We start from the raw sequence: 279,994 nt of genomic DNA, 5'->3' as shown, positions 1-279,994 counted from the left end.
GGAAAAGCGCAGCATAATAGCCTGGGGTTGGAGCTGGATATTCTGAGCCAGTAATTTATTGCAGTCCAACTCCCATTGGGTTTTAGCAAAGGCTTTGAAATAATGGCTGCTTGTGTTCCATAAAAATGATGCTAAAAGCATTTAAGATAAATACAGAGATAACCAACTTTGGGTATCTCATAATAACTTGTTTCCCAGGGTGACATCTGGCTAAATCATTGTCAAATTGACCTGTTGAAAGCAATGGATTTAAGTTACTTGACTAATAGGCTCTTTAATAGGTCCTTCTGCAAACAGAAAAGCACAATTTAGATTTTTTTATATAAATATTTTAAAAAAACTGCTAGAATACAAACCAAAATTAAAAGATACGATGGCAAACTGTTCAGGGAAAGAAAGAAATGTTTGCTTCGATATATCAACAAGCAACTACTGTATCTCAAATCTCTGTCTGCAAATCTGCCCACTCTTCTCTATTGATTGGAAAATATTAGGATTACTCCATCCAGTAACTCAGTACCAGTATAAAGGGAACAAAGGGAGGGTGTTAACTTATTATTTGCACCTTCCATGTTTAAGCCAGAACCCCTGCAGGTCTCTCACCCACCCCCACCCCCCCCACATGAAGCTAATTCTTAGCTAATAATAATTTAGCAATAATGTACATGTGTGCCTTTCAACCCTGTGGGAACTACAGCTAGCACCCAACCACCTGATTTCAGTAAAAACTGGCAAGCAGCACTGGTGTGGCCCCTGTCCATTGAGACATCACAGGGCAGGACCAGTTAGTGTGGATTGAACTAGTCAGCTCAGCTTTGCACAGCCTGCTACTCTCCAGATGTTGTCAGACTGGAACTCCCATCATCCCCCACCAGGCACTTTCACTGCATGCTCACGACAGCAAGTTCCCTCCTGATGCCGAACAAATGAATAATGCTTCTTTAATTTCAAAGATGTATGAAAGGTTCTGCTGAAAGAAGAAATGGTCATTCACAGTCTCTCCTCTAAAATGTTTTCTGTGCATTTTTTAGGGAATGGGCACCATGTTCCTAAGGTCTTCTAGTAAATTTATTTTGGCACAACATCTCCACGGTGGCTGGAAGCGGATTTGTGTCACCTGACTGTTCTCATTGGAGTTGGGAAGAATTTGGTTCTCCCTTTGGCAAAAGGGAGGGTCATTTATCCCACGGTAGCTTAAAGCAGGCATGATGTAGCATCCATTTTCTTTATTTCAACCATTCTAAGTTTATTTTAACCATATTGAGGCTAATAGCCCTAAAGCTTGCTTCATTCTGAGAAATTAAGAGACATCCCTGCTTTAGGTAACAATCCTGTGCATTTGGTGGACTGGGCACAATCCACTCATGACTGAAGCCCTTTTCGGGTCCGTTGATTTCAGTGGGAATCTTAAATGTGTGCATAAATCTCTCCCATTGAAAACAATGCAGTGCCAAAGTGCTTAATTCTGAGTGGGTTGTGCCCTTTTCCCTAGGATTAACCCTACAAATATCAATAGGTTCAAATAAATGTTCATAGAATTAGGCTGGATATTGATGGAGGTCAGTATAATCACCAGCAAAGGAAAGTTGGTGGGTTCGGAAAAGGAAATATTAAAGATTGCGTCCTCCTTCAAAAGGTAAAAGTATGGAGATTTGGTAGTGCTGTTAAAAACAAACAAACACATACACTGAATAAATGGTAAAAGGTGGGTGATCTCAAAAGGAATTGACAGTTTTAAACATGTTTTTATCAGCCACTTTTTTCTAACTTCTGTACATGATAATGCGGCTGTGTGGCTCACTTTGCAAAGGACAGTCTTTTGCTGCTGTTATTAACCATTTTTTAAACTTGACTTTTCCGAAATCAAAAACAAATACAACAATATACATTAAATCATAATAGTAGATGTAAGGGAGTAGAATAGCTGGAGGTCCAGCCCAGTGCCCAGACAGTCAAGCAAATAGAACTGTACTATATCAGAGAATTTCCCATTTTTCTTGTGGTTATGGTCACCTTCTCATTTGCTGCCAGTTATGTCCTCTGTCTACTGTATGATTGGGAGGGGTAGACATCTGATTCCAGTATTGAAGTATTAGTGGTTTAGCCACCACGAGTACCCTTAGAAGCCAGCTAAATTGTCCCTCTGTCACGTTCCAAAGGATTGGTACGTAATTCAACAGAACATTAGCATCCATAAATCTCATGGTGGTGTCCAAAACCATATTCATGGAGCTGATGACTTCTGACCTAAAGGACATTCCTCTCCTTGAAGGGCCTTCCCCATTCCAAGTTCAGTTTAAAGATAAGAAAGAAAAGCTAGAGAAACCTTGAAGCTGCCCATCAACAGTTTAACTCCCTGCCAGACTGATCGGCCACATCTGGCCTGTCTTCCCCACTATGATGAATGACATGGATTTTGTTCCTGTTTAAAGACAGTGGGCTGTATCCAATTAAATTGTATTCAGGTCATGCCCACTAAAATTAATTAAATTACTTAGGTGTAGAATTAATCTATTTGGCTTCTTGTTGGTTGTCATCATTGACCTGTTGCTTGCATTAGATCCTGTGATGGGCCTTGGGGTTTGAATGAATGAAATTGTCTAAGAAGAAGAGTAAAAAAATGCAAGTGTGGTGTTGTTGTTGTTGTTTTTAAAAAAAGTAGTGTGATTTGTTTTTGAAACGAGACATCGGCAAGCTGTTTTCCAAGGTGGATCAGGAGCCTGGCAGCCCCCAGCCTGGAGTCACGGTATCGTTGCTGCAGCTGGTGTTGTGAATCAGGCCGACAAAAAGCGCATCTTACTATCCGGCTATTTCACTACACCAGGGTTGCATCATACCACTTGCCTTCCCTACGCATCCAGCATCGGAGAGGCTGCAGATTCACTCCAGTGTGGTTTCCGTTGACTCTCTTCCGTTCCTCTTCTCTTTTGCCGCAGACTCTCTTCCCAACGCAGCTGGGATGTGAGTTTTGAAAATAAAGCTGCTTCAACAGCAAATGTGTGCGTATTTATATGTGTGTGTTGCTTCCATGATATTGTGAGTGTGAAAACCATGGACTACTCTATATCCAGCCTTTGGAGAGCCGCTGGGCAAGGGTGGTCGTAGTCCTCTCTATGAAGGGCTGCCTGATAAACATCTGGTTTAGATATCGCTAAGGAGAGAGAGCAGGACCATCAGCTGCAAACTCTGCTGGCACTAGCATCACCTGGTCAAAGCCCTCAACACTAGGGGGAGATGGGCTGTATCTCTGTTTAGAGTAATTATTGCCCATTGCGTGTCTATGCTCTTTAAATTAGTAAAGAGACCTTTTAGGCACATCTTTCTCCATTTTGAGGAGGTGGTGGCAGTGGTTATGATGATGTGCAAGTAATTCCTGACTCCCTGGCTTTGCTGTTCCACTGTTTCCCCGCTGTGCTGTGAGCACCTTTCAGCTGGGAGACGCATGCCACACCAGAAAGTAGAGAGAGTTCTTCAGGGAATAGACCACAGCTCAGAGGCAGAGCCCAGACACTGTACACAGGAGGCTCCAGGTTCAATCTCTAGCATCTCTGCTTAAAAAAAAGGACAATTCAACAAGTAATGGGGAAGACTTCTCTTGGCCTGAAACCTTTGCAGTGGGAGGAGTTAGTACTAGCCATCCTGGCTATGCACCACCTCCATAGCTATGTTCTACCTCCAGTGTCAGAAGCAGTGTGCTGGGAATCACAAGTGGGGAGAGAGCTTGGAAGCTTGGAAGCTTGCAGGCTTCCAAGTGGCATCTGGCTGACCACTGTGAAAACAGAATGCTGGACTAGATGGGGCTTTGGCCTAATCCAGCAGCCAGGCTCTTCTCACATTGTGAGTGTGGTTTTCCCCAAAGCCCTAAATGAGAACAGCCTGGCATTACTTTGTATTTCTCCCCCTGCCTCTTCAATTGGTATCTAAAAGCCGAGTCCCAAAGCTGAATTGGCCCACCCTCTGAAGCCAGCTGTAATTTGCAAAGGCCATTTCTGTTAAGTTGTGGGTAGACATAGCAGACGACACAGCGATTCTTCCAAAGCAGCTCTTTATTTGTAAGCTGGAACAGAACTGACTGAGGAGCTCAGTCAGCCTGCTTATATAGAGCTCCAGAACAATGTAACTGTTGCCATTTTCTAAAACTATCCAATCACTGAACGTCACTTTCAATCCTTCATTTGCATACAAACTATCCAATCACTGAACGTCACTTTTGATCCTTCATTTGCATAACTATCTACAGTATCCCCCTGCTGGCCCAGGGTGAGAACTTCAGTACATAACAATTTCCATCTGTGAGAACAGCCTTGGCTTCTCAGTGGTTATCTAAGTGCCCTTGGAGACATGAAAAATTCAGCCATGGAGCCATGCAGTTGTAGCAGTTCTCATGATGGTGGTGACTGGAGTGGGGAGAGGCTGTGTTTGTGGGCTGGTTCTTTGGTGTCATGGGAAGTACTGTAGTTCAGTGGCAGAGCCCCTGCTTTGTATGCAGACTGTCCAAGGTTCAATACTCAATGGCCTCTTCAGGTAGGGCTGGAACGGTAGTCTGACTGGTATAAGGCAAGGGTGAAACAGCAATGCAATCAGTAACCCCAAGTAGGAACTTGCTAACACAACAATCAGGACTCCTTAGTAAAAACTTGCAGAACACAGTAGCTAAAATATATCCTGTTTTTTTTAAAAATAAAATAAACATAAAGCCTACTGCATTCGACAAACACCCCAGAGGAACAACAGAAAACATTTTCCCATTAACCTGACGAAATGAATCACAGTGCTGAATTTCAATTGGCTTTTCCAGAGCCAGAACTGAGCTTTATGGCTGGGCTTTGACTGGCTGTCTCTCGAGATCCTTATCTGTCACTGCTTTTAAATTGCCATGTGGCTTTGGAACTCAGGCCTCCCAGTGCAATGGGCAACAGCAATCTCGCTTTGCATATTTTCCTGGCAAATTTTCTTAACTAGGAATGCTCATGATAGGCTATCCAGTATGCTCTGGAAATGAGACATTTTCAACATTGCTGTTTATACTTCTAAAAGTGGTTGAGAATTGGTGGAGAAGGAAGAAGAGGAGGATGATATTATTATTATTATTATTATTATTATTATTATTATTATTATTATTATTTGCATTAATATCTCACCTTTCCTCCAAGAAGCTGAAGGCAAACGGTGTCTGCTCCTTCCCCATATCATCCTTACAAGAGGCCTATGAGGCTGGTTAGGCTGAGAGAAACTGGCCTGTGCTCACCCCATGCCTGAGAGCAGGATTTGAGTCTGGGCCTCCCCATTCCTGGTCTGATACTAATGGCAGCGCCACACTGGCCTTCGAATGGAATGAGGGAGGGAATGAATCTAGAGCCAAAACAATTTTGCTCCCATAAATTCTTAGGATTCTCCACCATAAATTTTGATGCAAAATATTTCCCAGCTGTACTCTAAATACTGAACATTTTGCTGAATGTTTGACATCTTGATTTGAAATTGCTGGGTACTTGATTTTAAACTAGGCAAGTTGGCCTGTGCTTAGGCCTTTAAGATCTGAAAGCTGACCTGCAATGGGAAATGGCACTTTCCGGGGGGAAATAATTCAGAGGTGATTTTGGGTAAGAATGTTGGGGTTTTTTGGCAAAGGAGGATTTATCCCTCTTCCCGCAAAGTGTGGTCCCATTCAGGATTGGTTCCCTCAGTGACTTAAACATGGGAGGAAAAACAAGCGAAGCACGTTTCACATTGCATCCAGTTTGGCTTTTAAACTATAGCACAGAAAATGTACTTGTTATATTTCCTTTCATATCTGCTGTTTATTTTATTTCTCTTTTTAAAATCCATTGTTAGATGTAAAAGGGGGCATTTGAAAATTGTAATTTGTTTTATTTATTATATTTTCCTACCCTTTCTTGAAGGAGCTGAGCACAATGTGTATGCATTTAATCCCTTGTATCTTCACAACAGCCCTGCGAGGTAAATTAGGCCGAGAAACGGTAGCCAGTACAAGGTCACCCAGCGTACTTCATGGCTGAGTATGGATCTGAACCCAGGTCTCTCCACTCTAGGCCCAATCCACCAGGCAACAATGAAACTGACTTTTCTAGCTCACTTGTTCTTTATTAGAGTTAATCATATCACAATATTAAAATGTTGGTGAAACTTTTCATGTTAATTGTGTTTTTATTAAACATTTCAATAGCGAACAAATAAAGATCATTTGGTTGTTCATTGTTTCTTTCCTTCCATTAATCTTTTCTTATATTAATGTTGCAAGATCTAAGGATTTCTGCATCTCCTTTGGTAAGAATCATTGCATGGCTGTTCTGATCTCATCTGCCTTATGACACTTCCTTTCCATCTGCAGTCCAATCATTTGCAATGAAATGGGTCCGTGACTCTTCTGTCTGTGGCATAAAGTGAATTTAAGAGCTTTGCCACAACAACCCCTTTTAAAAATGGACGTTTGTGATTAGGAAAGTGATGGGGAAATGCCCACCCTCCAAAAGGGAGATAAAGGTCAATTGACAGGAAGACATATAACCTTCATGGAAAGACATCAGGATAAGTGTCCATTGCTGTATAACTTCCCTGCAAACAAATCAGGGCAAATGCTTTATAAGCCTCCATGGCAAGCTTTGTGCAAGCAAATCAGGATGAACACTCAGCCAGGAGGTCAACTGGAAGAGACCCTCTTCTCCTTCCTCCAAGGACATGCCTTGCCTGACCCAATTATAAAGGAAACACAATGTACCCAAACAGAATGAATCAGAAAAGTATCTCCATTCCAGTGTCCCACCAATACTGTATTTTTAGCTGATATGTCCTCAGGACTTAATTCAAAATCTGTTATCATAGACTTGATCTAGAACACGAGTTGGCGAGCAAGTCTTTAGCAATCCCTCCAGGCTACTCTTTTCAACAACCAGCTCAGGATGGTTTGAGCCAATTACTTCCCTCTGTTAAGAGTTAACTGAGCAGGAGGTCGGCCAGTTTTTTCTGGTTTCGTGGGGTATAAAGTTTCCATGCCCCCCTAGATGTTGCAGTAGATGCTCAAAATCTGCGCCATCCCTTGCCTGTGAGTTGAAGGAGAGGCAAAACGAAGAGCAGAGGGTCATGAAATGGCTGAATCGCAGGTGATGGAGCGGACTGCCGACCCGGCAAACTCCAACGGCAGGTTCACCATCAGCACCCTGATCAGCACCGAGGACAGAGGCAGGCCTCACTATGGCCAGGGGGACACGGTTGCCTACGACGCTGCCCAAGCCAACCACCTCACCCACAACAACACTTTCTACATGCGGACCTTTGGCTACAACACCATCGAAGTTGTCCCCACTTACGAAAACTATGCCAACACAAAAGTCTCCGGTGAAGCCAAGAAGACCAGACCTACCTTGTCCGATCTACACTCATTCCTCAAGGTAAATTGAAGCCAGTTTGGTTCACAGAATGTCTGTTGCACAGAGTCATGAACATAGGAAGCTGCCTTATAATCATTAGTGTATCTATCTTAGTATATCCAGCTCAGTCAGGGGTCTCTCCTGCCACCAGGGATTCCTCTTGGGACCTTTTGCATGCAAAGCAGGTGCTCTAACTACTGTTCTTTACAGGTCTGTCCCTGCCTGATCACAATCTCCATTAGGTCTTGAGCCAGGGGGACAAAGCACTGAATCTTGCCCCACATTCTTTCCCAGCTGGAAGAAAACCTCATTGGTCTTTGGGCACTTTTCCTGATCTGCATTACTTGGATCACAGAATCCTTGAATTGTAGAGTTGGGAAGTATCCCAAGGTTCATCTAGTCCAAGCTCTGCCATGTAGGAATATGCAGGTGGCCCATATGGGGATGGAACCCACAATGTTGTTATCAGCTCCTCACTCTAACCAATTGAGCTAACCTCAACAGTGGGTGAGGATGGGTAGCTCAGAATGTTTTTTCTCTGGGGGACTCTTTCTTGAGGTCTTTAGCAACTCTGATTTCTTTTTTCTGCCTTTCCCCACAAGCTCTTATGGAAATAAGCAATACTGGCCAAGAGCCATGGATAATATTTTTTAATAATAATAATAATAATAATAATAATAATAATAATAATAATAATAATATCATAGAGCTATTTTGCTCATTGCATTTTAAAAAATGCATATAGAGAAGTGGCATGAAAATAGCCCCATCTTTGTGCCCTTTTGACATCTGCATGCTTGGATCGAGTTTTCCACCTGACAGTCTGATCACACACTCATTTGAGAAGGTGGGAAAGGGGGGTTCTCGGGGCACAGATCCAACTTCTATTTTCTTTTTCTTCAAACAAAGTTTTTGAAAAATATAAAAGCAACAGCATAAACAAAAAATAATCAGTTACAAAACAGAGGAGCAGGAGGCTGCATTTCCCAAATAAACAGAGAACAGATAATTAGAAAAAAATAAAAGCAGAAAAACGCATCAAGAAAGCCAGATTTCGCAATTTGGTGGGGGAAGAGAGTTTTGTATACCTGAATTTGACACATAAGCAATCAGATCCTGCCAAACAGTGTAGAAATATTCTGCATCTTCCTTATCCTTAGAAATGCATAATGTGTGTGTTATTTTCTCTGCTGCAGCCAGAATATCCATATTCCTGTGCCGCAACAAGAGGTTTAAGTCCTAAAGGTCTTTGGCTCTGGGTCAAAGTATTCATGTAAGACCTTCCATAGATTGGGAAATTGCTTTTTGATCATCCCATAAATTCAAAAGAGCAGGATTGTGGAGAATCCTTGACATCTGTTTTCAATATCAGATTAAATATGTGCACATGAGAAAGAAGATGATGCCTCTGAGCATGTGCAGAGAACTTTCCTCCCCCAGTGCCAATATGTATTTTTCATGGCTAGAGGTGCAGTGGATGTCCCAGAGCCCTTAAAAGACTAGCTGGTTTATTTTATTTTTTTTATAATATTTTTATTTTTCCATATAGACACAATACAACAAACATAAACATACAAAAACAAAAACAAAACAAAAAACATGTATCATTTCATATCCTGATTTCATATCCTATCTTCCCCGACTTCCTCATGCCTCCCCTTTCTGTATTCCAAATTCTTATCGATTGTTCAGCAAATCTTCCCTTATTTTAATTTAAATTTAGACTATACTTCCTTATTCTCCTTGTCTTAACCATTGCTAATAGCAACCATTTACTTTCCAGTCCAACATCATTCTAACTTTCATTAACTTTGTAATATTTCTTTAAATAGTCCTTAAATTTTTTCCATTCTTCTTGCGCTGCTTCTCTTCCCTGGTTTCGGATTCTGCTCGTCAAAAGACTAGCTGGTTTAATGTGGCATCATATTTTCTATGCCAGCCTTCTCCAGCCTGGCACCCTTAATATGTTTTGGACCACAGATGCTCTGGCAGGAGCTGAGAGGAGCCATAGCTAAGAAGAGTTGGGGCCACCAGGCAGGGCCGAGACTTGTGGGAGGTTTTAACATGCTTTCAGGCAGGTGCAAGAAACTGAAACAGGGTGAGTGTCAGCATTAAGCCTGGTGTTCTGAGCAGGACCAGGTGGCTGGTCTAGTAAAATAACAACAATAATAATTTCCCACAATGGCCAGGAGAAGTTCCACATCAGGGGCATTGTGGGAAATAAAAATGGTGGCTACATTCAGCTGCCAAGGTCTGCTTGGAACCCTGCTGTACACCATCACCACAGCCTACCAGGGTTCACTAATGTAGGACAGAGCTGGAGAACTTCATGCTGAGGGGACAAATGTGGCCCTCCAGGCCTCTCTACCTGGCCCTTGGAACACTTCCCAGGCCATGTCCCTCACTGGCCCTGTATCACATCCTAAGCTGGACTCTAATAATGCCTTCTCACTTGTCTGGATGGTGGATAGATAAAGGTTTGTAGAACCAACCTGTGGCACAAAGAGAAAAGTTTCATTTGTTGTTCTGCCCACTTTGAACCTGCCCACCAATGGCCCTCAGAAGGTTACCCAGGAAGGAACATGGCCCTCAGGCTGAAAGGTTTCCCCGGCCCTAATGTAGGAGAGGGAACCCAGAGAAGGTCATTTTCCCAGGTCCCCCTCAACCCTGGAGTGGGCCTCATTCTGCACCAGCAGGGCAAAGCCAGTTCATGCAGCAGCCATTTGGGTTCTGGACACAACCAGGTCATGGCCAGACTGTCCACTATGTCCCAATAGAGCCATACTCCTCAGCCACCCAGTTCTGATGACCTCTGCATTGTCCTTGCTGGCTGAGACAGGATGTTCTGTACCTCAGGTGTCTCCTTATCCCATAACTTTTCTCACTTTCCTCCTGCCCCCAATTTTGCAGTCTGATTGCCATCAGTTGTTGTTGTTTTGTTCCAGCAAGAAAGTAGCCATCTCCACCCGCCAGCGTACGAGCTCCACAGGGACATCATATTCCCCGAAGAAGGAACTGAGGAGGAGGCTGGTGAGGGGGATGCGAAGCCTCAGGAGGAACCTGTCCGTTTTGGGTGGGTTAAGGGGGTGATGGTGAGTACCGTTGCTTAGTTCCCCACTCCTGGCTCAAAGGATGTCCTGGCCAGGGCCTTTTCTGTAGTGGCTCCATCCCTTTGGAATTCTCTTCCCAGGGAGATATGTATGGCCCCCTCTTTACTGGTTTTTAAGGGAACCCCATTTTATTTCAGCCAGCTTCTGAGTGATCATGCCCCTGAGTTGTCTGGATGGAGGAGAGAAAGAAACATATGAGTGTGGAGAAGCTAGGCTACTGTACAAAGGTAGAAAGTGCATTTGTTGCTCTGCCTGCTTTTGCCTCTGGCCCGCCCACCAATGACAGGTGGCCCCTGGAAGGCTGCGCAGGTAGGAGTATGGCCCTCAGTTTGAAAAAAGTCTTGCTACTCCTTGCTATAAATCATGGTATCAACCTATCTCTCAAGAGTTCTCTTGGGTGAATTGCAAAGGGGGTTTATGGAATCACAGAACTGTAGAGTTGGAAGGGACCCCAAGGGTCACCTAGAGCAACCGCCTACGATGGAGGAGTCACAGCTGAATTGCCAGGCCACAAACTGCGATGGAGAGACAAGGCAAGGTGCAGGGAACTGTCTTCCTTCCAGACACCCCTTGTGACATCTTCCTTCACCAGACAGATCTCGTCGCTTATGCCAGGGGTCCCAGTGCTCCTTTTCTGACTAGTGCACTTCAGGCACTAGGTATCTTTTAAAAGAAGGAAATATTTAAACACGTGCACTCACCCACACATGCACACCCTTCAGTCTAAAATGGTACAGTCCAGGGAAGACTTGACCATATTGTTCTTCCAATGCTATAAGCAGACCCAGAGGTGTCAGGGCACTGGCTCACAGATTTTAAATGACTAGATAGAAGATCCTAGGTCTCTGGTCCTCCTCACTGGCCCTGAGGTGCCTACATGCTTCAGTTATTCTTCCCAGTTACCAATTGCTGCTCCCATAACTTTCCAGATCCGTTGCATGCTAAATATCTGGGGTGTGATTCTGTACCTGCGGCTGCCTTGGATCACTGCACAAGCCGGAATAGGTAAGTCCTGTTGAATCTAACTGCATGGTTGAGGCAAACATATCATGGTATATACATGACGGCTTATCCACACTTCCAGCCTCAGCAGTTGGAGAGGTGGCAGCCCAATAGAGGACATTTTCTTTGAGAGCTCCCAAGTTGTGGAACCCCTCTGTGGGAATCCAACCATGGTCTTAATGTCTAAGCAGTATAATCCAAACCAACTGCTTTTCTTCACAGCACTGACTTGGGTGATCATCCTGCTTTCTGTGACAGTGACCACCGTCACAGGACTGTCAATCTCAGCCATCTCCACCAATGGCAAAGTTAAATCAGGTAGTGTTTTTTGCACATCACCTGTAGAAATATTGACAAAGTTGCACGGGTTAGGTTAGCAAGTGTGTGTGTACACATTGAACCTCTACTTCACATAGACAAGTCTCATCATTTTTTTAAACAAACAGACAAACAATGTCCCACCAGCTTCATCTATCAGAACCAGATGAGACTTCCTTGAGGGGGGCGGGTGGACCCATTGCTGGCATGGCTGAGGCTCAAGACGGGTGGGAGGCATTTGCAGAGGTGGACAAAATGACTTTGCCACCTAGGAAGGTTCTCCACTCAAGAGACTGACAGATCCAGGGGATCCACAATTTTTTGATGTTTCTCACCTGCCAGCTTCAAATCCTACCAAACTGCTCCCAGGAGGAGGGATCTGAGCAGGGGCCCAGAACTAGATGACCATTTGGGTCCCTTCCAACTCTACAATTCTATGATTCTACGCCTGCCCAATTGCTGGGTACCAGTGTGGTGCAGCAGTTAGGATGCTGGACCTAGGCCATGAGAGACTAGGGTTCAAATTCCCATTTGGCCCATGAAGGTCACTGGGTAACCTTGAGCCATTCAGCCTCACCTACCTCACAGGGTTGTTGTGGGGATTATATGAGGAAGAGGAGAACCAGCTTGCATGCCACCTTGATATTCTTGGAGGGAAAAGTGGGATATCAATGCAATAAGATCAAATATATAATTTGCAGTAGGTGAGCTATACAAGCCTTTGTGGTGATTCTTGTGTTCCCATATCTCAGGTGGGACTTACTTCCTTATTTCACGAAGCCTTGGGCCTGAGCTGGGAGGCTCCATTGGCCTCATCTTTGCCTTTGCCAACGCGGTGGCTGTGGCCATGCACACGGTGGGCTTTGCAGAGACTGTGCGGGACCTGATGCAGGTAAGCCGGGGCAACTGCTGCCACCAGGCTTTGAGGGAATCTCTGCAATCTTTGAACCATCATCAAGGACAGCAAGAGGAAGCCTGGTGCAGTGGTTAGAGAGCTGGAGCAGGACCTGGGACACCAGAGTTTGAATCCTCACTCAGCCATGAAGCCCACTGGGTGACTTACCACACAGGGTTGTGGTGAAGATTAAAAATGAGGAGGGGGATAACCATGTTGGAAAGGCACAGTTTAAATGCAATAATGAAATAAATAAGGATAGCTCCACATAGAGCACAATGCCATAGTCTAAGGCTCTAAGCAATAGGTTACTGGCCCATAGATCTCTGTGAGCAGGCTGTCCCAGGAACATCCAGAGCTGAAAACAGGCACTGTGCACCACTGATAGAGTCTAGGAGTTTCCCCAGACCATGAAAGGTTGGCAACAGAATTTATAGGTTGAATCAGAACAGCCCAGGAGATTCTACCTATTTTTAAATTAAAATGGTACTCAAATAATAACTTCTTTAACTGTGTCCAGACATTGCAGCTAAAAAGGATTGATTTCCAGGCCAAGGATTCAAATCCCACTCTGAGCCAATTATTGGGGGCAAAATGACACAGCTGTGTGAAGTCTTGAGCACTCTTGCATTTGGGGGTAGATTAGCCAGCACTGATCTTTTAACCAAAGATCTTCCTATTCCAAATGCAAGCTTTTCTCTGTAGATGGGAAGCTGTCATATCACGACTCCTTTCATCTCCGACCATTGCCTATGCTGACCGGGGCTGATGGGAGTTGGGGTCCAGCAGTTTGTGTTTTTTAAAAAACACATTTTAAAAATAATAATAACTGGTTGAATGAAAAGGTCTACACTTCACTTGGCACAGAAAATACCATAAAGAAGGTGCCAAGCTAGCCTCTCTCAGGCGGACATTCCGCAACCAGGTCACCACCACTAAGAAGGCATAAGCATATAATTGAGCCATGTTCCTTCTGCTCTGGCATTGCCTCTTCCAGATTTCTGGAACTTTTAGGTGACATTTAGTTATTAAATCATTTAGAAATCGTTTAAAGTAAATATCAAGAAAACAGGATCACGAAAACAGAGGTGCAATATACAGTAGTATCTCAGGTTACAGATGCTTCAGGTTACAGACTCCGCTAACCCGGAAGCAGTACCTCGGGTTAAGAACTTTGCTTCAGGATGAGAACAGAAATCGCACAGCACCGGTGCAGCGGCAGCGGGAGGCCCCATTAGCTAAAGTGGTACCTCAGGTTAAGAACAGTTTCAGGTTAAGAACAGACTTCCGGAACGAATTAAGTTCTTTACCTGAGGTACCACTGTACAAGTGAAACAGTAGCATAAATTCATATAATGGCAGGAATCCAGTAATAACAGTTTCTGATCTTATGGGTCAAGGAAAGCCTGGGCAAAAAGGTATGTCTTTGCAAGACATCTGAAGCAAGTGATGGATGATGCTTCATGTATGGCAGAGGGAAGGGCATCCCGAAATGGAGATGCCAGAGATTGAATCTAGAGCCTTCTGCCTACAAAGTACCTTTTCTGCTGCTGAACTACGGCCCCTTTCCAACCCTGTGGACTTCTCTGCATCACCCCCTTTCCCAGATTGTGCCTTGAGTCCCCAGTGCACTCATTCTGATGCACCCTGTGAGCACTGACTGTTGGTGTTTTTTTCTGCCCAAGGAGCACAACTCTATCATGGTCGATCCCACAAATGACATTCGCATCATTGGGGTCATCACAGTGACTATATTGCTTGGCATTTCTTTGGCTGGGATGGAGTGGGAAGCCAAGGTAAGAGCTTCGTTATGTACGTGTTTGTTTTTTTTAGAAGGCCTGGGGCAGGGGCAGGTGCGGCTAACGGGGAGAGAGCCCTATTCTGGTCATGAGGAGCAACCCATGGGGCAAGGCGGGTCAGTGATCCCAGCACTACGGAGAGCTCCAAGGGGCTGGGAGTAGACTGAGGTTTCTGCCTCCAGCCTGCCTCTATTAGGCTCCTCCCCTTTTGGAGAACCAGGGTCTCTTAAAAGACCAAACACACGGCCTGAAGATGGTCTCCAACATGAGGTGCTCCTTGTGTTGAAAGGTACCTAGTACAGGGACACTCAGTTCCCAGTAGGGTTGTCATTGTCACAATGGATTTGCTTGGTCTTTGCAGGCACAGGTTCTTTTCTTCTTTGTCATCATGATCTCCTTTGTAAACTACCTTGTGGGAACCATCATTCCAGCCAGTGAGGAGAAACAAGCCAAAGGATTCTTCGGTTACAGGGGTAAGATGCTGGCATGAGTGGCTGAGGGAAGAGAGGACTGTTCATGAACTGAAGTACTCCAGAAGAATTAAGTTGGTGTAAGAAAGCAGTGGCGGTTGGAAATGATGCCGAAGGGCCATAACCCAGCATGAGGGCATCTGTTTTACATGTGGAAAGTCCTGAGTTCCATCCCCAGTGGCATCTCCAGGTGGTCCTGGGAAAGACTGCCTGCCTGAAATCCTGGAGAGAACCTGCCAGCCAGTCCGTGTAGACAACATTGACCTAGATGGACCAATGGTCCAACTCAGTGTAAGACAGCTCCCTATTCTGGTGTTTAAACAGCATGTAAAGTAGCTCTAAATAAATAAATGGGCTGAAGTTGTGTTTGTGACTAGCAAGTCAACAAGCTAAACTAGATTTGTTTTAAATAATAACAACAGGAACATTTGAGTTTGGTTCTCTTGCTCAAGGAGTGCATTCAATCCTCAAAACATAAGACGAGCCCAGCTGGGTCAGATTAAAGTTCTGGTAGCTGTGGTAGAATAATAATAATAAATAAGTTGAGATGGTGTTGGAGGTTTACATCTCTCCACCCAGTCCAGTGCCCTGAGGGAGATGGAAATTGCCCTCTCCCAACTCATTGGATTGATCATCAGGTGTAAAGTTTGCATACACAAACACACACGTGACGAAACCTTCTCTTTTCCAGCGGACATCTTTGCGCAGAACTTTGTGCCAAACTGGCGCGGGCCTGATGGCAGTTTCTTTGGTTTGTTTTCCATCTTTTTCCCATCAGCCACTGGCATCTTGGCAGGAGCCAACATTTCAGGTGATTTGAAGGTAGGCGGTTCTGGCTGCTGAAGCCCAGGGGGCCAGGAGGTGGGGTGCTGGAGTCAGCAGCCTCCTTTTGGAAACATGGCCCAGGGCAATAGTTGGTGCGAGAAATTCTGGGTATTGGGACAGAGGGTTTGGTGGGTCCCATTCCAGCCTCTTTCTACATATAGCCTGTTGGGGATGCAGAGGGACAAGTCTTTCATTACATAAATATATTTCTCTCTCTCTCTCTCTTTCAGTGAGGGGTGACTTATTACAGCTAAGCATGAAAAGTTGCATATAAGTTGAATCTTCTTTCCTTCCCCCCATGTTTCATTTGGTAGAAGCCAAAGCCCATGCAGTTCTATGCGAAGCTATGTGTGTGTTTGTGTGTGTTCCTATATACATAGAAATGTAAGGTGTCATAAAGCTTCAGTTTACCAAACACAAACTCCAGCATGACAACAGAACATCAGGCAAGCAAGTGTGAGTAAGGAGGGGGAGTTGCTTCAGGGAGCAGTTTGGCAAACCTGTCTCTGGGGCGCCTTCCCACCTCCATTAAACCTCACTGCAGCCACAGGCAAGCAGGAGGAACAAGTGAGGAGGCAGGCAGAGTGGGGACTCATCCACACTTAGCTTTTGCCTCGCACTTTCCAGGCACAGGTCCGCACTTTAAAGCTCCATGTCCTAGCGCCCCCTTTTTTTCACCCTGAAGCACAACAAACAGTGATTTTCTGCAGACTGCCGTTTGCTCCTGTTCAGTGTTAAAAGAGCAGGTTTTCACCGGGAAAGCTCCAAAGCAAAAGAAGAAGAAAACGAGTGCTTGGAAAATGGAGCTTTGAAGCATGGGCCCTGCCTGGAAAGCACAGAGGAAAGGTAAGGTGTGGGTAAGCCTTAAGTGAGTGAGCCAGTGGCCCAGGCAGGCAGGTGAGTGAGTGATGGAGAGGCACAGGTGAGCAAAAGGGAGAAGCTGAAGGAGGTTTGGGTGAGGTGTAAATGGGTTGGCAACAAGGTGGGGCAAGCGAGGTTGGTGAGCCCCTAGTAGTATCACAATTACTGGTTAATGCAGTGATGCCTATGGAAGGCATTTTCCTAAATCTCATTTATCCCCTTGGGTAGGATCCTGCCGTGGCAATTCCTAAAGGGACCCTCATGGCTATTTTCTGGACGACCGTGTCATATCTGATTATATCTGCGACTATTGGTAGGTAATGGTCAGGCATTAATCATAATCAGCAAGGTAAATGTAGTACGTTTCTGAGCACAATACAAAGTGTTGGTGCTGACCTTTGAAGCCCTAAATGGCCTCAGCCCAGTATACCTGAAGGAGTGTCTCCACCCCCATCGTTCTGCCCCGACACTGAGGTCCAGTGCTGAGGGCCTTCTGGTGGTTCCCTCATTGTGAGAAGTGAAGTTACAGGGAATCAGGCAGTGGGCCTTCTCGGTAGTGGAACCCGCCCTGTGGAATGCCCTCCCATCAGATGTCAAAGAGATAAACAACCACCAGACTTTTAGAAGACATCTGAAGGCAGCCCTGTTTAGGGAAGCTTTTAATGTTTGACAGACTATTGTATTTTAATATTTTGTTGGAAGCCGCCCAGAGTGTCTGGAGAAACCCAGCCAGATGGGTGGGGTATAAATAATAAATTATTATTATTATTATTAATCAAGAGAAGCTGCCCCTGGATGTTTTTGGACTGAGTATGGGCTCAGGAGCATTATGACTTCTTAATTCAAGGTGTATTTCCTGAGCTACTGCTGTCCACTTGATTCTGGTTGGTGGGCTTTACCTATTTATTCTGTAGGATTCATAAAGCATTTAATTGTCAAGACCAGTGAGCAGTTTACAAGGGGTACTGGTAGTCAGAGTAAACCTACTAAAGTTAAAGTTGTTTTTAATGTTTGGTGTTTTATCGTGTTATTAATATTCTGTTGGGAGCCTCCGAGAGTGGCTGGGGAAACCCAACCAGATGGGTGGGGTATAAATAATAAATTATTATTATTATTATTATTATTATTAAACAGAATTAACTAATTTCAATGGGTCTGCTCTGGATAGAACTTAGCTGGATACGTGAAAATTACTGTTAAAATCAGATATTTAAAACATTTCAAAATATAATCAGCAGCTTTAAAAATATACATAATAAAATAAAATTGTATATTAAAATGCATGTCAAATTTACATATCTGAGTAGGCTTGGTTAAAGAAAAAGAAAAATTTCAGCCATTGTCAAAAAGAGAGCAGCGAAGGCACATGCCCAGTACCAAAGGGCAGAGAATTCCAAAGTGTAGGCACAGCTGGCCCGAAGGATTGAATCCTTGCAAATTTGGAATGAATATTATATGGTTTATTTAACAGGATTTATACATTGCTTAATTTGCCAAGGTCTCTAACTGGTTTGGGGCTCTGGTGAGAAAAACAAAGTAGATCCAAGCAGCCTGAAATTTGCTGTTCTCTGCTTAGAGTGGCCCATGGGTCTTTGAAATTAAGAACCCACATTGTGGAGGAAAGCTGTAAGAAATGATGCTAAATTATCATGGTCCTTTTCTTAGGGGCGTGTGTGGTCCGGGATGCCTCTGGAAACGTGAACGACACCATCTCTGTTGGCTCTGTGGGCTGTGAAGGGATCGCTTGCAACTTGGGCTGGAACTTCACGGAGTGTGCTCAGAGCCACACCTGTAACTTTGGGCTTATCAATTTTTACCAGGTATTATCAGCCGTACTGCCGTAGGGAAGGCTGTTTTTTATTTGACACCTGGGCCTTGGGGATACTTGGAAGGGGGACAAAGACACTGCCTTCTTCCATTTAAATCTATTGCAGCCCAGGATCCAACCCTACCAGATGGGTTGCAATCTCTGATCAACCATGGGCATGATGGCTGGGTCCATCACTTAGCTATGATTCCTGCATTGCAGGAATAGTTTGGGTCCCTTCCAACTCTACAGTTTTATGCTTCCATGACTACTGATGGCTTCTCTGCTGTGAATAGATCTCCAGACTGGGTTGGGGACAAAGCCAGCTGCCTTCAAAAATGGGGAGGCACAATGCAGGGAGGCTGGTTTAGTGCCTAGACCCAGCAGGAATTACTGAATAATCCATCATTCTGCCTTATATTAGCCCATGAAGCTCAGTATTCGATAATCTAGTGGCCATGAGCAGCTGAGCTCCCTAACTTCAGATATGGGAAGAGGCTTGTGGAAGCTGCCCTCTCTGATTAGCTCTTCCTCATTCCACCAGTGCCCATCCCTTTCCCCACTTCCCCTGGGTCCAGGCTGAACTCCTGAGAGGTTGTGGAAAGTGGGGGATGCTTCTCCTCCTTGCTCTGATCAGGGCCCGCATGTAGGGAGAAGAACCCTAGAATCACAGAACTGCAGAGATGGAAGAGACCCCAAGGGCATCTAGTCCAACCCTCTGCAATCCAGGAACCACATTCAGAGAATCCTTGACAGATGGCCATCTGAACTGTGTTTAATAACTTCCAATGGCAAGGCAGCAACAGCAAAGAGGCTCAAGAGCAGGACCCCTGATTGGGTGGGGGCCATGACAAGTGTCAAGTGGTACACACACACACACACACACACACACACACCCATGCTGGCCTGTGAGAAGAAGCCAAGGTGTCCTCTCCTGGTTTTGACAGAGCCCATGGGGGACCACACAGGTTGGTACTTGCAGCACCAAGGCCAGTTCCAAGCGAGAGCCCTTGCTCTGATCACATTGGCGAATGAACCAGTGGTGGGTTTTGTGTTTCTGGGGGCCGGATCTGAAGGTTTGAAAGAGGCTAGTCTTTGGACTGGAGTATCCTCCTTTTGTGTGCATCACATGCACTGATATGGTGAGCTGGGAACATGGGTCACTGGTGTGGAGGGGATTGGTTCCTCGGGGGGGGGGGGTGTAGGCTTAGAGGAGACAGACTTCAGGGGCTTCAGGGGCTGCTCTGGGGTGTCTTGGGCTCCAGAGCCCATGACCTAGGTTTGGGCTGTGCCTCAGGGCTGGCCGTGACCTTGGGGTCTGGGCTGCTGTACAGATAGATTGGACTGGTCTCTCTGAGTTTTTGAAGTCCAGTCTGCTGCTCTGCATCATGCACAGTGCATATGTGATCCGCTGTGTTTCCTTGCAGAGTATGAGCATGGTGTCTGGCTTTGCACCACTAATCACAGCTGGGATCTTTGGGGCCACCCTCTCCTCTGCTCTGGCCTGCCTTGTGTCAGCCCCCAAAGTCTTCCAGGTGAGAGACAGGGACAAGTGGGACTGCTCAGCTAACCAGGAAATTTGGATTCCCCTCCCAACCAAAAGCCAGACCACAGTGCTAGGATCTGACTGCTTTGGGGCTGAGCTTGAACCTGCAGGAATGTGCTCTGAATCTGAATGCAAATGACCAGAACTGTCCACAAAGTGTGAAAAACCACCAGCCTTATTTCCCCCATCAGTAAAAGAAGATGACTCCACATCTTCCTTGATATGCTCTGAAGTTGACTGTGATATTAGATTGTGATATGTCAAGCTGTGATACATCAAGCATTTCATTGGGTAAAACTGCTCTAAAAATGATGATGAGCTTGAGCATGTTAATGCAATACAGAGCTCAGTCCTTTTATAAATGACAGGCAATGGGCCATGATCCATTTGAACAGTTAAACCCCATATAGAGGTTGATATTCTGCCTGTTGTAAATGTATTTTATCTTCTACAAAGATAGATTTTATGTGGACTATTGACACTTGTATCAAATAAAATTTATTTAGAGAAGAAAATTAATTAGAAAGAAAACAGCAGCAGGCCCCCCAAAATGGATTCATACCAAACCAGAAGCTACTCAAACAAAATGAAAGCTAAATTTCATGAAAAGTCTGAGAGAACAGCAATTATTTCACCTGATAACTAAAAGACATTGATGAGTGTGTCAGGTACATGTGTTTAGGAATGGAATTCCATAATTCCAGTGCCACCACTGAGAAGCCCCCTTATCCAGTCATCGCCCCACTAACCTCAGGATGTTAAGGACACGGAGAACTGCCTCCAATTTAAACCTTGACATTTCTGGGCATGTTCCTGATGGCTCAAAACCTTGTCATGAATAGCCATTTTGCATCTCCCCAACAGTGCCTTTGTAAGGACCAGCTCTACCCCGCCATTGGCTTTTTTGGGAAGGGTTATGGAAAAAACAACGAACCTATCAGGGGTTACATGCTGACGTACATCATTGCAATTTGCTTCATTCTTATTGGTAAGTAATTCAGGGGGTCATGAAGTGGGGGAGGGGCAGAGTCTGATTTGACTCAGGGTGGAGCAAACAATGGCAATAGGATGGTCTTTAATTCTGTGTTGAAAGTCCCCAATGTTATGATTTAATAAATAACAACTACCCTACAAACATCTGATTCTGCGCTCTGAATAATTTGCACAAATGAACGGAACCTCCCTCCTTCTCTCTCCTATCCCTGCAGCTGAACTGAATGCCATTGCCCCCATCATCTCCAATTTCTTCTTGTGCTCCTATGCACTCATTAACTTCAGCTGCTTCCATGCGTCCATTACCAACTCCCCAGGTAAGGGGTGCTATTTATTCATTTATTCATTGACTCTATATCCATCATGTTCTCCAAGGAGTTCAAGGTGACACACATGGTTCTCCCTGCTCCTCATCACAACCCTGTGAGGTAGGTCAGTCTGAGAGGCAATGACTGGCCCAAGATCACCCAATGAGCTTCATGGCTGAGTGGGGATTTGAACCCAGCTCTCCTAGGTCCTAGTCGGACACTCTCACCACCACACCACTACTGGCTCATGGTGCTTAGCATCAAAAGTAGCACACTAGGTCAGGTCCTAGGCCACTTCCAGAGCCTCACTGTCCTGAAGCTGGGAGGCTGTTCCTAGCAGATCTAAACAGGTTTGTGGGCCATGCACCTGGAAGCAGGATCTGAGCCCTTCAGTTGGTGTATGGCCTCATTGTCAGCCACTTATCATTCAGGATAGTGTAGTGGTGAACAAGCAGGGCTGCAAAACCTGGAAGTTGGGAAGCCTGATTTGGCTCATCCCTATAGCCCAGCTGCTTTTCCATATTGGGGTGTTTCTCCCCCTCCCCATTTAAATTTTATTACATGTTTACATTAAGCTAACATAATTTATCCAGCAGTGTCCTAAATAGTAGATACAGTGGTACTTCGGGTTACAGATGCTTCAGGTTACAGACTCCGCTAACCCAGAAATAGTACTTTGGGTTAAGAACTTTGATTTAGGATGAGAACAGAAATCGCACGGCAGCAGCGGGAGGCCCCAGTAGCTAAAGTGGTACCTCAGGTTGAGAACAGTTTCAGGTTAAGAACAGACCTCCAGAACGAATTAAGTTCTTAACCTGAGGTATTGTGCATCAAATATATGTGGCTGAGTGGACAGATTGAGAGATTGATCTGCATCAGCTACCTGCTATTGAAATTTGTGTATGAAGTACAATAAGAAAAAATCAGGTTGCATTCATATCCTGCCATTGTGAGAACAGGATGCTGGACTAAATGGGCTCTCTTGAGCCTGATCCAGCAGGATCTTCTTATGTTCTTAACACAACTGAGCAAATAAAATGGCCAAACTAAATTAAAAATTACGCAATTTAAAACTCAGAGAACATCTCTGGGCCTTTATTTTAATGACAGTCACTAGAAACTTTCCATTCTTTGCTATCACCAGCTGATCCAAGATCCTCATGGAGAAAAACGATATAATAATCAGTTGGTTGCCCTGGATGAGATAATAGTAATGTGAATGTGTGAGTAATCTAGGCTCATGAAAGGTATTTAGGTTCTTTGCCCTATTTTATAAAATTACTCCAACAGCAAAGAAATAGTTCCCATGTTTCCCCTAATATAAGATCCATTGATCTTTGGGGATGGCAGATCAGTATTATCTGCAAGGCAGTTGCACAAGAAGATAGTGTGTGCACAGTGATTTGATTGCCAATTATTCTGGTTCTCTTTCATTGCCACATCCACCCAGGTTGGAGGCCCTCCTTCAATTATTACAGCAAGTGGGTGGCTCTCTTTGGAGCCATTGTGTCCGTGGTCATCATGTTCCTGCTGACCTGGTGGGCTGCCCTCATTGCCATTGGAATTGTGGTCTTCCTGCTCGGATATGTTCTGTATAAGAAGCCAGGTATGTAACTGGGGAACCTCAGGCCTGGCAGGGATGGGCAAACGTCTCTTCATCTGGCCCTCAGAACTCTTCCTGCAACACGCCCCCTCCCAGCCAAAGCCCCTTTCTCTCTTTTAATGTCCTGCCCACTTTTGCCTCTGACCCCACCCATCACTGGCATGTGACCCCCCTAATGTGGCTCAGAAGGGAATGTGTGCAATCCAGGAGGTTGGACTAGATGGTGCTTAGGGTTCCTTCTGACTCTGCTGTGATTCTGTGAACACCAGATACCATTAAGCAAAAATAAATGCTCTGATCCTGCTTGGCTGTTTCTCTCTAGGGGTGAACTGGGGCTCATCTGTGCAAGCCGGTTCCTACAACATGGCCCTGAACTATTCTGTGGGACTCAACGAGGTGGATGACCACATTAAGAATTATAGGTGAGGAAGTGTACAGTGCTTTCTTCTTGGTGCTTATTGAAGACCCTCCTTTTCCAAGAAGCCTTTTAGGTCAATATTTTTTTATCTTCGTCTGTGGGCATGCAGTAAAGCTGAATGTCAGGCAATTCAGGACTGCTTCTTCATGCAGTGCAGAGTTAAACCAGCAGGCTCTTCTGATACACTTATGTTCTGTATTGGACTTGAAATTATTTTTAATGTGCTTTTTTAGTAATGTTTTTATTGTTACATTATTTTGGGATTTTTTATGGGAAGCAATTCAAAATAAATGATGTCAGCAGTCAGGGAATGCAGTTGAGTAAACAGGGAGCTCTTCAGCTGCCTGAGAAAGCGCCCCACTGTTGGTTCTTGTCTGAACTCCACAGGGAGCTCATTCCACACAGTGGGAAGAGCAACAGAGGAGGCCTCAGCTGGCACAGTCAAACCAATCACATTGACTTTGGAGGACTAGATGGGAATAGGCCTTCCGAGAGATAATCTGGTCCCAAGTGCAGCCTATGACTTCTCATTGTTTCTCCCTCAGACCTCAATGCCTGGTGCTGACTGGCCCTCCCAATTTCCGCCCAGCCCTGGTGGACTTTGTGGGCACCTTCACCAAAAACTTGAGCCTGATGATTTGTGGGAATGTGTTGATCGTGAGTATTTATCACCATAGGAGAATCAACTTTGCAGGTTGTGGACATCTATCTGCCTGCCTGCCTGTCTACTGTATACTTCTGAAGGCCCCAGGCTAGGAATGGTTTCATCTAGGAGCTCTTTTGGAGACAGTTGATTCTCTATGAATCAACCACCTACAGTGAACCCATGAGGTGTGAAGGCTAGCATACAGAACCCATGGTCTCAAAGGAGGGACCTTGGTGACAAGATTGGGCCACTTCAGACCTCCAGGTCAGTTTGTAAGCTAGTTGAGCTGATCTCAACTGTGCTACAGCACTGTAGGTGGTACTGCAGATTCTGGCTCAGCAGGGATCAGGAGGCCCCAAAAGCCAATAGAATCCCAGCATGAGCCTGTCAAAATGATGGCTCTGGCTTCCTCAGTTTGATTTACTTACTGCTGGACCACACAATCTACCTGTGGAACCTGCTGCTTACTTATGCACAACCAGCCCCACCAGGCAGATGCCTAGAACACCCAAATGGCCCCCAATGGGAAGCTGGCAGTAACCCCCACCCCTCAACTCCCATCTCCAGATGTTTAGGAGAGACTGGAGCACTTGCCTTTTTTACACATTGTCTTCGCAGCAGAAAACAACTGTGTTCACGCTGGAGTGGCCGCAGCAAATCTGGTTTCCCCATGAAAAGCATGATGAAAGCTGCATTTGATTCTGTTTGTTCCCCCTGGAAGGATAGTCAGCTAATTAAGCAGGACTGAATGATAGGCTCGGAAGATATGGAAGGCAATCACTTCCAGCTGCAGCTTAATTGCCAAGGCAAAGATCAGAAGCTGCTTTTTGAAAGCAGGGCACACTAATCACAGGATGGCATTCTGCTTCCAGATTACCTCTTATTCTCTGCCTGAGGTGCAGCAATTGCAGATGTGGTGGCTGATCAATGGGGAAATGATTGGCCCCTTTGCATTATTAAGCTGGCCAAGTGCCAAATTTAAAAACAACAACACAGAGGTACCCCTTAGGTCAAACTTCCTGGGCTCTGAAAACCTTTCTTCAAACTGCAGACATGAGGAAGTGGCATGTGGTTTCTCACTAGTATAAGGAGCCTCTGTGCATGCTCAGAGGGATGGCTTATACCTTTTGTGACTGAAATAGGATCCTAGGTGCAGGTGGCACCCATGAGACAAGCCCAGGGATGGGATCTGATCATAGGCTCTCTGTCCAGCTTGGACTTTAACTCCCATCAGCCCCATTCAGCACGACCAACAGTTAGATATGGTGGGAGTTGTAGTCCTAAACATCTGGAGGGCACTACATTAGTGAAGTGCAATTTGGATAACTTGATGGTCACACGAGTCAGGAAGGATGTGCCTGTCTTAAGCCACCCATCCTTGGGTCTCCCACTGTTTTCTTCTGCTTTCTCACAGGGGCCAGGCAAACAGATGATGTCTGAGTTCCGTCTTGCTTCCAGAGGCCACGTCAAGTGGCTGACCAAGCGCAAAATCAAGTCTTTCTATACTGATGTCTTAGCTGAGGACCTGAGAACTGGAGTTCAGATTCTTATGCAGGTAAAAATCAAACAAAAAGGAAAAAATCTTGAAATGCTGAAGGCAGCCCATGTCTACAACAACTGCTACACTGAAGAATCCTTAAAACGATTATTGTGAAAGTTCAGTATTCATTGGACAAATAAACTGTTGTTCCTTACTGTCTGTTTTCAGCAGCCGTACTTTGTGGCAGAATGCGGCATGCTGGTGGCATTACTGAGAGCATTGTCCTGCTGCTTTCTCCTGAGGAAAACTGCTCTTTAGCACTCAATCAGAACAAATGGCAATTTGAGTTTTCTTTGGCTTGACGTTTCCTTTGATTTAGCACTAAAGAGCAGGTTATCCCTGGGAAAAGAGTGGGGGAGGGGGGAACCATTCAGCCCTGTGGTTTCTAGAAAAAGGACAAGTGTGGATGAGCCCTGAGTTAAGTTTAGAGAAAAGGCGAGTAGGAGGTGACAAGATCGAAATTTATAAAATTACGCATGGCATGGAGAACTTGGCTAGAAAATCCCCACCCCTTGCCCAGTTGTTTCCACCCAAGTTCTTAGTTCAGCACCTTGAGGAATGAGGAGGGAGTGTCAGTGTGGACTATAATGATACCCCTTTGTTCTCTGCTTTGATAAAGGCTTCCGGTCTTGGGAGAATGAAGCCCAATGTCCTTGTGATTGGTTACAAGAAGAATTGGCAGGCTGCCCACCCACAGACGGTGGAAGAATACATTGGGATTCTGCAGTAAGTTGGGTCATGGCATGGGATCCATTTAAATGAATCAGTGGCTGCAGCTGTCTGTGGCCACCATTAGCACGAAGGATGGGCAGATGTGTCTGTTTATGACTTGGGCAAATTTTTCATATGTTCATTTATAAATCGGCTCCCGTCTTGACCAATACTGAGGCTAAGGAAGAGGAGGAGGCTGACAGGCAGGGCCATCCTGTGAGCTGGTTGTAAGTAAGAAGGCAGGTGGGGGGCTGGCTGCAGGGCAGATGTGGGTTGGTGGGCAGTGCCCCATTTGCCTTTATGGAGACCAGCCTCTGCTGATTCCAACCAGGACTTCTGAGATCTGTCTTACATTGACTCTGGCAGCCCTTTGGTTTTGTCTTCCAGTGATGCTTTTGACTTCAAGTATGGCGTGTGCATGATGCGGATGAAGGAGGGGCTCAACATCTCCAGGCTTGTGCAGTCTCACAGTGAGTTCCTCCACCACATCCTGTCTGGGCCAGAGGCTTCCCGTAGTTGAGTTGATTTACCTAAAAGGATGCAATTAGGAACAGAGGAGGCAGCCTCTGGCTCTGTGTGACCCGCACATTGCCTGGCATCAGCTCTCCAGGGTTTGAGACAGGTGCTTCTCCCAGCCATACCAGGAAATGCCAAGAACCTGGGACCTTCTGCATGCAAAACAGATGCTGTAACCACTGAACTGTGGGACACAGAAAAGAACACAGGAAGCTGCCTTTGGCATTTGGACCATTGGTCAATCTAGCTCAGTGTTGTCTACAATGACTGGCAATAGCGCTGTAAGATTTCAGAGAGTGGACGATTCCTAGACCTATTAGAGACACTGCTGGGAATTGAACCTGAGACTTTTGCATGCAAAGCAGATGCAAAGCAATGACCTGTTCCTTCATCCTAACTCATGAGGAAGGTAGGCCCTTCCCAGATGATATGCTGCACTCAACATATTAAGTTAAACAGTGGTTCATCACAAGCCATTGTTCAGTGTTAGGCACCAGGCCAAGAGGTGAGGCAAACAAACACAAAAATCAAATAATTCTGATCTTGCTTCTTTTGGTCCTTCTCACTAGTGTAAGGAGGAAATGAATCACAATCCTTGTTACTATCCAACTGCTGAGGGGGTGTTCTTTTGCTCCAAGCCAACCTCCAGAGCAGCTTTTCCAAACTTGATGCCCTCGTGATGTTTTGGACTACAACTCCCATCAGCCCCAGCCATGGCTGTGTTAGCTAAGGCTGGAGGGAGATGTAGTCCTGGGCAGCTGGAGGACACCAGGCTGAGGGAGAGTGCTCCGTTGTGTTCATTGCATATTCTCTTTCCTCTAGTTAACCCCGTGTTTGACCCAGCAGAAGATCCACAGAAGAACATTGAAGAGCCTCCTGTGATAAGTACATGTCAGTTCCCAGCAGGTTCATTTCTTTGACCTCTAGTGCTCGTCTTTCTGTTAAGACTGTCTTACCTGTGGGGAAAGTGATTGACTTGGGCCACAGCTGGAAGGCCTTTGAAATCAGAGTGTGCCGACTCAGAGGTTTGATTTCTTCTCCTATAGCACAGGAAGAGAAACCTGCCATCTTGGGCCCTGTCTTGACCATTCTCTTGTCGTGTCCTGCTTGTGACCTTTCCTCATCGATCTGGTTTGGCCACTGTGAGAACAGGATGCTGGACTGGATAGGCCTTAAAAGGATCTAGGACAGTAGCCAGACTAGCCAAGATGGTGCCTTCCAGATGTTGTTGAACTACAGCTCTCATCATTCCTGCCCATTGGCCCTTTTGACTGGGGCTGATGGGAGTTGGAGTTCAACATCTGGAGGATTACAAAGTGAATATTTAATTCTGTTGGTTATGCTTACTCCTAGGATTTATGATTTCTGCCCTAGCTTTGCAAATGAGATGCAAATAAAAACAATCCCACATTCATCCCCCCCCTTGCCCAATTTGGTTACTCTCTGAGTCAGGACCACATCAGCCCCATGTAAACATCAGCTCCAAGTTGCCATCATGTTCTACTGTCTCCTACAAGGCCTATGCCAAAATTATTGAAACACATTTTACCATGTGATAAGAGCTGCCTGTGAGACTAGGGATGGCATTCTCTGAAAACTTCCATGCTCTGTTTCTCAGCACATATTTCCCCCCCAGTTCCCATCTGGCTCCTAGATTTCAAGAAGAAATGAATTGTTTATTTACCAGTCACACTAAAAATACAAACTATTCTCAGATTATATATGCACCATCATAGTATAGTATGTAGAATTATATTACATATGCTATATATATATATATTTATATATATACACATATATTCCAGGTTTCCTAAACTAACCAGCACATAAGCCGATGCATACAGCAATACATATAACTATATAAAAATACATACATATTAATACTTGTAAAAAAATACATGGCAGCATGGGACTTGGCTCTTTTATACATAGTTAGTCCCACTCAGAGGAGACCCACCAAAACTGATGGCCTAACTTAGGTACATCAGTTCTGACGAGTCTATTCTAAGTAGAATGTAGCTGGATACAACTCAATATATAATTTACATATTTTTGCATATAATTAGATGGTATTTTTTTTTTAAGTTTCCTAATGAACAGAATGGGAAGTGAAGCATCTCAAGAGGGATTTCATAAGCTTGCAAATTCACTTGGTGAGTGGCGTTTGAAATCCTGGGCACTCTCTTACTCATGCAGTGGGGATCCTTTTTATTATTATTCCTAGTGGACCCTGATGCCTTGGTAGCAGAACAGCAAGCAAGCACTGCCTTCCAGATAGAGCAGGGCAAGAAAACCATTGACATCTACTGGCTCTTCGATGATGGAGGTAATTTCAGCATCCTTCTACCACATAGGTAAGGATTTGTGGTACCAAAGGAGCGTTGCACCTTCTGGTCCAAACCTCTGCTTGGACCCATCACTGCCATTTTTGCTTTGGGGCTTCTGGGTCAGTGGCGTCCCTTTTTCATAAGGGAACAGTTAGGGCCACAGGCGCCAGCTTATGAGGATAATGGAAGGGGAAACATCACACGCACAATGTCCCAATATTGCACACGTGAGCATTGTGCCTCCCTCAATAAACTGGGTAGAAGCTTCCCAAGCTTTGGGAAGGAGGCAACACGCTTTAATACTTTAATACTCTAATTTACCAGGAACATTTAGGGGACTAGCCTACTCCCCCTAAGGCCTGAACCAATGGATTCAAAGTACGAATAACAAAAAAGGAGATTCCAACTAAACATTAAGATGAATTTTCTGATGGTCATAGCAGTTCAACAGTGGAATGGACAACCTCAGAAGATGGTGGACTCTCTTTCATTGGAGGTTTTAAAACAGGTTGGATGGCCATCTGTCAAGGATTCTTTAGCTGTGATTGTCGCATTGCAGAGGGGCGGACCAGATGACTCCTGAGGTCCCTCCTCACTCTACAGTTCTACGATTCTTTGGTCCCAGGGGCTGATCTGAGGCACACGATGCAGCAACCTTGCTAAAGCTAAGCTGGCTTGGGTTTGGCCACTCCTTGGATGAAAGGCCACCTGAGAACCTTGCCTATAGCCACCACAGGCTCCGTTTTGGAAGTACAGTGTGATATAAATCAGTATTTGCCAACCTGGGGCCCTGGAGATGATGGGAGTTGTAGTCCAAAACATCTCTAGGGCACCAAGTTGAAAAAGACTGAAATAAACGAAGGATTCCCAGACTCCATTTTCTCCAGGGTTATAGCTATTTGATGAAGAGCCATTCTGTGTTCTTACTTGGCAGGCCTGACGCTCCTCATCCCTTACCTCCTTGGGCGCAAGAAGAGGTGGGGGAAGTGCAAGATCCGGGTGTTTGTCGGAGGGCAGATCAACAGGATGGATGAAGAACGCAAGGCGTAAGTCTAGGACTGCTTGTGCCCTTGGTTGGATTTGTATCCCTTGTGCTCTGGGAGAGGGCTGTGGTAGTGCTCAGGCCCTTCTTGCGAGCTTCCCATTGGGGCATCTAAAAGGCTATGGTTACAAAAGTAATTAGGCTATCTATAGAATTAAAACAATGCCAAAAAAAATGTATCTATTAAAATGCAGATTGTGGGAGAAATGATAGGAGGGTGTCAGGTTGAGGAAGGCTGCTCCAAGATGCATAGCAAAATTCCTAACATGAAGAGAGGTTATCACATTTTAGTTATCCTCAGAATGTAAAGAATCAATGTGTGCACTGGGCATAGGAAAGCATAAAAACGAAACCGCTGCCCCCTGCAAAAGGTACTACTGGTCTCTTTCTCCTCTTGCAGGATCATCTCCTTGTTAAGCAAGTTCCGACTTGGGTTTCACGAGGTCCATATTCTTCCCGACATCAACCAGAAACCCCGACCTGAACAGTAAATCAAGACTAACTGTAGCTTCATGCTCATCCAGTTTAATAATCTGCAGTTGTCTTTTTTATTGTTATTTTGTTTATTTAAACTTTGATGGGTGGTGTTTTTTTTTTTTTTACTTATTCCTTAAATTTTAAGGTTTGTTATATAAATAATAATAATACAGGATGACTGTGTTAAATGCATAACACGACCTCCTGTTTTTTGCAGTGGTTGTGCATATACCGTATTTTTCCCTCTATAACACGCAGATTTTTTCTCCTAAAAAGGAAGGGGAAATGTCTGTGCGTGTTATTGAGCGAATGTGTGGTCCCTGGAGCCAAATGGCAAAAAAAATCAGGCAAAAATCAAATCGCGCGTCTCGGAGAAGGGAAACCTGAAAAGAGGAAGTGGCTGCTTTCCTGCATTCTGCCTCAGGGTCTTACTGCCCACCCTTCTCTGTTTCCTTGCTGTGTTTGCTCAAACGGAACAAAGAGCAGGGAAAGCCCCTCCCCTCCAGGCAAGCAGAGTGTCGTCTCTGTGCTCCGGTGCTGCTGAAAACATGCAGGAGGGAGAGAGAGAGAGAGAGAGCGAGCGAGCTGGCTGGCTTGGGTGGGTAGGTGAGGGAAAACTTTTGCCTTCCTTTCCTCCCTCCCGTTATACCCCTCTCCTGCATTCTTAGCCAGCTGCTTCTCTGCACACCCCTCTCGTGCTCCTTGTCCATTCTGTATTTTTCCTTCCTTCCCCACTTAAAATGTGGTTAAAAAGCATGGATCCACATGGATCCTCAGGATCTTTGCATTGAGTCACCCCAAATTCACCATCAGATCACATAGCATGTCCATGGCTACAGCCTGCCCCCCCCCAAATCACGCACCCACTGTTGCCTGGGGCTGCAATGGTGCAAAAACGTGGTTACAAAACATGGATCCTCAGGATCTTTGCATTGGGTCACCCCAAATTCACTATCAGAGCAAATAGCATGTCCATGGCTACAGCCTGCCCCCCCCAAAATCACACACCCACTGTTGCCTGGGGCTGCAATGGTGCAAAAACGTGGTTACAAAGCATGGATCCACAGGGATTCTCAGGATTTTTGCATTGGGTCACCCCAAATTCACCATCAGATCACATGTCTGTGGCCACAGCATGAAGCACAAAAATGATACATCCACTGTTTCATTCAGAATGTTTTTTCCCTTGTTTTCCTCCTCTAAAAACGATGTGCGTGTTATGGTCAGGTGCGTGTTATCGAGCGAAAAATACGGTACATTAAAGATTGTGTAAGAATTTGTATCAGAAGCACCTAACATTTTACATTAGAAAAATTAGCTATAAATATGACTTTTTGAACTATGTGGAAATGTGGTGAAATTAAGGCTTTGATGGAGGATAGGGCTGTCAGTGGTTACTAGGCACAATGACTAGGTTTCTCCCTCCAAACTGTTGGAGGCAGTTTGCCTCTGAATCCCAGTTGCTGGAAACTAGAGGGGAGGGGAGGGAGCTCTCGTGCTCAGGTCCTGCTTGTAGGCTTCCCTCAGGCATCAGGTTAGCCACCGTTAGAACAGGATGCTGGCCTAGATGTGCCACTGGCTTGATCCACCAGGGGTCTTCTAATGTTCTCAAGGCTAGAAAAACAAGAAACTGCAACTGAGATTTGTCCCCAGCTTGGTATTACAGACCTGTATGGGTCCCCACAGCTGACAGTTTCATGTTGGATGCTGGAATGTTCTGGGGAAGAGAGGTCCTAGATGGTCTCTTTGGTTCAGGCAGAAACAATACCACCTGGTCACTTACAAGATCTCCATGGTTTTGTTGACAGTGTGAAGAGATTTGACGACTTAATCGCCCCATTCAGACTGAACGATGGCTTCAAAGACGAGGCAATGGTGAACGAGATGAGGCACGGCTGCCCATGGAAGATTTCCGATGAGGAAGTCATGAAAAATAAAGCTAAGGTCTGAGGGCCTCACTAGCCATGTGGAGAGTGGGCTTTGCCACCACAAAAAGTGAAAAATAATTGCTGTCTCCTCTCAATGGGTCCCAAGGCCTTTAATGCAGGGGTGGCTGACCTGTGGCCTTCGAGATGGCACTGGACTTCTACATTGTTGTAGCATGCCCTTCTTCCCTCTCCCATTCACGAAGCATCACCTGTCAATTGCTTCAGGCAACTCAGAAAGGGATCTCTTTTTGCCCTGACTTTCCTTGACCCACAACATTGGACTATCTTATTACTGAATTCCTCCTGTTGTTGTTTTTTAATAACACTCTTTTGTTGGTTTTCAAATTGTATCTCTGTTTTTATATTTTCATTGTTTCTTTGTTGCATTTTTGAATACAGTGGGCCTGTATGAATTACATGGGGCGGGGGGCGGTCCACGAGCAAAGGCAAAACTGTGTAGAGCCAGCATACCCCTGGATTCTCCCTCCCAGCTGCGCAACCATCCCTACCTATCTGGAGTGGGTATTGCCCTCTATCTCCTTTTCCAGGCTCTGGTAAGGTCATGTGACTTCCCAGTACCCAGTAAGCAAGGCAGAGGGCCCAAAAGCTCTACAGTGGGAAATAACTTTTTAAGCCCCCCTGTCTTGCTTATTGGGTTCTGGGAAGGTTGTGCAAGATCTTGGGTGGCTCCTTCTGACTCCTCACTCCCAGTTTCCAGTTACTTATTTTCCCCACACAAAGCTGCAATGATGTAAGTAAATTACATGTAAATTGTGGGACCACTGTACCGCCGAGAGATTTTTTAGTGGTTTACAATGCTTTTAAATAAAAAGAAACAATAATAAGCCCCAGTTGGCATGGCCAACAGTCAGGGGAAGTATAAGTTCAGCAACATCAGGGCTGTGGGCACAGGACGCCTTTAAAGCACATTTGTAGCACATTCATTCCCTCAACAAACTCTGGGCACTGTAGTTTACGCCTCACAGTTACAATTCCCAGCAACACTTAACAAACCACAATGCTCAGAGCGGTTTTACAGCCAGACCCTCTTCCCAAGGAACACTGGGAAATGTAGCTCTGTGAGAGGTAACAGGAGTGTCCGAACAACTCTCAGCATGCTTAACAAACCGCAGCTTCCAGGAACCTTTGAGGGAAACCATGACTGTTTCTATCAGCGCTATCAAAGCTTTAAATGCATGGTGTAAATGTGGCCTTAATCTCTGCGTTTACTGTCTATTCTCTCTTCCGCCCCTCAGTCACTTCGACAAGTAAGGATGAATGAAATCTTGCTGGATTACTCGCGAGATGCAGCCCTCATCTTCATGTAAGTAAGACAAGCCACCAACCAACTGACCAACCTGAGTTTTTGCAAGTGCTTTGTGAAATGTTGACCATACAAAGAAGTATGGCTGGAAATGCATTGATATGAGCTAGGCCTGCACAACCCAGCAAGCTGAAGCAACCATGCATGGTGGCCTCCAAGGGCCTTGGCTGTTGTGGAGGTGGGGGGAGGGTTAACAAAATCAATCCTTAATAATAAAGAAAACTGTAACAAAACATAATGAGAGACACTAAATACAACAACAGGAGGCAACATGCAATGAAGGGAGGGGCTGGTTTTAGAGCAAAACACACAAGCCCCGCCCACCAGATAACAAGCACTATACTATTCAAATTAGGCCCCAGTGTTTTTCTTACATTGACAACTCTCCTGGGACTGCAGTCCCGGCAGGCAGGATTTGCAGGTGCCCCCTCTCAGGTCTCAGGAGGGTTGCCATGCGTAGCTAGGGTGGGCTGCATTCAGCAAAGCACAGCAGATGTTGTGCAGGCCAGATTTAGATTGAGCAGCTGCGTCCCCAGCCTGGTAAACCTCTAGATGTTCTGGGCTATAGCTTCCGTCAGCTCTTGCCACCCAGCTACTACAGGTCTCTGGCCGTGCCATAAAAATAAGAAACCAGCTGTATTTACAACGAACAAACCCAAGCTGTTCTCTGCTTTCTCCACCTTTTTTTCCTAGAACGCTGCCAATAGGCCGAAAGGGAAGATGTCCTAGCAGCCTCTATATGGCTTGGCTGGAAACCCTCTCGCAGGACCTGAGACCCCCCGTCATCCTGACCAGGGGCAACCAGGAGAATGTCTTGACCTTTTATTGCCAGTGATTCTTGGGCAGCTGAATCAAGATGAAGTTGTTCCAGGCCAGATCCTGCTCTTAGGACTTGGGCCTTCTGGAGGGTTTGTTTCTGGTGGTGGAAGGTCCACAATAAAAGACTTGTGGTGTGAATGATGAATATTCCTGAGCTGTGGTGTGAATGATGGATATTCCGCCCTGCCACAAGTTGTTAAGAGGAATAATCTGACCAATGGTCTCTGGTAGATTTTGATGCATTGCTGAGGGGATGTGGTTCGCCATGTGTCCTGCTGTACAGAGGAGAGTCCTTGAGTTGAAAGCATTCTCTACTTCAGGTGTGGTGGTATTTCCTGCCCCCCATATGTTGCTGAACTACAACTACCATCACCCCCTGGCCATGTTTGCTGGGGCTGATGATGGGAGTTGTAGTTCAGCAACATCTATAGGGCCAAAACTTCCCAGTTTAATGGTTGCTCAGTCTAAGTTAAATAGGGTTGCCATATTTCAAAAAGTAAAAATTCCTGACATCTGCAAAGTTGGGTGTTTTTTTGGGGGGGGGGGGGAATAGTGATTTTAATCTTCTGGAGCTGTTCCTGCTGTTTTCCCATCACATTGACATACATCCAGGTTTTCCATGACATTTCCCCTGATGCCACTTTTACACCTGAAAACCAGGACGTGTCAGGAATTTTCCTGATGTATGGCAAGCCTAAAGTTAAAGACTAATAAAATTATGGGTGGGGGCGGGGCTCGCAGTAGTCCATCATTAATTAGAACCCGGATGGCAGATTGAGCAAGTATAGAGGTTGACACCTTCCCCACTATGGTGAAATGGATTGTATTTCTATTCAAACTGTAGCAATTCTTTCCAAATTTGCATCTATACCTATAAAATATCACATGCACGGTTCACACAAATCTGCGTCCTCTTTTTTGCCAATGCACTAGTGACCACCCTATGAGCAGGAGGGAAGAGCCTGCCCTCAAAATGTTGCATAATTGGTTGTCCCCCCCCCCCATTCCCTCAAAAAGCTTCAGAGTCGTCAAGGCAACCAACCTGCATCAAGTAGGTCCATCTCCTGACTATCCCACTGGGCACTCGTCATGGAGAGAGGCTCTAGGCAAAAGGCCGTCTGGTGGGAGTCCCCTGTTCCAACCCCTGGTTGGCTTAAACCTGATTGGGTGGGAGGACCTTGCTTCAGCGCATGGGACACATTCTCTTCTGGGCTACCTTCCACAGGGCAGCTATGGGTGGGGCAAGAAGCAATGAATGTAAAATTTTGCCTTTTGTATGGTGAGCTATTTTCTACACCCACACACTCCTCAATCCCCCTTAAAAGGAGCAAGAGGCACAACCAGAGAGGCCTGGAGGGACATATCCAGTGCCTAGGCTTAAGGTTCCCCACCACCAGCTTTCCTGGTGCCTACAGTGGGTGGCAGTGGTAGCAGCAGTGGTAATGAGCAATGCCAGGGGGCTGGGTCTTGTTGCCACTTTACTTCCACACAATAACCCTCCACACTGTATCATCCTAGAGCATTGTGGGAAATTCAAATGGTAGTTACATCCAGCTAATCCAAAATGCGGCAGCCAGACTGGTGACTGGGAGTAGCTGCCAAGGCCATATTACACCAGTCCTGAAAGACCTACATTGATTCCCAGTACGTTTCTGAGCACAATTCAAAGTGTTGATGCTAACATTTAAAGCCCTAAACGGCCTCGGCCCAGTATACCTGAAGGAGCGTCTCCACCCCCATCGTTTTGCCCGGACACTGAGGTCCAGCGCCAAGGGTCTTCTGGCGATTCCCTCCCTGCAAAAAGTGAGGTTACAGGGAACCAGGCAGAGAGCCTTCTTGGTAGTGGTGCCAGCCCTGTGGAATGCCCTCCCATCAGATGTCAAGGAAATTAAGAACTATCTAACTTTTAGAAGACATCTGAAGGCAGCCCTGTTTAGGGAAGTTTTTAATGTTTTAAGTTTTATTCTGTTTTTAGTCCTCTGTTGGGAGTCGCCCAGAGTGGCTGGGGAAACCCAGTCAAATGGGCGGGGTATACCATAAATAATAAAATTATTAAATTATTACCGGTGTTATTATTAGCTATCTGGTGCTGCAGTTTAGACTCTGGGATGCATTTGGAGACCTTCCTGCTCATTCTGCTGAGTGGGGTGGGGCCAGGGACTGTTGTCCCAAAGCTCTGCCCTGATGGGGCAAAGTCTCCAGGAACTGTTTTTTTTTTAATGGTGTGTGTGTATTAAATAGAGTAGGCATCTCAAGGGCACAGAGTTCTGGGATGGGGCTCAGGATGATAAGATCCTGGACACCAGTTTGGAAGGTGACTTGGAAGTCTTTGTGATGAAGAAGAGCAAAAGATTATTCACAACCTAGAACCCACCAGTCCATCTCATATCTGCTGAGAGCTCCACAGAGCCCCTGTGACTCTTCTGGGTATGAGAAGGGCAGGCCTTCCTGCAAGCAGAGATTCCCCTTGGCCTAGAGCCAACGCCTACAATCCCACAAGGAGATCAGTGTGACATTTTGGCAATGAACTCATGTACAGCCCCAGGGCGACATGTGGGGCCTGCCAGAGAAAACACAAGGACCAAACAGCAGTGGGGGAAACAATTGCCATGGTTCAAGGAAATAAAACAGCTGTCTCTTTTTTTTTAAATCACATCCTGGCTTAGACCCAACCAAGCAGTAGCTCTTCTCCCTATTTTCCAGTGGCAGATCACTGGGGGGAAATGATCGTCGTCCCAATGTACTCTTGCATCATTTCACATGTGTTGACAGTGGCAACTCTCTCTGCCTTATTCTGCCCACCTGTGCCTGTCTGTCTTCCCTGTTGACTTGCAAAATCCCAACCAGTTAATCACATCCATACCATACAGCTGAACCACATGGTTCTCCTGCCAAAAAAAATCCTGAGAGCTATAGGTTCTTAAAGGTGCTAGGAATTGTAGTTCTGTGAGCTATAGCTCCCACAATTTTTTTTTCTGGGGTGGGGGAGGGGGAGCTATGTAGTTTAAATGTGTGGTGTGGATGTGACCTGAGATTTACAACAAAATGTTGTTGTGTAGAGCCAGCCTGTCATGCCCTTTTCCAGGACACTCCATTCCCTCTCCCTTTATCATTATCAGTTGTTGTTATATTTGTTTGCTTTTTACAAAACATCTCCAAGCAACTTACAAAATATTAAAACACATCACTGCCTCCTGTGGGAGCAAATTCCATATTTTAGATTATGCACCATGGAAAGAAGACTTTCTTTGGTCTGTCCCGAATCCTCTAACATTCAGCTTCCTTGGATGTCCACCAGTTCTAATGTTATGAGAGGAGATTTTATTCTCTACCCACATTCTCCATGCCATGCATAATTTCATAAACTTCTATCATGCCACCTCTTACATTTATGTAAACTGAAAAGCTCCAAATATTGTAAGCTTTTCACATAGTGGAATTGCTTCTTTCCCTTGAATATGCTGGCTACCCTGTGAGTTTCATTAGGGCAATCAAACATTTCAAATGTTTTTTGCTCAGAAAACAAATGTTTTAATGCTTGGTCACAATCATCAGTTTGTTGGACAAGATTCAGACTTTTATTTTTCAGTTACTATGATTTCCTTTAGGGTGTATTCACAAACATTGAACACTGTACATCTTCACCCTTTGTCAGCTTAGTGTGTGTGTGTGTGTTCATGTACTATTTATGTGTGTTCCTATATCTTTGTAAATAGTTTCAGGATTGCATCAGCCATTTTAACCTGTGGTGGAGGGTAGGGGAGCATATCCATTATTGAACAGTGTGAAACAAACAGCTGCTCACAAAGTTCTGTGCAGGTTTCCAGGACACTTGCTTTGGAGATTGCTGGCAATGGGCTGCACTCAGCATGTAGATAAGCAGGTGTCAGCTTTCCTCCCAACTGCACCCATTTAACAGGTACACATCTGAATGTCCACTGGGTGTTCTCAGACAAAGTGGAACAGTATACAGTGGATGGTCACTGTCCAAGCATTGTCCCTACAAGTGCAGTCAATGCCGGCAAGTGAAAGCAGCAGTTTTGAGGCGATAGGGAGCTGCCTTCTGCTGCATCTGTCTTAAATCTATCCAGCTCAGCATTCTCCACACTGAAAGGTTCCAGACATGGTTTCCAGGGATTCCGAACGACACCTATCTGGAGATGCTGGGGACTGAACCTGGGACCTTCTGCATGGAAAACATGAGCTACGGCCAGCATGATGGCTCCCCATTACACCATTGGACTTTCCATTTCATACCACTTAATTAATCTATGCCCATGCCTCTTGCTCACACCATTTTGAACCAGGAAATCATTCTTCCCTCTTCTCAAAACCTACTTGCTCATATGCTCCAATGCATAAGAATATAAGAAGACCCCACTGGATCAAGCCAATGGACCACCCAGTCCAACATCCTGCTCTCACAGTGGCTGAACAGATTTCTGTGGGAAACCAGCAAACAGGATTTGCGCACAAGAGCCCTCTCCCCCAGGCATGTAGCATTGGGGGGGGGGTGCTGCTGCCAGGACAATCATCCCAGGAGGCCACTCATGCCATCCTCCCTGAGCCAGCCCTGTGCCACTTTGAGAGGCTGGGGAGGGCAGTGTAAGAAGGAGGCAACAGCCTTGCGCCCTTGGATCCCAACTCCTTGAGCTAGATGGACCAATAGTATAAGGCAGCTTACTATGTTCTTGGGAAGGGCTGTAGCACAGCATCAGAGCACCTGCTTTGCATGCAGAAGGTCTCAGGTTCGATCCCCAGCATCTGCAGGTATGGTTGGAAATGCACCCTGTCTGAAACCCTGGAGACCATTACTAGCCAGTGTAGTCACTACTGACCTTGATGGACCAATGAAGAAAAGCAACGTCTGCTACGCTTATTTAAAAATCAGCCCCCCTTCTTTTTAGAATCATGAGGACTAGAAACTTATTTTTAGGTACAAGTCCATAGCTCAGAGGTAGAGCATGAATAAGATCGTTAGTTCAACCCCCAATGGCAGCATCTCCAGGCAGGCCTGGGAGAGACACCCTGACTGAAACCTTGGAGAGCCGCTGCCCGTCAGTGTAGACAGTACTAGATGGACGTAAGGCTCTGACTCAGTAGAAAGCAGCTTCTTACGATCCCACGGCAAAACAAGGCACCACGTGACATGTAAATATAGAAAACTGCAGGTCCCGGCCGAGTTTGTTTCCTTCCCCCTTTTGGCCACGCCTCCCCCTTTGGCCACGCCCAGATAGGCCTCGCTCTCTTTCCTACCCCTCCATCTGCCTCCGGACAGACAGGCGGCTTCTGATAGGCCCACGTTTCGAGCCGGCGGCCAATCCGTGGAGGCCACAGCGGCGCCACGAGCAGGGCGAGGCTATATAAGGAGGGGGCCGCGGATGAGGAAGTGAAGCGTAGCTGTTGGAGTGGTGGAAGCGAGAATTAGAAGCGGAGACTCGATGGCGGAAGCCCCGGTAGGGCCCGGCCGGATTCCGGGAGGCGAGGCCGAAGGGGAGGAGGTCTCGCTCGTGGTCAAGAGCCCCGCGCAGCGGCACCCTGACCTCCGCCTGACCGCCCAGCGCTCGTGGAGCGTCCGTCGCCTCAAGGCTGAGCTCCGCCGCTGCCACCCGGATGCCCCGGTGAGCCTGCGAAGACTCGCTCCCGTCCTCCTCATACGGCACTTCCCCACCTCTTCCTTCCTTACGGGCTACACTGCTCCTGAGCGGGGAGGCTCTGTTTGAGAAAACTCTCTCCTATGGAGCCTCCAAATTCAGACGCAGCCTAATTCGGAAGCTGCCAGGGTGGGACAGGCTGGGGTTTTTCTGCCTTTGTGCTCGGCTATTGCTGGCGACTTGGGGGTTGAAATTGGGAGATGTGAACTTTTAAAGGGGCGAGAGTAATGTCTGAGGGATGTTGATAGTGACTGGGGGGGGGGCAGAGGCTGAAGGCATGGACGGACGTAAATAATACTATTAAGCCAGCCTTCCAGATTTTGGGGCTACAACTCCTAACGCCCCCCGGGAGCGCTGGCTGTGGCTGTTGGGAGCTGTAGTCCAACAATATCTAGAGGGCTGCATGTTTGTTTATTTGCATTTATGCCCCAGCATCTTGTCCAAAAATCTCAAGGTATGATTCGCCCTCTCCTCATTTAATCCACATAACAACCCTGTGAGGTAGGTCGAGTGAGTGACTAGCTCCCAAGGTCACACACAGTAAGAGCTTCATGGCCAAGTGGCGATTTGAACCCTGATCTCCCAGGCCCCACTCTGTTCACTACACTGTATTAAGCAGAGCAGGAGATTGATTTTTAATCTCTTCCCACAACCCTCCTTTTAGAAAATTTAGGACTCTGAAACCAAACATGGCCTTGAATGACAGGCTTCCTGGATCACATCTGTGGCCCTTCTAGCCCAGCTTTCTGCCGCATACAGTGACCAACAAGTTGTTTCATGGAGGGCATGAAGGCAGAAGTTTTTTTCCTACAGTTGCTCTCCTGAGACTGGTATTCAGTGGTATACTGCCTCTGCACCTGGAGGTTCTATGTTGCTGTGGAGTGGCTGGTGATAAACCTGGTTGTTGTCTAAGATCTTCCCTCTGTCATGGAATATTAGTTGCTGGGGAGACTTATGGAGTTGCGCTTTTATTCCACTTAAAGATTTCCCATAGGCATCTGGCTGGTTACTGTCAGAAGAGAGTGGACTTGAAGGGCCTTCAATCTGATGTAGCAGCACTCTTAACACTATGAAAAGATTAAGCTTGCTCTTGTATTACTCATTTTTATTTATTTCATGAAATTTATACAACACTTGATTGCGGGAGAACGCTTCAAAGTGGTTTGCATGGTACCTGCCACCATATTCACCATAGTTCCTTTCTTTCAACTCTTCCCCCAGTCACTGATTTTTGAAGCCTTTATCTCTCTTACGCGCAAAGGCCTTTTTCTGTTTTCTGTTTGCTTTTTTATGTATCCATTATGTACCTTGGCTTTTCTCCAGTGATCTGAGTACATGGTGATATCTGCTCTTTCTACCTGCAGGTAGGTTAGGTTGTGTGGTGGAGAATGGCTCAAGGTGCCTCTATGACCTTCATGGCCAAGGAGAGGTTTGTCTCCGTGGTCCAGTGTTCGTTCGCTGCATTGGCTGTTCTTCCCCCAGTTCTACCTCTCACCTTATTTCTTTTTCCTCATCCACTTTCCCCCTCCTTTCATAGTTGTTCTTTCTGCTTAGGCTGGTATCTCCGGTTTCTGCAGCCTTCTTCCTGTTCATATTCTCTCCAGGCATCTTGGCCTGTACTTACTCTCTAAACAGGCCTTTATATAGCAGCAGTTGGAATGTTAACATTTCTCACCAAGGACTAGGAAGCTGCCAGTAGTGTTTTAACAGACTTTGGAGCATAGAATGCCTGCAAGTGCAATGTCGTGATTTTGATTAAAGTCATCATTGTGATCATCTTGGCCTTTGTCCCCCCCTTGCTGTTTATCCGCTTAGTACTGGGGTGATGTATTGCTTTTGCCAAATGTGATTTTTTTTCATCACCCATGCCCAGAGCAAAAGGCTCCCTCCACATCAGCAAGCAGTGTTACATAACCAAACAGTCTGGGCACCTCTTGGCAGCTGGTCATTCTGTTCTGGGAGCTTAAGCTTCTTTGAACAGGGTTTTTTTCACTCTTCTGCCAAACAGATGATGCAATAGGGCTTAGGTCTTACTCACTTGTCGCTCTTGATTTATTACATTTGGATGTCAAATGCTGAAATTGCCGAATTCATGGCCAAGGCAAATGACTTCATCATTTTGTGGCTTACAATAAATGATCAGAGATCCTCTGTCTGAAGAAGCTTAAAGCAGCAAAAATCCCCTTATGAACATATGGGGTTATTTTTGTTCCATTCTATTTTTCAAATTAAGAAGCAGCAGTACTTTGTCACTTTCTTTGCAATGCAAATGACCCAGCTGGTAGACCAGTTTGCTATTTTGGCAAGGATGATTTGAAAAACCAAAAAAGGGTTATTAGTGCTGCTTTTCTCTAGTACAACTAGTAGCAAATGCTGTGTTTGAATTCAAAACAGATTGGGACAGCCACGTAAACGTTATGAAACTAACTCTTCCCTTTTGGACTGATACTGACACTACTTCACAATGTTTTAGTTTGTTAGCAACAAGAAAAGATGGATCCCGCTAGTAAGCCTAGTTTATTTTAATCTTCATTCAGTTTACAAGAATGACATGACCAGTGTTCGATCCTCCCATTGTGCTAGGCGCATTTTGCGACAAGAATTTCATTAGCACGAGCAGTTTTTGAGCTCTGGGCGCAGTACTGCACCTAAGATTTCAGATTAAAACTACAGAATGGAAGGAAAGGAGAACCTTTTTCTGTCTCCCCACTTCCAGCCACTATTAAAAAAGTATGCCTAGACTTTCCGTTGTTGTGCCCATAACCTAGGTTTAAGGTGCCATTTAGCTCCTAGCTTTCATATCTCAGTTTCTAACACTGAACATGACTGATACATTTTGGCACAGCAGTTAAAATATGGTATGTTAAAATAAAAATTAAAATACGCCAATTCCCAGATTAGGTACCGGGACATGCTAGCGTACCTCAAAATAAAATTAAAGGCTCCTGTGCATTGAGTACCCACCCCCAGAAGACGCCACCCACTCTATCTTATAGATAAGTAAAATTTACCTTGTTATTTTCTAACAATGAAAAGGGATTTGTCTTCACATCCATTCCCTCTGCTAGCATGGCTGCAGGGGTGGGGGTTCCTACTGTGGAATTCATACTTGACCCTCCAGCAAGTAAATTTGTCTCTCATAACACTTAAGTCAGGCCAGTTTGAAATTTCCAGTAATGCTGCGGTGTCAGATGACTTCTTCACAAGAACTGCAATTTCAAAGAAGTGTGGCACAGTTAATTTCACTTAAGAGCAAAATAGGGGGTTACCGGTAATTCTGAGATTGAAATAGTCCTACAGAAACCCTATTTGCAATTAGAGAAAAGAGTTATAATAAGGTTCCTAACTGGAGATAGTGATTGATACTGGCTTCTGTCAACTTGGCCAAGGTTTCTCATAGTTAACTGGAGGTAGAACTTTGGTCAAAGTGGACATTTTTGTCTGATTTTGCAAGTGGCTGACCATTGCACTTGTCAAAAACACAAAATAAGGATTCAAAGTTTTGTTGATGAAATTTCTACAACTGCCTGATATAAACAGAAACTGATATTATTATCTGGGCTCTGGAACCAGTTCTTAGCAGCAGCAACAACACTAAGCTAGGTCTAAAAAATGAATTAAAGGGCACCTTGTCTATCAACATCAGTATCTTGGCTTATATTAGAGGGTTGTACTTTGTGCCCCATAATGTAAGTGCAGTCTTATTTTTCACTCTCACTCAGTCACCAGGTTGATGAAGCAGGTGTGGAGTTCTTAGATGTGGGTACGTCTGAAACTACATCTTCCTTTTTTTTTGGTAATATGTGTCCCAAAAAGGTCTTCTCTGACCTGACAGCATGCATCTGTTCTGCCTCCTAGAAGTCCAGCAAGCAAATCCAAAGTAGTTTCCAAGCATAACTATAATTGAGGATCTCAGAAATTCTGAAATGCATAACTTGTTCATGCAGTAGCTTTGTATTACAAATAAGTTTGCTACAAGAAGGATGGGATGTAAATACTCCAAATCAGACAGTTGTGTGTTTTTGTTTTTGCATTGTTTGCAAAGGTACTTTGTTAAGATGGAAGTTGCATAAATCAATAAATATTGCACATGTTAAGTTCTGCATGGCTGTTCTGCACAATTCAACAGAATGGGTCCTGACCATTGTGTTCTCTTCCTCTTAAAGCCTGAAGACGTTCAGAGACTGATTTATTCTGGGAAGTTGTTACAGGACCATCTTTACCTGCGAGATGTGCTTGCCAAGGTACTTGGATGCTGCATGCTGCTAGTATTGCTTTTGTTAACTCTAGTGGATCAGCAAGTAAATGCAATAAACTGAACTCTTGTTTGAAACTTATTTTGGTTTATATTTCAGCAGGATATGGTGCATGCTCTCCACCTGGTGTGCAACTCAAAACTGCAAGAAACAGATGTGAAGGTATTTATAAACTGATAAGTTGTTCCACAATTTAGGTATAGTTCCCCTTGGAGCTGTTACTACAGCCTTGTAAGAGCATGAATATTGCATTGCTCTGTAAACCATAGCAGGTCCACCACTTGCATCTGTTAGAGTCCTGGGAAGCTCACTATTAGGCCACAAGAGAGGTAACCACTCCCAGAGGTTTGGTGCCTTTGGTGCAGCTTTGTTTTTAGCTGTCATGCTATTGACACGTCCATCCTCAAAGACTTTGGAGCTTCAGTTTGAAAACCATCTAAATTAGTAGCCGTCTCTGAAAGTTTTGGCCTTCAGAATTAAGCTGTAATGGTTTTCTCCCTTATCTGGCGGAATGGAGAGAACCAGTGGGATATGGGTTAGCTCTGGATATAAACTTTATAGGAAGGACAGAGAAGGGTGATGATTTCAACTTGCTGGTTTCACTTTTATCCGTGTGATGGTTATATTTATCATAATGTTGAAGTAAAGCTGTTGCTGGGGTGTAAACATAAGCTCTGCGTATGTGTGGTATATGGCACCCCTCAGTTGATTCTACTTGAATAGTTGTTACCATACTTGCTATGCACATTTGTGTCTGCACACCTGAAACCTTCTTCTTTCTGTTTGGGGAATAGGCCCTCTGGGAACGTGACTGACGAGGGGATTTCATTTGGATGCCAGGGGGACTTCTCCCCAGCTGTATTCTGCTATTCTGTTGTCAGTCTGGTAGAACTGTTCCAGAAACCAGCACACTTACCAAACGAAACAGGAGCAACTTATGCGTAGCACTTAGTAACTTTAGGTAGCAGAGTGCCCTCATAAGGTGCTTTGGTGGGAGCAATAGAGATTCAAGCAGAACTTTTCCAGAAAAAGAGTTGTTATTGAAAAATTGTGAGGTAAATTACTAAAGTCTTGTCACAGAAGGTGGTGTGGGGAGGGAGAAATGAGGTGAAGGCAAGCCAAGAGCGGTTGTGTGGTGGTGTTTGGGGGAGGAAGGAACAGGGTTGAAACCATGGGGGGAACAAGTTATACCTCCCCTTCCTCGCAATTTGTCTGAAAATCCTCTCAAAAGGGAGGGAGAAGCTCCCATGCAGACACATTCTTAAGTTTCAGCTGATCAATGTTTTCCTCAGGTTGTTGAAGCCAAGCATCAGCCAGCAGCCTTTAGCCAAGACCCGCCTTTGCTTCCTTCAGTTCATTCTTTGAGTCAGACGGACATCCTCGGCAACCAGCCCCTTGCAGCAGAGAATGCTGGCAATAGGTAAGTGTGGTGTGAGTGACTCGGTTCTGCCTGTTGGGTACCTGCCTGTTGCCTGCTTGTTCAGACAACTTGCTCTTGAATCTGTGTACCCTTGAGATGGCATCTATTTATCCTCTTGGCAGCAGCTGGTGCCCCTGGCCTGCTACTGGAATGGGTGCCTAGCAGTGCACCTTAACTCCACGTGTGAGGTACCACTTTGGGGGAAGCAAAGAACAACGGTGCAAATGAGAGAAATGCCTGTCTCTCCTTCAAGCCTTTGGCTTTGACCTTCTCCAGCACCCAGCACAAATAAGTAAATGCCTCCCTTCTCCTTGCAAGCCTGCTTGGCGTGTGAGAGGCCTTGGGGAGGAGAGAGAGAGAGTTGGTGGTGAGCATAACTAGCAGCTGGCTAGCAAGCCAAACCAAAGACTCCTGAGCCCCTAGTATAGGGATAGTCAACTTGGGGCCCTCCAGAAGTTGGACTACAGCTCATGCATCCCTGATCATTGGTCATTCTTCTTGAGGGTGATGCGAGTTGTGGTTCAGCAACATGAGGCCCAGTACGTCAGCATGTTTTCCACCAGCAATGGAACTTTGACTGCAGCACAGTTTACTTCTTCCTTCTGATTCGTTGGTGATGCATTTAAAATGTTACAATCTAAAAGGCCTGACACACAAGGATTGGGGAAGAAGGGAGGGCGAGGAAGGACACCCAGGGACGAGTTCCTTGTTGTAAGGACTATGTAACCAACAGCTGGAATGAAAAGAGCTTAGAGAGAGGAGCCACAAATAGTTAGTGTTTTACCAGAGCAGAGATGCAGAAACCCTGCCAGTCCATTCTCTTTTCCAGTTCAATAGCCTGAGGATTAAATGCTGATAAAACATCCTTGGCCTGGAGGGTACAGCATTACAAAATCCTTGCCATATAATTTTCAGTGAGGGCAAGGGAGAAAAAATAGTATGCCTGTCCTGATTAAGCATATTTTCTTCTCCTCTACATCAGATCTGCACCGGCGCAGCACTGCTTTCAAGGCTATTCATCCTATACAACATACCGCATGCTGCAGTTCTGGTTCCATCAGTTTTATGCAAGACAATACTACATGCAATAGTAAGTTGCTGTCTTTGTTGTGATCTATTTCTACAAGGAGCTAAATCCCAAGCATTTTGACAAATTTGCATACTGGTGTGATGTGGCTGAAAAGCTAGGGCTCTCGCCTGTATGTATTCAGTGTTAGCTTATATCAAACCCCTGGCGCAAATAAGCTACGGTGGTCTTGGTGATTCACTGAATCAAATACACCCTTGAAGTGCACCTGTTGTTGGCTTGCTATTTTGAGGCTGCCAATTTGTTTCATGCACATCGTAGTTGAGCAAGCTCTCACCAGCTTTCTAACTGAGCTCATGACTTTTATCTTGCATCTAGCATGGCTGCCAGTGCTGTTTCCGGTGACGTATCCTCTACACGAAGTACACAGGAGATCCCAGTTGCAGCCCCGGTTGCGGCCCCAGCTCCTCTTTCTGGTCCTTTTCCTGCTGAAAACCAGGCCGGAAATCAAAACGTTCCCCCTCAGGTAAACCCAGGGGTGAACCAGAACCTTCGCATGAATGCCCAGGGAGGGGCTTTGATGGAAGAAGAAGAAGAAGGCGGCAATCGGGATTGGCTGGACTGGCTCTACTCAGCAACCCTCTTTTACGTCTTCATCAACATTGTGTATTTCTACTCCAGTATGAGCAGGCTTCTCATGGTGATGGTGGGCACCCTGCTGATGTACCTGTAAGTTTCTGCGGCCTCATCTTATCTCTCTCACTTTTTACCACTAATCTTGGTGCACATTATTTTAAAATAAGTGTCTGCTGGGGGAGACTAGTGGCCAAGTGTGGATATTGTCAAACTGTGATCAAGGCTTCAGGGTTGCACAGTCGCTCAGCCAGGCCATGAGAAGATGGTGAGAACGTACCACCTAAGAACACAGGAAGCTGCCTTATATATGAGCCAGACCCTGTCGGTCTAGCTCAGTATTGTCTTACCTTGGCTGGCAGTCATTTGCCAGTATTTCAGGCAGGGCTGAAAGCCTGCCCTACCAGGAGATGCCATTGGGGACCTACATGCAAAGCAACAGCCTCCAACCTATGGCTGGTTGACAAAATATCATTAACATCCAAAGTGGAGGGCAGGGCAGCTTAGTTTTAACCACAACTTGTTAACGTGTTGGGATCATAAACCACAATTTAATTTGCTCAACTAAGCTTATTTCTTAGTAGGCTTTGGTACAGAAAACCGTGGTTTACAACAAGAAGTGAAAATTTCCTATTATGGCTGGCAGGGAGCATATGTGAGCGGGCCTCTGTATATAAAGCTAAACTGTGGTTTCCTGTTTTATCTGAGCTGGCCCACAAACTCTGCTGGACATATTTCTGCAGCTCCCTTTAAGTAGTTGTAAGGAGGCTAGTACTTCAAACATTTACATCTACTAAAATACCACTTGTGAGGGCTTAAGAGGAAACATGCACCACAGGTAAAAATAACTTGTTTTGCAACCTGTCGCTCATTTTCATTGTTGCACATACAAGAACTGCACGCTACACACTGACGTCTGAACTTGTCCTAGTAAACTATCCTCTCCTTTGTATGCATTTCCCACCTGGGGGGACTGTAGCACAGACAGCTCTTTACTATACTGAATGCAATTTTTAAACATTAGCAACAGTAAAAGCTCCTCAGCTTTTGTAGTTTGTTAGTAAACTTGGGTAGACAGCCATTCAGTTTATGTCGGCAGCCCTTTAAATGGACAAAATAACTGTCTTTGGTCTTCTTTATTTAGCAAAATTTATAAACTGCTTGATTGTTTTTTAAAAAAGGAAAACCTCTTAAGCAGTTTACAAAAATATAAAAAAGTAATAAAATTACTGATAAAACAATTAAAACCTATTAAACATTTTCAAAAGATGATTGCAATCAGATGCTAAAAAGAAATGAAACGTGTAACTTCCACATGTCTGGATAGGTCTGATATCAATAGGCAGGGAGTTCCAAAGTGTACTTGTACGGAATTGGTATCTTAGTGTGGCCACAAGCATTATCATAATAATATAATAATTTATTATTTATACCCCACCCATCTGGCTGGGTTTCCTCAGCCACTCTGGGCTGCTCCCATCCAAACGTTAAAAACACCTGTGCCAGTTATGCAGATGGAAGCAGTTGAGTGGACATATATGGGGTAGGGTGATTCAGCAAATAACATTTCCCACCTTGAAAGTCACATTACGAATGTCATGCAGTGCACAGAACTCTGAGCTGTCTTTTATGAAATAACTGGAAAGGCTTGTACAGCAGGAGCTAAGTCAATTGCTCTCCTCCTGTCCTTGAATATTGAATGGAGGCTCTCTCCCATGCCAGATGGGTTATCCTGACAGAGGGTTTTTTCAGACTTCCCTTTGGCATTCTGTCTTATACCTCACTGGTTTTGTCTTCTCAGGCACCAGGTTGGATGGTTTCCTTTCAGGCGGAGGCCAGCTCAGCCTGCTGAGAACAATATTCCTCTCCAAGCAGCTGTTAACCAAGACCAAAACAATAATTTACAGGTAAGTTCCTAACAGGATATAATTTCATTCATAAGCACAATTTTGAATGGTCTGATGGACTTTCCAGCCCAAACCTAAGCAGCTCAGAATGAATGCCACTCATTCAGAGGGGCTTGCTTCCTGGATAATTAAGCTTGTTTAGGGTTTCAGCATTGCCTCAGTACTGTTTCTAAAACACCTCCGTATATTCTGTCCACATATCTTAAGTGGCTTGCCGCTTATGTACTGTAAATTGTTCTGTGTGACAAAATAATTTAGGATGCAAAGTGTGCATTTGGTATTGGCTTCCACTTAGCACAGCCGATGTGCTAAAATTATGTTGTAGAACTTGAGATAAATCAAGATGTTGAATCATTTGTCGGGCATTTTCCTGATTTGGTGGTGCTGGTTCTACTGTACCACATAATGTGCCCTATGCTTTGTATGTGAGACCCAGCGCTGGGCAGCACCAAATATTTTGGTCCTTCTGGGGTGGGGCATTCCTTTTTTCAGGCAGATAAACCATCTCCAGCTCCTGGCTCTTCCTGTTGACTAAAGGCTTTGGAGACCTGATGATGGAAAATGTCCATCTCCCAGCCCCTAGATGTCACTGCTAACGTTAAATGGGTTGTAATGTTTTGAATTAATGCAGCAACTGTGTGCTATCTCTGAAATGGTTTTTGGAGTCCAGCTGATCCTGCATGTTGTTATTACATGCTTGGAGAACAGGTTGCTCCCATCTTCTAATGAGGCCCTGCATGAAGTGCTCTCCCTTCACAGAGTCTGCCTAGCCAAATATATCTAGTTCATGTGACTTATGACAAAGTAAACCTACAACTGGTAATATTTGCCAGTGTAGAATCTAAAGCTACCCAGGAAGAAAGCCGTAGCACTGCAGGAGAAGGTCAGTTGATGATCCTGTCAGGGAATTATTACATCTTTTCTCTTTCCTTGGTTTAGCAGGAGGAAAATGCGGGGGGTCAGGGTGAAATGGAGGCACCTGACACCACACCAGAGAGTCAACCAGCACCGTCTTCGTTCATGAGCACTGCCTGGCTTTTCTTCAAGACTTTCTTTGCATCCCTCCTGCCTGAGGGACCCCCAGCTGTGGCCAACTAGCTGGCTGCTTAGCCACACAAATAGCCAGTAAACTGCAGCTGTCTGTTTGCTGTGAGACCTTTGGCTGAGCGAGGACTGGACTGGACACCAGTTTGAATGCTGGAAGTGGCCTGGTACCAATGGACGAAAAGGAATTACTCTGCTTTCAGAAGCGAAAGACAGAGATTGCAGCAGCCATAAGACCAAAGTACAGAGTGCCAGTGAATTGTATGGGAAACTTTGAGTGAAGGCCTACAGCAGTGTGCAATTCTGTACTGAATGCAAGTAAGGCTGTTGATGGACCAAGAGCGAGAGAAGCACATTGCTTCTGCTGGTGTAACTTGATTCCTGTTGGAATGTATCTCATGCTTTAATTACACTGAGTGTAGTATCTTGCGCAGCCAGTGAATTGCTAGATATGTATTATAAGAGTTTTACAGGGAAGATTTATGCCAAAAATAATTAAAAGCTGTGCTTGCGCTCAATAAATGTAGGGAGCTGTTTGCATAAATAGCTTCCTACTGAAGATTCAGTTGAGCTTTTTATACTAAACAGTATAGCAAGAGCAACCAACCCACATGTACAGGTTCATGTCAAGAACTATCACCCAGTTTTATCAGTTGGAGTGATCATGTAGATCCAAGCATTCTTTCCCTTGATAAAATCTTCCAGGCTGCTTTCTGTTAGGACTTCTGATAAGCATTTGATCAAAAATATTGTCAGCTGTTTTTGCCACCACCTTACAAACTCAAGATATCTGCAAACTAGAGTCTTTTGCAAGCAAGGTTTAGAAAGACGATGGCCCATCTGTCTGTTCCTGAATTTCAGCAGTGGAATATTTCTCTGCATTCTGTTTTTTTGTGCATTGTATTAAATGGGTTTTTTTAAAAAAAGTCTTCCAGAAGAAGTTCTCTAAAACATGCATTATGTTACTAGCTTAATTTCTAGTGGTTTGTATTTTAAAAGAAGCACGCAACTATGCAAGTATGAAGAAGACCTGGGAAGGGAAATAGGTATTGAAAATGTCATATTCACATTTTAAAGCTTGTGCATTTAAGGGGTAAATTGTTGAAGAGCAGTATATTTTGTGCCTTTGGGATCTGGAGATGTTTTTCCTTTGCTCCTTATACTTTAGGAGGCATTCCTGATACCTCCATTTCTGTTAATCTTTGGCTTGCATCTCCTAGAACTTAATGAATTTGCATTGAGAATCTTTTCAGCTCAGGGATAATTTTTCTTAGATTATCTTAACGCACAGGGCCATTGTCCTGCGTATACATTGTGAATATCAAATGATGCTGAATTTATATTTTCACTATTGCAGATTGTAAGCCTTCAGTTCATATCAACTTCATCTGTACAGCTGACCACTTTCTCTTGTATAATATCTGTTGAACAAAGTTTAACACGCAATGACTTAATTTTATTAAACTTCGATATTGCTGTCTAGCCGTTCATTCGTCGGTCACTGCACAGGTAAAACTGTACAAGAAACACTCTCCAGTCAGGCATTAAGGACAAATGGTATAACTGAGTGGCTGAGAATCTGAACTCCTTTCCTTGTACTTCTCATTACCTAGCTCAATTATCTGGCAGTCTCTTCCAACTTTACTCCAGGTCTGTGATGCTGAAGGCTATCATCAGTACTTCATCATAAGATGAATAAGACAAGAAGAGCCCTACTGGATCACACTCTAGCATTACTTTCTGGGCAGTGCTGCCGGCAAGGCTGTTGAGAACTGTGCTGCTAAGACGACAAAAGCTCCCGTCCTTCACTTGTAAGGATAGAGAAAACACCAGTCTCTGGGAAACAATTGAGGAAATAAAGTGCATGTCGTACATACAAACAAACCATCAATCAGTAGTGGCAAACTGCTGGAGATATTTTGTGGGATGCAGCCATGAAATTCGCTACTTGCCCTGGGAAGGTAGCAGATGCAGGCAAGTAGCTATGTGGCAAAATCTTCCACTGTTCCTCCTTTGCCCCCTCCCCAAGTTGGTACGGTCTGTGCAGCTGTAGGTGCATATGCAGCTGAAGGCCCCTGGAGGGTGGAATCTGCAGGGGGTGGGTTTTCGGCTGCTTTCTGGGCTGCTCACAGTAAACAGATGGTGACCCTTTGCAACAAAAGTGTTTTGCATCAAAATGGTGAAATAAACATATACAAATAATTACAATGGAGCATTTCCTTTTCAAAACAGAGCCTGAGTCTGCAATTGAAGAAAACTCTAAATGAAAAGGCAGCTGCTGATTTTTGGGGTGTCCTGAATTTTGTTGGTGTATTTCTTGTGGGAATTTTCTGCTCAGGTATAAATATAACTTGGCCAGTCTTGGCAACCCTAGCAGCTGGACTTGGTTGGTTGAGGTGATGCCATTTGCTCATTACCCTCCAAGCTGCAAGGAGCTTGGGCAGGGTAGCTGTGTCTGAGTCAAAAGCACAGGCATTTATTCTGAAGACTTCTCAAACTCGTGATTGACTGACCACAAGGTGGCAGATTGAGTAAAGACCTGAAAGCAGCCTTGCTGAGCTGCTGCTCTCCTTGCCTTCAAGTAATTTAGGGTTGTGATAAGTTTCACCCTCATTTTACCTCCCCTTTTTGGGCAAGGTCTTTGAGCGGGTGCTCATGGCCAGATTCAGGCTCTTCGATAAAACTTGATTTCCTGGATCCCTTTCCATCTGGGTTTAGGCACTGAAACTGCTTTGGTTGCACTGTTATGATGAGCTCTGTTGGGAGAAAGAAAGTGGAAGCATGTCCTTATTCTTGAACTTCACTGCAGCTTCCAATACCATTGACCATGCTCTTCTGGAGTGGCTGTCCAAGTTGGGGATGGGTGGCACAGCACTGCAGGAGGTTCCAGTCCTACTTGGATGATTGTTTTCAGGGGTGGGTGCATTGCTCAGCCGTGTGAAGCCTGCAGTGTGCAGAGTTTAATCCCCCTCCCCCACGTTCAACATCTACATGAAACTGCTGAGTGGGGTAATAATGAGCTTTAAGGGCAGGGCAGGGACTGGCACTTCCTAGGTCTCCCTGTCCCAATGCCAGAAATCTAATCACTGTACCATGCTTGGCCTTCCAGGGACCCAAAAAATGTATGTAATGGTACCCTGCTCCCCCCAAAAAACCTATTTTAAAGTAAAGCCATGGGGAAATAAAATGTGAGAGGGAACACATAGCAACTGAAAAGCCATGGTGTTGGTGGGAGCAAGCAGGTAGAGAAAGGGTTAAGTGCCCCCATGCATCCCAGTCACCTAAATCCAGCCCATGGACTGTCTGAGAATCAGTGTTTTTACATGAGTAGAATGTGTGCTTTTATTTAAAATGCATCTCTGGGTTATTTGTGGGGCATAAGAATTCGTTCATTTTTATTTTTATTTTCAAAATATACTCCGGCCCCCCGCAAGGTCTGAGGGACAGTGGACTGGCCCCCTGCTGAAAAAGTTTGCTGACCCCTGGTCTTAAGCATAGAATATGTTAGACCCTTGATCTTCCTGCTGCCAGCATCCTCTGAAGGAATTGGTTCCGGTGTTTGAAACTTACCTCCTTGTTGAGACCTTTCCAACCAGCCTTGCCAAGGGAGCTTTGTGGATGAAGGAAGCTCCCTTATGCGGCCTCAGACACTGGGCCACTTAGCTCAGTATTGTCCACACTGACAGTGGCTCTCCAGGGGTTCAGGCAGGCTTCTTAGCCAGTCTTAGCAGGAGACACCAGGGCTTGAACTCAAGACCCTCTGCATGCAAAGTTGGATACTCTACCGGTGAGCTGTGGTCCTACCCCGTGAGCAGTTAGGATATTACATAGTGTGGATAATAGGGAATTACTCTTGTCCCAAAGCCCTCCATGTGGAGCTGATTAGGGGACCTGGGCAAAAGTGTTGGCTTATAAGAAAAAAATGCCAAAAATAGGGCAGTTCCTCTACTGGGGCCAACCAGAAAGTCATCAAGCAGTGAGCACGTTTTCGAGTTCTTCCGAGCTCTTCATCAGGTTGCACAGTGAACCTCCCTGGGAGGGCTTGACAGGGGCATTTTGCAGGCTGAATTTACTTTCAGAAAAGGGTTCATGGATGGTGGTTGGGGTGGCTGAAAGGCAGATGGAGACCACATGAAGAGAGAGGGCACTTTCCTTCTTCGGATAAAAGGACTTTATTTTATGTGCCATCCTTTGGGCCTGCTGGCATGGCTCTCCAAATATTGGACAGATAACAATGCGGCTTCCACATTCCCACTCAAGGGGACTTGCTTCTCTTGCTTCCAGCGGGCTGGCCTTCTGCACCCCTACTCAGGAGGCTTTTTCACTTCCTTTTAGGTCCAGTGGCTTCCTGCATCGCCACCCAAGGGTGCTTGCTTCCCTTGCTTCTATGAGCACTGGCCTTCTGGATCCCAGCCCAGGATGTGTAATTTCTTGCTACTACATTGATTACTAGAAGGACTAATAATGGAAACAATTTACTTTCCATAAAGATTTGATGAACAGAGGTGAGGGGTGGTGGAAGGGCAGATGGACACCTCTTATACCACAATTGAAAAAGGTAAGAAGTCTATTTTCCTACTCCCAGGCACTCTGGTCTCCTGTAGCACCTCTGCCATGGGTCTCTTCCCTTCCTTACATTCCCACCAGTCTTCTGGATCCCAGCCCAAGATGTTTCATTTTTTGCTGCTACTTTGATTTTGATTTTTCTTCTATGTAATAGACAGTCTCTCTCTCTCTCTCTCTCTCTCTCTTTCTCTCTCTCTGTGTGTGTGTGTGTGTGTGAAGTCTACCTCACAGGATTGTGGGGAGCATAAAAGTGTGGGAAACAACACTCCACAAGCAAACTACCCTGAGCTCATGGTAGAAGGGGGAAGTCTAAATAGGAGTGAGAGGCAGAAATAAATACCGTATTTTTTGCTCTATAAGACTCACTTTTTCCCTCCTAAAAAGTAAGGGGAAATGTGTGTGCGTCTTATGGAGCGAATGCAGGCTGCGCAGCTATCACAGAAGCCAGAACAGCAAGAGGGATCGCTGCTTTCACTGCGTAGCAATCCCTCTTGCTGTTCTGGCTTCTGAGATTCAGGGTAGTTGTATGGCATCGCTGGGCTCACTGAAGTAGGAACCCAAGGAAGCTGGCATTGGGATATGCTGTATAAAGCGATGCCATAATGAGGGTATGTACCTCAAATCCCTTCAACAGTGCAGTGGATTGTGTCATGCATGAGGAAGGCTTTCTCAGCACCCTTTGAGATGTGGTCGGGGATCCTGGCCTGCACCTTTTGGGGTCATTTGGTGTGGCAAAGTGTCTCAGGGCTGGCCCTGATTTGTGTGTTCCCTCTTGTACCACTGCAAAATACAATAGAGCTTATTCTGCAGTACCTGGAAATAAATAAAAAATCTATCTCAGGAAACAGATGCTCAGCAACAATGACTTATTGGCCCAACTTCCAGTGATTTAGATTAATGGACAGGGAGAAGCTTTTATTGTCATTGAGGGGAACTGCATGGCTGGCCTTTGAGCAGAAAAAACAAACCCAGGGATTGATAACTCCCAGTTGGGGACCTACAAGGAGGTCTGTGTGACCCGTGTCTATTCATCCCGACATAGTGGAACAAGTTGTACCTGTTACAACTTGTACCAAAGGGCACAAGCCATCTAAAGTCAATACTCATTAATATTTGTCAGCATTCCCAGTATAAACATTCTTGCAAGGAGTTTTCCCTGAGATGATGCACCTTTGTATGGCATTTTCAATAATATAGGCACCTTTATCTAAACTTTCCCCTACTATATGTATTTTTTGAATGCATGTTTTGGTTATACAGCTGCATTGCAAAATTTGGAGAAAAGCAGATTCTGAATGATAGCTGTGCTTTGGTTTGTGTAAGGTTTTTTGGAAGTGCAAATTAGGTGAACTTGCATCAGAAAGCAAACCAAAGCATCACCCTTATCCCTATATGAAATCCCAACGGTTTTGAAAGGAGATATTTAAGCCAATGGGATATTTCCCCCTCTCCTAAGGATCATTGTTGCAGGGGCAGAGGCATAGTGGTCTGGGGTCACAGGGAGTTGAAAACCTGCTACTGTTTTTGCACCAAGGTCCTAGTGCCACCCAGTCAGCATGAAGGCACTGAGATGCTTTCTTACCCTTCATGCAGATTAAAGCCAATCAAACAGTCAGCTGCTGATGTTGGGCTCCTAGGGTCACTCTGGAGAAGATGTGTGGGGAAACCACGGAGGAGGATTTGCTCTATGCTCCAAAGCTAAGCTTTTGGTAATGCTAGAAACACAAGAGGCTTTCATTTCAAGAGAACGGTGTGCAACAAGGAAAGCACAACTTAAGTCACTCTGAAAGGAGATATTGGCGCACTCCAGATCATTTACCCATGTATGTACACAGCAAACTAGTATGTGTTGCCTGAAAGGGAACACATGGGGAACTGCACTGATTGTTGCAATGCATCCCCAGTTATTAGTATGTTTAATTATAAGATCATACAGTAATATTAGTAGGTTTCATAAACTTAGATGGGGGTGCGGTTGTGATGATCATGAAGGGACCTTGCACTTAAGAATTTGCCACTGTACTAATGCGCACAGCTGCAGAAGGCAGGCTGAAGCATCTCCTTGTGGGCCTGATGAAAATCAGTCACCCTCCCGATGCACCTAGTATATTAATTTATATTAAAAAAAACCCGTGGTGTGGTTCCTCACCCCACACAATTGTTGGGTAGCTTGTCGCCCACTGAAATCAGTGGACCTCCAAATGTTTGGCTATGTGGGTGTACAATATGAGAAATCTTACCCTCCAGCCCTTTCTTCTGTAACTATGCATATACATATACATAGTGTGTGTGTGTGTGTGTGTGTGTGTGTGTGTGTGTATGAAATAAATGTAATCCGTAACAGAATTTGCTGCATTGAATAAAATAAACTGCCCTGGGATTATAAGAACCATGTGTAAACCCTGTTCTTCAAACCTCCAAATTCAGTGAAAGATCAGGTCCCTACTTTAGTGATGTGAATGTCCGGCAGTAACCCTTGAAAAGGGTATCAGAGGCCATTCACTCTTTCAACTCAGGATGTCTGCTTCCAGAAGCAGAACAAAAAGGATAATGCTGGAAAGCATTATTGCTATTTTTAAAGCTGCAAACTTTATAGCCAGTGGCTGGATTCCAGCTAAAGTTACTCAAGGTGAAGATACATCAATGGGAGAAGTCACTTGCTGTGACCATCTTACAACCATCTTCTACAGAACCTGTAGCAAAATCCTATGCATGTTTACTTAGAAGTCTATCATAACCAAAGAAATGAGCATAGGAAAACAGCCTTTGGCTTCCTCTATATGGTCTGTTTACTGAGCACTCATCCTGATTTCATTGCCCAAAGCTTATGTGGTGTTTAGATTAAACCTCCTCTTTATGGAGCATTCATTTAGATTTGTTTGCAAAGAGTTTGTCCAGCAATGAGTGCTCATCCCAGATTTATGCCAATTTGCATTGGGATGGGATTATGAGACTTCTCAGTAATCATTCACTCATTACACACTTTTTGGTGACGTTCCTGTAACTTTTCTAACTGCAAAAAGTCAATATTGAGTCCGAGGTGCCTTTAGTTGTGTCTCTGATGGCTCATCCACACTTCCATTTGGTCCATGTTTCATTGCCCTTGTCCCATGCTTTCTCGGCATAGGTCAGAGAGGTTTCTCTTCTGTCCTGTCGCTTTCCCCAGGCAAACTTACTGTTTACCGCTGAATTGGAATAAATGTCAATCTGCAAAAACTCGATGGACTTTGTTCTGATTCAGTGGTAAATTTCAGGTTTCCCGAGGGGAAGCGACGGGACAAATGAAAAAGCTAGAAAGCACAGAACAACCAGAACAAGTGTGGATGAGCCCTAACTTTTCTTTGACTTGGACCCAAGGGTTAGCTTGTTAGCATGGATTAGTGCATCAGTCCCCAAACTCTGTCCCAGGAAAGACCTGCATATCTACAGTGAGATATCATTCAGTTAAATACAGTGGTACCTCGGGTTATGAACTTAATTCATTCCGGAGGTCCGTTCTTAACCCAAAACTGTTCTTAACATGAGGTACGCTTTCGCTAATGGGGTCTCCTGCTGCCACCGTGCTGCTGGCGCGCGACCTCCGCTCGCATCCTGGGGCAAAGTTCGCAACCAGGAGCATCTACTTCCGGGTTAGTGGAGCTTGTAACCCGAAGCATTGGTAAGGACGGTATGTAACCTGAGGTTTCACTGTACTGTACTTCAATTTCATTCAGATACTTTCAGGGCCAGGTTATATTACCATTTCAGTCCAGGCTCTGGGCATCTTTTCCTCCACCCTTTGCTAAGCCTGAGGGAGCCAGTTTCTCCAGTAAAAGGTTGCCAGGAGTCATTCACCTCTTTTGGCTCAGGATATCTTAGCAGAACACAGCAACAATTGGAGCTGGATCTGCATGGAGAGCTCGTACACCCTGGACTCCACGGACAATGGAAAGGCTTTGCAGGAAGATAGTGGCAGATTTATAAACACCAAGCAGGGACAATCTGAAACTTTCAGTCAATTTAGCAGTCAAGAAGCCATTGATGGCAGGAAGAGAGATAAGGCTATTCTTGTGCAGGCCTTTTTCTGCTGGAACTGAAAGTGCTTTTTTCAAATCACGTTGCTGAAATTCCTGGAAGTTCCCAATTGGATTTTTTCCAAGAAAGAAATGCTAGACAATCCACATGGTGTGTCATTTATTTAGTGTGCTGCTTTCCATCAGAAGTGACCCCAAAACAGTTTGCATACAACAATAAAACACCACCAACAAAATACATAAAATGCAATTAAAAATAGTAAGAAAACAATAATCTGTATAAGGGTGTAAAGAAGGGTGAAACTGAACTAGGTTTTGCCTCCAACACTTGAGAAACAGGTGAGCCTTCACCCTTTGAGGGAAGCCTGTTAGTATTATAAACATTAGTGTTGTAGTCAAGGGAATCCCACAACTGGGGTGCTGCCACAGAGAAGGTCCTGTTCCACCAAAAAAAGTCCAAGTAGATAAATAGGTACCACTCCGGCGGGAAGGTAAATGGCGTTTCTGTGCGCTGCTTTGGTTTTGGTGTTCAGCTGCACCAGAAGCAGCTTAGTCATGCTGGCCGCATGACCTGGAAAAACTGTCTGAGTGGGAAAGTCAATTCACCTGACGTTGAATTGGGATGTGAATTTTTGGAGAGCTGTGTTCATGATGAAAGCATAGTTGCAGCTCACGAAATATGATTGCTTGGTATCTGCTGATTTTGTCATTGTCTGTTATTTTGATTCATTTATTCTATACATTGAACTTTTGTGTATTTTACTTTTGTTTTAATATGTTGTCCATGACTTTGTGGGCCTTTGGACCAGAAAGCAGTAAATAAATAAACCATAGCATAACATGCACAAACGGATGTTACACGAACCACAATTTAAGAAGGAAATTGACAACCTTTGTGCCTGTTTTAGGGGCTTCCCATTGAGAGATCTGGTTGGCCACTGAAAGAACAGAGTGTTTGGCTTCCCCAACATGATACCCTCCAGATGTTTGGGACTATAACTCCCATCAGCAGCAGCAGCCAGCATGTTGGGTGGAGGGGAGTTGACATCCAAAACATCTGGAGCCTGCTGTAGAGACTTGGAGAAGATCCATATCGCGCCATTTAAGTACAATACTTAAGTACAAAGAATCCTGGGAGCTGTAGTTCCCTCCTACAGAGCTATCATTCCTAGCACCCTTAACAAACTACCTTGCCAGGATTCTTTGGGGGAAGTCACATGCTCTCAGTGTGTGTTGGATGTGCACAGATTTTAGTTAATTCATATTCAGCTCCAGATGTCTCTGGACCAGTGGCGTAGCGTGGGGGGTGCAGGGGGGGCCGGCCGCACCGGGCGCAACATCTGGGGTTTGGGCAAATCCACGGGTTAGGGGGCGCAAATCCACGGGTTAGGGGGCGCAAATTACTTGCCTTGCCCCGGGTACTGACAACCCACGCTACGCCACTGCTCTGGACAGGCAAAGTCATGGTTCTGCAGGGGTTAAGTGGGCTGCAAGAACGTGAGGAAAACAAAGAGGCTGGTCTTAAGCAAGGAAGTGGGTCATGTCCTGCCTGAGGAGGAGTAGAGAGCCATGGGGAGTACAAGGGAGGCAGCTACCTTTCTGGTGGGGACAGTGGAAGGCGGTTGCTCCCGGGATTTGCAGCTCGAGGGCATTCTGCCTTTGGCAAGTATCAGAAAAGGATGGCAAGGATCCTGATTATGTTAGTGAGTCTGCTCAGCAGCTCATTGGCTTGCAGTGCTGAGCCATCATCTTACAGCGACACGAGTGTTGTCTTCCGAATGACGAAGCCAGCTGTACTAGTGCGTAAGTCGTCACAGCTCTCTCACTCTCTCCCCGTGTGTGTTTATAATATCAGTTACCTTTGCTCTTGCTGTCCCCAATCTGGTGCCATCCAGATGTTTTGACCGATGACTCTCGCTGGCCCCAGCCATCTCTGGAGGCACCGTGTTGGCATGCTGGCGCTGAATTGTGGGGTGAATTCAGTTCTGCCGATAGCACCGTTGTCCCTCACAGCTGTGATCACATTCTCTCTTGGCAGTCAATGAGAAAACTGCTCATGTCGTACAGACAGCCTTCCAGCATGCAGACTACCCAGACATCAAGGGGGAGAAGTCTGTCCGGTTTCTTGGGAAGATTGCCTATGGATTGAAAAAGTAAGTGTGGCTCTACTTAAGCTCCCTTATTTATATCTCTCCCATCGCAAACCTGTTTAGCTCTGTTTTGCTGTGTTTCTCATTTTCCTAGTCTCAAGTTCGGTTCTCCACATAGCTGCATATGTATGCCATTAAACAAAAACGTCCTTATGATTATTTGCCAACATTTTAGTGTGATTCTTTTAAAACAAACATTTTATACACACTTTTGCCTAGCATATATATTTTACAAATATTTTTTCCAAATATAATTTATTTATAGAAATGATTTAAATAATAGAATCATAGAATTGTAGAGTTGGAAGGGACCCCGGGGTCATCTAGTCCAACCCCCTGCAATGCAGGGATCTTAACTAGATCATACAATATAGATGGCTATCCAGCCTGTGCTTAGAAACATCCAAGGAAGGAGAGTCCACCACCTCTCATGGGAGTCTGTTCCACTGTCGAACAGCTCTTACTGTCAAAAAGTTCTTCCTGATGTTTAGTCAGTATCACTTTTCTTGTGACTTGAATCCATTGGTTTGTGTCCTGCCTTCCAGAACAGGCAAAAACAAGCTTGTTCCATCTTCCATGTGACAGCTCTTAAGATATTTGAAGATGGCTATCATATCTCCTCTGAGTCTCCTCTTTCTCAGGCTAAACATGCCCAGCTCCCTCAACCATTCCTCATGAGGCTAAGTTTCCAGACCCATGATCATCTTGGTCACCTCCTCTGCACATGTTCCAGCTTCTAATATCCTTCTTAAATTGTGGTGCCCAGATGGGAACGCAGTACTCCAGGTGTGGTGTGACCAAGACAGGATACCACTATTTTTGGGGTGGGGACAGAGCTATTTATAACAATTACAGTGGTCCCTCAGGTTAAGTACTTAATTCGTTCTGGAGGTCTGTTCTTAACCTGAAACTGTTCTTAACCTGAAGCACCACTTTAGCTAATGGGGCCTCCCGCTGCTGCTGTGCCGCCAGAGCACGATTTCTGTTTTCATCCTGAAGCAAAGTTCTTAACCCAAGGTAATATTTCTCGGTTAGTGGAGTCTGTAACCTGAAGCATATGTAACCTGAAGCGTATGTAACCCGAGGTACCACTGTATATGTAAAATAATACCATGAACACCATTTAAAATGTTAAAATCAGAATTCAGCTCTTATGAATTTTATCATGCACTTTTATATTAAAATGCATTTTTTGTACGTTATTTTCACTAACATGTGCTAATTGTGTGTGTTTGTGTTTGCATTTTTGCTCTCACTGTTTGGAGAACTGTATTGCAAAATTCGTAAAACTGCAAATTCTGAAGGATGGGTCTGGTTTTGGTTTGCATCTTGTTTCAGAAAGTGCACATTTGGTAGATTTGCCTTTAAATATGAACTAGGTCAAATTTCTCTTTACCTCGCCTTAAAGTAGGGCTCTTAAAAAGTCTATTTACCAGATAACAGTGCTGTATATTCCAACTGGCAGCAGCCCTCCAGTTCCTCAAGCAGAGGCCTATCCCATCTGCTCCTTGTTGGTCTTCAGCTACTAGGTTTGAGCCCATGGTTTGAATCACAACAGCAGCAGCACCTCATACAAATGGATAGTAAAAAAAGAGAAAGAAGTGGGTCCCCAGTCTCCTTCATGCACAGATACTTGGTAGCATTTTACTAGCTGCTGAAGGATGGGAATTGCTGCCAAATGGAAAACTGTTCAGGTCTGCCTTTACAAAATTGGCTTGCTATGATTTGGGAGGTAGCTTTAACCAAATGTTTAACACAGCATGGCATAGTGGTAAGAGATCAAGCTACAACAAAACAAATCAAAAACCCTTTGGTACTGCCTGGTTTCTGTTCATTTCCTATGCCAATAAATCTGCATTCCCAATTAAACCACCTGCAAGACAACTACTCATATGGAGAGATTTTGTCTCTTAATCTATTTTGGTACAGCATACTGAAAATATGTCTATTATGTGGTTGAAGGGTGGTACTCTACATTTTGTTTGCCTTTAATATATATTTACTGAAATTCAATGCAACACATATTTTTTTAAAAAAAAGGGAGAGAGAAAAGAAATGTGCCAAGTGTGAGCTGGTTGCTTTGCGGGAAGAGAAGGTGCAATAGCTTCAGCACCACCTATCCACATTTTGACTTATTTGATTATTAATTTCTGGATTGATCAGAGCAGCCTGTCCTGGAAGAGTGACATTGGGGGGGGGGGTTGCCTCTAGGGAAGAGAAAGCTCACCAAATGCAGGAGGCAAACACTTGGAGGAATGTGACACTCATAAGGAGAAGCACTTCTTTGCTGGCTGGGGCTGATTGGAGCTGCAGTCGAAAACATCTGGAAGCTCAGGGAAAGCTGATGCCAAAGGCTATAATAAGATGTGCAGGACTCTAGACCACGACTGTGCCACTTCTGTATATGATTTGTTGTGCGTGACCCACAGCTAAAGCTACCATGCAGGATTACACTAGCAATGGGAGGGCTTGGATGTGGTCTGTGAGTGCATTCCAAGGGGACCTGGGGGTGTCTATGTGCCTCTTCCAGCAAAAGAGCCCATCCTGCTTCAATTGTACTAAGCCAGCCATTCTTTGCTTCCCTTCTGCAGCATCCATATTGGAGAACTGACCATAGAAAACACCACAGTTGACCTCAAGGAGGACGACGCCATCAACATCGGAATTCAGAATGTTTCTGCTTCCTTCCAAGGAACCCTCAGCTATGGCTACGTGGGTGGCTGGCTGTGAGTATTTCCAGAGAAGTCCGCATCTGCCAGTTTGGTCCTTTGGGAAGGGGAGGTGATGCAGGTGTGAAAATGGAAACATCAGCTTTGCATTTACCACACAAGCCCCGACTGCATCACATCCAAACAGCACATGTGTGCAGCAGCGCATGTGCTCTGCTCCAAAAACGCCATCCTGCCTGGTTAATTCTACCTGTGTTCCACATGTTCGCAAAATATCACACTGACATTCTATCTGAGAGCACCTCTGCAACAGATGTTGTTGTTTGGTGATTATCATTCTGTGAATTGGCCATATTTATACTGTTATTTGTAGCACAATTCTACTTTTAATGTCATATTTTTATAAATTGCTTCCTGGTCACTGACCGTATTAAAGATATTAAAGATTTAAAGGTGATTATCATTGTTAAAAATATTGTCACAGGGTGAAGCTCATCCATTCTATTGACTTCGAAATTGAGTCATCCATTGATCTGCAGATAAACGTTAAATTGTGTAAGTAGTTGCAGAATATCCTGGGCTATTGAGACTGGTTAGAACAAGGGCTTAATATACGCAAGAGGCAGCAGGTGGGTGTCTCCTTGAGATGAGATTCAGAGGGAGGGGTTAAGGAAAGCCAGTTTCTCCTGTGATGTAAAGTCTGGTTTATTATCTCTGGTTTATTACCCCCTTCCTGGAAAACTGGGGGAAACTATCGGAAGGGAGTACGCAACTGACTCCTGGTTCCTAATAACTTGAGGCATTTGCTTCTCTATTGGACAGTGTCGGATGACGGGCGTGTGATAGTGGACACCTCGGACTGTTACCTGACTTTCCACAAGCTGACCCTGCATCTACAAGGAGACAAAGAGTATGCTTAATTATTTGAAATCCACACCAGGTTTTAGTAGTGCCTGACTTTCACTTGAAGGACTCCCATATTCATCAGGCTAGAAACATAAGAAACTGTCTTATACTGAGCCAGAACATTGGTCCATGAAGCTCAGTGCTGTCCACATTGACCAGCAGCTCTCAAGGGTTCCAAGCAGAGTTCTCTCCCAGCCCTACCCTAGGGACTGAATCTGGGACATTCTGGTGTGCTCTATCAGCAAGCTACAGTCTTTCGTTGTGTAGTCTTATGTAGCTGCTTTGCCACTATCAATCTCCCATTTTGTTGACCATGAAATCAGAAGCCTAAAAGCCAAACTTCCCATAAGGTTAAGCACACCATTGGCAGTTAGTTTCAATTAATAACCTGTGCAGAGGCGTGGGGATGTTGTGGACAGTAGGAGAGGATATATTGATTAAATATTATCCTTTCTCACTCACGCTAGTGAGTCAGTAGCAGAGTACATTCCTCTGTATATTGCAGGAAGCTAGTTGGTAGATGCATTTGAATCTCTTTACTTAAGCAGTCCAGTCTGGCTTGTCCAGATTGGGTTTATTCCTGGTAAATCCCCTTTGTTCCCACTTAAAAAGAATAAAGACACAACACTCCTTTCTTAAAAGTAATGATAAGAAGTTTACTTACATTCAGTTCACAGTAGGTTCCCTGAAAGCAGACTTTAGCTTGAAGTTACAGAAGAGAGTTTGAGTTCATCCCATATGGGAATGAACCCGTGCGCTGCTGGCTGAGAGCCAGCACAGAGCAAAATAGCATCAGTATCAGAAGAGAGCAGCAAAAGAGGAAGGTGGCTGCGTGACTGGCCCTTTTACAGGGTCACGACCATCTACCTGGTCACACGCGGGGGGGGGGGGATGCTCCAGACAGGTGTGACAGGAAGTCCTCCTGGCTGGAGTAACATCCCCCTGTGTGTCCACTCTGGGCAAACAGGAAATGTTGTATTTGACTGCTACAGTGATGCCACATCCCACAAGAAGGGCATTTTCTTCATGGTCCTGTTGCATGGGAAGGGGAGGTTTCACACTTACAGGCTGGTCCTGACTGAAATTCTGCCTCAGAATTGAGGGTTCCACATTTGCTGCTTGAAAACAAAAACAGAGAGACATTCTAATTTTTTTGTGTTTAGCTGTACCTCAAGTCTGGCCTTGAGCATCTTTTAAGATAAACCTTATTAAGAAGGACAGCCCAATACATTTTTCTGCCCAGAGCAAAGTACAAGATGGCAGCCCCTCCCAATCCCACACCCAGAAGTCCACTAGACTGACAGCTGAATCTGACCTCAACACTACTGATGGGTCCGCATTCACCACCACACCTGAGGCAGCAGGCTAGTTAAGTGGGGCAGGCCAGGTTGTGACTGATGGGCAGCGGAATGGTTGGGAGGTGGCTTATGAGGAACAGTCAAGAGTCTGCCACCCCAGCCCCACAGCTTCTGTTATCTGAGGCAGGCGCCTCACTTTGCCTAATGGTAGAGCAGGCAGTGCTCTGCAAGGCTTACTTGCTTGCCCTGACTTCCAATCTCCAGGGTGAATTAGACTTTGGAAGCTTTAAGATGAAAGGTGCTCTTGATAGTTAGCATTTTGATCATCTTTGCATTTGGATTTTATGTTTAGATTTTCTTTTTATGTTGTAGCTCACTTATAGCCCATTAGATAGTGTAGGATAAAAAAATCCAAATCCAAATGTGTTGTAATAATGAACTTCTTGAGCTCACATCCAGTCTTTCTCCATGCAGCCCAGGATGGCTAAAACAGCTTTTTACAAACTTCATCTCGTTTACCTTGAAGCTCGTTCTCAAAAACCAGGTAAGAGACATGGAAAGGTAATTGACACAGGGCTGATGTCTGTTAAATGTCATGCATGCTGGGCATTTGATTAATCAGGCTGCACTATGGCAAATGAAGATATGGAAAGACCTAATTTACATGATCTTAATGAAACAATCTTTTATCTGGCTTTCCTTTTAAAAAGTGACTCAGGATTTAGCTTTCAAGTCCTTGGGAAACAACAAAAGAGGTGCTGTTTCCTTGCAGACTGCAGTCTCTGCCTCAATCTCCTTTTAAACTAGGGACGTATTCCCAGATGATTTTTACAAAAATATGCATTTTACCCTAGCATTGCATTTTTTGTACACATTGATTGGAGAACTGCATTGCAAAGTCTTGAGAAGTGTGAATTTTGGAGGCTGTTTGTGTTTCATTTTGCATGTTTTTTTGGAAAGCGTGAATTCATAAATTAGTGTTTAGATGTGAACTGAATTTAATTCCTCCTCTGTCTCAATTCACACAATGCTATTCAATGGTGCTGCTTCACACATCCATCTGTGAGTCATCTAGGAACAGTGGCGTAGCGTGGGTTGTCAGAACCCGGGGCAAGGCAAGTAATTTGCACCCCTAACCCGTGGATTTGCGCCCCCTAACCTGTGGATTTGCGCACCCTAACCCTAACCCCCAGATGTTGCGCCCGGTGCGGCCGGCCCCCCCTGCACCCCCCACGCTACGCCACTGTCTAGGAAACTGCCTTATACTGAGCTAGACCATCTAGTTTAGTATCTAGCTTAGTACTGCTTACACTGACTGGCAGCAGCTCTCCAGGATTTCAGGTAGGGGTCTCTCCCAGCCCTAGCAAGAGATGCCAGAGACTGTACCTGGGATCATCTGCTTGCTGCTCCAATAATGAGCTACAGCCTTTCCCCAAACATGAACATCTCTTTTCCTCTTTTACAGGTGTGTAAAGAAATTAACTATATTTCTCAGCTACTGGCAGATTATGTGCTTGAGACGTCAGGTAAATCTCTGTTCACTTTTGTTGCTGTTCCATTTCTAAAAATTATTATTAAAAGCTCTTACTCCTCCATTTATATAACAGTCTCACATGGTATGTATAGTCTGCTGCTATAGTCTTCAGGGCTACACTTCAGTCCACACACTTTGCATCTGCACCCAACTGGATTTCAAATGTCCTTAGCTAGAAACTAGAAAAAAGTAAAGTAGCAGGGTTGGCTGGGACAGATCCTGCTGCCTGCTGAATCTCCCTGGAGTCCTAATTTTAAGGCCCACTGGCCATGTGAGGAATGGAGTATTATATTCTGAAAGACTTGTGGGAGTATCCTGCAGGGGATAAGATGCATTTGGGTCATGCTTTGCTTGAACACGAGGAAATGCCCTCACCAAAAACAACCCCATGGCTCCAAAACATGGCCAAAAGCATGACGTTTAGGTCAAAATGACCAGGGGATGGAGCAACTTCCCTAGGAAGGAATGTTGCAGCATTTGGGACTTTTTAATTTAGAGAAGAGGCAACATGATAGAAGTTTATGAAATTATGTATGACATGGGAAAAGTGGCTAGGGAAAAGTTTTTCTCCCTATCTCATAACACTGGAATTTGGGGGCATCAAATGAAGCTGATTCAGGACAGATAAAAGGAAGACTTCTTCATGCAGCTCAGCATAGTTAAACTGTGGAATTTGCTCCTTCAGGAGGCAGTGATGGCAACCAACTTGGATGACTTTAAAAGAGGATTAGACAAATTCATGGAGGAAGAGGCTATCAATGGCTTCTAGTTAAGATGGCTGTGCTCTGCCTCCACAGCTTTCAAATTTCAGTTGCTGGAAACCACAGGAGGAGTAGAGAGAGCCCTTGTGCTTGGGACCTGCTTGCGGGTTTCCAACAGGCATCTGGTTGGCCACTGTGAGAACAGGACGCTGGACTAGAAGGGCCATGGCTCTAACTTAGTAGGCTCCTCAACATGTTCTAAAAGCACACTCTTTAATTTTCTGGTAGCCAACTTCCTTAAAGATGGGGATATCGGAGTAGATATTTCTGTGACCGCATCTCTGGCAATCAAAGCAAATTACATAGAATCGTACCACAAGGTAAGACAATTCCCACAAAATAAACTTCCGTGTGTGAAGGAAAGGGCAATTGTTGATGACGCAAACCCTGCCTCTTTATAGTTGCTGAAGGTGAGAGCCAGGTCACCTCCACACAATGGCTCCCCTCAAGAACCCCAAGAACAGGAGTTAAGAGTGCTGGGAAGTGTAGTTCTGAGGGATAAAATGACAGTTCCCATAAAAGTAGGTGAAGCAATGTACAGTGGTACCTCAGGTTACAAACGCTTCAGGTTACATACACTTCAGGTTACAGACTCCGCTAACCCAGAAATAGTACCTCGGATTAAGAACTTTGCTTTAGGATGAGAACAGAAATCGTGCAGAAGTGGCGCAGCAGCAGCAGCAGGAGGCCCCATTAGCTAAAGTGGTGCTTCAGGTTAAGAACAGTTTCAGGTTAAGAACAGACCTCTGGAACGAATTAAGTACTTAACCCGAGGTACCACTGTATATCAGAGGTTTCTACACATACACCTCTCTGCCCTCCATCGAGGCAAGCAAAAGGGAGGATTGCAGCGGAAAGGCACATCCTGGCGAGGCAGAAGTCCTGGAGGAGAGCCAGTGAGGGTGTGGCTTAGCAGAGACCTCCCCACCAGGCCAGACAGAGAAGCCTAGAGGGTCACATTTGTCCTCTAGGACTGTGATACCCACCAGTGGTCTAATATGCCTATAGCCTTCTTCTCAGTCACAAAAATGCAGGAGTTCCATGCAATTCCTGTGGAAGGTGGATGATTCCATCCTACGATTCTGAACTCATCATTCTCCCAGTGCCCTTCTGTGCACAATGTCCCATTCAGCAGAAGTCTTGGTGTTTCTACCAACCAGGGCTGGCCCATTCATGGGACCAGGTGAGTCAATTGCCTTGGGTGGCAGGGTCCATAGGGGCAGCAGATCCTGATCTAGATATTTCTTTCCCTCTTGTTCCTGGTGTTGATACTCAACTCAACTCACCCCTTCTTCCCTGGCCAGGGGGAAGACCATTTTGTGGTTTGCCTCAGGTGCCAAAATATATTGGGCTGGTCCTGTCACCAACCAATATGACAACAACAGCAAAGTTTCTTTAAAACAAACATACTTATTATGACACAAGCTTTTCCGGACTATTGTCTGCTACTTCATCACTTGCATGAGGCATCATCCCTGGGGCCTCTAACTACATGGGATGTTAATGAGGTGATTAGCGATCATGCTATGTGATTTTTCTAAATTAAATACCAGGTGAAGAGGGAACAGTTGTTGCCAAGATTGCCCACAGGCTGTGATGAAAGGGAGGGTTTGTACTTTGTGTATGCTTAATTTCAGTTTGCGTTTACTTCTGCTGTTTTTCTTTATATTTTTGTTCTTGTGTGGTATTGAAGTGTCTTGTTTAAAAATTTTTAAACACAAGCAAATGTGTTGGATGCATTTTCCTACAAGGAGATTGTCGGTCCCTCTAGACATTGAGGTGTTTATGTGTGACTCCCACATTTCAATAACCCTTTCGCACTTACAAATGTTTTTTGGGGGAATACCAATTCAGTGCCTGTCCCATCACTTTCTGCTGAAATCACAAAACTTTTCGTACTGCAAATGTTGTGGGTTGTGTGTGTGTGTCCCGTTTTTGTTGCTCTATAGCACTGGAGTCACCCCTCCAGATGTCAACGATGCTGTTACACTGGGGAAGTATCGCAGAAGACCGAATACAGCAAAATGATGTGTGGAGGGTCCAGAATGAATCCACTGCTAATGCACTACTGTTGTGTCAGTGAAATGTTGCAGAGAACCTCCAGTCTGGAGGAGCCCTGCTTCTCTGCAAGAAGCAGCCCCCTATCCTCAGAGGTACACAAGGAACATCTGCAGTTGGTTTTCAGTTCATAAAGCCCACTCACATTTTCTTCTCTTGAAAGGGCCTCGTCGTGTACCAGAACCATTCAGGCATCTTCCATGACTCTGCCTTCACACCGTCTCTGCTGACTGATTCCAAAATGGTCTATTTCTGGTTTTCAGACCAAGTCCTCAATTCTGTGGCCTTGGCAGCTTTTCTAGATAAGCGCCTGGAGTTAACACTCACAGGGGAAAAATTAAAGGTAATTTTTGCAGGTGGCCATTTGACTTGGCTTCACTTGTGGGGTTTGGATGGCAAGGCGTGGTCATCTCCTGCTAGCAAGAAGCACCAGTTTCACCCAGTTGGTTGGGCCAGGGAGCTTCTTATAGGGGGGCGGGGGTTGGGATTCAGGGCACAGCACCTCACCCACTGTGGCCTATCAGGGTCTCTCTTGCTAGTGTGGATGACCACCCTGTAGTTCCCCTCTTGGTCAGGTGGTGGTGCTTGGGGTCAGTTGCAGCCTCTAATCACCCAAGTTGCTGATTTAGTCCCTTTTGCCGGCTCAAATCAAGATACTTAAAAGTGCTCAAAAGGGGCTCCCTTTTAAGGAGGGCAAAGGAAACAAAAGTTTTTCCCACCCAACCTTCTATATATTCCACGTGTGTAAGACAACATACAATTTCTTCTTGTGCTTGGGACACATAAGCTGTGAATTTCCCTTTTTTAGGGATGTGCATTGGATACATTCATTGTTTTTGTTATATGATGGAAGATTGACCTCTTCACTTGAGTTTTCCATATGCGTGTGTGTGTACACCCACCCAATTCGTGATTGCATATTGATTTTAATCTTGTATATTTATACATTGCTGTAACCTACCCTGGTGGTGGTGGTGGTGATGATGATTCCATGCATAGAAGTAGAACTTAGTACATCAGAACTGCTGTGATTCCCACATTGCAGGGCTTGAACTAGATTGCCCTTTCCACCCTTCCCAACCCTACAGTTCTGTGATGCTAGGAAATACAAGTACATTTTACTTCTTCATCTTTTGCGTCTTTTTTTAAAGGAAATGTTTGAAATTGAAGAGCTGAAAACTCAACAGGAGATTGTGCAAAAGGTAACTTTTGGCCAAATCCCAACCTATCATTTGACGAGTAGGTAGCACATGGTATTGCCTGGATATTGCCTGAACTATTTTCAAGTCTGATTCTTCTTCTTCTTCTTAAAATCAAGCTCTGTTGCTTGGCATCAGCAGCCACACTATGTCTGTCTTTATGCCCCCCAGATTTTTCGGGGTGCCTCCTACAATGACTCCCTGGCTAAGGTGTGGAGCCTTGACCCTCCTCAGATTATCCTCCAGCCCGAAGGAATCATTGTGAAGTCATCTGTGGCTGTGGAACTCAGTGTTCCTCTGCAAGGCGAAGGTCCCCCCTCTGTAGCTTTGTATTTCGAAAAGGTAAGTGAATTTGCAGTTTGCATTTTGGAGACAGGAGCCAAAGGCCCACTGGTCACAAATCAGCCACCATTTGCAAGCGCATGTGATGTGGAACAAAGCGGGCGTCATGGAATATAGGAAACTGTCTTATCCAGAGCCAAAGCCTTGGTCTATCCAGCTCAGTATTGTCCACACTGGTTAGCTGGGGCTCTTTGGGGTTTCTGGAAAAATCTCCTTCAGTCTTACTTGGAGGTGCTGTAAATTGAACCTGGGACTTTCTGGGTGCAAAGCAGATGCTCCTGCATGGAGCTATGGCCTTACAATTCTGTTAGGATGCAGGTGGGCTCAGAGAATCAAGAAGAGAGCACTGCTGGATCAGTCAGCTCAGGAGCTCTGCCATAAAGAGAACATCTCACCTGGGAGAGGGACAGTGGGAAAGGTGTCCCTGTGAATTCTCATTGATTTCTCAGCTGCTTTCAACTTTTATTACTCCAGCATGTAATTAAAAACCCTAAATTCTTCAATAAATCAGCTGTTGGATTGTCTGACGTGTTCTAACTTAATAGGTCAGTTTTTAAATATCCCCTGTAAATCTGTAATCATTCATTCATCAAGAGACGTGATTTATTTCCTGTCCCACACACAGTTCTTATTAATAAACATAAGAGCAGCTATTTAAAAATTTACCGTCATTTCTCTGTCCTCTTATAAAATTCTTTAATGTAACCAAAGTAACTAATAAAGTCATGATTTCTAATGCATTCTATGTTTCTTTAAATGCACTCACAAACCTCTCCGTTCCGCCTTTCCCTCCCTGCAGGAAGTCACCGTCACAGTCCAAGCTTCGTATATGCAAAAAAACCTATACCTACATCACTCCGAGGCCATGTATGTATCGCGCTTCCATTGTGCAGAGAGAGGACTGGGGCTTCCAGGTGGTCACTGTTTTGAGGTGGGATTCAATCACATACTGGCAACCTCAGGTGCCACAATTAAAGTTGGTTTTGGCACCCTCAAAAGCAGACCTCTTGTGATGAGAGAAGTGCCAGGGAAATGCCCTGGGAAGCCTGGAATAACAATTGCTTGGCATAAGGATGCATAACCTCCTCACAATAAAGAAAGCTGAATAAACAAGCCACCTGGAAGCATCTAAGGGAGATCCACACCATGCATTTAAAGTATACCCAATGCACATTTAAAACATGCGACGCCCCCCCCCAATCCTGCGAACTGTGGTTTGTTAAGGGTACTGGGAGCTGTGGGTCCAGGGCTACTGTAGTTCTCTGGATTCTTTGGGAAAGTCATGTGCTTTAAATGAATGGGTGTGGCTTTGCCACTAGAGTTCCTGGGTATGCAAAAGGGGCTGGGAAAGGTGCCTGCTCACACTTGCTTAAACACTTGGCTTCTTATTTCCCTACAGGATAGAGATCAAAAAGCTTAAACGTGCCGCGGATATAGCTGTGGTGAGTATCCAGCATTCATGCTTCTGTGCTTAAAGTGTTGAGCTGAAACTAATCTCCCTCCTCTCTCAAATATTCTCTGGATGTACCAGTGAATCTATCAACCAAAGATGTTGCAGTAGCATCAGTACTAAGATAAATACCGAAAGAGCACTGTCCAACCTGGCAGGGTTGTTGTGAGAATCGCTGAAAGAATATATGGGAAGGGTTTTAGCATTTCAAAGCAAAGCACATGCCAAGTGTCACAATTCTTCTGCCTTCTGCTGCTGGGAAAATTGGACAGGGGTTCACTCAAGATAAGCCCAGCTTGGCACCATAAAACAGTCTTCTGCTTTAACAACCAAATTTGTCCAGGGATCGAAGCATTGGGAGGTTTTTGCATCCCCCATAGCACAAAGTCCTTTGCAGAAGCACAAATCATATTTTGTTTCAGTTACTGTATTATGTTTTGTTTGTATAATTAACAGAAAACTTCATTAAGGATATGCTTATACCTATATTTTTTAAAGCATAGGGTTGCACTGTCCACTATCTACAATCAATTGTTGGTCCGCCCTTCCCCAATCTATACCCCAAATATTTTGGGGTACAGCTTCTATCAGCCCCAGGCAGCATGTTGTAAAATGCCACATACATCAACGGCAGGGGTAGAAATAATGAACTAGTAATAACAATAAAGACTTCTGCAATAAATGACTTTGCTTGCAACGTTTTAATTTCAGAATGATGAAACTCTAAAGCACATTTTGGAGAAAATCGTCTCAGTTGCCGGGATCCCAGAAGTGGTATCAAGTGAGTTTATTTGCTAAGTGTCAGTGTAGTAGCTCTGAGTCTTGAGTGGCAGGAAGGCAAAACAAGTGAGGAAATTCACTTCAGTGGAGTTTGGCTCAGAAATGACTTCCCAGGGCTCTTTTTTAAAAACCCAAGTTGCAGGCCTTTGAGCCAACAACATATCCCTGTTGCTGGGTTTCTGAGATCTCCTGAGGAGGAGGAGTTTGGATTTGATATCCCGCCTTTCACTCCCTTTAAGGAGTCTCAAAGCGGCTAACATTCTCCTTTCCCTTCCTCCCCCACAACAAACACTCTGTGAGGTGAGTGGGGCTGAGAGACTTCAGAGAAGTGTGACTGGCCCAAGGTCACCCAGCAGCTGCATGTGGAGGAGCGGAGACGCGAACCCGGTTCCCCAGATTACGAGTCTATTGCTCTTAACCACTACACCACACTGGCTCTGAGTGAACACAGATGGCTTCCCCACACTTCCTCTTGTCTTGCTGCTTTCCCCTGGGGGAAACTGATCTTTAGCGCTCCATCAGAGCAAATTCGGGTTTTCTCCAGATGGATGTTTGCTCTGATTTAACACTAAAGAGCAGGTTTTCCCTGGGAAAGAGGGGCAGGCTCTTCTCACGACCTATCTGGTGATGTCAGGGACTGAATCTAGAACCTTGTGCACACAAAGTACTGGTATGTGCCCTTCCCCCAGTGGCAGACCTACATTTGTGGGTCCCTGAAGCTTGAGCTGTTACCAGCAGTGAGGTCTAGGAAACTATTCTTCTCTTCTTTGGTAGGGTTGTTTACCACAACCTCTTCAACATCTGTGCTACTGACTCTCAAACTTTGGGATTGTTGAAATATATACAACAACAAAAATAATCCATTTCAGTCATGTGACTCAAATCGTGTCTTCTAGACCCATTTTTTTATTTGTTGTTTAGCCATTTAGTCATGTCCGACTCTTCGTGACCCCATGGACCAGAGCACGCCAGGCACTTCTGTCTTCCACTGCCTCCCGCAGCTTGGTCAAACTCATGCTGGTAGCTTCGAGAACACTGTCCAACCATCTCGTCCATATAGCAATGTGGTCTAAAGTCACTTCTGGGGCCCCTCCAGGATTAGGGCCCCTGAAGATTAAGTTTACTTAGTTTCATAGTAGATCCCTGCCTTCCACTCAGTTATGACCCCGAAAACAGATGAAGCTTCCTTATACAGTGTCAGATCAACTGGCCCATCTAGCTCAGAACTGTCCACAATGACTTGCAGCAGCTCTCCACAGTTTCAGGAACAGAGTCTTTCCCAGCCCTACCAGGAGATGCCAGGGATTGAACCCGGAGCCTTCTGCATGCCAAGCAGAGGCTCTACCTCTGAGCTACAGCCTTCCCCAAGAGGGACCCTGCTTCTGTAAAACTAAATGGTGGTGGTAATTCCATTTCTTGCCCACCTTTCACCATGAGAGCCTAGGGCAGCAATTTAAAAATACAATCTTCAAATTAATTTATTTTATAACAAATTGCAATAAAAAGACAGGGTGCGGCCTAAATTATATACATCTCAGCAGAGCATGACTTTTTGCCTCATTATGTTGCACAGTCTTCATGGGAGGCAGGTGCAATGTAATAAATGTTAGCATCAGTCCCAGAAAACTTCCCCGCCCAAAACAACCACCACTACTTACCCATTGCTGCAAACCACGGTTATTACTGTGACATCAGACAAATCTGGTTCAATTTGGTTTCACAGGATTTGAGAGGAACATAAGTTCCCTGTTGAGCAGCAAAGGACTCAACCATTTCGACATCATTGATCCTGAGATAGTAACCAAAAAGGCAAGTACAGTTTGATGTATTGGGGCTTATATATCACCCAGCACTATGTCAGTGACCAAACAGCAAAAATATTTTGTGCTTGGCCCTTCCATAGCAGTGGAAAATCCAGGGCACCCATAAAAGGGTTGATTTCATTTGGAAGACAGATTCCTGAGCCAATAGTACAGCGGGGTGCAGAACCAAGCACACTGGCTGTACCAGATTCATAGCTGAAGTGTGTCAAAAGTGCCTTGGCCCAGTATACCTGAAGGAGCGTCTCCACCTCCATCGTTCAGCCTGGACACTGAGGTCCAGCTCCGAGGGCCTTCTGGCGGTTCCCTCACTGCGAGAAGTGGGGTTACAGGGAACCAGACAGAGGGCCTTCTCGGTAGTGGCACCTGCCTTGTGGAACACCCTCCCATCAGATGTCAAGGAAATAAACAACTATCTGACTTTTAAAAGACATCTGAAGACAGCCCTGTTTAGGGAAGTTTTTAATGTTTGCTTTTTTTTATGTGTTTAATATTCTGTTGGGAGTTGCCCAGAGTGGCTGGGGAAACCCAGCCAGATGGATGGGGTGTAAATGATTTATTATTATTATTAGTCCCAGGCTGTGTGTGTCAACCCTAGGGCTGGCCCTGGATGTTTTGCCATTAGAGGCAGAACAAAAATTGCTGCCCCTGCCTCTTCCGCTGTACACCCATTGCCATGTGCCCAGCTGTCCCACACCCACTGTTATTTGCGCACATGCTGCCAGGCCCACAGCACAGGAAAGAGGAGGAGGCTGATAAGCACAGCAGATGATAAGCAGCACACTTCTTGGAGACTGGATCTGCTGCCCCTCCCAGCCATCCAAAGCCTGGCCCCCTGAGGCGGCTGCCTCACCTTGCCTCATGGGGTGGCTGGCCCTGGCCAACTGGTTTAGAAATGTTTCTTTGGTGCTTCTGCACTACACTGAGTTTGACACTCTTGCACTTTTGATGTCCACAGCTTCCACAGCATTTCCTGCCCGAAAACTGGGCTGGATGTGTCTGTTGTTGCTCTATCAGTTGTTGTCCTGTCTGCAGGCAAAGGTGTGTCCTACCATCCTGTGCATTTTCCATTGCAATTCAGTTTGCCCACTTCATCCTGCACTTTTCCCCCCATCCAGGGACACTTAATTCTCCAGATGGACTTTGGCTTCCCACACCATTTGCTTGCAGAGTTTCTGAAGACTACTTTGTAGAAGGAAGAGGAGAAAGAAAAATAAAGGTGATCCAGGTGTATGAGCAATCTGGATGCCCAAGAGAGCTGGTGATCCATTTATTTCCATCTCCTTCCCTGTGATCCCAGATGGATTTCCTGCCAGGACTGAGGCTCTGTCTGCGAGTTTTCTCCTTGACTGTCTCCTGCAGGATAAACTCTCTTGGAAAAGCTCTGGGAATCCCTGGCTCTTAGTGTGACAAGAAGCTGAGTCTCCACAGCTGGAGCACAGTGCTTCAAAAAGGGATTGACACCCGCCCTACAATGTTGAGCCTGTCTATATTGGATGTGTGATGGCTTTGACCAGCTTTCTCCAACCAGGAAAACAGCTGCCACAGGGGGAAAGCATGAGCCTGGCTTGCTGGCTTCCATTTTCATGACGCCCCCAAACCCCATTTGGGAGTCAGTTTATGTGCATTGCTTAACTGCCACAATGACAGCAAGCTTTAGGAAATGGCCTCAAGAATCTTCTCACTATGCAGCTGAGTGTCTTGCTCTCTCAGACCACTCTGGGTCAGAGAAAGGACACCTTTCCACCAAATTCTGGAAAACTTTCTTTCTTTTTTCATTTGAATGCCATGTGCTTCTTTTGTTTCCTAAAAATAAACCTGGTTTTCTGTTTTACCGCATTGCTGTGCCTGTTGTTGTCTAAACCTACTTGTATACTTAAAAACCTTCTGTAATCCGTCATACTTACTAGGGAAATTTAGGTACCTCCAAAGGCCTAAAGGGCTGTTAGTAAAGTCCTGATTTTCAGGGGGTTTGACTAGGTGAATTTTGGGTCCCTTGCAACTCTACAGTTCTGCGATTCTATAAGGTTACCTGACTCATCTTGGTGAGGGCAGGGTCAGCAGAGGGAATTACAGTTTTGGAGAGCTTTGGAGTTTTTTTATGGGAACTGGTTGTAGATACAAGAGGAGAAAGCTAACTGCAAAAACAAAACAAAAGCACCCTGCTACCCTGTGTGGTTCTGATTTTCCCTACCTGCTTCACATTTCTCCTCCACAAATCAAAAATATCTCAGTCCTTGGTCTTAAAAAGGTCCTGCTCCAGGGAATACTTCTAGATCCCCCTACAATTTGAGAAACCCAAACTAGTGTTATTTACTACGTTTCTAGATAGAAATTTAAATATCATTCCTAAAGATCTAAGTCTCCACATTGAGTCTCAACAGAGTCATTTCCTTCTGACTGTATGAGCAGGTGCAGCTCAAAAGTGGAAGTTGCTTCAGAACATAAATATCGACCAGAGGTACCAAAAGATTTGGCAATGTGATCTTTTAGAGAAATCCACACAAATACTAAGAGGTAACCAGGGGCAAAAGATAATGGAACCATTCAAGAAAATATGGAAGGCGCTCATTGCTTACACAAGTATAAAGGATGATGTCTGCCTTCTGCCTCAATGTAACTCTTGATTATGGAACTTTTTAGTTATTTTCTCTCTTCATCTACAAATCTTAAAAAGAAAATTTGAAGCAGAAAGAAAGTGCTAAGATTATCAGTAAGTAGAGTTACCGAGCTGTTTTAAGCCTGTCATGTTAATACTCACCCTTTGCATGTTTCCTTTAACCTGTCTCTTTTCTTTTTTTTTTTTTTTTTAATTGAATATGCCCAAACTCAGGAAGGTGTGCTGATGCATGCCTGGATAAGCCTGCACTGATCCAGCTGGGCAAAGTTGGTGCGCATTGGCTGGGCTTGCCTTAAATCATTCAGAGATGCTGAGCTGCAGGCAGCCTGGTCTGCCTTACAGACACATGATTTCCTAGCAATGCCTTGCCTATTTCTGGCTAGGCCTTTCAACAGTAGCCCCAGTGAAGTTTCACTTTCGGATTCAATGCTGCTCTTGCTGCCAGGCTGACGTGCAGCTGGGGCTGGCCGCTTGGCAGCTGCGTTGCACTTGCCGCGCCGAGACATGGAGTAGACTGGGGAGAGAAAGTGGGTTGCTGGCCGCTCCGAAGGAGAATGACTGTCTTCTTACTGCCGAAGGTATGTAGGAGCCTCGGAGAGAGCGAAATAAGCGGACTGAGTTTCTGGTTTTTCCTGCAGTGGTGGGATTTCTCTGGCCACGAGATGGCGCTTTTGTCTGATTTCCACTCGCAAGGCTCCCTGGCGGCTTTGCCTTTTCTTCTGAGTGTATTGGAAAATGGCAAAGGAAAGGAGGCGCGCGGGCTCAAACCTGGAAAGTCCTGTCTGAGGAGTTTAATGCGAGAAATGCAGCGGTGCAAAGGCTGCTTACTGGGAAGTCCTACCGACGCATGAGGATTTTAATTTGTAGAAAGAGCAAAAGGTGGTTGCGTGCCTTGAAATCTTGAAACCTCTAAGCCTAGATATGCAAGTCTTGTACTGAGGGAAGCGTGCACGTGGTCTGCACACGCTACTGAAATCGCCTTTCCCAAACATCCAGGTGTTTCCAAGTATCCTGCTAGGGCTGATGGTGATGGAAGCACAGCTGTGCTGCCTGGGACTGAGGAGAACAGCGATGGGGTGGTCGGGAGCCATGGCGGGGGCGCACGAAGACCCCTTACTTTTCCTGCTGCCTGCAAGGTCTCTCGCTTTCCAGCCCTAGGGCCACCCAAGAAGCAGGGAAGAGGAGCTTTTAACCACTGTGTGTGCTCCAAAAGCTAAGAGCTGTTCGACAGTGGAACGGGCTGCCTCAGGAGGTTGTGGACTTCCCTTCCTTGGAGGTTTTTAAGCAGAGGTTGGATTGCCATCTGCCATGGATGCTTCCTGCATTGCAGGGGGCTGGACTAGATAATTCTATTCAATGATAGGCTGTCATCCTCTAAAGCGAGCTAGTTCTCTTTATTTTCTAGGTGAAGGGATTTTTTTCCTCTTGGTATGAACACTAGACAGGAAGTGACAGACGCCCACCACTGTCTGAGGTGACATAGTCTCCAAACAAAGGCAGACATCCTCAGTAAAACTGACTCCTCAGTGCCTTGATTACTGCACCTGCTGCATCGTTCTCATGGGGACTCCCTGCTGTTATAGCACTTTGCACATGCCTTGGAATGTAGCCATCAGAGTTCTCTGCTGTACTTAATAATAATAATTTATTTATACCCCACCCATCTGGCTGGGTTTCTCCAGACACTCTGGGCAACTCCCAACAGAATATTAAAAACACAATAAAACATCCAACATTAAAAACTTCCTTAAACACATATAACCATTGACTTCCGGAGGCGGCGCGACCGGTAATGGCTGCCTTCTCCGAGTAAGGAGAAGGGAGCTCCGCTGTAAACGGGTCGTCCGCTACGGCGAAGCGGAGACCCATTCAGGAAAACCACAGGTGGCAGAAGCCTGTGGTCTCGGGACCCGGCGGGCGCCAGAAGCAGCCCCCAAAACGTTGAAGGGACCCCGTAAGGGGCTCCGGATCGCGGAGGGGGTAGCGGCGCTGTGGGTCGTTGCGCAAACAGCGAAGTGAAGCCGCATTGCTGTTGCCGGTCAGCGCTGTCCTTTCTTCCTGCAACTTTTCTGAACTTTGGAAACTACAACCCGTGAGTAAATTTGGACATTGAAAACTTTCTGAAACTTTTGTCAACTTTCTGAAACTTTTTGAGAACTTTATGAAACTTTTAAAACTTTTTTAAAAAAAGTTGAAATCTGGCTGAAAACGGAGTGAGGATAAGCAGGAAGCCCATCTCCCGCTATACTGAACTTTAAGCAAAGAGCAGGAGGAGTGGAGACAAAAAGTTATGCGTTAACTAAATGCTGGCACCCTGTTAAAGCAGTTTTCTGAGTGAAAGACTTTGAGCTATTGACTTTTGCTGGTCATATTCGGGGTGCACTGATATCCTTCTTCTGTGGCACCAGTGGATTATAAAATAAATAAGAATCTCTGGTGCTGGAGCTGCCTGGATGAGCACCAGTTTGCAACTTTGGATACATTGAATTCAGGTTTTGAAACATTCTGAGTTGGAACTGGATACTTTGAAACTGTTGCAGTCAAGGCACTGTAAGAAACACTGTTTTGCTTTAAGTTTTACTCTGCTAAAAATAATACATTGTGGAGGCGATAGACATGGATTTAAATTTATAAGCTTAACTTGGATTTGATCTTTTCCCTGAAGACGTATTAAGCTCCCTCTAGAGGATTTTGGACTTACAGCAGTGACTTTGTTTTACTTTCCCTTTCCCGGCCTCTGTTTGACTATTGCATCTGGGACTCTGCTTTCTCATGGGAACAACTTGGATTGACCTTGGATTACAGATAACTTTGGAATGAGTGGCGCAAGGAGAAGAGGAAGGACTAAACAAACAACTCTAACTTTATCTGCAGCCTCACAGCGTAGATCTTCTGTGCCGGCCTTGCCTTCCACTTTGCCTCCAGACATAGAGGCGGCCTCCCTAATACAGGCAGGGGAGGGTGAGACAGAGGAGCTGCACCTGGGAGATATGGCTTCAGGGACAAGTAGCTCTGTCTTGGAGAAAATTTTGGAGAAACTGGAGGCTCTGGACAAGAAGGCTGATTTGCATACAGCTAAAATTGAACAGAACACAGAAAGCTTGAATAAGCTGACTGGACAAGTTGCACAGAATGCCCAGTCTATTGGAGAATTAAAGGAGGCTGTAGGTGAAAATCGTAAACTGGCTGAAGATACTAGTCAAAGATTGGAAGAACTTGAGAAAGAAGTAAGACCACTCAGCAAACAAGTTGGAGAACATCAGATTTACTTTTCGATGACAGAACTGCGAAACAGGGAGACCAACTTGAGGATACGGTCAATACCAGAGGTGGAAGAAGATAATTTTATTGAATTTCTAACTAAGGAATTTGCCAAGTTTTGGAAGTTAGAGGAAAAAGACTTTAAAATTGTATCTGCTTTCAGGCTTGGCAGAGTCAGAAGGACAGAGAAGCCCAGAGATTGTTTGATAACACTGAGATCAAAGGAGGAAAGGGACAAGATTTTGGGCCTGCACTACGAAAAGTCACTAGACATTTTGGGCAAGAGAATTGAAATCTACAAGGACATTCCTAAGCAGTTGCTGGACCTTAGATCTAACTACACGGAATTGGCAAGACTGTTGAGAAGCAACGCAATTATCTTCAGGTGGGAGTTTCCACAAGGATTATCCTTTACCTACAGAGGGAGAAAGATCAAAATCAAAACAGTGGAAGATAGAGACAAGTTTTTGGGAGCACACGGAGAAGACCTCCACAAAGGACTTGGATTGCCAGCGCCAGAACTTCCAGGGGAGCCCGCCCCCTCGGATCCTCAAGGACCGGAGAACAAGGTACCACCCCAGAAAGAATAACCAGACCTATCCAGGATGTCTCTGCAGCTTTTGAGTTGGAACATAAATGGCTGTAACAGTCCCGAAAAAAGGTCTAAAATTTTTCATATTTTAAAAAAGGAACAATTGGACATTATATGCTTACAAGAAACACATGTGATTAGGCTCCATAGAAAGGTGTTAATAAATAAAAGGCTTGGTCAAGAATTTATATCATCGGATACAGTTAAAAAGAGAGGTGTAGTGATCTATGCAAAAGAGAGCCTTTCACCAAAATTTCTCTTTAAAGATGAAAGTGGAAGAATCCTCGCAATAGAAGTACAGTATCAAGGAGAAAAAATTTTGATATTAGGAATTTATGCTCCAAATGAAGGAAAATCGGATTTTTATAAGAAGTTGCACGAGATCATGCTGGATTATCTGGATTACAACAACGTCATCATGATGGGGGACATGAACGGGGTCGTATCAACAAATATGGATAAGTCACAGAACCAGAACATTACTAAAGAGGGAAGACTACCTAAGACCTTTTTTGAAATGACTGACAATATGGACTGGGTTGACATCTGGAGAGTTAGAAACCCCCTGGGAAGAGAAGGAACATTCTTTTCTGAAGCTCAACTGACTTGGACACGAATCGACCAAATATGGATAACTAGAAGTCTGGCACCTAAGGTGAGGAAGGTGGAAATCTGCCCCAAAACATGCTCCGACCATAACGCCTTGAGAATGGATATGACATTGATCCCAATCGGCTCCTTTAGATGGAAGATGAATGATGGCCTGTTTAGAGATCAAAGAATTGTAAAGAAGGCCCAAAAAACCTTAAAGGACTATTTTGAGATTAACTTGAACACTACGGTGGAAAAAAGAACTATCTGGGATGCAAGTAAAGCTGTGATGAGAGGGTTCTTGATTCAACAGAATTCCTTAAAGAAAAGACTGCAAAATGAAAAGAAAGATAAAATTCTGGAAAGTATCAAAGAGTTGGAGAAGAAGTTAAGATCTAACCCGAAGTCCCAACCGATTCTGAGAGAAATCAAACTTTATCAGGCGCAATATTCCAAGCTGATAAATCAGGAAATAGAATGGAAGATTAAAACAATGAAACAAAAAACTTTTGAATCGGCAAATAAATGTGGGAAACTGCTAGCTTGGCAGTTAAAAAGGAGACAAAGATTAAATACAGTAACAAACTTAGAGGTTGAAGGAAGGAACATTCAGAACCCGGGAGAGATTAGAAAGTGCTTCCAGAGGTATTTTAAAAAGTTATATACTCAAGGGCCACAAGATGAAATAGAGATTACACAATTTTTGGAGAGAAATGGATTAGCAAAGCTGTCAGAAGAAAATAGAACAATTTTAAATGGCAAAATAACACGACAAGAGATTGAACAGGCCATCCTGAGTCTGAAACAGGGCAAATCACCAGGGCCAGATGGACTGACCTCTAACTACTATAAGACATTGAAGGATTATTTGATACAACCTTTGTTGGAGGTCAGTAATGAAATAATGGAGGGGAAGAAGGCGCCTGAATCGTGGAAAGAAGCATTTATCACATTGATTCCAAAGTCAGAAACTGAAAAGACACAACTCAAGAATTACCGTCCCATCTCCCTTTTAAATGTGGATTACAAAATATTTGCAGATGTTTTGGCACGAAGATTTAAGAAAGTTTTAAGTGAGATAATCCATAAAGACCAGGCAGGCTTTCTCCCGGGCAGACATATGTTTACTAACACAAGGAACATCATAGACATATTGGAACTTTTACAAACAAACATAAACACTAAAGCAGTTTTAATTTTTATAGACGCGGAGAAAGCCTTTGACAACATTTCTTGGAAATTTATGAAGGGGAATTTAAAAGAAATGGGAGTGGGACGGGGGTTTGAGAACGGGATTGAGGCAATATATTCAGAACAAAAGGCTAAACTGATAGTTAACAATGTGGTTACAGAAGAGTTTAAAATTGAAAAAGGTACACGACAAGGCTGCCCGATTTCCCCATTACTGTTTATTTCGGTTCTGGAAGTGCTCCTGAATATGATTAGGGGGGACCGGTTGGTGGAAGGGATTCAGGTCGGAGCGAAACAATATAAACTTAAAGCTTTTGCAGATGACCTAGTTCTGACATTACAGGAGCCGGAGTCTAGTTTGAAAAGAGTACTACAACTGATTCAAAACTTTGGTCGAGTGGCAGGATTTAAGTTAAATAAGCAAAAAACTAAAGTTTTGGGGAAAAACATGACAGATATTGAGTTGGAACAGCTTCAGAAAGAGACAGAACTAAATGTGGTTAAAAAAGTTAAATACCTAGGGGTAAACATAACAGCAAAAAATCTGAGTTTATTTAAAGATAATTATGAAAAATGTTGGTCAGAGATTAAGAGAGACTTGGATAGTTGGTCAAGACTAAAACTTTCTTTGTTAGGCCGAATAGCTGCCATCAAGATGAATGTATTGCCAAAAATGTTATTTTTGTTTCAGACACTGCAGATTGTAGACAAGACAGAGTGTTTCCGGAAGTGGCAGAAAGATATTTCTAAATTTGTCTGGCAGGGCAAAAAGCCCAGAATCAAATTTAAAATATTAACAGATGCGAAAGAAAGAGGGGGCTTTGCCCTGCCAGATTTAAAGTTGTATTATGAAGCTGCAGCTTTCTGCTGGTTAAAAGATTGGTTACTTCTTGAAGATACGGATGTCTTGGATTTGGAAGGTTTTAATAATGCGTTTGGATGGCATGCATATTTATGGTATGATAAAGCTAAGATAAATAAGGCCTTCAAGAACCATATTGTCAGAAAATCAGTTTTTAATGTCTGGACAAAATATAAAGACTTACTGGAGAATAAAACTCCGAGGTGGCTGTCACCCCTGGAGGCTAAGGCTCGGAAAAGAGCCAATATGGAGGCCAACTGGCCAAAATATTGGGAGATAATAGAAAAGGATGGTGACAACTGGAAATTGCAGAGTTTAGAAAAGATGAGAGACAAAGTGCGAGACTGGTTACACTATGCTCAGATTAAAGAAGTGTTTAAAAATGACAAAAAGCTAGGATTCCAAGTGGAAAAGTCAAAGTTAGAAACTGAACTGTTAGAACCTAAGACTAAGGTACTTTCAAGAATGTATAACTTGCTGCTGAAATGGAACACACATGACGAAATGGTAAAATCAACAATGATAAAATGGGCGCAGGATATTGGGTATAATATTATGTTTGAAGATTGGGAAAGGTTGTGGACCTCTGGGCTGAACTTCACTGCATGTAATGCGTTGAAGGAAAATGTGATGAAAATGATGTATAGATGGTACATGACCCCTGTTAAACTGGCTAAAATATACCATTCGTCTGATAGCAAATGTTGGAAATGTAAGGAAAATGAAGGAACATTTTTTCACCTCTGGTGGACCTGCCCTAGAGTGAAGGCCTTTTGGGAGAAGATATATAATGAATTAAAAAAGGTGTTTAAATACACCTTTACTAAGAAATCAGAGGCCTTTCTCCTGGGTATTGTCGGCCAGAGTGTGTTAAAAGAGGACAGAACATTCTTTTTGTACGCAACAACAGCAGCAAGAATATTAATTGCCAAGAATTGGAAAACTCAGGAGCTACCCACTGTGGAAGAATGGCAGATGCAACTGATGGACTATATGCAATTAGCCGAGATGACCGGCAGAATTCGAGACCAGGGAGAAGAAAGGATGGAAGAAGACTGGAGGAAATTTAAGATTTATTTACAAAAATATTGTAATTTGGCTGAGTGCTGAATTGGATGCCAGTGCAGACAATTGTCTACCATTAAATTAGATTTAAGGCTGAATTATATGTTAAACCAAATTAAGATTATTAATTAAGATGAGTTAAATGATAATTTGTTTGAAATTAATTTAATAATGATGTAAGTGTATGCGGGAGGTGTGGGGGAGTCCCACGTAACAATTGAGAGATGTTAAATGGACAATGATAAGTGCTTATCTAATACATGCTTTATTTGAAAACTTTAATAAATATATTATAAAAAAAAAAAAAAATAAACACATATAACCATTCTCAGGGCAAGTCATAAGGCTGTTTTCAAAATGCTGGAATCAGTGCTGGGCCTGCCCAACATCGTGATCTTGTAGTCAAACGGAGTGAAGTGTGTGTCTGAACTGGTTTAACCCGGAGAGGGAGGTGGCCCTCCAGATCTCTCTACGTGGCCTCAAGATTCTCACTAAGGTCACACCTGTCACCTGCTCTTTGGTGCGCCCTCCTCCAATGCTTTCCTTTGGCTGGAATGTGTCCCAGAACTCTTCTGATGCCTCCAGCCTGCCTGGATGGAGGAGAGGAAAATATGTGCATGGTGTGATGAGAAGGTGCATAGAAACCTTGGACTTCTCTGTGACTGGAATATAGTCTAGTGTACAAATGCAAGACACAGATTTCTTTACCAGTGATATGGTTGTCTCCATGAAAGGTAGGAAACAAAGTCCAGTTGTAGAGTCTAGCCTCCAAGATTGCTTTGTTTTGTATTTTTTTTGGGGGGGTGTTTGGGGGATTTTTAACCTTTCTGCATTGCTTTGAGGGTTTAGCTGAAAAGCAGCAAATGGATAAATAGAAATGTAATGCAACATAAAGTATCTCTTTGACTATTGAGTTAACAATTATCTTAAATAACATAAATAAATTTACCAATTGCAAAGGCCCCATGAACGCACATGTATGAAAGTGACAGTTTTGGTTAATTAAGAGTTGAACAAAACTACCTGTCTCAGGAAGAGCCGGCTTTAGTGTTTTATTATTCCTCAGATTAGCGAGTATGGGATATTTCTTACTATACTATCAAAATGAGAGTAGCATGCATTGGAATGGGGATGGGGGAAATTCAATTCAGTTCACATTTAAAGGCGATCCCACCAAGTCCACACTTTCCAGAACAATACACAACTTGAAGCACAGCCATACTTTTAAAATGCAAGTTCTGGGATGTGCATAGAAATGCAATATATGTTAAGGAAAACAAGATGCTGAATGCATTATATTACATTAGACAAAACTGCTTTGCGAAAATGTGTAAATTTGGCAAGCTTGCATGCAAAAACTTGTATGTTAGAAGAAATTTACTGATGAGTTTTCACGAGGACTTTAAAAATAAATCAAAAACTGATATAGAAATGGGAAGAGCTGAATCCATTGGAAAAATGAGAAACTAGAGAAACCAAAATTGACAGATTGGGCCATCCTTACATTTGAAATGTATAGAGTTTCAATACTGGAACATGCCCAGTTTCAAAATATGGGTTAACAGTGATAGGAAAACAGGAAGGAGAAAGGACATTTGCATTGTTTTCAGTCAGATGGGACTCAAGGTGACAGGAGCTGGTCTCTCCTTGAACGTACTTGAAGGGCATGTGTTTGTTTGTTTCATGAATGTTATACACCACTTTTTTGTTTAAAAAAATACCCTCAAGTTTATAAAAGCTGGAGCAATAAAACCAGGGAAAATTTACAACCCTACTCTAAAACATACAAACATTAAAAATGCTAAACTAGATTGAAATTACCTCAGCTTTCTAAGAATCTGGGTAGGCTTGTCTAAACAGGAACGTTTTTCGCAGGGGCCGAAAAGGGCACATGTTTGAATATAGTTCAGCAAAGAGATAAAATGGAGGGTGGAAGGATCAGTCTTGAACTGCAGTTGAAGAAGCTTCTGTGTTAGTCGATCAGTTGCATTAATCTGATCTTGCAAGATGTTTGTTTCCTTGATGGGGAACCGGAATCTCCCTCCCAGGAGGGAGAGGGTTTGAATTGTAGCTGGATCTGTAACACAGGTGTTGAACTTTTCAGCACATTTAAAGCTGAGGCCATTGCTCTGTGTTGTGGGATTTTAAGGCGAAATGATGCCCCTGGGCAAAGATGGTGGTGGCTTCAGAGGTTCCTGGGGCATCGCTGGCACTGACCCTTGCATTGCCTGCTTCTTCGTGAGCTCATTTTGCCCGATTGCTTTAGTCTCCCTGCAGTTTGTGGCGGTTGGTCTTTGCACAACTTTCTGTAATGAGATCGGATGTGGCGTTTGTGTTCCTGTGTGGGGGAAGGAGTTAACACACTGCCTGGCTGAAAAAAATTGCTCCCCTGGTTAGAAATTACCTAAAATTGCCAAGTTAGCTGTGGTGCAATGCAGCAGGACAAAGTTTTATTTGATCTCCCATCAGTTACCCATTTCAGTCCGATAAAGTTGCTAACTTTGTGCCGTAGAGTTTGGGGAATTCCGGGCACTTTTACTTTCACTTAGTGCCAGTCCCTTGGCACAGGCAGGCATGGGGAACATTTCATTGCCATGTTTCAGAAGCTTCAAACAGAAAAAGATGAAAGAGGCAAGAATCAGCTCTCCTCCTCTCGTTTCCTCTTGTTTCCGTGCTTTTGCTCTTTAATGTCTGCAGATTTCTGGTAGGTACCCAGTTCTTTGTTTCTTTGGCTGTCTTTGTTTAACAAGCTTTTATGTCCTACATGACAAAGCAGAAATCTTCCGCTATACGTCTCAGCAGGAACATGAGCGAAATTTTGCCAGTTGGACCTTTGTAGTACAGTGGTACCTCAGGTTACAGACGCTTCAGGTTACAGACGCTTCAGGTTACAGACTCCACTAACCCAGAAATAGTACCTCGGGTTAAGAACTTTGCTTCAGGATGAGAACAGAAATCGCTTGGCAGCAGTGCGGTGGCAGCTGGAGGCCCCATTAGCTAAAGTGGTACCTCAGGTTAAGAACAGTTTCAGGTTAAGAACGGACCTCCAGAACGAATTAAGTTCTTAACCCGAGGTACCACTGTAGTCTTTTGATCGCTTCCCTGCTCAACTGGTTTTACATAACTGCAGCACTGGCATGTTGCAGTGTTCAGTGCCCCTGTTCAGGATCTCAGCCAGCCACGTTTTCTTCTGGGATATTCCATTCAACTGCCTCCCCCCACCTGCCCCCGGTTTTCTGTCTACCCAGCCACAAGAGACACTCAGTATTGTGTAGCCACTGACCACGCTCAGCCCTCATTGGGTCTAGATTCAGGTCTGACGCAGTCGAAATATATAAAAAAATTGTCCAGTAGCACCTTAGAGACCAACTCAGTTTGTTCTTGGTATAAGCTTTCATGTGCATGCACACTTCTTCAGATACCTTCAGTGTGCATGCACACGAAAGCTTATGCCAAGAACAAACTTAGTTGGTCTCTAAGGTGCTGCTGGACAATATATATATATATATATATATATATATATATATATATATATATATGATATAATATAATTTCCTCATTGGGTGTTTTGGGTGGGTCTCCCCTCTTGTAGGCTGTTTTTCTTGCCAAATATGTTTTAAAATGTTTATGATGCATGTTCAGCGACAACCACTATAACAAGGCAGTCCAACTTTTCATACTAAGTGGGCTGCAAGAGTACTTCAACGCAGAACCCACATGCCACACACTGAATAAAATTTCCATATTGCAAATTAAAGTGCTCACTATATATTTAATATTATTTAAAATGCTCAATTAATATATTTAATTAGGTATGTATAATTAAATAAACAATTAATAGATTTAATAGATTTAATTATTCAACAAATTTAATGCACAGATGAATGCACTTTTGTTAACAACGCATGATGTAAAAAATAATTGTTTAAGGGTTTATGATGTTTTTTCTTGAATGCTGCTGAGGGCTGCCACAAAAGACCTTATGGGCCACATGTGGTCTGTGGGCTGCGGATTGCACCACCCTGAACTATATCATTTACAGAGGTGAATGCATTATACATTAAACTAAATAATAGGTAATATCAGCGCTTTCCCCCCCCTAAAAGAACTGTTTAGGGATACTCTCATTTTGACTCACGAATATCAAATCGGGAAAAATAAATACAGTAAATGGACAAAAGTACAAAGATTCACAAAATGTTTAGGGGTATGCATACCACTGTGTCCCCGGAGGAAAAAAGCGCTGGGTAGTATCCCCAAAACTTTGGAGTGGAGGGTGGCGACCAAGAGTAGTCCCAACAAGGCATGTGGATTTATGTTTTCATGCATTGTGTTGCACTTAGTGCACAACAAAAAAGATCCATTTTTAAACAGTTTGATCATAATCCCGCCTATCATCTCTTACTCAAATCCTATTGGTCAGTTTGCCCATACATGCAAATACTTTTTTTTTATGGACTAAGGCAGAGGTTTTTTTTTATTATTATTGTTACTGTTCACATTAACATACCACACAGAAAAAGAAAATAAATTCCATCACCACCAAATAAAAAAAGAGAATTAATACATCAACTAATAACCTTCAAAAGCAGGGACCCGGGTGGCGCTGTGGGTTAAACCACAGAGCCTAGGACTTGCCGATCAGAAGGTCGGTGGTTCGAATCCCCATGACGGGGTGAGCTCCAGTTACTCGGTCCCTGCTCCTGCCAACCTAGCAGTTCGAAAGCACGTCAAAATGCAAGTAGATAAATAGGTACCGCTCTGGTGGGAAGGCGCTGCTCTGGTTCACCAGAAGCGGCATAGTCATGGTGGCTGTACGCCGACTCCCTCGGCCAATAAAGTGAGATGAGCGCCGCAACCCCAGAGTCGGCCACGACTGGACCTAATGGTCAGGGGTCCCTTTACCTTTTAATAACCGTCAAAACATAAAATACATAAAATAAAAGTGGTCTTTTTCTATGCGCCATATTTCCCATCTATTCCTTATTACAGACTGTATTAATTGTTCGCTGCCACAAGAAAATTGGCTTCCAGGTGGAAAAATCAAAATTAGAAACAGAATTGCTAGATCCCAAAACTAAGATACTTTCAAGAATGTATAACTTGCTGTTAAAATGGAATACGCAGGATGAAACGGTTAAATCTGCAATGATTAAATGGGCACAAGATGTTGGACATAACATTATGTTTGCTGACTGGGAACAGTTGTGGACCACAGGTATGAAATTTACGGCATGTAGTGCCTTAAGAGAGAATATTATGAAAATGATTTATAGGTGGTACATGACCCCGGTCAAGCTTGCAAAAATTTATCACTTGCCCGATAATAAATGTTGGAAATGCAAAGAAAATGAAGGCACATTTTTTCACCTTTGGTGGACGTGCCCAAGGATTAAGGCCTTCTGGGAGATGATATATAATGAATTGAAAAAAGTATTTAAATATACTTTCTTGAAGAAACCAGAGGCCTTTCTCCTGGGCATGGTTGATCAATTGGTGTTAAAGAAGGATAGAACTTTCTTTATGTACGCCACAACAGCAGCAAGAATACTTATTGCAAAACATTGGAAGACACAAGATTTACCCACTCTGGAAGAATGGCAGATGAAGGTGATGGACTATATGGAATTGGCGGAAATGACCGGCAGGATCCGAGACCAGAGGGAAGAGTCAGTGGAAGAAGATTGGAAGAAATTTAAAGAGTATTTACAGAAATATTGTAAAATTAATGAATTTTAGAATAATGTTGGATTAAAATTAAGAGATTTCTAGCTGTAATGAGTTAAAAGAATATGGAAAAAAAAATGGGTTTATAAAAGTAAAATATTAAGAACGTAACAATTTAAGAATAAGGATTTGGGTAGAATAAAGAGGGAAACAAATTGCTGAGTTAATAAAGTGAATTGGAATACAAAAAAGAGAGGTATGAGGAGGTCCAAGAAACAAGTAAATGAAAAATAATGTGATGGAAAGATCTTTTTTTTTTCTCTTTTTTCTTTTTCTGTTTGTTTTTATTTTTTGTAATGTAAAAATCTTAATAAAAATCTTATAAAAAAATAATAATTGTTCGCTGCCATTACATAATGAGTTTTGTTCAATTTCAATATCCCTTAATCTGTTCATTGGTTTTACCACATTTTAAACACTGCTACCGAAATTATTCGAACACTGTGTATGACCTTAAACTACTATTATTATTTTTCATGTATATTTTAAAAACTTCTCATTTTGAGATAAATACCTGTTTTGGTTTATTTTTTTATCTTTTCTGACATGCTATCTAATTCCGCGTATTCAGCCATCTTTTGAATCCATTCTAATCTTGACGGGACTTTATCGCTTTTCCAATTTGCCGCAATGAGAACTCTTGCTGTGACCGTATCGTGTAAGAAGATCTCTTTAGCATTTTTAGGAATATCTGAGTCTGTGATTCCCAAAAGGAAAGCTTCCGGTTTCCTATTAAAAGATATTTTAAACATTTTCCCCAATTCTATGTGTATATCCTCCACTTTTGGGAGGACATGCAAGCAAATACTTTAACCAGCCAGTCATCTAATGTTGGCAATCAATTCCTACCCACCCCCTGTAATGAGCAATAGATATACAGGCTGCACCCAGTAAGTATCAAACCATCTCCCTCTTGTCTTTTGGAACTGACTCTCTTCCTTTTCATCCCCAGGAGGTTTCAGCTGGCAAAACATCTCTCTGCAAATGGCAAACATCATTCTCTGACACAGATAATATGAAGCCCACGATGTAACATTCCCCCTGAGCCCGGAATAAGCAGGACCACTCCAACAGAGTCGCTTTTGCAGAATGACGACGGTAGGAGGGGCCAGCTAAAAATTGGCCACTGTTTCTTTAATGCTAAAAGAACTAAGTCAACATGAGTCAGCAGCCTACAATGACTCATGCAACCTTTCACCAAATTGTACCTGTATACAATGGTACCTCGGGATGCGAACGGGATTTGTTCTGGAGCCCCGTTCGCATCCTGAACGCAACGTAAGACGCGATGGCGCGTCTGTGTGTGCATGGGTCGCGTTTTGCCACTTCTGCGCATGCGTGTGACGTCACTTTGAGCATCTGCGCATGCGCGAGCGGCGAAACCCAGAAGTAACGCACTCCGTTACTTCCGGGTTGCCGCAGAGCGCAACTTGAACGCGCTCAACCCGAAGCATATTTATCCCAAGGTATGACTGTATATAGATGTCAATGTTAGTGTTTGGTATGGGTTGGTTGCATGGTAGAAAACTGGTTGAATTTGGTGTGTGTAAAAGCTGTCGGTCATGCTTGGAGAAGAAGACTTTTTAAGAATAAACGCAGCAATACTCTGCAAGAATACTCTTTCTCAAAGACTTTTTTGTGCCAGCTAAGGTCTGAGGACTAGGCAAAGGAGTAAAAAGGAGGTCAGAACCTTTTCTTTTTCAAACACTGACAAGCTTGCTGCGATCTTCTTAGGGGTGGTAGTTAAGAGAATCACAGGGAATGGAAGAAGGTGTAAAAGGGGCCACAAGGGCATTTTTGAAATTCCCTTCATAGAACCTTAGGATTGTAGAGTTGGAAGGGGAAAAGCTGTGTGGGTGAAGGAAAGCCGATCCAACATGGCGACGAAGGTAGTTACCAAGTAATTTCGCTTACTCTTATCAAAGTTTTAAGTGGTTTTAAGCGGCTTTTATCCTCCCTTGTTTTTATCCGAGAGTTTTAATGATCTGCTGGCTGTGCTGGCTGTCTTTTAATATCTCTCCACTTGTGTTATCTTTGTTTTTTATCTGGGTTGCTCCGACGCCCCGGACTCGCCGCCACGGCTGCCGCCGCCTCCCTAACTAGGAGAGATAAGTGAAAGGTTCTCCTGGGCATAAATCCTCTGCCCTGTCAACCAGCTCTTTCCTTTTAGCTTACTGCATAGTGCGAAGTGAAGTTTGCCCGACTGCTGGAACTGGGCTGTCTCAAAAATCCTAGGAACAAGGAAGAGGGGAAGGAAGAGGCTTGAACTGGCTGCCTTACTGTGAGTAATTTTATGGCACCACTCTCCTGGAAGTGGTAGTATTCTTATGAGGAAGACTAAAGGATTTAAGGAGCTCCCCAGCACAGTGCCCACGACGGTTCCCCTGCAAAATTGATTTATGGGCCATGGAAAACGCCCAAGAGACTCTGACGAGGCATTATCCTCTCCGAGGCCTAAGCAATCAAGGAAGGGTTCACCTAAAGGAGGGAGAGGCCCCGAGGAATGTACCTACTCAATAGCAATTCAAAATCGTTTCGATCCTCTAACTGCCCTTGAAACAACATCAAAAGATGAGGCCCCTGAGACGCTACAAATTGGAAACGCTAATGGTAACACAAATGGGGATGGTCCCTATCCGAAGGAGGTGTTGGTAGCCGAATCTGCAGACTGCACAGGATGCGAGCAACTCCATCTAATAATTAGAACTCTAAACTGTATATTTAAGAGAATTGACGGCCTATCCTCTCAGCTGCATAGCCTTCAGCAAAAACTGGATGACCAGCCGGTACAGACAGCCCAAGATGGGGCAGTAGATGTTCCATTGTGCTGGCAGAAAGCTCCACCAAACACTGATCGTATGAAGAACTGCAAATACAATCTCAACCCCTCACTGAATCACCAATCCCTGACTCTACATCCAAGGAAGATTTCCCTAACTTTCCGGGAAAGGGACCCAAGTTGGGCAACGCTACATGGGACTAAAGAGCACCTCAGAAGGCTTCTAAAACTCGAGACATCACAAATAGATCTTTGTGCTGTGCTTTCCTTAGTCCGCCAGAACAGATATCAGAGAATGATGCTGGCTTTCCACTCTGCAAAAATCCCCTCTCTTATTATTAAGCAAAAAGTGTTTTTGAATAGTCTTGGCCTTTTTCCAACGAGAGTTTTCATGGATTCCATAATTAGACCCCTCCTATCGGAGGGATTAATCAAGGAGACGGTACAACCTTCCTGTCCTGAACCACAAAAGAGGGCTGAGCTGTGAACCCCATGTCTGGGCCAGTCCCATAGTACCTCCACTCCTACAACTAAACACTACGATTGTGCCAGTAACTCTTTGACACCCCAGGAGGAAAGAGAGCTTATCGCCTCCTTTGGAGAGTTACCAGCGATGGAACAACAAGAAATTATAAATAGGCTGGACTTACTTAGTCTCCTAAGTATCGCCTGCAACGGAGTTCCTACGAACAATACTCACTCTAATTTAGCAGTGCCATGCCCCATGGAGGTGGAAACAACAATTCCCCAATACCCAGCATATAAGGTGCCTTCTGCATTGGATGGGAAGGTCTCACTGCTGGAGGCAGACTCTTCTCCTCCCCTTCACGCTGGTAACTCATCCCTGCTTTTAATAGACTTATCTGTTCCCTCCGTGATTAACCGATCAAAGAATGGAACTCAGGATAACACCTCCCTGGATAAATCGTTGCCCCTTCACCCCTCCATGCCGGACTTGGAATCAACATATATCGAAGACCATCCACGACCCGAGACAGTAGTGGCCACTCCAAGTCAGGCTTCTCCACCAAAAATCCAACAATTACGTGAGGAAGACACTACAGTGTCGAGAGTCACCACAGAGTGGATTGAAGACCCAGCAGGACATATAAATCAAATGATCACAAGTGTATCGGTTAGATCCCCAAAGAGGACGGCTCCAGCAGACTTGGCAGGAGCCTCTCCAGAGCCTAGTTGGGCCCGACAGCTAAAAACGCCAAATATTATCTCTACTCACCAGGATGCTAACTCTCTTCTGCCCCCCAAAAATTCTGGCCCTCGCGATTTGATCGTGCCACAACCGGCTCGCACTAGAGCAAAAGACTCACCACAACCGGCGCGCACCAGAGCAAAAGACTCACCACACCAGGACGACAACTTTCAGCAAAGGAAAATAACGGACTTCTTTAAGGGAGCGTCCTTGACGCATAAGAGCCCCCCACAAGAATTTAAATGACGGTTAGCCGGACAACCCAGAAAACCACCAATATCGATCCTCTGTTGGAACATCGCTGGCTGGTGTAGGAAAAAATGTGACCCAGAATTCCAGTCGCATATCAACTTGTTTCATATCATTCTATTGCAAGAAACTTGGGAGGAGGGTGAAATTGTCATAAACGGATTCGACCTACTATCCCTTCCAGCTTGCCCCTCCCAGAAAGGAGGACGGCCGAAAGGTGGTCTAGTAATTGGTATCTCACTGAAGCTGCATTTCAAATTTTCATTAGTTTTGACTGCTCCCCCTTATGCTTTAATCTCCAATGTCTACCTCCCGCAAGGGGGTTCGTCCCTTGAACTGCATGATAGATGGGAAATATTAGAAGATCATCTAGTATCATGCCGAGTCAAATATTCCAATAGCCAATCCTTAATTGGTGGTGACTTTAACGCACGTATAGCAGCAAATTGGGTCGATTTAACTAAAGCTAAATGGTGGACTGCTCCATGCCTCGACAATTATGATTTGAGACATGCCTTAGGGAGAGCCTCAAAAGACTCTAAAGTAAACGAGGCTGGAGTACTTCTTTACCAAATAGCTATTCGCTTAAACCTAGTACCCCTGAATGGTTGCTGCCCTCCTGATATACCGGGGGAGTATACCCACCTAGGCATAAAATCAAACAGTGTACTAGATTACCTTTTAGCCTCGAGTGACCTGATTTCGAAAGCTCTCTCTTTTAAGATTGGCAATATTCAGTTCAGTCCACTTCACCTTCCACTTGCTGCTACGTTTGACCTAGACTGGCATGGGGACAAGCACAGTCATCCAACTCAATTAGATATTAACGCAGAAAACCCGGTAGAGGGTATTAATACGGCATTACGAATGAAGGGTATAAAGTGGTCTGTAACGCAGGCTCAAAAATATTCTGAATTTTTTCAGCAGGAGATCATACAAACCTATTCAGCCCTTGGTATAACCTCATATGAACACGATCAAACTATTAATCTATTTGCCAATCTGTTGAATGACCTCACGTCATTCTTTACTGTCCCAACCCACCAGGCAAATTGGGCCCACTTCAAGACAGGTGCACTGTGGTTTAACCGTAATTGCAAACAAGCCAAACAACATCTCTGTGCTATTTATAATGATTACAAATCCTCAGGGGCGACTACGCTTCCCAAGGAGTACTATCAGGCAAAATCAGCTTACAAATATGTGCAAAAAAAGGCCAAACAGGAATGGCAACTGAACCGCTGGCAAGCACTTATAGCTGCCTCAAGTACCCGTAGTTCCCGAAAATTCTGGCTGGCGGTTAACAGAAAATCTAAAAGATACCCCTTAACAGTTATTCCGCCCCCAGTTTGGGAATCCTTTCTAAGGAACTATTTTGCCTTACCAGACCTTAATATTAATACAAGCGATGGATTCTATGAGCAGCTCCCTCTTTGGCCACCCACTGACCCGGAAGAAATCCACAGACTCATTTCTAATCTTAAAATCGGAAAAGCCCCTGGTCCTGACCTAGTCCCGGCGGAAGCTATAAAACTTCATGCAGACTGGTGGGCGAAAATCCTGGCCGCTACTTTTGATGCCGTAAACAACAGTGGGAAGGTACCAAGAATATGGAAGGATGCGATTATTGTTCCAATTCATAAAAAGGGCTCGACAGATGATCCGGGAAATTACAGGAATATCAGTTTATTGTCATTAATTGGGAAAATATATGCACAGTTCTTGTTAACTAAGCTTACTAAGTGGGCCGAAGAGAACAACCTGATTGGGCCTGAACAGGCTGGTTTTAGACCGAATCAGTCAGCGGTTGATCATGTCTTAGTTTTATACCACCTTGCCCGGAAATATTCCTCCCCAAATAGAGGCCAACTTTGTGCGGCCTTTATTGATTTAAAGGCCGCTTTTGACAGCATCCCCAGAGGATTACTTTGGGGAAAATTAGCCCGATGGGGAATAGACAAAAGACTTTTGTGGCTAATAACTAAATTGCATGACGGATCGGCCGCTAGGGTGAGAATCACTCCGGCCGGCAACCTCTCAAATTCAGTAACTATCAATAGAGGTGTTCATCAAGGATGTATCCTTGCTCCGACCCTTTTTAATCTATTTATAAGTGATATGAGGGCACCTCTGATAGATTCCCAAGAAACGACCCACCATCTTGCCCAATATCGTTGCCCCCTTCTACTCTACGCTGACGACACAGTGATCCTATCCTTCTCAAGAGTCGGCCTTAGGAGGGCATTAAAATTTTTCGATGTTTACTGCAAATCAAATCTTCTTACAATTAACCATGTTAAGTCCAAAGTCCTAATTTTCACCAGGAGTCGAAAAACCTATAATTGGAGAATAGACGGAAAAGCTATTGACCAAGTCTTTAAATTTCAGTACTTGGGAGTCCTTCTCCAACACAACATGGGTTGGAAGGTCCATCTTGCATATGTATTAAACAAAGCTAAAGCCCTTTCCTGGGACGCGGGTGGCGCTGTGGGTAAAAGCCTCAGCGCCTAGGGCTTGCCGATCAAAAGGTCAGCGGTTCGAATCCCCGTGGCGGGGTGCGCTCCCGTTGCTCGGTCCCAGCGCCTGCCAACCTAGCAGTTCGAAAGCACCCCCAGGTGCAAGTAGATAAATAGGGACCGCTTACTGGCGGGAAGGTAAACGGCGTTTCCGTGTGCTGCGCTGGCTCGCCAGATGCAGCTTTGTCACGCTGGCCACGTGACCCGGAAGTGTCTGAGGACAGCGCTGGCCCCCGGCCTCTTAAGTGAGATGGGCGCACAACCCTAGAGTCTGTCAAGACTGGCCCGTATGGGCAGGGGTACCTTTACCTTTACCTTTAAAGCCCTTTCCTTTGCGCTACTGCGTTTTTTCTTTTCAGATGGGGCTTTCCATATTCCATCAGTGTTAAAAGTTTTCAAGGCAAAGGTGATTGCAACAATAGCATATGCAATCCCAATATGGGGGTCCTTTGTTAATCTAACCCATTTGGAGGTAATCCAAAACCAGCTTCTAAGAAGGTTGCTAAAATTACCCAGGTGTGTAAGCAATACTGCTATACGACTGGAACTAAATGTTACATCTCTAGAAACCAAATTATGGAAATGCATCCTCTGTTACTGGTTGGCATTATGGCATAAACTTCCAAATCTCCACTTGATACAGTGTCTCTGGAGAGATGACTTCCCTAGCCCCTGGGCAAAAATAATACATGGGAAACTTGTGTCCCTAGGACTATCTCCATCTGAACTATTAAAATTGGATTTAATTTCTGCCAAGAGAATTATAACTCACAAATTAGAGGAGATGGATTTACAATTTAATATTGCGACAGGTGGTGGCACCTGTTCGCCGATAAACCTTGGCTTAACACCACCAACGAAACTTCCATCTTATTTAACTACCTTATCTGTGGTGACGCACAGGTATGCCTTTATAAAGGCTAGATTCAATGTTTTCCCATCAAATGTGTTGGGTAACAGACTCTCCAACGGACAGATCTCACTCCTCTGTGACTGTAAAAGTGGATCTATAGAATCGTTATATCATATAATCTTCTGTTGTCCATTACATTCGGCTTCACGGTCCAAGTTTCTGGCCCCATATTTATCGAGAATTGCTGACGGACCTCAGGAAGCCCAAATAATATACTTATTAAACGACAAAGATACAAGTAGATCCCTTGCAGTCGCTAGATACCTGATTAATGTTTTATTTCAAAAGAGGAGAAATGGATCACTGTATGACTCTGACAGCTTAGCTAAACTTAAGAACCATCAATAAGTGCCAGAACTAAGACGCATACCCCCCAAAATCTGAAGGATTTGAATTGCGGTTTACATAGAGGGAGCTTATTGAAGTAAAATTGGTTTTATATGGGTGTTTTAACTTGGAACTGTTTAAATTGTATTGTTTATGGATAAATTTTGATGTATTGTTTTTGATATGGGCCAATGGCCGCAATAATAAATCTATCTAGAGTTGGAAGGGGTTCTCAGGGGCCATCTAGCCCAACCCCCTGCAATGGAGGAATCACAGCTGAAGAATCCCTGACAGATGGCCACCCAGCCTCTGCTTCAAAACCTCCAGTGAGGGAGAGTCCACCACCCTCTGAGGGAGTTCATTCCATGGCCAAACAGCTCTTACTGTCAGATCAGTTTTCTGATATACGTATTTGCATGAATTGTTAGCTGCCTTAGATGAGAATAAATCCAATTATTTAATTACAGTTATTCAAACCTACATTCACAGTGTTAACAAGTGATATATTTCCACAAGAGGTTTTTTTTTTATAAACTAGAGGTTCTTTCAATTTTATTTTTATTTGTTAAAGCAAACACTTTTGTTTATTGCCTTGGGGTGCATTTGAAGGAAGGGTGGGATTGACATTTATGGTGTTATGAGTTTGTGGGGTCCCTGATCCTCATAAATTTCTGGGTCTAATAAAAGTTAGAATTAATCAGTGCTTGGAGGGTTAAACTGAACGTTAGACTTTAAATAGCTGGACTCAGCTTTCCCTCTCCAGCAAACCGTCTGACAGAGGAGCCATTAAAAGATTATTAAAAGATAGTAATGAATGGCTGAGTCATTGACCAAATACAGAGAAAGGTGCCTTCAGCAAGTCTAAAACTATATGACCCAGCCTGCTCTCTGACATTCAGTGAGTGAACAGTCTGTGTACACTCAGACTAGTTGATCTGTGCAAATCAAGAAGTGGTTTTCACACAAATCTTTCACTCAACTCATTTCTGTGCAGAGATAGCTTGTGTTCAGTGTAATGTGTGAACAAGCCTTTCATTTTGGGCCTTAAAATCCTGGCAGGGCTTATGTACTAATATTTGCTTCAGCCATTTGCAACCATTTCATCTTTCTTCTCTTTTCCTTCCAGCCTCCATTCTGGATGGACGATGCAGACGTCCAGAAGGCCATCAGGAATGCTTGGCCGCAGCTGGTGCACTTCCTCAGTCACCATCCAGAGTGGGTCCTGAGAAAAGCCAAGCAGCTTCTCCCAGGGGTGGCCTTGAATGAGATTGAGGGGACAGCTAGTTCCCATGAGAAGGTCTCACTGGTCCTGGACATGTTTCTGAAGGCTGCAGATGTTGATGCTCCCGTCTTCAAAGCCTTCGTACAGAGTGTCTGCATGGAATGCAACCTCCCCATGCATCTGGAAATAGTCTTCATGAGTGTGTCAGGAGAAGGTCAGAGGAGGGGTTGTGTCTCAGTGATGCTTTGCATGCTTTGTATTACAGAAAGCCCCAGGTTCAATTCTTGGTGGCCTCATGTGCCTTCAGGCCAAGCTTTTCAAGCTTTATCCCTGGGCATTAGACCCAACAAATCAGGCATTTTTTTATCCCCACAAAAACAAATGAATGAAAAACAAATGAATTTTTGATCAGAACCAATGTGTCTGAATTCCCATTCATTCATTTCTTTTCCATATGTTTTTAAAGCCCGTACACACACCCCGCATGAGATGTGATGCAAGAGATGTGCAGAGTTTCTCCTCCCAGCTTTTAGTTTAAATTTAAAGCAGCTGAGAAGAAGTCTCGGCCAGTGGGGTAGTGGTCTGGGATCATGGAGAATCAAATCCTCATTACTTTTTTTGCATCAAGGTTTATGTCTCCAGCTTCCTGGTGCCACCCAGTCAGTGTGGAAGGGGAGCTTTTTAGCCCCTGTATGCTGGAAAACAAAGCATTTAGGGACATGGAAGGCACAAGGAGCTTCAGTTTCAAGTCAACGGGGTGCAAGTTCTGTTACATCCAATGCAAATTCATGGAAAACACAGCTTAAGTAAAACTGCCGCAAGATATTGAAGCATTCCAAATCATTTTCTCTGCACCAAAAAATAGTAGATCTTGCACCAAAAATAGTAGATCTTGCTCAAGCTGCTTTTCTCAGTTAAAAAGCACTGGGTTCCCAGATCTTCTCTCCTGCAGAGATAAAAGTTCTTGGGGGTTTCGTTCCATGCTGGATGCTCAAAAGTTTTCTCAGCAGATGAGCCTCTGAACACAGATAATTTGAAAAGTACTGCAATAGTGAAAATGCCTTCTGGTCCATGCCCTACACTGAGCAGAGAGTTGGCTGGAAGACCTCCCATGTCCCTTCGATCAGCTCTCAAAATGCTTATACTTCTATATGTTGATTTTAATTGCAACTGAAAGAGAGTCATGGTGGTCCTTGGGCTCATGGTAGAGTCCAGCTGTGCCAGACAAGGAATGACTACCCTTTATATAAGCAATCCACCAGGTGTTGGGCTGGTATGGTGACTCCAGTGGTGTCTGGTGCTCATTGGTGCTGGTAGGGCGGAAGGCATGGAGCCCAACCATAGGTGGCGCCAGAGCCAGTGACAGGCAGATAGTTGGGCAGGACTGAGGTTGGTTGGGCAGCGTTTCCTTTGCCCTGATGGGCCAGGCTCTACATAAATCTGCTACTAATGCATACAGACACATGTGCACAAATATACAGAATACACTTTGTTATGAAATACTGCCTCTTGCGCTGATTTAAATTGATGATTCCAGGTCAAGGACGAGAGGATTTGAAAGGAGCTTCAGCTTGCTTCCCGTCAACATCAACAAGTAAGATTGCTCTTGGTGAAATGGAATTGGTGGTTTGAGCTAGGAGAGCTGTCTTAGGAAGGGCCCAAGTCAACCTTGGAGCAGAATGCTTGGACTCAATTTCCATTGAGGCTCCAGGCCCACTTCATTCCTCTGGCAGTGTTGGACTCCTGCTAAGGACCCTTTTGTTTTTGTGTTCCTTGAGAAAAGCAACTGTTCCTGGTCAAGAAACAACCACACAATGCACCCCAGTGTATTTTATTTTATTTATTTCATTGTTGGAGGGGGGAACCCTCAACTGAGGGTTCCTCCCCTACTACAGATTAGGGAATGAGACAGAGACAGTAATTAATTTGGGAAAACGGGGGCCTTCTCAGGGGCTGATCCAAGACTTTGAAACTCCCTTCCTAGAGAAGTTAGACTGGCTCGCCTTTGTATCCTTCAGCCAGCAGGTAAAGACTTCCTTGTTCTTGGGAACTGACATTTTTTAAGGAAAGGACTGGTGCTCTGATGTTTTTATTGTAATTATCTGCATTCTTAATAGATCTTTTGTGTGTGTGTGTGTGTTTAATTGCTTTTAAATTATTGTCTTTTCTATGTTTTTAGCTGTTTCTATTTTATCTGTAAGTCACATTGAGTTGAAAAATGCAGAATATAAATAAATTGTGTGTGTGTGGATGCTCAATGATTACTTAGTTACAAATCAATCTGGCTTCTGAGGCTGCATACACACCCTACCCCCAAGAATCCTGGGAACTATAGTTTACTTATAGCACTATAATTCCAAACACTCTTACAAAGTAGAGTTCCCAGGATTCTTTGTGGGAGGGTGTGTGCGCTTTAAATGTGTGCTGTGGATACATGTGCTGTCCCTTTGCACAATGATGATGTCAATGTGTTTTGCTAAAATTGTGATCGGGGGCATGAGCCAGAGAGAAAGTCTCTTGCTGAAGCCCAATTCCTATGAAAGGGAGCTGGTCTCGGGCCTCTGCCATCTGCAAAGAGGTGATGCCGCTGTAATGTCACTGTTGCCTTTGTTGCCCTACAGGACTTGAAAGACGCCGCCCATGGAGCAGCCCTGCCAACAACAACAACAGCAAACAGTCCAAACAGCAGCGGCTAGGCAAGTTGTTATTTATCATCATCATCATCATCATTCTTTAATAAATTTATAAGTCACTTTTTCTTGCTAGGGCAACCCAAAGTGACTTACACAAAAACCCCAACCAACCAAACCAACCCTCCACATACATACTTTAAAAGGGGAGGGGTATGGAAAGAAAGCATTAAGAACTGTGCATTTTATGAAAGAAGTATGCACAAAATGTGTACTCTTAGGCAGAATGGGGTAGAACAGAACTCTGACAGAATGTCAGAAAGGCTTAAACAGGATGGAATTGGCTGCTCAGCCCACCCTTAACTCTTTGCGGGTTTTGTTCTAATTCCCAACATTATTTGGCAGAAGCCATAGCAACAAAATTAGTTTTCATGTAGTGTGGATCTATATTTGCTCCTTTTCTCCCTCCTCCATGTTTTATCAGATTCTGCCGAAAGATATCGACAGCTCATCACCACCTCGATGCTTCAGAGATACGGAATGAGCAGATCAGCAGAAGCAACTGAACCCAAAGCTCAGCTGTCGCCTTTCAGCCAAACCTTCGTCAACCTGGTGATTCGTCAGAGCAAAGGTGGTCGGATGAGGGAAAGGGGGAAGATAGCTCTGCACGATACAGAGGAGCACAGGAACACCACCCTGAGACTGTCTGAGCTTTTTGAAAGTGTCCACATGGGGACCACCAAGGTTGTCCTTCTTCTGGGAAAACCAGGGATGGGGAAGACAAGGCTCATGCACCAGATCTGCCAGCAGTGGGCAGAGGGAGGCCTCCCACAATTCCAACTGATATTCTTCTTTGAGTTCCGACAGCTGAACCTGATCAGCAGAAAACTTTCTCTCCAAGAACTTCTCTTCGACTTCTTCCTCAGGCCAGAAGATTGTCCTGATGCTGTGTTTGAACACATCCTAGAAGACGCCCAGCGCACGCTGGTTATATTTGATGGGCTGGACGAGTTTGTGGAGAACGTCCAGCTCACAGGTCCTCCTCACACTATCTTCCCAGATCCTCTCAACCCTCTCTCCATATCAGACCTTTTTGCAAGTCTTTGCCTTGGGAAATTCTTGCCAGGCTCGACCGTGCTGGTCACGACCCGTCCAAAGATAGTCCCAGATGCTTTATTGAAAACGGACACCCTCCTGGCAGAAATCTGGGGCTTTGACCGTGAAAAGGTGGAGGAATACGTTGGCTATTTTTTCCACCAGCATTCCCTCAAGGAGAAAGCCATCGCTCACCTGAAAAGCAATTGCAAACTCCTGAGCATGTGTTATATCCCCGCCTTGTGTAACATTGTCTGCATTTGCCTGGAGTATCTGCTCCTCCACGATGCAGGAAGAGTCCAGCTCCCTCAAACCATGACCCAGTTCTACATGAAGATGCTCCTCACCTTCATAGGAAAGGATCAGAAGCTAAGGGCTTTGAGCGCAGAAGTTGACTTGAGTCAACACAAAGCGACTCTCGCAGGCCTCTCAGAGTTGGCCTTCAAGGGCCTGGAAGGAAATAAGATGTTGTTTTATGCTGATGAGGTCCCAGAAGACGTGAAGGATTTTGCTTGCCTATATGGGCTCCTGGTGTCCTTTGAGGTAAAGACCAGCAATGGACACACACAGGCTGGCTACACTTTTGTCCACTTCAGCCTGCAAGAGTTCTTTGCGGCCCTCTTCCTGCTGACAAGCAAAGCAGTTGATGGCAACTTCCTGAAGCAGAACTTCTTCCTGAGGTCTAAGTGGATGATGAAGAGGGAAGCAAGGGTGCCCTTCACAGAGAACTGCCACGTCTTCCTGTCTGGCCTCTCGTCTCGCGGGTGCCAGAAGTTCCTCAGCTCTTTAGCCGGGCAGTGCGATGCCCAGGTCCAGGAACGTCAAGCCATCATTGTGCAGATGCTGAAGAAACTGGGGGATGCTTCTCTCACAGGGCCTAGGATAGCAGAGCTGTGCCACTGTGTGCACGAGACACAAGACCAGGAACTGGCCCGGCATGTCGGGAAGCAGCTAAACTTCAGGTATCAGTTCAGAAACTTCCGGCTGATGCCGCTGGACATGGCTGCCCTGGCTTTTGTCATCAGCAGCAGCCACCCTCACTTGGTATGCCTGGACTTTGTGGGATGCCCCATGGAAGTGGACTATCTGGATGTCTTTGGCAGCTGTGAAAATATAAAGAGCCTGAGGTAAGAAGCACAGGCCACCCTGACACGTCAGGCTCAAAAGAGGGTGAGGGATCAGGACCCCTCCAAATATTGCTGGACGGCAGTTCCCAGCATCCCTGACCATCAGCCACGTTGGCTGGGGCTGTTGGGAGTTGAAGTCCAGCATCCGGAGGCCAACAGATTCTCCATCCTTGCACAGATGAATAGGTGCACACTAGTCCTTCTTCTTTTTCTTCTTCACCTCACTTTTACTTTGTATACTGTCTTTCTCTATTACTATACACATGGTGGTTTACAGCCTGAAGAAACAAAATAGACAGCAAAGATTTCTTCCCCACCCACCAACACGAGCTCCCAGAGTGAGTTACGTTTTAATCGTGTAAAAACGCAATGCTAAAAATCAGTTAAAAACAATTTAATAGGACGAAGTGTTCTTGCACTCATGTCCTGCTAGCAGGTTTCCCATTGGTGCATCTGGTCAGCCACTGATTGAACAGGATGCTGGACAAGGTGAGCCATTGGGCTGATCCAACAGGCTCTTCTTACGTTCTTATGGATACAACTCGTTAAGTCATTTGAAGCGAGTCATTAATATGGAGCAACCATGGGGAAAGAGGCTAGCCGCCTGCTGCAAGAATCAGGTGCTGAGCTCCTTATCCAGCTAGGCTGGAAGGGAAGACTGGTTGCTGTTTTACTAACCACAGTTGCTTTTTGCTTTTATTCTTAGCTTTAGGAGCAGGAGATGTGGGAATGAGTTTGCCGCTGTCCTGTCCAAGACCCTGCCGAAGATCAAATGCCTGACAACTTTCCAGTAAGCATTGCCCCAATGTCACATGCCCTGTTTTGAATCTTTTGGTGCAGTTTTTAATTCAAACCATCTACATTTTGAGCAATAGCGTCTGCAATGTAGAAGTGAAACTTGAGTGGCCCTCCGTAAGCTTTAGATTGGCTCATCCAACATGTGTTGTTTCAGCAACAGCCAGCTCTAGATTGAGCTTTATATAGGAGTGACAGCTTCCTTTCAGTTGCCAGATCTGCCTTTGGTGGGAGGAGCCTCTCCATTTTAAAGAGCCCCAGCCTGCATAAGCCAGCATAGACTCTAAAAATGGTTGCTCCTCAAGGAATCTTCATATTAGCTAATTGTAAATGAGAGGGGGTGGCTATTTCTGATTTTTTCCTATGCTCCTTCCCCACAGAAGAGCTATTATTATTATTATTATTATTATTATTATTATTATTATTATTCCTCCTCTCAGAGGAGCCCAGGGTAGTGAACTTGAAAATGTTTAAGCAGCACAATGAAAACAGCACTTTTTTCTTTAACTATTTAAAAAACCATATAAAAATATTTTGAACAGCCAGGGATGATGGAGTTTTCAGACTAGGACCTTAGGAGACCTGGTTTCAAATCCCAGCTGAGCCATGAAGCTCACTGGGTGACAGACGCCCATTTGTGAGGGAGATGGGGGGGGTGATATTGCCACTGACTGGGGGCTGCTCCCCCCCTTCCCCTCTATGGTAGGAAGAGAAGGAGACACTAGTCATTGAAACCACACTGTTGCCGCATTCCTGAATCCTCTGATTTGACATGACATGTTTAACATGGGGGGGGGGGGGGAGAGACTGCCACCTTCAAACAAATAAGGGGGGGGGAAAGGGTTCAGCCCCCAGGAGTTGGCATCCCTGCTACGTGACCTTGCAAGCCAGTAACAGGCTCTCAGCGGGACCTACCTCACAAAGTTGTTGTGGGGATTAAATTGAGGAGGGAGGGGAGAACCGTGTAGGCCACCTTAAGTTCCTTGGCTGGGGGGGGGAGGTGAAATACAAATGCAGTAAGTAAGTAAGTAAGTAAGTAAGTAAGTAAGTAAATAAATTTAAATGGACTCATGCACCCTCACAGTTGTTAATTTCTTGGTTGCCACAGCCAATTCCTATCAGCCATCAAACAGGAATTTTTCTAAATTTCTCATGAAAGTCAAAGTGAGGGAGATTGATGCACCTCACTAGCGAGAGTGCTCCACAAATGGGGAACCACCACTGAAAAGGCCTTGTCATGGCTCAGTGCCAACTGGGCAGTACCTGGGTGGGACCACCAATGACAGGACCTCCCCTTCCAATAATGGGGCCTGAGGGGGTTGATACTGGGGGAGGCGCTCTGTTAGGTATCTCTCAAACTGTTTGTTGACATTACTATAGTGATGTCACATTTGGTTTTTCAGGTTAGCCGGTGGAAATATTTCAACCCCAGGACTTGAAGATCTGATGCGAGCTTTTCCAAACTGCCATCAGCTGGAAGACATAAAGTAATTTCACCTGTTTTGTCAAGAAGAAAGGTGGCCTGGTGGCCTGTTTTATTAATCAGATGAACATTTGGGAGGCATATTAACCAGTTGCTGCATTTTAGCTTGCAGGACAACAGACTGAAGAGGCAGGAAATGATCAAAACTACAGAAATATTTTCCACTGTGGATAAGCTCAAAAAGCTTGAGTAAGTATATAATAAAAAAGGAAAGGGGAAAAATGATTCTAAAAAGGAAGTTTCAAGTAATAGTAATACTGATAACAGATTAGATCAACAGAACTAGAAAACAAGTAGACCTCATAAAATTACACGTCTGGCTGGGCATCCCAACCAGTACAGTGAAGACACCTGCCATATGTCAATAGGCAGGGAGCTCCAGAGCACAGGAGCTGCCAGTCTAAAAGACTGATGCTGTAAGAGGCTTAGTAGATGTGAAAAATCATCACACCCATTGCAGACCATCTGGGTTTTAATCTCTGTGGCGGGGATGGAGGGAGGGAGGAAGAGTAGGAAACCTGTATGCCTGCATAAAAGACCTTGCTGAGGCATAGCAACAACAACATTTTGTTTTCTCTCAAACAGCTTAAGCTACAACGAGCTTTCGGTGAGCACCGTCCTCGCTTTTTCCAGAGCTGCTGCCATTTGTCCAAATGTGACCAAGCTCCATATCAGGTACTGGCTGCCAAGCGCTACAGAAGAGATTTTTCTCATTTCCACCTTTTCAGTTGCTCCTTTTCACTTCTTCAACATTGAAGATAATCTGTTACTCTGCTGTAATCTGTAGAACCTATGACTAAGAAGTGAATAACCTGGGCCCATTTCGGTCTGGCTTCAGGCCCAATTTTGACCCCCAAGAGCCTTAGCTGACTTGGTTGATGGACTTTATTGAGAGAGAGAAGGGAGAGTGTGACCCTCCTGTTTTCCCTTAGTCTCTCAGCAATTTTGGACACCACTGATTAGGGTATTCTCCTGGAGCAGTATAGTGGGTTGCGGGAACGAGGGACATAGTGAAATGGTGATTCCATTCCTACCTAACACATGAACCAACTTCTGAGAAGAGAATGTATAATACAAAGATATTGGCAATATTTTTCAGCATGTAGCATTTAAAATGCTAACTGGTTTCCACCTCATGAAAGCATTGGGGAGTATAAACCATCATATTACTTTCCATTTTTTCCTGCTCTCGCCTCCTTCCACATGCCACCCAAATCTGCTCCTCAGTAGGAATGGTGGAAGACTAATTCAGTTTGCATTTCACAGAATCATAAAATCTTAGAGTTGGAAGGGATCCCAAGGGTCATCTAGTCCAACCCCCTGCAATGCAGGAATTTCTAAAGCATCCATGACAGATGGCCGTCCAACCTCTGTTTAAAAAACTCCAAGGAAGGAGAGTCTACCACCTCTTCCACTGCTGAACAGCTCTTACTGTCAAAGAGTTTTTTCCGAATGTTTAATCGGAATCTCCTTTCTTGCAACTTGAAGCCATTGGTTCTAGTTCTACCCTCCAGAGCAGGAGAAAACAAGCATTCTCCCTCCTCCATGTGACAGCCCTTAAGATATTTGAAGATGGCTATTGTATCTCCTCTCAGTCTCCTTTTTTCCAGGCTAAACATACCCAGCTCCTTCAAGCACTCCTCATAAGGCAGCGGTTCTCAACCTGTGGTTCCTCAGATGTTGTTGGACTGCAACTCCCATCATCCCTAGGTAGCAAGTCCAGAACTCGGGGATGATGGGATTTGTAGTCCAACAGCATCTGGGGGGACACAGGTTGAGAACCGCTGTCATAAGGCTTAGTTTCCAGACCCTTGATCATTTTGGTTGCCCTCCTCTGTTCCAGCTTTCAACATCCTTCTTATATTGTGGTGCTCAGAATTGGACACAGTATTCCAAGTGTGGTTTGACTAGGCAGAACAGAGTGGTACTATTACTTCTCTTGATCTGGACACTGTACTTCTGTTGATGCAGCCTAGAATAGCATTCTGTTTTGCACTTTTCAAAACATTATGAAGATTGAAACACAGCCATCCTTCAAAATTCACATTTCTCCAAATTTTCCAAAGCAGTTCTGCATCCAACTAAATCTGTATCCAACTAAATCTAATCTAGATGGTAAAATGTGCATAAAAATGTATATATTACTGGAAAAAATATAGGTTTGTGAGAACTAATTGATATGCATTCTAAAGGAGACAGAAAATATAAATATTAGGGGAAATGTGCTTTGTAAAAATGGTCATATTAGGAGAAACTCCCACTAAAACACTGATGACTTTTCATGAGGTCTTTGCAGTCAGTTACAGCAGTAAAAATGAGAAACTGTGAGGAACTGAAACTGACAGAATCACCCATTGCTACTCCTGAGAGTTAGAAGCTCCTCCAGAATGACAAGTGATTTGGCACAGGGGCTATATTTTCAGGGGATGGAGAGGGGGAGGGAGTTGATGAAAGCAAAGATTGCAGTCAGAACTTGCACAGTCCAGAGCTGTGTTCTATTGGGGAAGGATGCTGTAGGAGAGCTTGAGTCACTGGCAGAGAAACTGCACATTTTGGCATTGTGGTCAACTCAGTATTAACTAGGGATGGAAGGCTCTGTCCATTTCAGTTTTCCTGGCTTCTCATTTTATCAGCTTTAAATTCAGCTCTCCACATTTTGGAGCAGTTGGTTGTTTTTTAAAGTCCTCATGAAAATTCATCAGCGTTTTATTGTGAAGTTACCTTTAACAAGTACGTTTTCTTATGCAGTCTTGACTAATGTGCACATTTTTGCAAGCTATTTCTCCCAATATATTACTGTATGTTATTTTCAGTCATACCTTCCATTTTATTCACACTTTCCCCTAACACATACATTTTTGTGAACATTGTTTGGCCTCAGAGCTGCATCACAAAATTCAGATAAGTGCAAATTTCGAAGGATGGCTCCATTTCGGTTTGCATATTTTTTTCCAGAAATTCTGAATTTGATAGTTTGGCTTTGAACTGATTTTCTCCTCCAATCCTATAATAACGTTACTGCTTTCATCTATTTTATTTGAGGGAGTTTCAAGCATTAATTTTCCATTTATTTGTTTACAGGAAGGATGTTTTGATAGTCTCCTTCACCGGCCAATCCAGTAAAAGTCAGAGGTGAGAGAAGTGGCTTTTCAGGTGTTCCCAGAACATTCTGAATCATTCAGTGGAATTGATTTTAGGGAAAGTTTGACTGGGATGAACATTGCAAAGGCACAAATGAAGAGGCGACAAGAGCTGCTGTGTGGGTTGCTCTGGAGACTGGAACAAGGCGGGGTGGGGTCAGTGGCAGGAATTTCAGAGGAAGGAAGAAGAGAAAGTACTGAAACCGAGTTGAAAGAAGTTGCAAACGACCCAGAAAAGTCCAAACGACATTAAATATGCCTTTGCATAAAGTTCTGGTTTTTTTGCAATGCAAATCACATCACGGGGGGAGGGGGGCAACTAATGGGGATCAGAGCAGATGTGGGGCACAGGGAAACTGAGGAACATAAAAAGAGACATGCTTTGAAGTTAACCCAGGCTTCCTCAACCTTGGCCCTCCAGATGTTTTGAGACTACAATTCCCATCATCCCTGACCACTGGTCCTGCTAGCTAGGGATCATGGAAGTTGTAGGCCAAAAAACATATGAAGGGCCGAGGTTGAGGAAGCCTGATTTAACCCTTCCTTCCTCTGCTGTGGTCCTCATGAAAAATAGTTCCTCTGAAGATGGTATTTGCTTTGGGTTGGGGTTGGAGGGGGGCGTGGAGTAACCAATTGACACCACTGGGGGGGGGTTTCCAGCAGTGCAGCTCACCTAATTCAAGATGGCAGATAAGGCAAGTCCACCTTGTATCAATCACCACCATTGTTGCCTTGACATTCTGGTGCATGAAAGACCAGGATAACAAATTTATAAACGTGTTCTCAATTTCAGGTTGAAAAAAGAGGGAATAAAAGAAGAGGAAGATGTGCCTGAGCCTAGTACTTTAATATTACGGTAAGTAAGTAAATAAATAAATAAATTTAAGCTTGTGAGGAGCAACTAATATACATTGCAAAGTAGAGGAAGGGAGCCTGTGGCCCTCCAGATGTTGCTGAATTATTGTTATTGTTATTTATTAAATTTCTATTCTGCCCTTCATCCGAAGATCACAGGGCCGTTTGCAATACGAAAACACAACAATACATGACATAATAGCAAATGAAAACAACAACACTCCGCCCCAGTTTAAAAAGCCATAGATTGCTTAATTAGCTGAAGGCTTGGGAGAAAAGGAATGTTTTTGCCTGGCGCCTACAAATATGTAACAAAGGGGCCTGGGGAGAGCATTCCAACAAGTGGGAAGCCACCACAGAAAAGTCTCATTTTCCTGTTGCTGCCCTCTGGACCTCTCATGGAGGAGGCACACGAAGAAAGGCTTCAGACAATGACTGCAAGGTCTCATTCATTTCATATGGGGAGAAGTGGTCTTCAGGTGCAGTCCCTACAACTCAGCCAATGTGATTTGGGAGTTCAGCAATGTCTGGAGGGCCAAAGGTACCCCATACCCATCTTAATGGAAGTCTTATATCCATATATACAGATTGCAGGATTGCCAGTTCGATTCCCAGTGGGTAGAGGAGCTGGCTGAGGTTCTCCAGAGGTGTTCCCACCTTTCCGAAATTGAGTAAGTTCCCTCTTCCTCCCAACTGCCTGCTAACTGAGTGAGACCTTTGGATCAACCATGTTATTAAACTGTGGAAAACAAATGTCAGTTTGTCAGGTAACCGACTTGGTGACGAAGGATGCAGGAAGCTGATGAAGATGGTGCCCAGAATGTGCATTTCTGGCCCTCTGAAGTAAGTGTTTCCTGAGAGTTTGCTTGCACCAGGTTGGGAAAGGTTGCCTTCGGCATACAAAGTGTGTGTCCTGTGAGAAATATTGAATGTAGCAAACGGCCTTAAAGCAGGTAAGATTGTTTGCCTCTAACCCTTCAAGTAGGCTGGGTCTCTTGTGTCTGCTTGCACTAAGAATGCCATCTCTGTGTCCTTGGTGAGGGAAGTGACATGACTGGCCCGTTGTCTGGTCTACCCCCTGGTACTCCCCCAGAGAAAGAGAGGATTCCTCATATCTGCTCAGAGAAGTGCTGGAGACGCAAAGAGGTGGAGGGAACATTCTTTCATATGTGGTGGGCTTGTAAAAGGGTAAAAGAGTATTGGGAAATGATCTATAATGAATTGAAAAAAATGTTTAAAATTACTTTTCCAAAAAAAACCCAGAGTCCTTTCTGTTGGGGATAATTCAGACTGAAATTCCAAGGTGTCAAAAAAGGTTACTTATGCATGCTATTTTTGTGGCCCATGTTTTGTTAGCCCAGAAATGGAAAACAAGTGAGGTCCCAACCAAAGAAGAATGGCAACATAAGTTGACAGAATGTGCGCAACTTGCAGACTTAACTTACAGAATAAGAGAACAAGAAGAACATGCGTTTAGAGAAGATTGGAAAATGTTTATTGAATATATGGGATATAATTGTGTACAGCTGAAAATTCTGGCAGCATTAAGATAAATTCAACTGTGTCAATAAGTTTTGATGGATGCAATAATGGAATACTGAATGGTATAGTTTTTGTAAAATATGCAGGGATTTATTATATGTAAAATGAACCATGGAAAGAGAGGAAGGGAAGTCCTTGGTATTTTAAGGATGTGAAAATGAGTATTTTAAATTGTAAAACAGAAAATTTAATAAAAATTATATATGAGAGAGAGAGGGGATTCCTCTGACAGTCCACTCAGTGCCTCCTCTGGCCCCTTCCAGCCTACTAGCCCCCCCCCCCTGGAATCCAGTTCCTCCAGTTCCACATTCTTATCCCAATCCTGCTCCCCCTCTAACCAGCCCTGCTAAGATGTTTTCACAGGACTCACCACAACTGAGACCTTCTGCATTCAAAGCATGTGCTCTGCCTCTAAGCTATGGAGACTCCCTGGAGCAGATGAAGCTGCATTGTATTGGCTCAAACCATTGGTCTGTCTTCCACTCCAATTGAGAGAAACTTTCCAGGGTCACCGGGTCCTTTAAAAAGGAAGCAGCAGCAGCAGCATCTCTGCTGCATGCAATTATTTTAAAGTAGAAATTCAAGAGATTTAATCTAAGAACATATAGCATATTCTACCTTTATGTTATTAAAACCTCCAGTAATGTATTTATTGCTGCAGGACTTTGCTGAAGCTAATGTGTTTGGTTTTTTGTTTTGGTTTGTTTTTTTGGTGATTTTATTTCCTGCAGTTTAAACAACAACCAGCTGTCTCTGAACAGCATCTTCTGTCTCCTGGAGTCAATGAGTCTTTGTCCAAATATAGTGAAGCTTAACGCCAGGTAAGCATACATTCGATCAAGAAAAGGTGCCCATCTCTTATTGACAACACAATCTCTCTCCCTCTTCCCTGCACCAAGTCACTGTGATATTCCATGGCATGTAGAAGGAACTTTTAGGAGGCAGGGTGTAACAGCTCTCTTCATTTCTCTCTTTTCCACTACATGATATGTAAAATTCTGCCAGCCTGGGTCTGTCCATTTAAAGATCAGGCCCACACACTGAGTGTACTTTTGCCTGGAAGGAAAGTGCCCTTCTCCTTAAACAGATAGTCGCCTTTAACCTTGCATAAACCACTACATCACACTGGCTCTCCTACTGGCTAGTTGACTGCTGGGGTGGAGAGATCTTTAGGGAGATGGGGAATTACCTAACAGTCTTGCCAAGACCAGGGATTCTTGGTTTGCTTAAGAAGAAAACACAGGGAATGCTTGAAGGGGGGGCAGAGTTTGTGTTTGGCCCCTCACCTTCCACCAACATCCACTGGCCATACCCTCTGCTCATTCTGAACGATATTGGGACATTTCCACATGGTTGAAATTAGGGCTGTCATTCAGTTTAAAGCAATCCTGATTGATTTTATCCATTTTAGTTATTTGATATATTACAGTGCAGTCATTACCATGTCTCCTCAGAATTAACTGTCATGGAATTTGGTGGGGTTAAACTTCCAGATGAGTGACGTTAGGACTGCAACATTAATTAATCCTAGAATCATATGTCACCATAAAAGCATGGGACTTGCCCTTGTTGAAGGAACAGGGGCAGCAGCAGGCATGATCCCAAACTATATTCCATGCAGACGTCCCACCCTGATCCAAACTTTGCCCAGGGCTAGGAAAGGAAACAACAGCTCTGGTTTTACAGTCTTTTCAGCCTCCTGTTCAGCAAGCAGATTTTGGGTTTGTGGACAATTAAACCAGGTGTGGCATTATGGAAATCTCTCTCTCTCCTATCTTTAGTGTTCATCACCAAGCTGCAATCTTAACCCTCGTTGGCAAAGACATTGCTGGCGGTGCTCAGCCCAGGTACGTCATCATAAACCTTGCTTGTAGCTTTTCTAGAGTGAGAAGGATCACAAGCCCAAGTTCAGGTAGTCCAGTAAGCCAAGCCAAGGCTTTGCACACAGCAAAGCAGGAAAAGGTCTGGAGGAAGGGCAAAGCCTTGATTATCTCTTCTCTTGCTCTCTCATTTGCAATAAACCAAGGTTTGGCTTAGCCACACTTGCAAACTTGGTCAGTTGTGCATTTCATATTGCTACTGCTAAACAGTTATGACCCATCACAAATCTATATATTTCCTTCCTTCCCCTTCCCTATCCCCCTTTAGTAATGCTTTCCCATATTGTCCTTGCTGCAGGAGTTCCTCATTTAACACTGACCTATCAAGCACAGGTGGACATCTCTTGGCGGCAACAGTGAGGAAAATATGGTACGGTGACCTCAGTTACTTCTGCTTACAGTTTTTTTCTCTTAGTTGTATAATGGCTCACTGCATGTTAACATGGTTGCAAGGCAGGCTCTGGGGGTCTTATATCAGGGACACTGGCAGAGGGATCCAGAAGCCTTTTTCCTCTGCCTCAGCATGGTAGCTTTTCCTGACTTCAGCACCACCACTGAGGATGGCCAGAAGGTGGTTTTGCAGTTCTCGGTTCAGTAGAGGCCAGGTGGTGCAAAGGGCCATGGTGGTTTTACCTGGCCTTATAAAACTCTTGGCTGGGATCCAACTCCTCGGTAATTCAGGCACAGAATACCTGAGACTGCCCATCTCTGCCTGCTGGTCTGTCAGTAGGGATGGAGAGATCAGGTTATTTCTGGGTCCATGTCCATATTGCATGTGTTCACTCGTAGGTCTGTTTCATTTCTGCATTAATGTGCAATTTTTAAAAAATCAATATTAAAGTCCACATGTTTCTTTTCTTTATTTCTTTTATTTAAATAATTTCAGTGCCACTTTACCTCTCCAAATAATTGTTGTTTACAGCCTATCTTAATACATCAGAACATCTGTGGGATTCTGTCCCCAGGCCTAGAGCCAACTTTGAAAATTATTCAGCATTTAGTGTGAAATTCTCCCAATGAGGATATTTTTGTGTATGGTTTTGACTTATGCACACATTTTTCCAAGCAGTTTCTCTTAATATAATGCATTTTGTATGTTGCTTTTCACTAACTTATTTGCTTCTATGCACCCTTTCCTCATAATACCTGCATTTTTGTAAACACTGGTTGGTTGGAGAGCTGCATTGCAAAATGTGGATAATTGTGAATTTGGAAAGGAGGCTGTGTTTTGGTCTTTGTAGAGATTTGGAAAGTGTAAATTTGATAGGTTTGGCTTTAAATGGAATCATTTTTCACCCACATCCCTAAGCAGGGCCAGTAGTTAAGGTGTGGTGGGAGCTGATCTCTAACAACCTGTGGAGGGAAACCAAGTTAGGCAGGGAATGTCCCCTCCTGGAGAGCAGCAGTGTCAACAATACTAAGCTGGAGGACCAAACCCTCTGACTCTGAGTCTAGAGCTGCTTCCTGTGTCCCTGGTGAAAACACACCTGGTTTTAGAGCACCTGGAGAATGATTTGCCTTCTCTTCCAGCTTGACGGACAATAATTTTCAGGATGGAGATCTGAAGAACTTGTGCTTGGCCTTGAGGAGGTGCACTGGTGTAACTGAGTTAGAGTAAGTTCCTTTTTTATTTTCATACTTATGCCTAGCACTGAATAACCAGGCTTTGGTGAACGTTGACATTCACACGCCAACACAAACAATTCCATGTAAATGTCATGAATGTCTGAAAAGGGTGTACAGGCACCCCTACTTTTGGGGTTCGTTGATGTTCCCCTTGCTGTGTATCATTCCGTCTTCCATAAGGAAGAATGGAAATGAAAATAAATTGTACCTAATATAATTCATTCTGCCAGAAAAGCTATATGATAATGTATAAATACAAAGTGGAAAAGTAATTTTGCCTTCCTTTCAATTGTAGCTTGTCCAGTAATTCTCTGGGCGACGCAGGTGTCTTGAAGGTGGCTGAGCTCCTTCCTCATCTGAACGCATTACGTTCTTTAACGTAAGTGAAAGTCCAGGTTCTCTGTATTTAATTGACTGACAGGAGACAAATTGATGCAAGAGGAAAAGGGCCTTTTTGGTGGCTGCCCCCAAACTGTGGAACTCCTTGATCTGATTTATTAGATTCATATATTGCTTTATACTAAAAGAAGTCTGATATCAGTTTCCAATGTTTATAAGACAATAAAAATACTAAATAGTAACAACTTATTAAACAACACACAACTTCAGTACAATAACACTTGTAAAAGGACGTTCAGTCAAGTCTAGATTGAGTAGCTGTAACCATTCAATCAACGCTGCCCATATCTCTGGGATAATAAAGCCATTATTACCTGGTGCTGAAATTATAGTCCAGCTGGTGCCAAGGGTGTTTTCCTGGGGAGAGCGTCCCACAGATGGGGAGAGCTTTTGTGGAGGAGTCCTCAGGAAGCTCAGCTGGCCCTCATTCTTGCTATTTTTCAGCAGATGGTGAAGACTTTTAAAAAAGTCCTGGTAGGCTTTTGTTCTGAGTACATAATGTTACTATCTCATGATTCTGTCTCATCTGCTGAGCCTGTCTGTTTTCTTTGACATTTTATATTTGACGGAGTGTATTATATTACTGTATTGTTACTGACATAATGGTTGGTGGAGGCAGTGTGTGCCCATAGAACTCCCTGCACATAGAAATGAAGCATTTCAAGGGGAGAAGGCAAGGCTGTGAGCCTTCTCTCTGAACTGCTACTTTTCTCCCTGTGGGGTATTATTTATTTATTTATTTGGTATGGAGGATCTTTCAGTCGTGTGCAACCCAAACGTCCAGGCTGAAGTGGGATAGCCCAAATTATTGCCACCTCAGTGAGAATCAGGACTCCAGGGGTACATGCAGGATTTTCATAAGGATGGCAATGGGAACTCTCCTACCATTGGGTGATATCCCAGGTTTGCCACACTCTGAATAGCTCTAGAGCGCTGAGTATGATTAATTGGACATCACTTGTTGTGAATTGCAGGCATAGGGGGATTATGATTGGGGTTGTAGCCGGGGCAAAGTTAGTTAGTTTCCTGCATTTATATCCCATCTTTTTCTCCATGAAGCTCAAGGTGGCTTACATGTTGCATTTATACTCGCAAAATCCCTATTGGGGAAAGCAAGAGCTTATCAAATAAATCCCCGCCTTTATCCAAGCTACAGCTTATGTAACAAAACCAACAGCACCCTGCTTTAACAATCCCAAGAAAACGAGAAACCGGAGCTCATTTTGGAAGTGCATCCCTTAGAACAACCTTTCTCAACCTTAATGGGTCCCCAGATGTTTTTGGACTATCACTCCCATCATCCCTGCTGGTCCTAATGGGAACATGCCACCACCGAGTGAATCTCCAGCCACTAACAGGAGTGCTTTTGTGGAGAACTCAGCTAGCCTGGACCAGGGGCCTTGTAACAACATTTGGGGTCACAGTACTACCAACCTCTGATCTGAGAACTTTCTATATAGCAATTTTCTTCTGCTGCAGACTTGGGTCTCCTTCATGCTTTCTAGGCTGGACCATAACAACATGTCTATAGACGGGGCCTTTCGCTTGGTGCAGTGCTTCGCTGACTTGGAACATATGACGTCCATGGAGCTATGGTAGGTCCAGCAGCTGTTTCTCCTGCCAGAGCAGTCTGAAAAATAATAACATTCCTGCATTTGGTCACAGTTTTGCTCATTTGACCCTCCTTCTTTTTTTTAAAAAAGAATATTTTTATTAAATTTGTAGTAAAAAATACAAATGCAGATAAGCAGAACAAGCAAGAACCGTAAGCAATAACAACCATAGCAATTGTAGGACTACCCCTCCCCTCGGTACCCGTTTTTCCTTCATATCTTCTCAACAGCTTATGAAATCTCTCCAGTAACATTAAAACATTTATATATCATTTTAGGAAAAGGCACTATCGGATATACCTAATTGTTGACTAAAATGAAAAATGACTATATCTGTGGTACAAAACAGTAAAATTGAATCCATCTTAAAAAAAGAAGACTACAATACAGGGGTTCCTAGGGAAATATTGTTTGCAAAGATATTGGGGGAAAGGTAACTTATTAAAAACAACAGCAACTGTATATCTAATTTACCAAGGTATTCTAACGCATGTAGTTAAAACAGATTCAATCAAATTCATGAATTCCAAATTGATATTCTAATCTCTTTCTCATTGCAGTTTGGGAAGCACCCAGAAAGTTCACTTAACATTTGGGGAAAGAATAAGGTAAAGGTATTTCCTGTTGGTATACTTTGGGGTGGAAGACCACTGACCAGTGTGGTGCCGCAGGATTCTGTCCTGGGCCTAACGCTGTCCACCATCTTTATAAATAATCTGGATGAAGGAAGGAATAGAGGGGCTGCTCATCACATTTGCAGATGACTCCAAACTGGGAAGGGTAGCTAACATCATAGAAGATGGAATCAGGATTCAAGATGACCTTAACAGATTGGAGAACTGGGGCAAAACTAACAAAATGAATTTCAGTTGGGACAAATGAAAGGTTCTGCACTTAGGCAGGAATAATCAGGTATACAAATATAGGATGGGGGGGGGGGCTCATGGCTTGGCAGCTATACCTGTGAAAATGATCCAAAGGACTAAGCAGACTACGAACTTAATGTGAGTCTACAGTGTGATGCAGCAGCAAAAAAAGCTAATGGTATTCTAGGCTGCATCAATGAAAGCATAGTGTCCTGATCAAGGGAAGTGATAGCACTGCTCTATTTTGCTTTGGCCAGACCCCACTTGGAGTCCTGCATTCAGTTCTGGGCACCACAATTTAAGAAGGATATTGACAAGCTGGAACATGGGCAGAGGAGGATGACCTAGATGATAAAGCGTCTAGAAACCAAGCCTTACGAGGAAAAGTTGAGGAAGCTGGGCCTGGTGTGTAGCCTGGTGATATGGGAGTTATTTTTCAAATATCTGAAGGGCTGTCACATGGAAGATGGAGCAAGCTTGTTTTCTGCTCCCCCAGAGAGTAGGACCCCACCAAATTAATTCAAACTACAAGGAATTAATTCAAACTACAAGGAATGAGATTCCTAATCAACATTAGGAAGAACTTTCTGCGGGTAGATTATATTCTACAAAAAACAGTGATTGAAAATGGAGCGATGGAGAAGAATGAAGGATTCATAATGCACTGGTTTTTCACTCCAGAAAAAAAGGACCCGGGCGCTCAGATTTCCAGTCTTCCCCAGGGTAGAAATCCAAGTGAAATCCAAGTGAAGAAAATATTGGAAGCATAATCTAAATGTCCCTTCAAGTTGACTAACTTGGTAGATTTTCTTTTCAGTCCCCAAATGCTCCGTGTGACTGGTGAGCATAGGAGGGAGCTGCTGGATTCGGTACCTAACTCAATCTATGACCGTTGCTTTTGGTAAGGTGCTTCTGTGTGTGTGTGTGTGTGTGTGTGTGTCTGTGTGTGTCTGTGTGTGTCTCTCTCTCCCTGCCCCTGTGTTAGGAGTAAAGCAGCAATGTAGTGTCTGCTTGATGGTAAAGTGGATTACTTCTATTGCATGCCATCTTTGAGAGGTGAGATACTCCAGGGGATCCGAGTGCTTATCCTGGCTTCTGTTTCCTTGGAATGAAGTATTTTTAGGATATAGGGCTTTATTTACATATATACACAACCTGAGCATTGGATGGAGGGGCTCAAGGGTGCAAATGAGCATCCTTGCAAGGCAGCAGATCAGATCCCCAGATATCCCTTCTGCAGTAATCAGCATTTAGCCAGCTGCCTCCCCTTCTTCCTTCTCTATTGCAAAACTGTTAACATGGTGCACATTAGCAGTAAAGGTGCCACCTCCCCCAAGCTCTACTGGATATCTCATTTGGAAACACAGGGGGAGTCCCAGCTACAATAAGACCATCTCCTAACCACTGGTTCTCATTGGTTCCCACTGGACTACTTGCCAGGAACCTGACAAAGGAATAGTCAGCTAGCGGCCATAACAGGATCTCCCAAATGTTCTTTTATACTTTCAAAAATATTGATATTTGTGTTCTGCTTTTTTCAAGAACAAATGCTGAGCTCAAAGTGCCTCACAATAATCACAGTAGCATTTTAAAAAAACAACACAACACTGCAATTACTGTAATATCATTTAGATGCAGTAGCATATAAATAAATATTTAGATGCAGTAGCATCTAAATAAAGCAAACAAACAATATTCTTTTCTTCCATTGTTGGAATCCTGCACAGACTTACAGAAAATACCTTTTTGTGTTTTTAACAAAAATAAAAAATGATGCTTGGACTTCAGAAGTTAGCCTGGATCTTAGTGAAAATGATATTGTTTCAGCATTTTTTTTAATTTTTACTTTATTATAAGTATTTTATATTGCTTCAACATTTTGTTACTACTACTAATAACAACAATAATTATTAATTTGTTTCAACATTCCCCCCCCCCACAAAATATAATTACATTTTACTGATGTTATAGGTTCCTGAATAAAGGACATGCACAATCCCTCAGTTTAACTCATCTCTTTCTCCAATAGACCCATCAAATAGAACTAAAGCTGTGCTAAACTTTGATTTAAATATTCGAAGTGCTAATCAGGCTCTGTGTTTCAGTCTCAAGGAAAGTATGATGGACCTAAAGGATGTTGACCGATTGTTTAAACGTCTAAGTACATGTTCTGGACTGACCAAGATCAAGTAAGTGATCAAGGTCAAGTAGGCATTGTGTGAATGAACCAATCTTATTCATTTAAAGCCTATAGACCTGCTCAGTTTATGTAGCCAGATTAATACAATAAGAACGCAAAACTATATTCCTATTGGTATCCAGTGTTTTAATGCATAATCCTCCCATAATGCAATTTGGGAATAGGCTGCTCTTTGGTAGGAAAAAATAATGCAAGTGAATATAGAATGAGCCTGCCTAAGTCCTCAGATTTTCTGGAGAGGTCCTTCTCGCAGCTCTGTCAATTCTAAGGCTCAAGTTTTGAATTCCCTCCCTAGGAAGGCCCACCTAGCCCCTTTTATGAAGCTATTGGGCATGGCTTTCCCCCATCATACTTGTTCATAGTAGACTTCCTTCTTCCAACAAGTTTGTAGAACATGTGGCGTAGTGGTTAGAGTGTTGGCATAGGACCTGGGAGACCAGGGCTCAAGTCTCTACTCAGCCCATGTAGCTGACTGAGTGACATTTGGTCAGTTGTAGTCTCTCAGCCTGGCCTACCTCACATGGTTGTTGTGAGGATCAAATGGAGAAGGGGAAAACCATGTATTCCACAATGCGTTATGCAAAGGAAAGGTGGATATAAATGTTTTGGTAATAATAATGTTTTGAATTTTCCACCCTGGCTGTGTAGCTTGTCTGGCAACTCGCTGAATGATCAAAGTGTTGAACGACTTCTGAAATTCCTGCCCTACTTCAACAGTGTGGAGCTCTTAAGGTGAGTCTGGGAGCCTCTGCTGGAGAACTGCTACCAGTCAGAGTGGACATTGTCGGGCTAGGTGGCCCAGCAGTCTCACTCAGCCCAAGGAAGCTTCACGTGCCAGATCCCCAGGGATGACCCAAATATGATTATTTCTGTTTCCCCCTCTCACAGTCCAAGGCTGCCAGAGGCAAATAAACCCACAAACATCTTTCCTATTCCCTGGCAATAAAAATAAAATCGGTAATAATAAAAATACATGAGAAGATTCACAATTCATTGCTCTTTCATGACACGCAAATGCAGCTTGCTTCTGAGGAGGCCACTGCACTTTGTCAAATGATAGGGCCGGCCCTTCTATCTTTTAAGATGGTGGGTTAGGGGAAGGATGTTAGGTAAATATCATGAGGACCTGTGCCTTGGAATGAGGGGTGGGGGAGAATTGGGGCAATGAGAAACTGAGGGAAACTGAAGTTGACAGATTCACCCACCCCTACTTGGTTGGGACTGATGGGAATTGTGGTCCAATTGTAGTCCACATGGAGGACACCACATTGGTCAAGATTGCCCAGGTTTGCTATATTATATTCTCAATACTGGGAAACACTTAAGTATGGGCTGATTCACTCAAACCATTTTTACATGGAATTTTCCGTGGTCAACCCTAACATGTTGACCCCCTTTTTTGGTACACTGTCTCGTTCAGTGAGTGTTCAATTCTTTGAGAGAGAATCACTGCAACTCAGCCAACATTTGAAAAAAGCTTCTTGAAGATGTTGAGATGCCACCTTGGTGTGTCTTCTTGACACACTCACAAAACACACCAAGAAGTAAATATGTTTTTAATTTGAATTTGGTATCATGCATGCTTTCAGAATTATAAGTCACTTTGAGACCTATTTGTAGTAAGTAATAAATAAATGTAACAAATAATAATAGAAATAATGAATTACTGACCTTGCTGATTAACTGCCATATTTGCAATGGCTCCATATGCACAGTTGATCTATTGACAGTTGGGATCCACAGACAGATTTTCAACTCAGCATTTGGACATTTCTGCTTCTTCCCACCTCTCTCCTACAGCATCACAGAGAGCAAGTTTTCATCACATTGTGTTTGCTTGCTGGCCAACTCAGTTAACCAGTGTAAGAGAATCTGCAGAGTGGAAGTCAGGTAAGAGGGTCAAGACTCCAGGAATATCAGGACATGGAGTACTTCTGACCTCCTCTCCCCTTCCAATTTGATCCCCAAGAGTCAAAAGAACAGAGCCTTCACTCCTGCTGCAATTCTAGGTGAAGAAGCTCCATAATATTAATCCTTAGATCAGTGAAACCATCCATGGCTACCAGCCACAATGGCTATGTTCTGCCTCCAGTGTCGGCAGCAGCCTGCCTCTGAATACTAGAGAGGAGAGCACTGCTGTCGTGCTCAGGTCCAGGCTTCCCATACACATCTCATTGGCCACTGTGAGAACAAGATGCTAAACTAGACAGGCCATTGGCCTCCTCCAGCAGGACTCTTCTTAAGTTATTATGTTCTTAATTCCATCCCTTTATTTCTACAGTTTTCCTTTTCATTGCACCCAACAGCTGCAGAAATTCAGTGGAGTTGACTAGAATACACAAAACGGCAGATGTTCTCCTGTGCTTTCTTTGGGATGGGCAATTGGATGTGCATCCTCCTTTTTTAGCCCCCCCCCCCGAAAGTGAAGTGGGTGGAAATCAGAGATGGGGGAGGCAGGGATCTGGAATAACCTTAACTTTAATCCAATCAGCCTCAGCCACAATAGCCAGTCATCTGGGAGGATGTGGGTTGTAGTGCAATAACGTCTGGTTGAAGGCTGCCTCAGTTCCTAGTCAAGGTATTTCCTTGTGTGTTTGTAGATCAAGTGAAAATGCTTTTCTGCATTTTGTGAAAAGTAAAGAAAGCCAAGAAATATGCTGCAGGTATGTGCAAACCGATAATCCTTATTTCATGACAATTTTGCTTCTTTCAAACATGCTGGGTTTTCCCTCCTGGCCCTTTGGAAATCCTCTTGGATCGTTGGCTTTGAGCATGTTGTTCTCAGTCCACCTAAATAAATTTAGAAATGCTCATGCTCTTGAAGAATGGGATAAACTTCACCAGCCTTTATTGTTTTCCTTTTACATTTCCATCATATCTTTCATCATTTTAAAAATTATTATTATTATTATTATTAATTTTTAAAAGACTAACCTCTAACTTTCTTACTTGTCTGCCCTCTAACAGACTAACTGATTGTGGCATTGGCAAGTGCGAGATCGTAGAGCTGTGCCCCATCTTTGAGAAGTGTGACCGTCTTGCAGAACTGGAGTAAGTGTCATCTCCATTGCGACTATGAATGCATCAACCATGATGAGCCAGGGTCATGCCACACCTTTGCTGGAGGCTTTTGAACCGAGGTTGGGTGGCCATATGTCAGGAATTCTTTAGCTGCGATTCCTGCATTGTAAGAGGTTGGACTAGTTAACCCTTGGGGTCCCTTCCAATGCTACAATTCTATGATTCTATTATTCAGGCGTTGCTGGGACACTAACTTTGATTCACCATAGAACTATAATGGACTGTTGTGGTGGTTTCTGTATACAAATCCAGGAGAGCTCTGTCTGCTTATTTCCTTTTCAGTCTTTCTGGAAACCATATTGGCAATGAAGGACTACGTTGCCTCTTAGAACATTTGCCCAGGACCCACATTCCCTGCCTGATGAAGTAAGTGGGTGCAAGAGGGATAGCTATGGGATTGGGGGTGGGGGTGGGAGGTGCCCTAAGCCCACTTCTGGCTCTTTAACTTGCACATACACAATAACAGCTACTGACATTCTCAAATCATCCCATAAAGTGCTTTCCATCATCTGGAACAAACTTTGAGCTAACAATAAATCTTGGGAAACACCTTCAAGAGAGAGCACAGTACTTGGAAAGCTTTGCGCTTGTTTTCCATAGGTTTGTATCTCTAAGGAACATCCAGCCTGTGAGGTGAAGGGTTGCACTGTAACATGTAGTCGCCTCCTATGTTTCAGCCACACCCCAATTTTCTGGTATCCTATCCCCAGTGGAACATCATTCCAATGTTCAGGCTGTGAGTGCCGTTCCATATGCAGCCAAAATGGCTGTGCCATTTAGGGGGAGGTGTCTGCAGGCTTGAAGGAATAACAAGGTTCTCAGAAGCACATGAAATATTTAGGGGGGAGCCCTAACCCGAGGGAACCCCCAAAGCAGCCTGAATCAGTGTGTTCAAGGGCCTGGAGCACTTACTGACTGCAAGGTGAAAATAAGCAGTGTTTGTGTGTCAGGGAGGGAGGGGGTCTAAGTATATTAAAGACTTTCTGTCAAGATTGAGTACCTGAATGTCATTAGGTTAATGACTGGCACCCGGGAGACACGGGACCATTGCCTGATCAGGGGTTAGGATGGTGGATATAATCTCAGAAAGGTTATAGAAACACCATTTACATTCTGATACCTTGTCCCCCTTTCTTTCTGCTATCCCTCTTGATCTGCTTTACAATGGACAATGTACAAAGCAGCTTTTGCCTTGGGTGGGAGGTCCAGGCTGTTGAGCAGGTATCTGACCAGCCTTGGGAATGGAATGGAAAAAACTGCACACACTGTTGTAGACCACACTGAAAAATAATCTGAAACATTTTCCTCTTCCCCCTTCTGCATAGAATCAACTACAACGGGGTCTCACAAGATGGCATTCTCCATCTCGCTCATGTCTTTACCACGTGCCAAAATGTGGCTGAAGTTCACGTGAGGTATAATTGCTTGTAATTTCTCTCCTCCAAGCCCAACACATACAGCTTGTCCCTTGGAACTAAACTGGAGTTGGAGTTACAGATAGGTAGCCGTGTTGGTCTGCCTTGGTATGAGCTTTCATCTGAAGAAGTGTGCATGCACACGAAAGCTCATACCAAGAACTAACTTAGTTGGTCTTTAAGGTGCTACTGGAAAGAATTTTTTTTTGTTGTTTTGGAGTTGGAGTGTGTGTGCGCGCGCACACACACACGCACACACATATATAAATAATTTCTTATTTTTACCCCACCCATCTGGCTGGGTTTCCCCAGCCACTCTGGGCGGCTTCCAACAAAGATTAAAAATACATTAAAATGTCACACATTAAAAACTTCCCGGAACAGGGCTGCCTTCAGATGTCTTCTAAATGTCAGGTAGTTGTTTATCTCTCTGACATCTGATGGGAGGGCGTTCCACAGGGCGGGCGCCACTACCAAGAAGGCCCTCTGCCTGGTTCCCTGTAGCTTTGCTTCTCGCAGTGAGGGAACTGCCAGAAGGCCTTCGGCGCTGGACCTCATATATATGGTTGGGGGATAACTTAATACGAAAGGGTTTTTAATGTGGATTCAGAAAGGGCTGAACTTTCAGATATGGAGGCAAAGTTTACAATTGCACCTAATGGGAGCATAGCAGAAAGCATAAAGAAATGGGTGGGAGATAGAGGGAGTGGCTTGACTGACTGCTGTGCATGTGTGGAATGAAGAGACTGGGCACTTTGAGGGCTGGGGCTCCCACCATAAGCTCCTCCCTTCAAGGGCCACATTCATACCATGCATTTAAAGCATTGTGATACCGCCTAAAGCAATCATGGCTCACCTCAAAGAATTAAGGGAGATGTAGTTTGTGAAGGGTGCTGGGATTTGCTAGGAGACCCCCATTCCCTTCACAGAGCTATAATTCCCAGTGTGGTTTAACCGCCAGTCCCTCTTCTCAGGGAACCCTGAACTGTAGTTCTGTGATGGGAATCTGATGGCCTCCTGATAGCTCTCAGCACTCATAACAGACTACAGTTCCCAGAATTCTTTTGGGGGAAGAAGCCATGACTGTTTAAAGTGGTGCCATAGTGTTTTAAATGTATTGTGTGACTGTGGCCTCACACCTTTCTCTAATCAAAAGCAATGGGTAGGCTTCAAATGTGTTTTCTGATATGCAGTCTAAGGTACTATTTTATTCAGTCAGCTTTGCTATCGATAGTTGTCCCAGTGCACATTTATGTTGCAAATGCCTCTGCTGTTCTGCATGAACATGGTTACAGTAAATAGTGTCAGAGATTAAAACATCAGTCATAAAAAAACTTCCCTAAACAGGGCTGCCTTCAGATGTCTTTTAAATTCAGATAGTTGTTTATTTCTTTGACATCTGATGGGAGGAAAGACTCAAGAAAGACTGGTGTGGAAAGCTACTCAGAGGTATTTCAGAAAGGGAAGTGTTGGAATAATAGAGAGGGGAGTAAGATTGTTTCAAAAGGATGTTGAAATACCAGAGAGTAAAAGCTGCCTCACACAATATGTTTAAAGCTGCCTCCCACCTGTTTTTGTTTTTCTAAAAATGTGTGTCTTTCTCTTTGCAGTTTGTGCTCTGAGGCAACACTGCTGATCACCCTAGTGAGAGAAGATAAACCTCAAAAGATCCTGAGGTAATTATTTGAACATTATTCTACTCTCCTTGCGAAATGGAGCAGGACAGTCTTTACAGCAAGGATGTGGAGAATCTTTTCCAGCCCAAAGTCTACATTCTATGGAGAGCTTTTCAGGGGCCACATGTCAGTGGCGGTCAGGGGCCAGAGGCATGACTGAACTGCTAGCCTGCAGTGAAAAGTAAGTTAATGAACTCTTGTAAGCCCAAAGCATCCATGGAAGAGGGAGCATGCTGCTTCTCTGCGTGGTTTGCTTGTTTTGCCTTCCTTCCTACCAATGAAGTTCTGCTTTGGTTGAGTAATTGACTGTATCCTTGCATCAGATGTGTTTCAATAACTCAGTCACTTCTGATGCAGACACACAGTGGAGGTTAACTCAGATGAGGTTACCTGTTGCCACCCTCTGTGAGTTGCTTCTCTCAGCTTTCTGCCTTGCTAGCAGCAGTCGTGCTCAGAAAAGAAACATGACTGACAGACAAACCAGCAAAAACAAGGGTGGGGGAGGCTTCTCTGAAGGCAGACCATGCTAACTCTTACACACATAATAACAGAGCATGAATCCAATTTTATTTTTATTTATAAATGCTGCCCTCACCTGTCAGGTGCACTGTGCTATGAAGTAAAGAATCTACCATAGAAGGGAAAGGGCTAGCTAATGCTAGATATAGAACCTGGAACTAAGGGTGGGAGCACCTGCCTATTTTGGTTCTCTCTGTTTCTCATTTTTCCAATCTTAAATTCAGTTCTTCAAATTTATGAAGCAATCTGCAAATTATTATTATTATTTTAAATCATGAAAATTCTTCAGCATTTACGGGCAATTTTTCCTAATACAGAGGTACTTCAAGTTACAAACGCCTCAGGTTATAAACACTTCAGGTTACAAACTCCACTAACCTGGAAGAGTTACCTCGAGTTGAGAACTTTGCCCCAGGATGAGAACGGAAATCGTGTGCTGGCGGCGCAGCAGCAGCAAGAGGCCCCATTAGCGAAAGCACGCCTCTAGTTAAGAACAGTTTCAGGTTAAGAACGGACCTCCGGAACGAATTAAGTTTCTTACTAGAGGTACCACTGTAATCACCTTTTTGTATGCAACTTCTCAAAGCAATTTCTCCCAATAAAGTTAATATCTGTATATTTCCACCAATATATTCATTTTTATGCACACACACACACCCCGATCTATGCATTTTTGCAAACATTGTTTGATTGGAGAAGTGCATAGCAAAATTAGGCCGAGTGCAAATTTTCAAACATGGTAGTGTTTTGCTTCTCACATTGTTTTAGAAAGTGCAAATTAGATCAATTTGCTTTTAACTGTGAGTTGGATTTCTCCCCTTCCCATGCCTAGGACCTTCTGTATGCAAAGCAGATACTCTTAGTGAGCTTTGGCCCTCCTTCCAAGTCATCTAGAGGATCTCTTTAGAAACATTGTGTTTCTAAAGATGGACTGCCTTTAGAAATCACTGTAAGTTCTTGACCTACCCCAAAGGAGCTCACTTGACATGATTCCTCTTTTCTTCCAGCATGAAGCAGTGCTGTTTCCAAGCAAAACATCTGGCGGTGCTGTCCTCTTCTCTGGGCAAGTGCCTTGCTCTGAGCGACTTCACGTGAGTTTTGCTACTTCTGTCATAAACACTAGTCCCATTCTGATTGATGTGAAACACTACTCTGGTTCCTTTAAGAACAGAGTAATAATAAGACACCCTCAAAAGATTTGCTCTCTTTGCTCTTAGGTCAGCTAACAATGGCATGATGCTCAGCAGTGCAGAAGATCTACTCAGAGCCTTAAGGAAATCGGAGGGCATGCTAAGAATAGGGTAAGCATTTCTCTTCTGTCATCCAGTTGAATTCAAGCTGTCAGAGATTCCACTCTGCTTCTAGTCTTTTGCTTAGGGTGTATCTAACAGTTACATGGGGTGCACAGCCGCTGCAGCCCCTTGTCTCCCTAGTAACCTCTTGAAAACATGATCTAAGATGTTGTATTTGGAAGTTGCTCTTGCAAATGTGGGCCATAAAAACATCAAAAATGTCCTGCTACATCCCATAATTCAGCCAACACAGGTTCTCCTCTGCAGAACAGCAGACATAGTCCATTCTTCTGCATGCATTCTTAAAAGAATTCCCATTCAGGGGGATTTGCTCCCATGCAACTGTAAGGACACCAGAAGAACCTGCTGGATCAGGCCAAGGGCCCATCTGGTCCAGCATCTTGTTCTCACAGTGACCAACCAGGAAGTCCATGAATGGAAGCCTGAGCGCAACAGCATTCTGCCCACCTGGTATTTAGAACCACTACTGCCTTTGGCAGGGAGACGGAATGTAGCTGTAGTGGTTGGTAGCCATTGATAGCTTTTTTTCCTTCCATGGATTTCTCTAATCCACTTTTAAAGCCACCAAGCTGGTGGGTGTCATTGCATCTTGTGTTTCTCTGGGTCTTGGAGACCTAACTCAAATCTTAGCTGGGGGCCAAATTCCACATTATGGGTGGGGATGAAGCACCCACCAAAACCCGATAGCTTTTGCCTTTCTCCACATCTATTGTCACATCTGTGACTAAACTTCCCAGTACTTACCTGGGAATAAGAATGGTCAGGCCAATCTCTTTCCAGCCTTCAACGTTCACATTATTTTTGTATGAATATTTCCCACAAAACACACACTTTTATATGCATTTTAACCTAATTATGCCATTTTATATGCATTGTTGTACATTTTGGGGGCCAATAACTATATTGCAAAATTCAGAAAATGGAAGGAAAGCTGTTTTGGGTCCATTTATTAGTCTGGGTAGTGCAAACCTAGTTGGTTTTGCTTCTAAATGCATATAAAACAAAACCCTCTGGCATCCCTGCTTGGGAATAAGCCCCACCAAACTCACCAGGATTCACTTCTGAGTGAGTGTACATAGAACTTTGCACTGTATTTAAACAAAAAACAAGCAAACAAAACCAGGTGAGGCCTCACATGGGCCAATCTTCTAACAAAGCAACATATGTGTGTCCTTTGCATCGCAGCATCGAAGAGCCTTGGGTGAAAGATGAAAGCATCATTATCCTTCTGAAGTTGGCTGCCGAAGTCCAGGGAAACATCACAGCCATCACGTAATTAGTTCCTCTGTGTGCCTGCCTTCTTGAGTTGTTCTTTTAGGAATAAAATACATGGCTGGCAGAAAAAGATGGTGAACAAATTCTGTGAAAGCCTTAAAGGGAGATAATTTTCTCCCTAAGAACATGTTTCTGTATTTCAACAGAGCTGGCCATGGATCTCAGAGCAAAGTCTGGATCAGGGATGGGGAACATGTGGCTCCCCAGATCTGGCTGGACTCTTAACACCCAGCATCCCTGAGCACTGACCATGTTGACTGAGGCTGATGGGAGCTGTGGTCCAAAACAGGTTAGGCTGAGGTGGGAAACTTGTCGGCTGGGGCTGACGAGAGTCCACCAAATCTGGAGGGTCCTCAGGCTCCCTGTTACTTTGCTAGGTGCAGCCACTGTGGCATACGCTCCTCTGTGGTTGTGGTTGTGCTGGCTGGGCTCTATAGTTCAAAACCTCTGGAGATGCCTGGCTGTCCTATGGGAAATGAATCCAGATCAGAAGGCCACAAAGTGTGTTGAAAAGATCTCCCTGGAGAAGATGGAGCTGGGTCATACCTCTTGTCTTACCTCTGTCTTTGCCAGTGATTCCTGGATTTCAGGGGGTTGCACTAGATGGCCCTGGGAGCCCCTTCCAACTATACAGTTCTATGATTCCTTGCATTCAAGCCCACACAATGCAAAGATGTCAGAGGGAGGGGCAACCTAGGTATCCAACACTGGAGGTGGGGTGAAAGGCCCCATTCCACTTTCTCCACACATTTCCACTTTCTTCTGCCCTACCCACAAGTAAAGCACTTTGTTCTTCAGTTTCTGTTGGGCAGCCTCTACGAGGCAGGGCAAACTTGTTTCAGCTTTCTTGATTTTTCCTTCCATTTTTGGCTAGGCTAAGGAGAGACCAGGCCCTCTTCATAGTGGAACAGGAATTTCCTCGTCAGGAGGAGAAAGTGGAGTCCGTGGTCAGCCGGTGAGGAAGTCATTGTTCTTTGGCTGGTGTGATGATTGCTCATTGTACTATACCATGATCCCAGTGCTCATGACATAGTCAAACTTTCGTTCATTCCAATGCACTAAAGTGGCCAAGTGACTACAAAGAAACCCTACATGAAGGTGGCAGTGGTGGAAATCAATTTTCAGCTTAATTTGAAAATCTTCCACTCAGGGGCCCTCCCATTTTCCACACCCTATGTCCGTGCACAGGCAACATCTGCTTAAGCTGCCCTTCTGTGTTCTCTTTGTGTGTTGTGTGTGTGTGAGGCCTGCAGGTTGCATCAGTGTGAACTGGAAGCCAAAGGAGTCTGCTTTCTACCGAAGCTCATTGAGAAATGTAGACAACTCTGGGCGTTAAAGTGAGTGTGTGGAGGGGAGAGGGTGTCTCTCCCACAGTGGGGTTTGTTTGCTTTTTGTTTTGATCACAGAGAGCTGCTTGCTGTGCTGCTGGCTGCAGCCAGACTTGAAATCGCCAGACATTGGACGTCTCCATGGGGTCTCTCTAGGGATGGGTGGCATGGGAGGGTGTGAGGCATGGCCTTGCCTTAGCACTTAACCCCTCACAGGAGAGCTTTAAAGGGGTGACGAAATGAGGCTATTTTGATGTTGTATGCCTTCCCTTTATATGGCTTCCCACTTTAAAAATATTGTTCTACATAGGCCCCCAGTGACACATGCCTTTATGTAACAAGGCTGCCTTATTGATATATAGCTTTCTGCTTTCCCCAGCGACTACTTGTGAATGTATCACACCTGTCCTTTTGTCATTACAGCTGGTCTCAGGTACAGTTCACTGATGCCGAAGCAGAAACCATCTCTGACACACTGCCACATTTTCCATCACTGAAGAAACTTGGGTAGGTATGGATCGCTGCATGCTCTGGATTGTGTACCTGTTGTGTGTCTCTGAGTGGCACCTTCCAGGATTTGAACCTCTCTAGCGTCACACACATCTCCTCTTTATTGTGAAATGGTTTCATTTTCCATGCTGGGCTTCTCATACACAACTCTCTTCTGTGATCCAGAAACTCTTGAATACAGGTTTTTAGAGTTAAATACCAGTAGTGTAATTTTTGCAAAGTCTCTCCAGCTTGGCAATTTAAAACGGGTGGAGTTATGTATTATCCTGACTTTAAAACTATCATGTAGGCACTAAATAATATATTTAAACAGAAACCAATTTATGAAAAATGGTTCAGTGTCTCTAAGGGAGGGGAATGACACAAATCCAAAACGGTGGGTGGAATTTACTATGCACATGCTAACCTTTGCAGCATATCTTAAAGTTTAGCAGATTTATCAGCACCCTCATCAAACTACGTTTCCCAATATTCTTTTGGTGAAGCCATGATAGTTAAACTGATATAAAACTGGTTTAATCCAGACTCAGAGAATGAATGAGTTTCTAATAGTATATAGGAGGGGGCTTGGAACTTACGACTCACAAGCATGGGGGAGAGAAATCTGTTCAGTTTGTATTTTAATGTAAACCAGTCAAAATTGTACTTCTTGAACCATAATGTGAACCAAAACACAGCTCTCCAATTTGTGCAGGGGTTGCATTCCTGGCACCTGCACATGCCAACAGAGCATGCATAAGCCCACCCTGCCCCACCCCTGTTCCGCCCTCTTCCAGGTCGAAAGTGACCCATGCATTGGCGGCTGCACGTCAGTTGGACGTGCACAAAATGGTCACTGCCTGTGCTCTGCATTAAGATTGAGTGTTTATGTTTGTTTATGCCATGGCCTCTTGACATTTTATAGCCACATGGTGACATCTTACATTTATGTCTCATTTGCTATCCTGTGGTTGCAAATGACTGGGCCAGGTTACATTCAGTGGACAGAAAGCTGCTGACTACCCTAAACCTGCAATGGTTTTGAATTTCCAGGTTAACCTGTTGCAGTTTCCTTCCCCCCGGAATGGAGCACCTGGCTGAAGCATTGCATCAGTGCCACACGATTGAAGACATTGAGTAAGTTTGATATCCGGTATGTGAGTGACTGTGATGGGCATCCCTTTTTACCCCTGGGTAAAATAAATCACAGGGCTTCTGAAAACTGTCTCTGAAAAGACAGCAGCAGAGGGGTCAACAAGCAGGCTAACAACCGACACCCATAAAATGAAGGTACAAAATCAGTTTTGATAACACCTGGGCAACCACGGAAATCTTAACCTGATACCAAAAAGATGGCAGTGTCAGTGTCAGATGCATCTCCTTAAAGAAACCATGCCAAAGTCAGAGCATCACCATAGCAAAGGCCCTCACCTTGGTGCCTAAACTAACCTGCCCCTGCTTCTAAAGGGGCTTGGAGAATGGCCTCTACAGAAGCCATTGACCCACCAGAAGACCGGTATCTGGGCCCTAGGCTCTTATTGCATTACTTCGGGTTGCCATTTCCTCTCCCTCCTGCACAGTTAGCTGCAAACTGAATATGGAAATCTGCTCCTTTCTAGCTTTTCCAAAAGTGAACTTGGCATGGATGTCAGTGCTCTGATGAACGCTCTGGAGGGAAAACTTCACCTGAAGAGCATAAAGTAAGTGGCCTTTCAGTTGGCCTTCGGTTAGGACTAGAAGTGATGAGTAATGCGATCCTGTATTCTCTGGGGATCTGAAGCTCTTCCCAGACCCAGCCACCTTCAGTAGTTTTGCATAGCTGGAGTGGGGTCTTGAACTCTGGTTGAAGGATAGAGAGGGGTGTGTGTATAACTAGCCTGTTCTACCAAGGTAAAATGGCTTTGCCTACTTTTGCCTATAGCTCAGCCCACCAGTTGCACATGGCTCTCAGAAGGCTGCCCAGGTGGGACTGTGGGACATTCTCCACTTCATTGGGGTATCCTACTTGCATGTGAGTTACAGTGCGGCATAATGCCACGTGGATAGAGAAAAGCTTTTCTCCCTCTCTTATAACACCTGGAACTCATGGACATTCAGTGAAGCTGAATATTGGAAGAATCAGGCCAGATAAAAGAAAGTCCTTCTTCACACAGTAGAGAGTTAAATTATGGAACTCACTCCCGCAGGATGGCCACCAACCTTGATGACTTTACAAGAGGATTAGACAAATTCAGGGAGGAGAGGGCTGTCCATGGCTACTAACCATGATGGCTATACTCTGCCTGCATGGTTGGAGGCAGTAATGCTTCTGAAGATCAGTTGCTGGGAACCATGGGAAAGGAGAGTGCTCTCGTGCTCAAATCCTGCTTCCCGGTTTCCCAGAGGCACCTGTTCTGCCACTGTGGAATATGTGGGCCATTGGCCTGATCCAGCAGGCTCGTCTTATATTCTTAATGTTCATGGAGTAAAAGGTCCAGGCATAAACTGGAATAGAAGGCAAGTTCTGGACCTTGAACAAAGACCAGGGTGTAGATTCAGGACCACGGACAGTGGTCCAGCAGGTGAGGCAGAAAATCTCACAGCAGTGCTTTGGAGCAACTTTATAGCCTGGGGTGGGTAGTCAAGATGGAATCTCTGCCCTCTGAGTGCTGCACCTGGCCAGTTAAAGAGCCAGTACTCCTTTTCTGCTGCCAATGGATTTTTCTTGGCATTGAGGATCCAAGGATCTGACTGACTGTAGCCACAAGAGCTGCTGCCAGAGGGTCCAGAAGTCACCTTAGATGTGGGTCCTTGCAGGACCTCTGCTCAGGATGCCTAGAGACTCTTGGGCTGGGGCTTTGTTTAGGAGTTTATATTGCAGTCAAGATTTAACTGTGGATATGCTCGGTTTTTGCTGCTGGTGGTATTATGCTTTTGCATTTTTATTAGGAATTACGTGGAGGTTCTTTTATTGTATGCTTATTGAGATGTTTTCATTTCTTGTTTGTAACTTCTAGAGTTTTTGTAATAATGTAAGTTTTTTGAGCATGGTTTGACTATGAAAAGGTGGCATACAAATAAATAATTTGCATCATTTGTATCAACAGGGACTGGCCACAAAGGCTATGTTCCACCTCCATAGTCGGATGCAATATCAGTTGCTGGGAACTTTAGGTGGGCAGAGTTCTGTTGCACTTCTGTCCTGCTTGTGGGCCTTGCAGAGGTACCTGGCTGGCCACTGGGAGAACCAGATGCTGAACTAGACGGGCCATTGGGCTGATTCAGGGGGCTGTTCTAATGTTCTGACAATGATATTCTTATTTACTTCTTAGCCTTGGCTCTCTGAATCTCAGCGATGCAGATATCCTCAATCTGACCTCCAGACTCTCAGCAATGCCTTTCCTGAAAAGACTCATGTAAGTATGTCTATGGGTAGAGGTTTGATGCAACAACAAAAGATATTTATTTTGTTCAGACCTGCCAGTTTCAGTGGCTGGCAATATGCAAGAGAACTTTAATTTGCCCAGGCCAAGGAATCGGGTAGCGTCTTACCTGAAGTTGGAGCGAGTGCTGGGCCAGAATCCATCGTCCAATTTTTCAAAAGTTTTCTTCCCCTGTGAAATGGGCTTCTGTTTACCGGCCTCATTCTTAGGGTGCTTTAGAATTTATTTAGATTAAAAAATAATAATTTTGGAAGGCATGGGGTTGGGCTAAGGAATGAACACAGAAGAAATTGATGTGGATAGGACATTGATGTGCACCCGTCCATTCCCGCTGGGAAGGCCACTGTTACCCAGCATAAAACAAGCGTTCTGAGAAGCTTTCGCCTTCTGGGACCATTCAGAATAATTGACTCATGTTTCATATTTTATGACTGTTTTCCAGTTTGAATAAAAACCGTCTTGGTGGTGAGTCCTGTTCACACCTTGCACAAGTTTTGAAGAATGCCATTCACATGGAAAAAATTGAGTAAGTTCATGCTTTCCGCTCATGTCTGCCACTTTAACACATCCCCTCCCAACATCTAGCTTCATTGTCAGAATTAATAACAAAAGGAGAACATGTCTTAATTAATTTTCTCTCTTTTTTCCAAAGCAGTGGGTGGTAGAGGGGCACTGGGATTACCTAGGCAGCTGCTAAGAGGCAAGGGGGTGGCAATGGGGCACTGGAGGTGTAAGTGACTATCCGATGTTGAAAAGCAGGTATCACTAGATCAAGTTACTCAGCTTTGTTGCATTAGCTATACTAAATAGATTTAATTGGGTTTTGAAACAGTGAAATGTTCTCTGAAGCTCGACATACATGAGCCAGAACACAATGTCATGAACACGGCGGATGTTTTCTTTAATCTTATGAGTTGTCGGGTTTCTTTCAAAGTTTGAGCCACAACAAGATTGATGATGCTGGCATAAAAGAAATCGCTATGGCCATTCCAGAAATGCAGAGCGTGAAGCAAATTGAGTGAGTTTCTTGTGTCTGTATCAACCCAGTGAGGGACTACAGATTGTAGTCTGGGTGGAGGAGGAATTCCTGGTCCTCTGCCCACCCCACTAAATCCAGCTATCACAGATTAGCTACAGTTCTGTGATATGAAGCAGCTTCCTCTGTTGTTGTTCCTCTTTCAGCCTGTCTAGCAACAGCATTGGCTCTGCCGGTGGACAGTGTTTCGTGGAGGCTCTGAAGCACAGCGAGAACCTGGAGATGCTCAAGTAAGCTCATACCTTCTCCTGGGGTTTTCATCAATTCCCTTTCAAAATAACCAGGTTCCTCAGAAAAGCGTTTCCCCGGGCTGTTCATATGGGGGGCTGGCTGTTGAAGAATCCACGCCCACACCCCTGAATATTCTGTGAAATGGCACGTTCCTTTCTCCTACGAATGCAGCTGGTGCCAGCTCCAGGTTTGTGGGATGGATTTGGGCAAGGAGCCCTCAGTGGGCTCCCTCCTCCTCCCCCCACCCATCCCCAGCTCATGTGTGCTGTCTTCCTCTGGACCAGAGTGCCTGAACCCCAGCGATGGTGCGCAGAAGAGCCTGCAGGACCAGGAACTGCAATATCAAAATGTTTCCTCGGTCTGATAATCCTCAATTTAATAACCTGATAATGCTGATATTATTTAATTGGACTTGGGGTGTTTTTTTTTAACCCATGTGCAACTGTTACTCATTCTACCTGGCTATTTTATTGTTCAGTTTCAGTTTTTCAACTTTTAATTTTAATATCATTGTTCATTGTTATCATTGTTCTCTCTGTTTCATATACATTATACAACTATTTTTTTTTAAATGTTTTCTCAGTAATGTTTCACATTGCACTTCCTTTCAGACTATCTGGGAACAATATTGGAAACGAGACGCTGGAAAAACTGGCTCTGGTTCTGCCCAACTTGCACAGCCTGAAGGTCCTTCAGTAAGTATCCTGGTTCAGGATGGACAGATCGGTCCAATTTTCACCTGTGTCAGAGTTTGGGGAGTTTTTTCCTGCCTTCCCTCATTTGGTCTGCTCCATCCAGGATGTTCTCCACACTCATCATTCAGCAAATGTACAACCTGTGAGCCTGTGTACACAAATAGCTGAGCTGTACAAATCAACATGTGTTCACCCTTTTTGCACAAACGCTAGGCAAGGGCCCTCTCCACTTAACCATCCTCTTCTTTCCTCAGCCTGGCATCCTGTGGCTTTGACTCGGAGGGCATGGTTTGTTTGGCCAGAGTCCTCTTCCATTGTCCACAAATAGAGGAGATCAGGTGAGTGCAGCTCGTAGGGAAGGAAATGAAAACAGGAAGGAGAAACCAGTAACACATGGGCTCTTGACATGGAATCATTGAACTATAGAATTGGAAGGGATTCCCAAGAATCGTCTAGTCCAACCCTCCTCCAATGCAGGACTCAGAGCTAAAGGATCCCTGACAGATGGCTGTCCAACATCTGTTTTAAAAACTTCCAACGATGGAGAGCCCACTACCTTCCAAGGGAGTCCACTCCACTGTCAAACAGCTCTTACCATCACAAAACATGTCCTAATTTTTGGTTGGGATCTCCTTCTTTGTCGTTTGACTCCATTGGTTCTGATCCTGCCCTCCAAAGCAGCAGAAAACAAGCTTGCTTTGTGTCCCATGTGACATGTTTTGGAAGTCATCTGCCAGTCAAAAAGCAATTGTGAATGTTATCCTCCAAGTATTATGTTCTTAAAACAAACAGCATGATTTTAAAATAAAAATAATAAAATAGTTCATTCTGATCACCTTTCCTGTTTTTTACCTTGCAGTTTGTCCGAAAACAGCATTGGGCCCAAGGGTGCCATGGCACTCGCAGAACACCTGCCACAGCCCTCCTCACAACTCAGGAAGATTGAGTAGGTCCACACCTGTTTTCATTTGGCTTAAAACTAACTAAGTCATCTTCATCGTGTTTGTGTGTGTGTGTGTGTGTAAGCTTTTTGTACACTATAGTTTTGTGAGTCTTTGGCTGAAAAGCAACAGATAAATAAGCTGACTTCATATCAGGTTAGGCCATTTATCCATCTAGCCGAGTAGTATATATTCTAAGAAGCCCCTCATCCAAGCCTTTTAATTGGAGATCCTGCCAGGGATTGAACCAGAGACCAGGGATTGAACCAGAGTGTCCCGTTTCCTATCCAGGTTTCAAATCCATCTTTAATATGTCCTGTTTTTTCTTTCTTTCTAAATCTTTATTGACTTTTGTTGCCGAGTATACAAAAAATAAAATATAAAAACCAATCAGAACACTCATACCAAGCCAAATCAAAATGTAGACTGGGCGTCTCCCCACAAACTCTGGCATTACAACAAAAGGAAGAGAGCTGGACATCATTTTAGAGACTCAAAATAAAAATTAGTAGCACTGTCAAAGTTTAATGTGCTGTTTTTGCCTCGGCGTTTATAGTTTTCAGGCCGGCAGCCAACAATGCTTGGGGATCGTATCCAGCCGCATAGATTTCTGAGAGGCAGGTGGATCACAAAAGTTATGAGAGGGCACCATCAAAAGTACTTTTCAGTTTGACTCCCCTCAAAGATCTGGTCCCCCCTCCCCTGTTAACAAAGTTCATGAATACAAACTGAGGAGCAAAGCTGATCTGTTTTAAAATAATAAGGGTGGACCCTAAGAGAAGTTTTCCCCTCTCACAAATCTGCTCTTTTGAGCATTTCACTTGGGAAAGCCACAACTCTAAAATTAGTGTGGGAACTGGTTTCCATTTTGCAATGTGTTCTTTCTAGACTGAAGGTCTGCGGCCTCATCGACTGCACTTCTAAGAGTCTCATCCTTGGTGTCAGCCAGTGCCCCCTTCTGGAAGAGATTATGTGAGTACTAGGGGCTGCTGCCCCTGCTTCCTCCACTTACAAGCCACTCCTGCCCTCCAATCCCTTTTCCAGCCCTCTTCCCCCCACACCTGGCCAAGCCCTCCTCCCTTTGCACCTCACCCTGTTTGCCTATCCCCTCCCAGGTTGTCCCAAGCTCCTCTTCATTCCTTGCAGCTTGCCACAACCACCCCCTTTTTAAAAGAGGGGGGAGGTGCTTCAGATAATGGTTTTCTGAAGTGCCTCCCCCTTTGTTAAATCTCCCTGCAGCCACATTAAAAAGATATTTAGCATCTCCCCTCTTCCATCTCAGCTCACGTGGGCCATCTGCCACAGTGTCGTTATACTGGAGTTGTTGTGGCCACCTATCTGCAACCATGCAAACTGCAGTGTGACAACACCTTACATTTTTTTGTATATAGAAAGATAAATAGACTTGTGGCTGTGGCTCGTGGCCCAGAGCTAATCTGCCCATTGCTGACATGGATGCTCCTTTCCATGTTCAGTAGCATCTAGATCAGGCGTGAAGAACCCCAGGCCATGCCTGAATTAAACCCAAACAGATCCACCTCCAGACGACTTCATTCACTGCTTCTCTTTGTGCCCTCTAATTGCCTAATTGATATTCACCAGGAATATCACAAAGAAAACATTTGTTTGACAGTCTTGCCAAAACAATAAGAGAATTTATTAAACAAACATGCTTGATTCAGCCCTTGTCTAGGGAAGAAAATATTCAACCAAATGATTAAAATTACATGTTTCAATTTAGAAATGGATCAGAAATTGATAGGAGGCACGGGCAGAGCAGTGGCTCATGCAGAGACAAACAGGCAGCTACCTATGTGGGTAGATTATTCTCCTATGCTTTGGGAGTGGTAGAATGATCTGGCCACACCCAATTCAGACACATGGCAGAATGACCCACTTCTAGCAGGAGCTGACTGAAAGAAGGCAAGATCAGAGCAGTGAATCATGCAGAGAAGCAGCAGGCAACTCTGTGATTCGGTGGACTCACAGAGAGCCGGTGTTTACTTTATTTCTCTTGCAGTATGCTCATGTGCTGCTGCAGCATCTTCTGTGTTCTTGATCTTCAGGTCCCCACTGACTCAAGCACCTATTGAATTCATTCCTAGTTAGGTTTTCAGCCATTAATCATTTTCCCCATCTTTAGCCTGTCCTGGAACAAACTTGGTGATGAAAGTGCTTTGGAGCTGGCCAAGGTTCTCCCTCGGATGGCAAAGTTGAAAGTACTGGAGTGAGTACAAGGAATCATCAACCCAGAGTCCTTCACCAAAAACCAATTAGAGCCTAGCTGAGCTTTCTTTTTTTTTGGGGGGGGGTGTTGATAGTGGGATGAAAATTTAGGAGGGGAGATTTTCCCAGGGGGCAGGAAGAAAATATTGGGTGTGGCAGCAGTTTCCAGGAGAGCAGCAGTATTCTTTTTTCTTTCTTTTGAAAAGCTTTTCTTTAACTCAGTTGCTCTGCTCTTACCTGCCAGAGGCAGAACAGCACATGCAAGAAATCTTTTAGCATAGCAGTAAATAATCTCTGGAACTCCCTGCCCCTTGATAGTTCTTGACATTTGCTGGAAATGTTTTTGTATGTGCAGGTCTATCCAGATGTGTTCTTTTATTATGTGCATTTGTTTTTAAAATTCGTGGATTTTATCTACATTCTGATCATTTTTATTGCCTGCCATTTGAAATACTTTTATTGCTTTTTATTTTTAAAAATTGAATATTTTCTGTAAACCACTCAGAGATTCTTTCAATTGAACAGTATATAAATATTGCTAAATAAGGAAATAAATGGTGTCCAATCCTCCACCACTTAGTGCCTAAGCACATTCCAGATACTTTGATACCTAAGGCACAACCCCCCCACCCCCTAAAAAAAACTTGTCCTCTTCCCTGGCAGTAAAAATACAACAATAATAAATGAAACAACTCACACTTGGCTGCCTTTTCATGACACCCCAAATCTACTTCCTGGTGCAGCTGCCTCACTCCGCCCTATGAGAGTGACCTGCTGTTTTCCTGGTAAGCTGAGAATGAGCTTTATTAACCACCAACCCCCAAATTTGGGATCCTCTCCTCTCCAAACTGGTGTCAAAGTTTTGTACTCATTTTGTGCCATTTTGCACTGCAAACCCTCCATTTTGTAACCTCGAGTGATCGATACTTACAAATCTAACATGTTGGATTTTGGGGTATTACCAGGGTTCATAGTTAACACTCAAAAATCCAACATTGTCAGATTCATAAAGCTCTGAGAATGGGCACCTGGTTGACCTGAGTGCTGGACCAGATGGACTTTTGGCCTGATCCTGCTACAGGCCTCTTCCTATGGAGGAGGAGGAAAGAGAAAGAGCACCCTTTTGGTCCTGAAAGATGGGGATGCGTCTTGAGGTATATGCTTTGTATAGGACAATGGCTTGAATGTTTTTTCCAAGCCAATTGCTGGAGATGGAGAGAGTGAGCACGTGTGGGGTTCTGAGGGGGTGGCACACCCACTTTGATCACACCCACTTTGGTCTCGGCCATCCCAGGAATTGGCCAAGAGTAAGGATGGTTAACCTGTGGCGCTCAGGATGTTGTTGGATTCCAGCTCCCACCGTCCCTGACCGCTGGGAATGCTGGCGGAGTCTAACAATGTCTGGAGAGCCAAAGGTTCCCCATATCTGGCTAAGAAGGGATACAGGCATTGGACCCAGAGGGGTTCTCCATCCCTGCCCTTAAGCAACACGAAATAATTTCTGACTTTTTTGCTCTGTTCAAGAGAGGAGAGGCAGCGATCAGTTTCCATGATACTTAGCCTAGTTATATCTTTGCCTTTCTTTGGCTTCTTTTAAACAGTCTGGACAACAACTACATCACTGCTTGTGGTGCCAGAAGGCTCACAAAGGCACTTGCACAGTGTCGAGGAATCCAGATAATACGGTGAGTCCTCTGCAAAAGTTACATCAGCTTCCTAACCACTAGGAGGTGCTATATTTATTTATAGTGAGCAAGATTAGTAGGCTCCCTGGATTAATTGCTTAAAGCCCAAAGTTGGAACTGGAGACCCACCTTTAGTCCAAACAAGATTGAAGCAGAGAAGCGGACACGGAGCAATGGATCCAAACTACAAGAAAGAAGATTCCACCTAAACATTAGGAAGAACTTCCTGACAGTAAAAGCTGTTTGACAGTGGAATTTGCTGCCAAGGAGTGTGATGGAGTCTCCTTCTTTGGAGGTCTTTAAGCAGAGGCTTGACAACCATATGTCAGGAGTGCTCTGATGGTGTTTCCTGCTTGGCAGGGGGTTGGACTCGATGGCCCTTGTGGTCTCTTCCAACTCTATGATTCTATGATTCTAAGATTATTACTAGTGTTAGGGCAGCTGACAATGATTTATCTCACTGGAAAGCTGCTGGAAATTGGAGAAGTGTCCAACTTTTTATTAAGTAACGTTTTTATTTAACAGGATTTATCTACGTGTGGGTGTGGGTTAAACCACAGAGCCTAGGGCTTGCCGATCAGAAGGTTGGCGAGCTCCCGTTGCTCGGTCCCTGCTCCTGCCAACCTAGCAGTTCGAAAGCACGCCAAATTGCAAGTAGATAAATAGGTACTGCTCCAGCGGGAAGGTAAACGGCATTTCCATGCACTGCTCTGGTTCGCCAGAAGCAGCTTAGTCATGCTGGCCACATGACCCTCGGCCAGTAAAGCAAGATGAGCGCTGCAACCCCAGAGTCAGCCACGACTCGACCTAATGGTCAGGGGTCCCTTTACCTTTACTATCTATGTGTTATGGAGAGAAAGACCGCTAAGCAGTTTACAACACTAAAATATTTGTTAAAAATACAAATAAAAACAAACATTAAAAAACCAACTACATTTTAAAAAAATTAAGTGGAAATGCTAAAATTACATGTTGGTAGGGCAGCTTGCTGAAACAAAAAAGCTTTTATCAGGTGCCAACAGCATTCCACCAAAGGTTCCTGCCTCCTGTCAATGGGCAGGGAGTTCCATACTTTCTCTCTCTTTGTCTTTTCTAGTCTGTGGCACAATCAGATACCGAGCGATGTTGAACAAAAGCTGAGGAAGGAAGAGCCACGGCTGCATTTTGCCTTCTTTTGATTAACCAGCAGGGAGGGAATCTGACTCCTGCCAGGCATGGTTTTGCTGCTGGCCAAGGAAAAGAAGGAAACTGAGCAGGATTCTGGGCTAGCACATAGGTACTGCAACTTCTGAAGAGAAACAGAAGCTGCATGATTATACTTCATCCTCGTGGCCAGAAATGAGCAGCTTCTGCTTCCTCTGCTTCTTTGGCGACCACTCGTAGCCGAGTAAAATTGTCTTCCATGAGTACGGTATTAACAGTGAGTCCGTAAGTGACTGTGGAGGCCAAGTCAGGATCCACACGTCCTTCCACAGTGGGGACATAGGTTTCTGGGTGGGAGTTGGTCATGGTGAGGGTTTGCCAAATGTAAGCAACAGCTTGGAGAACCAGGATCTTTGCCTTGGCCTGATTGATGGGACCATCTTGCAAGAAATCCCAAAGTTCATCTGTGGCAAGGCTGAGTCTGGGCTATGCTTGTTTGGCACTGAAAATACCACTGTCTTCCATCAAGATGAATACTGATTAAGAAAAACTGGATCCTGCAATATGTATTGTGGACTCTTGTTTACTTTTGCTTTATTTATTTCACTGATACTTATTTTGCTTGCATGGAAGAAAGCGGTGCAGATGTGGGGACGGGACTGCACCTTCAGCCAACCTTCTGACTTTGGAGACTTCACCAGGAAGAACCCTGTTTGATGATTGCTGTCACAAACATAAGGACTAGAAACTTGCAGGGCATTTAAAAAATGAAAATAAAAACAGAGATCACCAGGAAGCTGGATTCTGTACCTAGTATCACCTTTTACACTTTTCTTGCACGTGTGTAGAATTCCACACCTTCTTAGTTTTCAGGACGAATAGGGAAGAAATTCAGTTCTCTGCATTTTGCAGTGCAGTTCTCCAGCCAAGCAAGTTGTACGGAAATGAATATGATTAGGGTAAAGTGTGCATGAAAATGCATATATTGGTGACAATGCATTTTGGCTTTGCAAAATTGTGTATATTAGGCAAAATTGTGTTTGAACATGTATGTTAGGGAGAAACTGTTGATGAATTTTCATGAAGACTTTTTTTTAAAAAAATGCAAATGGATTTAGAAATGTGGAGAACCAAATTTAATATTGGAAAACTGAGAGAAACCAGAATGGACAGATATGCCCATCCTTAGTTTTCACATATCACAACCATGACCATTCATTACTGTGGTTCTTCAACCGCTTGGCTTGGATACAGTAAAATCTCGGAATGGACACCTTCCTGTTTTAAAGATCTTGCAAGCGGGGTTGATAGTGAGCAGAAATCTACAGATTCCTTCAGTTTCTTGACTGATTAATTCGATATACCCACTAGAGGGCACTGTGTCCTTATGGAAATGCCAGAGTTTTTCCAGTTAAAAGGTAGGTGTGGTCTAGAGAAGAAAACCTCAGAACTTGATGCAGCCTCACTCAAAATCAGCGCTGATGCTGGTGTCACTTCTTCTCAGGCAGTGGAGGTGGGAGGGCAGGTGGGGGCAACAATAAGGCAGCACTTCCTGTTTCGCCTCAAGTGGCAAAACGGGACACACCGCCCCCGATTCCGGTGGGTTTTAGTTCATTTCCAGCCTATCAGGTTTTGTCTGTAGTGCCTTATCTGATGTGAGCCCACCCACAGCAGGTTATGCAACACCTGAACCTCAGATGCTCTAAAACAGGGGTGGCTAACCTGTAGCTCTCTAGATGTTGTTGGACTCCAACCCACCTGCCCCAGTGGTCAGGGATGGTGGCAGGAGCTGTGGTCCACCCCATGTCTGAAAAGCCACAGCTTTCCCACCCTGCTCTAAAACCTTTGACATACAGGTTTCCTATAGATGCAGCTTGGGATGAGCGAGAAAACCCTAAATTCCCAGCAATTCGATTGAATTCCTGTTACAAAATGCCAACAGCCAGTAGGTGTCAGATGTATCCTGCGCCTTCTTTCCTTTTGCCCTTTCTACTGGCTACTGGGCTACAATTCTGTACCAGTTGCTATTCTTAGTCCCCACTTTTGCCCTTTTCCTACACAAACATCAAACACAGGCTGGATGCTTGGACATTGCCTACAGACAGGCAAAGAGCATTGTAGGTTCTGGCCTTTTAGCCTCTCTTTTGTTTCTGATTTGCTTAGGCAAATGCTGGAACCGAACTTTGCAATACAAAGAGTTGGAGCACTGTTAGAAGATGCGGCTACTTGAGGTAGACAGGCAGGCACCAAGGACATGGCAGGTGGAAGTATCATCTCTCTCTCTCTCTCTGTTGAGCTGGGAAATTACATTACAAACACTTGTTTGCATTTGTGGCTAGGATGGTGCTGCTTCTGTTCAAATGTTTCATGCCAAGGAAAGTGGTAATCAGCACTAGAATTTTGTGCCACAATTCCCTGCAAGAATTTCCAGATAAGTCTATTGCTTTGAATAGGTTTGGCGGAAAGATAAAAGGGGGAAATGCATCACCCTCTGGAAAGTTTACAAAGATAGGTGCCAGCAGACATCATGAAGTTGTCACAGTAAGTGCCACATTTTAACAACAAAAAGAGGTGCCAGTACTGCGTACCCTTGAGTACCCCCTAAAAAAAAAGGCACTTATTATATTATGTGTTTTGTGTTTTATGCTGTGAACTGCCCCGTGGGCTCTTGATGAAGGGGGGGGGACATAAATTTAATAATTACAAATAATTCACTTGGAACTGAGCTAATGCATTTGCTGAACAAATACAGTCAAACCTCAGTTCTCAAACAGCTCCATTTTTGAAAGTTTCGGTTCCCGGATGCCGAAAACCTGGAAGTAAATGCTCCGGTTTTTGAACCGTTTTTTTGACCCTGAATGTCTGACGCGGCTTCTGCTTGAGTGCAAGAAGCTCTTGCAACCAATCGGAAGCTGTGTCTCGGTTGTTGAATGTTTTGGAAGTCAAACTGTCTTCCTGAACGGATTATGTTTGACAACCGAGGTTTGATTGTAGACATTTTTGGTGGGACTCGCTCGCTGCTGTTGTTTGCATCTATCCTGAGAGACAATGGAGTGTGCCTCTGGGTGGGGAGTGAAGTTAAACCGCTGCGTTAACAGCACTGAAGTGACCTCCCTGGGGCACAAGCCTGGGCTGTTTGTATGGAGGTCCTGGGCTGCCCAGACCCCACTCTGGGACTCTCTGATGTAGTCCAAAAGAAGGCAGTGCAATACATTTGCCATCAGCTTGGCTACAGGAGTTGCCGGGAGCTGCCATCCAACCGTGTTAGGGACTCCACTCTGGATTTGTGTAGCGTTTACTCCTTAGAATTTTCTTCTCCCAAAGATATCCCACAAGGCAGCAGAAGTTTAGGATCAGAGTTTTCCTTCTCCTGTATGGGCTACCTTCCCAGGTTGACAAGCCCCATCTGCCCATCACTTCTCTCTACAGCATGTGCAGAAACAGCCTTCTTGACCCTTGGCCCCACTGTTGGTCTCATCCACTGGAGCCTGTCTTCACATGCAGGATAAGTCCCTAACTCACCGAGAGTTTGAGACCCTCATCTGGTTTAGCAGTTTCCTGGGATGAAGCCTGAAACTCAATGAATTGAACTGATTGAGCCTGAAACTCAACGAATCTTAAAGGGAGTCAGTGTGCTATTGTGGAAAAAGACCAGGACGAGGGAGAAACCAGGGAAAGAGGTCATGAGGGCAAGAGCAACTCTCCCTTCCTGTGTTTCCCAGCTACTGGTATTTAGACGCATTCCTCGACAGCCCCCTCCTCCACGAATTTCTTTAACCCTCTAAGTTGGCGACCATCGCCGCCTCCTGTGGGAGGGAGTTCCGCTGCTCAACTGCATAGTTAAGCAAAGCAGGGGCTTTGCGCCGAAGCTACGCGGCCTTCTGTACTCGGGAAAAGTCCACGTCTGTTGCGCCATCAGAGGAGACGTCCCGCTCCGCTAGGAAGGAAGCCTCCCCCCGCCGGACTTTCCTAAAGAGTCCCGTTCCAATCGGGCTCCGGCTGGTGACTACGAGCTTTCCTTACGCCGCCCCGAGGGGCTGCCTGCCTGGGGCCTTGATCGGCGCAGAAGGGGAGTATCCCGAGCGGCGGAGGGAGGCGGGACGGGCGGCACGAGATTCCGGAGATTTTGGCGCCTCCGCCCCCCGGGAGGGGCCGAGCTCCCGCCCGCCAGCCCGCCCCTTGCTCGCCCGCCCGCTTTCCGGGTGGGCGCCGTCGACGCCGCCGCCTGGTGCACTCGGGGCTGACCGGAGCGCAGCGCCTGCACAGCGACGCGCCTCCACCTCCTACCGCCGCCGCTGCTCACCGACGGCTCTTTCCCGAGGGCTCCTCCGCCCAGGCGAGGCTGGGCGAGGCGGGAGCCCAGCTGGGAGGAGCCGCTGATTCCGCTGTTGCTGCTGGTGGTTGGCGCTCGGAGAAGACGACAGGCAGTGGGCGAGGGAGCGATCTGCCGGGCAGCGGCGCTGCTCTCCGCCGGGAGACTCCGCTGAAGCGCGCTCGGCTCCCTGCGCCGAGGCAAAGGCAAACGGCCGCTTGGGCTCGCCCTGCCCGCGGTGAGGAGCGCCCGAGCGGTGAGTACGAGGCGAGGGACGAGGGGTGCGTGTGGGACTGGGGACCCCCTCCCTGTGCCATTGCGCCGCGATCCCTTCCCAAGGCTTGGATTTTGCGCGCGCGCTCTCTCTCCAGCTTGCAGGCTGTCTCTTTTTGCTTCTGGGAGTTCACTCGTGCCGCCGTACCAGACGCGAGTTTGCTACGGAACGGGCGCTCGTGGAGCCCCCTCCCCATTCCATATCTAGCTGACACACGTGTTCGGCGAACACAAGTTTGCCCCCACCTGTTGGTCTCGTGTTTCCAAGGCCAGTGTTTTAAAACACAGCTTATTGGGCTCGTTTATTTTCTGAAGAACGGGTTGCGTGTGCGCCGAGACTCGAGAGCCGCCTGTTTTGGTTCGGGGTGAGCCTGCAATTCTGCATGCTTCTGCCTTGGGGGATGCTGATGAGAATGGCAGAAAAATGGGAGAGAAACGTTGGAGACAACAAAGCAGAACCCTGGAGCGGAGACACTTTGGAGACAAGGAGGCAGGAATCCCAAAAAGGGTATTTCTGTGTGAGTGCAGAGTGCCTTCAACACAGCCAGCTCACACATCGCTGGGGTCAGGGAGAATGGGCTTTCAGGTTAAAGAGAAGCAAGCAGACTGAGGAGCTGGCATCTGCCATTTTTTAAGTGGGATTTTGGGTGACCCCCCCCCTGCCCTTCTCAAGCACACCTGGTTGGTGGGTTTATTTTTGCAGGGAAGGGGGTGCTCTCTTGACAGACTGTGGAAGGCTGCCATGTCTTGGGGAAAGGAAAGGCAGGATAGAAATGCAATAAATACTTCAAAGAAAAATATTTCAATAATTTGTATGCCACTTAGTTACAGTACTAATTAATTACAGCAGTTAAAAGCAGCCTTCTAAAAAGCAATTAAAAACTCCCAGAAGCAATTGCCTACTCTCAAACAGTTTCAGTGTGGCTGCCAGAATGCAGGAGCACCCCACGATGTCCCAGATGTGGGGACCACCAGCCCATAGTATTTTCTTTCTTTCCAGGGTTGAAGCTCAGTCTGACCCAAGACTATGGCTTCAGGTGTTGTTGCTGGACTCCCATCATCCCCAGGCAGGATGGCCTGTTGTTAGGGATGATGGGATTTGGTTCCAACAGTGCATGGAAGGCCACAGGTTTGCCCCTTCCCACTTTACGACCTGATGTTGTGGCACTCTGAAGCACCTGTGCACAGTTTGCTCATTCACACCTGTTCATAGGTCTCCAATAGGGTGGAGAGGTGTAAAGCTTCAAATCAGTCTGCCCCCATCTAGTTTTCTCTGCATGTTTTGGACTACAACTCTCATCAGTCCCTGTAGCCAGCAGCCCCAGTGGTCAGGGATGATGGGAATTGTAGTCCAACGGCACCCAAAGGGCCGCAGGTTCCCCACCTCTGGCCTAACCCAAAAAGGATGTTGGGCAACCCTAAAATGCACTTTTCCTCCACTTCCCTAGGCCCTCTCACCACAAGAACAACGGCAGCTGGCCTGGGGCCCCTCTTCCATTGGGTTTTCAGTGGGCTTTTATTGGTATGGTGTCCTGTCTATGGGATGTAGTCACCAGTGCCACTTGTGATTCCCCCCTTAAAAAAAAAAAGATACTCCCCACACCTGTGCCAGCAGGTGGTTGTCAATATTTAGAACTATATCTGCTGTTACCCATTGCTCTTTGGTTTTGTAGTATTGAGGGTTTGAAAACTAACTTTAGAGAGACTTTGCATTGTGGGGTTAAAAAAATTATATAAAGTGGCTTACATAAGGCAAGATAGCTCTTTTAAAATAAGGAATATACAATTCAGTGTTCACTGCTTCATTGAGTAACTGCAGCCGAAATATAAATGGAAACTAGTGTTAAATCACACATTTCAACCTCCCAATGGCTGCAGTTGTTACTTGCTTGTGTGAAACTGTTCTAATTCATCTCCTTGGAGCACTACTTCATCTTTTCCTTCGCTGGAGGTTTATTATTGAAGGTTTATTATTATTATTATTATTTATTTATTTTTCAATGGTACGATAGCAAATATAGCAACTCTGTACATCCCAAAATGTCCCAGTCGGGGAACTTCGCACAGGTGTCTGGTGGACCACAGTGAGAACAGGATGCTGGGTGAGAAGGGACCCCTGTGTCCTGACCTGGCAAATCTATTTTTGTAGGTTCTTATGAAGAGCATATTATATTCTTTTAAAAAAGGGGAAAGATTGGGGTGGCAGGGGAGTGTACAAACAGCATCCACCACAAAGAAACAAAAGCGGGGAGAGGAGGTCTACATGAGAGGAGGGGGAAAATATCATAGTGTATAAAGATAAATGGTGTTCTGTTTTAGTTAATTAGTTAACTGAATTATTAGGAAGAACTTTCTGGCAGGAAGAGCTGTTTGACGGTGGAGCAGACTCCCTCCCAAGGTGGTGAACTCTTCTCCCTTGGAGGTTTTTCAACAGAGGTTGGGATGCCCCTCTGTCAGGGATGCTTTAGTTGTGAGTCCCGCGTTGCAGGGAGTTGGGCTAGATAACGCTTTAGGGACCTTTCCAAATGTACATGGAATGTTTGTCCCACCCTAATTCCTAAAGGAGCCCAGGGTGGCAAAAAGATGGAATTAAATATAAAATGAAAACAACTTGAAACATTTAAAGCAATGAAAAAAAAATCTCAAACCATTAAGAGCATCCAAAACCACTTAAGAACAGTCCCATATCCCCATTATCCTATGGCCGTGCTGGCGGGAATTTTAGTCGCAAACACCCAGAGGGCGCCAGACTTGGGAAGGCTGTTCTCAGCCAGTAATGTCCAACCTGTGTGCCTTGGAAGAGCTGCCCATGTGCTTTGGTACAGTAGGTGAACCTCCAGTGAACTCCAAAGAGTTCATCCATAAATGAGGATCCCCACTGCATCTCTGCATGAGTCATTGCCCTGGTAGTTTTGCTGCATCTCAGAAGAGGGTTTTTTTTGTGTGTGTCACTGCATGAACTCCTGCTTGGGGCTTGTCTCTCTTAACTGAAGAGGCCCAGCCAAATCAGCAGTCCCAACAGAAGCACAATAGCATGGGACTCCTCTGAGCATACAAAGCTGCCACATACCAAGGCAGTTCATTGCACTTGTCTGCACTGGTTTCAGAGTTTAAAGCCAGAGATTGATGGATGGCCAGGGATTGAGCCTTCTGCGTGCAGAACAGATGCTCTACCACCTTCCCTGATGGCTTCTCAGAGGACCTGTAACTTACACCTTTGGAAACATGAAAGTGAACCATAGCTATCAGAAGTTGGGACGTGCTGTTGCAGAGGTTGGGGTCCCAGTCTTCCTTGGCACTTGGCTTGGTTCTGGGAAGTCCACACACACTGTTCTCTGTGAGAACTCCCCCTGCTTTGTTCTTCTTGTTAAGCTCTGCCTGATACTGCATTAATGTGTTGCCTGTATAAACTCAAGTTCCCGCCTTCACCTGTTCTGTGTGTGTGTATCTCCTTTCAACCTTCGCAAAGGCCATGGCAGGGAGATGGAGGCTGGCTCTGTTTGCAGCAGGTTATGCCCTGTGCAACTCAGTGGCACTTGTGCTATCGAATCAGGGACTAAATGAGATCTCGTAACCCCATTAATCCATCCCGATTTTGCATTTGGTTCTGGAAAATTGCTGTAATTACTGTGTCCTACTTGTTTCACTCTCTCTCTCTCCTGCTATTGAATAGATGGTGACTCGCTCTCTGCAGCAGTTATCTGAACAATATATTGGCACTTCCCCAAGATAAGTGGCTGGATCTCTGAAAATGTAGCTGTATAGAGAAAGTTCATTGCTTACAGTTGAGCTGCCTGTTCCTTTTTCTTTTTCATGCCTCCATTCAAATCAGATTCCATCCTCCCTGTCAGAATGCACTTGATCTCTAACAGCTTCTGTGGCTTGCAGTACCCAGTTCAGACATTACACTTACATAGATAAGGTTAAGGAAACCTTGGTTTGGCATGGTGTCTGGATGGGGAAACTGTGGTTACTGCCCTTATTTCATTTCAAGGGAACCCTGCAGCGGAGCACTGAGCAGCGCCATAAGACGAAAGATTACTCTAAAGCTGCAGGTCTGGAAGCTCAACCCATTGTTTGTGTTGTTAACCATGGTTAGCCCAAACTGTGGCTTGGGATAATGTTGACCTGATGTGGTGTGGCTGATGTTCCTTGCACTCAACCACTGTCAAAGGAAGGCTGGAAAGGGCTCAGAGGTCAGCTGATCCAAGCTCTGGTCTTGGGGCAAGGCAAAAAGGTCTAAGGGTTAGAGACTTTTGCCCGTCCAGGCCCATTGTGAAATGAGAGCACGTCCACCAGTGAGATTTAAATACTTCACTCCATTAAGTGGGTAGTTCTTCTGATTGCTTGTGTCTTGAACTGGGCATGTTCCCTTGGCCTCTGTTTCCCCTCTGCCCTTGGAGGCAGGCTCAGGCGGAGAAGGGAGGCATCACTAAAGGAGCCACTGAGCCCCCTCCCCCAGCCCAACACCAGGTAGAAAGTCTCAGGTTCAACCCCCACCAGCAGCATCTCCAGGTATTGCTGGGAATGTCCCTTTCCTGAAACCCTGGAGAGCCCCTCCCAGACAGTGCAGGCAGTTCTGAGATAGATGGACTTGTGGTTTGACTTCGTATAAGGCAGCTTCCCATATCTGTCTTTGAAGGAAGAACAAAGGTGATCAATTGAGCCTTAGAGATCCTTTTAATGAGCAGGCATTGAACTCAGGAAGACAGCACTTGGAGCTTCTGAAAGGCCAGCTCTTTCTAACAGTTCTAGGTCAGAGGGGCAGCTTCCAGCTTGAGCGCTGGTGCTCAGGTGTGCTGGAGACAACGTTTCCAATTCATCAGACCCACAAGACTTTAAAGCACATTCAAATCTGCTTTCTGCATCCTTGTTACAACGAGGTTATCCAAACTCTGTAATAACAACTGCCATTCAAAAAACACAATTAAGAGAGAGGTCGACCCTTCTGACATCTGGTTCGCATGTTAACACTAGATCTTCACGTATTTACGCTTCCCTAGAATATAACCATATGACTTTCGAAATTGAGAAAATTGTCAGACGTCATTGGCATATTCTTAAGGACATCCCTGGGTGTGATAATACCCCCCTTTTTGCCAAACGACGCACCAAGTCACTAAAAGATATATTGGTGCATATGGATTTAAAATCAGCACCCATACAACGTACGTTGGCAGGTCCTCCACGTGGTTTCTTTAAATGTGGGCATTGTACCTCCTGCAAATATGCTCTGCAGGTAAAAGAGTTTAACAACAAAGAAGGTTTTAAGTTCGTTTTACAGGCATTTGCCACATGTGCTACTGCACGTGTAATTTACATGATTAGATGTCCCTGTGGATTGTTGTATGCAGGTCATACTCTCAGACCTATCAAAGTAAGAATATCAGAACACCGATCTAGGATCAGGAACAGTGTAATAGATGCTCCTTTAGTACAACATTTTATTGAAGCGTCACATTCTAATGAGGACTTGACATTTTTTGTAATTTGGATGTATTCAGGTCCTGTAGAATGAGCTAAAAAAATCCTTATGCAGAAAGAAACTAGGTTTATTTTCTTATCCAATTCCTTACATCCCTCAGGTCTGAATACTGAAATTGATTATAGTTGTTTTTTGTGAATTTGTGCTAATGTTTACATGCAGAACACCTGAGCATGGACTAAGTTTGTTTCACCTCTGTGAGCCAAGTGGATTATTTTGAGTACTTAATTGTGCATCTGTGGATTGCTGTTAACTTTAGATCCAAAAATTGTTTACATTGATGTATGAGTTTGTATTAATGTTTATATGTATATCATCTGAACATGGATTAAGTTTGTTTTATTTTTGCTGTGATATATGGGTCACTTTAAGAAAGATATTCTGTATCTGTGGATTGCCAACACCTGCAACCCAATCAATAGACTCTGTGAAAGGATTTTGTGGAACTGTAACAACCTTTCATGTGGCTTGTTTGGACTTTATGAACAGACAGGTGGAATAGACACCATTACACGGATGGACCTTGTGCATGAACTGACTGGAGAACGATCTGATCCACTGGGTCTTCTGCTTTGTTTGTTTGTTGAACTTTATGAGTTACTTCTGTTGAAATTTAATACAATGAATAGTATACCTTATTTATCTAAGAACACAGCTGGTTACGTCTCGTGTGTTTATTGAGGAGACAATGTTTGGGCAGATCTGACATTCTGTTGCTACCATGTTTTTGGGAGGCTATAAAAGTTGTTATATGCTCAAGATTCTCTTGGCCCCTGAGAGATCTGGTAGGGGTGTGACAGGCTCCAAACCAATCCAGAACTACAGCTTGCTCCTCTGGAACTTCTGGGCTTCTGTGGTTGCATTAGGAATGCATTCAGAACGCAATGCAAAAGGCATCAGAGCAACTGGTAGTTCCCAGTTCCTCCACTGTGCTCTCTGTCTTTCGAGAATGAGTAAGCTCTCCACTTTTAAAAGCTGTTTTTGGCTAGTTGCCCTCAATTCTTGTGGGTGAGGTTGTTGTTGTTTTTTTACAGCAGTAAGCAGACTTCTTCCAAATGTCAGAAGTTGTCAGACTGCTTATCCTTCAACCTGGCAGAAGCTTTTGAGGCCTGGGCAAAGAGGAGAGCCTCTCCCGCCCTCTGATCCTTTTAACTAGAGACCCTGGGGATTGACTCTGGGACCTTTGCATGCCAAGCAGGTGCCCTGCCACTGAACCTGAGATGTTTGCCAAGGTGCAAAATATGAATCCTTATTAAATGATGTCTGATAAAGGTTGCTAGAGCCTCTAAGGCTCAGACCATGAGACAGGTGGAATACAGCTTGGTCGGTCTGGCTATGCTTGGTGGCTGAGGGGGTGGAGCTTGAGCTGGGGGCGGAGCTAATAGCAAAAGCTCTCAAACTAAGTGGAACGCAGCCTGCTGTGTGTAAACAAACAATCATTTCCCAGCAGGAAATAGTCTTCAGCTTATTTGGCAATAATGTGGGTCAGGAAGGCGTTACACCTTTCTAGCAAATGGATCTGTTGAACAGAGAGAAAGGCCTCCCCTCAGATCTACATACCAACCACTTATGCCCAAGTGCTGCAAGACGACTCAGTTGGACAGAAGCTCTCTTTCCTGGGGACTGACTGGGCTGGGCATGTGTGTGCTGCCTTCTTTTTACTGGCAGGCTGTTAAACATGGCCCTGCAAGCAGAAATCTAGCAGGAAAGGCTTCTCCCATCACTGTGTGATTCCAGTAAGAAGCTTTGCTTGCACTCCCAGGGACATGTGTGGATGGTGTAGATTTGGCTGAGGCTCCTGGATGTGCCTGAGGTGTGTTGCCAGGCGCCCAGGTGACTCTCAGTCATTACAGGGGAGACCCATGTTGAAAACACAGGATGGTTTCACCTCCCCTTTCTTTGGCCGCCTTGTGTGATGCAGCACTGCCCCCTCTCCTCAAGCCATAGGCTGTGTTCTTAATGTTGGAATTGGATTTGTTTGTGAGCTGGATTGGATTTTGCACTCACGGCTGTAATTATAAAGGTTGCCTGCTGCCACAGGAGAGAGAAGTGGGAGTGCTTGTGTATGTTTCATTCATTGATGCCCATTGAGTATTAGAGGATACACAAAGGTACAGCTGATTGCCACTGCCAAACGGTGTTGTGAGCTGCGTGAGAACAGCGGTGCCATGTTGGAGGGGGTTGTCTTTCAGCACGGCCAGTCATGTATCGCTAGTCAGACATAATGGGTTGTATTTCCATTCCTGGGGGGTCTTTTCAAGTAAGGATCAAAAGCGCCTTGCAGAAAAAAACATTGTTGGAGGGATAAAATGGCACCATAGAGATCCGGATACCAATTCTGGGGAAGAGGATGGCACATCGGATACTGCCTTCTGTGCTAGACCATTGATCGTCCAACTCAGTATTGGCAGTGACTCTTCAGGGTCGCTGGCAGGAACCTCTCCCAACACTACCTGCCAGGACCTTCTGCATGCAAGGCTGAGGCTCTGCCATTGAGCTACAGCCCTTCCTGTAGTTGATCTATTCTTTTGGATTATCCCATTTTCTGGAAAGACAAGATGGCGCCTTCTCAGTTCCAGGCACAGAAGCCAACCAAGACTGGCAGCCGAATCTGACTCCAGCAAGGGGAGTGCTGGCGAGGGGACAGGCCCAGAGTGGTTTAACTGCCCATTCCTTTTCCAGGGAACATTGGGAATTGTAGCTGTGGGAGGGGAATAGGGGTCTCCTGACAACTCTCCGCGCAGTTAACAAACTACTTCTCTCAGAATTCTTTGGGGGAAAGTCATGATGGTTTCAAGTGGCATCGCGGTTCTTTAAATGTATGGCGTAAATGTGGCCTTGGATCATTTACTCTTTGTTTAGAGAACTTTGGTCTCTTTCATTCACTGAAAAGTGTAAGCAAACTGGAACTCACTTCCAGGGTGGCTGGTAGCATTAGCAGCGCTTTAGTAGTCATTTTAAAATGATTATTTAAGGTTCAAGAAGACTTTTTATCAGAGTAGATGAGCCATGCCAGGACACTTTTTTCCTGCCCCCCCCCCACTAATCTGAGCTGTTTGACAGGCCTGGCTGTGCATTTAAGCTCTGAGCAGGATTTATTTTAGTTGTATGTTAATATTTTAATACATTTTAAAATGCATTGGCATCTTTCTTGAGGTTCCAGGGATGGGAATAGCAATAAGTTTGATAAATCGTCATGCATCCTCTTCATTTTGCGGTCCACCCCATTGGCTCATTGCAGATAACACGTTTGCTGCAAAACTCCATATTGCCTTGCTTAAACCCCCAGCTTGCTTTTTCCATGCCCACCAAAAGTCAATATGAATTGTGGTCAAAGTTCGCTTTGTTTCTGGAAGAACCCTGTCCTTGTTCTAGGCATGCTTTGAAATAAGCCGGCAGAGTCCTGACCGCACCACCTGACACTGGACTGCACCACCTCAGAATGCAGATGAGCGGGGGAATCACATTTTTAAAGCACTATCGGTGAAAACCCCTCTGTGAATATCACCCCTGTGCCACAGGTCCAGAACAAAGACCTCCTTCCTAGTCTGTTAAAAACAAACAAACAAACAACCTCCAAACTCCTTGCAAATAGAAAAGTAGTACAACAAAGGTCTGGGATTGATCCCCCCCACCCATTTAACTTTCAGGGAATCATGGCTGATTTTTTATTTTGTTTTAAGCATAGGGAATCTGTACTTCCCAGTCTGCAGTGGTAACATTCATTCTGCAAGACTCTCCCATCCGACTCTCCTGCCCCAAAGCCTTGCATGGCCTCTCCACATCATCTGCATGTTGCTTGTGACAAGACCCTCTTGTGCACTGGATCTCCCAAAAAAATGGGGACTCTGGGATTGTGCAAAGCCTGTATGTGTAGATTCCCCTTTTCACCTTTCTCACTGCATGTGAAGATCTCGGAGGTAGGGCTCATAGAGGCTGGGGGAGGCGGTTCTCTTGTCCTCTCCATGCGCTGTATGTTCACAGGGAGTGGCCCAAGTAAACATCCTTCTAGAACTTGTGTTTCAGTGAGTTTCCAGGTAATGCCCTCCTGTATCCCCTTGTGGCCCTGGTTTGAAGCACCAGTTACAAGCATGGCCAGGAGTGGTCTCTTAATCTCCACTGTCATGAGCTGACATAATGATGTAGGCAATCTCTTAGACCTGCTGGGTCCAGGGTTTGTGTGTTGTGTGTGTTTGTGTATACATATACAATCTCTGTAATGCATACATCAATAAGAGACTGGAGCCTGCTCTGGCCGGCCAGTGTTCTTTCCCCACTTTCTCTGGTCCCATCTGCCACAAACTGCCTTGTGGACGGGAACATCAAAGGTCGACCCCTCTTCCAGGAGGCCTGGCTGCTTGATCTTCCTTTTCAGTGTGTAACTTTGGTATATCCATTGTATCTTATCAATGTTTTGGCATCAAGCCAACAAACAAGATGCAGAATGACTAAATATATGACACAGGTAAAGTATTTATTTTTATTTATTTTTTGCACTTCGTATATATGCACATATGAATGGTGTCCCCATCTTTCCTCCAAGCAGCTTGTGGCAGCCTGGTCCCTCCCACTTCATTCTTTCCCCTCCCAACATCCCTGGGTGGTTGGTTAGGCTGAGACCAAAATCACCTAGTGAGCATCATGGCCGAGTATAAATTTGGAGCCAGGTCTCCCTGGCCCTCCTGCGGTGTTCTAGCCCATGGGGTTGGGGAGCTAGTGCTCATCAAATGCTATTGGGTTCCCAACTCCCATCAGCCCCACAAGCATGGCCAGTGGACTCAGGGATGATGGGAGTTGTAGTCCTCCAGCAACACGCGGAGGACTAGAGGTCCCTTTCCCCTATGCTAGTCCTGACCCCCAGTCCTGGCTCTAAAGTAGACCTGGAGCTCTTTTGTCTTCAGTGCTGGCTCCAGGGGATCTTTGGCAGGATGCCCTCAAAGGATTCCTTCCACCGCCATTGGTGCCAGCTGTTGCTTGCTAGGCAGAGCCAAGGAAGAAGCAGATGGTGAGCCTGCCCCTCTCTCTTGACACTCCTGCTGCTGTTTTCTTGCTCTTCCCCTCTGGGCCAGAAGGAGCAGCTTGCAGTCTCGAAGGGGAGGAGGAGTAGCTGGTCCAGGGGGCTCAGGTCAATGGGCCCCTCTGCTGGGGTGTGGTGCCATTGACAGATGCCTGAGTATGCCAGTCCTTGGCACCAGCACTGTTCACCTTGACCAAGCAAGCATCAAATTCACTCTGGGCATCCGCCCTATGGCAGTGCCTTGTTGTAGTTTTGTGAAGTAGGCTTCTTAAGGCCTTTGCTGGGTTCCCTCCTTGCTTTAGATTGGGGCTGTTCTTAATTAGCTTCACTCATTAGCTTTGTTTGGCTTGCTTCCTTGCATAATGGCAAAAGGTGGAAAGGAGCAATGCAAGAAGCATCCCTGTAGAACAAGATTCCCATCCGCTCTCCAGTCACCTGCTGAGGATGGGATGAAAATCAAGGGAGATGCTTTTTTTAATGGATCCCTTTAAGAAACAACCCCAAGCTCTTCACTTTGGTCTGGCTTTCATGAGCTGGGCTCTCTTTTTCCTGTTCTCGGACCCTTTTGTACGGACCATGTGCATGTGGAGCAAGCTTGTTTTCTGCTGCTCCAGAGGGGAGGATCCGAACCAGTGGCCTCCAATGACAAGACAGGAGATAACAACTAAAGCATAGGAAGAACTTTCTGAGGCTAAGAGCTGTTCTTGGATTGGTCTGCCTCGGAAGGTGGTGGAGTCTCCTTCATTTGAGGCTTTTAAGCAGGGGTTGCGTGGCCATCTGCCAGGGGTTCTCAAAAGCAGTGATAGCGAAGGCTCCATCTTCCAAGAACTAGGGAGCTTCACAGGTATCTTTTGCTCAGTAACTAAGTGTGACCCATCAGCTCTTCACCACTTGACTGGTGGTTGGGTCATGGTCAACAACTGAGGCAGATGCTCCATGATTCTGATTCTGTGCCCTCTAGTAAAACTTGAAGTGGCACTTTCAGCTCTTCTCACCTGCAGCTTGATCAATGACCTCTGGAGGTTACCTGCAGCTGCCAGTGAGATCGGCAAGTGGCATTAATTGTGGGAATCAGAGGTGTGAGGTCCTTCCTATAGAGATCACAGTGTTCCACTGGGTTTCTCCATTCCACCAGTATTCCACCATGCTCCCTGTATCAATGCCATCCTCTTGAGACAAAGCACTCCAGTTCACCATATTGTCTCAGAGGCTTCTAGCATTGGTGTATAAACACTTGTATATACTATCTCTCTCCAAGTGTCTTTGGCACTTGTGGCTTGACTTGTAGTGCTTTGGCCTCTCTCAATTGCTGTCCCGTGCGCCTGTAGCCAAAACGCCTAGTTCTCCTCCATCCCCATTTAATTTAATCATCTTCATTCATACCTGGGGGAGAGATTCATTCTGAACCTGATCCTCCTCAGCTCCTGATACTGAAGGAATCAGCCCTGCATCCCTTCCTTCCTACCTCCCCTGCCTTGTGGAAATGTCCAGCCAGTTTGAATGCATGCTGTGATGTCATTGCAGCTCCTTTACTCCACATCACCGGTTGCCATTTGGAATTGGGGGTGGGAAGCACAAACTTTTGACACAATGATGTTATGTCTCGGGGAGTAGGCGGCAACCCTTCGATATTCATAAAAAACAACCAAGTGTCTTTTTACCCTTTAAAGATCAACAGATTTATTGTGGCATAACCTTTTCTGGGCTAGAGGCCACTTCCTCAGGCCCATGCCAGAACAAATCTACCGGGCTTTTTTGCTGCCACAAGACTGTGCTTGCTACCCCTCTATAAATAGTTACCACTCTGCATGTAGCATCTCACCTTTGCCGAAGCGAATCATCTCTGCCTGACCTTTGCTAAAGGAAGCATCTCTTTGGAGGCGGATAAGTGTGCTCAATGCACCTCTCTCTGCTGAGAAGAGATTCACTTCTCTTGGGTGAGCAAGTTCCTTCTTCCCAACTGTGAATAAACTCTACAGCACAGGGATAGGAATTAGCAACAGAGCAGTCCACATGCGGCTGGCTTGTGTGAGCTGGCAGTGGAGCCAGGAAAACTCTTACTAGCTGTTGCTTCTCACTGCAGAAATCACCTGTCTCCCTTGTGGTATATTAAATTGAGTGAGAGAATTTGCAAAAGTGTTTGTAAGCATGGCATGCGGGGGATGGGAAATGGTCAGAGGTTCTGGATGAGTTCAGACATAACAGGAAGCTGTCATTTCCTACAGGGTGTGCCTTAGGCTTATGTGTTTTATACCCTGGAAGGAGGTATAGATGGATACGTGCTTCATAACCTTCATCTATGGCCGTTCCTCATGTGCCGCATCCAATGGAGGTGTGGGTGTGGGTGGGTGTGTGATGTGAGAGTGAGGCCTTTTCAGTGGTAGCTCCCCATTTGTCAAATTCTCTCTCCAGACCTCTTGAAATTAACACAAGAAGAGCCTGCTGGATCAGGTCAGTGGCCCATCGAGTCCATTTCTCACAGGGGCCACCCAGATACTTCTGGGAAACGAGCAAGCAGGGTTTGTCCACAAGAGGACTCCCCTCTTGCGGCTTCCAGCAACTATTAATCAGAAGCACTCCTGCCTCTGTCTAGTTAGTACAGTGGTACCTCAGGTTAAGTACTTAATTCGTTCTGGAGGTCCGTTCTTAACCTGAAACTGTTCTTAACCTGAAGCACCACTTTAGCTAATGGGGCCTGCTGCTGCCACTGTGCCGCTGGAGCACGATTTTTGTTCTCATCCTGAAGCAAAGTTCTTAACCCGAGATACTATTTCTGGGTTAGTGGAGTCTGTAACCTGAAGCGTATGTAACCCAAGATACCACTGTAGTCATTGACGGCCTTCTCCTCTGTGAATTTGTCTAATCTTGTTTTGAAGTTGTCTAGGTTGGTGGCCATCACTGCCTCCTTTGGGAGCAAGTGCCATAGTTTTATCTCTGTACTGTGTAGACTTTAATGGACCTAACTTAGCCATAATAAATTCATCAGGTCTACTCTGAGTAAAACATAGTTGAGAACACCCCCTCATTTTTAATTTGGAGGGTTGTCAGTGCCTTTTCTTGCACTCCTTGTTCAAGCTGGGTGAGCAGGACATGCTGTTCTAAAATATATTGTCAGATGAGTGTCTTAGTCTGATTTAAAGATAAAAAACCATGGGAAGGTAGGTGGGAGCCTTGAAGTTTTCACCAGCACCCAGTGAGCTGACCCACAGATCACCTGGTTGCAGCCTCCTGTACTATACTGAGGTGCCCTGTAATTATAGCAATTGTTTCTAAATTTGGTTCTACACATATATGAATCAGATTATGCAAATTTTATACACATCTCTGTCCTCATTTGTCCTTTTTTATTTTGTGTGCATGTGATTTTTTTTCTTTTTGGCCCTAAGATACAAACTTTGACAGAGGTTTGTATATTAACCCAGGAAGCTGAATATAGCACAGTCCTAATTGTGTGACAGTGCCCAAGGCATCTCTGATCAGAAGCACAATTTCTTTCCCAAAGGTGATGCTCTTACTGACTTCAAAGGGAAAGTACTCTCTTGTGCATCCATGTACTTAAAGTATTGTCTATCAAAGTTGTTGAAGCTGTTTGTCACCTACAGCAAGGAAAAGCCAATGTGGCTCTCCAGGGTCTCTCTATTTAGTGCTTGGCGAATTTCAAATGCTGCTGGAAAGTGTCCTGGAACTCTGACCTTGCCTCTTGCTTGTATGGGTGGTGGATAAAGACAGGCATGTGTGTGGAGGTAAAAGGAACATTTGTTGCTGTGCCCACCTTTCCTTCTAGCTCTGTCCCCTGCTTGCCCATGGCCTTTGGAAAATTGCCCAGGTAGGAATGCAGCTCCTTGGGCTGGGGAAAGTTCGTTTCTGCTGACCTCCAGAAATCCTGCTTCCAAGCCCTTCTCCAGCAGCTTGAAGTAGTGCAGCCCAAGGAACGCTTTCCATTTGAGCCTGCCGGTGGTCATGCGAACTGGCCCCAAGTGCACTACGGTTGCATCTCATGTTGGGATTCTGTTCCGTCTACGTGGAAATTGTGTCTATCCAAACCAGTAGAACAGCCTCGCGGCTAGCAGGTAAGGGAGAGAGAAAGAACTCTCCTGTACTCCCAGGACCCATATGCTGAGTGGGCCTCGTTCCCCTACCCCCCCCCCCCACAAGCAAGGCAGGGAGCTTAAAATCTCGGCACTGAAAAACCTTAAAAAGATCTGGCACAAAGAGAGTTTTTAAGCTCTCTGTCTTTCTATGTTTAAGTGGTGCATTTTCAACCGGCCGGCCTTCAACCACGTAAGTTTGAGATCACACAGGCTAAATGAGCATAAGATGCAATTGTACTGTAGTTGCAGGTAAATCTCAGCACCCCCTCCCTGCATTGCTGCTGGATCCAGCTGAGCACATGACTTCTGGATGTCCCCCCCCTCAAAAAAACAACAAAAATCTGTCTTTAACCCTACGGTGTGTTATTAGTACAGCTGGAAACTCCGTGTTGCCCGCCCGCAAGTGGTGATTATCTACTAGAGCTCTGCAACTCAGCGTTTCCACTCAGTGAGACTCACTTTTCTTTTAATTGCACCTTTTGAATTGTCCTGCGAGTCTCCTTCCTCTTATCTTTCTGCCAGGCTCCTTAGTTTTGTGTTAGCCAGGCCTGGTGTCTCTTGCATTCCACCGACTCTCTTTCCGTTCTGACCCAAAGAATCCCCGCGCTTGCAGACGCACGCAAGATCACGATGTGTTCCATCTTTAGCTTGCAGAAGTCTATTGAGATTGAAGGTGAGTACTTGGGAGTCCCTTTGATTCTATGCTCTGTCTCCAGATCTGCCCCCCACCCCGCTAGCTCAGGCTTCTTTTTTTAAAAAAAATCCCACCTCATATCTTCCACCCAGAGGCAGGCACCAAGGACTCAGTTCTAATCCCTGCTTAAGTCTACAGGTTCGTCTTTCTACAAAGCAGACACTATAGAACTTCTTCTGTGAAGCCCGCTATGCAATTTGAAGTTAATTTTTGTTGGTGCATCAGTGTTTTTATCACTGGTGATGATGGTGTGGAAAATGCTTGGTATTTATGTTGCTTTGGAGAACTGTGCACCTTCCCTTTGAAACAGCGTTGCTAAAGCCCGGGCTGTCTTAAGCATATGCTGCCCCAGGGTGCAAAGATCCACCCAGCGGGCCCCCCCCCCAGGTTGCGCAGTCCCAGCGTGCAGGAGGGCGGAGCTGGCTGGCCGCCTCAGCGTCTTGCTGGCTTGGTCGCCCCCAAACTCGCGGCACAAGGCCACCCACAGCAGAAGAGCCCGCCGCGGTGCTCCAACCGATGGGCGGTCTCTTTCTTGGACTCAACTCTCAGGCCCTGGACTCTTGTCCTGGTGCCCCTGAGAGCCCATCGCCCGGGTGTCCTGCACCCATAGTGCCTATGGGTAAGACGGCCCTGGCTAAAGTCCTGCTTGATGTCATTGTACATGACAAATCTTTGCTGGAAGATACAGTGGTACCTTGGTTTGCAACCACTTTGGATTACAACCATTTTGGATTACAACCACACCAAACCCGGAAGTGTGTGTCCCTTTTTTATTATTACAACCCTTTTTTTGGGGGGGGATTACAACCAATTTTGGGGGGGAGGCCCCATTGGCGAAAGCATGCCTTGGCTTACAACCTGTTTTGGTTTTCAACCAGACCTCTGGAACAGATTATGGTTGTAAAGGTACCACTGTACTAGAGAATCCACTCTGGTCAGTGACTGAAGTCGATTCATTCTTGCTAGAGAATCTACACTGGTAGGAACTTAACCCCTCTCATGTATGTGAAGCTTCTTCTCATGGAGTCTAACCACTGGTTCCTCCAGAGTAGACCTTCCCTATCCAGGTGCCTCCAGATCTTTTAGACTGCAACTCCCATCATTCCAAGCTGGCAAAGCTGAGGCTGGTGGGAGTTTTGTAGCCAAAATATATGAAGGGTAGCAGGATGCTTTGCCACCTGACAACTTCAGTCCTTTTTGTCCCTCACAGGGTTCTGTACGTGTTCGTGCTGTAAACCTAGAGTGGGGAACATGCATCCATCCATGTGTTTTTGGACTACAACTCCCATCATCCCTGACCATTGGCCATACTCATTGAGGCTGATAGGAGCTGCAGTCCATGAGTAAGCCACCTTTGTGTTAGGATTGTAGGCCCTTAAAATTGGGACATGTTTGGTGTTGGCCCCACACCTGGCAGGTGCTGCTGGGTAGGGGGAATATTGTTGGCCTGAACCATGGATGAGGGAGAAATTCAATTTAGTATCCATTTAAAGATGAATTTAGCAAATGTGTGTTTTCCAAAACAATAAAGCCGGGGTTGTTTTGGAAAGCTATGTAAGCTGGGATAGCTCAGTCAGTAGCGGGTGAGACTCTTAATCTCAGAGTCGTGGGTTTGAGCCCCACAATGGGTGAAAGATTCCTGCACTGCAGGGGTTAGGACTAAATGATCCTCGTACTCCCTTCACACTCTGCGGTTTTGTGATTCTGCTATTCTGTGGTAGAGTGCTCTTGTGTTTGAATCCTGCTTGCTGTTTCCTACAATTCTATGAGGACACTGTCATCCTTTGCAATTTGTGCTTATCTAAATTTGCAATGCACTTCTACAACCAAAATGCATATGTTAGGGGGAAAGTGTACATAAAAATTAATTTATTGGTGAAACATTTTATTAGGGGAAACTACTTTCAAAAATGTTTTCATTAGACAACACGGCATACAAAAAAAAATCAATAAAATACAGAAGACTTTTCATTAAAAAAAAATTAATAGCGAATTGTTGCAGATATGTGTACTGAATGTCAGCTTGGAAAAAGAAGAGTACTAAAATTGGCAAGGTCCTTACTTTTTTACAATAATTTTTATTAATTTTCCATTACAAACCAATAATATGTGGCTGGGGAAACCCAGCCAGATGGGCGGGGTACAAATAATAAATTATTATTATTATTAATAGCCTCATTATGACAATACCAAGTTGTAATACAGTTGCTAATACCAATCATTCAAATACCGAATTATATAATTTACGTGGCCACTCGCTTGCTAGATTTGATGGTTTTCTTTATTTCTGCATTCCAAAATCTTATTAATTTCAATTACATTCCAGTCAAAATAATAATCCCTTATACAACAACTGCAATATTAATAACTTCTATTCGTGTTGACACATTAAATGATTTATAGAACTACAAGTGAGGCACTCAGACTATATCCTTGTTCTTCCTGTGTGTGGCAGTTATTCTGTCTGTGGTGTTTCTTCCTGTCCTTGTAAAATGCTTTGTCTATCTTTTCCGGGTTGTTGCTGTTATCTGTCATGCCTTGGGTGGAGCTGATATCCCAGGCAAGGTCCTTTCTTCCCTGATTCTACAAGTAACTCATAAGGAGGGATGGTAGTTCAGTAGGAGAGCAGGTGTTTGTATGCAGAAAGTCCCACTATCAATTGGCAGGATAGAAATGTGATTCCCAAACTTTTTCACACCCCTGCCTTCTTGATTCCACAAACTCATCCTCCTTCCACCCCGCCCTATAACAAACATTATTCACACTAGCGATTTGCACCACCCACTAAGGAAGATAATGGCACAATAAAATTCAAAAGAAGCAAAAATTAATTTCACAATGTTTATTCAAAATCCAATTAAAATTATTTCATTCAATCAGTCCAACAAAATTAATAAACTTGATCCAGTGATGCTAGCTTTTCAAAGTCTGCTAGTCATTTAGCAAGAACCTTAGATGCCATGTTTAGTAAATACACGTCACTGTCCAAGTAAATGCTTCATGCAATGTTTGGGCTTGAAGAAGTGATGCCAGTCTCCAAATGTCTGGCTTGAAGTCACTTAGCAGCAGTCTTAAGTCACCACTTAGCATCCCCTAGGTAATCCCCCCCTGCCAGTGGTGATCCTGCCCCCTTTGGGAATGGCAGGAATAGATCATCATCTTGAGACTCTGGAGAGCCTCTGCCAGGCAGTGTGTGGATCTGAGGTGTGAAAGGCCTGGGGGGATGTGTGTGGCTTTCCTGGCCTTTTCTATCCAGTCCTGAAGACCCACCCTGACCCACACACCCTGCCTTGCCTCTTCCCAGCCCATGACCCTCTCACCAACCCTGCTATGCACTGTCTTTGAGGGTTTTTATTGGCTGTATTGTGTCCTCAGTCTCTGAACATGCTGTTATTTATTTATTGCATTTATATGCCACCTTTTTTCCTCCAAGGAGACCAAGGTGACGTACATGGTTCCTCTGCTCTCTCATTTTATCCTCAAAACAACCCTGTAAAATAGGTTAGGCTGAGAGACAGTGACTGGCCCAAGGTCACCCAATGAGCTTCATGGCTGAGTGGGGATTTGAACCCTGGCCTCTTCCAGGTCCTAGTCTGACAGACTAACCCCACTAGCATAGAGGGGTGTGTGTGTTGAAATTAGCCTACTGTACAAAGGTAAAATATTTATACTTTGCTCCCTGCATTTTTGCTTCTGGCCCTTCCCATCTCTAGCATGTGGCCCCCAGAAACTTCCCAAGGGACAAATGTGGCCCACCCATTTCTGGTGAAGGCACTGCTGGGTTTGAGGGAGAAGATGGTCTGACTTTGCACTTCCTGTTTTCCCTGCGTACATCCAGAGAGCTATTTTTAAGTGTGCCTGGAGGGCTCGCAGGCACCCAGCAAGACTTCCACAGCCGGCCTTCATGTGAAGTGTCACTGAATCAGTTGCTGCAGAGAATATACTCCAGATGGGGTTGGTTGCATTTCTCCATAGTACTCAAAAATAACACAAATGAAGTAAAAAAATAGCAGCACTGGGCTGCCTGTGGAGGGGGCTGTTTTTGTTCCTTGTGCAAAATGGTCTCACGCTAGCATGGCCCAGGGAGGCTTATTATTATCATTAGTATTTTATTATATATATGTCACCCCTCTGACTGGGTTGCCCCAGCCAGTCTGGGGGGCTCCCAACAGAATATTAAAACCACAATAAAACATCAGACATTGAAAACTGACCTCTCTTTCTCCCTCTGCCCCCCATCCACAAACAACAGAGCCCAAACTGCTTTTGAAACTTCATGGCTTGCCATGCCTGGCCCTGGAGAATGCTGCAAGGCTTAAAGCCTTAGTGGCCTTGTGCACCTCAGAGTTTGGCTCGCTGTGCCTACAGAGAAAGGACATTAAATAAAGTAACAAAATGAGCTCATCTTTCTCCCATCAGAGCAGCGGGGTGGTTGGGGCCATGTGCGTGACTAATGGCAAGGGGCAAACCAGCAAGCTGCAAGTCTGTCATTAAAACCAGGTGCGAGTTGGAGAACCCGTCAAGCTGTGAATGGGGAAAACACTCTGCCTTGTTGTTAAAAAAAGATGATGAAGGAGCAGCGCAGAAGCTTCCTGTGGCTTGCTCCTGGAAATCTGGGTGCCCCTTGAGCACCCCTGAGCAAACCCAATGCAGATGGATGCAGGAGCGAGTGTGGGTATTGGTGCAAAACCCACGGGTCTGGTGGGCACTGGAGACCTTGCTGAAATGTGCAGAATTTCAGTGGAAAAGTAACAAGCATAGCATGGAACAGTGTAGATGAAAAAAGAGAAAGGGATCTAGGAATCTGCGTCCTGCATACTGGAAAAAATGACTTTGGGCCAGTCCAGTGGACATTCCGTTTCAGCCATATTTGGAGCTGGCCTCCTAGCTTGGGAGCAATCAGTGTTCAGGCTGATTTGCTAGTTTCCTGCTGTACTCATGGAGCTGTTGTGGAGTGAAACATGCCTACCTTATCGCCCTCCTGGTGTAAGGGTGAACTGCTATGGATGTGCCTCCTCTGCAGCCAGTGTCTAAATGTCTGCAGTCTGTACTTGATCCTGCAGGTACAGGTTGAGCCATTCATTCATTTTATTTGTACGCCGCTTTTCCAGAAAAGAAATTTGTGCTCCAAGCAGCTTAAAGCAAAAGAACAGGAGTACATTGCAAACGAAAGCAATTTCATAATAACACAGCAAAACAACATAGCAACAGTTTCACAAAAACAGCAGGACAATAACATAGTAACTGTTTCATAATAAGATTTGCAAATTAATAGCAAATCTAATAGTACACAAAAAACAGATCTCAATGCTGTAAATGTAACAAGATTACATGAATAACATGCAGCATCCTCTAGCAAAAATAACAAGGAAGCTTCACGGTTTGACCGTAGCCCTAGGAACACCCCTCCCAAGATGTTGCTCACAGTCCCTTTCCTGCAGCAGCTTCTTATAAAGCTTCCAAGAGCAAGAGGTGGGGTCATGTTTCAGGTGTACATCTTGCAGGTCCGATGCCTGATGCAAGACCATAGGGCCTGAAGGTTTATCCTAGCTTGTGTGCTTTGCTTGATTTTAAAATGCTAAGATGTCAGTATCTGTTTTTACAGAAATGCTCAGAATGTGCAGGTGTGCCAATAGCATTATTCAGCTGTGATTTCTGCACAGCAGCAGGGTTGGGGTTCCTGCCAACTCTACAGTGCTATGATTATAACTTAAACACTATTTTAAGGGCTTGTTGGTGCTGACCTTTAAGACCCTAAACTGCCTCGGTCCAGTATACACGAAGGAGCGTCTCCACCCCCATTGTTCTGCCCGGACACTGAGGTCCAGCGCCGAGGGCCTTCTGGCGGTTCCCTCGCTGCGAGAAGCAAAGCTACAGGGAACCAGGCAGAGGGCCTTCTCGGTAGTGGCACCCGCCCTGTGGAACGCCCTCCCACCAGATGTCAAAAAGAAAAACAACTACCAGACTTTTAGAAGACATCTGAAGGCAGCCCTGTTTAGGGAAGCTTTTAATGTTTAATAGATTATTGTATTTTAATATTCTGTTGAAAGCCGCCCAGAGTGGCTGGGGAAACGCAGCCAGATGGGCAGGATATAAATAATAAATTGTTGTTGTTGTTGTTTTCCCTCTGCCAGGCTTAGGCCATCTCAGCCAGCAGTGGCTCCACTCCTGAGCAGAGTTTGGATCTGGCGTAACTTTACACAGGTTTAATTTACTTCAGTTTCTTTCTTCCCCAGTGGATGGGCCTTTGAACCTAACCTGCATTTTCTTCCCTCCTAGTCTATCCCTTCAGAGCTAAGGCCAGTGCCAACACAGCCATTGTGAATTTGGTTTTGGTGTGGAAAAATGATATAAATAGAACAAGCCTGCTTATTTTAAGGCTTTGGTTGCGTGAAAAGTATATTTAAAAAATAATAATGGTAGGTGGAAACACTTCATTCTAGTCTGGACTTATTCTCTCTCTCTTTTTTAAAGGTTTTTTAACAGGCCTGTAAAAACAGAGTTCTGAAGGTTTATCTAAATTGGAGGGAAGTGGATGATTAATAACCCTGAAGTCTATGACCTCAGGACTTTTCCCCTTCCTGTAGACTTCCCTATATAGCTAGTTTTTGTTTGCTCCAAGTCACACTCTTTACAAACCAAAACACCTTGCAGCATGGAAAAACATGAGGCTGGACTCAAAGGCTGCCTATGCCCTAGATCTTTAAATGCATTCTCCACATGCACACCCCACTGATTTTGCATTATAACAATTCAAAACATGTATGCAGTGCAACAAATAAACATTAGTTAACATGAAATAACCATAATGTCTGCTTATATACAGTGGTACCTCAGGTTACAGATGCTTCAGGTTACAGACTCCGCTGACCCAAAAAATTGTACCTCAGGTTAAGAACTTTGCTTCAGGATGAGAACAGAAATCGCGCAGTGGCAGCTGGAGGCCCCATTAGCTAAAGTGGTACCTCAGGTTAAGAACAGTTTCAGGTTAAGAACAGACCTTCAGAACAAATTAAGTTATTAACCCGAGGTACCACTGTATACACCTTTAAAGCACATTTGAAGTAACTTCTTTCCCTCAAAGAATTATAGGCATAATAATAATAATAATAACAATAACAACAACAACAACAACAACAACAACAACAACAATAATAATAATAATAATAATAATTTATTATTTATACCCTGCCCATCTAGCTGGGTTTCCCCAGCCACTCTGGGCAGCTTCCAACCGAGTATTAAAAACACAATACAGCATCAAACATTAAAAACTTCCCTAAACAGGGCTGCCTTCAGATGTCTTTTAAAAGTAAGTTTGCTATAGTTTACTCCTCACAGAGTTACAATTCACAGCAACCCTTCACAAACTACAGTGCCCAGAATTCTTTGAGGGAAAGAATGTGCTTTAAAGGTATAGCATGTGCACAGCTTAAGGCTCAAGATATTAAGCCTTGGGTATTGGTATAATAGGGCCTGAGGCCTATGTTGTGATAGATTTCCATTCCCCTCCCTCCAACCTCTCCCCCTCTCCTCCTTGGGCACTCACATTTAGCCTAAGCGTTCTGCATAGCTCTGAGCCTCCTGGGTGGTTTTCTGCTTAATGCTTGTTTACTAGTATAGAAACCATAGCATCATTAAAATGATGTCCATTACTCTAACAGAGCTGTAGTTATACTAATGTGGAAACGCCCAATTCATGCAAGCAGCTAAGACGAAGAATCTGCCTACCAAAACACAGGCATTAAAATAAAACATCCCCCATCAAAAAATACCACAGAGCAATCCCACTAAAACATTAAAATATAAACACCCAAAGTTAAAATGTAATCGTAAACGTAACTGGAAACTGTCATGTAACAGGAAATATAAAAAATTACAAATGTGCACGTTTATAAAATAATATCGGAGGATAATGCAGCACTGGGTGAATAGATAATGGTGTTTATTTAATTAGTGTCATCATCACCATTTAATTTCTAGCGTTTTATTATTTTTATATAATATGAATTGCTTCCTGTGAAACATCTCAAGGGAGTTTAACAAAAATAAATAAAACAATTTCAGATATTAAAAATCATATATAAAAACAATTACAACAATTTCAGATATAAAAACAATTTCAAATCCAACACAGATAGAAGTGAGGATAAAAAAATCTCCCCTCAAAAGGTTTGTTGAAAAAGGAAGGTATTGAATAGGTGCTGAAAAGACAACAGAGATAGTACCCATCTCGTGTATATTAGTGTTTATGTACTCAGTTTCAAAGTACTTAACACACATGATCTTAAACTACAGTCCTAAATACTTACTGAAGCATAAGCTCCACTCTGTGCTGTAAGACACACTTCAGAGCAAACATGCATATGATTGTGCTATTAATCTTTATGACAGTTCTGCAAGGCAGGATAGTATTAACTCCATGTTGCAGTTGGGAATAAAGCTGTTCTTAGACCTCCTGGAAAGGAATCTGTGGCTAGGGCAAGATTTGGATCATAGATTTTCACTTACTCCTCCTAGTTTGCCCAAAACCCTTTTGAAATTGTGGTTCAGTTTCATGACGGGGATGAACATGAGGTATGGATGCTTTCCTACAAAAACGAAGTACAGTGGTACCTTGGGTTACAGACGCTTCAGGTTACAGACTCCGCTAACCCAGAAATATTACCTCAGGTTAAGAACTTTGCTTCAGGATAAGAACAGAAATTGTGCTCTGGCGGCGCAGCAGCAGTGGGAGGCCGCATTAGCTAAAGTGGTACCTCAAGTTAAGAACAGTTTCGGGTTAAGAATGGACCTCCAGAACGAATTAAGTTCTTAACCCAAGGTACCACTGTATGTCTTTTTTTGTCTTTCAGAACTATTGTTTTTCTTAACACGCAGTTTCATTTCAGTGTAATTGACTACCCCTTAATCTATAACTAAGCCAACAAAGATTTTTTTAACAGCCTGACCCTTGTTTAAACAACTACAATTACTGCCTGAGCATGCCACACGAGGGGCTGCAGGATTTCTCCCGCCTGCCCTTCAGAGAAATTCAAAAGACTCTACAGTGTTACCTCTGGTTACAAACTTAATTCATTCCAGAGGTCCATTCTTAACCTGAAACTGTTCTTAACCTGAAGCACCACTTTAGCTAATGGGGCCTCCTGCTGTTGCTGTGCCGCCGCCGCACTATTCTGTTCTCATCTTGAAGCAAAGTTCTTAACCCGAGGTACTATTTCTGGGTTAGCAGAGTCTGTAACCTGAAGTGTATGTAACCTGAAGCATATGTAACCCGAGGTAACACTGTAGTTGTTTTTGCTGCAGAGAATGGAGTAACAAAGCTACCTGATAAGTAATTTGCTCTAAAAGCCCCTGTTTTGCACTGGCTTCCAAAGCAGGGCATGTTAGCAAATGAATCACTATTTCTCCTTTCCCCAGTAATAATAAAGCATATTTAGTGAAATGCTTAGGTTGGTTGGTGCAGCTGATTGTATTTGCAGCTGCAACTCAAAGAGAAAGTTTATTTGGAAGGGTGTATGTGTTTGTGTGCAGCGACAGTTTTCATCTGTGTACACAGGCCTTGATGCATGTTCAGTAAAGTCAGGATGCATCTACCACCTGATACGTGCTGGCGCACCCACACACTCTTAATTCCTCGTAGTAGTAGAAGTAGTAGTAGTAATAGGAGTAATAATAATAATAATAATAATAATATTTATACACCACCCATCTGGCTGGGTTTCCCCAGCCACTCTGGGCAGCTTCCAACAAAATATTAAAAATACATTAAAACATCAGTCATTAAAAGCTTCCCTAAACAGGGCTGCCTTCATATGTCTTCTAAAAGTCAGATGTTTATTTCCTTGACACCTGAAGGGAGGGTGTTCCACACACCCTCCCTTCAGGTGTCAAGGGGATTAAGAATTACACAACTTTTAGAAGGCATCTGGAGGCAGCCCTGTATCTGGAGGTTTTTAATCCTTGATGTTTTTATTATGTTTTTAGATATGCTGCAAGCTGCCTACAGTAGCTGGGGAAACCTAGCCAGATGGGCAGGGAATAATAATAATAATAATAATAATAATTATTATTATTATTATTATTATTATTATTATTATTATTATTTTCCCTCCTAATTTTTCACCTCAAAGTTCAAAATCAGGGCAAAATGCAAGACTGCAGGAAATAGGAACTGCATAGGAATGTATGCATGTATATCTGAAGGAGCGTCTCCACCCCCATTGTTCTGCCCGGACACTGAGGTCCAGTGCTGAGGGCCTTCTGGCGGTTCCCTCGCTGCGAGAAGCCAAGTTACAGGGAACCAGGCAGAGGGCTTTCTTGTTAGTGGCACCCACCCTGTGGAACGCCCTCCCACCAGATGTCAAAGAGAACAACAACTACCAGACTTTTAGACAACATCTGAAGGCAGCCCTGTTTAGGGAAGCTTTTAATGTCTGATGCATTACTGTATTTTAATATTTTGTTGGAAGCTGCCCAGAGTGACTGGGGAAGCCCAGCTAGATGGGCGGGGTATAAATAATAAATTATTATATTATTATTATATGAGAGCCAGGATCTCTGCAAGAAGCTGTAAGTTTCTGAAATAAAGACTCTGAAGTGTAACACACCTTAATACCTGGTGCCCTCCAGATGTTTGACTACAGCTTCTATCTGTTCCAACCAGCATGGCTTTTTTTTGAGGGGGGGGACTCCTTAGAGAGATTCTGTTTCTGTAGCTGGTGTCGTTGATTCTCTCTGCATCTGCAAGCAACTTGGAGTAGAGGGGCCCCCTGAGCATGTGCAGAGCTCTTCCCAGCCAGCTGCTCTGCCTCTGTATTCAGGAGCAGTGGCTGTACAGCAAGCTGTCTTTCTGCAGATTGAGCCCTCCCTCCTAACCCGGCTGATGTTGTTCTGCCTCTCTTATGGACATGGCTGGCCTGCCACCTTCTGCCCAGGACTTGAAACTGTCAGGAAGATGTGACATCTCTGTTGGCGGAGAAATTGAGATGCAGCTGAAAGGGCCTGGGGCCGGGGGGAGCTTGGAGAGATGGCTGACCCTGAACAGGATGAAGAGCACAGCTGTCAGCAGCTGCCCACAGGAAGAGACAGCAGAGCCGTCATCCGTGGGCAGTCATGCCTTTTGTGAATTTAAAAAGAGAGGGCGGTGAATCAGGTTTTAATGCTCTCCCATAGGGAAGCAGATGCGGTCCACCGAACTGTGGGGAGGATGCTGAAGGTTTTGAGCTGGAGGGAGTGGCAGTTCCAAGGATGTTCACCCAGATGGTCCTTGTTTCAGAGATGGAGATGTTGAAAGCAGCGTGTCAGTTGGGGTTGGTCACTTGTCTGTCCAGATAGCTGCACAGCCAGGGCAGGGAAGTTTGTTCAGTCCAGGGATTAGGAACCTTCTGGGCACAAGAAGGAGCCAAGGATGGGACTTAACCTTTGTACAGCTGGCTGCATTGCAAATGTGCAAAAGCCAATTGTATCTACACACATTTATCTCCACTGCATTATAGAATTGTAGAGTTGGAAGGAACCCAAAGGGTCACGTAGCCCGTTGTGTGTGTGTGTGTGTGTGTGTGTGTGTGTGTGTGTGTGTGTACAAGAGGCATTATCATAGTTCAGTGGCATGTTCCAGTTAGAACAAAGCACTCAAGGAAGGTGTGGAGCCAGTGATGGGGTGCCTTGGGGAAGGTTCTGAGAGCCAGATAGAGATTCTTAGAGGGCCACATTTGTCCTCCTGTGTCACTGTGAGAGTCAAACCCATCGTTCTGGCTACTTTTGCCTCTGGCCACAGCCACTGTTTCTGTCACCTCACCTGCCAATGACGCGTGGCCCCTGGAAGACTCTGCATCTGTCATATAGATTCCATCACGCAGACAGAAAAATCGCAATAGAGCAAGCCAATAAAAATATTCAAAATAATAGAGAAGCAATAAGAGAAGCAGTGAAATAGGGGATTAAGAGCAATGTGTGAATTAAGAGCAATACGAAAAGCAGTGAAATAGCAGCAAAACGTATTAGCAATAAATAGCAACATCCAACTTGGCACCGTATCATTGTACTGAATGAAATAACTCATCGCTAGATCATTGAACAGCAGTGAAATATACTTGCCAAGGGAAACCAATTTGGAGCAAACCTGTCTTAAATGTTTGTTTGAAGGGACTTATGGTCCTCACTTGGAATTGAGTTCCATCAGTGTGCATCTTGACACATCACCTCATTTTGTTTTATATTTTATTATACTTTATGTTGAATTTCTGAAATTATAGAAAAAACAAAACTTCAGTATCATTCTCACAATGACCCAAATTGGGGACACAATGAAAATGCTAAGCATAAGCGATATTAATTCGAGCTTTCAGCGGTAAGGAAAATAAAGCAAAGACCCAAAGCTACCTCTGTTAGTTTGATGGAAGAATAAAGTTGTAACAAGTTGCAGTCTTAACCATAAACACAACAAAGTTAAAACTAAAAGCAATGGGCAGGGCAGCTGAAGCTGAGAAGAGGGAATCTGCAAGGGATTGATATGACAGTGTCCTTCTTGAACATTACACAGGATTGATATGACATTTGAATCATAGAATCATAGAGTTGGAAGAGACCACAAGGGCCATCGAGTCCAACCCCCTGCCAAGCAGGAAACACCATCAGAGCACTCCTGACATATGGTTGTCAAGCCTCTGCTTAAAGACCTCCAAAGAAGGAGACTCCATCACACTCCTTGGCAGCAAATTCCACTGTCGAACAGTTCTTACTGTCAGGAAGTTCTTCCTAATGTTTAGGTGGAATCTTCTTTCTTGTAGTTTGGAACCATTGCTCTGTGTCCACTTCTCTGGAGCAGCAGAAAACAACCTTTCTCCCTCCTCTATGTGACATCCTTTTATATATTTGAACATGGCTATCATATTACCCCTTAACCTCCTCTTCTCCAGGCTAAACATGCCCAGCTCCCTTAGCTGTTCCTCATAAGGCATCGTTTCCAGGCCTTTGACCATTTTGGTTGCCCTCCTCTGGACACGTTCCAGTTTATCAGTGTCCTTCTTGAACTGTGGTGCCCAGAACTGGACACAGTACTCCAGGTGAGGTCTGACCAGAGCAGAATACAGTGGCACTATTGCTTCCCTTGATCTAGATGCTATACTCCTATTGATGCAGCCCAGAATTGCATTGGCTTTTTTAGCTGCCGCGTCACACTGTTGACTCATGTCAAGTTTGTGGTCAACCAAGACTCCTAGATCCTTTTCACATGTACTGCTCTCAAGCCAGGTGTCACCCATCTTGTATTTGTGCCTCTCATTTTTTTTGCCCAAGTGCAATACTTTACATTTCTCCCTGTTAAAATTCATCTTGTTTGTTTTGGTCCAGTTCTCTAATCTGTCAAGGTCGTTTTGAAGTGTGATCCTGTCCTCTGGGGTGTTAGCCACCCCTCCCAGTTTGGTGTCATCTGCAAATTTGATCAGGATGCCCTTGAGTCCATCATCCAAGTCATTGATAAAGATGTTGAATAAGACGGGTCCCAAGACAGAACCCTGTGGCACCCCACTAGTCACTCTTCTCCAGGATGAAGAGGAACCATTGATGAGCACCCTTTGGGTTCGGTCAGTCAGCCAGTTACAAATCCACTGAGTGGTAGCATAGTCAAGACCGCATTTTACCAGCTTCTTTACAGCTTAGCTCACGTGTTTGGCCACTATGTTACATGGGTGGTCAAAGCACCAGCAAGGCTCCTCTCCTTGTAGCAAATGCCTTTTTATGGGGAATTTAGGAGTTTCATCCCTCCCCTTGTACTAATAAACCTTTCTACCCTTGCAGATTGTCGGGAATTGTTGCTGCCTGAGCTGATGGCGTACACAACCAGCTCCAGCCCTTCCGTGCCAGTGGGGCCCCAGTACTGCGTTTGCAAAGTCGAACTGTCTGTGTGTGGCCAAAATCTTCTGGACAGAGATGTCACCTCTAAATCTGACCCCTTCTGTGTCTTATTTATGGAAGTCAACGGCAAGTGGACAGAGGTAAGGCCCAAAATGTTGCCCTGTGTCAGGAATGGCCATCCTCTATTGGCCAGTTGGTGCGAGTTACAAAATGGTTGCCACAGGAGCATGGCATAACACAAAATGGTGGTTGTGGCAGAGTGGTATAATGGATTCAGTGTTGGAGAGGCTGAGACAGATGATCAGCTAACAATAATTTTGTCATGGACTGGTTGGATGCAGAAGAGTGATGGGAGGCACCGGCTGTGGAACCCCCAAGGGAAGAAGGCTCAGAGCCAGGGGATTGGTGGTGGGACAACACTGAGTGGTTGGAGAGAGAAGAGGGAGCAGACTAGGAGGAGGTGGTGTCAGAAGCTGAGGAGGCAAGAGGGTTTAGTTAGCAGGAAGAGTCTGTGGCAGAGAGAGGTCCAGAATCAGCGGCAGAAAAGGAGGCTGGAGAGGAGAGGGGCCAAGAGGCAATATGCTCCTGGCAATGATAAGAATATTAAAGTTCATTTAGATAGAGAACCAGATTTGACACACATTCAAGCATTTACAAACCTAATCCCTGGTAAGAATTCAAAAGGGTGAGGGCTGGTCAGCTACAGGCATGCTTGGAGGATACGGATTCTCTATTTAAATAATAATAATAATAATTTAGGTTTTCACATGATACATCTTAGGAACACGATATATTACAATTCTTATTTTTCTGTGACTTCCCATATCACTTGATAATACGTTATATCGCCACTCACTGAACTGCCCATTTGTGAGGATGTGGATTCTCTCTATCCATCACAATCTGGCTTGAGGTCTGGGTCCTGCTCTGAGGTTGCCTAGAATGCCCTGAAGGACGCCCTTTGTTGGGGAAGAAACAGAGGGAGTGCAGCACCGTTGAATCTCTCCACCATTCAAGCAGCGTTACGAGTTATAATCCAGTATTTGTAAGCTGACCCATTGGCTTTTTTGTGTGATGCCCCCACCCTGGAAATAGTAGATCCTTGCAGTCCTGGGTGTGGTGGAAGGTGGTGGACTCTCCTTCATTGGAGGTTTTTAAGCAGAGGTTGGATGGCCAGGGATTCTCTAGCCGTGATTCCTGCATTGCAGGGGGTTGGTCTAAATGACTCTTTGGGTCCCTTCCAACTCCACAGTTCTATGATTCTATGAAAGTCTGTGAATCTGTGGCCCAGGAATCAGTTATTCTCTGGGCAGAAACCTCAATGGCCTCCTTCTTGCTTTGGTCATACATTTCTGTTATCTCCTCTTTGCAGACGCCTGTTTTGATTAAATCTGCTGGCAAATTGTTCCCTTTCATAGACTTCTTAAAACGTTGTTATAGCTTTATCAGGAAGTCCAAAGAGCAAGCAGTTAACCCAAGGAGCAATGGTCAGCAATCACTCTGCAGGGATTCCTTATTGTCTGTTCAGCTTACCGGCAGTAGATTGTCCGCCACCCTCTTCTTGACTTGTGCCAACTTCCCACAAGCTCCTCCAAAAGGAGGAGACTACGGGCAGGCTGGCCAACAAACCTGCATATGAACCCTGCTGCCTCCATCTCCATCTCTGGACAACCACTAGGTTCTAACCAGTGTCAGTCCTCCTCAGAGCAGACCCATGGGAAATAATCATTCCAATCAGCCTACTCTGAGTATTACCTGGATACAACCCATTAAGTCCACAGTCTAAAACCACCCAACTGCCCCACTGTTAAGCAAGGTTTTCTATAGCAGTCGTTCACTCTCCAAACAGATACTACTGTTGGCTTTCTTTGACAAGAAAACCGCATGCTGTGTGAAATGGAGTACGGACACACACACACACACACACACACACACTGACTTAAAAGATGGTGCCTCTCTTCTGCGCTAATATATTCAGAGAGAAGACACGTCGTACTGCCCAGCAGCTGGGATTTGCATGCTCTTGGGTTTATTTTGTGAATAACATTTTTTTGCCCATAAGGAAGAATCAGCCCTGGTTTCTCAAAGCGGACGGCGTTGTTGCTTTGGATGATATGGGGGGATGGGGAAGGAAGGGTAACAACTCTGTGGTGATGAGAGGCAGATGGACACAGGAAAGCAGCTGTGTTGTAGAACTGCTCAAGGAAGGAATTGGAAGCTTGTTTACACAGCTTTGTTTACATGGTCAGAAGCTGCCAGAAGGTTCTGCTCTTTCCCCTTGTAGTCTGCACTGGAGTCATTTACTCTGCAATCACTTCTTCTGCCAAAATGGTATCTGCCCTTTGGATGAAACCATGTGGTAGGACAAAAGCAAATCCACTGTGATGTTCGTGTGTATGCACTTACATACATGCAAAACCAGATTGATCCACTCCTATGGAAGGGGACATAACTTATTTTGGCTGTGTACACATCATACATTTAAAGTACATGCCCCCCCGAGAATCATGGGAACTGTAGTTTGCTAAGGATGCTGGGAATTGTAGCTCTGTGAAAGGCTAAACTACAGTTCCCAGGATTTTATTTTGGGGTGGGTCGGGGAGGGGTGTTGTGTGCTTTGCATATATGGTGTTTTACACAGCATGTTGAAGCAGTGAACTCTGAGGAATGGCAACTCTGAGCAAATTTTGAGAAGGCAAAAGGGGGAGATAGTGAATTTACCAAGAACCAGAAAATACAGTGCCTGTCTGGTGAAGGAGCGGGTAGCAACTCCTTAACTGATGTCAGTTTGCTATGTTCATGCTTGGTGCAACCAAGCGGATTGACTGGAGTTGAAGGGGGAGCCAAATACAGTACATTTGTGGTTCCATGTTTATTTTCAGCTGCAGGGGACAGCGTGGTACAAATTCATGGTGAAGACTTTAGGTGCAGAAGGTTCCAGGTTCAGTCTGCAACATCTCCAGGTGGGCTGGAAAAAGATCCTGGAGACCCATTCCTGCCAATCACTGTAGACAATACTGAGTTGGCTGGAGCAATGATTTGACTTGGTATAAAGCAGCTTCCTGTGTTATTATGTTCTTCCAATGAACAGTATTGTGAGGCTCAGACTGCAGGGCAGGGAGGAAAGCAGATGGGAGTAAGAGAAGTGTTGGGGCAACAGATTTTGGAGCTAAGGAAACAGGGATGGCGAATCATTCTTAGAAACATGGGCAGTTTCAGGGCTGGGACTGATGGGAGTTGTAGTTCAAAACATCTGGAGGGGACCAGGGTGGTGAAGGTTGGTGTAATAGGAAGTTTGTTCCTGAATGAAAAAGATTCCCTTTCCTCCTTTTTGTATTCTGAAGTGCCATTTTTCACTGTCCTGTTGCTCCGAGCTCCTTCTCTGTTCAGGGTTTTCATCAGAACTGAAGTGTATGTGTTTCTTTCTCTCCCTCCCTCTCTCTCTGTAATGCCAACTTTTCAGATGTGTGGTTTTTATTTCGCCTGGGCTATTTTTGGACTGTTGCTTCAGAAAAACATGCGGTGAGGAATGTGAGAGAGAGGAGTCTTCAATGGGCAGTCTGTGAGACACACAGGCTGTTGCTTGCTGCTTCGATTCTGAAGGGAGGTCAGAGGATTGTCTAAGCTGGCAGCGGGTGTGGAAAAGGGGGAGAGGGCATATTTTCAGCCTTCCCACCAGAACCTGGGCAGCCTCCAGAAAGATGTGAAACAAAGAACAGACACTGACCCCTCCTGAATGTAAAAGTCTCCAGTGCTTGGTGCTTGCTGGCACCAAGAAATCAAAATCGAGGCTGCATTTTTAAGTGTCGCTTGAAAAGTCCCCTTTCATCGGTCAGATAATAGTGGTTTGGGGGCAGATTCTGGCCCACTAGGGAACAAGAGGGAGGTAACGGCTTGCTGAGTGGGGACCCCCAAGGTTTCTAAAAGTACAAAAAACATCTACCTGCTACAATGCCCCCATAGGGATGACTGTGCTCGGTAGCAGTGGAAAGCTGGGCGTCAGCTGGAAAACAAAAATAGAAAACTGAGATGGGGTGTGGAATGGAGTTTCTGAGGTGCACTGAGCAGAAACACTTCTGTTAGGAGATGGGAATATATTGCAAAACTCTGTCGCAGGTCCCACTTGTTTGTGATCTGCAAGGAAAATATCATAACTTTTCACTCTCTCTCTTTTCCACATTCCTTTGCATGCCATACCGTGGATGGTTCTATGAATCTATAAAGAAGGCAGTAAAAATGTTGTTAGGCAATAATTTCTTATTACTTATTTGCAGATGTATGTAAAGCAGCCTTTTATGGGGCAGGACACACAAATGTGTGTGGATAAAAATGAGTTGTGGGTTTGTTTGTTTTTTGCAGTTTGCTACCTTTTCTTTTTATATAATGAAACATCAAACATTAAAAACTTCCCTCAACAGGGCTGCCTTCGGATGTCTTCAAAAAGTCAGATAGTTGTTTATTTCCTTGACCTCTGATGGGAGGGCATTCTACAGGGCGGGTGCCACTACCAAGAAGGCCCTCTGCCTGGTTCCCTGTAACCTCACTTTTCGCAGGGAGGGAATCGCCAGAAGGCCCTCGGCGCTGGACCTCAGTGCCTGGGCTGAACAATGTGGTTGGAGACACTCCTTCAGGTATAATGGGCTGAGGTCATTTAGGGCTTTAAAGGTCAGCACCAACACTTTGTATTGTGCTTGGAAATGTACTGAGAACCAATGTAGATCTTTCAGGACCAGTGTTATATGGTCTCAGCAGCCACTTCCATCCATGGTGGTCAGCCACCATTTTTATTTACTCAAGATGCATGGCCCTGAATATAACAAACATTGTTCCTTGACCTTCTTTGGAGCACTTTGTGCCATATTTGGATCTGCAGTGCCAGCCTTTTTGTGGGTAATGACTAAAAACTGGAACAAGAAGCAATTAACTCTGTAGCTATGCAAAGGATGTTCAATGAATTCCCTCTAGTTAATCAGTGTTGGTATGTACAAATTAACTAGACAATTTTGAAAAAGATTAAAAAGATCTGCTGAAATCTGCAGTTTCCCTTCAATCTCAGCCGGGCTGGAGGGTGGGGGAGTCCCATGGAAAATGAGCTCGGATCCTGGATTTGAATCAGACCGAAGCTAAGAAATCACATCTTAGATGGGTGAATCATTCCCAGCCATACAGTCAAATGGACTTATTTGTACAGCCTGCAGTTAAATGGGGTTAGTAGAACAGCTGCCCGTTGTGATTTAGCAGAAACGTAGGTATAAATGCAACTAAAATATAAAATAAATTTACAAATGAAACAAAAAATAAAGTGTGAAGCTGCAGCATACAGTGCCACAGTGAAACATATCATTCAGTGCAGAGAGAAACCACAATCTACAATCAATTTGGAGTTTCAAGGTTGTGCTATGTAATTACTACTAATACGTAGCTGATTATTTGATTGCCATCCTCCCAAAAGATCGTGTAGGAAGCTGTTTTGAGAAGATAATATTCCTTTTCTGCTCTCTCCCCCCCTCACACCCCCGACAGCTGGTCCACAGTAACTCGCTGTTCCATTTCCCTTCCAACCTCCCCTTGTATTTTTAGCAAAATTACCATATTGTTGATGTGCATTTCCAAACATTTCTCCCATTTTTAAAAATACATTTCAGCAGAGCTTCTTTCCCTTTTTCCCTCTCCCACCCCGCTCACCATTTTTGACTCTCCCCCAACACACACGTTGCGTACCTATTTCTAGCTTTCAAATGTTCACAGGTTTTGTTAATATCCTTTTCCTGTTTGACTCTGGCATCTATGCGCATTGGCAGGGTGGAATGGTGGTGTGCCTAAACGAAACACAAGGAGTGATGGCGGACAGTAATTTAGATACCTCTAAAAGGAGATTGAGAAAAAATTATGGTAAAGAAGTCTATCAATGGATACTAGTAATGATAGCCATATTATGAAGCTTAGGGTTGCGCAGGAGAGCACCTACTCTGTGGCAGCCCCAGAATTGTGGAATCCCTTCCCTTGACCTTCATGATACAGCTTTGCTGAAGTTGCACCTTTTAAGACCCTGGCCGTTTGAAACTTGTATGTTCATTTATTATTTTATTTATTACATTTGCATACCGCCCTCCATCCATAGATCTCAGGCCAGCTGACAACGTAAAATTACAATATAAAAAAACACAGAATACAGAATAAAAATAAGAACAAAAACAAAGCCCTCCCAGTTGAAAGAGATTTTAGGAGTTACTGTGTTCTTGTGGCTGTGCAGTGGTACCTCTGGTTACGTACTTAATTTGTTCCAGAGGTCCGTTCTTAACCTAAAACTGTTCTTAACCTGAAGCACCACTTTAGCTAAAGGGGCCTCCTGCTGCCACCGCCGCGTGATTTCTGTTCTTATCCTGAAGCAAAGTTCTTAACCCGAGGTACTATTTCTGGGTTAGCAGAGTCTGTAACCTGAAGCGTCTGTAACCTGAAGCGTATGTAACCCGAGGTACCACAGTAGTTTGCTTTGTAATGTTTTTATTGTTGCGTTTTAAATTGTTGTGACAATTTAACCCTGATGATGAAAGGCGAGGGAGGAGAGCAGCAACAACATAAAAAGCTTGCTGAATCAGACCAATGGCTCATCTGGCCTAGCACCTGTTCCCAGTGGCGTAGCGTGGGGGGTGCAGGGGGGGCCGGCCGCACCGGGCGCAACATCTGGGGCTTAGGGTTAGGGGGCGCAAATCCACAGGTTAGGGGGGCGCAAATCCATGGGTTAGGGGGTGCAAATTACTTGCCTTGCCCCGGGTGCTGACAACCCACGCTACGCCACTGCCTGTTCCCACTGTGGCCAACCAAATGCCCATTATGGGAAGCCGGCAAGCAGGATTCAAGTTTAAGAGCACCTCCCCTCCTGCAATTCCTAGCAGCTGGTATTCAGAGGCATACTGCCTCCAACCAGGGAGTTAGAACATAGCCATTGTGACTAGAAGTTGTGGATAGCCTTATCCTCCATGAAAAGGCAGGTAAAAAGTGGTAATTTTAATAATAATAAATTTTATTTATACCCCACCCTCCCCGGCCAGAGCCGGGCTCAGGGCTGCTAACACCAGTAAAATTACAGTAAAAACATAATAGGGGAAAAAACCCAATTTAAAATACAGGTTAAAAAGCAATTTAAAATGCCGCCTCATTTTAAAAGTAGCCCATAGATCAAAACCATAAGGGGAGGGAAACATAAGGGTCAGACTGAGTCCAAACCAAAGGCCAGGCGGAACAGCTCTGTCTTGCAGGCCCTGTGGAAAGATGTCAAGTCCCGCAGGGCCCTAGTCTCTTGCGACAGAGCTTTCCACCAACTCGGGGCCAGTACTGAAAAGGCCCTGGGCCTAGTTGATAAATAAATAGAAGCATCCCCACTTGTGTGCGATCGACACGTGTGCGACCGTGTATATGTGCAGCGCCAGGAAATAAGTAAATCATTGAATTCATACCCAGAAATGGAGGGAGAATGGTGGAGAGTCCTTGTGGCTTGCAAGGAAACCCTCCCCGGAACCCAAAGAGGACTTCAGTGAGGGCAGAGAAGAGACTGGAGGTGCAGCGGGGCTTTGTTTAGGCTGCTCAGCCTCCCTGGCCAACAGCTGGTATGTGGGGTAGCACAGCCAACACTTTTCTGCCCATCCTGCAGCCTCCTGTCAGCCCCAGAGCTTCAACACTAGTTGTGTATATTTTTGGTACAGTATTTTTGATTTTTGGAGAGGAATATTTTGAGAGAGTATGGTAGAGAGGGCATTTATGTGATTTTCACTTTTGCGGCGCCAGAACGTAACACCCCCCTCCCCACATACCTTAACTGGGAAGTCACTTGCAGTCCAGAACAGGTTGGCAAATGCTGATCATCAGAGTTTATTGTGTGCGAACAAGTTAGTTTAATCTACATTTTTTTTTCATGTGGAAACAATTTTTTATTATTCTTGTTAGTTGTTGTAGTTGCAGCAGCAGTGATTAATCACCTTTCTGCCCAACTAGTGATACAAAATATAAAATATATACAATATTAAAAACAACAATATGGATAAAAACAATGGTTGAAGCAGAACAAAGCTGTAACTGGGGGGAAGCGGAATAAAATTTAAAGCCCATCAAAAATCCGGCAGAGATTTTACTAATGGCATGCCAAAATGTTCCGCTGTGTTTTCATCGAACATTGCACATTGATTGATGAGAAAAGGAACTGCGTCTGAGAACTTTCAAATAGGAGAGAAATGTTTACTGGAAAGAAAAATAGACATAAGAACATATGAAGAACCTGCTGGATTAGGCCAAAGGGGGCTCATCTAATCCAGCATTCTGTTCTCACAAGGGCCAAACAAATGCTCCAATGGGAAACCAGCAAGTAGGATTTGAGCGTAAGAGCAACTCTCCCCTCCTGTGGTTTCCAGCAACTGGTATTCAGAATCATTGCTGCCTCCAACTGCGGAGGCACAAAGCCCAGCCATCGTGGCTAGTAGCCATCGATAGCCCTCTCCTCCATGAATTGGTCTAATCCTCTTTTTAAGCCATCTGGGTTGGTGTTCCTCACTACCTCCTGTGAGAGTGAGTTTCATAGTAAAACCATGTACTGCGTCCTCTGCAACCTGACAGCAGTGGAGTTGGCTCAAAACCTCACACCCACCGAAACACTCAAGGAATTCTCAGGTGCCCTGACAAATAGATGAGGAAAATGGAAGACCCTTTCGTAGGGGAAGCAAACTTCCACGAAACCATACTGGTTTTCAGAGCCGTCTTTTCCATAGGGCTTAGTGGGGCGTGGCACCAGGGCGCCGGCCTCTCAGGGGCATCGCAGCAAGTGGGGGAGCTGCGTGGCTTTGACGGTGGCCTCCCCTTTCCCTGCAGGCCCGCCAGCTGTGCCCCGCCAACTTTAAGGCTGGCGGGCATGCAGCTTTCCTCCCAAGCCTCCTTGGGAGGAGAGCGATCCCCGCGGAGGCTTGGGAGGGAAGCTGCACGCCTGCCAGCCATATGGTTGGCAGGGCACGGCTTCCGTCCTTAGCCTCTGTGGGGATCGCTCTCCTCCCAAGAAGGCTTGGGAGGAGCGCAACTTCACTCCCAAGCCTCTGCGGGGATTGCTGTCTCACAGCGGCATGGGGGAGAGTTGCGCCCCCTCCCCATGGCTGGCAGTGTGCAGCTATGGCCACCCCAACACTATCTGTGGTAATTTGGGGGTAATTTGCACCCCGGCGCCACATCTGCTAAAAATGGCCCTGCTAGTTTTATTCCTTCTAAGGCTTGGTAAAGATAGGGCCAACTGACCTCCTTAGCAAGGAAGGCCCACAATTGAGACTCCTGTGAGGAGGTTTCTAGGTGAGGAAGGGCGCCTGAGGTGACTGTGGCGGTTTGGTGAAAGGGCAGCCTCCTTGCCCCAAACCCCTTTCCGAGTTTCTGTTCTGACAGTCCCAACATTGTTTGCTGCTGGAGGCAAACCGATAGGTACAGAAGGGAAAGGTACAGAAGGGGAGGGGAGTTCTTCTTCTGGGAGGCGAGGTATGCATTTAAGGGCTTGCACTTTCTCTCTCAGGAGTATAATTTTGTGGGAATGTGTTGCCAGGACAGCAGGCACCTCACGCCCGCCTGATTTCCATAATCCCTAACAGAAGCCCCTTTCAGAGTTAAGGAGGCATTAGCACATAAATGCTCCATTTGAGGTCGAGTGAGCCTCTGAAGTGTCAGCGTTTTCCAGGGCCTGTGGCCAAGAAAAGCGTGTTGGGGCTGGAGCCGGGCCCTGCGCACGTGCGGGCCCTGGGTTTCGGCTCCAAAGGCAGCGCCTTTAATCTGAGAAACATTGCAGGACACGCTGTGTGCCACTTGGCAGTGAATACTCCCAAGACAACTTGTCTCTCTTCAGGTGGCTTTTAACGCTTGATACAATCACTCCTGCAATTTTGAGTGATTTTAAAGAGCTTTATCTTGGGATAATTGGAGCTGTGTGGAAACAGGGCCTTTTTGCGTCATTTTTTCTCTCGGAGCTTTTTCTCTGTCTTTTCCCCTCCTCCCTCCTTTTCCATGTAATTCAACAACAAGGCATGGAATCCAGGCTTAATTTGTAATTATAAAGGCGCTGGGAAGGTGTGTTCCTCGTTGAGAGCTGTGCTCTTGGACCAAAAAGCACTGTGACTTAGAAGCAAAACCTCCCCCAGTGGTGGTATAGTGGTTAGAGTGTTAGACTTGGACCTGGGAGACCAGGGTTCCCACTGGGCCATGGAGCTCCCAGGTGACCTTGAGCCAGTCACTCACACTCAGCCTAACCTACCTCACAGAGTTGTTATGAGGATTAAATGGGACAGAGGAGAACTATGTAGGCCACCTTTCGCTCCCTGGGGGAAAGGTGAGGAATAAATAAATAAATGGGCTGATAATTTGGAGATTCTCATCATTTCCCCTATTTTCAATGTGCAGGTACATCCCCACCCAGGTACAAGAGGAAAGTATCAGCCAGCTTTGGGAAAACACCAAAGGTTGCAGAACTAGAGGAATGTTCGGCAGTGGGGAGGGAGAGCTCAGCAACAGCCCCATGCTCAGTAGCCACTGAATTTGGACTTACTGTTGGGGATGGGCCGGGGAGGTGGGGACAGACCAAAAACCATAAGAACATTAGAAGCTTCCTGATATTGGGTCAGGCTATTGGGTCCATCTAGCTCAGTATTGGGGTCTCCCCCAGCCCTTCCTTGTGTCATGGCCCTGTCAAGCAAGGAAAGTCGAGAGTGAAGAATTAACTCTTTATTGTCAAAAGTACACTTACAAGTTAGGAAAAGGCATGCCCATCAGTTATGTGTTTCTCAGCTGCTCCCAGGTGTGAACCCAATGAGGCAGTTGCTGCAACAGAGAGGCCCCGTCCCCTGCTTATGTATCTCCCCAACCTGAGCTCTGTTCAAGCAGGTGAAAACTACACCTGCGTGTAACCTGTTTCCTCCTCCCACTTCAGTCCTCCTGGTCCAGGGAGACAGTGGAGCAAGATAGGTGGGGACACGAGGAGGAGGTGTGGAAGCCCTTGACTCTACACCAGCCTGACCTGCCTCTCCCTCCTGCTGCACCTGTTCTTCACTCTCCGATCCTGCAGCTTCTCTTGCCTCTCATTCTCATCTCCTGGCTGTCACAGGCTCCCCCAGTTCACTGATTCCTTCTTCCAAGTCAGTCTCCAATCCCACTTCTCCCCCCACCCAGTCCCTAACTCATCAGTATCCGGCTGGATAGCCACCACTCCTCAGTGTCCAGCCAGTCCCTGGCCCCTGGAGATGCTGAAGATTCAACCTGGGACCCCCTTTCAGCCCTAAAGCAGGTGTACTGCTTCCGAGCTTCCCATGTTGCTTATGGGAGTGAAGATATCTTAAAGTCGTACTTCAGGAGACTGTTTGGATTCTTTGTGAGATAAAGGGAGAATAGAAAGGAGAGGGGGAATTCGGTGAAGAGGGGTGTGGGCAGGGCGTTCACTTTCTTCTTCAGTGTGGCTACTGTTTTTTCAGTCAGGTTTCTGCACCCACACCCACAGATGTGGCCTTTTTTGAGGGTGTGTGTGGCCTGGGAGAGTTCTGGGGGCCAGATAGTGTGCCCTGCAGGGCCACATTCAGTCCTGTAGGCCTGGCATTCTACACCAATTTTGACTAGTACTGCTGGCGATCTGGAACAGGACCGGGAAGTGGCATGTGCCCTAGAGAGAGTCCTGAGGGCCACATAGAGAGCTCTGCAGGGCCATATTCAGCCTGCGTGTCTGAGGCTCCCAACTCCCATGAAGAGTACCTTTTTATGTGCATCTGCAGAGTCCTGCGGTCATCTGTCCCAGGCTTCTTGCAGCTGTCTAAACTCACGTTCCGATTTTCCCTTCCCTCCTTCCTCATCGGCTCTGTCGTGCATTATGCCTTGAAGGCCTGCATTGGCACAGGAAGCACAGCCGAGAGAGCCAAAAACCTGCCATTCTCCTCACTTGGGCTTTTTCTAGGAATGCAGATTTCATTAAAGAGCACAGCCAATTATGTGAAAGTGAAAACTTCACTGCCGCTTCCTTCACCCCTCATAAGCCTTGCGAGTTTGAATGGGTGCCAGCGAGGCAGATGGAGTAAGTTACATTGGTACCAGTCCCTAGGAAGGAGGAAAAGAGGCCCTGCTATTGATCCCTGCAAAATATGTTGCCATTTCAACATGGCAAGATGTGGGAGGTGTGAGGGAGTCTTTGCTCCTTCTCTTGCATCGGTTCAATTTAAAAGTGAGCATGCAAAAAAAGAGAGAGAGAGAGAGAGCGGAAGAATTCAGTCTCTTTACTGAAGCAAAGAGAACTGATTTGTGTTGAAGCACGCATATATTGGCACCCAAAGCAGTGCTGGCACCCCCACCCCCAAAACTGGGGAGCCTTTTTCAGCTCGAGGGCCACGTTCTCCTCATGGGCAACTTTCTGGGGGCCACAGACCAGTGGAGGGTATGGCAGAAGTAGATGCGCGCTCACAATCTCAATTTCATCAAGGCAAATGAGAGTTGTTATTGTAGATCAAGGATACATCCAGCCAAGTAAAATCACCAGCAGAGGCCACAAAGCAAGGCCAGGGAAGGCTGTGTCTCAGGTGTGTGTGTGGCCTAAGCAGTCTCAAGGGCCTGAGATTCTTCCACTCCTGTAGTGGATTATCTTGATGAATTCTGAGCTGAATTTTGTAATTGTGGGCTCATTATTACGCTGGCTCCAAAAACCTACAAAACTGCAGCACGATGCAGTGAAACAATATGACCCCCCCAAAACATGTGCACAGTAATCACTATTATTATATATTAATTTTTTTATACCACCCTTTATTTGTAGATCTTAGGGCAGTTCACAACATAATGTTCGGGCTGCTGCATAAGCAGGTCAGCACTGCTGTGCTCCGAGTCTTACCTGTGATCGATGTTCTAGGTCGATAGGCCACAACGACTGAATGGCCCCCGAATAAGGAGTCCCAGACTTCAGGTGGTGTTCTGCTGCCTACACTGGTGTAAATCCATGTAGTTCTTATTCACAGAAGTTGCTCCAGAACTGTATGGAGTGTACCTTTCATTTTTCCCATCGAGACTGGTTGATATTTTGTGGGTTGGTAGGGGGAGAGGTCTTCCCTGTGCAACATGAATTTATCCATGGAAATCCTCTGGATTTTGCATTTTAAATATCTGGCGCCTGCCTTTTTAAGTGAACTAATGTATTGCACGCTTCCTGGTCTAATCAGAGAGCATAATAATATTTTGGATGTTTCAATTCTTTGAAATTTATGATACAGAACATGGGCTTTAAAATGTACCATATGCATTAAAATACACATTTTCTGATTAAATATGTTTAGAGATGCATAAACATATTGAGTAAAATATGTACTAAATATTAAAATGCATATTTAAATATGTGTGCCATATTTTTATTTTTTTTAATTGCAGAATGGGTTGAAAACAGAATGTAGCAGTATTATGAATAAACACATGTGAAATTGATATGGGATTGCATCTGTTAGTCATGTTATGTTAGTCATACCCAGAGAAATGGACCTATGTTGGTCATGGCCATTGATTTCAATTGGTCTCCTTGTGACTATGGCTAACATTGGATACAGCAGATTGGCTGCAAATAGATGGATACCACCATCAATATTATGACCTTTCTCAAACCATTTTTGGAATGATTTTCTTTTCTTGTCTTTTTTTTTTTTAGTGCAAAATTGCCCTGGAGAGTAGAGGGTGGCAACATCTCAGGCTCTTGCCTGTCAGTGCTGTTCATAGGCTGCTTCTGCTGCAGCCTTGCAGAATTGCCTTTGTGTTCAGAACTCAACCATGGAGAGGAAAGATATATGTCTGGACTGAACATAGCAAAAGCACTTTCAGATTGCCCCCAACACCCTAAAAATGTTCCACCTGTCTTCACCATTATTTTTCAACAAAAAACTGTACTACGGTCTAAAAGTTGATCGGCTCGTTGATCTAAACTCGTTGATCGGCTCACTTGTTCAACCTAATTCTTTATTTGTAGATCGACAGGACAGAAACAGCTGTGAACAACCTCAATCCAGCCTTCTCCAAGAAGTTTGTCATAGATTATCGCTTTGAGGAGGTTCAGAAGCTGAAATTTGCCTTGTTTGACCAAGACAAGTCAAGCATGCAGCTGTACGAACATGACTTCTTGGGAGAATTTTCCTGCACCCTGGGAACAGTGAGTGTTACTACCTGCTTAGTGGAATCCCTAAGTTTCTGCTTCCAAAGTATTGCCGGTCATTGGCAAGTTGTTGCTAGTTCTTCAGGCAGCGAAAGAGATTAGAAGGCAGAACAGGGAACAGGAACATAAGCAGGACCCTCCTGAATTAGATCATAGCTCTGTCCTCTTTCCAGCTGTTATGCTTTTGGAAAGCCCGCAGCAAGACATTAAAGGTAACAGTGCTCTATTGTTGCTTATTCCCATCTAATCTAGTTTACCACCATTGTATGTGAAGGTCCTGTTTCACTATCAAGCCTATTCTCCATTTAATAGACCAATCATCTGTGCACTGATTTATCTAATGCTTTAAAAAAACTCACCTAAGCCATTACAACATCTCATTGGCTAAATTACGTGCTCTGTAGAGCAGTGCCAGTCTTTGTTTACTGTGCCAATATCTGAACCGCTAGGTGACCCCCCTCCCCAAAAAGCCTCTGTAGGCATCTTCCAAACAATTCCCCAAACCTTATAACGAAGGTTGCCTTTCAGATACAGGCAACCTCACAAAGCAATTTACACTTAACATTACAGCAAAACATCAGGGCAGCTTTGAAACAAGGTGGTTAGACTAAAGAACTGAGAATTAGGATGGTGGGGGGAAATCTGCCCCACAGAAAGTATGAAGAATTTGTCAGCCTTGCATAACCATGGGAAGAATTGCATTTCAGGAACAAATGTCCCAAGAACCACAGAGAAGCCATTTGGGGGTGACTGTGGTTTCTTGCTCTCAGTCATCTCTTGGATCCTCTTTCTTTTCTTTTTCTTCTTTCTCTCCTCTAGATGAAGATTCTTTCCATCACCTGCTCCAGTTAAAGCTACTGATGCAAAGGGATACTGGCACTCACAACAAGCCCCACTTTGAGTGCAGATCCCAGCTGGCTTTCTGTGAGCCCCACTCAGCCCCTCAGTACTTAGCAGGAAGCCTGCTGGAATGTCCTCAAAGTCTTCTCCTGGGCCCAACCTTTTCTCCAAAGGCACGAGCAGCCCATGAATAGCCTTGGGAAGGAGCTGCCTGAATGGCGTCTGAGAATGCCATTCTCTCCCTCTCTTTAATTTCACTTTTACGTCAGGCTTCTGCTAGCTTAGTTTGGCTAGACTGTTGCAATGCACCTGATGAACCCTGCGGTTAGATTGAATGGAAAGACTCCTTCTCTTTGTCACCCCCTAGCAACCTTGCTGGCCACGTAAACTTGAAAACCAAGGAGATAAATCCCTTGGTTTTAGGCATGAGGTGCATGCATGCTGAGATCAGGAACACAAGTCAGGTCCGCCTGCTGAGCCGCTCTCTGCAAATGCCCTCTCCTGTTGTGCTTCCGTCTCTTTCTCTCCTCAGCAGTGCTGAGTGTTTTCCGCAGGTCCAAGGCAGGATGTGAGCAAATATGAAATGTCACCATTCAGCACGTTGTGCAAGTGCATGTTTGAACAGGGATCTTAACTCTGTCCAGTATTGGGTTTTTGGTTTTAGTTTGTTTTGGGGTGAATATTTTTTATTTCATTTTATAATAAAATGGAGAGAACAGTTATAACAACAGATGGAAATTAAAATAGGAAAAACAAACTATAAAATAGGCACGTAGAATGAGTACAGTCACACATGGGTTATAAGTCCAAGTAGAGGATATTAGCATTATCTGATTATCAGCTATCATTCCAGATCTGTCCAGGCCTGTGACAAGGGTTGCCTTGAAAATGATGGTTCTGTTGTATATGTAAAAAGGAATGCCAAATCATATAAAAAGTATCTGGAGCTTCTGGTCCTTGTCAGAATCTCAAATTATGCATCATTTTCTCCATTTTGGCTAGATTCCAGAATGAGTGGTACCAAGCGCCCAGTGTAAGGTTTGGGGCTGTTTTCCAATGAGTTTGCAATTAATGTTCCAAATGCCAAGATAATAAATGAGGCCGATTCTTTTGGCAAGTTGGCATCATCAAAAACATTAATTTTGGGCAACAAACAATAGTTTCTTTAGTAATTTGTCAAAATTAGTATCTGTCAAAATTAAATCCCTCAAATCTTGCAACAACTTAGCATTGCCACCATAAATAATAATGACTACATCCAGGATTGTACTCTGTCAGATCATTGCTACAGACCTCCCTTTGTTTTCTGTTCTTCTCCCTTAGATTGTCTCAAGCAAGAAGATGACAAGAGCACTCCTCCTGGGGAACGGGAAGCCAGCGGGAAAAGGAATGATAATGGTATGGGGGACATGAAAGCAGTGGTATAAAGAGGGTGGGGACTTGGATTCTGAACTTAAATCCCAGTTCTGCATTTGGGATATAGCTGGAATCTTTTTTAAGCCCTTGGTTTTTTAATGACTGCTGTGGGAGCCACCCTGGCTGGTCACTTCACTCCCCAAGATCTACACACTCCCCCCCACCCGAAAAGAAAAAAACACACAAAGTGTACTTTTCTAAGGAACTGGAGTAAAAGGTTGCTCCAGTAGAATTGATCTGAGCCCTGAAAAGAACATAGAACTGAAAGAAGTGGGAAATGGAGCCACTCTTCCAGATTCCTTCTTCAGCTCTTTATACTTTTCAAGAGAGAGAGAAAGTTAACCAGCCTCTCATTTAAAACAAATTCCTCTTCCATCCCTCTGTTTTACTCTATTTTTTATTAGAAGAGCAAAAACAACAACCAAAGGGACCAGAGCAGCCAAACTTCCAAGTCCTGATTCATTCATTTCCATAGCAAAGCTTAAGCAGAAATTTCAGTGCGTGCTTAAACCTCTCACCCTGGAAACAAAGCTTCACTTGGACTGGGTGGCATCCAGGTTTTAAAAAAATGTTCAGACTTATGTCCATATGAAACTATTTGCATAAAAATGCATATGCCATGCACTCCTTTATTTCTTCTGCAAATTTGTGCGCAGTCTGCAAACCCATAAGCGACATGCAAGATAAATCAGAATAAAAGGTTTGGTTTATGGGGATGAGTAGTGTTAGTGGTAAGAGGAACAGGGCTTACTACTTAGCAACAGGTTTCTTAGCAACAGTTTTTCCTCTCTTGCACACTTGTGCACACAGAGCAGTGCCTTTCCCATTGTAGACATGTCTGGCTAGTTTTGCAAATGAAAGGAAGTGATATTGGCTTGCATTAAAAGCGCACACACACCTCCCTCCAATCCTTCTCATCTATAATTATCAATTGGAATGAACTGTTTGCTGCACTCTTGATGCCTATACATCATCATGATATATCAAATGCACCATGAGCCATGCTGTGCATATTAGCTCACTGGTCCTTGCGTTGCAGCCTTGGGTTCACCGTTGCTGCTTCCAGCTATGCTTTCAATGCCTTCAGCCACTGTAAACCCACTACATATTGGTGTGTGTGTGTGTGTGTGTGTGTGTGTGGTTGCATTCCATGGAGTGCGTCTGAAGCCAAAACTGAGTATAGTCAAAACCCATTTGGTTCAATGGCAAGTGGATTTGCCAAAGTCATTTTTCCTGGAACCATTTTTCCCTTTCCACCCACTTTCTGCCCCCTTTTAATTTTTTTAAAAAAATATTTTGCCACATGCGGAAAGTTGAATGTGCAGAAGTTAAATGTGCATAAGTTGTGGACTTATTATATGATTCCATACTGGAAACAGGAGAGAGAAATGGCAAAGAGTCAGAGGTGTTTTTGAAGGGATTTTTCCAACTTACTTTTTAAATGTAACCTGACAAGTGGCTCCCTCTACAATAGAAACCCACAAATTCTGTGCATGTTTCTTATCCCAGGAACCTTGTTCCTGCTGAGCAAAGTTGAATCTAAAGTGAACAATGGTGTTGCTTGAATTGCCTTCACTGCAGTAATCTTGGTGTATTGTCACCAGCTTGCTGAGATGTGTGGGCAGAGGAGGCTGGTCTATGATGTCAAATGGGGAATTGCCCTAAACAACCTCGGTCTGCCCATAGCCAGTCTCTGGATACCTGCCTTCTTCCTTACAACCAGTCCAAGCTGGAGCTAAACAAGAACAATCACACAAATTGCCCATGAATATATGGGAGAACATAAGAAGGTGCCTTCTACCAAATCAGACCATTGGTCCATCAGTACTGTTCACGGTGACTGGCACTGGTTCTCTGGGGTCGCAGACAGATGCTTCTCCTAACCTTACCTGGGGGATGCAAAGGGGTCAACTTGGGCCCTTCTGCATGCAAAACAGATGCTCTGTCACTGAGGATTCTCTGGCTGTGATTCCTGCATTGCAGGGGATCAGTCTAGATGGCCCTTGGAGTCCCTTCCAGTTCCACAGTTCTATGATTTCATGCATGTTGACCAAGAAGGCACTCACCAGAGAATATTTTCATCTTGAAATGGAAACAGCAGGATGCTCAGTTGTTGTGTTTCCTGAGCTTTGATGTATGCAATTGTGCATACATTTTTCTAGTGCAGGAGAGAAGGAAGAGCTTGGATAGGATTGGCCAAGCACACTTCGTTGCTTAAGGCAAAGGGCAAGATCACACACACAAACACATTCCACACACAAAAGCTAACTGGGCTAGCATTTGACTCTTATTTCACCACTGGTGATGGGACAGCGTCCAAGTGAGGACAGCAGGTTAGTTCAAGAGGGTGCATACGGTCCACACTACCTCTGCCTTCCAAGCCCTCACTGCCACTCAGGATGTGCCACCTGAGGCAGCTGTCGCACTCAGCCCAATGGTAAGGCTGGCCCTGAGTTTGGCTGCTGAATCCCTGCATGGCAAAAATTGTGAGCAGCAATCCACATAATTAAGGCCCCATTAATATTGTCTGCCCAACAGAGATAGGAAAACAGACATCGTCCAGCTCCTTCAAATTAAAACAGCCAGATGGACCATCATTAAAATGGAGAAAAAATAAAAATATCGCTATTTCCTGTGTTACAGGCTGCTTTAAGCATACTCATTGATGTGGGTGGTTCCTCCCCCCCTCCACCATAGGAACAAATATATATATATTTACATAGCTTGGCAAAATAGTTATAGGAGGAGATGCTGGACTAAATGGGCCACTAGCCTGATCCAGCAGGCTCATCTTACGTTCTTAGGAGCATTTGGCAATGCAGCTCCCACTGGTGTGGATGGGGTACATTGGATATCTGTACATAAAACTCAGAAATATCTAAAAGATGCCACACCAGCCCAGATTATGATTAAAGTGGAGTGAGAAGGAAAAGGTATTGGCAGCAGGCTTCCGTGTGGAGGCACCCTCCAGCCCAGCACCCTGGAGAGAGATCTCTAAGGACTTCCTAATTGTGAGACATTGACGCCCATTGATAAAATGTCTACCAGCTATCCTGGCCCATGAGTCAGGAGCCTGTGGCCCTGCAGATGTTGATGGACTGCAACTCCCTTCAGCCTCAGCCAGCGGTCAGCAATGGTAGGAGCTATAGTCCAACAATATCTGGAGGTCATCAAGTTGGAGAAGGCTGTTCCTAGCACTCAAAACTGCCGTGGAGAAAGAGGTTGAGCTCAGGGCTTGCCTTTTCAGTTTGATGGGCTGGTGACAGCAGCTGCTTTATGATGCAAATTGCAGTCTCCTCTGATTTGGCTGCACCATGGTGGGCTATCACCTCCCTCTGCTGATCAGGTGTGCTTGATTTTAATGCCATGGGATCTGCTGAAGGCATCTTCATCTGTGCTTGCCCTCCCCATGCACTCAGCCAGTCACCAATCAAGCAGGAAATCTATGCAAGGAAACTGACAGTGGATTTAGAGAGGGGAACGGTGTAACTTGAACACTCCGTGTTCAAAACTGGCTGCTCGCAGGGCTGTTGTGAGGATAAAACAGGCAGGAAGAAAACTATGCAAACCATTTTGAGCTGGTGGGATATAAATGCAATGAACGAATAAATAAAATTGTTGTAAATGGTGCTTTGCGAGGAATTAAACAGACAGGCCTCCAAGGGGCATACTAACTAGACACAGACCCAATATCTGTACCAGGCAGACTAGATTTTACAGGAAATGTGAGGGGCTTTTTTTTTAAAAAAGCAGGGAAACAGCTGAGACCTACACAGAAGGCAGGAGGATGCAGCTGGGTCCCATTGGGCTGGTGGTTTGGTGCTGCTGTGCCAGGAGAAAAGGTGGAGTGGGGGGGGAGGTTTAACTGTTCGAGGGCAGCAAAATGGCAAACTCCCTGGAGACGCTCCATGCTGGAACGAGGCAGTGGGGCTGACCGACTGCCAGCACGTGTAGGTGGCTCGAGTTGTGCATGAAGCAAGCGTCGCAAGGCCAGCCGGATGAGGCTGGCAAGGCAGCCCCCTCCTCCTCCTCCAGTGCAGGATGCGCTTTCTGTGCTGGCAGCCGCTTGCCTCTGCTCAGAGGGAGCTGTCTTCCTCCCACAGAATGAGAAACGTAGTCTTTCTTTCTCTGTGCCAGGGGAGAAGGGGAGCCTGAGGCCTGAATGTGGGCCCTCCTGGCCTTAAGGGAGGCTCTTCCTCAGGCACTGCCCCTTCTCCCCAGCCCTGCCCTGCCCTCTTCCTGAGTGCTTTTGCCCAGCTGGACTGTGTGCTTGATCTGGGGATGATGCTTCTTGCCTGCCTGGATGGAGAACGTGTGTGTGTGTGTGTGTTCACATAGAAACCTGTGAATTTTGTGTGTCCGGAACACAGAGCCGCAGCTATTGCTCTCCCCATTTTTGCCACTTCCATAAACCTGGAAGAGGAAAGTGACACTCTTTCCCACTTTCCTCTCTTGACTCCATGTGCTTTTCCAAGGTGCTTTTCCTGCACTGCAGGGGATTGGACTCCATGTCCCTTGGGGTCCCTTCCAACTCTACAAGTCTTCTATTATCTCACATTTTTTCACTTTGCGGTTGGACCTGTGTTCCCAGAATTCTGTGCTCTAGCCTAGGCTAAATCTACTGAATTCCTGGACCAGAAATGCCAGTGATGGAAGCTATAATCCAGAACATGTGGAGGGCACCTGGTTTGATGAAATCCATGTTGCTGGGCCCTCAGCCCTTATTCAGTTGAAAATAAGGCTCCTGTGTGGAAAAATTAAAATGCTGGACTCAACCTCTGTTCTGGCTGCAAGCACTGACATCCAGCCATTGTGCTCAGGAGGAGAGAGAGAGAGAAAGAGTATGAAGAACATTTGCAAAAAAGAAAAAGAAAAAGCAGCCTTGGCATCTTCTTCTCTTCCACCCACAGTGCCTGGAACCGCCTCTCACTCCTATGTTCCTTTCAGCACCTGTTCATGCAAAATAAACCCCAAAGCAGAGCAGCCGCAGGGAGGCCAGTGACAGACGTCTCTCAGCACCAGGCTCTGAGACAGGGATCCCCACTCATCGCACATGGGCACCCTATTGCTCAGATTAGCAGAGCTGCTGGCTGGAGGATGGAACTGCAGGCAGTTCAAAGCAGGATGCTCAACACTAGATCATGGTCCCCAGGAATCTGGTGACTCTGGAAAGCCAGTCCCATGCCATCGACAGCAAGGCAGTTGGGCAACCTTGTTCCTCAACTTCAAAGCAACGTACATTTGGGTTTTTGAGCAAGTGCTGTGGTCACTTCTCTGCTGGCTCTCCTGAATCAGCCTGCCAAAGATGCAGAAAGCACACACACACACTGCGCTTTCCCAAGAGATAGGGGTAAAAGCTGGACCGCATAGAATCATAGAATTGCAACTATAGAATCCTTGACAGATGGCCATCCAATCCCCATTTAAAAACCTCCAATGAAGGAGAGTCCTCCACCTTCTGAGGGAGTCTTTTTCATTGCCAAACAGCTCTTACTGATGGAAGGATGTTCCTAATGTTTAATCGGAATCCCCTTTCTTGCCATTTGAATCCATTTGTTGGGGTCCTACCCTTTGGAGCGGCAGAAAACAAGCTTGCTCCATCTTCCATGGGACAGCTCTTTAGATATTTGAAGTTGACCATCACATCACTGCTCAGTCTTCTCTTCTCCAGGCTTAACATCCCCATCTCCCTCAGCCGTTCCTCACAGGAAACTTTGAGGTCCTTGATCATCTTGGTCACCTGCTCTGCATGCATCCGTAGAAGACCAAGTTAAGATTCAAGGAGTCTGTAGACTTAGTCCTATCATATACTCCGGCCCCGTGCAGCTTTGCTTTTTCACTTCGGGGCCTGCATCCGCATGACACTAATGAGCAAAGAAGAGGCGCAATTAACCAACTCGTCTTGTGCTCTCTCCACCAACAAAGGCTCTTTCTGACTCACTGCTTTTTATTCAGATCATGCTGGAGAGTAAACAGCAGCCCAAAGGGAAGAGCTATTTCCAGTTGTGGTCAATGTCATTTCCCCCCCTAAGCAAGATCTGAGTGGGGGGACTAGAGGAGAGACACCCCCACTGACATGAGCAGCTGCAGTGGGGGGAGCAGTTGCCCCTCCTTGGATAATCACCAGGTCCCCAGTTTTCTTTCTTTCTTTTTTAGAAGTGCATTTCTAACATTTGTAGACCCTAAAGAAGCAAAATGTGCAAGCACTATTTTCTTTCTCTCTTTTTTCAGAATCTACCCTCCAGATGTTTTGTACAATACTTGGCATCAGCCTTTGCCAGCATGGCCAATGGTTAGGGCTGATGGGAATTCTAATCCAAAATGTCTGCAGGGCACCAGTTTGTTCTGTTCCATTTCTCCTGCCATCCAGTTTTCCAGAGTTTTTCTGCAGCAGTCTGTCAGCATTCTGTGGACACTGAGCAAACTCACTCCACCTTAAGACTGTTTTTGGATTCCCAACCCCCCAAAAGTGTTTTCCCCCCCTTTCAAATAAAAGAGATTTTAGCTTTGGTTCCCTCAATCCTGTCAGATACCTCTCTGCTCTGTATGGCTGTTGTTGTTTTGGCTACATAGGCAGCAGCGGCACTCACACCTGAACATTGGGAGTAGATGGAATGATTATTTAATTAAAGCATTTCCACACTGCTCTTCAGCCAGAAAAAAAAGACTCTCAGAGCAGCTTGCAAATTCCAGTGATAAGACAGCCCTTATCCTCAGATTTAGAACCTAAAACATATGACACAAAAAGAAAAGGGATTGGGAGGGAGGAGGAAAGAAAAAAACTCAGGCATGATTTCTTGGTTACAAAAATCCTATGATGAGCAGCTGGAATGGGGGAAAAGATAAGGAACAGAAGAGCCAAAGTGTGCTAGGCAAATGGAGTTCTGCCATCCCATCCCTCTCCCTTCCCTGTAGCTGTGTTTTTCCACAAGCTATGTTTTTCTTCATCTTTGGGGGCTCAAACATATAATGTGTGAAGAATGACTGGAATTTTCTCTTGCCTTCCAGATAGCAGCTCAAGAGCTGTCGGACAACCGTGTGATCACTCTTAGCATGGCAGGCAGGAAGCTGGATAAAAAGGTGCGTGTTTGGGGTCCTGCTTCTCCCCCCCAAAAAAAAATTCATATGGATGCAACATGTAGCCAGTTAGGTGATGCTACAAATGCTTGTTTTGACATTGCACTGCACAGTATTGAATGCAAGGAAGGAGCCCGGTCCTCCAGTGTTGTGCAGCAGAGACCACGCACAGACACGAAAGGGCTTTTCAACCAATGCTGAACAGTTGGCAACTGTGCTTGGGATGCAGTAGAGGTAGAGGAAAGGAGTGTAGGAGCCAGCAATTTTAATAAGGCACACAAATTCTCTCCTTTCCCAGACCTGTTCATTTACCTTCTAACTGTCTACCCTGCCTGCATACCATGAGGTCTAGAAACTTGCCAAAGGAAATGGAAGCAAAGAGTCTTAAATAGGCTTTTCCTTTCTCTTGGAGGGCACAAATCCTCCTTTAGTTGATTAGCCTCTGGTTCCTACCCAGCTCTCCTTTCAGTTGCCAGAAACAGCCTTTTATTTTCCTGAGCTTTACCGATACAACTTTAATCCTGCTGGCTGTTTTATGTTGCCGGTATGATTTCATAGCTTTTATTGTACAATTTTTTAAAAAAGTATTTGCTTTTTAGGGTTTTATTTTTGTAAGCCTCCCTCAGATTGTGAGTGAAGGATGATATAAAAAAGACTTTGAATTAATGCATAAACGAAATAATCGGTCCCTGTACCAATAGAGATTCACACCCTGCATGGACTTCTGAGAAACCCCTGTGCATCTATAAATAAAGTATGTAAACGGACTGAAAACAAGCAGCCCTTGAAGAGGCAAAGCTCTGAAAGGCCTGTTGAAAGAGAGAGAGAGCCCTAGAACTCTGAGGAGAGACAGTTTGTTTTCAGGGTGGTGCAAGTCAAGGTCGATGGCTCCTTCCATAAGCGTACTGCCTGGTGCTTTTTTTTTATCTGCATTGCATATTTTTTTCCTCTGAGATGCCTGTGCTCTTCATGTATTCCCCCACCCTCTAGTTCCCTAGGAATTATCTTGTGAATGCTCATCGCTTCAAGAACACATCTCCAACTGAAGGCTGCCTGGGATGGCATTGCAGTTTCCCACGGACAATAGTAGCAAAGGAAAAGGGTTTAATAGACCCTCTTGCCTACGGCTCTTCCATTCCTGACTGCAGCCTCCATTGCTGCTTTTCAGCAGCTTAAACTCTAAGAGATTAGTCATGTTCTCTCTAGTATCATTTAGTTTGGGCCATGGCTGTTGGGGAGCCCTTTAAATATAGGACTGGTTCCAAGAGTTGGCCTGGTTGGGCATCTGCTGGGGTGTGTCCACACACCAGTTGGGGAGCCCACTGACGAAACACGCTGCAGTGAGGAGGTAGAGGGTGCAAGTCCAACCACTACAGTCCCTGGCAACCCTGCCAAAGTTGTTGAGGATTTGCATTTCGGTGTGAGTGCCAAGAGACCATTTTGAGCCAATAATATTTGTTGCTTTGGGGAAATCAGACCATCTGTGGATGCTACTGTTTACCCTGTGCTTAGATGTCTTAAGATTTACAGGCCTTCATTTCTTATTCATTCAAATTGTAGCACTGGGAGGACCCTGCAAGACACGTTGGGTGCCTCTGATTTATAGCCTAAGGGGAAAGACTTCCTCTCTCCTCCTAATGCTACGTTACCTGGTGCTGATTTGAGGCAGCTGAGCTGGGGTAATTGTATAGCCGTCGTGATTATTTTTCCCTCTTTCATCCCCCTTGCAGGACTTGTTTGGAAAATCAGACCCATTTTTAGAGTTTTATAAACCAGGAGATGATGGGAAATGGATGCTAGTCCATAGGACAGAGGTAAGCAGGATCATCTCTTAGCATCAATGAACTCCCCCTTTGAGAGATGCAAATATCAGTGTTTTGCAGCAAGATCACACTCTGTCCGTGTCCCATGCTGCCAAGGACCAGATATTTTGGGTGATGTTTTTGAACAAAGTGAAGCTGAGGTGTCCCCCAAACACCTTGAGTGGGTGTGTCTGTGTTGCAAGAGATAACAACTGGCTTTTGTGAGTTTTAAAAGCAGTTTCAAGGCAGAACTGGGGAACCATTATCAACCAGAGGGCCACATTCTCTTCTGGGCAACATTATGAGGGCCATGTGCCAGAGGTGGGTGGGGCCAGAGACAAAAATAAGTGGAACATAGAATGTAAATGTTGTACTGCAGCCTAGTTTCTGCACACAAACACACTTCAGCCCTTGATATGGACTAGCATCCAGCTCAAGGGCACCTTCCAGCCCAGCAAAATGTGGGGTACAGAGCAGGGCTGGTGGGGTGTGTGGCTGGGGTGACTTCTGAGGGCCAGATAGGGAGGTTTGGATTGCCACATTTGGCCCCTAGCTTGAGGTTCCCATCCCCAATGCAGAATGAGTTGCATTGCAAAGGCAAAAATCAATATGGCCCAGGAAGAATTATGCATCGCTCTTCATACGGCAACAATTACGTCTAAATGAATGATGTAGAAATCCATGTTCCAAATCCTTCTAAGGGGACATGGGAGAATCCAGAGAATGGGGACTCTTTGCACTGGCTTGTGGTAACTGTGTCCAGGTAGTTATCCTGGCTGTTTAAAAAAACACACCACACCACTAAAACAGCAGCAATCACTTCTGGGGGTGCCCCTTCGGTTTTGGGAACTGCTGGAAAAGGCATAAATCATAAATGTTTTTGGAGTTTTTTGGTGAGAACTGGAGGTCTTTGTCCCCCCATGGCCTAGCAGGACAGAATTCATGGGCTTCAGACCTTACAGCTGAACTGCTATTGTCATTAGTATTAACATTCCTGGCTGAATCCCTCCAGAGACTTTCTAAGACACATCTTTCAGGTGCCTTTGGGAGCAATGAGAAGAACCTCTGTCCTCAAGTTTCAAAGTAAATGTCTTGGGTGCACACGGACAGGCCCATTCAGATATTAGTTTTTGAATGCAGCAAAAACCTGGTTTGCCCACCCCTAAGCAAATTTTTCTCCCTCCAAGATCTCACTGATGTTGGTAGTGACAAAAAGAAAAAGACCCAAAGCAGACACAGTTCCTGTGTTGGACAGAGCAGGCAGAAAGCAGTTTCTTAAAAAATATACCTCGGTCGGTAAACATTGAGACTCTTAATCTCAGGGGTGTGAGTTAGAGTCCCACATTGGGCAAAAGATTCCTGCATTGTAGGGGGTTGGACTGGATGATCCTCGGGTCCCTTCCAACTTTACAGTTCTTTGATTCTACCCAAGCCTGAGCTTTTACAAACCGCTGTGCCTTCCTCTTTTGCAGGCCAGAAAAGAGACAGGCACTCTCCAAGGAGACAATTATCAATACATTTGTTTTCGTCTTCTGTGCCAATCCTAAATACATTACGCAGAAACCAGTGTCATTGATTTATGAGTTCCTTAATGTTGATTTCCCTTCTTATATGATCCTTGAAATATTAAAGAGCTCTTGGCATGAAGGCAGAAAATGGCTCATTTTGGATATAATGCACCATTTAGCATTACATAAGTGACCATAAACTAGCCTTGGGCTCACATATTCCCTGCTCCCCCTCCCCTTCTCTGGAGGGTCCACAAGGAAGCGATGGGAAGCTTTCACTTTCTGCAGGTTTTTGCTACATCTGAAATAGGGGTGGAGGAGGGAGGGAATCAGGTCACCATAAAGCACAGTTTCTTGACACAAGCCAGGACCAGCATTAGAAGTGTTGCACGGTGTGGGGTTCAGAAGTCCACTTTGCACCAGTGGCGGTGCAGTTGTGCAGGGAGGGACAGTGTTGTGTGGGAGAGCCCTATCCTTCCCAGTTGATTTGTGTTATTGTTGACTGACACATTGTGTGATTTTCTCCCATGTTGGGTTGTAAGTGTGCATCCTTTGAGACTCCCACACAGTGCTCCAGTGTCTGACAGTTCTGCACAGGGAAGTCTCAGTTTTACATTGCAGTTTCTCTTTGATCCTTTCCACTCCTTTGCAAGGAAGCATTTACAGTCATTTTAACATTAACACTTAATCCATGCTCTAACTGGCAATGCCTTGCTCTTGACAAGAGGCCAATCCTGCCTCACTCTTCTATGCAAAGCCGATCCTTTCTTACAGATGTGAGTTCAGAGACAAGGCTACCTTTTTTTACGTCAAAAAAGCAATTATATTTGTAAATCATTTAGGCTTTGCAGGTTGAATGGGGAGCACATTGCAGTCATTGCAGGGGTTGAAACAAGGGAAGGTAGAATAAATGCATTTGTAAGCGAACCAATTTCTGGTACACATTTTGAATAACCCATGCTGGTGGGGTGGTAGTCTTCTCCACCTGATGAGAGGCAATAGGACAAAGTGAGGGTCCCAGGACTTGGGAGGAATGCCCAGGAACTCCTGCTGCTTCCCACTGGTGTCTACCACCTCGAGGCAGTTGCCTTGCTCTGCCCAATAGTAGGGCTGGCCCTGGTGTCTAGCTTGGCCCTTGGTGTGTTGGCCTTGATTGTGAAATGATCTCCCCCTGTGCTTCTCCCATCTCTCCAAATTGCAGGTGATTAAATACACGCTGGATCCTGTGTGGAAGCCGTTCACTGTGCCTTTAATATCTCTGTGTGACGGAGACGTCGAAAGGCAGATAAAGGTACCAAGGGCCCAAGTCTCCCTCTATTTCAGTGGTTGCCTACAATTTGGGGTGCAGGAGGGCATTTTGGAATTTTGAGATAGTGCTAAAGGTACCAGTCATAGAATGGCTGCTGCCAGGCTTGTTAAACTAACAGAAAATGTTAGGTCTTTTTGTTTGAAAACCTTCCTTTGTTTCCAGACATTGTGAAGTTGGGTATGCACAGCATGTTCTGGTGATTATGAAATCATGGACTCCACTCCTCCACAGAGCAATTTTACAACATTTTAAAAATCGTTTTCTTTTTCTTTTAAGGTCTTCAAATGGGAATTTCTTGGAAGTTTCTGGAAATAGCAATATTTGTTACCATAACCTTCATCTTTATCCATTAATTGGATCTGTTCCTCTGTAATTACTATTTCTAGACAGCATCTCATTATTTCTGACACCTAGTTCTAATTCTTGGGAAAAAATAAACGATCCCATTTCCAAGAAAGATGAGTTTCTTTGTCACAAAAAATGTGCAGCTCAATTTCAGGCTTCTTTAATGGGCAGCCCAGCAATAGGCAACATGAGGACACCTGTTTGCTTCTTTAAAGAAAATAAAAAACCCCACTTACTGCCACTTACTGCTCCTCCCTTTTCTCCCACCAGATCATATGTCATGATTACGACAACGACGGAGGCCACGATTTCATCGGGGAGTTCCAGACTTCCGTTGCCAAGATGTGCGAAGCCCAAGATGCCTTTTCGGTAAGCTCTAGAGAACCACTTTGGATGTGAAGAATAGGAAAATGTTCTGGCCTGAAGGCATTGTAGCTGCAGGTAGGGCTGGGAGAGATTCCCTGCCTGAAACCTTGCAGAACTGCTGCCACAGTGTAGACAAGACTGAGATAGACAGGCATTAAAAGGCAGATTCCTAAATTCACCTTGCTAAGCAGATTTGGGGCTTGTCAGTCTCTGCTTGGGAGACCATCTGAGAATTACATGTTGGGTTCTGTGATGTAAGAAACATGGCGGGATACATGTGCTGTAATAGTAGTAATAATAATAATAAGGACAATAGAAGAAGTCCCTTTATGCTGAGCCATTGGTCCACCTAGTACAGTAATGGCTTGTCTGGTAGTGGTTTTCTGATGTGTCAGCAGAGAGTTCTCTCCTAGAAGGACCGCCTCTCCCCATATAAACCAACCTGGACATTGCCTTCATCATCCAAGGCCTCCTCCCAGCCAGGCTGATGGAGGTGACCTTGCTGTCTCCCTGCTCAGAGGCAGGGTGGTGGTTGTGCAGGCCTGCAGCAAGGTTTCAGAAAGGGCCATAGCGCAGCGATGGAGCATACATGCGCACACAATTTACTTGTATGGCACTTTTCCATGGTTCAAACCATGCACAATGCGGTTTACAGCATGGCAATGTACATCATTACAGATGTAACAAAAGTAGCCATAAACAATAAGTAAAACACATCAAAAAGTGCACAACCAAATAGCCAAAAATGTCACTTAAGGCACCCCCCCCCCAACAACAACAACCCCTCACGGGAGTCTGTTCAGCATCTTCAGCTTTTGCAGCTGGAGTCGATCACAGCCCTCCCCTCCTAGGCCAGGTGGATAAAGGCCTGCAAGGCAAGAAGCAGGTCTTCACATGCAGAAGGCTCCATCTCCAGGCAGGTGCCTGAAACTCTGGAAAGTTGCTGCTGCCAGTCAGTGTAGCCAGTACTGAGCTAGATGCAATGGTTTGACTCAGTACAGTGGTACCTCGGGTTACAAATGCTTCAGGTTACAGACTCCGCTAACCTGGAAGTAGTACCTTGGGTTAAGAACTTTACCTCAGGATGAGAACAGAAATTGCACGGCGGCAGTGGGAGGCCCCATTAGGTAAAGTGGTACTTCAGGTTAAGAACAGTTTCAGGTTAAGAACAGACCTCCGGAACGAATTAAGTTTTTAACCCAAGGTACCACTGTACAAGGCCACTCCCCCCTTATTGGTTTTGTACTGCTGTCTGTGTGGATGAGTAGCAAAAATCCAACTGGATCATTAAAAAACAAAACACAACCTGTTGCTGCCTCCATAACTCACGTTCCCCTACGCTGCTGCATTGCCAGGGGGGTTGGACTAGACGACCCTTCGGGTCCCTTCTGGTTCTATGATTCCATGATTCTGCTTTGTCTGGATCGATGTGCCATCTTCGTTCCTTTACTTGCATTCTCTTGGTTTGTTATTTTCAGTTCTCTCCAACCTCTCGCTCATTAGCAAGCCTTTACGCTGACAGTCAAAGAAAGTACTTCTTTTCCACACAGTCATTTAACTAATGGAATTTGCTCCCACGTGAGGTAGTGTTGGGCACCCATGTGGATTGTTTTAAAAGAGGATTAATGGAGGAGCAGGCTATCAATGGCTATGTCAGTATGCACCTGAATATTAGTCACTAGGACTCACAAGTGGGGTGCCCAGGCCCTGCTCGGGGCTCCCCTTCAGGGCATCTGGTTGGCCACTGTGAGAACAGGATTATGGGCTCTGCTATTATAATTTCTCCTACCTATGGCACACCCAGTTATATAAGGGATTGGATGGATGTTAAACTAAGATGCTAAACTAAGAACAGGTTTTTTTCAAAGGCCCAAACATTTTACCCTTTGCAGAATGGGAGAGCCAGATTAAAGGGTATCCCTAGAAGTCAAGCTGGATTTTGTAATTCTCAGACCCCTGAAGGTCTTATTCACTTGATACGTGAATGTGAAGGGCAGATTTCATTTTTTAAAAAACCTACCCATTGCTACTTTTGAAGACGGATTTTCCAAGATAAGTTGCTCTTCCTGTCAGAGACACTGATAAATATGCTACATTTAGAGCAGCAAAAATTCTCACTCAGGCACCGCATGATCGATGGAAATTCTGCTGATTATCATAGGGATGGCAGCTTTCTTCTGCATCAGATTGTGATATTTTAAAAGGTTTTTTAAAATTTTATTTGTATCAGTCTCTGAAATGTTATTAAATGCGTAAGGTTTGCTTAGTTGATACCTGGCCAAATGCTTGTAATGGCAAGTAATTATATTACAGTTTTTTTAAAAAAACACCTCATCTGACCTGTTTATCAACCTTGTGGGATTTATTCAAATGTTTGTGAACACTCTCATAGCTCAGAGCATGTTTTGCATGGGAAAAGTGCCTTCTTCAATCGCTGGCAGGTTCAGGCAGGGTCTAAGAAAGCCCTTAAGCCCTGGAGAGCTGCTGCCAGTCAGTGTAGACAGTACTGAGTTAGATGGACCAGTTGTCTGTCCTGGCATAAGGCAGCTTTTTAAATCTCAGAGGATGTCTATAAAAGGTCATAAAGTGCCAGTTTTCCCTATTATGTTCAGAGACCTTTTATATTGAAGAGATGTTAGAGAATTCTCTTCCGTTTCAGGTAGATCAGACTACCGTATTTTTCACTCTATGAGACACACCGGACCATAAGACGCACCTTGTTTTAGAGGGGGAGAACAAGAAAAAATATAATCTCTCCCTCTCTGCGCAGTCCCCCTTCAGCGAAGCAGCAGGAGAAACGGAGCCCCTTCCATTTCTCCTCCTGCTTCGCTGAAGGGGCGCTGCACAGCGAGGGAAAGCTGCGGAGCGCCTCTCCAGTGAAGCGAAGCCAAGAGAGCAAGAGGGATCGGTGCGCACTGACCCCTCTTGCTCTCCTGGCTTCAGTGAAAGCAATGCGAAGCCTCCGGAGCGCAGCGGGAGCGCTCCCGCTGTGCTCCGCAAGCTTCACGTTGCTTTAGCTGAAGCCATGGAGCCTGCATTCGCTCCATAAGACACACACACATTTCCCCTTACTTTTTAGGAGGGGAAAAGTGTGTCTTATAGAGCAAAAAAATATGGTATCTAGTGGTCTAAAGGTTATGTCACTGGTGTCACCCAGAGCAAAGTGAGCAGTAGAGGTCGATCTGTGAATTGATAAAGTCCCAGTAGGTCAGGTTCACAATTGTTCACAATCGTTACATATTGACTTCAGACCTTCCTTTTTGCCTCCTACGAATGTGTGCATTTCTATCGACATGCTCCAGGTGGAAAGAAAAGGTTCTTTCAGAGAGACAGCTGGGGTGCTTCTACATAAAAGCTTAAAAATAAAATGGGAACACACGTTTGTTTACTTAATGAGTAATCAATATCCTTCACCCCCCAAAAGACACACTCACATAAAAAAGGACTTGGAATACTGCTGTGTTCATCTGCCATTTCCGCTTTTGTTTCTGTCAAGTGCTGAGTGGTTCTAAATGGAGTTACCTGCTGTCAGTAACCCAGGCAGCTCTTTTATTCAAAACACCAGGCTCTAAAGACCAGAAGGGAATGGCTTTCTCAGCTCCATCATCTGGGTGCATCCATAGCTAACGATGGTTGAGAAATTCAATTAAGGGAGCATTTTAATGCAGAACCTACTAGGAGACACTTCCTTCCTCTAAATCCTGGAGAGCTGCTGCCATTCAAGGTAGACAATGCTGAACTAGGTGGATCAGTGGTCGGTCTCGGGCAACGTCCCGTGTTCTGATGTAGTTTGCAGTTTCCAAACTGGCAAGCAGACCCAGATGCAGCTAACCTTCCAAAGGTGCACTTTTCTGTGTTGAGTGATGCAGTTCCCCAACCTAACAAATCGTGGCTCATTGTGGCATTTTGCTGGCATTGAGAGAATGAGAACCGGCTGTGTGCAGGATTTCTGCATGGCAGGGACCCTTGTGGTCCCTTCCAACTCTACAGTTCTATAATTCTATGATTCAGGATCTCTTGTGTTTATTGTGACCTGTCTTCCTTCCATTTCCTTTTTAAATAGGTAGAATTTGAATGCATTAACCCCAAAAAACAGAAGAAGAAAAGGAGCTACAAGAACTCAGGAATCATCATTGTGAAATCCTGCAAAGTGAGTACTTCACACAAAGCATCTGTCACCAACCATGGTACCCTCCAGATGTTTTGGACTGCAACTCCCATTGCCCCCTACTGAGACTGGAGGGAGAGGTATCCCATGGGCACCCCCAGACTTTTGTGGGGGTAGGATTCTATCACATACCAGCAAATCCAGGTCTTGCAGTTGTAACAGACTGGGAGGTCATGTGCAACAAACCCACTTTCTCAAGAAGATCAGTTTTTCCCCAATAAGGCATGTGACGGGAAGGGATGGGAAATATGCTGGAAAACATTGGACCGCGCTTTGATACAGCGTTGTCCAGCCTCCCTCAAGCAAATCGGGGGAAGGCTCATTAAACAGGTAATCTGGAAGCGATTCCAAACATCTGGAGGGCGCTGGGTTGGGTGAGGCTGTTGCGAAATATGTTGCTGCTCAAAACACATGTATGAAAACTCTTGCAGCTGCTTCTTAGAAGGAAAAGCCGGTGGCATTGTTTTCTTCAGAGGCGGTGAATTGGAATGGTGGTGGTTCTTTTCTCCCACAGATTTGTAAGCAAGGCAGGGGGAAGATTAAGCTCTCCTCCCCCCCCCCCCCCGGTGCTTTTCCCTAGAAGAAATGTATTATTGTATAATCTTTAAAGTTGCAGTTATGGTTAGTTCATCCTAACTTTAAAAACAACCGTTACTGGATTTGCATAATGTTGTCACCTCAGGAAAGGGAAGCTATCAACGCTGAGCTTGAAGGGGAGTAGAAGGAATGAGAGAGGACGGGGAGGAGGGAAGACATTGAGATTCCTGTGAGGTTCTGGAGATGCTACAAAAAAGGGAACCAGGCAGTTGGTGCTTCTAGTTCAGCACTGTCCACACTGACTGCCAACAGCTCTCCAGGGTTTCAGGAAGTGGGACATTCTTAGCCCGGCTTAGAGACTGAACCTGTGACCTTCTGTATGCAAAGCAGATGCTCTAATATGACCCCCTCCCCTTCCATCCGGCAGGAATAGCCAACATGGTGCCCTCTAGGCATTGTAGGACTACAACTCTCTTCGTCCTTAACTATTTGCCATGCTCGCTGGGGCTGATGGGAGCTGTAGTTTTACAGCAACAAGTGGACATCCCCTTGGCACCCTCTGCTGTAGGTTGCTATTGGCCGTGGCTTCTGGTGGATGCATCTTTGCTTCACACTGTGTGCTGCTTCAGGTATTCTATGCAAATGTGATCATAGAAGCAGCAAACATTCTTGCCAGGATGGTCCTGATGCAGGAGGTGTGGTGTATGCATACATAGTATTCTTGATGACTGCACTGTTCAGCAATCTTTTGCATTTCTAATTGGACTCGCCACAGATAGAACTTTGAACGCAGTGGATCTAGTTTTTGCAGTGCACACATGGGCAGTTTCTCTTTGATACTTACTACCAGCCATCATATTGCTTCTGAAATTTTGATGGTCAACAGGACTTTAGTTCCATAGAGACAAACGGTCAAAAGTGCCTAATAATAAGTTTTTCTTTCTGCTTACAAATGTTTAGGGATTTCTGAAAATGCACTTATATTGCCTCCCTTCCTCCCCCCCTTCCTAACCATTTGAATTCCCTTTTCAGATCACCAGAGATTACACCTTCCTGGACTATATCCTTGGGGGCTGCCAGCTAATGTTTACGGTAAGGATCTTTGCCTCTTTGTGCACAAAGCGCTATAATAAGCATGAGGTGAAGTGAATTCGTTTGGGAACGTGCCATTCTGCACCCTCTCCTCACTTGGACTTAATCAAATGACAGGCCTAAAAAGATCCCGGGAGATCAGGGTAGCCTTGAGGAGTCTCTGACTACAATGTAATCGCTGTGGATCTGAGAGCAAGCTGCCTGTATCAGCCCCTGGCTGCGATCGCAAACGAGGCATGAGGTACAGCAGAACGAATGACATCAATCCAGCTCAACGGGGCAGAAGGAAAGCAACATTGCAAAGCAATGAACACATTTCATTTGGCCAAAAAACCCCAATGCCAGGTGAATTTTGCAGCACACGTCATCAGTTTTTGCCTCAGTTAGAATCTGTACTGGATCTGAAGTTGTTACTGCTGATTCTTTTTTTAAAAAAAAAAAAATGGTTGATCGCTTCAAGATGTCTTCATGGGAAGAGATTCAAAAATTTAATTTAATTAATCATCAATTTCCCCATGAATCCAAGTTCATTTAGGGCCACTTTCTGCCTGGGCTCATTTTGCAGGCTTGCTTACTAACCTCATTTCTTAATCAAATGAAGACTGATGCCTCAGTCAGACAGGTCTGACCCAAGACATATTGCCTCCATAGGCAGGCTATCTGAAATCTCAGTTTAAATACATGCATCTGCACACAGATATTCATTAATGTTGGCCACAATCTGCCAGGAAGGTCATCAAAATGTCTAGGAGCTGCCTTTCAATGTGGATCGCACAGAGCGACCTCCTGGTCAAGCCCATAGCCAGAAAGCTTCTGGCAATTGGGCCAAAACTAGGGCAGAGCCAAATTCACCACCCGTATTCACAGATTATTATTATTTCGCTGGAGGAGGGGGATTTGGGAGTTGAAATTACTCAAATGGATTGGGGGTGTATTGTGCTACTGGTCTCTTCCTCTCTTTTTCTTATAAACTGTTTATAAATCTTTCTAAAAGAAATGATTAAAAATAAACAACTTACACATAACTCTCTAAGCAGTGTACACTCTAAAATTGTCAATAAAGCACAGCTAAGATCAACCAAAAAACCCCACAACCATAATGTAGTCATAGATAAAAACACAGCTAAAACCAGTAAAACCTTTAGAGCAAGCCTAGAAAGCTGAATCATATGTTTGCTGGAATAAAAATATGTTTCTAGCAGACCCAGAAAAAAATGAAGTGAGGGTCCCTGCCCATTTGTGAGTTTGATTTTTTAAAACTCATGCTCTGCTGGCAGTGGTTGTAGAACAGCTCCATCTTTTCCGCCCAGGATGCCCCTGGGGTATTGTACCAATTAGCATCTGGGCTCAGTTCCAAGTGTTGGTTTTGTTCTATAAAACCTTATGCTGCTCAAGACCACCCCAGTACCTCAAAGGCCACCTCATCCTACATTAGCCTGTTAGCAAAATGCATGTATAAGCTGCAAATTCGTGCAAATGTCTCTATTGGCACACTTGAAGATTTGGCAGATGTAGCTTTGGGCATGCCAAATGACAGAATCAGAGAATTGTAGAGTTGGAAGGGACCCAGAGGGTAATCTAATCCAACCCCTCCACTGCAGGAATATCAACTAGATCAAATGGCCACCCAACCTCTGCAACGAAAGGAGAGTCCACCACCTCCCAAGGGAGTCCATTCCACTGTTGAACAGCTCTTACTCTCAGAAAGTCCTTCCTGATGTTTCGTTGGCATCTCCTTTCTTGTAACTTGAATTGCTGCTCGCTTTAATCCAAGAAGCAGATCCTAGCTTTGGTTTATTATCTAGCAGAATTTCCAATGCTTTCCCCCTGTTCTGACCTGTATCAACGTTCTTGAGACCTCTGGGTTAAATGTTCTGTGTTTCTTCACCTTAGACATTTGCTGGTATATATGCAATGAGAGATTTTTCATTCATTCTGCGCAGGTGCGTTTGTGGAATCTTTACTTCAGGAAGAGTGCAGGGCCTTTAAATTCCACTGTTGTTTCATCCAATGTATTGAACACGTATCCCCGCCCCCTGCTGCTTCAAACTTATTTTTTCGAGTACAGTGTCCAAGAATGTTGTGTCTATGCACACAAACACACAAATGCAGGCTATATTCTTTTTCCCCGTATTTGTTGTTTTGGTCTAAAGAGACATAAAGAGGAAGGGAGGAGGCGTTGCCATAGGAACGGGAATGAGTACAAGCATGTTACGCACACAGCTGAACTATTGCATAAAGGTTTGCTGGCACAAAGGAGGAAATGGTTCATTTGGAAGCCAAATAAACCATCACAGAGGGCTGGAATCATCTGTTCAGAACTTGACTAGCTGGACGGGCTTCTGGATTTCTCCTGATGCTCGTCTAGCAGGTCTTGAGTTGTGGAATGGTACCGTCAGGATCCACGGAGTAACTGATTGCCTTCCATTGGATGCCATGGCCAGCGATTGGATGTTATTCAGATAGTGCCACCAATGCACACAGTGCTTTGCAAAGTAGTAGCAGAGAGGTCTGTGCCCCAGTGATCTTACAATTTAAAATGCAGCACAGTGGAGACAACAGAGGAAGCTGAGGGAGGCAGAGGAGAGGATGGATGGGGAGAATGTGGCCTTGTTCAGATGTAACGCTAAATCATGAGGATCTTGGGTCTCGGAAGCTTCATATCAGGAGAGGCATTCCAGAAGGTATTGGGGGACCTGTGCGATGAAGAACCAATACTAAGAAATAGTATTGAAAAAGTTGCCTTGACCAGTTAGTTGTGGATGGACCCAAAAGCCCTTTGAGGAAGAGATGGCCACTCTGTTGAAGTGGAGCCAAGCCACAACTTAGGCTTTCCAGGTGTGGTGAACCAGTGGCCCTCCAGATGTTGTTGGATTCCAACTCCTATCAGCCCCAGTCAGCGTGGACAGTGGTCAGGGATTCTGGGGGTTGGAGTCCAGAAACATTGGGAGAGCCCCAGTTTCCCTGTTGTAGAAAAGGGGGGATAAATAACTCTTGCCCCCAGGGAAACCACTTTCCTGGTCTGTTTTTTGGAACCCATAGAGAAGAGCAGCCTTGTCCAGCCCCTGTGGCATTGCTATAGTAAAGGTGGTGCTGATGTTTCCTTGCAGGTCGGGATTGATTTCACAGCCTCCAACGGGAATCCTCGGGACCCCACGTCTTTGCACTACATCAACCCCATGGGAACAAATGAATACCTCTCAGCTATTTGGGCAGTGGGGCAGATAATACAAGATTATGACACGTAAGTGCCGCTTCCCTCATGAGGCTCTGTCTGGAAGGGATGATCTAAATATTGCTTCAGATGTTTTATGTATTTTAAAACAAAATTCATGGAGAATAAATCAATCAAGAGCTGTTAGCCATGACAGCTAGGTGGAACCTCCAGCTACAGAAGCAGTACACCTGGGAAACCCAACCAGATGGGTGGGGTATAAATAATAAATTATTATTATTATTATTAGCCAAAAGATGCACACAGAGGGAAAACAGCAGAGGTCTATCAACACAAGGGCCACCAGTCAGTGGTAGAGCAAGGGGTCCCTGGTTCAAATTCCAATGGCAGGTAAAAGACTTTTTAAGTATGCAATAATGGCAGTGAGAATGCTACTAGCCCAGAGACGGAAGGAAGAAGAAATACCAACAAAAGAAGAATGGCAGATGAAACTGATGGAATATGCGGAAATGGCGGAACTGATTGGAAAGATCCAAAACCAGGAAGATCAAGTATTTTCTAAAGACTGGAATAAATTCATAATTTACTTAAAACACCACTGTAAACAGTTAAAATCTTTGGCAGGGATGTAAAGACACTTGTAATGTGGAATTGATTTAATGATAATTATGGTTATAGAATAGCTAGATAAGGGTAAAAGATGCAGTAAATTTAATCTTAAAGATGGAACCCATGAAAGGAGGTCTAAGAGTTCGAAAGAACTCTGTATTTTAATGTTTGAAATCGCTGTGTTTTATATGTATAATTTTTTTCAGAAAACTACACACACACGCGTGCACACACACACACACACACACACACACACGAATACCAATGGCAACTCCACATAGGGCTATGCAAGAGTCTGCCTGAAACCCCAAAGAGCCACTGGCCGTAAGTGCAGACATTAGTGAGCTAGAGAAACCAATATAACTAACTCGGCAAAAGGCAGCTTTTCACAGCCCTATCTTCCTGTGCCACCTTCATGCCTTGCTTGTGATCTTCCAGATTCCCCTGGTTGGCCATTTGGGAAATGGGATGTTGGATTAGATCAACCTCGCCCTACCTCAGGGCGTTACAGATGTTTTAGATTATGGCTCTCAGCAGCCCAAAGCATATGGATGGTGACAGGATACAGAAGACGGGATGGGGAGCTTGCTTTGAATCATCCTGGCTCTTCTTAAATTCCCCCTGGAATTCTGCAGATTGCCTCAAGCCAGGGACAGATTGCCAGCGTGGGGCAAAGTGCCCTTTCCAAAACAATGTGTTTCTTGGCTTATGTATTTATATTCCACTTATTAGGCATGTTTGGCTCCCAAAGGAGCTAACAATTTAAAATTGTTTAAAAGGGAAGAGGATTAACGCCTGCATGTGTCCCTTCCATGTGGTTTGTGTAATTCTCTAAAGTTTGTAGTCCTCATGATGGTAGAGAAACACATTGATCTGGCAGTGAAGTTTGACCACAATCGTCTTGCAAAGCTGGTTGTGAGGCCTTGCAAACACATCACCTTCTGAAACTCTTTGCATAGGGCTTTGAGGCTGATCAGCAGTGCCTGCAACCTCCCCCTTTGACTGAGCCAGGTTTTTACCTGCCCTACACCTGGGCAGGTGTGTGTGGCTTGGCCAAATGGGGTGGCCTGGTAGGCCTAATTTGGCCCATAAGCAGGAGGTCCCCCTCCACTCCTGATTAACGGAAAGGCATATAACCACTGCAGAAAGGATGGGTGCTCCTTGTTGTATAACTTCCCAGCAAACAAATCAGAAGGAATGCACAATAAAAGACTGAATATAATCTCACCTCTGCATAAGCTTTGTGTGAATAAATCAGGGTGAGTACTCAGGGAGCAGGAATCTCTCCTAAGTAGTTTTCTGCATATCTTGTTGAACCAGTATCATTTATATGGGTTACAGAACCGTGCTGGAGATCTGCAGCCTTGCCTAAGTCCATACTTACTTTCTCACTTGCTTCCCCCTCTCCCCCCTTTTTCTGATTATTTTGCAGAGATAAAATGTTTCCTGCTTTGGGATTTGGCGCCCAGCTCCCCCCAGACTGGAAGGTAAACCTGCTCCTGTTGTTGTAGACGTTTCCATGCTTACAGTGTGTGTATATATCATTAGGTGGAACAAAGCTTTCAGGGTTTCCTTCTTGATTCTAACAGTGCAGTTCTATACTTAGAAGTATATCCCATTGAGTTCAGTGGGGCAGACTCCTACATAAGTGTAGGAATAGAGCCTCAGTCAAACAGCTGGCCCCGTGGCAAGCATTCAGAGCATCCTGGGGAACAGAGTCTGAAATGGGGATTCTAAGGCAGGAGTGAAAAGAGAGGGGGATAAGGAGAGAGGAAGGTGTGTTTGCTTGTTCAGAGGTTTAGGCTAGGCTAGAGAATCCATCAGCTAAAACTACAATTCTGCTTTAGCCCTCCAAGCTTGGGTGGCTGATATCCAGAGTTTCTGCAAGATTTCCCTTTTTCTCATCTCTCCCCTGTAGCTCCTGACACCTTCCCCACCTGCTCTTGATGGACCCCATAACCTTTTGAAACATATTTGAGGGTGTCCCCAGGGGGTGGGGAAGAAGAATCCCATTACATGAATGAAAGTCCATTTTGCTAGCAGATGGGCACAACTGGGTGTCACTCATGTGGTTGGGAATGACTGCAATGGCTGTCAAACATTAGGAGTCACTGCCAACCCTAATAAGAAGGGCATGAGTGTCCCGGTTGTCCACACAACAACTCCAAAGACAGAGGAGGTAATCCACGACCAGCCAAAAAGGAAACCTGTGCCATAAAATGCGGGTTAGGAACCAAAATCTTTTCTCTGAAAGCCAGACTACAAAATGTTAAAGACTGCAAGAGCAGCAATAGCGCGCTTTGCTTTATAAGATGCTCTGAGGGCATGTTATTGCTAGAAGGCAAAAATAGATTAATGAAATAAATACATGGCTAAATCAATGTTATGACAGTGCTATTAGATGTTTATGTATATGGATTTTTGTTGTGTGCAATCTAATATTTTTACCCGCAATATTGATAAACGGGAATCTGCCCTGCCCATAGAGGCATCTGTGCTGCACCTCCACAGTTGGTGTGAATCCTGCATGCCCTGTTGGTGCCCAGGCATGGTTGCTGACTCTTGGAGCCTATTCACTTGGTCTCAAGTGCTACCTTAATGATTAAATACTCCAGTAACTCTCCCACTGTGCACATTATTCTTGCTATTAATACAGTGGTGCACACTCTGTATCAAGGTGCCAGTGACATTAAGTGCAGGATCAGGCACTCAATGTGCTGCTTGAGAGTGAGTCATCCCCCTTCTTCACCATTAAACATTACATTTGTCTGTCATTTCCCCCATTACAATGAATGCAGTAAACATCTTTCGGTTCTGAAGGTGACCAATTTGTTGTTCCTGAGAGCAGGAGGAGGAATCAAATGCTGACATTTTAATGGGAGGAATTCGGATGGGTGACGTGCAACTTTGCTTCTGAGATGAATTTTTTTTAGATGAAGTCAGTTAAAATGGCAGTCCAAAGGTTTGCATTTTGGGGTGGTTGTTTTTTCACCCCTGAGCAGAGTGTTGGGTGAGTCTCTACTTTCTAGGACTGCAAGCTTCAGTATTATGTCTGAATAATCACTGAAAGCTTTAATAAACATTTGCCAGCCATTTAACTGGAGAGACTGAAAATAAAAACGCCAGGTCTCTGAACACTCAAAAGGTCCACCGCTGTGATGAATACATGAGTGGGCAGCTTCCTTTGTCTTGCACCACATCACATGTGGGATCTGTTGTCTAATGATTTAGAAAAAGGGAAAGTGATCTGTTGGAACCCAATTAATGAAGTAAAATAAGAAGTAAACAGTCTAGCAGACATAAAATTTCTTTCAGTACAAAAAACTCCATCCTTAAATATCTAAATTCATAGTAGCATATAACTAGACTATGTCTTTGGTAAAAGCCAAAACACCTTTGCAGACACTTGCTTTGGTTTTTGCATTACAGTGGTTCCTCAGGTTAAGTACTTAATTCATTCCGGAGGTCCGTTCTTAACCTGAAACTGTTCTTAACCTGAAGCACCACTTTAGCTAATGGGGCCTCCTGCTGCTGCCATGCCACCGGAGCCCAATTTCTGTTCTTATCCTGAAGCAAAGTTCTTAACCTGAAGCACTATTTCTGGGTTAGCAGAGTGTGTAACCTGAAGCATATGTAACCTGAAGTGTATGTAACCCGAGGTATCACTGTATTCAGTGTTCTAAGGTCTGACTAAATGTAACAACAACAGAAACAATATCACCCATTGAGTGGGTTGCCCCAGCCACTCTGTGCAGCTTACAGCAAAATATAAGCACCCCAGGCTGTGGGGTCCCAGATCTGTGCTCTGTCATGTGGCCTGAATGGAGCCACTGGAAACATTAATTGGCAGGCCAATTGTCATCTATTTGGATATTGCAGTTAAAACTCCCAACCCTGCATATTAGATCTGGCAAGCGCAGTAGCTCTGTGAAACTAGGCCTAAAATTTATGCTCAGAACCTGTCAATAGGACACATAACTTCCATTTGTTCCTCATGTTTCAGGTCAGTCCAGTGATTGATACACTTTTCTAGGTTTTTCCCACCCACCAAACAAAAAACAACACCTGTTTGCTTTTCAGAGAGGCAGGTCTATTTTATCTAAATAGCCTGTAAGCCTGATTTAGTTTCCAGCCAAAGAACAGGATGACTCAATACCTTTTCCATGCAGGAAACCGGACCACCATTCAGGAGGTTTAGGTTTATTTTAGCTTCGGAAATCTCTCACATATAACAACGCTTGTGACTTTGTGGGGGATCTGGCTAGGGATGGTGTGTAAACCTACCTCACAATACACAAACTGAAACACAGCTACATTTCAGAGTTCGCATTTCTCAAAATTTTGCATTGCAGTTCTCTTAGCCAAGTAATGTGTGCAGAAATACATAGGTTGAGGTGAAGTGTGCATAGAAACACATGTATTAGTGAAAAGAACATACCAAAAAAATAGATACATATTGGCTGCTTTTGAGAATGCCTGCTCTTAATTTCCACCATATCTATAACCTCGTGGATGGCTATCTGCATTTTCTATGGACTGCAGATAACAAATTGCAAACATGGCTATTGTTACAGTGAGGACCAGAGCAGGAAGCAGAGATGACTATTAAAGATAAGAGACATAGAAATCATGCTTTGTTCTCCCGATGCTCTTGTTGCCATGGTGCCCCAGGATGCTTTCAAAGGACTGATATGAATAAGATATTCAGCACATAAAAAAAACCATGTTGGAAATGTCAGAGAACATCTTGAAATGCAAAGGCCTCTGCGAAGGGGACCTCAAGAAGTCTCCTCTGTAGGGGCTGTGAGAGGGAACGAATTCAAATCCCAAAGCACTGGGGGGGGGCACCCAGGAGGCTGTGGCTGCAGCCATCTGTCAAGGTCCCTCCCATGTGCAAACTTTTGGTGGTGGTGGGTAGACTATGTCAAATTATTCATTGTTTGCTCATGGGGAGAAAGGGCCCTGAGCCTGCAAGTCTGGGAAAAGAAAGTGTCATCTATGCAAATCACGATGCTTTGTACTGTGTCACCTGAGGACCTGTCCTCAGCCCTTTTGCTAGTCTGAAACAGGATCCCTATGCTGTTGACTGGGACTTGCAAGGTGAGGGGGAAGCAAAAAGAACACTTTTTGGGGTTGTTGTTTACACATTCCTGAAGCTTTTTCCTACTATGCTATAAGGTAAAAAAAAGGGTCAGTCCTGAGACCTTTTTTTGCTATATGTGGGGGGGGGGGTTCCTAAAGAGTGGAAGAGGGGTGACCCCCCCAAAAAAAACCCCTTTGTACATTGTTGGAATGAGTGTTTTTAACTTAATGGATCATATCACCTTGGCCCCAATGCCCACTCTTAGGATACAGCTGTAATAAATGCTCAAAGACAGACACTAAACGTTCAATACTGTTTGTTTGTTTGTTTGTTTTCAAGTTATATCTTTCTTCCCCAAAATTGGGAGCCAAGCACAGTGCATGGTGTACTTAAAAAAGTACAGTGGTACCTCGGGTTACATATGCTTCAGGTTACATACACTTCAGGTTACAGACTCCGCTAACCCAGAAATATTACCTCGGGTTAAGAACTTTGCTTCAGAGTGAGAACAGAAATCGTGCAGCGGCGGCACAGCGGCAGCAGGAGGCCCCATTAGCGAAAGTGGTGCTTCAGGTTAAGAACAGTTTCAGGTTAAGTATGGACCTCCGGAACGAATTAAGTACTTAACTCGAGGTACCACTGTAATCACAAAGTAACCTTCACAGCATAATTTCCATTGTCGGAGACAGTCGCTGGGAATCTCAAGTGGGGAGAGTTGCTACTGTTCCTCTTACACTGCGAGAACAGGATGCCGGGCCGGATTGGCCCCCTTGGGCCTGATCCAGCAGGGCTTTTCTTGCGTCCTTACAACCAAAGAACGAAAAGACACAAGCCCTGCAATTGCCTTCTCTTTTCCCTTTCTTTCTTTGGCACTGACCCACTCAGTGCTCAACTGCCCTCCATATTCCATAGAAGCCACAAAGGGACAAATTTGTGCCTATTTGGTTCGTTCATTCATTCATTCATTTCCTTCTCATTCATAAACTAGTCTTCTGGATACCTGAGAAGCCCCCTGAGTATGCAGGAACCAGACCTTGCTTTGGGGTGGCCCATTTTACTTCCAAACAGAGAGGCACAGGACCATGCGAGTTTGGCATGGGAGGGAACGGCAAGGATGGTTACGGGCCAAAATGTAATCCAGTGCAATGTGATGAGAGCTGCCTTTGGGGGACAGTGCAGGGGTGTTTGCATGGCAGCTTTTGCCACCTTCAGTCTGACACTAAAGTTTAGTCCCATGAAAAAGAAAGGTGATGCATTTATTTGGAGCAACTGTGCCTTCCTGCTCTTCAGCCAGAAAGGTTCCCAGAGCAGTTTGTGTGCAGACAGTTGAACCAGGCATTCCCTGCCCTGCAGGCTCGCAATCGAAAAGACATGATGATGACACAAAAGGGACAGGGAGGGGAAAGTGGGAAGCAAAGGCCAGGTGCTTGTGCTTAAAGTTTTTGGTCCTTTCAGTGACTCGCTGGAATGGAAGCCGCTCAAGGGCTGGAGGCCCAGCCTGATGGAGCTGGTCTTCCGTCAGGGCTGATGGAAGGAGCTCCTCTTCTCACCTCTCCCACTGAAGCAAAAGAAGAGGCTTTGTGGAGCTAGCCCTGGGTTACATGAATTGCTTGCTAGCGCCATCATTACATACATTCAGTGGACAAGCAGATGTGCAAAAATGGGTGTGGTGCCCTTGTGCCACAAGGCAGTCTTTGGGGAAGGGTGGAGAGAATGGGCTCTCCTAGTTTTAATGCTCAGGTGAATCTTGGAGGAAACACATCCTGAAACTTGGGTATCAACCACATTTTGCAATATGTTTGGGTGGAAAGAGGAGTAAAATTAACCCCCTTCTTCTTTTTCAACCTTCGTCTTCCAGGTTTCGCACGAATTTGCCATTAACTTCAATCCTACAAACCCTTTTTGCCTAGGTAAGTGCACAGTTCATTTTATTTATGCTGTCTTTAATTCATTGGCTTTTAAATTTTAATGCTGTTTTAAAATCTGTACTATGTTTTATATTTTATTTTATTTCTCTACACTGCTGTGGCATTTTCTGCATGTAGACCAATATACACATTCTGTCTTAAATGCAGGGGGTGCAAAGCTGAGAGGGTTTTTTTGGGGGGGTGGCACACCTTCTGAAAAGACACAAAAACTTCCTCTAAGTAGCTTCCACCACTGAAGTATCCAGACTAAAATAGCACTATATGTGGGGTGTACAAAATGCTTAAAGAAGAGCCCCAGTTCAAATCTTTTAATGATATAAGGCCCTGGCTGGCTGGGGCTGATGGGAGTTGTAGTCCAACAACTTCTGGAGGACACCAGGGAAAGCTGCCTTAGGTGTTCCAACTAGGGATGAGCAAGAGATTTGATTCTGTTTGCATTTCCCTAAGAAGTCACCCAATTCACACTTCCCGAAACAATATGCATATCCAAACATAACTATCCTTCAAAATCAAAATGCACTCTCCTCAGAATTCTGTGAGGCCATTGACCAACCAAATAATGTGTATCAAAATGCATATATTAGTGAAAATTACATACAGAACGCATTATGGTAGGGAAAGTTGCTTTCAAAATGTGTGTATATTAGTAAAAAAAAAATGTATATATTAGGAGAAATCCATGTTAAATATTGACACATTTTCACTGGGAACAAATCACTGCAGACTGGAAAAATGAGAAAGGGAAATTCCTTCCTCTCTAGTTCCAGCTGCCTTTTTGAATTAGTTTGAAGCCAACTGCTTCTGATACCAACTAGCCAGATGCCTCTTGGCAGATGTTGCCTCTGAGCTTATCCTGCCTCTGAGCATAGAGGTTTCGTTCTAGTTAGCAGCACTTGTTGGGAGTCGTCTGTGAATCCTCTGGGAAATGCAACCAAAGCAGCCTCCACCTCTCACAGAGACATGAAGCAGCCTGGGAGCGTTAGTAGGTGTTCGTACACGTTGCTTGAGTGATAGGTTAAAGGGTCACCTGAGTTAACCGGCCGAGGAATAAATAGCTGGGATGCAGAGACAGAAAACCCCACACACTTCCGGATGGAGCCGAGCAGGAGGCCCCCTGCAAACAGCTTGACAAGAAGCTTGAAAAGGTTGTTTCTTTTATAAGATTCTTTCCCACCGCCACCCAACAATGAGGATGAGACTGTCTCAAGTCATTAATTAATTACCTATATTTAGGGCTACCCCCCAATTAGAGAAGTCTTCGTCATTTGGGTGAGTTTTAGGCCAGGATCCTCTATGCACTTACCTGGGGATGAGTTCCAACTGGACTTTCTTCTGAGTAGACGCATGCATGATGGGATTGTGCTGCAAGGCTATTTCAGGAACACAAAAGGTCGCAAAATCAAAACTTTGGGACAGGAGTTGGGGCTCACACCTGGATTTGGGTGCATTTGGGGGCCTGCAACACTGACCACCCATTCTCTTACTTTGCTCTAAAGGTGTAGAAGGCATCGTCCAAGCCTACTCCACCTGCCTGCCTCACATACGCTTCTATGGACCAACTAACTTCTCCCCCATCATCAACCACGTGGCTCGGTTTGCAGCCCAGGCCACCCAGCAACAGTCTGCGACTGTGAGTTCAGGCACCTTTGCCATTTGTCTTTGGATAAAGTGTGTTTGGTGGGGGCACTGCTGGATCTGCACAAGGGCAGAGGCTGCAAGGAGGAGAACTATTAGATCAGTGGTTCCCAAACTTTTCAGCCACCAAATTCTTGGTTCCATTAACCCGTCCCCAGTGCCTCCTACCCTATAGAAAGCATTTAGCGGTTTGCAGGACCCACTACGGAAGAAAATAACACAATAAAACTCAAAACAGTAACAATCAATTGCACCTTTATTTAAAAACTATTTCAATTAATTAACTGATGAACTTGATTGATACCAGCTTTTTGAAGGCTGAGAGTCATTTACACCTCTAGTGCCCCTTGCCACCCCCCCGTCTCCTAGCACCCCCTTAGGTAATCCCACTGCCCCCAGGGGGTCATAGAGCATACCTTTACCTTTTTACCCTGGATCATAGAATTGGAAGCGACCAGGAGAGTCATCTAGTCCAACCCCCTGCAATGCAGGAATCTTTTGCCCAACATGGGGCTTGAACCCACAGCCCTGAGATTAAGCGTCTCATGCTCTACCGACTCGTACTGCCCACTTTGGGAACCACTGCATTAGATCCTGCAAGTACATGATAATGCTGCTGCAGAATTGAGCCCTTGGATGACGTCCAATGCACTGCTAGCTCACTCTGCTCTGAAAGCTCATGGATTGGATCACCCGCCATTAAAGACTTGCAGAAATAAATGTGTGCTTCGGAGAGAATGTTTGTGTTGCTATTTTGGTTCCACAGTTTGAGCTGCAGAACAGGAGAAGGATTAATTTTATAACTCCAGTGTGTTGGTTGGAAATTCACGGGAAGAGATGTACCCCAACTGTCCTCATATACCAGGAACATTTGGTAGGGGTAGTCAATCTGGTGCTACTCTCTGGATGGTGTTGGATTCTAACCCCCATCATCCCCAGCCAGCGTGGACAATGGTCAGGATGATGGAAATTGTAGTCCAGTAACCTCAAACGTCTACCCCTTCCATCCCCTGCTGTGGTCCTGATGAAAATCGCCCTGCAAACCCTCACACCCCAGAAAAAGTTTCCATTGATATTATTTCTTAATGTAGATAGGCCCTCTTTTAGGAAAATGTTGAGAACTTCGATGGGGGCTTAGCACAAACTTCTCCTCCTGCGCTATTCGGTTGAGACGCCCTCCTGTATTAAAATATTTCCTAAGGCAATGTTGTCCTGCACCTTGTCTGAGGACAAGGGACCATCCTGCAGGTTTCACCAAGGACCAAGGAGTGCTAATCAGGTGTCAGTTGTGTCTGTCCTTTGGCACTAATCATCAGAAAATTTTAATAGATAACATGCCAGAAGAGAATAGCTATTCCATGAGGAAGCCTAAACTAGAGCCGGTCACATTCCCCAATCTAGTTTCTCCTGGTTTGGGAAGTGAGCAGGGTGCCCTTTGGATGTGAGCCATCTCCATCTTCCCCCGCCAACCCACTGAATCACCACAACACACATTTCTTTTGGCCTTACTGACACCAATGTTCCAGTGTCAGGCCAGGTGCCCCTCCCTCCTTGCAGCTGAGCAGGACTGTCCCATCCCCTGGCTCATCATCTCAAACTGCCCAGGCTCCACCCATGTCCCCATACCCTGGAACTTGTTTGACTTTTTGATTTTTCGCCCTGCTTCTTCAGCAATACTTCATCCTCTTGATCATCACCGACGGCGTCATCAGTGACATGGACGAGACGCGGCATGCCGTTGTGCAAGCCTCCAAGCTGCCCATGTCCATCATCATCGTGGGAGTGGGGAACGCGGACTTCGCAGCCATGGAGTTCCTGGATGGAGACAGCCGCGTGGTCCGGTCTTACACGGGAGAGGAGGCTGTGCGTGACATCGTCCAGTTTGTGCCCTTCCGGGAATTCCGTAGTGTGAGTGTGAAAGGCTTTGCCAGCCCTAAGTGCTATTATTTTTATTTATTTGTTACCCGCCCTTCACCATAAGCTGTGGACTTTTTGGGATGCTGGCTTAGGTTAACGTTTGTTTAAGTCCAGAAAAGTTTGTCTTCTGTTCTTAAATCACCACTGAGACATACTGCCTGTCTTAGGGTCACTAAACAGATATATGAAGCTGCTTTCTGCTCAGTCAGACCAACGTTTTGGACTGCAACTCCCATATCGGCCAGGGTTGATGGGAATTGTGGTCCAAAACATCTGGAAGGCTGGCCTAACCCTACCAACTCCACTGACCACGACTCCGTGGTGGATGCCTTCAGGATACAGAAAACAGGCATAGTTATACGTTGCTTTGATATCGCGGCAGCGGCTGAATGTGTGAAGTGGCTTCAGTGAAAAGCCTGAAACTTATCTACTTACCGTATTTTTCGCTCTATAGGATGCACTTTTCCCCCTCCAAAAATTAAGAGGAAATGTGTGTGCGTCCTATGGAGCGAATGCAGGCTTCTTAGCTTCAGCGATAGCAACACGAAGCCTCCAAAGCGCAGAGGGAGCAAGACTCTCCTGGCTTCAGCAAAAGGAACCCGAAGCCTTTGGAGCGCAGCGTGAGTTCCCACTGCGCTCCAAAAGCTTCAGGCGGCTATCCCTGAAGCCTTTGGAGCGCAGCGGGAACTTGCACTGCGCTCCAAAGGCTTCGCAACCTTGCCGCCGCTCCCGGACCTGTTCTGGGGGCTGGAGAAGCTCAGGCTTCCCGCGGCTAAATATGAAGCCGCGCACAGCCTCTCCCGGCTGGAGAGGTTGCGCGCGGCTAAAGAGGAAGCCAAGACAGCGAGCGGGATGGATCCCGCTCGCTGTCTTGGCTTCTTTGCTCTTTGGGGGGGGGGTAAGATTTTTTTCTTGATTCCCCCAGCCACAAAAAAAAGCTAGGTGTGCCTTATGGTCCGGTGTGCCTTGTGGAGCGAAAAATACAGTATTTATTTTATTTCATGGTGGAGAAGCTTGAACTGCACTGGCTTTCTTCTTTCAGGCACCGAAGGAAACCCTGGCCAAAGCTGTCCTGGCGGAGCTGCCGCAACAAGTGGTACAGTATTTCAAGCACCAGAACTTGCCGCCCATCAACTCAGAACCTGCCTAGGGCCCAGCCTACAAACTGTTCTTTGCCTGCATGTGCCCCAAACGTGTCGATGGCAGACGGTTGCATGTCTTATGTGGTTTCAAACAATTTGTACTTTTTGATTTAAGATGATTTAATTTAAGAGACGCAACAAAGAGCCCTGACCACCCCAAAAGTGCAACATGGGAAGCCACCAGGCCTGAGATTCCTGGGCCAAGGAAACTGTTGTCAATGCAGGACATTTTCCCTTCCCAGCCCTGAGAATCAACTTTTAAGTATTTGAATGTACTTTGTATGATTTTTTTTTTTGTGGAATGAGAGGAAAATTTTTACGCCCAGAACTTTCCAAGCCGTGAAGTTCTTGATATCCCATTGCCCAAAGAAATGTGGACAGTTCATGGATGTGTCATACTTCTCATGCTCAATGTTCATTTTTATACTGTGTACATGTTATATTTGTTATACTCAGGTTAATAAACAACCATGGACTCTTTGCAGCTTCATGAAACCCTGGTGTGGTCGGTTTGGAGCTCTGCAACTCAGGTTTGACAGGCGAGACAGCAATAGGAACCTGTAGCCAGTGGCCTAGAACAGGGATGGCAAACTCGAGGACCATAACCTCTTGGCCAGTCCTTGTGTGTGTATGCTAGTGTCAAGTGTGGCCAGTATGTGCATAGCACACATAGGCATATACATACACACACTTAATTTTTTCAAACCTGTCTCCCAAACCTCCCTGCTTCCTGGAAGCAACTTCTGCTTCATCCCACACAATTCCTGGGCTTTGCTGCTTGCTTCCTCCTCCTCCACTTTCTCTCTGGCGCTACACCATTCTGCTCTCTGTCATTTTAACAAAAATCCACAATATCCGAATCTCAAATTTGCCACAGCACAAGCTTCCCATATTATATAATCCTGTGTTTAGGAAGAATCTTCACTTTCTTAACTGCTCATAGCAACAGTGAGGAAAAAGTACTGGGGAAAATAAAGTGTGATGGAGTCATGCTGCTAAGCCCAAGCACACAGCATTGGCAGGTAGCAGCTTTTAATTCTATTCTCCATCATTTCCTTGAATGATGGCTTAGGTTCAAGTTGCTGACACCCTGCAGTATCCCATAAAATACATGCAATTTGCAGAAGATTAAGTACAGTCAAGCTTCCAAGTTTGCTCAAGTGCTTTTGCCAACCTGGTGTCCTGGCTTACAACTCCCATCAGCCCAAGCCAACACTGATGTGAGCTGTGGTTGAAAGCATATGGAGGGCACTAGGTTGACAAACGCTGACCTGAAGATGCCCACACACATACTGCTTGACAAGGAATTTGGGCACCTGAGATACACCTGGTCAGGAGCCTCCATTGAAGAGAAAACAGCTAAGTAAGGCATAAGAAGTGAATAGAGATGGCAAGCTCCAAGGTAAAAATAATAATGCATTGAGGAGTTCTTTAATCAGATGCAACACTAAAACGTCGTTACAGTGTCATGACAATCCACATTACCATCTGCTTGATTTTGCACTCTCCCCACAACAAAACCAATACTTAAAAACTAAAGAGCGAGAGCCAGCCAACCCATATGTCAGCACCTGCCAGACAGCTACACCCTAAAAACGCTTCTTTGTAAAACCAACTTGGAACACCCCCAGCGAACAATCTATTCATTCATGGAATCTTTTTAAAAATACAAGGAATTTCCTGTCCTCATCTGTAAACCTCAGAAGCCTCAAGTCTTTTGTTGCTGTTGGTACAGTGGATGCTTTTCTGGATATTGAAGATGTGTGTCTCCCCCAATCTGTACTCCCTCCCAAACTGAACACAAGTCTTAGAGCAGAGAGGAGGACAGGGGATATGAAGAGAGACACGCACAAAGACTGATTCAGTACATTATTTTGGTATTCTCTGGAAAATAAAGGAGACAGGAGAACAGAAGTTGCGAGTCTAGGGGATGGTTGAGATGGAAACAGAGAAATGACGAGCATCCCTACCCATGCTTCTAAGGGGCTGGGGAGACGCCTACAGCGGAGCATCAAAGAAGTTGCTTCCCCGAAACACGGAGGAGACGATCTTCCCAGTGGAGTTGATGGTCCCTTCGCTGTCCGAGCTGGACTCTGAGTCGCTGCTCCCAGAGTAGGCCCCGAGGCCCGGCAGGATCCCAATGCAGACGGCAGCCGAGGGACAGTGGAGGGCAGAGCCGCTCATGGAGCCGCTGCTCAGAGGAACACAGGGCGGCTTTTCTGGAAGAGAGCCATGGAGGGGGGTTGGGAGAGGAAGATTGGAAAATAAAGCTGCCAATACAAATCTATGGAGCGACCACATTTGGAATACTGTGTATGGTATTGGTCTCCTCACCTCAAAAGGTTCAGAAAAGGGCAACCAAAACGACCACAGGGATGTAGAGATTCCACTATGGGGAAAGGCTTTTGGAACTTCTTAGTTTAGAGGAAAGGTGAGTAAGAGGTGGCATGATAGAAGTTTATAAAGTTATGCATGGCATGGAAAGTGTGGCCAGAGGAAAGGTTTTCAGGACAGATTTTAAAAAGCACTTATTCACAGTGTATAGTTAAATTATGGCACTCACTTTCACAATGAAACTAACAGGGAAGCAGAATAAACCGCCATGTGAATACAGCCTCGGTGAGCAAAGCTGATGCTGCTGGCCTTTCAGCTACAGATCTGCTTCATTACTTTCCTTCAGTTACCTTCAAACATTACAGACCAAGGACCCCCATCAGAACAGAAGAGCCCTGCTGGTCAGACCAAAGTCCCTGTTAATCCAACATCCTGTTCCCATAGCTACTACCCAGCTGTGGATGGGAAGCCAGCAAGCGGGACAGTGGTGCAGTTTCATTATCTTGCTTGTATTCCCCCACAACTGAGATTCAGAGGAAGTGAGTGTCCCAGATACTGGAGATGATTCCCAGCCATCATGACCAGTTGCCACTGAGAGCCTTATCCTCCATGAATTTGTCATAGCCCCATGAAGATATATGCCCTTTAACCCAAGCCCTCACAACATGGGGCTGAGCTTTCATTTACATACATATACATCTGCTACCCATGAGGTGTCCAGACACAATCCACTTGCGAGCCTGAACCTGTCAGCTTAAGACCATTGCTCTAGGACAGAGGTCACTGAATTATCAGCTCATGACATCACCATTGCTTTGAGAAGACAAGTGATATGCACTCCACAGTCAGAGGCAGTAATGCTTACAAGCATCTGGTTGGCCACTGTGAGAATAGGATGCTGAACGGGATGGGCCACTGGCCTGATCCAGCAGGCTCGTCTTAGGTTCACTGCAATATCACTTTTCCCCAGGAAAGCCGCCTCATGGGTTTTGCCCAATATTCTGCAACAGGATGCATCCCTTCCTTCACTCCGCCCCCCCCAATTGACTGATTAGCTGTTCATGAAGGCAACATGACCAATGCACAGCAGGCGATGCGAGGCCTAGCGTAACCCACCATGCAAACACACCTACCTGGAGTCTTGTCATGGTCAGGATCCGGATCGAGTTTCAGTCTTTTCACGCTGTTGGCACCTTCTGAACTGAAAGGAAACAATGCAAAGTCAAAAAAGAGGACTGGAACCACGGGGGGGGGGGGCACTGCAAGTTGTTCTGTAGGTCACTGAGTTGCCATGGCAAAAAAGCACTAATATCATATTTACTCGAGTCTAATGCGCCATTGAATCTAAAGCACACCACAATTTTCAAAACCCTGAAACCATTTGCTGGCAAATGTAAATGTGCCATAGAATCTTATGCACACCTTGATTTTCGCAATGTAAATTGGCCAAAAAAGGTGAGCATTAGATTCGAGTAAATACAGTAAATTTAAAAAATAACAATGGGCTTTACATCTCCTATTCAGATGGGAAAGCCTGGTATATTTCTGCCTGGGAGATTTTAAACTCCAGAATCTACCCCACTTCACACCCCACATTGTGATGGTCAATTTTAAGCCTCAAAAGGTTAGCTTGTTTACTTTCCATCAACAAGGGCCCTTCATTCATCTGGGAACTTACCTCCGATGTTTCACAGCTCCAGCCAACAGCTTTGCCTGTGAGAACTTGCTCTTGTTTTCTGCTGATTTCGCCGGCAGTTTCTTGTCTGCTTCCTTCTTCAGGTCAGCACTGACCCCCACCTTTGACAAAGTGCTGTGGACTCAAAGGTTAAGGATCAAGTGGAATCTGAGGACTGACGGGTGTGCAGGAAATCCAGAGCAGCCAAACTTGCCCTTACATTGGCGCCTGTAGTCCCAGTCCTGCCAGGCTGCAGGGGTACCAGTAACCCCAATACCTTAGAAGAGGCAGTGTGTGTACACTTATTAAAACCTGCACAGGAGGAGAAGGAAACCAATCTTTGTGGATTTGTTTTCCATCAGGACTCTAAACCTTTCCATCAGGAACACCAGTGAATCAATCATTTGAATTATCTGAGTAATTATTTACTCAAATAAAATCAGTTATAAAACGCATTAAGCACCAGTGGATTTTATAGTAATTGGCATCATTCAGCTGCCCAGATAAAAATCTAACCACATTCCTGAAGCACCTTCCCCGCATTTACATAGGGCCACGCTAGATGTGACATCCAATGCATCCAATCCGAGTCCTACTCAGAGTAGACCCACTGAAGTTAATGGGCTTTAAGAACTTGCACTTCCCAGTTTCAATGTTTACTCTGAGTAGAACTTTGTTGGATACAACTTTCCATTTAAAATGCATGCTTTTTTAAAGTGCAGATAATAATCTCCCTCCAAACAAGCTAATGCTGTCTATATTTTTAAAAATATGTATATTACTGGCTTTGGGGTTTTTTGAGATGCTCAACAGTACTGCTAAAGGAAGCTCTCTGGCACCATCTGGTGGAAAGCCTCAAACACCAAACATGCCTCTTGAAATATTGGGTGGGTGGGTGGGTGGGTGAGTGTTAACACTCACACAAACCCCACCCTATTCCAACAGGGCTTGGGGTGAAATTCACACCATTCAAGCACAGAATGAGTCACTCTGACCAACTTTACCCATTAAAGAACTCAGTAAAGTTACAAACTGGTAGTTCATGCTCAGCAGCACACAATATGAAAGGTTCAATTTCCAACATCTCCAGGTGGGGCTGGGGAAGGACCTGCAGCTGAGGCCTTGGAAAGCCCCTGTCTGCCAGTGTGGGGAATACCAAGCTGGGTGGGTCACTGGCTTCACTCCGCATAAGGCAGTGCAGTCAACATTTGAGTTTCTGAGATGGTTCCCAGGTCAAGACCAGAGAAGTTCAGTGAAGAAACTGATGGGTTCAAATGTGGAGGGGGGTGCTGGGAAAGATATGGAAGAAAGGGGTGGTGTGAGGGAAGGCTCTGGAGCAGAGCCTGGGAAAAGTACTATGGACAGGGCAACACACAGATCAGCAAGGCCTAGAGCCTCCCAGGCTATCAGCCCAAGCCAGCACAGCCAGTGACAAGGGATGATGGGAGTTGTAGTCCCTAGCACCTGGAGGCTGCCCACCCCTGATATCCACACTTAGAAGAATCGGCCCAGTTACCAGAGCCACAAGAGCTTCAAGCCCAGATGAAAAATTCTGTTCCAAAAGTCTACAAATCTGGTCACCAGCAATGCTTACCCATTCCCTGGATGCCAAGCACAAAAAGATTCCTTTCTGATCTGTGAATAAACTCACAAAAGGGATGTGGAGGGGTCAGGTGACCCCAAATAATGGCAGGCCACCAAAACAAATGTTGTGGGGGCCCTGGTGCTAGTCACCAACCTGTTGCCACATCTCCAAGAGTCCTCCTGTTTTCATTCACAGCCAGATCAAATTATTGAAGTTTAACACATCCTGAATAACAAACCCACAAGCTCTGTTCTCAAATTCATCCATAGCAAAGCGAGAATACAGCTCTAGTAAACAAAATGAAATGGGCTGTGGAAATTAAGCTCCAGCTCTTCAGATCGCCAAGACACCCCAAACCGCACCCGAGTGCTAAACAAGCCACCTGCCCCTTCTTACTTCCAACTTTACAATAGAAAGTGCTTCAATGCAAAGGATATTCTGTACTCATTCAGCTCTTTGAGATCCTCTTCTCGCCGCTGCTTCTCTATTAGCGCTTGCTGCCGAGAAACCTCATCAAGGAACTTGGTCTCCTCTTCGTCTAGGCCTCTGACCATGTTTTCTGAAAGAGGAGGCGACAGGAGAACAGACTTGAATAAGCCATTTAGCTGCAAAGCCAGCACCATCTTGCCCTTCCTCTGGAGCATGTTCCTATTCTGATCCACATGACACTGCAGTGCTTTAACAGGAGGTCTTTCTGCCCCAAACTCTGGAGCTAGGAACACATGATCTCTTCTAGCCTCTAGAGACAAGTGCAGAGATAGGCAGCCAGGCTAGCAATGGCTCAGCTACGTTACGGGAACCAGGACATCCCCTCTTCTGCCAGTACTTTGGCAGACAGGCTCCTGTTCCTTCTCCTTGTCCCCCAGAAATTGTCATGTTCTCAGAATTCTTCAAGGAGCTCAGAGATATAGGGGCCTGCTTTGCTCAGGAGCGGATTTTCACAAAAAGTACTGAAGCCGTTCAGTGCGGCTCCCCTGTGTCAGGATTTACAAAGATGCTTACTGGAACTTACTGAACTTGAACTGCTCCTCAAACTCCTGCTGCTTCTTGTCCTTCTGCTCCTGGAGCCTTTCGTAGAGCGAGCGGGGGTCGTACACCTCCTCGGGGCATTCTGGGAGATGGAGAAGAAAGAAGTTGTACAGGTGGCCGCTATGAAATAAAACTTGCTCCCAGTACAGTCTCTGACAGCCTTGCCAATAATCTCAGAGACATTCCAGGTCTACTAGCCTTGATGCTACCCGCTAGCCGCTTTTGGACTAAAAGGAAATGAGAAGCAACTTCTGTGAAGATCCATTTGTTTGTCACCTGAAACTGACTATAGGCAATAGGCAAGTGGCTCTTAGTTTCATCAACAATTTGTTTGACTCTCATGGAAAGCCATGCTCAAGGTGGCTCCAACTTCAGAAAAGTTTATACAATAAAATACAGCAAAGTAACTCACAATTACAAGACATAACAAAATTTCTGTAATCATACAAATAAGGGTAAGGAAAACATCGTATAAATATGCATGCAGATTAAACAACTCATTCATAGCAAGGCCAACAATATAAATGCAAAAGCTTAACCCAAATGGGAGTAACAATAATGTATCTTCTCCAAATCAAAATGTTGCCCCAAGAACAAACACTCAACAAGAACTTGCCCTGATGAACTTTTCCTGAATCACAGGGGGAGCAAAATGCAGTCACTTCTCCATCCCTTATGCTCTGCTGTTTTCAAGAGATTGCTTTGTGCAAGGCTGCCCCTCTCAGCATATCCAACCGATTTTGCCTCCTTATTAGCACAGAAGCCTAGGAAGCTATCAGACCATTGGCCCATCAGCTCAGTATTGTCAACACTGACTGGCTGTTGCTCTCCTGGATTTCAAGAAGGGGCTGTTGTGAGTCCTATGTGGAAATGCCTCTAGAAGTTGAACCAGGGACCTTCTGCTTGTGAAATAGATGCTCTAACCACAGAACCTCCAAAACATTGCTCCTTAACAGCCCAGCAAGCTGCTGTAGTAACGTGACTGTGAAGCTGAACAGCAGAGCAAGAACCCTGGATTCAAATCTCACATCTGCTATGAACTCACTTGGTGGCTTTAGGCTATGGAAGCTTAAACAAAAAGCAGCCAGGAAGGGGCATATACTGGAGGTGGGACCCACCACCACCTAAACCCACCACCACCTAACACCACTCCCCCTTCCTTCCCTGCAATCTCAGTGAAGGTCCACCTCATATTTCTACAACACTTTTCCTCAAATTAAATTGCAGTGACCAAGATTGCCATTGGAATGAGGGAGTGGGAAAGTAAACCCAACCACCCCTCCCTGATACTACCCATCTGATTGGTGGAGAAGAGAGGGCAGCCGTGCTACTTCCACCACTCCCCATTGCTCTGATGCTCCTGCCAATCAGGAATGCAACAGATCTCTTCAGCCAAAGGAGGAGGGGAGGAACTTGGAGAAGGGGTCAGGCTAGATGGAAAGGCAACCTATGGCTCCCTATCCCTGCTTCAGGCAAATGGCTCTTAACCAGTTTCAATGTCCCATTCCACCCCCCCCCCCCCGCTGCATTAATAAAATAGTGCTGACCTGCTTCACAGAGCTGTTCCTTTAATATTTACATAACAAAATATTAAATGCTTCAAAAATTGCAACACATTCCTCATCATTACTGTGCTAAAAAGTAACAACTGAGTGTTTGAATCATGCCTAAACAGTCTTTAGTCTCCGTTTGATCCTACTCTGTCCCACTAAGTCCTTAGAAGCTCTTGCAATTTGTTTTTGTACAAGCTTCAGGTGACAGACTCCGCTAACCCAGATATAGTACCTCGTGTTAAGAATTTTGCTTCAGGATGACAACAGAAAAGTGTGGTGGCGGCGCGGCAGGCCCCATTAGCTAAAGTTGTACCTCAGGTTAAGAACAGTTTCAGGTTAAGAATGAACCTCCAGAATGAATTAAGTTCTTAACCCAAGGTACCCCTGTACAGGGGTACCTTGCTTCTCAAACTTAATCCATTCCAGAAGTCCATTCAAAAACCAAGGCACACTTTCCCATAGAAAGTAATGCAAAATGGATTAATCCATTCCAGACTTTTAAAAACAACCCCTAAAACAGCAATTTAACATGAATTTTACTATCTAAAAAGACCATTGATCCATATAATGAAAGCAATAAACAATGTACTACAGTCACACAATCAATCAATTAGTAGTTGAACTGGGTTTCACACAGTCCCAAAAACAAAACAAAAAAGTCCCAAAAACAAAAACGCAAAATAGCAAAAACAGGCAGACCTCAGCGTAACACTCAAAGCGGAAGTGTGGCACTCAAATCAGAAACGTAACACTCAAAACAGAGCACGTTTGGCTTCTGAAAAAGGTTTGCAAATCAGAACACTTACTTCCAGGTTTGCAGTGTTTGGGTTCCAAGTTGTTTGCGTACCAAGGCGTTTGAGAACCAAAGTACCACTGTACTACAGACTGTTGAAAAAGGTCTGTCTCCCAGAAGCCAAGGATGTTTGGGCCCCATTTCACTAGAGGTAAAATATCCTATGGCAACAAATAAGCTACCTGTGGCTAGATAGGAAAAAGTGAATATGGATAACTTCTAACAATCTCTCATGTGGAGGAGTTTCAGGTAGAGCAGGCTTTGAGGGATTGATCGGTATTGTAATGGTAGTCTGAGCTCTCCTACTACCTCTCTGTTCAGCAATTCCCCAATCAACAGTCAAATACCTTCAGGGTCTTCGGGTTTCCGAACCTTCTCCCATTCTTCCTGCCTTCGCTTGCGCCGCTCTTCTATCTCCGCTTCAGACACAAACCTTTTGTTAATCACGAGGTCGGCACTACCTTCTCCTCCATCCATTGTGGAGCAGCCTGTGCAGAGAAGAGAGTTAGGAGCAGGACAGTGTCTATTCCCTACATATAGAGACACACTGAACTCTCTGGCATAGAACTGGCCATGCAGTGCACTGCCATGCAAATAATTCTTAACCCAATCCACGCATATAGGAAACCAGTTTTCAGGTAGAAGGCTAGGCTAGATCTCCTTGGCACACAGTTTTCTAGAGGGAGGTACATTTCACACAGAAGTATTCAGTAAGGTAAATTCCCACCCTGCAATGGTGCAGTCCAAATACACTGGTGTAGACCGTCTCAGTGAGAAATAAATTAGAGTCAGAAGTATGCCTACAATATCCCTGCCTACATCTACTATGCTGTACTACCGCTAATTCCCCCTACCTCAGAAGACCAGAGGCAAAGCACAATGAATTACGGGAAGGCAGGAAGGAGGCAGTTTATGCCCTATAGCAAGCACTAAAGTGGTACTGTTTCCTACTTGGACTTGACATGTGGAGCATTTGCCACAAATGGATTGTGGAAGAAGTGACCCCACAGGGTTGCTAAGTTTCCAAACATCTGCTGCCTTCGATAGATATGGAAAAGACAAAGTGTCCTGGGGGAAGTTTAGTGGAGGACCTGATACATTCCCTCTCTGTTCTATGGACTGAAATGCTAAATTCTGTCTCCCACTTTCCCCATTAATCAGAAACAGGAGTTCCTTCTTAACAGAAAAGTCAGGACTATTACCTGTAAAATTACACCATTTACTGTTCACAGCAACAAAACAGGACAACATATTTGTCAAAAACAGATATCATTTAGTCTCTTACAGGGTCTGCATAGCAGCTATCTCCATGCCATTTTTTTATGCATATTATATGAATTGCATTAAAAAGCCTTGCAATACAAGACTGAAGTCATATCTAGTCCAGCATCCCATTGTCCACAATGGCCAACACAATGATGCCTCTGGAAAGTCAATAATCAGGCTATTGGAACAAATGCTATCTCCTGCTTTTGCTCCCCAGTAACCATTGAGAGACACACCATCACAAATCTTGGCAGCAGTATATAGTCATAATGACTTGTCGTTATTGACAAACCTCATGTTTTCTACTGAATTGTCTAATTCCCCCTTTTAAAAAAGTGGCCATCACCTCCTCTCACTTTCATGAGCAGCAATAGAATTTTATTCTCCATTATGCGAAAATGGAAGCTGAGCTAAATTACATATATATTGAACAAAACAGCACTGCTTACATCATTTATTTTTCAGTGCAGAATTTATTTTATCTTACATAGACCTTGGAGTTTCAGCAATGGATCTGCAGGTGTTGCACACAGGATAAAACAGCTTTGTAATGAAAGGAAGGAGCTGAGCCAGCATGCAGTTTTTAATGTCAGGATGCAGGTGTTCTGAGCAAGCAGGTGACTCCAATCATGAATTAAGTCAACCAGTGCTTGCACCTGAGAAAAGGCTGGCCTACTGGCTCCTTACAGATCCCTTTAGCTAGAATACCTCTCATCAATGTGAATTATTTCACTCAAATTCCTTCACACTTAAAAATGTTCCTCTGGTTAGAAAAAAAGGCTGCAATGAGTGCAATTACTTGCCCCCTTACTGTTCACAACCTGAGGAAGGTACAGATGTCACAATGGTTCCCTCTTAAACAAACAAGGTGCCTTACATATGTAACACTCCTTGCTTGCAAGCTTAAAAAACCTTTTTATCTCAATCTGCTTTTAACTGAAATTAAAGCTGGATTTTAAACTACACCCCATCTGAAACAGTAATATGACTTTTACGGGAGTGAGTGCAAAAGGCTTTTAAGTTTAATCCTGTTTTTAAGTTGAAAATAACTGCAGATGTTGCTTCTTAAATGCATATCCCATTAACTAGAGGCCACCTTGAGAAAACTTATTTTTAAAGAAATTTTATATATTGCTTAAATTTTTTAAAGTACAGTCGTAGCTTTAATAAACAATGCCATTGCTATCAACAGCATTTCATCGGTATTATATCAATAATATTCATCCTCATTGTGTGGGTCCAGACATTCGATTTTAAGAAAACTGTAAGGACGAGGGTCCATCCATAAGTTGCTTTTAAATTGTGTTTTAACGCTGTAACCCGCCCTGTGGCCTAAGGGTGAGTGCCGGGCAATAAATAAATAACAGCACTACTACTATTACTACTACTAGGATAGAATATCTTGTTAATAACTTATTTTAATTATCATTCATTATTAATAAATAATTTCGCTATTCCAGTTACCATCCCCGCACTCCCCCCAGTCTCAACGGCCTCCTAGAGCCGGAAGGCGGCCCGTGACACCCACCTCTCCGCCATGGACCCCTCCAACGGGGCCTTCCTTCCTCTTCCTCCCGAGCCCACCTTTGTGGACGGAGTCCCGGCCGCACCAATGACAGCCCCGCCCCCTTTACCCCCACGGTCTCCCCGCCTCTTCCGCCTCCGAGTCACCCAATCGGACGCCGCGTTCCTTTTCCTCACCCATCATTCCAGCCAACCGAGGCTTCCGTCGCAAACAAACCAGCGAGTCCTGAAAGCGGCGTCTGCGACTGGGTTGGTTAAAAAAATAATAGGGGTGGGAAGGGACAGGCGGGCGCTTAGGATTGGCCAGCCTCCCTTCCGAGCGGCGTGGGCGGAGCTTCGCTTCTAGCAATTTGAGAATGGGCCGCGTGAGTGGAAAGCGACGAAGAGGAGGGGGCGTGGCTAGTTGCCTTGGGGATACGGAGCGAGGAGCGGCGGCGGCCTGGCGGGGAAGTGGGCGGAGCCGCGGCGCGCTCGCTCTCGGAACGGGGAGGGTCCGCGGAGGCCTCTTGCTCCGCCGCCGCCGCCGCCTTTCCTTCCCGCCGCTGGCTGAGGAGAAATAGGCGCGCGGTGGCACAAAGAGGCCGCCCCGCCACTGCCCGCCGCCAGCACGGCGCTTCTTCTCTGGCCTTGACGGGCTGAATGGAAGGCGGCAGCCAGCGTGGAGCGGCTGAGGTGAGTTGAGAGGAGGGGCGCCTGGCGGGGAAGGAGAGGGAGGGGAGGGGGCCGGGGGAGGAAGTGGAGGGGCGGGGGGAGGGCAGGGCCTGATCCTGATCTTGAAGTAGGAGCGAAGAAAGGGCCCTGCGGGTGGATGGGCGAGTGGGGAGAAGCCCAGCGCACAGGGGGATGATAATTTCTCTTAATTATTTTTTTTTAATAGTGTCTTAACGCTGTAACCCGCCCCAAGCTTTAATTCATTAATTGTGACAATGATGAAAGTCCTGGCAGTGGGGCTGAGGGTGGGAAGGAGCCTGCATGTGTACAATGCCTTTGTGCGTGTGTGATCTATTTAATATCTCTCTCTCTCTCTCTCTCTCTATGATAACAAATGTGCATAACTGATCCACACATATGTACGTATGCATATACATATATACATAGGTGATAGTGACACATATCATACATATGCATGGTCTTACATCATTTTAGTATCTAATACATGGCTTGCATTATGGGTGGCTAGCCCTCAGATTGGGGGCCTGATCTGCTCTTCTCACCACCACCACACTCAGCAGTTTTTTCTCTCCCTTCCCTTCCCACAAGATTTGGCTAATTTGGGTGGTGACAGCAAAAAGAAAACTGGAACTAAAGTAGATGCAGCACTAAAGTGGGTTGAGCCTGGTGTGCCTGCAAATCCTCAGAGTTTTCCTTAGATGTCAGATTGATGGGTGTAGAAATGGACAGTTGTTTGGTATGGATTACCTGAGGTGTGGCTGTGTGTGTGAAGAGTGCACACACTTAAAAGAGTGTGGGGTGGCCACACCCACCACTGCCATGCAGCCCTCAGAGGGTTGGCCGAGGGTGAATGTGGCCCTCAGGCCAAGAAAGTTGAGCCACATCTGACTTCCATGATAACCCACATGCATGCAATTAATACACAGTATTGTTGTTATTGCTTACATTAGCAAAACAGCTTTCTGAAGGGTAGTGGTGTTGGACCGTTGCAGAAAGAAAAGAGCCTTGTGGTACCTTTAAAGACTAACAAATAGTGTTGCTGCAGCACAGTGCTACCCTCTAAGGTGTCGTTTGCGATGATAACGGTAATCATAATTATGTCATTAATAACAGTGACGAAAGCTACTGTTTTAAGTGCAGCTCTTCAGGGCACTTTGCATGCATTTCTCTCAGTAGGCAGGTAGCATTTGACAGCTCAGAGACCTCCAGGATAGCAGCCCAGAAGGTTAGAAATGCTGGCATTGACACAGCTGTTATTTAACAGCACCCAGATAAAAGTTTTGAGGGAGGGCGAGTCCCCTTTCAAAGAATGCATTGAAATTTGGTCTTTGGGGGGCAGGGTATAACACACAGGGTAAAATATCTCTTCTTACAAATAGACTCCCTTCTGTTAAATATGGCTTTCTAGTGCATACACATTCATACTCTTTATTCTAGCACATTTACCTGGGTTCTGCTTCATAGTAGCAGTGTTAATACTAGCATTTCTTGCCTCTGGGTTGCTGTGGTATAGGATTGTGAGCTGCCCAGTTTCCTCCTTGTGAAGGACTGCCTACTTTGCTTTGCTGAGAAAAAATTATGTGAAGTGGTTTGAATGCTCTAAAGCATTAAAGTAGCAGCATTGTAATGATGTAGCTATGGACATTGGTGCTGCTTATTTAGGCAATGATAATGGTCTTTGTCCTTTTTGTGCCTGAGGTTTAAGAAACCAGAATCTTTGAATGTGTAGTATCTGCCATGGGAGGGTATGAAGCAATGTCTTCCAGCACGATGTAGCTGTGGCTTACCCTTTGCTAGTTCTGCACACCTGCTTACTTCTCCTTTCATGCATGTGGAAGAAGCAAACCACGAACCCAGGCTGCATGGTTTGTTTCACTCACAGCAAATCGCCATCTGTAGCCAAGGTTTGTTCTTGGCTTGCTTGGTTTGTTTTGTTGGAGCAAAGTAAATCACAGTGATAACTGTTTTTTTATGTAATACTAAACCAGGGATCATGGTATAGTTCCTCTGCATGCTGGTAGGAAGAAGATAAACAACATTCCACATGGACCTGCTCTTTATTATGGTCGGTGAGCTGGGCCAAGCTTAAATCTGTGGTGATTACAATTTTCTTCTCAGTTTCTTCCTCCAGTATGAAACAATACTAAGCTCACTTTCACCACTCCTCTGTCCTAGTGATAGGTGCAGCTAAATGAGTGAGGCTGATTGTTGCTCCTCAAGGAATAACTACTCCGGCCACTTTTCTGTTGCCAAACATAATAGTGTGTTGAGTACGGAGGGGGAAATAGCTTGACTTTTACTAGCCCTTAACCCTCTTTGCTAATATTGATTTGTTTGTTTGTTCACTTGCTGAGCTGTATTTTTAAAGTTTTAATTATGGTTTTAAATTTGTTGCATTCTTTTGGAAGTGCTTTAAAATAGAGGGTTTTGTTTGTAATCATGTTGAATGGTGACTTTAAATTTGAATGAATGAATACATGGATTGGTAACATAGTGTGTAACAAGGATGGGAGAGTATGTGGTCCTCCAACCATTTGCCTTGCTGGCTAGAGCTGATGGGTGTTGGCAGCAACCATAATCTGGAGGGCCACAGGTTCCCTATCCCTGCTATATAATCTTGAATACGTCTTGTCTAGAAAATGAGATTTCCTTAGAGTTTAAAATAGTAGGTTGGAGACCTGGGGATGTACTGGCGATGAGTAAGAGATTCCTGGGGACTAGGCAAACTTGAAATGAAATGAGGAGTGGCATATGAGAAAGCCTGAGGACAAGAATCTTCCTGTGGAGATAAGATGGTACTGGTAAGCTATGTGGAGGTTGTCTGCTAAAATAGGGATGAGGGAGGACGACAGGCACTTCAGGTTGAAGTGAGTGTTCTGCTGTGTGATGAGCCAGGCAGTTTCTAGGGGAGACTAGCAGCTGATTTCCTCTTGCTTTTAAGATTAGTAATTCCCAAATTGTATGTGTTCTTTCATAATTATAGAAACCTTTTTGAGAGCCCAGAGTGCCCGCCCACAGAAGGCAGTCTGCATGATCCATTGAAGGGAGGCCTCTGGCTTTCCTTTTTCCACCTTCTATGGAGGTGGGTAATTCTGCCTTGTCTTTGTTTGGATCATTCAGCCACTTCTGATGCTGCAGAATTATCTACCTCCAAGGATTGCAGGAAGAGGTTGCCTGTTGCATCCCTCCACCAGTCAGTGTCCTGGGTTTTCCGCCTGACAAAAAGCAAGCCCAGAGGCACAATTCTTGCAGGAATATGCTAGGCTACAGGTAGCGTAATTCTTACTCTTGCACGCTCTAAATCTTTTGAAGTTTGACGAAGTGCGTTTCTTCATTTTAAACTCAGTAAAAAAAATGTACTTCTATCATCAAGAGTTTAGAAATTCATACTTTAGATGAGCAAGGCTATTTCTGAGGGAGATTAGTGGCTGGCTGGCTGCCTAGATGGTAGGGGCAGAACTGTGTTCTGCTCCCACATTTTATGAGACGGAAGGCATGCTGCTCAGAGTGGTACCTCACCACTCTGCGCATGATGCTAAGCTTCATGCTAAACCATGGCTTCACATCAATGCATGGGTTCCCAGGGTGCTCTGCCTCTAGTGCTACTGTGAGCTAAGTCATGTTTTGGCTTGGCAAGTCATCTGAACTGGGATGGTGGTTTGTCTTATTCCAAACAAAATAGTTGAGTGAGATTTGTTCTTAGTTTGTCTAGAGCCTGCCTTCTGCCCCTCACGTTGGGTGTCCTGTTCCTTGTAGGCAGGAACCCCCTCATTCAAGTGTGATGTGTGAACAGAGTATGCAGAGAGACACTGCATCCTTCCTCATGGATTCTTCAACTATTCACATCCTTGCTCCAAACACACTTTTCACCTATAGTGATATATCATGGGAAAACATCATCTTTGTTAATTAGTCTGAGGGATGCTCTCTGCTGATGGTTATGAATAAAGTGGGGTGGGGTTGGTAGTACAGTGGGGAGAGTCCAGGATATAGGCCCAAATGAGCAATATTTGTATAAATAAGGTTTCCAGTCTGTATGCTCTTGAGTCACAGGAAGAACTTTTTAGTCATGCCTGCTAGTTTGTGTGACTAAATCCAACACACAGTTTGGTTTGGTTATTTGACCAAGAATTTTTGTACAGTACTGTGGGGCAGAAGCGTTAGGGCTTCCCCTGCCATTACTTGAATAAACAAGAACTTAACAATTGCTCAGACAGAAGCATTTTTGCCATAGGGACTGGGTGGTCCATTGGCGTGGGCACAATTGATCAGTTCAGTATGCAAATAGATTCATAACCCATGACGCTCACACTGTGTAGTTGGTTTTGTAGCCTGTGGAGCTACTACACCTTAAATGACTAGGGGGAAGGGTAGGAAATCCATCTTCCTGCCCCAACCAGGATTAGCATTGAACAAAGCTGTAGTGGTGAAGCTTGGCCTCCTTGGCTGCTGCCTGTACCTCGTGAGTCTAGCCTTTGCCCAAGTAAGTCAGTCACTTGGCTAGAACCTCTCCCTTACATTGAGGAGGCTATCACCTGAACTCTTTCCTGGTCTGTTTCAGCTCCTAGCAGTTGGTGCAGTGCAGGAGATTGTGTGCTCTACCCCTTTGTATCAGCTGCCGACATTGAGGATAAGTGAGGTAACTTATTTTTCACCAATGCATCGCTTCTTTCTAGTCAACTTTCCAGCACCATTCAGATACATAGAAGTGTGTGATGACCCATAACAGACCAGTGCTTGGAGGCTAGATGTGGACCAGTAAATTGAAGGTGAATCCTGAGGCGACAAAGATGTTGTGTGTTCTGAATTGCTGAGTCTAGGAGGTTGGAGATTACCTGTTCTGGATGCGGCTGCACTCCCCTGGAAGTAGCCTGTTCATAGCTTGGCGGTGCTCCTAGATCCACTACTGCCCCTGGAGGTTTAGGTAGCCTTGGTGACCTGAAGTGCCTTTTTTCCAGCTATGGCCCCTTTTGGAGAGAGACGACCAGTGTACTCTACGCCCTGATACTGTTCAGACTGGACTATTGCATTGTGCTCTGTGTGTGGAATCCCTTGAAGACTATTTGAATACTTCCACTGGTCAGAAATGCAGGTCCAGAAGAGGGCTCTCTCTGTGGCAGGCCCTAAATTATGGAGTTTCCTCCCTGCAGAAATGTGTCTGGAATATTTATTGTACAGGATTCACCTCTTAAACCAAAGTTTTAATTCTGCTTTGTGGGACCCACCTCTTTTGTTGAATTTATATCATTCTGCCCTGTTTTTTAAAAAATGGTTTTACTAGTTTTATAATTATAGCAATTTTATCCATTTTTATAATTGTATATTACCGGTATATTGTTTTAACTCTCCCTGAGACCTTATGGTGAAGACTAGGTAAGAAATTAAATCAATCAATTAATTAATTTCCCCACCTTTTCTTAAAAGTATGTCATATGATTGTGACCCAAACTTGAGAATTGGCTTCCATAGGAGATTTAATGAAATTATAATCTTCTAAACCTTTTAGCTCAGTTTCATGTTAATGTGTGCCTGGTAATGTGGAATGATTTGCATAAGGAAATTTTCTAATGCCCTAGACTACAGATTGTAATTCTCTTGCTTATTTGACTTCATTTAGAAAACAAAGTTGAAGAAATAGCCAAGCTTTCTTTGCATTGTGTTTGCTGTACTTGTACATCCCACTTCCAAGCCAAGCACTGCAGAAATATTTCTCCGTTTAAGAAACACCTCTGCAGTTATGACCTACACGTCAGCAAACCCTAAGTTTGGATTGTGGATAAAACTGATGTCAATCATACATGAAAAATGATTTGCAATGTTTGCTTACCGTATGTGCCCCATTTCTAGGAAGTAGGATTTGAAGAGAGTAACCCCAAATATAATCTAAGATTTAGACTGCACCATTCTTGGTCATAAAGCAAATGAATAGTTGGTGTTTTGTTAGTAGGGCTAATTTTTGTTTTAAATGGAGGGTCTGGGGAAGCTTGTACATGGGGACCATTCAGTCTCCAAAACAGAAACTTCTCAGGTGCCAATTGCAAATTTACACTTAGAAAACCAAAAATAAGGTTCTTATAATTGCATATTACTGTTTGGTTTTTAAACAGTAATTTTTACACTTCAGAAAATTGCCAAGCTCTTTCTGATTCAGGCAAGTTTAATAACAGAATGCGAAGAAATTTCTGGCATAGTATGATAGGGAGGTTTAACCAGACCCAAAATTCAGTTTGCACATGGGCATTATTGTTTTCTTTGCAGGAACAGTAAAGCCACATTTTCTCTCTCTTTGAAATGCAAACAGTATCTCTGTGTTAACTTTTTGTGAGTTGATTCTCTTAGAGCTATGGGTTTTACGTATTTACGATGGGTGAGGGAAAAATCCAGCTATTACTGAGTTAAGACTGGAAACTGAAAGGTTGAAGTCATCCCTGTATTCAGCTTTGGCTTCTTGGCAAGAATTCAGAGTGGGCAGGGTTTTTCCACAATGAGGTGATTATGGTTGAGTGTAAGGAAACACTTGAGGCTGTGAATCATTGATTCCTTCTTACTCTAGAGGCGCCTGCGCTCAAAACCATTTCCAGCCAAGTTCTTAGCTGACCACTTCTGCTGAGTTGTTTGGACCAGGAAAATTTGGTGGGATGATCATATAGATGTCGTACATTACATTGGATAACATGTTAAAATTACGAGCGTGGATGTCTTTTTATTGGAGACCTTCCCATAGAAATAGTGCCTGTGGAGCAAGCCTGTTCAGCTTTTTGTTTCAGGCAGTGCACAAGGGGAAATGTGCATTCTACAGTTAGAATTGTTCAGTAAATTAAGCAACCAAATTTGCATGCTTCATATTCTGTTGCAAGTGGTATACCCCTGTGTTTGCAGAAGCTAGATTTATGCACTTTTTAATATTACGAATTGGAATATAGGGGGAGGAGACCAGCTTTTTTCACAAAGAGTGGCAGTTCATTCCTAGAGTTTCTGAGAAATTAAGTATTGTGTAGAAAAATCAAGTGTTCTTTTAAGTCTTTATTTTGTTACGCTGGCTCATAGTAGGCATTCTGTATGTGTGTGTGTGTGTTGTGTGTACGCGCTAAGAAAAGGAGAGTATCAGGTGTCAAAAGGTATTTATTTCTAGTGTTGTGCCTGGAGCCCACAAAAATAGAACGCTTGCTGGAAGAATTTGTGTCTGATGCAATCAGTTGGCAAACATGTTGCTAAAAATACATGTAGTGTAGTAGTTCACAGAGAGCAGCTGAAAGAGGCTGGTATTTGGGAGTCCTCGTGCTGCTTCCTTGATTCACAGAGCTAGCAGTATCCAAGTCTAGTTTTCATCAGTACTGTATTAGCACTTCCCAATGTGTGTGTTCCTCTGATAAGCAGAGGTGACCAAAAGCATGCTGGCTATTTGAAGGGAGTTCTTGAACTGTCTGAGAGGCAGACCACGCAAGGCCTGCTGATAGTAGGGCCAAAAACTCTTGCTTGGAAGTTGTTGTTTTTCTAAGTTGTATTGTGCAATGCTTTCCAGACCTGTGAATGATACCCTTGGTTCCCAATGCATTTCTTGGCCACTAGCACACTGGTTTGTGCATACAGGAAGTTGCTGCAACTTTGTAGGGCTGTGAATTTTATTGGATGATGGTTTGGAAATTATTTGTTTGAGCAAAATTAAGGCTGCTATATTTCAAAATTTCATAAATATATAGAACAGCACAATTTTATGTGGTAAGTTATACATAATGGGTTGTATCCATCAGAGCGCTACATGAACAAAATGCATTGGATGGATGGTGTTTAACTACCTTGTCTCATCAGTGCAAGGATTTCTGCTTGCGCAACAGAACATTATGCCCCCTTCCTTCCACTATGTGTCACCTAAGTCTGTTCTAGGGTTTCCCCTAACACTCCTGAGCAGATTTGGCAAAGGCACAGAGCACACGAGGGGGAGGAGGCGGGGAAGTCATGTTATGCAAACAGAAATCCTTGTGGTGATCAGACAAGGTAGTTGAACTTCATGCTATGCATTTTGTTCTCTTACAGAGGTAGAGTAAGTTGAGAGCTGATAAGGAAAGGTGTCGCATACACTTCAGTTTCTCCCCCTGCTCCCCGTGTCTTTTCACAAGGGACTGACTCATTGCTTCCACATTGCCAGAAATGTTCTGTCTCTGTTAGGGGTAGAGGGGTATGTGGCATATGTGAGACAAAGCTTAAACAAACGAGAAGCTAGAAATTGGCTGGCAGTGTTTTTTATAGGTTGATGTACTTAAGTGAAAAATGTAGGAAAAATACAGACTTCAATCAAATTAGCTGTTATACCTGTATATATCTAAAGTGCATTAAGGTGGGGTGGCAGCTGAGGGTTACATAGACTGTTTACTGTGAGCTGTAAGATGGCTGGTGCACAGATAACTTGTTTATGTACTGAGTGCCCAACAGAGCAGTTTTGCTTTCTGTAAGGGCTACTTAACTTCGCATTTGCAGCTTATCTTTGTCTTTGCAGCATGTGTAGAACTTCTTTTTCAGGAAACTGGCAAACTGAGGAGAGTAATAAGCTCTCCCTTGTTAGTTGAGAGTCTCCATCCCAAGTACTGTGCTAATTCACTGGTTTTATACCATGGGTTGGCTCCTCATGATTTTAAGAGAAACTTGGACATTGTGCTTTGAAACCAAATTATGCGTGCTGTTATATAGCCTGTATCAGTTTAGGAAAAAATAAGGCAGAGGAACAACTTAAATAGGTTTGCATCAGTGTACCTTAATCCTAGGTGCACAGTCATTTCATGGATTGTTGTAAGTTATGACGTTTCAAGATGATTGACTTGATGCTTCAGCCTCTAGGAATCTGTGAAACTGAGTTCCTCCCCTTCTTCTGCCTTACACACTGATGTGCTGGATGATCTAAATATACTGACTTTCAAGCTGTGTGATTATATATATATCAGTCATACACGAGAATGGTATATCTCATGTATGATGGATCAATATGACTAATAATGACGAATAACATCACTTACTTTCTATATTTAATCAGTAGAGCACTTATTTTCTCCCAATAGAGAGTGGTAGAAATTCTAACTGTAATCAACAAGTGAAAAATTAGTTCTCATTCTCGTTTAGAAACAAGTTATTCTAAGAGTCTTAGATTTTATTTGCCAGGTCCAAATCACTCACAGTAATTCCTTAATAATTTGATATTAGAATAGCTTTACAGGTGGACAAAACAACAAGACAGGCGTTGAACCTGCTGTCACATGTGTGTATTGTCAACAGGGCTGTGGCATGCAAAAGATCTCAGGTTCACTTCCCAGCATCTCCAGGTATCGCTGGGCGAGATCTTATCAGAAATTGTGAAGAGCTGCTGCCAGTTAATGTAAGCAATACTGAGCTATATGGACCAATGGTCTGACTTGGAATAAGACAGTTTCCTCTGGAAAGCTTGGGTTTTAGTCATCACTGGGCTAAATGTGAGTTTTCACATAGATTAGTACTTCCTACACCTTACTCGGGCTGGTTCAGGTAGGATTTTGGGTTGATAATCATCCAGGTTAATTGTACCTTGTTCCATTAAATTGTAGTTTTCATATTATGACTAAGCTTTTATAAGTGGTGGTTTCACAAAAGCAGGTTATTTTGATAGTTACAGCTATGCCACTCTCAATATAGTGGTGTGAATTGGTCTAAAGGAAGGAAGGACCAACCTATATGGAAAGTTCAGCTCTCAGTATCATTCTTCCCTGTTGTTGTTTTTTAAAGATTTGCAAGCATCTTGCATTTTTTTTTAATTAAGCCAGTTGATGCATTCCAGTCATTCACTGTGGAGGGCCATGTGTCATGAAGTCATGAAGTTACATCTCTTCCTCCTTTCTCCTTTTGCCACCCCGTGCTCAGAAGAGCTTTATGGTTATCCAAATATGGCAGCCAACTTAGTGCCAGTGCCAGCATCTGGCTTGCTTTTGGGAGGCAAGTTCTGAGCCCCCCACCATCCCCATCACTCTCCTCCCTCCACTGGCCTGGTCTTATTTAAGGTATTTCTATGCTGGTTTTCAGACAGACATCACAAAGCAGTTTATATAAACATTATTACAATAATAAGAACTGATTTTTTAAAAACAACAACAACAACCAATGCAAAAGGCAACTGTTTGTTTAGAAGAAGCTGTGATGGTAACTTCTTTTCTGCTCTGCTGCAGAGTGGGTGGTTCTGCAAAGATTTCCTGGGTGACAGTTAGAGGAGGGAGGGGCCACCACTGGCAGCTGGACCTGGGCAGCTTACTAGGCTGTGGGTTTCGTTTCCACTCTCTTCAGAGCAAGATAATTCTTCATAGACCTTTATGTGCTATTTCCGCCATCAGTTGACAAGTTGCCATTTGTTTCGGGGCATAATGCTAATGGAAACTGACTGGGCAACTTGAATTGTGGGGTTCTTTAGCCTGCTTTTTGATAGTTAGATAACATTTTTATTCTTGGTAAGCTGGCTGGAATATCAGAATACACTTATTTTCAAATAAAGCATAGTAGAAGAGGCAACATGGTATATGGAGGGCTAGGCTGAAATCCATAGGTGTTTGGCTCCTTGATTTTTATTTTTATTTTAAATGCCCACCACTTAATAAACTGATCTTTTTTTTTCAACTTGAGGCTGGCTCCTGGAGAAACAGAAATATTTTTCAAGCTCTATACTGGCTGTACACTCTACCTGCATTTCCCAGTGACCCAACTCCCTTGCAGCTGGCTTTGGACTCACACAAAGGAGTGGGAAGGACTTTACTACTGGCTGCCTCAAGAAACCTCGCATTGATCATTTGTTTTAGGATGGTGGGGATCTGCATGCAGTTTGAGCCTCCCCCAGGAACTGTGTATACGTGCATTTCCCTCTCCGCTTCAGTTTACTTTGAGAACAGCATGTTAGAATGCTTCAGGGTGGGGATAAATTGGAAGGAATTGCGGGTGATTAGCATTTTTGTAGCCCTGGGTATCTGAACGGGACAGAATTGCAGTACTGGGCGCCTTAGCAGATTTGAGGATAAGAAGCAAGTTTTCCCTCTTTGTAGCATCAGCTGTTGGGTTTAAGGCAGGGTTGGGGAACTGGGCTGGGACTGATGGGAGTTGGGAGTCCACCAGCATCTGGAGGGTACAGGTTCCCTTTCTGGTGCAGGGCACAAAGGTATGCCAAAGGGGAAATTAGGATTGTTTGCTTGCTTGCAAAGGAACTTGTTTGCTAGTCACATTATTTTACAATTTCAATCCAAGTTGATGGGCTTGTATTTTTTCTTACCCTCCAGGCCTCCTTTTGGATGACCAATGTGTATCTTCAGTGATGATGACAGACACTTACCCAGCCATTCCCTGCCCATTCCAGTTTTTACAGACTCATATGATGCAAAAGCTGCAATTCAGGATCCCAAAAACATTGCTTTTAAAACTGTCTAGATGATTGTCGTTGCTTTGGTTGTGTTCTATGCGAGCAGGAGCCTTCTCCAAGGTTTACGGCTGACCCTTGAACAGCACATTCCCTGTTTGCTGCAAACCTTGGGGGCTAGCAGCATGGGCAACTCCTGTGTTTGTCGGGAAGACAGTGGGGTAGAAGACAATGCAGAATCCAGAAGTCGCCAGACAGAGAACAGCAGAGTGCCTGTATCGGACTCCAGGAGCCACCCGAGGGACCCAGTGAGACCCCCCCGCCGGGGACGGGGGCCACATGAACCAAGAAGGAAAAAACATAACGTGGATGGATTAGTACTTGACACGCTAGCAGTAATTCGGACGTTGGTAGACAAGTAAGTACTTCCTGAAGAGAAATATTGCCATGGATGTACCTTCCTTCTCTTGTAAATTGCTGTGCTGCAATCTGTGGAGACCGCTATAATGTCCCCCTCCAGTGGCATAAAAGTGGACAACTTTATGTTGGAATTGGAAATGTCTACAGATGTTTCAGGAACAATCCATGAATAAGATAGTAGATTCCTCTTGGCTTCTCTTCGCAACACTTGCGCTTTTTGAATACCCCTCCAGCAGTTCATTTTGACGTCCAAAGTTTGTTTCAGTGAAATCCAACTCGGCCCTGTAACCTTACACTGCCTGATTCTGTTGAGTGGCAGCCACTGCAATGCCTACACCAGTCGTGGGAGGAGAGCCAAATGGCAAACTGTCTTTGTGTCATGTTGAGACTTCTACAGTTTCAACAGACACAAAAGCAATATACAAGATGCTGCCTAAGGTCATTAGAGGCCAGAGGTAGTTCTGCCACCTTTGATGGCAGAAGAAAGGTTTCCTTTGGGACGGAAAGTGACACCCTGATAGTGCTAGTAAGTGCTGTTGGGATTTGTTAACCAACTGGACTTCCTTCAACCAAATTCCCTTTGTGTGTTTGCAGTGCATTGTAAGCTTGGGCAGTGCATGCTAAGGAGGCAGTTATTTAGGGAAGCTTTCCTCTGACCCCTTTCCTAACTCAGCAGTTGAAGATGTCTTCGTGGATAGGTGGGGGGCAGCAACTTGTGCTTGTCCCCTGTCTTTGAGTTGACTTGCTTCTGCAGAAGCATGCATTGGAGTGGTCTGTTGGTCTGCCCCTTCCAAAACTCCAGATTGAAAGGAGTTAAAGGAGGAATAGACACGAAGAGCAGTATAGAAATTGAATTATTTTTAATAATAATAATATTAATAGATAATAAGGCTCCCTTTGGCTACCAGTCATGATGATACTTTCAGAATCAAATAAAGCCCAATTTTTCCCATTGCTTGGAATAATGGCCAGAAATGGCTGATTCCCTTATCCTGCTTGTGGACTTTCCATAAGCATCTGGCTGAACACTTCGGGAAACAGGAATTTGGGCTTGGTCTGGTCCAGCAGGGCTGCTCCGGTGATATATGTGTTGTGCCAATTTTTACAAATGTTTACATAATGGTTAATGATAAGTGGAAAGATTCTGAGTAAGGCAAAGCAATAAAGCCACTTTCAAAGAAGTGATGCCTGGGTGCGTTCTCTGGTGGCACAGCTTGTGATGTTTGAATTGGATCTGAATAACCCTGTTGAACCATGAGCACATTGGGAGTGGTTGGGGACAGGGGGCTACAGACAGGCAAAGGAAGGAATATCCCAGGCAAGCAAAGTTTATGTGAGGAGGGAGAGAGACATGATCACACCCTTCCAATGGCAGAGGAGCTACTGCCACATATCAGAGCAACAGCACCAACAAAATTGTCCTTAATGCTTCCTTTCCTAATCAAAATTGTCATTATTCGTTGTCAGTTTGAGTTATCTTTGTAGTATCTTAAACATCAACAAGGGTGTTGACAGTTTCCTTCCTGCTTTATTATCTGAGCTGCTGTCAAAAATGCTCTTTCATAACTCCTTAAATAATCACTTCATTCTTTGCTACCTGCCAGCTCCAAGCGTCTGAGGCCCTTTCTGGCACAGACTGGAGCTTCTGTTTGTCCTAGGCCACAGTCTGAAGCCACGTGATGCCCTCACCTTGTTGAAGCAAAGAGGGTCTGGGTCTGATTAGGGTTTGACTTCAAGACTGCCTGGGAATCCTTTGTGAACAGCCTTGCGTTTTGTGGTGGAGGGAAAGACTGGGTATAAATGTGATGCATAAACAGAAGCTTCTGGGCACAATGGAATGCATTTCCACCTCTCTTCTCAAGCATTATAGTTTACTTGGATTGAACCTCAGCAGTACAATGCTTCTCCTGTGCCACTTTCAAGTAAATGACGTCTGTTTCTACCCGCCTTGTGCTGAGAACAAAATGAATGACTCTCCCACTTGCGCAGAATACAACAGTGTGGGGCAGTGGGATGGGTTCAGTTGCTTTCAGGACTATCTTGTTCAAGCATTGTTGGCTATAAAAATTGTATTGCTTTAACTTGGGGGGGGGTGCTGACCTGAATAAACTAACAGACAGTTTTCTAGAAAAAGAGTAGGCTGTTTTGGGGGATTTTCTAGCAATAGTAAAAGTTCATCCTGCTTGGATCCTATTTTTTCTTTAAGGGGCTCAAAGTAGCATCCAGGGGTTATCAACTGGCCCAAGGCTACCCAGTGTGCTCAATGGCTGTGCAGGGTTTTGAACCCAGGTCTCTCTAGGCTAAGTCCCAAACTCTGTTTTTACTCCCTCACCTGGGCACTGGAAGGGGCATGTCTACTAACAAGTTACTAGGGAAAGCACTCAGTAGAATTCTTAGCCATTGGGAATTCAGTCCTGTGATAGAACATATTGCCAAGCACAAATGGTCACATTATAAGTGGAAAATAGTTTTGTGATTCTCCTCCCCAGCCCAACCCCGCAAGATTGGATCGCAAGCATTCTGTTGCTTCCTTCCATGCCCTCTGTCATTCAGCACTCCACAACTTCCATTCCCTTTCATGCTGTGTTCCGTTAACACTTGGTGTGTAGCAGCTGGCCTTGAGCCAGAGTGCAAGGTGCTCTGTCTTCTGTTCTGAATGGAGGACTCTGCCCCTCTTCCCTCTTGTTCCTTTAATGGTCTTTCCTTTTATATTTTAGACCTTGGGTGTGGACTTCTGTGTTTTTATACTTTCATAAAAGCACTTGGTATACTTTTAGGTACTGTGGAAATAATGAAAAGATTCTACATTAATGTGTTGACACTGTCTCATTATCCTAAGAATTTGGATTATTGCAGCATCCTCTGAGGCAATGAGAGTGTGAGTGGATGCTCATCAAAGTTTCACAACAGCTGATTGCACTGGTTGGCAGTTTATTTCCAGACAGAAATCAGTGTGCTGATGATTACCTTTAAATCCCTAAATGGTTTGGGCTCAGTCACCTTCCTTACCAACCTGCCTGCTCCATTAGATTTGCTGGGGAGATTGTTGTTCTTCTTCCAAGGGTGGCTGAGATGCAGCTGGCTGGGATGTGGCTTTTTCTATGGATAACGGAATTCCCCATCTTGGGAGGTCCATTTGGCCTCTATACTTTCCACCACATGACCAAGAATGTTGTTCGTTCCAGTAGATGTTTGGCCTGCCAGGTTCTAGTTTTAATGGCAAACCGCCATAACAGTTTTCTTGTTTCTTCTAATAGGCAAAGGAGTGCCTTTTGCTGGAAGGATTCCAACCGTCTCTTAAATTAATGATACAAATGAAGGCCTTGCCATTGAATCCTGGGGTATGGTGCTGATTATGGCAATTGTCTAGAAAAGCCCTGTTGCGTGCAGTAAGAGTTTTTGTATGCCATGTCAGGGCCTTTGTTTTCACTTTCACTCTAGATGACGCACCACCACAAAGCCGTTGTGTTCCCCACATTGTATAAAGTTCTACGTCCAGTTTGTTGTAGGGCTGATAAATGTCCTTCAGGCACATCTGTACATGTAGATCCCTGGATTTCAGTCCCATGGTTCTGTACTTGATGATGTGACTGTGGCCTAGGAAACATTTTCTGCTACACCAGTATGGGGAAGTAGTGAAGAGAGAAGGTTCAAAGTTCTTATCAGCCACGGTTTGGCTCAGGGTTACCATGACAATCACTGGCTCTCAGCCTAACCTGCCTCACAAGGTTAGAGGAAGGGTGGCATAAAAACCTATTCAGTAAACAAATATGATAGTTATTCTTCTTCATTATAGATATGAGACTATATCCAACCAGGTTCTACTCAAAATAGACTTATTGAATTTCATGTACCTAAGTTAGTCATATCCAGTCATTTCATTGGTTCTGCTCTGAATAAAATTAACATTGGATAGAAACCATGGAACTTAGCTGGCTGTTAAACAGTCATGGATCTGCTGCATTGCTCTTCATTGTAAGCTGGTATGAGTGTGCCAACTTTGATAATGATTAACGTAACCTTTTTGTCTTGTGTTTTCTTCCAGTGATCAGGAACCTCCTTATTCAATGATGACTTTGCATGAAATGGCTGAAACAGGTACCTCCCTGCTCTAGCGTGGCACTCCAGTTGCAATCTACTAAGAAACCGTTTAGCTCTGTAAAGAAGCTTAAGAGTTGCACTGCATGTTTATTTCCAAGGGCTGAGGCAATTTTACAGTGATTACCTAAATAATACTGCTACTTGACAATGAGCTTGGTAAATTTGTAATTAGCTTAATATGTGTACCTGTCTAATCTGGCTAAATTTATGAGGTATGCTGTTGCGAAATCAGCCTGCCAGCTGCCATGAGGCTCAAGCTAACAGGCTTATTTTGGTTTTACACTGAGCTAGTAAACAGGACTTGGAGTAACTAAGAGAATAATTTGCTTCCAAATTAAAAGGAAAATGTTAATTAAATACTGAGGAACCTTGCAGGAGAAGGGAAGAGTGTCCCCAAATGTGTGTTGATATTTCCAGACCAGTCTTCACCAACCTAGTGCCCTCCAGCTATTTTGGGCTAAAGTTCCTGTCATCCCCTTTCAGCATACCAGGTGGGTGAAGTTGGCTCTGGACCAGTATACCTTTTAAGCATTTTTGCCTGGAGCAACTGTAGATGTCTGAATTCCCTGGTTCTGGAGCTGCTTGAAATACCACACCTGCTCATGCAGCTGTGGTTTTAAGGAGCACAATTCCTAAAGATGTAACTGAAGACTTGAGAGTAGCTCTTTAGAACAGCTAGAGGCAGATCAATTTCATGTCTGATGCAGTGGATTTCCATGACACAAACAGTTTATCATCCTTTATTTTCCTCATAAAAAAATTATACCCCTTTAACTCTAAAAAGGACTCGAGATACATTTGCCCTCCTTTAAATTCAGTGTCCAAAATCCTTTGGACTTTATTACATGTAATTCTTCTGAATTGGTGCTGTACTTAACATGTGGGAAACGAAAAAAAAACATCTAGACAGTAATGTCAATTGTGGCTCTGACGATGCCTTGCTCTGCAATGCAGCCTTTAGGCCTCAGTCACTTTGACTTTCCCCTTCTTCTTTGGTGAGGTACTTGAAGAAAATGAGCCAGGGTAAGACAATGTCACTAACTGATCAATTAAAATGTTCTTCAAGAACAGAAACTTGTGAGAGTTCAGATTTTCCTGTTTCATTAGCAAGTTATAGATTATCTTCTTTATACATAAATGATAGGAAATATAACAGCCTATTCACAAATTCCTCTCTGTGTCCTGCTGTTGGAGAAGGAGACTGCTGGGAACTGGTTTAGGAAAGGCAGTGTGTTACCTTCATTGCATTCCATCTCCTGTGTGCCTTTCTTAAACTTAAACCATAGTTTGAGAAGGAAGGGTGGTGTGTTTCTGATCTTTTGCCTCTTATAAAATAAATCTGAAGCTGGCTTTCCAAGAGATAATGTATTAGACCTCGTAGTATTCAGGGAATCCTTCCTAATTCACTAATCATTACCTATAGAAGCCAGTTCCTACATTCTGTTACAAATCGCTGTTCATACTAAGGGATGGAGGTTATGCAGAGATGGATCTGGTTCAGTCATTAGTGGCTCCCATTAACTTAGTGGGACATAGTAAAGGAACTTCAGAAAGGGAGCAAAATCTCACCTTATTTCTATGCTTTAGAAACTCATGGCATTGATTGTGCATAAGCATCATGTTACAAAATGCAGCTGAATTTGTGACTTGCCTTCACTGAGAAGTGTTAATGCTTGGTGGTGGTGGTGGTATTATTATTATTAATATTGCTATTACTACTATTACTATTACTATTTATTGTATTTATGAGTCATCACTAGGTATTGCAGTTGGGTAAGAAATATGCATGTGTGAACTTGTCCTAACATTAATCCCTGGAGCTATGAATATTTGCCCTATCTCCAGGAGCTGAGTTTGTCCTGCTATTGTACTCTAGATTAGCAGCTGCTTGTTAACTGTGATGTGTTGTTCAGATGAATTGTTAAAATGCTATTGAAATCATACTTGTGATTCGTGTATGATTATTGTCTCCATCTATTGTTACCAGTCTAAGACAGTTGCCTCTGTTTTGTGATTGACAGATGAAGGCTGGCTGGAAGTTGTCCAATCCTTAATTAGAGTTATTCCATTAGAAGATCCCTTGGGACCAGCTGTTATAACTTTGCTTTTGGATGAGTGTCCATTGCCAACGAAAGTAAGTAAAATAAATGCATGCAGACTTGGTAACCTTATTACAACAGCATGTAACATCCCCTACTGTCGAACTGATTCTGACCAAACTTTTTAACAATGCACATCTTAAGAAACAATATTACAATGTGTCATTTTCACATCAACAATTTCCCGAACAAAAGTTTCAAAACACAACTGAAAGTCATTGGACGGAAAGCTTGTCCTGGTGAGCACACACAGAGACACATGCATAGAGTTGTATAAACTCTCTGTTATCTGAATCTGCTAATTGCTTGTCCAAACTGAGAATTAGGCTGTTGATGCCTTCAGAATTCATGTATGCTCCACCATTTTGTAAAGATATATAGTCTTTGTGCCCATAGATCTTTCCGTATGAACTATGAAATGCATTAGGATATCTGTCACATGACTAGAGAAGTCAGTAAGAATTCTTTCCCCCCCTAGTGTGCATTGCTTAGTCAACTTTGTATAAGTGTACCACGAGACCAAAAACACTGCAAAACCCAGGCACTTTTAAGATTTCTCTTGGGCCCTCTCTACTTCCAAAAATATGATTCATTGAATCTCCTCTCATCATATGACTAAAGAAAGAGTTGAAGGGAAACAACACTTTGCAGAATGGCTGGTGTGCTTTCCTTTGGCCAAGGTTCTTAAATAGCTTATCCTGGATTTATCCCACAGGCTTCAGTGGCACAACTCCAGAGTGAGAGATTTTAGGATTGCAGCTATATATTGTTTTACAGTGAATTACTTTTTAAGAAGGAAGAAGTATTTCCTAACTTCTTAAAAACCTGTGACTACTAATTTAGTGTCTTGATAGTCCTTGCAGTTTTGTGGATGCGAGTTTCTGTTTTTCTAACAGAAGCTGTTAAACAAGAGGTTTTGCACATGCAAAAATAGGGAGCATATGTTTTGTTCCCCAGAGGTTACAAAGTACCGTGGAGATAATTGGAGTATCTTCTGGTTCTGTCTGGAGCTGAGATAAAGAGAAGGGACTGTGTCTCTCAGTGTTCTACTATTCAGTAGCATTTTAACTTGTCTTGTTTAGGATGCATTGCAGAAGTTAACGGAAATATTAAGTTTAAGTGGAGCTGTTGCTTGCCAGGATGCCTGTCATCCTGCCAAACACCGGAACACAACAGCAGTACTAGGCTGTTTGGCAGAAAAACTTGCAGGTAAGAAGGATTTTTAATGTTTTTATGTAACTGTGGGGGTTATTAACAGGCACCCTTCTTTGTTTTGCTCTAGATTCTCCCCTCCAGTCTCTCTGCTCAGGCCACAGGTGATCTGGTGTAAATACGTTGCATGTAACTCCCATCATTATCAAGAGTACGCCCTCAATATCCTGGGGCAGTGCTTAGAACATTAACTCCCTAATTGAAATCAACGAGTCTTTAAAATGTTTTGTTCAGCTGCACCCAGGCACCCACAGCTGTGGTCTCCAGATCATCAATGATGCCCAGCAGGGTGTCTCCAATGTATTCCTCTACAGTAGGCAACATCTTTTAAAAAAAAATAATGCTGGCAACACCAGAAAGCAAAGGGTTCCTCTTTGAAAGTAGTGTCAGGCTGAGTTGTTTTGCTGGAATGCACACTTACTGTTATCGGTTACAGTGGGAGGGGGGTTGCAATACATCTTCTGCTCCTCCATTTGAATGCCCCTTAACTAGGGGCAGTAAATACAAGAGGGGTGTACATACTTTGTGTAGCTGGGTCTGGGAAGTGTCCAGTAGGAACAATACTTGGCTGTCACACCTAGCAAAAATTTGTGGGCTCCTGCCTGCATCCAATATACAGCTGACTGCTGGAGGTTAATACTAAAAACAAGGGGATGGATATTACCTTCATGCCATCTTGTGAACTTATCTGTGGAGTCTAGCTTTCTGAGATCATTTTAAGCACAGTATGATTGTATGCTTACCCAAACCCTTGGAACTGCCCCTGTACAATCTCCCTTGCCTTCTGGAGCCAGCACACTGAGTAGGCTTTGCCACCTTTGGTTGAAATTGCACAAGTTACATGTGCTTAAGATGCAATATTACTGTATTTAAAAAACATTGGCTTTTCCTGCTTAATTTTTTTTTTAAGCTAAACTAAATATACTTGATTTCTTTCTTGCACAATGTCTTATGCCTATAGAGCACAAGATATCAGGGAGGGCAGAGTTGTACATTAAGCTCTTTGGAATTGACTTTTAAAAAACGTAATGCAGCAGCTTCGATGCACGTGTTTCATTTTTAGTGTTCTTGCAGGCCCTGCAAGTGTAGGTTTACTCAGCCAAGGGATCTTGGAATACTTGCTGCAGAGCTTGGTGAGTATCACAATTTAATCCTCCTCTAATGTTGTTCCTCTTTAAATGCTATGTCTCCTGTGTGTGAACATCAGAGGGATCAGGGGCTTGCATTTCATCCTGTTAAGTTTTGGGAGGAAACAGCTCCCAACATGGGGTCAAGCCTTCATCATTGCTGCTGCTACCGCCACCATCCTCCTTTTTCAGTAGTGAGTGTGTGTTGAGGGGATGCATAGAAATGGGGAGGGGGCATTGCTGAGAGGTAGAGCACATGCGTTGAATGCAGAAGCCCCCCATATCAGAAGGCACAAGTCAGCTTCAGAAGTTGTTCATGTGGCGAAGAGTCATGTGCTCACCTGCACATTTTTTCCTCTGGGCAAGCAGTGAAGAGTAATGTTCCCATCCCACCATCTGTAGGTGGTGGTGTGGATTTGCCCCTTTAGGAGCATTTATAAACTTACAGGCAACTTATTTCTGTTTTTCAAGAAAAAAAGCAGTGTATTAAAAAGTCTTAAATTAAAACCAACATTGTAAAATCATTACATTGTTCTTTAGTACAATGGAAATTAATGAAAGAATAGAATTTAGAGGCCTCAAATTTGTCTGGAAAGCTTTGAAAGGTTAAAAGAAAGCTTTTTATAATGTGTTGACGGAAATGATAGGAGGTAGAACATGGCCTCCCCTTCCAGACTTAATAGGTGAGAAGAAATTGGTTAGAAATTTCATCCCCTCTGTGGCCCGGTTCAGATGCCACAGTCCTCCAAGCCATGGTTTGGAAGATCAGCAATACATCAGCATCAGCTCCACTCTCCTCAAATCTCTCACACTCATTTCTTGCTGTGCTTTGGCCTCTAGTTATAGTTTGTTCAGATTCCTGAATCAAGCAGTCCATGATCAGCAGTAGCCTCCAAGTCACAGTTGCCAGATTTGAACATTACAGCAAACTACAGTTAGAGGAAGCCTGAAATTGAAGGAGGCGGTTTGTGGGAGTCAGTGGCTTGTTTTCCGATCTTCTGAGCTGAGCCATGGATATTTCCCTAATCCAGAACAGCTTCCTTCTTCCTTCTGCGTAGGACTTTGTCTTGGTGCTTGGGTCTCTTAAAAAAGCCCTGTAATTAGACCGTTCCTCTTATGACAACACATGAATGCTTTTGTCTTGAAAGTGCAATTTTCCCCCCTGTATTTGACAAATCGGCTAAAGTTTGTTGTTTTCGGAGGTCAGTTTAAGGGAATACTGTATCCTTTAATTCTCTTGTTTATCTTAGGAGTTCCAGTCCCACCCAACCGTAATGCTTTTTGCACTAATAGCCCTGGAAAAGTTTGCACAAACAAGTAAGTGAGTTAGCTCAAAATCTATGGGGAAAACACAAGATGGTTCCTAGTAGTCTGTGTGGTGGACTCCCCCCGCCCCAATACACACACTTTGTTCATAAGCATGCATGTGGCACTGACAAGATGGCTTAGGCTTGCTCCAAGTGCTATGGAGTTCTTTATTGTGAACCTTCAGAGCCTGACAACTGCTCTCCCTCCTCTGCTCTCAGGCTCCACCTGAGATTTGGAGGGTATTCTTAGTTGCCTGGAAGCAGCTGAGCAGCATGTCTGCTGCTGCAGCTTCCTCTAAAGAGAACACCAAATGACTGTGTGGTGTGGCAGGACTGTTTAGTTGTGCCTGTGGTTTTGCATATCTGTGTATGGTGCTGCCTAACAGTCCCAATATCCTGACAAGAGTTGCCTTGTTTTTAATGGATGAACAGGCCCAAGTGATGCCCAACCAAAGGGCAGAGGGACATCAAAACATGTTTAGCCTTCAAACAGAGCCCTTTAGCGCTATAAAGTAGGGGTGGGGAGCCTCAGGCCTGGTGGCCAAATACAGTTCTCCAAGCCTCTCTATGTAGCCCTCGGGCCTCTCCCCAGACCACACCCCTTTTCTCCAGCCCTGCTTTCCACCCTCCTTGAGTGCTTTTGCTTGCCTGGGATGCATCTTTGAATTCTGATAAAGCCTGGGTGGAGAATGGAGAGGGGTATGAGTGTGTGTAGGATGTTGCCTACTTGGGCTGAAAAAGTTACCCACCCCTGCCAGATAGTAAGGGTGTGGTGTCAGGAGGGCAGGGAAGAAGAAATGGTGTCTGCAAAGGCCCTCTTGGATGCTTGGAAAGGTGCTTTGCTTAGCTAATCATCACATGGCCAGTGACGTAAGTTCCACTGCCTGCTTAAATGTTGCCTGGTTCCTCTTTGAGAAAGAGAGAAGAGAAACTAATACTGCTTTTGGATACTTAGAAAATGATATGTTTAAGCATGAACAAGCTTTGTTTCTGGTGAAGGTTTTTTTGACAATCATCACTTTGTGTTACCATTTTAGGTGAAAATAAAATGACAGTTTCTGAAACGTGCATCAGTGACCAGCTAGTCTTGTTAGAGAAATGGACAGATAATCCAGACTACTTAAAACGCCAAGTTGGATTCTGTGCCCAGTGGAGTTTAGACAATCTATGTAAGTAAGAATTTATCTGCGAGATGGGGGCGTTGCTGGTGACATGCTCTGCGTTCAAAGATGCAATGTTTTATTTGGTATTGAAGCAAACTTTGACTGCTATGGTGTAATGTAGCTTTCAGAATCCGAAAGCGAAAACTTCCTTGATAAAACCAGCAGTGTTATGTGCATGTACTGCTACTGAATTCGGGTCACTTAACCCAGAGGCAGGATAACTCAAAGGTGGAGGAAATTTGGGAAATGTCTTGGGGTGGCTGCCTAACCCTTTAGGGGACCTTTGAACACTCAGAGAACTGATTCTTCCTGCACTTCACAGTGTAGCAGTTTTGTACATTTTAGCCTTGAGGTCAGACAAGTCTGTCAGAGCAATTTTCACAGAGGGAGCTAAGTGAGGTGTACAATTATTATGGGTGTAACTTGTCGTGACTTGCTGTGGAGAGTTTATGGCCCCAAGCAAACATCTGCCTTGCATTGTCCTCCTTCCAGCAGGAAGTGCACTGGTGAAAACTTTGTTGCCCAGACATTTTTTTAATCAGTTTAATTTAGCCATCCCTATAGAAAAGTAGTGGGAGACTGTGGCCCACTTCACAAGTTGACCTGAATGTGCTGTTATGCAACTCACCTTAAGCATGTGGGCGGAAGTTGCACAGGCCACCAAGAGTGATATGGAAGCATCCACAAGACAGCAGTAACCACATTGCTATGGGTAATATATGAGGGAAATCCATGGTGGTTATAGGCTTCTGCTTCTGCCACCATTGTGTTCTCTTTGGGTTGCAACTTCCCTTGAGTCTAGAATCTAGTCTCTGGCAAAAGCTTGGTTGCTGTTGAAAGTCTAAAAATAGGAATGCCTTTAAGGGGGGAAAGTCCTTTAAATTTGGACTCATTTGGCTTTGATGCAGCAGCCCACTTGTTAGTGGGAGTAAGTCACAGGTAACATATGAATACTTGTGCTCATGAAAGAGCTACACTGACTTCCAGTAAGTTCCTGCATGCAATCTAAAGGCCTGGTTTAAACCTTTTAAAGGTCTAAATCAGGGGTGAGAAACCATTTTTGACTCCATAGGCCAGACCCTAATCAGGATCTGACTTGCAGGCCAAATTTGACAGGTGGGCAGGGCCTTTTACAAGTCTCTTTCTCTAAGCCTCCAATTGCAGGGGCTTAAAAGGGGAATAGGAAGAGGCTTGGAAAATGCAGGAACTGTTTCAAAGCCATTGCAAAAAGGCTCTTTGAAGTAGTGTGTAAGCAGGGCTTGCTATAAGTGTTGAGCAGCTCACTGGTGTTTGCAGCAAGCCCCAGTTTGGGCAGGGATTGGCTACAGTACAGTGTTCCCAATGTGGAATTTCACCAGTGCTTGCTGTCACCATTGATCAGCGCAGATAGCAAGGCTCGCTTGTCAGGGAACATTCAGGAGCACCCTTTGAGGCCCCCAATTGTTCATTTGCAGCTGCATATCGACCTGCTTCCCAGCTGACATCATAAGCGACATCAGATGTGAAAAGGGTGGGCATGGTTCGAGGAAAACTGCCTTTCAGGCCAAATTGGATCCAGCCTAATTTGGACCTTGCACCCAAACTTTCACATGCCTGTACTAGAGGGTGGTCTGCCGGATAGTCCCTTTAATGAAGAAGAGGTACCTAATTTTCCACAGTTCCCATTCCTGCCCATCACCCCTCCTCAGCGTTCTGAGAATTTCAATATCCCATCTTTGACAAGTGTAGCAAAAATTCCATTTAATGAATGAAATATAGTGACAATTTAATTTATTATTTGTATAAATTTAACTTTATTCTAACTGGTAATGTATCTAATGTGTTCCCTGATTGGGGGATTCCTTCTCGGTAAAATTCCAGACCATTTGATCAAATTGGTTAACTAACGCTCTGCAGTAAGAGTCACATCAGGTGAGCAGATACATTTGATTGCCAGGTCCATGTTTTGCAATATTGGGACTTCTACTACAGTTACAACTTCTAAATATGTATTTTTGCAGTTTTGAAAGAAGGCAGGCAGTTTACATACGAGAAAGTTGACTTGACCAACATAAATGCCATGCTGAATAGTAACGATGTCAGTGAATACCTTAAGATTTCACCACGTGGGTTGGAGGTAAGTTTTGTTACTTAATTCCATCATATTTTTATGTCTTCTACACTTCCCCAAACAGTAAGAAGTTTCAGAATAGCACTATTTGGGTTTCATTTCCCTTTGGAAGAGAGGACACTAGAGGCTTCACTCTCTTTGAGATAATGATATAGGCCTTAAGTCAAACCAAGCCATTTTTATATGTGGTTTTTTTTTTTAATAAACCCAGCTGAAATAGCAGAAAGAGAGGAAGTTTAGCAAGAGGTTTTAATGATTAGCAAGAGGTTTAATGATTAATAAGGTTGTGAGATCAAAGGGGATACAGTAAGACTTACAAATCCTGTTTCAGAATGTAGCTATTGGTGATCCTGGTGAACTTATTAAAATGGACTACAAAGCCTGCATTCATGATCTGGAATATACATATCACAACCCTGTATCACTTGCTATCAATTTGGGAAATAATTACTGGTTTGCATTATTTGCAAATATGCAAACAAAGCATAAGGGAGGGCAAGCAGGAGCCCCTCCCGCAAGGCAGCATTGGCCTCCCAGAGAGTCATGTGCATAGCACACTCAAGGCTCCACCTGACTTTGTAGCAGACTCCAGACATAAATTCTCAGTGGTCTGTGTTTGCAGAACAAAACAAAAAAACAAAACAAAAGCAAGGCTTTTTCAGACCACACCTGCAGGGCACTTAGTCTCACATCTTCACATCTGCGGGTGAGTTACCTATTCAGTATTAAATGTAGAATCGGTTTCTTCTGAAATATGAGCCTGTTGCCTCAAAATGGAGCTGAGAACTTACAAGGATTTAAATTCCTCCTGCTAGGGCCAGGTAGCTGTTGTCTTTTGGAAGGCAAGCATTTATTTATTTTTCTTTTGGTTTGTTCATTAGGCCCGATGTGATGCATCATCTTTTGAAAGCGTTCGATGTACTTTCTGTGTGGATTCTGGAGTTTGGTACTATGAAGTCACAGCCATTACTTCTGGGGTGATGCAGATAGGATGGGCTACCAAAGACAGCAAATTCCTCAATCATGTAAGTGTCACTTTCTGCCATAGGAACCTACTCATTAAGTTGGATCAGCCTTGGAGTCTCTTTTCTGGGTCCCTGTCACCTCTGGAAAAGAGGCAGATGGGAACCAGATAGAAGGCCTTCACTGGGGCACTAAAATTGTGGAACCAACCTGCTTGGAAATGTTAACCTGGTTCCAACACTGACATCTTTGTAGAAGCCATGTGAAGATTCTGATTTTTCTTGCAACTTTTGGTTTAAATGGGCCCTCCAGATGTTTTGGGCTGCAGCTCCCATCAGCCCCAATCAGCACAGGTTGGCAAAAGTTGCAGTATACAATTACAGGGAAGGTGTTTCACTGAAGTAAAAATCTTGTATAGGGTTAGATGCAAATACCTTGATATGGTGGGGAGAGTTGGCATTGCTGGAGAAGAAGGTAGATGAGAGCCTTTCTTCACCTTCCCCAGCAGAACTGTACATTTAACTGTATTTTAGTTATCAGTTATTGCACAGCACTTTGATGCCAAAATGTGCACTGGTGTTTGGTGCAATGACTGGTGTGGATGGGATTTTCTTAATCTTAAGCAAGAGAGCCAGACTATCCCACCTGTTTGCATGCTCCCTCCTCTTCTCTCCTGCACAAATCCAGCATAAATTCAGTTGTAGCATTGCATTTGCACCAAATTTAGCTTTTGACTAGGTTTTAAAGGTGATTTTGCAATTTCAGAAAGTGTCAGGGAGCTATACACAACCAGGAAGCCATAGCCTATGGATCTTTCCCCTTCTGGAATTCACCCAGCAGGAAGCAACTCTGGGTGAGAGAAGCCCTGAGTCTGTACTTGAAAGAGGGCATAAATGTGCCCAGTGTAGTCCAACAGTGGACCACATATTCCAACCTGCATTCAGATCTCACCCTTGTTAAGAAAGAACATATTGATACCCCCCCATGTGCCCATAGCTATGCAAAATGGTTGAGAAGCTTTAAAAACAAGATTCCCACAAGTATTGTCATGTCTCAAGAAAAATAAATGCTGTATTTTATCTTCCCTGAAGGAAGGTTACGGTATTGGGGACGATGAGTACTCCTGTGCATACGATGGCTGCCGGCAGCTGATCTGGTATAATGCCAGAAGTAAACCACATTCCCACCCTTGCTGGAAGGAAGGTACTCCACCCATCTTGTTGCAGTTGTTGCTGTTGTCGTCTTCATTTGCAGGGAAATTGTTCTAGCACTCCCCAGAGGGGAGCAAAGCTGCCAATTTAGTAGCCTAGAATCCCTTCTACCCTGTCTCCTACCATTGTAGGTCACTGTAAGTGAAGAGTCATTTTCATCCCTTCGCAGCAGCCTTCTGAGGGCCACATGCCATTGGTGGGTGGGACCAGAAGCAAAAGTGGACAGAGCCTACCTTTGTGCAGAAGGCTAGCTTCTACACATACACTTCTCTCTGTTGTCCATTCGGGCAGTCTAAAGTTCACCAGAGTTCAAGGACACATTCCAGCTAGGCAGAAACACTAGGAGAGCATGGAACAAAGCCAGTGAGGGCCATGGCCTAGGGAAAAGAAAATATGGCTGGCACACGTGTGTGGCCTGCAAATAGTCCCAAGAGACATGGAAGAGGGTCACATTTGGGCCTCCTAGGCCTAAGGTCCCATCTTCTGTCAGATTGGAAAGGCTAGGCTGCAAACTTTTTTCAGTCCTCACTACATGCAGGAATGGTTTTGTATTGGGGGAGCATTCAACTGTTCGGTTCTCCACCTATAACCAGAAGTGGTACAATCTAGAAAAAAGCTTTTATTGTTGGACTCCGCTGAACTAGATCCAAGTTGGGATCCTTCCATGCCACTGAAGGAGAAACAAGTGTAGCCAGGAAAGGATCTTGACTGAAATTGAATTTTTGGACAATGGAACAGATGGCCCAGGGATCCAAGGGGTCTCTTTCCCAGGTGATTCTTTTGTGACATGTCCGTACATCAGCTTCCTGTGCTTTTAGCTCAGTGCTTTAGCAGTAAACTAGAAGCACAGGAAGCCTTTCCTGGAAAAACCAAATGTCCCCTCTTCCTTCAAATGTTCCCTCAGACCCCACACAGACATTCTTATTGCTGCTGTCACTGCCAGTCATGCAAATTGCACATCCAGTATTGAGATCAACATGCTATCTGGGGTGAAGACTGCAGAGGAGCAGCATGATATGTACATGTTGGTGCCTGCACTGCAAACTCAAGGCACAAGAGCATATTTACAACATGTTTACTTTTGTTTCTGATGCGCATCCAATCCCTGGGGTCAATGTTTTAACGTGCTTCTGTTCATCTTGATCTTCTCTGCATTATGTGGAATCTATGTAGCGTCAATTCATCCTGCATTTGGGAAAAGAGGAGCACAAAGTTTCCTTCTTGCTTCCAGTTACAAACTCTTACCTAGCTTCCTAATTACTTAAATTTGAGAAAATGCTGAAGATGACTGAGCAGGCGTAACGCTGGCTCCCTGCAAAATGTATTGCATTTGTAAATCAGGAGTCAGCCTCCAGAACATATTTATTTTTTATTTCATAAAATGTTTACAAAACAAAAACTCAAAGTAGTTTACAAAAAGATTTTTTTAAAACCCAGTAACAATTTGCAACAATAGTTTGAAACTTACAAAAAGTTCAAATACTAATGTCTGCTTCTTTTCCCTCTTGTGTGAATTCTCCCCTCTACAGTTAAATCATAGTTTAGAGCAGGGGTCAGAAAACTTTTTCAGTCCACTGTCCCTCAGACCTTGTGGGGGGCCGGAGTATATTTTGGAGAAAAAATGAACGAAGTCTTATGCCCCACAAATAAAACCCAGAGATGCATTTTAAATAAAAGCACACATACTACTCACATAAAAACACGCTGATTCCCAGACCGTCCACAGGCCAGATTTAGAAGGCAGTTGGCTGGATCTGGCCCCTGGGCCTTAGTTTGCCTACCCATGGTTTAGAGTTACAGGTGTTATAACCCTACTTGGTGCTAACCAGAGTTCTCTTCTTAACCATGGTTTGAAGACAGTTTACCAGCCCTGGTTAAGATTGAGCCTGGTTTTTTTAACCATTGTTATTGTACACTGTAAACCATAGTTAAAGCTGTTGAGGGAAGTGACACGCGATTCATGTCAGGGAGAAGCCTCCATTCCCAAAGTTGGTTTTCAGTTTGCAAACCACAGTGTGCAGAAATCAGTGCTATATCCTCATCAGGCCTTTGAATACTTGCTGCAAGGTTTCAGGATTAAAGACAACATAAAGGAAGAGAGGAGGCATTTAAACAGATGTTGGATGGCCCTCTGTCAGGGATTCTTTAGCTGTGATTCCTGCATTGCAGGCAGTTGCACTAGATGACCCTTGGTTATCTTCTAACTCTACAATTATATGAAAAGGGACTGGTATAAGTTTACTCACATGCAGAGGTTGTTCCCCACCCACTGCATATACCAAGTCACTATTGTCGGGTAGGTTGTTAAACAGATCTCCAACAACCCTGTGTTTTTTCTTATATATGACTTCAGGTGATACAATAGGATTTTTGCTGGACCTACAAGACAAGAAAATGATCTTTTATTTAAATGGGAACCAGCTTCCTGCTGAGAAGCAAGTCTTTTCTTCTGCTGTGTAAGTATGTGGCCCTTGTGAAAGCAGTGAAAAATTAATAGCAAGCTTTTAAGACCCAGATAACAATAAAATTAAGTCTAAAAGGCCAGGGGAACACAAAACCACACTTGCCAGATGCCATAAGAACAACAGAATAGGGTTCCAGATGGAACTCTTTGTAGAGAGCATTCCATAACTGAGGTGCCACCATTGAGAAGACTTTCTCTCTGGGAGGCACCTGCCTCACCTAAGATATGGGGTACCTGGGGAAGGCCCTCAACAGAACATATAGATTAGATACAGAGACAGGTGGCTCTTCATATACCCTGGTATTAAGCCATAAACAGCTTTAAAGGTCAAAGCCAACATGTTGACTCAACGACTGGATGCCAGTTCAACTGGTGCAACACCTGTATAATACGATTGTAATGCCAGTTTCAGTTAGTAATCTTGCTGTCAATAGCACTTAGCATTTACTTATTGCATTTATATCCCACCTTTCCTCTAAGGAGCTTGTAGTGGCTTACACACGCCTCCCTCTCTCCATTTTATCATCACAACAACTCTGAGGTAGGTTAGGGTGAGACAGAGTGACTGACTCAAGGTCGCCCAGTGGGCTTCATGGCTGAATAGAATATGAAAACTGGTCAATCACATCCTAGTCTAGTACTCTAACCAATACACTACTCTGGCTCCAGCATTGTTTCCAAAAAGTCTTCAAAGGCAGCGCTACATGGAATGGGTTACAGTAGTCTTAAATTGTAGATTGCCAGAACATGGCTCATAGATGCTTTGCTATCTCTGTCCAGGTACAGCAGGCCCACCAGCCTAAGCTGATAAAAGCCACTCGGTGCCACAGGAGCAAACTCGTGGATCTCAAGCAACCTCCCCAAGCTGTCTAACCCTGTTGCTTCAGGGGGAGCACAGTCCTGTGTATTACAAGATGAACATTGCTTCCCTGAATTGATATGATTTGATAATAGACCGTTTGAAACTATACCTCTTCCCTTCCCCCAAGCATTGTAGAACTGCTATAACCTTGGAGAATGCCCACAAACATTCTAATTGCTCAGGAGGAATGCGTTGAAAAATCTGCAGCGGTGGGTTGACCATGCTGGAGACTATAGTAAACCCCAGAAGCTGGATAGTTGAAAGAGTAGGGACAGACTGAGCAGTGTGCTCATAAGCAGAGTCGTTATGTAAAGAGGTTTGAGAGGCAAATTACTCAGTGGACCAAGAAGTGGAAATCTGAGTGAGCAAAGAGTGGAATTCAGGCTGGGTATTGGAGGCAGGCAGGGAATAGATATGCAAGGGGCATGTTTGAAGTGGCATGTTAAGGATCCAAGCAAACCTGGGAAGGGGGGCGTTCTTCAGTCTGCAACCCATCTACTTGGGCTAGCCAGCCCTTCCTATCCCTAACTAGAAAACAAGCCATGACTTATAGCAAAGACAGCATGGTGTAGTGGTTAGTGTGTTGGACTAGGATCTTGGAGACAAGGCTTCAAATCCCCACTTGGCCATGAAGCTCACTGGGTGACCTTGGACCAATCCGTTCTGCACACCTGGATGATTCTACAAGTCATGGGTATTTCTCAGTGTAATACAAAGTGGCACCGTGTGTCGGATGCTTTGCATGGTGGTGCTCTAATATTATTCTCCCTTGATTTTGCAGGTCTGGCTTCTTCCCTGCAGCTAGTTTCATGTCTTATCAACAGTGTGAGTTCAACTTTGGAGCAAAACCTTTCAAATATCCACCATCAGCTAAATTTAGCACCTTTAATGACTATGCCTTCTTGACAGCAGAAGAGAAAATCATTTTACCAAGGTAATATTTTCTACTTGTCAGTGCATGGAACTGAAGGCCGAGATTACAGTCTTGTTCTTTGTAGGTTTTGACCCATGTGGATATGATAAATAAAGGATATCCTGTGAAGTTTTATCAAAAGCCTGTAGTTTCACACACTGCAGCCTTTCACAATGGAAGAACCACTTAACCTCGGGACTGTTTTGTGTGTTGATTGTAGAAAATGCAGCTTGAAAATGTAATGTGGGAAATGCTGGATACCTGTCATTCTGAGAGTTGTATCTAGGGCAAACTTAAGGTAAAGGTACCCCTGCCCGTACGGGCCAGTCGTGTCCGACTCTAGGGTTGTGCGCCCATCTCACTTAAGAGGCCGGGGGCCAGCGTGACGAAGCTGCTCTGGTGAGCCAGCACCAGCGCAGCACACGGAAACGCCGTTTACCTTTCCGCTATAAAGCGGTACCTATTTATCTACTTGCACTTAGGTGTGCTTTCGAACTGCTAGGTGGGCAGGAGCTGGGACCGAAAGACGGGAGCTCACCCCGCCGTGGGGATTCGAACTGCCGACCATGCGATCGGCAAGCCCTAGGCACTGAGGTTTTACCCACAGCGCCACCTGCGTCCCAAACTTAGGTGCAAACTTAGGTGCAGATTATTCCATGAGAATGAATCATGTAAACAAAAGCCAACTTTCATAGATTAGATTAGTTCTGTGCTATTTATCCAGTTTCTGTGATTCAGGTTTTTGACTAACATCTGAAGTTTTGTTGATTGGTTTATTAGGGGAACGAGAGAAAGGCTAGTTGGGAGGGGGAGCTTTCTATATTCTGCCTAGACCCTCCCCAACTATAAGGGGTAACAACTTCTTCCAGTGGTGGTAGCTTTAAACGAGAAGTTTAGATCTTCCAGATGCCCGATTTCATGCTTAGTATCAAATCTGTGTACTTGTTTGATAAACTAGTAGATATGCAGAGCATTAATTCTGCAGTGGCCTTAGTTAACAGAATTGAATAAATTGTTAATTGAATTTGTTTTTGTTGTTTTTGTTTCCATTGCTGCACATACTAATTCACAGATATTAAACTGAGATTCATTGTCGTGTAAGGTGATCATGTCCATAGTTAAATACATTTGATATGAGCAGGATCCCTTGAAACTGTTTCTTTGAACTGAATCCTGCTGATTTTTCCTCTTCAGACATAGACGACTGGCCTTGCTAAAACAAGTGAGCATTCGAGAGAATTGCTGCACTCTTTGCTGCGATGAAATAGCAGACACAGAACTCAGGCCATGTGGTCACAGGTATGGTGGATAATTATTCCTTTTATTTATCATGGTTTTGTAGCTTCCCCTTTCTTACATGCCCTAGTATGATAAGCTGTAATTGGTCTTGGAGGGATTATTTATTTATTTATTAAATTTGTATACTGTCCTTCATCCAAGGTATACAGGGTGGTTCACAACATAAAAATTTAAAATGAGAAAATATACAATAAAACAAAAACCAATAAACGCCCCCTCTCACAAACACATTTAAAAGACTATACAGGATATATATTCTAAAAGGTGGATTAAAAATACTATTATTAATTATTCATAACATCATCATCATTATTATTATTATTATTATTATTATTGATTTTCTATTTTGTAAAGCTTTGCAATCCAGGTTAGACCTGGTCTGCATATGTAGTAGGATGAGGTGGTAGAAGGGATTCTGCCAATTCAGGCTGCAGGTGAGGAATGTCACTTTTGTTTTTTCTTCATCATCAAGAGGGGAAGCCTGCAAAGAACAACAAGCACAGCAAAGAGGAGATGTTCCAGATCAGCCTGTTTCCTGCTGTACTAGGTTTCTACTAGCAGGGATTTTGTTGTTGCTGCTGCTGCTATACCTGCAGTATGACGTGGTACTGTCCACACTTCTCCCTTAAGATTCTACTACCCACCTTATTCCCCCATTGCTTCATGTGTACATAAACCCTATAAGTCTTGAGGCAACAAAGAAGATGGATTTTACTGCTTAGAATCTGTGCATTGTCTCTGTACTATTAACTGTCCACAACAAAATTAGCATTGGCAAATCATGTGAGTTGTGACACACCCACCTGCCCATTCAGTGTTCCCATGGAGAATTACATGACATGAGTTGCATCCATGCTCAGAGTAGTCCCATGAAATAAATAGGCACAACTAGCTTTGGTCCATTATTTTCAGTTGGTCTACCTGGATTAAAAGCTATTTGGATACAGCTCCATTCCCACAACAAAAATGAATGGATGTGTTTGTTTGTTTGTTTTTAAAAAAGAGCAAAGACATTTCTGTTGTTCCTGATGAAGAGTTCTGTGTAACTTAAATGTTTGCATACTATTGCCTGGACAGAAGTTGCCCTAGTAACCCATCTTATATCGTTGTCCTTCTTTTAGTGACTTGTGCATGGAGTGTGCCTTGCAACTAGAGACCTGCCCTTTGTGTCGACAAGAAATACAGACTCGGGTCCGACAGATCGCTCACATTTCATGACACGTGGGGAACTGTATCTCGTGAACTTCCCTCTGATCCATTCCATTCAGCGCTAGAAGGGAGAAAGGCAGCTCTGACCGAGCCACACACAAGCTGAGAGCCCCAACTGTGGCCCACTTTCACGCTGAACAGTAGACGGAAACCTGTTAAGTCGCCCTGCTGCCTCAGAGCTGTGGAATGTTCTTTTAGCAGAAATGAAAGTTGGCGGTGAGACTTGAGCTACCTGTTGGTTTGTCTCCGACCAAGGTGGCTGGAGAGTCTGCCTCTTAAGTTTGTCCCCTGTCCACTCTTCCCATTTCCTTTCTTCCGCTGCTCCTTCCACTTGCCCATCACAGTTTTGCACTGGAAACATAAGGCTCATAATCTCCTCTAATGGGGGCATATCTGTCTTCTAAAGCCTTTATTTCAGCAGCCGTCACACATTTAAAAACAACACCAATATTTCTTGGTCAATGTAGTTTCCTGCTGGTCAGAGACCCTCTGTATTTTGGACTGTTGACCTGAAAATGTTCAGACTTGAATTCTACATGAAGAAACTGATTTGTAAAGGAGGTGTTGAGATTCTAGAAGAATCCAAATTTTTTTTTATAACTCTGTGATTCCAAAGAACATTGATTCTTCCACTACCACACCTTTTTTTTAAACTGCAGAAAACTGCATTTTCATTCATAGTGTTTCTAGTTCCTTCAATTTCAGTACCTACGTTGTTGTCAAAAAAGAAGTGATTTTTCAGGAGGGATTCTTATAACTACAGTGCCAGACTGGAGATAGCTTGTTATTCTGGGTATTTTAAAAGGTACCATTGATTTCTCTCTCTCTCTCTCTCTCTCTTTTTAAATTCAGTATTTGTTCTTGCAAGTTCTGTACGTTTTGAAAGTATTGAGCTATAGAACTCAAGATCTGGAAAGAAAATGTGGAGAAACTCTGTTAATATTGTTTTGAAAGAAATACATGTTGTTTGAATAGCAAGTCAGCCTAGGTTGACTAAACTACCATTTCATTTACATAGGCTCTAACAAACTTAGTCTGCCAAGCTCATGCCTATCCACTTGGCAAAACATGTGGGAAGGAGGGACACACAGTGCAACTTCTAGGGTTGCACAAACCAATATTAAAAAGCTCATGGGGCAATGTGCATATTGTGCCTCTGTGCAAGTGCAGAAAAATCACTGAAATCAGCTGTGTGAGAATCTCAGCCTTAAAAGAAAGTAAGTTTCTAGTTATGGTTGCAAGGTACCTTTGGAAGGATATGTGAATAATGTCTGTTGAATTCTTAAGATGTTTAGACATTGTTGAATCACATTTCCAGTGGTTCAGGATGGGGCTTCAGTTTCCCGTCTTAATTTATAGAGTGCTGAATCCAGCTTTTCTTGATTCATTAAAAACAAAAAGCAGTTGCAACAATTATTTATTTTATTAAAATTTCCTACCCGCTTTTCTTTATAAAGGAGTTCCAGAGCTGGGTACAATACCAATGAATAAAACCATAAACTGGGATAGCTCAGTTGGTCAAGCTTGAGACTCTTCTCAGGGCTGTGGGTTCGAGCCCCACGTTGAGCAAAAGATTCCTGCATTGCAGGGGGTCGGACTAGATGACCCTCATGGTCCCTTCTAGCTCTACAGTTCTTTGCTCAAACAAACAATAAAACAGTAATGTCAGCTGAGAGCACATAGACAGTTTAATAATACCTGTTTACAAAGTGTAGCAACAAAACCCAAAACCTGGGTGAACAGTAGATCTTCAGTAGTCACTGAAAGCTGACAACTCAGTGCCGGGCAAGTCCACATAGTCTTATCCATGGCCCTGCCCAGTTTTCAATTAGTAATTTGTACCCCTAAATATGTTTCTTTAGAAAGGAACCTTTAGTTGGACTTTCAGCTAATAGACTGGGGTCCTTGCAAGTGGTTCTGTCTTCTCAGATGGGTTTTGGTCTTTCACCTTCCTGAACTGAAACCCTTCTCATTAGGTATCAAAATACTATTGAACCTGCAAGGAGTTTTAAAACCTATGACAAGAAATGCCAAGTTCTGATCTGTATTTTCCTGATGGACCATGATCATGAGGTGAGGAAGCGTAATTTCCTGAGCCCTGTGGAAGATTGAGTTCACCTTAGGCAAGAAGTCAGGGTTGGGTCATAGGACCATATTGCCCAGGTGGCAGATAGAGAGTTCCTTCCAGACCAAGAGGACCCTGAGTTTCCCCACTTTTGTTGCTGAGCTCCCGGCAGTAGATGGAGTGCAGTGGTTTGAAGGATGAGGCCACAACAGCAGTGGCGTAGCGTGGGTTGTCAGCACCTGGGGCAAGGCAAGTAATTTGTGCCCCCTAACCCGTGGATTTGCGCCCCCTAACCCTAACCCCTAGATGTTGCGCCCGGTGCGGCCGGCCCCCCCTGCACCCCCCACGCTACGCCACTGCACAACAGCCTTGAAAACGAGGATAAGTTCAGCTCTGGAACCCAGGCGAAAGATGAGCAGAGCCTCTTGGAGGAAACATGCAACCTTTGAGCCTGCAAGGAGCCTCCATGTGCTGCAATAACACTACCCAGAATGGTGCCTGCTGCTTGAGTGCGTTGGGGGCCAGGCCCTGGTCTAGCCCGTAGGAATTCAAGAACACTGGGTGCACATGCATCAGCAGAGTGGACTTCCTCTTGCATCAACTTGTTGAAGACTTTCTATGGCATCTTGTAAATTTGATTGGTGGAGACCCTTTGAGAGGCAAGGATAGTCTGTTTCACCCAGGGAAGAGCCACGCTTAGCAATTCAGCATCTGCTTTGCATTTAGAGGGTTCCAGGCTCAATCCCTGGCATATCAAGGTATGGCTGGAAGAGACACCTGCCTGAAACCTGGGGAGCTGCCACCACTCAGTGTAGACAATACTGAGTTAGAGGGACCAATGGTTTGGCCTGGTGTAAGGCAGCTTCTTATGTACCTTACCCAAGTACCCCCCATGTCTTGGCATGTGCCACTCGGCATCCAGATCCAGCATTTTCATCTCCATATTAATCCAGGAAAGTACCTCCAGGTGTATTGGGGGGGGGCTGTTGCCCATGATAACCCTTCATTGGGCTACCGGCCTGACAGGCTTTGTTTGGACTGATGTCCCTGACTCAAGACCACTCTCCTTAACCCCTGACCAAGCCCTCTGTTCTCCCTCTTCCCACATTCCTAGCAGGATGCAAAATGGTGCCCTTTCAGAATCACTGCCTCCAACATGGTTCCTGCAGAGATACCCTCATAGTCATCCTTGGAAGAGGAGATAAGATGGTTGTACAAAGTTCAGGGCTTTAGAATCTGGTCTCACCTGAAAGGGCAAGGAAGGTGTATGAATCTTCTAGTGGCCTCTTTCCCCAACACCGTGGATCATTCACCACATCTTATGGCCGTGCATCTTCTGCTGGCTTACTGGGGCTTGGGACCATAAGCCTGCAAAGTATTCTACTGCTTTGTGTTTGAGGATGTGTTGCTGCCTTTCGCTCTTCTTGCCAAGCAAAGATGCTGAGTTATGTATAGGCAGTTCCTTAGGTGGGTGACAATTCCCTTCTGTACCAGACAAGCTGTACCTCCCACCCAGGGGTTTATTAGGTTGGCTGCAGTCAAAGGTGGCAGGCTGGGGGGGGGGAGGTGTTATGCACAAAAATCAGAGGTCTCCACTCTACCTAAGAGCTTGCCTGCTCCCTGGGCTGCTCCTCCACTCCCCTGGGCAGCCAGGCAAGGTGCAGAGGCTCCTCTGGGTGCCTTGGTGGAGTAATTCAGTTGCTCGTGTGGGGCATCACGGCAGCCCTGTGGGACCCTCTTCCCAGTCACCCTGTGACATTATTAGACAAAAAGCAAAATTTGAGTTTCTTGTCCATTGTCTTGCTGGCTTCAGAGGCACTGATACAGACCCTTGCCAAGGACACAAAGGACAGGGGGCACCGATACAGCTCCTTGCCACTTGCCCTGGCTATGGTCTTGGTGCCTAAACAGCTCCCCATTCCAAGAAGAGTAGAGTTGGGCAGTGCCCCTTGAACAATGGGTGTGTAGGGGGCTGCTGGGCTGAGGGTGGGTCAGAAAATCTTCCTTCTGTGTAATCTTAAATAAACTTGTTAATTCATTTTGAGATATTTCCACCTGTTCTTAAGGATACCTTTTCACGGGGGAATGGAGGGGAGTGGCAAAGTTTTATCTTGCAATTCAAGTAAGCACTAAAGTCAGGGTGCTGTCATATTAGCAAATCAACCAGAGATCAACAGCAATCTAATGGTTAAGTGTTCAAAGCAAGCCTTCCTCGCGGACCCTACCATAAAAATCACATGGTTTTGTGTTATGCTTGTGTAACAAGCACATTATTGTGGGTCCTCGGTCTGTAACTACTAAATCAACAATGTCAGCTGACATGTTTATTATGCTTCTGTCCTAGCTTGGCATGTGGCTCCTGACAGATGGGTGGGTGGGTGTGAATGTTTTGCAAACAGGCAGGAAAGCCCTTCGATATAAGAGACGTGTGTCATCCCATTTCACTGGAGAGCATGAAAGCAAACAAGAATCTAGTCGGGATGACCCTCTCCCAACAGATTATAATCTCAAGCAAGATAAATAGTATACACAATGTGAAAACTGCTTTCCGGAGGGATTCGTCACTATACAACACCATTGCCCATGTTTGGTCAACCACGAAGCTCACTGGGTGGCCACTGCCTCTCAGTCTAACCTACCGCACAGGGTTGTTGGGAATTAAATGTCATGGGATAAAAAGGTGGGATGTAATTGCCATAAACAAAAGAAGAACCCACTGGTTTGGCCACTGACACCAGGATGCTGGGCAAGCGGAGTCTTTAGCCTGCTCCGGCAGACAGGCCCGCCTATGTGAAGACACACTTCAGATACAGGCACCGA

General features: G+C 44.6%; 7 protein-coding genes and 2 long non-coding RNA genes across 15 annotated transcripts; 6 read left to right on the top strand and 3 right to left on the bottom strand.

The window, feature by feature from the left end:
- The first annotated feature begins 7,052 nt into the window (after window positions 1–7,052).
- SLC12A3 (solute carrier family 12 member 3) lies at window positions 7,053–35,576 on the top strand. Of its 2 annotated transcripts, none has more exons than XM_083625155.1 (26): window positions 7,053–7,409; window positions 10,334–10,480; window positions 11,428–11,503; window positions 11,723–11,818; window positions 12,571–12,710; window positions 14,399–14,509; window positions 14,874–14,985; window positions 15,674–15,804; window positions 16,897–16,981; window positions 18,334–18,488; window positions 19,903–20,010; window positions 20,886–21,009; window positions 21,230–21,331; window positions 22,773–22,928; window positions 23,248–23,347; window positions 23,889–24,000; window positions 25,404–25,544; window positions 26,149–26,255; window positions 26,628–26,710; window positions 27,579–27,641; window positions 28,981–29,082; window positions 30,018–30,129; window positions 30,526–30,612; window positions 32,411–32,546; window positions 33,787–33,854; window positions 34,548–35,576. In XM_083625155.1, the coding sequence occupies exons 1-26, from the start codon at window positions 7,107–7,109 to the stop codon at window positions 34,687–34,689; spliced, it is 3,099 nt and encodes a 1,032-aa protein (XP_083481281.1). In that variant the 5' UTR covers window positions 7,053–7,106; the 3' UTR covers window positions 34,690–35,576. The 2 variants fall into 2 exon arrangements, with proteins under 2 accessions (XP_083481281.1, XP_083481280.1); XM_083625154.1 differs by having other exon boundaries at window positions 27,579–27,647.
- Window positions 35,577–40,007: 4,431 nt separating this feature from the next.
- On the top strand, window positions 40,008–52,096 carry HERPUD1 (homocysteine inducible ER protein with ubiquitin like domain 1). 2 transcript variants are annotated; one of them, XM_083625318.1, is made up of 8 exons: window positions 40,008–40,294; window positions 44,494–44,571; window positions 44,683–44,745; window positions 45,876–46,003; window positions 46,986–47,093; window positions 47,409–47,759; window positions 49,465–49,570; window positions 50,510–52,096. In XM_083625318.1, the coding sequence occupies exons 1-8, from the start codon at window positions 40,115–40,117 to the stop codon at window positions 50,666–50,668; spliced, it is 1,173 nt and encodes a 390-aa protein (XP_083481444.1). In that variant the 5' UTR covers window positions 40,008–40,114; the 3' UTR covers window positions 50,669–52,096. The 2 variants fall into 2 exon arrangements, with proteins under 2 accessions (XP_083481444.1, XP_083481445.1); XM_083625319.1 differs by having other exon boundaries at window positions 40,054–40,294; window positions 50,513–52,096.
- An 8,659-nt stretch (window positions 52,097–60,755) lies between these two features.
- CETP (cholesteryl ester transfer protein) lies at window positions 60,756–77,999 on the top strand. The gene is made up of 16 exons (XM_083625250.1): window positions 60,756–60,996; window positions 61,232–61,346; window positions 63,935–64,069; window positions 64,497–64,567; window positions 64,835–64,922; window positions 66,691–66,760; window positions 67,682–67,742; window positions 68,740–68,831; window positions 70,733–70,912; window positions 71,721–71,771; window positions 71,940–72,110; window positions 72,910–72,977; window positions 73,510–73,552; window positions 74,272–74,341; window positions 76,064–76,149; window positions 77,279–77,999. Exons 1-16 carry the CDS (start codon window positions 60,873–60,875, stop codon window positions 77,351–77,353), a joined length of 1,500 nt encoding a protein of 499 aa, XP_083481376.1. The 5' UTR covers window positions 60,756–60,872; the 3' UTR covers window positions 77,354–77,999.
- A 1,182-nt stretch (window positions 78,000–79,181) lies between these two features.
- Window positions 79,182–145,807, top strand: NLRC5 (NLR family CARD domain containing 5). Of its 3 annotated transcripts, none has more exons than XM_083625123.1 (49): window positions 79,182–79,358; window positions 93,022–93,167; window positions 101,190–101,499; window positions 102,823–102,879; window positions 103,907–103,981; window positions 104,400–106,137; window positions 106,844–106,927; window positions 108,336–108,419; window positions 108,521–108,604; window positions 109,001–109,090; window positions 111,497–111,547; window positions 112,349–112,411; window positions 112,998–113,081; window positions 113,170–113,253; window positions 114,684–114,773; window positions 115,734–115,799; window positions 116,131–116,202; window positions 117,363–117,446; window positions 117,754–117,837; window positions 119,363–119,452; window positions 120,031–120,078; window positions 121,154–121,237; window positions 122,442–122,525; window positions 123,185–123,268; window positions 124,337–124,426; window positions 125,137–125,199; window positions 125,504–125,587; window positions 125,900–125,983; window positions 126,943–127,032; window positions 128,643–128,708; window positions 130,235–130,318; window positions 130,445–130,528; window positions 131,726–131,812; window positions 132,690–132,770; window positions 133,069–133,152; window positions 133,567–133,650; window positions 134,686–134,769; window positions 135,252–135,332; window positions 136,944–137,027; window positions 137,497–137,580; window positions 137,989–138,072; window positions 138,237–138,320; window positions 138,933–139,016; window positions 139,271–139,354; window positions 139,876–139,962; window positions 140,846–140,929; window positions 142,101–142,184; window positions 143,785–143,868; window positions 144,965–145,807. In XM_083625123.1, exons 2-49 carry the CDS (start codon window positions 93,159–93,161, stop codon window positions 145,044–145,046), a joined length of 5,670 nt encoding a protein of 1,889 aa, XP_083481249.1. In that variant the 5' UTR covers window positions 79,182–79,358; window positions 93,022–93,158; the 3' UTR covers window positions 145,047–145,807. The 3 variants fall into 3 exon arrangements, with proteins under 3 accessions (XP_083481249.1, XP_083481248.1, XP_083481250.1); XM_083625124.1 differs by lacking the exon at window positions 79,182–79,358 and adding an exon at window positions 88,690–89,046; XM_083625122.1 differs by lacking the exon at window positions 93,022–93,167 and having other exon boundaries at window positions 79,212–79,358.
- A 3,190-nt stretch (window positions 145,808–148,997) lies between these two features.
- On the top strand, window positions 148,998–229,345 carry CPNE2 (copine 2). Its single transcript, XM_083625229.1, has 16 exons — window positions 148,998–149,579; window positions 178,684–178,880; window positions 192,734–192,913; window positions 195,080–195,154; window positions 202,181–202,252; window positions 203,980–204,063; window positions 206,761–206,850; window positions 207,484–207,582; window positions 211,643–211,729; window positions 213,317–213,376; window positions 216,487–216,620; window positions 218,593–218,647; window positions 224,102–224,153; window positions 225,668–225,801; window positions 227,478–227,714; window positions 228,766–229,345. The coding sequence occupies exons 2-16, from the start codon at window positions 178,713–178,715 to the stop codon at window positions 228,871–228,873; spliced, it is 1,635 nt and encodes a 544-aa protein (XP_083481355.1). The 5' UTR covers window positions 148,998–149,579; window positions 178,684–178,712; the 3' UTR covers window positions 228,874–229,345.
- On the bottom strand, window positions 167,147–181,726 carry LOC310767893. 2 transcript variants are annotated; one of them, XR_014551102.1, is made up of 4 exons: window positions 180,680–181,726; window positions 177,008–177,128; window positions 169,853–169,940; window positions 167,147–167,466 (listed from the first exon to the last, which is right to left on the bottom strand). It is a non-coding gene; the product is annotated as an uncharacterized lncRNA (long non-coding RNA). The 2 variants fall into 2 exon arrangements; XR_014551103.1 differs by lacking the exons at window positions 177,008–177,128; window positions 180,680–181,726 and having other exon boundaries at window positions 169,853–171,894.
- LOC310767909 lies at window positions 215,321–216,442 on the bottom strand. The gene is made up of 2 exons (XR_014551120.1): window positions 215,908–216,442; window positions 215,321–215,523 (listed from the first exon to the last, which is right to left on the bottom strand). It is a non-coding gene; the product is annotated as an uncharacterized lncRNA (long non-coding RNA).
- Window positions 229,346–230,280: 935 nt separating the features above from the next.
- PSME3IP1 (proteasome activator subunit 3 interacting protein 1) lies at window positions 230,281–240,735 on the bottom strand. Its single transcript, XM_083625408.1, has 7 exons — window positions 240,629–240,735; window positions 238,182–238,322; window positions 235,472–235,570; window positions 234,868–235,018; window positions 232,878–233,009; window positions 232,333–232,400; window positions 230,281–231,084 (listed from the first exon to the last, which is right to left on the bottom strand). Exons 2-7 carry the CDS (start codon window positions 238,309–238,311, stop codon window positions 230,864–230,866), a joined length of 801 nt encoding a protein of 266 aa, XP_083481534.1. The 5' UTR covers window positions 238,312–238,322; window positions 240,629–240,735; the 3' UTR covers window positions 230,281–230,863.
- Window positions 240,736–240,846: 111 nt separating this feature from the next.
- On the top strand, window positions 240,847–276,522 carry RSPRY1 (ring finger and SPRY domain containing 1). 2 transcript variants are annotated; one of them, XM_083625223.1, is made up of 16 exons: window positions 240,847–241,296; window positions 245,858–245,935; window positions 252,573–253,067; window positions 257,115–257,167; window positions 259,192–259,304; window positions 260,352–260,478; window positions 261,556–261,614; window positions 262,859–262,925; window positions 263,953–264,084; window positions 266,079–266,194; window positions 267,070–267,213; window positions 268,243–268,354; window positions 270,716–270,818; window positions 272,470–272,622; window positions 273,796–273,900; window positions 275,022–276,522. In XM_083625223.1, exons 3-16 carry the CDS (start codon window positions 252,721–252,723, stop codon window positions 275,116–275,118), a joined length of 1,728 nt encoding a protein of 575 aa, XP_083481349.1. In that variant the 5' UTR covers window positions 240,847–241,296; window positions 245,858–245,935; window positions 252,573–252,720; the 3' UTR covers window positions 275,119–276,522. The 2 variants fall into 2 exon arrangements, with proteins under 2 accessions (XP_083481349.1, XP_083481348.1); XM_083625222.1 differs by lacking the exon at window positions 245,858–245,935.
- The last annotated feature ends 3,472 nt before the right edge of the window (window positions 276,523–279,994 follow it).

The sequence above is a fragment of the Podarcis filfolensis genome (assembly GCF_964270895.1).
Source record: "Podarcis filfolensis genome assembly, chromosome: 8".
In the NCBI taxonomy this organism is placed as follows: Eukaryota; Metazoa; Chordata; class Lepidosauria; order Squamata; family Lacertidae; genus Podarcis; species Podarcis filfolensis.
This window is presented reverse-complemented; position numbering and strand designations above follow the sequence as displayed.

Excerpts from the sequence above, each read along its gene's own strand:
- NLRC5 (XM_083625122.1), top strand. The coding sequence starts at position 79,335 with ATGACTGTCTTCTTACTGCCGAAG. Across the intron at positions 139,017-139,270 it reads CACAGCCTGAAGGTCCTTCA|CCTGGCATCCTGTGGCTTTG; the intron begins GTAAGTATCCTG and ends TTCTTTCCTCAG. Across the intron at positions 139,963-140,845 it reads TCACAACTCAGGAAGATTGA|ACTGAAGGTCTGCGGCCTCA; the intron begins GTAGGTCCACAC and ends TGTTCTTTCTAG.
- PSME3IP1 (XM_083625408.1), bottom strand. The coding sequence starts at position 238,311 with ATGGATGGAGGAGAAGGTAGTGCCGACCTCGTGATTAACAAAAGGTTT. Across the intron at positions 235,571-238,181 it reads GAAACCCGAAGACCCTGAAG|AATGCCCCGAGGAGGTGTAC; the intron begins GTATTTGACTGT and ends TCCATCTCCCAG. Across the intron at positions 235,019-235,471 it reads TGAGGAGCAGTTCAAGTTCA|AAAACATGGTCAGAGGCCTA; the intron begins GTAAGTTCCAGT and ends CTCCTCTTTCAG.
- CETP (XM_083625250.1), top strand. The coding sequence starts at position 60,873 with ATGGCAAGGATCCTGATTATGTTAGTGAGTCTGCTCAGCAGCTCATTG. Across the intron at positions 70,913-71,720 it reads TCACAGGGGAAAAATTAAAG|GAAATGTTTGAAATTGAAGA; the intron begins GTAATTTTTGCA and ends CTTTTTTTAAAG. Across the intron at positions 74,342-76,063 it reads GATCCCAGAAGTGGTATCAA|GATTTGAGAGGAACATAAGT; the intron begins GTGAGTTTATTT and ends TTGGTTTCACAG.
- RSPRY1 (XM_083625222.1), top strand. The coding sequence starts at position 252,721 with ATGATTGTCGTTGCTTTGGTTGTGTTCTATGCGAGCAGGAGCCTTCTC. Across the intron at positions 259,305-260,351 it reads AGTGTCCATTGCCAACGAAA|GATGCATTGCAGAAGTTAAC; the intron begins GTAAGTAAAATA and ends TGTCTTGTTTAG. Across the intron at positions 272,623-273,795 it reads GAGAAAATCATTTTACCAAG|ACATAGACGACTGGCCTTGC; the intron begins GTAATATTTTCT and ends TTTCCTCTTCAG.
- HERPUD1 (XM_083625318.1), top strand. The coding sequence starts at position 40,115 with ATGGCGGAAGCCCCGGTAGGGCCCGGCCGGATTCCGGGAGGCGAGGCC. Across the intron at positions 40,295-44,493 it reads GCTGCCACCCGGATGCCCCG|CCTGAAGACGTTCAGAGACT; the intron begins GTGAGCCTGCGA and ends TTCCTCTTAAAG. Across the intron at positions 44,746-45,875 it reads TGCAAGAAACAGATGTGAAG|GTTGTTGAAGCCAAGCATCA; the intron begins GTATTTATAAAC and ends TGTTTTCCTCAG.
- SLC12A3 (XM_083625154.1), top strand. The coding sequence starts at position 7,107 with ATGGCTGAATCGCAGGTGATGGAGCGGACTGCCGACCCGGCAAACTCC. Across the intron at positions 10,481-11,427 it reads GGTGGGTTAAGGGGGTGATG|ATCCGTTGCATGCTAAATAT; the intron begins GTGAGTACCGTT and ends ATAACTTTCCAG. Across the intron at positions 30,130-30,525 it reads ATGGATGAAGAACGCAAGGC|GATCATCTCCTTGTTAAGCA; the intron begins GTAAGTCTAGGA and ends CTCCTCTTGCAG.
- CPNE2 (XM_083625229.1), top strand. The coding sequence starts at position 178,713 with ATGGCGTACACAACCAGCTCCAGCCCTTCCGTGCCAGTGGGGCCCCAG. Across the intron at positions 192,914-195,079 it reads TTTCCTGCACCCTGGGAACA|ATTGTCTCAAGCAAGAAGAT; the intron begins GTGAGTGTTACT and ends CTTCTCCCTTAG. Across the intron at positions 225,802-227,477 it reads CCCAGCAACAGTCTGCGACT|CAATACTTCATCCTCTTGAT; the intron begins GTGAGTTCAGGC and ends CTGCTTCTTCAG.